The 288,358-nt window shown below is 34.0% G+C and overlaps 1 protein-coding gene across 1 annotated transcript; it reads left to right on the top strand.

Moving 5' to 3' along the window:
• The first annotated feature begins 205,512 nt into the window (after positions 1–205,512).
• LOC131759242 (rRNA N6-adenosine-methyltransferase ZCCHC4-like) lies at positions 205,513–207,400 on the top strand. The gene is given in 2 exon segments (XM_059068059.2): positions 205,513–206,184; positions 206,186–207,400. Coding segments are annotated over 2 exon segments (1,530 nt in total). The 3' UTR covers positions 207,044–207,400.
• The last annotated feature ends 80,958 nt before the right edge of the window (positions 207,401–288,358 follow it).

The raw sequence follows: 288,358 nt of genomic DNA on the forward strand, positions 1-288,358 counted from the left end.
TGAACAGATAATGGAATAATCTCCCAGAGTCCCACAACTGATCTCAGTTCCAGCCAGTTCGTCTAATGTAGTTGCCGGCAGTGGTGAAGGATGCAAGCCAGAGGCCTGAAAGAAGAGTTGTGGGTAGGAAAATACTGGGTATAGGTCTCCAGGGAACACCATTGGAGCCATCTCAGGTTAGCACTGACACACACGCAGCAGCCCTTTCTCAGGCATATTAGGCAAGGAGCAGAGACATGTAAGACAAAGGAGATAAAGCCAGGTGGGGCAATTGTCATGCAATGGTGGAAAGCCAGAGGAAGTTGCAAGGCAGGTGGCTCAGACATAACTTTAGAGATCAGAGTCACCACACCAAAGATATTACTGGGTTGCTGTGTGTTGTGTCAAGTGGCTTCAACGGAAGGCCCAGACCAGCAATCCTGGTCCTTGTGATAGCAAGAAAAGAAATACAGACTACCACTTCAGGCTTAAGAGCAAAGCAAAGTTTATTAAAGCATAGCTACACTCTTGAAGGGACAGCGGGCTGTTTCTGCAAAGTAATACCAGTGCTTCTGTACAGGCTTAAGGGTGTTTATAAGGAGCTTTCTGTGAGGAGTCAGGGCACAATTGTGGGTGAGTGACAAGGGAATCATTATTTGATTGACAGTCCCAAACTATTTAACAAGTTCATTATGGCACATGCCCTTACCCTTGATTCACTAAGAACAGCCCACCTTGCCGGAGCAGGGAGGGGGAGAAACTGCATGCAGATTTTTTTATAATGATGGTATAATGAGTTTGGGTTTACTATAGGTTATAAACCTGTCTGGTTTGGGTATGCACAGTCTGGGGAAGTTCCCTCCTGACACTGTGCTCCCTCTTTATCAGGAAAAATTACCCACCACCTGACCATAGTTTCGCCCACTCTGGGTGGGGTCAGGGGAGGCTCCCCAGATGGTTGGGGTGTAACCTGTCTACACTCCACTTGTCTTTTCACAACTGTCACCTCCTTGCTGCTAAGATCTGACTAGCTAACTAACATTTCCACCAATTATATCCACTTTAAGGGGTTTAAATGTGGAATTACGATAGGAGTGAGATGTTTCTTTTTGGATACCATTTATAGGTAAATTTTAATTTTTTCTTTAGTGTCATATATGTACATCTTAAAGAGTGAAAAATAATTATTTGTAATTTTGTTGATAAAGATAACTAAATGCTGACTTTGCTAGTTAAACTTAAACTAATAATAATGATAATAAGTATTCATTGAACACTTAATACATGGTAAGCAAGTTAAAAACATCATCTTTTTTAAAATTCATGGCAATTCTACAAGTTAAGCAATTATGAAAGGAAATATACATGTATAGATCCTTAGACTGCCTATTAAATTTAATTTACTTTTCTTAACACTTTTATTGGAGTATAATTGCTTTACATTGATCTGTTAGTTTCTGCTGTATAAGAAAGTGAATCAGCTATACATATACTTATATCCACATATCCTCTCCCTCTTGCGTCTCCCTCCCACCCTCCCTAACCCACACCTCTAGGTGGTCACAAAGCACTGAACTGATCTCCCTGTGCTATGTGGCTGCTCCCATTAGCTATCTATTTTACATTTGATAGTGTATATATGTCCATGCCAATCTCTCACTTCGTCCCAGCTTACCCTTCCCCCTCCTTGTGTCCTCAAGTCCATTCTCTACGTCTGCGTCCTGTCCCTCGGTTCTTCAGAACCATTTTTTTTCAATTCCATAAACGTGTGTTAGCACACAGTATTTATTTTTCTCTTTCTGACTTAACTCACTCGTATGACAGACTCTAGGTTCATCCACCTCACTACAATTAACTCAATTTCGTTTCTTTTTATGGCTGAGTAATACTCCATTGTATTTATGTGCTACATCTTCTTTATCCATTCATCTGTAGATGGACACTGAGGTTGCTTCCATGTCCTGGCTATTGTATATAGTGCTGCAGTGAACATTGTGATATATGACTCCTTTTGAGTTATGGTTTTCTCAGTATATATGCTCAGTAGTGGGATTGCTGGGTCATATGGTAGTTCTATTTTTAGTTTATTAAGGAACCTCCATACTGTTCTCCATAGTGGCTGTATCAATTTACATTCCAACCAAGAGTGCAAGAGGGTTCCCTTTCCTCCACACCCTCTCCAGTATTTATTGTTTGTATATTTGATGATGGCCATTCTAACTGGTATGATGTGATACCTCATTGTAGTTTTGATTTGCATTTCTCTAATGATTAGTTATTTGAGCAGCCTTTCATATGTTTGTTGGCAATCTGTATATCTTCTTTGGAGAAATGTCTATTTAGGTCTTCTGCCTGTTTTTGGATTGGGTTGAATGTTTTTTTGATATTGAGCTGCCTGAGCTGTTTGTATATTTTGGAGATGAATCCCTTGTCAGTTGCTTAATTTGCAAATATTTTCCCCCATTCTGAGGGTTGTCTTTTGTTCTGGTTTATGGTATCCTTTGCTGTACAAAAGCTTTTAAGTTTCATTAGGTCCCATTTGTTTATTTTTGTTTTTATTTCCATTTCTCTAGGATGTGGTTGGAAGAGGATCTTGTTGTGATTTATGACATAGAGTGCTCTGCATATGTTTTCCTATAAGAATTTTTAAATGTCTGACTTACATTTAGGTCTTTAATCTATTTTGAGTTCATTTTTGTGTATAGTATTAGGGAGTTTTGTAATTTCATTCTTTTACAAGTAGCTGTCCAGTTTTCCCAGCACCACCTGTTGAAGAAGCTGTCTTTTCTCCACTGTATATTCTTGCCTCCTTTATCAAATATAAGGTGACCATATGTGTGTGGGTTTATCGCTGGGCTTTCTATCCTGTTCCATTGATCTATATTTCTGTTTTTGTGCCAGTACCATACTGTCTTGATTACTGTAGCTTGTAGTATAGTCTAAAGTCAGGGAGGCTGATTATTCCAGCTCCGTGTTTCTTTCTCAAGATTGTTTTAGCTATTCAGGGTCCTTTGTGTTTCCATACATATTGGGAAATTTTTTGTTCTAGTTCTGTGAAACATGCCAGCGATAGTTTGATAGGGATTGCATTGAATCAGCAGATTGCTTTGGGTAGTACAGTCATTTTCAGAATGTTGATTCTTCCAATCCAAGAACATGTTATAGCTCTCCATCTGTTTGTATCATCTTTAATTTCTTTCATCAGCATCTTATAGTTTTCTGTATACAGGTCTTTTGTCTCTGTAGGTAGGTTCATTCCTAGGTATTTTATTCTTTGTGTTACAATAGTAAATGTGATTTAATTTCTCTTTCAGATTTTTCATCATTAGTGTATAGGAATGCAAGAGATTTCTGTGCATTAATTTTGTATCCTGCTACTTTAACAAATTCATGATTAGCCCTAGTAGTTTTCTCGTAGCATCTTTGGGATTCTGTGTGTATTGTATCATGTCATCTGCAAACAATGATAGTTTTTCTTCTTCTTTTCTGATTTGGATTCTTTTTATTTCTTTTTCTTCTCTGAATTTTGTGGCAAAACCTTCCAAAACAATGTTGAATAATTGTGGTGAGAGTGGGCATCCTTGTCTTGTTCCTGATCTTAGAGAAAATGGTTTCAGTTTTTCACCATTGAGAATGATGCTGGTTGTGGGTTTGTCATATACGGCCTTTATGATGTTGAGGTAAGTTCCCTCTATGCCTATTTTCTGGATGGTTTTTATAATAAATGGGTGTTGAATTTTGTCGAAAGCTTTTTCTGCATCTATTGAGATGATCGTATGTTTTTTCTCCTTCAGGTTGTTAATATGGTGTATCACATTGATTGATTTGTGTATATTGAAGAATCCTTGCATTCCTGGGACAAACCCCACTTGATCATGGTGTATGATACTTTTAATGTGCTTTTGGATTCTGTTTGCTAGTGTTTTGTTGAGGATATGTGAATCTATGTTCATCAGAGATATTGGCCTATAGTTTTCTTTTTTGTGACATTTTTGGTTTTGGTATCAGGGTGATGGTGGTCTTGTAGAATGAAATTGGGAGTGTTCCTCCCTCTGCTATATTGTGGAAGAGTTTTAGAAGAATAGATGTTACCTCTTCTCTATGTGTTTGATATAATTCACCTGTGAGGCCTGCTGGTCCTGAGCTTTTGTTTCTTTGAATATTTTTAATCACAGTTTCAATTTCAGTGCTTGTGGTTGGTCTGTTTATATATATTTCTTCTTCCTGGTTCAGTCTCAGAAGGTTGTGCTTTTCTAAGAACTTGTCCATTTCTTCCTGGTTGTCCATTATATTGGCATATAGTTGCTTGTAGTAATCTCTCATGATCCTTTGTATTTCTGCAATGTCAGTCGTTAGTTCTCCTTTTTCATTTCTAATTATGTTGATTTAAGTCTTCTCCATTTTTTTCTTGATGAATCTGGCTAATGGTTTATCAATATTTTTATCTTCTCAAAGAACCAGCTTTTAGTTTTATTGATTTGTGCTATCATTTCCTTATTTATTTTTCATTTATTTCTGATCTGATCTTTATGATTTCTTTCCTTCTGTTAACTTTAGGGATTTTTTGTTCTTCTTTCTCTAATTACTTTAGGTGTAAGGTTAAGTTGTTTATTGAGATGTTTCTTGCATTTTTTCTTGAGGTAGAATTGTATTGTTATAAATCCCATAGCTTTTGGGTCATCATGTTTACATTGTCATTTGTTTCTAGGTATTTTTTGATTTCTTCTTTAAGTTCTTCAGTGATCTCTTAATTATTTAGTAGTTTAATGTTTAGCCTCCACGTCTTTGTATTTTTTACAGTTTTTTTCTTCTAACTGATCTAGTCTCATAGCATTGTGGTCGGAAAGGATACTTGATATGATTTCAATTTTCTTACATTGACCAAAGCTTGATTTGTGACCCAACATATGATCTATCCTGGAGAATATTCCATGAGTGCTTGAGAAGAAAGTGTATTCTTTTTTTTTTTTTTTTTTTTTATGGAATGTCCTATAAATATCAATTAAGTCCATCTTGGTTCACGTGTCATTTAAAGCTTGTGTTTCCTTATTTATTTTCATTTTGGTTGATCTGTTCATTGGTAAGAGTTGGATGTTAAAGTCACCTACTACTATTGTGTTACTGTCGATTTTGCCTTTTAAGGCTGTTACTATTTGCCTTATGTATTAAGGTGTTCTTATGTTGGGTGCATTAATATTTACAATTGTTATATCTTCTTGGGTTGATTCCTTGATCATTATATAGTGTTCTTTGTCTCTTGTAATAATCTTTATTTTAAATCTATTTTATCTGATATGAGAATTGCTACTCTAGCCTTCTTTTGATTTCTATTTGCATGGCATATGTTTTTCCATCCCCTCACTCTCAGTCTATATGTGTCCCTATGTCTGAAGTGCGTCACTTGTAGATAGCGTATATACAGGTCTTGTCATTGTATTCATTTAGCCAGTCTATGTCTTTTGGTTGGGGGATTTAATCCTTTTATATTTAAGGTAATTATCAATATGTATGTTCCTATCACCATTTACTTCATTTTTGGGGGTTTGTTCTTGTAGGTCTTTTCCTTCTCTTGTGTTTCCTGCCTAGAGAAGTTCCTTTAGCATTTGTTGTAGAACTGGTTTGGTGGTGCTGAATTCTCTTAGCTTTTGCTTTTCTGTGAAGGTTTTAATTTCTCAGTCAAATCTGAATGGGATAGAGTAATCCTGGTTGTAAGATTTTCCCTTTCATTACTTTAAATATGTCCTGCCACTCCCTTCTGGCTTGCAGAGTGTCTGCTGAAAGCTCAGCTGTTAACATTGTGAGGATTCCCTTGTATGCTATTTGTGGCTTTTCCCTTGTTGCTTTTAATATTTTTTCTTGGTATTTAATTTTTGATAGTTTGCTTAATATGTGTCTTGGCATGTTTCTCATTTGATTTCTCCTTTATGGGACTCTGTGGTTCCTCGACTTGATTAACTATTTCTTTTCCCGTATTAGGGAAGTTTTCAGCTATAATCTCCTCAAATATTTTCTCAGTCCCTTTCTGTTTCTCTTCTTCTTCTGGGACCCCTGTAATTCTGATGTTGGTGCATTTAATGTTGTCCCAGAGGTCTCCAAGACTGTCCTCTATTATTTTCATTCTTTTTTCATTATTCTGCTCTGGGGTAGTTATGTCCACTATTTTATCTTCTAGATTACTTATCCATTCTTCTGCCTCAGTTATTCTACCATTGATTTCTTCTAAAAATTTTAAATTTCATTTATTGTGTTGTTCATTATTGTTTGTTTGCTCTTTATTTCTTCTAGGTCTTTATTAAATGTTTCTTGTATTTTCTCCATTCTATTTCCAAGATTATGGATCAACTTTACTTTCTTACTCTGAATTCCTTTTCAGGTAGATTGCCTATTCCCTCTTCATTTGTTTGGTCTGTTTGGTTTTTACTTTGCTGCTTCATCTGCTGTGTATTTCTCTGTTTTCTCATTTTGCTTAACTTACTGTTTTGGGGATCTCCTTTTCTCAGGCTGCATGTTTGTAGTTCCTGTTGTGTTTGGTGTCTGCCCTCAGTGTTTAAGGTTAGTTCAGTGGATTGTGTAGGCTTCCAGGTGGAAGGGACTTGTGCAGAAAGTCTTTTATTGATCAATTGATCTTTCTTCTCTGGAACTTTAAGGACTAAGTGTTCCCTGGAATTTACAAGGTCTTCTCTCTTCTTAGTCAAACATCCTTATATACATTAGTGTGAATCAGCAGGAGGACAATGAAGGATGCATTCATCAGGAAGCTATCTATCATGACAGCCATCTGGGATTTTTAAGTTCTGCCTTCCACCTGGTAATTCAGAAAGTCAGCTTCTTTCTCTCTTGTTATTTTGCAATCTCCTGGAACATAGGAGTCCTTTGCTCTCAACTTCATTGTGAATCTGGAACACCAGCTCTTCTTCATTCTTAAGCAGGCTGAGTTCCCAAGGTTGCCCTTTTTAAAAAAGTTGCAGGGTGTTTTTCTAGGTTCAGACCAATAATGATTTGCTAATTTAAAGGAAAAGAAAAAAAAAAGTCCACCAGGAAATTAAAACACATACACTTTACACTAATTGAGGTTATGAAGTGTTTTGTTTCAACATAGAAATAAATTTCTTCCTTCTCCCCCACTGTTCTCTCTCTTGTGTCTTTATGTCTATCTGTCTATATGTTTATCCATCTACCTGCCTATCTGCCTATCTATCTCCACTAGAAAGTGTATTTATATAAACACAATCTCCTCAGAATGTAGAGACCGTCATTTTAATTCCATCACAAATGTTCTAGTTAGTAAATGACAGGGTTGGACTTCTATCCATGTTTTCTGATGCTAAGCAAAGTCTGCGAAGTTATATAACATGTTTACAATGCACAGCCATTTGACTGGTCAAACAACTTAGGGTAAAGAGGCTTTTTTCCTACTTTTATGGTTTCTACAGATTATCTGTTCAGATTAAGCCTGGTAAAATAAAACTAGCTCTGGCCTTGAAGATAGGAAAACAAAACATAAAAAAGAAGACTGCAGTAAGCTGAGTAGAGAAAACAGCAGTGCAAAGGCCCTGGAGAAGGAACATGCTGTGGTCTTGGAAACATTATCAAGGAAGGAAAGAGGTAGGACATGAGGCTTAGAGGTAGCTGGAGCCTGCTGAATTAAAGTCTTGAATACAATGAGTATTTTAGAGTTCCTCTGATTGTGACCCGAAGCCAATGGAAGGTTCTCTGCAGGGTGGGAGTGATGGGTCTTAATTTAAATTTTAAAAGATCAACAACTGTGTTAACTGCTGCTGATTACTTCAGTAACATGTTTAGAGAGAATGCCATTTAGCAAAAGAGGTTACTACTGACCTAGATAAGAAATAAATATGTAGCTGGAGGGCAGTGTGGAAATTGAGAGAGGGCTTTGGTTTTGTTTGTTTTAAGATAAAAATTTTATAGTTGCTTATGCAGCTAAAGATGAGAGGCAAACATGCTTTCTAATAAAGCAAATTAATTTTTATTTAACAATCTGTAAGAGACAATTTCCATGGATTTTTCCCCTATTTGTACATTTTTTGAGCAGAAACACTGACTGCCCTTTGTTTCAGACAATTTTTTCAAGAATGTTTATATAGCAGTTTTGGAAGATAGAGGTAATGCCCACCTTTAGAGGATAGGGACGCTTTGTTTACAGCTTTGGAAGTTAGAGATATGTCTATCTCTAGAGCAAAGGAAGGGCTTAATTACTGTCCAGGATAATGAAGGTAACATCTCCATCAGAGCACAGACCAGACATATTTACAGACCACTAAAAAATAAGTAGACTCCCTAAATTTTTTTCCTCTCAAATAACACAACTCTCGATATATGCATATATCCATAAGGGCCCAATAACTTCACATCCATGGGACTTGTATGCATGGGAAAATGACAAGAATATGTTAATGATTACGATGCTTGCTGTTCTGTGAGTAATAAAGTTGTCTTGTGTCTTTTTCCAGCATTCATGAAACTGTGGCAATCTAACTTGTTAGCTTGCAAGTTGGCTAAAATCTCAGGCTCTTTGTAGTTCTTGACAAAACCTTCCCATGAATAAAACTCCAGTCCCAGATAGCTTTACCTGTGAATTCTAGCAAACATGCATGAAAGAAATTACACCAATTATTCCAGAAATTTGAAAAGGAGAAAATATTCCCCCATTCATTGTAAAGCCAGTATTACCTTGATATAAAAATCATAAAAAGGTATTACAAGAAAAACTCCCATAGATCAATATCTCTAATGCATATAGATAATATTCTAAACAAAATTTTAGCAGTTTTAATTCAACTGTATATCCAACATATCATATCTAAGGGTATTTTGTATCAGGAAAGGAAGGTCTAACTTTTGAAGGTCATTCAATGAAATTTATCAGATTGAAGAACTAAAAAGAGAAAACACATGATTATCTCTGTAAACACAGAAAAAATATTTTTAAAATCCAATATTTCTTCGTGATAAAAATGCTCAGCACACTAAGAACACAAGGGGCTTCCTCAATATTACAAAGAGCATCTTTGAAAAACCTATAGTTAATATCATATTAATGGATAAAGTCTCAAAGTTAAGATTTATAAAATATGACACCAAAAACATGTTCCATAAAAGACCAACCAAATTTGTAAAGTTAAAAAGTTCTACTCTCTGAAAGTTATATTAAGATAATAAAAAGATGAGGCAAAGACAGGAAGAAAATATTTGCAATTCTCATATCTAAAAAAATTACGTCTATCCAGAATATATAAAGCACTGTCAAAAATCAAAAATAAGAAAAAAATATGAAGAAAAATTTCAGAAGTCATTACACCAAATTAGAAGTGTAGATGACAAATAAGCAAGCACAAGAAATAGGAACTCAGCATGATTAGATATTAGGGAAAGACAAATTAAAACCACAGTGGGATACTACTGCACCAATTAGAATAGCTAAAACTAAAAAGAATGACTATATGAAATGTTCACAAAGATCTATCACATTACTGGTAGGGGTGTAAAATAGTATAACTGTTTTGGAAAGCAGCATGACAATATTATGGACTTATGAACAAAATGAAAGTTTTATACAAAGTGAAGTTAGTTCAACAATACTAGGTTTTAAAATATCTAAACTTAATCTCTTTATCTCTATAGTGTTTGTGTGTAGGATGGTGGCTAATAACATTTATCATTGAAAAATATCAGAATCAAGTGAGAAATTTTACATGACTGTAATTTTAAAATAACCTAAAGATGGAGTGTTATTATACTTATTATTACTTTATCTTGTTGAAAACTACAATATCCTTTCAATAATGTGGTTATTATTCAATAACATTTCAATTATACAGTTGTATTTCTTTCTACTTTCTCCAGCATTTTTACTCCTAATAGTAGGTGTAGAGCCTAAAATTAGCCAAATTCTACTACTGATACTATCCCTAAACCAAAAGATTAAATCAGTCCATTAATTCCACTGCAGAAAAAAAAAATTTCAATGCAAAATGTTAGTCATTATGAAGCATGGAATTGGGAAATTTAGATATAATATATAAGATGTACAGAAGGCCAGGATGACTGTAGAGAAGGAAAAAAGGCACAGATCTCTGAGGATACTTTTATCTCTTATGTTGATGGGTCATTGGTTAATAAAGCAGCTTCTCTTTTTCTAAAGTGACACGAGAGGGTGAGAAATCTGTTGTTATCTTTCCTGAGTGAGAGAATGAATGAAGAAGTTAGGTAGGATGTAGATGGGCCCCTGGGCTGACCAGATGAAATTTGTCAAGCAGATAAATTGGAGCCTTGTTTTCCCTAGATATTCCAAGGACAAAGTTAGTGGCAGGAGCTGAGTCTACTGGAGTAAAGAGATAAGATGACCACATCTATTACTCCTGAGGTCAGGGAAACCTCTCCCACTGCACATGCACAGGAAGGCTCCTTGGGGGTCAAAAAGGGAGGAGGCACCACCCCATAATAAGTGTTGTCAAACCTCCCATTAGCCTCTGCTCTGGAACCCATCTTGGCGAAAAATGTACATGCATATTGGGTAGGGTCCTAGTGCAGGTCAAATGTGGGAAAAGAAGTGAGGTAATTGGCCAGAGGAGAACAAAGACCCAGAAGAACTGTCCCTATATAAATGATTTAACTGCCTCTTTACTGCGCTCCTCCTCATTAGGGAGGATGCCCACACCCTTTCTCTCAGGATGTGTATTTCTGCCTTGCTTCAGTCTTAAATAAATAAACTACTTCTCTGTGTGCTCTCCCACATGTTGTCTTGTGCTAATAAATAAATTTTGTTACTGTTTTTACAGTTTTTGCCTCATTGAAACTTTCTTGCTTTCAAATGGGGCAAGAGCCAGGGCAACTTTGCTTCTAGCCTCCAGCCCCTGGTGGACTAACAACTAGGATTACTGGTTTTCATCCAGGCCACTCACGTTCAATTCCTGGACAGGGAACTAAGATCCTGCTTCAGGACCACTAACTGCTGTCTCTCCGAGAACAGACGCAAGAACTCAAGTCACTAGAGCTAGATATTGTGTGGTTAAAGCAGAACGGCCCATTTTTAGTAATCACTTCACTGAACATTTACTTAGCACTACTTTATGCCAAGGACAGTGCTAGGTGTTCAAAGATTATTTGTTGCAACTCTATGTGACTGGATTTTGTGAATCCAAAATGACTGTCTTGTATTTCATGTATGTATTTGTATGTATTCTTATAGCCCTGATAATTTGTGGCAGATTTTATTTCTTAAAGAATTGTAATGTAGCACGGCTATACTTCCCCATGGAGCACGTAGTTAGAGACACTGAATGCATATGTACCACATGGAATTTAGGAGTCTTGAAGTGGAAAGTTACAGATTTTGCAAGGCCTCAAATTAGTGCAAAATTCAACACATTGAGGTGAGACCTGCATGTAAGCACAGAGCTGCAGGGTACTTTAGAGGTGTTCACTGGAGAAAAACCTCACAGTGAAGAAAAGTAATATTGGCCAAATGCCTGCTGTTTTATACTGAAATTTTAAGCAAAAGTTCTGTGACAACCTCTTTTTTTTATCACTGCTATCTTTTGAAATTAAAAAGAAAATAATTAACTATCCTAGCTTCAGAAAAAGGTGATAAAAGGGTCAAAGGATGAAAAGCCGGGATAAGAGCATTTTTCTTTAAAGAGGTCTCAGTCTTTTACATAGAAGATCTAATGAATCCCTGCAATGGTTATATGAAGTAGATATGGGATACATATTGTTATTCTTTTATTGCTTTGCAGGGGAAATATAGAAATCATCAAATAGAATTTTCAAGCCCTTCACTCAAAGAGCTCAGTGTTGTATTTTTCTTCTTAGCTTTGGATTGCTCCCCCAGATGTCAGAAAAGATAAACCATAATCTCACATGGGTATGTTTGATGTGATTCACATAGGGCAAAACAGATGGCAGAAATGTATAACCTCTTTGGAGGAGAAAATATAAGCTATATTCAACAAGAGATGGAGGGAAGTGAATGCTATTGAGCCATAATCACTAGCAAGCTGAGAGAACTGCAAAGCTTTGCTTCAAATTTCTGAACAGAATAATTTTTGATCACAGACAAGGCAAAAATAATTCTTAAGAGCTGTAGAGAGACTTGAGAGAAACATATAAGATCCTGAAATTTAGAATATATAGAAAGTACCCCCCCAGCAAATTGTGTGTTTAAACTATATTAGTGTAGCAGATGTTTTCTGGATATTTGAATTCTAACATAAAAGTATCTATCCCATATGAAGAAAAAGATATCATTTTTCATATTAAGATAAGACAGAAAGAGAAATAAAAGGAGTATAATGATGACCATTTCTAATGGAATATTACAATGTCTTCCGCTCAATATTTACCTATATGTCTTAAACACACACATACACAGATACACACACACACACACAGACACAAATTCATTTTGTACAAAAATTTATTCAATGTTTTCAGCAAATTCTATGTGCTAGTAATTGTGTTTGGCATTATTATGCATATGTCCATATTCTATGCCCATATTAACACAGAAACTCATTTTTTAAACCATTTTGAAATTTCATTAAATCATTTAACTAGGCTGAATTAACTGTAGTTTGACTGGAGATTACTGATGTAAGCAATAAATAATGACTATTTGAGTACTGTATATTTAGGTAACTTACATTTCTAAAGCTCCCTGCGTGGTTTTCACACTTTTAATCAATTTTTTTTTTTTTTTGGCTTATTGAATTTTTCCTTTCCTCTTATTTTCCATAGTCATTTCTCCTCTTTCCTTAAATACATTTTGTAGAATCCATGCTATTGCTATTCTGGTTATTATTTATATCTGAATTGGTGTCATTTTTTTCCATCTACCAGTACTAGAACTAACTGTAGGGGAACAGAGAAAAGTAGTAGTAACTACTGTTTACTGCTCAGCAAGGGATTCATACTTTTCTCTTTCTTAGGAAGCATTACTAAAGGAGAAAGATTCACTTCAGGGCCAATGGGAAATTTTGCTGCTCATGGTGGAGGTGTTTAGACCCAAATTTAGGCCAAGTATATTTGTATTTCAATTATTTGTTCTTTCTACTGATCAACAACAGCTGCTGGAGAATTCATTATCAATTAATTCTCTCCTCCAACTATGGATCACTTGGCTTCAAAGAGTTTAGCATACACATTCACTCACAGGTATATATGTATTTATCTTTGTATTCTCAATAACTTACATGTTCCCTAACCCATAAGAAGTCTTACATTAGTTTTTTTTAATTTGCATTTTATTTATTTTTTTATACAGCAGGTTCTTATAGTTATCCTTTTAATATATATTAGTGTATATATGTTAATCCCAATTTCCCAATACTTCATTCAACTACCCGCCCCCCCAGCACTTTCCCCCCTTGGTGTCCATACGTTTTTTCTCTACATCTGTGTCTCTATTTCTGCCCTGCAAACCAGTATCTCTACCATTTTTCTAGGTTGCACATATGTGTGTTAATATATGATATTTGGTTTTATCTTTCCGACTTACTTCACTCTGTATGACAGTCTCTAGATATATCCACATCTCTACAAAGGACACAATTTCGTTCCTTTCAATGTCAGAGTAATACTCCACTGGTTATATGTACAACATCTCCTTTATCCATTTGTCTGTCGATGGTCATTCAGGTTGCTTCCACGACTTGGCTATTGTAAATTGTGCTGCAATGAGCATTGGGGTGCATATGCCTTTTTGAATTATGGTTTTCTCTGGGTATATGCCCAGTAGCAGGATTGCTGGGTCATATGGCAATTCTAATTTTAGTTTTTTAAGGAACCTCCATACTGTTCTCCATAGTGGCTGTATCAATTTAGTTCCCACCAACAGTGTAAGAGCGTTCCCTTTTCTGCTCACCCTCTCCAGCATTTGTTGTTTGTAGATTTGTTGATGATGTTCATTCTAACTGGTGTGAGGTGATACCTCATTGTATTTTGATTTACATTTCTCTAATAATTAATGATGTTCAGCAGTTTTTCAGGTGCTTCTTGGCCATCTGTATGTCTTCTTTGGAGAAATGTCTATTTAGGTCTTTTGCCCATTTTCTGATTGCATTGTTTGCTTTTTTAATATTGAGCTGCATGAGGTGTTATTGTCTTGATTACTGTAGATTTGTAGAATAGTCTGAAGTCAGGGAGCATGATTCCTTCAGCTACGTTTTTTTCCCTCAGGACTGCTTTGGCTCTTTGGGGACTTTTGTGTCTCCATACACATTTTAAGATATTTTGTTCTAGTTCTGTAAAAAACGCCTTTGGTAACTTGATAGGGATTGCATTGAATCTGTAGGTTGCTTTGGGTAGTATAGTCATTTTCACAATATTAATTCTTCCAATCCAAGAACATGCTATATCTCTCCATCTGTTTGTATAATCTTTAATTTGTTTCACCAGTGTCATATAGTTTTCTGCATACAGGTCTTTTGTCTTCCTATGTAAGTTATTCCTAAGTATTTTATTATTTTTGTTTCAATGGTAAACGGGAGTGTTTCCTTAATTTCTCTCTCAGATTTTTCATCATTAGTGTATAGGAATGCAAGAGATTTCTGTGCATTAATTTTGTATCCTCCAACTTTAGCAAATTCATTAATTAGCTCTAGTAGTTTTCTGGTGGCATCTTTAGGATTCTCTATGTATAGTATCATGTCATCTGCAAACAGTGACAGTTTTTCTTCTTCTTTTCCAAGTTGTATTCCTTTTGCTTCTTTTTCTTCTCTGATTGTTTGGCTAGGACTTCCAAAACTATGTTGAATAATAGTGGTGACAATGGACATCCTTGTTTTGTTCCTGATCTTAGATGAAATGCTTTCAGTTTTTCACCAATGAGAATGATGTTTTCTGTGAGTTTGTTATATATAGCCTTTGTTATGTTGAGGTAGGTTCCCTCTGTGCCCACTTTCTGGAGAGTTTTTATCATAAAGCAGTGCTGAATTTTGTCAAAAGCTTTTTCTGCATGTATTGGGATGATCATATGGTTTTAATCCTTCAATTTGTTAATATGGTGTATCACATTGATTGATTTGCATATATTGAAGAATCCTTGCATCTCTGGGATAAATCCCACTTGATCATGGTGTATGATCCTTTTAATGTGTTGTTGGATTCTGTTTGTTAGTATTTCGTTGAGGATTTCTGCATCTATATTCATCAGTGATATTGGTCTGTAATTTTCTTTTTTTGTAGTATCTTTGTCTGGTTTTGGCATCATGGTGATGGTGGCCTCATAGAATGGGTTTGGGAGTGTTTCTTCCTCTGCAATTTTTTGGACGAGTGTGAGACGAATGGGTATTAGCGGTTCTCTAAATGTTTGATAGAATTCACTTGTGAAGCCATTTGGTCCTGGACTTTTGTTTGTTGGAAGTTTTTAAATCACAGTTTCAATTTCATTACTTGTGATTGGTTTGTTCATATTTTCTATTTCTTCCAGGTTAAGTCTTGGAAAGTTATATCTTTCTAAGAATTTGTCCATTTCTTCTAGGTTGTCCATTTTATTGACATAGAGTTGCTTGTAGTAGTCTCTTAGGATGCTTTATATTTCTTCAGTGTCTGTTGTAACTTCTCCTTTTTCATTTCTAATTTTATTGATTTGAATCCTCTCCCTCTTTTTGTTGATGAGTCTGGATAATGGTTTATCAATTTTGTTTATCTTCTTAAAGAACCAGCCTTTAATTTTATTGATCTTTGCTATTGTTTTCTTTGTTTATATTTTATTTCTGCTCTGATCTTTATGATTTCTTTCTTTCTGCTAACTTTGGGTTTTGTATGTTCTTCTTTTTCCTGTTCCTTTATATGTAAGGTAAATTGTTTATTTGAGATTTTTCTTATTTCTTGAGTTATGCTTGTATTGCTATAAACTTCATTCTTAAAGCTGCTTTTGCTGCATCCCATAGATTTTGGATCATCGTGTTTTCATTGCCATTTGTCTCTAGGTATTTTTTGATTTCCTCTTTGATTTCTTCAGTGATTTGTTTGTTATTTAGTAATGTATTCTTTAGCCTCCATGTGTCTGTGTTTTTTACGATTTTTCCCTGTAATCGATTTCTAATCTCAGAGCATTGTGGTCAGAAAAGATGCTTGATACAATTTCAATTTTCTTAAATTTACTGAGGCTTAACTTTTTACCAAAGATGTGATCTATCCTTGAGAATGTTCCATGTGCACTTGAGAAGAAATTGTAATCTGCTGTTTTTGGATGGAATGTCCTATAAATATCATTTAAATATATCTGGTCTATTGTGTCATGTAAAGCTTGTCTTTCCTTATTAATTTAATGTTTGCATTATCTGTCCATTGGTGTAAGTGAGGAGCTAAAGTCCCCCACTATTATTGTGTTATTGTTGATTTCCTCTTTTATAGCTGTTAGCAGTTGCCTTATGTATTGTGGTGCTACTATGTTGGATGCATATATATTTTTAATTGTTATATATTCTTCTTGGATTGATCCCTTGATCATTATGTAGGGTCCTTCCTTGTCTCTTGTAACATTCTTTGTTTTAATGTCTGATATGAGTATTGCTACTCCAGCTTTCTTTAGATTTCCATTTGCATAGAATATCTTTTTCCATTCCCTCACTTTCAGTCTGTATGTGTCCCTAGGTCTGAAGTGGGTCTCTTGTAGACAACATATATATGGGTCTTGTTTTTCTATCCATTCAACGAGACTGTCTTTTGGTTGGAGCATTTAATCCATTCACTTAAGGTAATTATTGATATGTATGCTCCTGTTACCATTTTCTTAATTGTTATGTGTTTGTTTTTGTAGGTCCTTTTCTTCTCTTATGTTTTCCTCTTAGAGAAGTTCCTTTAACATTTGTTATAGAGCTGGTTTGGTGGTGCTGAATTCACTTAGCTTTTGCTTTTCTGTAAAGGTTTTGATTCCTCCATCAAATCTGAATGAGATCCTTGCTGGGTAGAGTAATGTTGGTTGTAGCTTCCTCCCCTTCATCACTTTAAATATATCATGCCACTACCTTCTGGCTTGTAGAGTTTCTGCTGAGAAATCAGCCATTAACCTTATGGGAGTTCCCTTGTATGTTATTTGTTGTTTTTTGCTTGTTCCTTTCAATAATTTTTCTTTGTCTTTAATTTTTGTCAATTTGATTAGTATGTGTCTCGGCACGTTTCTCTTTGAGTTTATCCTGCCTGGGACTCTCTGTGTTTCCAGGACTTGGGTGGCTATTTCCTTTCCCATCTTAGGGAAGTTTTCAACTATGATCTGTTCAAATATTTCCTCGGGTCCTTTCTCTCTCACTTCTCCTTCTGGGACCCCTTTAATGCTAATGTTGTTGCACTTAATGTAGTCCCAGAGGTCTCTTAGGCTGTCTTCATTTCTTTTCTTTTTTTTTTTCTTCATTCTGTTCCATGGTAGTGAATTCCACCATTCTGTATTCCAGGTCATTTACCTGTTCTTCTGCCTCCATTATTCTGCTATTGATTCCTTTAGTGTATTTTTCATTTTTAGTTATTGTATTGTTCATCTCTGTTTGTTTGTTCTTAATTCTTCTGCATCTTTGTTAAACATTTCTTGCATCTTCTCGATCTTGCCTCCATTCTTTTCTGATGTCCTGGATCATCTTCACTCTCATTATTCTGAATTCTTTTTCTGGAAGGTTGCCTATCTCCACTTCATTTAGTTGTTTTTCTGGGATTTTATCTTGTTCCTTCATCTGGTACATAGTCCTCTTCCTTTTCTGTCTTTCTGTGAATGTGGTTGCTGTTCCACAGGCTGCAGGATTGTAGCTCTTCTTGCTTCTGCTCAAGTCTTACATGACTTCTTATGAAGTATTTGTTTAAAAATGAACATTGAACAATTATTGTGAACTTACAATAATGAAAATATCAATCTTGCTTGTTATGTAAATTCAACTCCTTATTTTTATACATTTATGTCAACATAAATTATATCAATATGTATTTTAGTTTGAATCATATAATCTTCAGATAATTTCAATTAAATATTTCAAAGATTCCATTTTTAGTGGTTAGTAAACAAGTTAAATATATTTTAAGTAGGAATAATTCATATCCTGATGCCCATGAAAGCCAAGTGTTAGATTTTAAACTAACCTGTAATTAAAACGCCTGTGTTCAAATGGGAAAAAAAAAAAAAAAAAGGAATCTTAATACATGGAAAATCAAGTAGAGGAAAGAAGAAAGGAAGGAAAGAATGAAATGAAAGAGAAGAGAGAAAAAAAGTGAGAAAGGAAGGAAGGAAGAAAGTAATAGAAATACTCCCCTAAATACTTTATACATACTATTTTCCTCTATCTCAAACTCCCACAAAGTAAACACTATTGTTACCACCATTTAAAAGATGAGAAAACAAATGCAGAGTGAGTTCATGTAATGTCCCCAGAGCATATAGTCCAAGAATCATAGAACAATAATTTGAATCCAGGCAACCTCATGCCAGAATTAACACTCTTAACCACTCTATACTACTGTCTTTATCACAGATGAGAAAATATAAGATGCAGTAGTATTATCAGTGCCCTTCAATTAGCAAGCATATTTTAAGTAATGTTTCATCAACCTCCTCCTTAATAAAGTGATCTCAATGGAAAATACTTGGCTTTTGAATCAGGTAAGCCTGATTTCTCTTCTCAAGTTGGCACACCAAAACTCTTAAAACTCATTTTACTTATTTAAACTTATTTAATCTGTGATTCTTAATTAAGTACTAAGATAAGATGTTTCAGCAAATAGTTTGACAAGGTAAATATATTTAGTCAAATAGAATTAGTTTGAATATTGGCTTTGCCACTCTCACTTTGGATAAATTGTTAGTCACTCACTCTGAGTATATAATATGAGAATAGTCTTAATTATTTATTAAATTATTATCAGTATTAAATAAGATAAAATAGTAAATGTAATATAACAATGTGTGCAAAGTTCAAAACAGTGTACCTAAATCAGAGATAGCATTTGATAAATTACAAAATGTACAGTTACTGATTAAAATTTCCTTGCGGTTCTTCATTCTTTTAAAATATGAGAATAATTCTATATATCTCACAGCTGAATTGTGGTAAGAATTAAAAGTGGAGTGCACTTAGGTATCTAGAGATAGAACAGTGCCTGCCACGTGTTTGGTACTCAGAATACATAATTGTCTTCCTTCATGTATCTCTTATTTATACTTTAATTAACTTTGATTTCCAACTGGTAGGTAACATTCCCATATTACTCAACATGTCAATTTGCTGCCTATCTTTCTAGGAATCTCCCCAACCAAGCTCTGTTACGTGATTTATTATAAAAAGAATCCATATGTTGTCTCAGTAGCATCCACTTGGAATAGTAAGTTGACAGCAAACTGAACATGCTGTTTCTCTTACATAAAAACATTATCTTAGATTGCAAAGTCATAATATAGCAATTTCCTAAAATAAACATAAAACTGAAACTGTCATCAAAACCAGGGGTCAGAAAACATTTTCTCTAAATAGGTAAATAGTAAATATATTAAGTCATATGGTCGCTATTACAAATAATATACTTAGCCATTGCAGCAGGTATGCCTCTATAAGGAATATATTTTTTTATAATGGTGGAACTTTCCTCCAATTATATTTTATTTACAGAATTAGAATGTGGGCTCTATTAGGCACACAGATCACAGTTTCTCATCCTTGACCAATATCAGTGGTTTAATTGAATTGTGGAATAAGAACTTGTCAATTTATTCAAAAACAACTTATTTAAGACAAAAAAAAAAATAACAGAAGTTACCATCATCAATATCATTGATTACAAACTCTTCATGGACAGGGAAGTGGGTTTTGTGGTATTTTATGTTTTTGTAGAGTAGATGTTCAATAATTATATGTTAATTCATGTAGTCATTTACTGAGTGCTTAAGGTATGAATAAATGAACTAGTACTTTGATTCCATCTCAAATAATTTTGGCATAGCATTAAAAAGGCAGTAATTTTTCTAGCTTTTCTGTAGACATTGAAGAGAGGATATAGTTCCTACAAATAATTCTGATCTTCCTAAATAGGCACTGAATATGGGGTATAGAAACATATCAAAAGGGACAAATAATAAATGTTTACCTGGTTAATAAGGATCAGAACTGGGTGTATAACATTAAATAATTTTTGAGAAAGGAAAGTAGTAACAGTTCTAGAGGTTTGTTATGATAGCTAGGAAAGGGTTTGAGAAAAATTGTCATGTGAAACAGAGAGAAAAATCACAAATATATGTGGAAGTTAAAGTTGCATGACTAGAAATTAAGCGCAATTTGAATAAATATTAATAATCATAGGCTTACAGGAAAAAAAAGGTTGAATAATAGAAAAGAAAACATTTAAACTGAGTGTCTACAATGTATTAAGACATTTGAGTAATGGAAAACTTCACCTTTTTGCTTGGTTCTTTGGCTTATTTTTAATCAGAAAATGAAATATTATCCCACTACTATAAAAAATACTTTAAAATTCAGATATGGTTTTATCATACATTTTATCCAACCAATCAAAATACTTTGAATATCATAGAGAAAGAGGACTTTGACCAGAAGTTTGGATAATATAATGAAGTCAAGGTTAGAATGGAAGCAGACCTTAATTTAAATTATAACAAAGGAATAAAAGAAGATACAAAGACAAAAGTAGGCTGAATGATCAATGGATCCCTGACTTAATTTGCTGTGGCTATATATAGTGACTCTGTTTCTGGTAGAAAAGTCAATTTTAGTAGAAAAAATGACTAGCTTTTAATGAACAAATTTCCCTGATTGAATTATGAATGCTTAAATTTATTCCTAGGTATTTATGAACCCAGAAAAGAAAAAAAAAGTAGAAATGATTTCAGAACACAACTGGATATAAAATACAATTTGTAAATGTTATTAAAAGATACCATTTTAACAACTCTGGGGTATAAAAGTCTGAAATAGAAGAAATTCATTTGGACAGAACTAGAGCTAATAATAAAATGAACTACAGAAGGAGCTTTTGAAGGATTCATACAAGAAGGTAGAAGAGTTGAATTATGAACTGAAGATATTTGTTATACAGAAAGATGTCACTGGATCTAGATTGAGCAAATGTTGATGAGTTGATTTAGAAAATACTCTATCTAGAAATATGTAGGTGGATTTTATTTCAGACCCTAAATAATTTAGGTCAATTTCCCACAAGATATACTGACCAAAATTGAGCAAGACTAGATTGTTTCTCTAGGAAAAAGTATGAACTTTATCATACAACTCAATAACAACAATGACAGCAACAACAAAAACCAATTGAAAAATGGGCAGAGGACCTAAATAGACATTTCCCAAAGCATATATACAGATTGCCAATAGACACATGAAAATATGCTCCACATCACTATTGATACTAGAGAAATGCAAATCAAAACAACAATGAGATACCACCTCACACCAGTCAGAATGGCCACCATTAAAAAGTCCACACATAGGGCAGGAGGGCAACGCAAGAGGGAGGGGATATGGGATATATGTATACACATAGCTGATTCACTTTGTGATACAGCAGGAACTCACACAACATTGTAAAGCAATTGTACTCCAATAAAGATGTTAAAAAAAAATCCACAAATAACAGATGTTGGAGAGGGTATGGAGAAACCGGAACCCTCTTATGCTGTTTGGAGGAATGTATCAATAAATTGGTGCAATCACTATGGAGAACAGTATGGAGGTTCCTCAAAAAACTAAAAATAGAATTGCCATATGATTCTGCAATCTCAGTCCTGGGCATATATGTGGAGAAGACTATAATTTGAAAAGATACATGTACTCCAATGTTCACTGCAGCAATATTCAGTATAGCCAAGACAGGGAAACAACCTAATGTCCATCAAGAGATGAATGGATAAAGAAGATGTGGTACATATATACAATGGAATACTATTATGCCATAAAAAAATCGAATAATGCCATTTGCAGCAACATGGATGGACCTAGAGATTATCATACTAAGTGAAATAAGTCAGAATGAGATAAACAAATACCATATGATATCACTTATATGTGGAATCAAAAATATGACACAAATGAACTTATCTATGAAACAGAAACAGACTTACAGACATAGAGAACAGATGTGTGGTTACCAAGTGGCAGAGTGGGTGAGGGAGGAATGGAATGGGAATTTGGGATTAGTAGATGAAAACTATTATATATAGAATGGATAAACAACAAGGTCCTACTGTATAGCACAGGGAACTATATTCAATATACTGGGATAAACCATAATGGAAAAGAATATAAAAAAGAATATATACATATATGTATAACTGAATCACTTTGCTGTACAGTAGAAATTAACATAGCCTTGTAAATTAACTATAATTCAATAAAATAAATTTTAAAGAATAAAAGAAGTATGAGCTTTAAACTCCACAGTATTATGAAAGAGTAAAGTGTCCCCATAAAAATAGGAGCAAAAAGAATAATTAATATACCTAATTCAATCATATTCAAATTTCTGGTCAATGTCATAAAACATGAGAAAATAATAAAACAGAAATATTTGATAAGAGATGTAAAAATCATTTCTATTTGAGAATAATGTGATTCAGTAACAAGAAAACAAAACAGTTGATTAAAGATAATAGAAGTTTATGAAAAATCTAAACAAATGATCAAATGATCAAATAATGATCAAAATAATCAGTAGGGAAATACAAACTGTTAAAAATGTGGGAAAAGAAAAATTGCACAAATTGAGAAATCTAATTTATGAAAGGAAGAATCTAAACGTAGTACAAATGTTTTTTCTTCTTAAATCAATATATGGTTTCAGCTTAACTCTAGTTAGTAGTAATTGGACAATAGGGGGGGAATATTTTTAATTCTATAGAATAATTTGTCCTCTATAAGAACATAAAATTTATCTGGAAGACATGGTTGGCCCTTTATATCTACAGTTCCCCATTCTTGGATTCTAGTAATGTTACATATTTACTGAAAAATAGCCATGTATACCAATACCCATATTGGTCAAGGGTCAACTTGTATTCTTTAATTTCTTTCCATAACACTTCGTAGTTTTCAGTGTAAAATTATTTCATATACTTTGTCAGATTTATCCTTAAATATTTCATATTTGTAGATACTATTGTAACTTAGCATTTTTATTTTTTCTTTCCAGCTGTTGGAATCATTGTTAGGATACACAAACACAATTGCTTCTCATAGGTTGATCTTGTGGCCTGCAGTCCTGATAAGGTCACTTAGTAAGTGTAGTAGCTAATTTATAGATTTCATAACATTTCCTATGTAGATGATTGTGTCATATTTGAATAAAGACATTTTTATTCTTTCTTTTCTAGTTTTTTTTTTTTTAATTTATTTTTTTTTCTTATTGCACTGGCTAGAGCATCCTGTACTATGTTGAGTAGAAGTGTTGTGAACAGTCATCCTTGCCTTGTTTCTGATCTTGGGAGAACAACATTCAGACTTTCATTCTGAATTCCTGAAATAAGCCCAAATTTATCATGATTGATGAACATTTTCATATATTGTGGCTTTAATTTGCTAAAAATTTGCAAGATTTTTTTTCTTCTATGTTATGAAGGATATTGTACTGTAGTGTTATTTTCTTGTACAGTCTTTGTCTGGTGTTAGTATCAGTATTTCTGGGCACATAAAATTAGTTGTATATTCTCTCATCCTCAATGTTTTGGAGGAGATTTTGTAAAATTAGCATTTTTTTCTTAAACATTTGGCACAATTCACCAGTAAAGCCACTGAGCATGAGAGTTTTTTTTTGTGAAAATGTTTTAATTAAAAATTCAATTTATTTACTAGAGATAGAGCTATTGTTTGTTAAGTGCATTTGTTGCTTTCTTCCTTACTAAGAGACCCCTGATTTTGATTGTGTATAAAAACATACCCAGTTAAACATATTTGCCTTCCCAGACTCTTTTTCAGATAGGAGTGATCCATGTGACATTTTTCTGGCCAATGAGATATAGGTAGAAGTCTGATAGGCATTTTAGAAGAAGGTTTTTCTTTCAAAACACAAATCCTACTTCTCCACCACTTCCTTTTACATATACCCAAGACAAAAGCTAAATTGTATGCATGATGGAAAAAAAAGAAGGAATAAGAATCTTTGATTATATACTTGATTAGCTGTAATATCTTTAGCTACTCCTGAAAACCCAAAACTTTTAAACAATCTGGATTTTTACATAATGATAAGTTAATTACATATGAATAATTACTCATATCAAGTACTTAGATTAAATATGTAAGCTATTATTCTTTTTTTTTTTTTTTTTTTTTTTTTTCGGTATGTGGGCCTCTCACTGTTGTGGAGCACAGGCTCCGGACGTGCAGGCTCAGTGGCCATGGCTCATGACCCCAGATGCTCCATGGCATGTGGGATTCTCCCAGACCGGGGCACAAACCTGTGTCCCCTGAATTGGCAGGCGGACTCTCAACCACTGTGCCACCAGGGAAGCCCCCTATTATTCTTTATTTTAAGTGTTATTCTATTTTTGTTTTCATTTCCAGTTGCATATTTAGTAGAGTTTCATATCAATTTACTATTTTGATATTTTCTAAAATATCACATTATAAGTTCAATACTTTGTAAATCTTTTTGCCTGTGGCCTGGTCATTTTATCTTTCTATTCTCAAAATTTTAAAACATATAATTAAATAAGTATTCAAAATACATACCATTCTCTGAGATAGTAAACAAATGTTCAGGTTCACATAGAAATCTCAGAATCACAATATGCTGGTTTTGACTATCATCACTTATAAAATAAAATTATTGAGTTTTTGGACTTTAGTATTTCCTGGTTACATTCATTGCAGAAAATCATAAGCATCTGAATTTGAGGAAACTTCCATCTGTTAGATAGATAGATACATATAGATAGTTGTGAACTTTCAAAGATGTGAATGTGCGTTTGCATGTCTAATCCATAAGTTAGTTCACCTGTCTGGCGTACATTGTCATAACGTCCATCCTCTACAAGTGGTTGTGTTTTGTATACTTTACTGTATACTATTTTATATAGTACAGTAGTATGGTATCTTTATTTCAAGACCAGGATGTCCAGAAACAAGCATAAGAGATTCATGAAATGGCAAGGGGATTTCCTTTATTTGAGAAGGCACTGTTAGTTTTTGAGGCACAGAACCCGAATGTAGAATAGTACATGAAGGTTGCAGCAGGCTTTCAGAAGGCAACCCAGTGCTACCATGTCATCTATGATGAGAAGAAAAAAAGAGCTACTACCCAGACATCACTGGATCATTTTTTCAAGAGGGTAGATAGAATTGAATCCAGCAAGGAACCAGAACCTGTGCTATCAACGTCAGGCATGAGTGAAATTGCAGCTTGCCCTTAGTCTCCTATTCCTTCAGCTCTACCTTCTCCCACCTCCTCTCCCTCCTCCAGCCAGTAACTCTTCTTGCCTGTTCACTCGATGCCAGCCCCTGTATGTCAGCTGTTGTACTATACTACTGTACTTTCCAAGGTACTGTAATGTAAGATTAAAAATATTTTCTTTATTTTTTGTTTTTTATGTATTATTTGTGCAAATGTATTATAAACCTATTACAGTACTGTACAATATAGCTGATTGTGTTAGTTGGGTACCAAGGTTAAATTTGTTGGACTTACGAACAAATTGGACTTATGAACATGCTCTCGGAATGGAATTCATTTGTATATATGGGATTTAAGGTACAAAAAGTCATTAAATGAAGAATCAGATCACAACTAGTATGTGTCATATAAATCAATTCTTATTAAAGGTATGATATAAACCATGTGAAAATTAGAGTTACACAAATAAAATTATGTTTTATGTGATATCATGTATTTTGTTATGTTATTTACATTAGGCTATATTACAAGAGAATACCAGAAATATCTGGACGGAATTTTACCAAAACATTAAGTGATATACTTCCAGGTGATTTTTCAATTTATTTAGATTTTCAGTACTATCTGTATATATTTTTAAAATATATTACTAATTAATCAATCATAACAATGTAATTAAAACCTTCAATTACAGTTTAAGTTTTTTTTTTTTGCCAGGAAGATCAAGCCTAGGATGTTCCCATGCACTTTGTTGCTGATTTAAAATGAAATTAAAAAGTACTAGAGTTGAACGTATAAGTATTTAATAGGTATGGGTTTTAGAGGACTCAATGACTATTTGGAGATATAAGGCAATTTGTTTAGGCATACTTGGCCTCCAGAATGCATGGAGGAAAGTTGGCATAGAAGAAAGTAAAGGCAGGATGAGGTTGGAGAGGAAATAAGACCAAGCTTGGCTAATACAAGAACACTGGGGATAACTGATAGCCAGAGAGTGTTCATTTCCCAACCATGGAAATGGATGAAAGACATGGCTATTGATCAAACTCAAAATTCTTACTAGAGTTTTTTGTTTTGTTTTGTTTTGTTTTTGTGATACGCAGGCCTCTCACCATTGTGGCCTCTCCTGTTGTGTAGCAGAGGCTCCGGACGCGCAGGCTCAGAGGCTATGGCTCATGGGCCCAGCCACTCCACAGCATGCGGGATCCTCCTGGACCGGGACATGAACCCATGTCCCCTGCATCGGCAGGCGGACTCTCAACCACTGCACCACCAGGGAAGCCCTAGAGTTTTATTACAAAGATATTTTCATCCTGATTCACTCAGAGACTCTCTAAGAAGTTGTCATTGTTGGCAGTCTAGTCAGCGATTTAGCTTTTTCTGTCTTGTGTTTTATTACCTGCTCAACAAATCCTACCACACTGACTCCCCATAATTTTATTGACTTCCTACCTTGTTGCTTTCAATCATACTGTCTTTCTGAAATGGCTTTATGTCCTTTATCAACTTCTAAAGTTTTACTTCCAATGCAATGACTTCCCTCATTACCTTGAGGGTAAATTACTTGCTTCCTTCTCTGTGATCCAGCAGAATTATTTTAGAGACCAGTGTGATAGAAATTGCACATTACATCACATTGTAGTTTAGAGAAAACATGGAAATTGAGAGCTTACAATTGTGTCTGGCAGGTACTAGCCATTTTAAATAAATAATTTCATTTAAATGTGTGATAATTCTGCATATATGGACTAATGTATTATGTTAATTTTGTAGATGATAAAATTTAAGCTGTAGAGTAAAATAAACTCACTCAGAGCCACAGAGCTGATATATGGTAAAACAAGCACTTAATGTCATGTGCATATGCTTCCAAAGCCTAAGGTTTTTTATACTTGACTATCCTTAGTTACACATCTACCTCTGATTGTAGGTCTTTCCAGGGTAGAGATTTTGTCTGATTCATTTAATATCCTAAGCACTTGACCTAGGACTTTGAACATTGCAGTTGATGTATACGTATTTTTTAAAATAAGTGAGTGATTTAATTCCTGCAATAAAACTGTACAGTTTTTGTTTTGCTTCTCTAGATATGTTAAGACCAGATGATAAATCATTTAGTTCTATACTTAAACATGAGTAATGAATAAATATATGTTGCTACAGTTAAATTTTGAAACAAAAAAGCAGTTTTATTGACACAGTGTTGATGAATGTAGGTCAATATGGAGCAGGAAAAAACTCTGTCAATAGAGAAATAAATCAAGTTTTGGAATAAAGATATACTATTATATTTGGAAATTAGACATATTTTAAATAGTGAAGTTTATTAAGACTAAAATAGCTTATCATCTGTTATGTTACACTATATTTACTAAGAAATAACTAGTAAGCTAAAATTTATTTTTAAACAGGTCCCAAGGAAATAGATCCCATATAAGTTCACACTGCAATATCAATTTGCTCTAGGACATGCTTTGAAGACTGTTAGGATTTTGTTCTTTCTTTTTTTCTTTCTTAACTGCTTTATTCTTTATGTTGCCTTAAACAAGTAATATATAAGTTCTTACCTAGAAGATAGCTTCAGAATCATAATGATGTGCTTTCAGTAGATTGAAACATCTTGAGTTTACAACAAAATCATCTTAAAATAAAGTCAAAATTGGTATAAAATTGATAGATACAATATTTGAAGTTTTTAACCATGAATAGTCATCTGATGGAAAGCAGGATGCAGTATTCTTCTTTTGATTAATTTGATTATCCAAATGATACAATAGTCATATACACAGAAATATAATGCTAAATCCAGAATTATTATGAGACTGTTAAACTTCATTTTTATTCTCTGTCTCCCCAATTGACATATATTGTGAATAGGCAGGGTACAGAAAAGAAGTGAAGAGCAATGCTACAGTATTCGAAAATGACTTATCTTCATTGTTTTTCCAGTCTCTATTGAAAGATCTAAGGACTCAGGTTTATATGAAGATAGAAGGAGAGGAAAGAAAAAAAGACATATAAAAATGTTGCATATATGGCACAGTGATCTCAGTCTAGAACCCAAAAATACTGTGAGGGAGATTTATTACCTGAATTTTATAGTTGAGTAAACTGAAACATTGAAAATTACATGAAATTTAAAATTTTTGACTAAGAGATAGTAAAGATTTTAAAACTATTACTGAATAATTCTAATCTCCATTAAATTATAGTATATCTTTGAAATTAAAAATTCATAAATTTATATGTTGGTAGAACTACATGGAAAGTGACCTCTCCCCCCAGAATGGTGACAGCAAAGCGAAATACATATTTAAGTTCACTTTATAAATTAAAAAAATAAATTTTCCAATTTTTTCCTAACACTAAGTTATTGTATCAAAAACGTTTTCTGGTTGAAAAACACAGATGATTTATATTAATTTATGTCAATCAATTACCAGAAAACATAATTATCTCGAGGTTATATTGTTTGGTCTTATTTTCTAAAACCTCAAGCTGTTATTATATATTGAACAAAATGGTAAATTAATTCTAAGGAAAATAAAAACAAGCAACAGTTGTAATTTTTGTCAGGCTGACAGCATATAATTAGTTAAAAGCAGCCATAGATTAAATAAATACTGGATTTTGAACAGAAGTGTCAAGCCAGGCTTACATTATGAGATCTTTTTTTCATTTGTTTTGGTAATTTATTCATATGAATATTACAGTTATGCATTTTGTTAAACTTCTGAGGTTTCTCCACTTCCCAGTCATATGAACGTTGACAGTTTACTTAAAGCAAACAGAAATGTATTGCCCAGATCTTTCTTCAAGAAGGGCCTTTTTGAACAACTTTGGAGGAATTTGGCTAGTTGACAGCCTCTCTTACCTCCTTTTGATTTACCTTTGCTTTTGCGTTTAGATTATAATCTTCTAGGGATGGCCCTAGCCAATGACCAAACGAGGCTGAGGTACATGCACCTGGCATTAAACCTAATGTGATGTGCATTTTACAGGTAATCTTTGCTGGAAAGGTCTCCTTTGACCTAGCAGAGACTTTGCCACATTTACTTCATTATCCAACAACTCCTCTTGCCCAAATTTGCTTTCTTTATTTTCTTTTTCAGGTATAATCTACCCCCCTCAATTTTTTTGTACTTTTAACTCTATGTCAGCCTCTCCTCTCCAGAGGAGAAAACTGACACAGACGTTCCAGGAGTCATTTGAGAAAGCAGAGAGAGAGATAAAATTGGGGAACTTGATGACTCATCCGATGGCAAAAAGGACACTATGCTAGGGGTTTTGTGGGTTAGGATAGTCCTGGGAACAAATTGACAGCTCAATTGCTAAAACTTTCACAGATGGTGACTGGAGAGAATGTTCAATAAAAATAAATACTCTGGTCTGTGCAGTGATATAGGAATTTTAAAAATATGAGGATGCAGGAGTGAGAGGAGGAGGAGATAGAAAATTTCCATACAGGGAAAATAGAATAGACTGGTTGTTATTAAGTTATACTGATACTCAACAGAAGGGAAATGGGAAGCTTAACAAATATCTAAAAACTAAATGTGAAGGCCAAAGACTTTCTTTGATATTTTACAAGGAGAAAAGAAGGTGAACACCAAACATAGGATGGAGTAATCAGAGTAGCTAAATTTCAAAAATGATGTAATGATCAGCTAAAGCAGGTCTATAATGACAGGGTCTGAGCCTGGGAAATGGTGAAATGCCTGGCTGTCAGGTCAGGGATCTGGAAAGGAAAGGGTTATAAGATTAGAGACAAGGAGACAAGTGTAGAGTCATGTGGATGAACCTATGGGAGTGGGTACAACGTGTAAATATTATAGTATTACTCAAAGTTTATGTAGTGTTATCATTCAGGTCACAATGTATTTATGAAACCAGGTTCTCATATGGTGCTTTATCCTCAGGAGGAAGGATATATGGCCCTAGGAACCAATGAGTGGAAGTATGCTTTGCCATCATTTTCAGTGCCTCATTGGTGGATTTTGTTTTCTATCACAAAATCTGGACTCTGTAGGGATGGAGGTTCTAAACCTAAAAAGGGGCATATAATTGCCAGGCAACACAGAAAAGTTCTCACTGAAACTACATTTTACCTGTTATAGTTGATGCCAGTTCAGCAACATAAAACCTTATATGGTTCAAATTTTTAAGTGTGCTTAAATTAGTATTGGGTAGTAAGTGGATTCCTGGCACCAAATCCAGCATACAGTGGGTTCACTGAGCTTTTGGATCTACCCAGTGATCATTTCTTCAGTCCCTGAATTCATAATTGAGATTGATATATTTGGCAGCTGGAGCAACCCCCATATCCAATTAAGAGTTATCTCAATGGGAAAAAGCTATCTTAGAAAGCTGAGAGGAAATGTCTGAAACTGTCTTCCTCTGGCCAACATAATAAATTAAACATAATACTGCATTGGAGTGGAGACAGTGTAGACTACTGCTACACTTAAAGTTCTAAAGGATACAGGGGTGGTAGAGGCTATCATAGCAGAAATAGGCCATCCACCCTGACAAGGCAATGCAAGTAGAATGAAAGCACTCATGCTTGTTAAAGAGAACTGAGAAGTTCTGCCCACAATGAAGTCTAGTCTATGGGGTAAGGAAGTTATACACACACACACACACACACACACACAAATATTTTCTCCATGAGGTGGAATGAAAGAGTTGGTTTAACTGAGAGTCACATCTTCCATTTTCATTCATTCTATCATTCATATCAGTAGCTGGATTGCAAAAATTTCTTTGATGAGGAGGTGGTGAAAATTATGAATTTGCTCTTGTTACATTATAGCACAACCTGTGTATGACTTTAAATGTAGATAATAATCCAAGTGTCCTCCAAGACACTTGTTTTTTTGGGGGGGGAGTGGTGAGGAGAAAGAGAACATAGAATTTAGCTAAATCTATTTATCAGTTGGATCTTTTATTAAAATATTAGGAATATAATAAAACAGCTATTCCTATTTTTTTAAAAAATTGATCTGTATCTCATTTCTCTTTTACACTCATTGTACTCTTTCACATATAAACAAAACTAAAATCTTTCCATGCTACTAATAATTACATTTATAAAAATTTTACTGTGCAAAATTTTTTATCCACATTAATCTAGCTCAGTTTTTAACCATGTGAAACTATACATTCTTTACTCCTTGGAATCTCTGTGAGTTAACTTGATGTTGTTGCATGTCCTAAGTTTGTGCTAAAAGCTATGTCAATTAATTTTTCGAGAAATAAATATAGCATTCCTGAATTGATCAGTTAAATTCATAAATATATTTTGTCATGTGCTAAAATAATGATTGACAATATTGATTCTGGATGTTTTCTATTTTTATTTTGGAATTATACATGAGACAATTGTGTGATCACTTCTTTTTGGCTGAATATTTTGGCCAATTTTTATCTGTATTTGCCTTTGCTTTCCATATTTCCTTTTGTCTTAGAAAAGCTAATAATTCTAGACATCTCTAGCAGTTCTTTCTTAACCTTGTTTTTACAGTCTAAAGCAATTATTGACATACTGCTTCTTAGACTGTGGATATGCTAAAAGTACAAAATATGACTAAAATTCACAGTCCTAATGTTTGAATGTTAATATTATCAGCACTCTCAGATTACATATAAAATGTTAGTGCCTTTTTATTATATGGTTATAAATATTCATAAGGAATAGTTCAAAGTATCATTCTTACCTCAGAAGATTTGCTATTTGGTTTCAAATAAAAAGCAGTATGAGTGTATAAATACTTAAAAATAAAGAAATATTTTGATGGGAAAACACCTACTCTGAAAATAATGAGAAAATGAAAAGATGTCTGCTTATTATTTTAGATTATATATTTTTTTCAGATTTGAAGAGTAAGAATAATAGTTCATGTTTTCTATTCAGATCTATTGAGCCAAGTTTATTGTTTAACCAGGTACAAAAGAAATAAAACACAATATATTCATGAGGGAAAATCATGATAGATTCTCTCATGATTTAAACATCTTATTTTGGACTTGTATTAAATATGAATATGTCAACAAAGTTCAATGGATTAGAGTCATATCACAAAGTGAAGGAATGAAAATCTGCTGGTAATATAAATCTGATTAGATCTGGTGAGCAGGAAGTAGCTACTACTGTAGACAAAATAATAAAGCATATGTGAGACAAGAGGTGGGGAATAAATCCCACACACACAAAAAAAACCCCAAGTGCCTACTACCTTGCTGGTATGGAGCACATTTAGGAATCTTTGGAAGATAAAAGATAAGTTGCTGCATATTGTCCCTCCTTTCACTAAGAAATAATCAAAATGTCTATTGGACCTCTTTGGACTTTGGAGAAAATGTCTGTCGCATTTGGGCATACTGCTCTGATCCATTCACTGAATGACACAGAGCTGGAGAGTCGATGCAGCCTGGAATTAGGACTTGGAAGGTTAATCCCTAGCCAAGCATGCAAGTAGGACATTGAAGGTTAATCTTGGCCCTGCCAGTTAAAAGCAAACTTCTGATGATCTTCACTAAGTTTTTTTTTTTTTTTAATTAATTAATTTATTTATGACTGTGTTGGGTCTTCGTTGCTGCGCAGGGGCTTTCTCTAGTTGCAACAAGCGGGGGCTACTCTTCCTTGACATGCGCGGGCTTCTCATTGTGGTGGCTTCTCTTGTTGGGAGCACAGGCTCTCGGCATGTGGGCTTCAGTAGCTGCAGCACACGGGCTCGGTAGTTGTGGCTCACGGGCTTAGCTGCTCTGCAGCATGTCAGATCTTCCCAGACTAGGACTCGAACCCATGTCCCCTGTATTGGCAGGCAGATTTTCAAAAACTGCACCACCAGGGAAGCCCTTCACTAACTATATATAGAGAAAAAAGTGATTTGCTACATCAACAGTTGACACAAGTTGCCAGAGGTACCATAGGATGTGTTTATTTGCTCTAGCAATAAAATTACAAATGGAAGAGCAGCTGCCATTGAAGTCACCACCTGAAAATTTACGATAGTCCACTATCATTCTGAACTGGTCAAATATGAAACTTGAATGAAGATTTTTCTTTATATACAAATATAGAGTTTACTGAAAGCTATTTCTATACCTACAACAAGTTAAATACATCTGTTCATAAACATATATACATAATTGCTCTGCCTGTAGTCTTAAATCAGAACCGAGTGAAACAGTAAATAAAAATTAATATTCTTCATCTTTTTACTATACATTGACCTGTTTAAAAAATAAAAAGTATTTCTCTATTTTTATTAAACTTTAAATAAAATATAACATATATACAGAAATGTACATAAATAATAAAAGTACAGTTTGATAAACTGTTGACACACCATTGTAACTGTCTTTCAGATTATGAAATAGAAAATAATTGACATTCTTTAATTTACCTTATCACTTTATAGTCACAGCCCCAACTAAGTGTAACCATTAGCCTTATCCAATGTCATAAATCAATTTTCTTGTTTTTAAACTTGGATTGAAAGAACTCATGCAGCAGATAATCTTTGATTCCTGGATTCTCCTCTTATTGTTTGGGTGAGTCTTCCATGCTGCTCTATATAGTTATGTAGTTTGTTATAGTTTGCTTATTTCCATTTATTCCACTGTGTGAATAGGTCATAATTTATTTATTTAATCTATTGTTAATGTTTTAACTATTGTAAATTGTTTTTCCATGATAGTTTTTCATGTCTTTTGATCGACATATGTATGCATTTCAGTCCCATATATGCCAGGAGTAAAGTTGATGAGTTATAGATTATTTGTATTTTCAGCTTTAGTAAATACTAGAAAACATTTTCCAAAGTGATTGTTCTAAATTATACTACTACAAGCAGGATACGAGAATTCTATTTATTTACTCATCAGCATTTGGTATTGTCTGTCTTTCTCATTTTAGCCATTCTGGTGGCTGTGTAAGATAACTCTTTGTTGTTGTAATTTACCTTTATCTGAGAACTAATAGTGTTAATAAAGTTAGTAAAGTTAAGGGTCCCTTCATATGATTATTTCCTACTTAGATAGTCCCTTTTATGAAATGTTTAAGGTTTGTTTGCCTTTTTAAAATTGGATTATTTGCTGTTTAGGAGTTATTTGTATATTCTGGATATAGATCCTTTGATAGTATCAGAGATTATCAGTCTAGGTTCTACCAGAGAAACAGAAAAACAAACAAATAAATTACATATATATATATATATACACACACACATATACACAGATTTCTCTTATGATTAGTGCATTTTGTGTAATCTTTTTTTTTTTTTTTTTTTTTTTGTGGTACGCGGGCCTCTCACTGTCGTGGCCTCTCCCGTTGCAGAGCACAGGCTCCGGACGCGCAGGCTCTGCGGCCATGGCTCACAGGCCCAGCCGCTCCACGGCATGTGGGATCTTCCCAGACCGGGGCACGAACCCGTGACCCCTGCATCAGCAGGCGGATTCTCAACCACTGCGCCACCAGGGAAGCCCATTTTGTGTAATCTTAAAGAAATATTTGCCTATGCTAAATTCATAAAGCTATTTTTATATTTTGTATTTTTTTTTCTGATTCAGTCTTGGGAGATTATACATCTATTTTAAAAATTATATTTGATTATTTTCATAAAAGTCATAATTAAATATTCCTATAATTAAATATTCCTATATTCAGCCTTCTTTTATTTCCCTAACATTTATATATTCAATCCTTTATTCCACCAATACTTATTGGCCATCTATAATTTATAAGTATTGTGCTGGAAATGGGATAGAATGATTTAAAATAAAAATAAATTTCCTTTTACTTTATTTTTTTTCTGTTTTTTTACCTTTCATTTTTGATAACAAATAAATGGATTTTTGTTCTTAAAAAAAGGAAAAGTGTCAGTCAATTAATATCTATACTAAGGTTATAGCAGAATATACAAGAAACCAGTGAGGTAGATAATGATTTATGTAAAAATAATGATGGTTAACTTGTCATTTAAAAATTGGGACCCTGCTCCCACCATCCATAATCATCATGCTATGCACTTGCCAAAGAAAACTAATCCACAGGTCTCAATGTTTAGGTCATTTAGTCAGGGACACCTTCTCAAATCCATATTATAAGTTTCCATAGCACCTAAAATTCTATATAGTGTTTATAAGTAATTATGAACAGTTATTTTGTGTAATTATTAATTTAGAGTCTATTTTCATTCTACTAAACGATATGTTTCATGAAAACAGAAGAAATGTAGGCTATCAATTAATTAAAAATGGAAGAGCAGAAGAAAAAAATAGAGAAAAGAAGAAAGTGAGAGATAGAGAAAGAGGATGAGAGGAAGAAAGGAATTTATGAGGGTCTTGTGCTCATAATCCTTTATAATAAGTTTTCAAAAAAGTTTATATAATTTTCAATGTTTTGAAAACATTTCCAAGCAGCTATTAAACTTCGTGGAGGAATTTTATGTCCCTTTTAACAAAAGGTCTGACCCTATTTTTTTTTTTTTTTTTTTATGTTTAACAGATGACAGATTTTAAACCTCATTTCTCTCTCTTCCCCTTGTATCTTGCATCTCTTCCCCTTGTATCTTGCATCTGGGAAAGCTGGTAAGAAATTCTGGGTGTTTCCTCCTTTGGCACTAGAGGGAAATTCAACCCACGTAACCTCCTGCCTGTGCCGCCTTATTTCCAACCCCATCCACTATGAAAATCACAAACCCGTCTCCTTTCTCAAGCCTTTTTAGACCTGTTTTCAGGGACTGCCTGGCTCTCTCCAGGAAATCCTCAATTACGCAAGCAGTAAATCTTTTCATTTTCTCTTGGTGTGACATCATCAATTTTGACATCTGAACCAAATTTTGGATGGGATTTTCTCCTATTTATGTAGAGTACAAAATATACAGTCTCCCTGTATAGTCTATGTATATTTAGATATAAAGTTGTTAATTTATACATCAAAACATGTAACAGAAATGATGCAAGTTAGATAACTTGAGGTATTTTGTAGTGAAGTAAAGTTAAATCCAAAGCCATTTCAATTTATGTCTCAAAGCCTAGCTTTTTGCACATTTTATGAATGATATTTTTTCTCATCAAAAGTTTACTTTTTCTTATTTGTAAGCAAATTTACATCAAAAGTCTTACAGGGGTATAAAATTTAATTCAAATTTGATTATACATATAATGTATAACTTTAATCTTAAAAGTATATAATTATATGAAGAGAAATTTAAAAATTCAGCCAAGACATATATCAGTTAATACCATATTTACATTGTCATTTTCATCATCTGCGATTGAAATGATGGCACATTTTTCCCCACATATTAGTTTAAAGAAGTTGGCTTATTTAATAATCATTTATTCTTTCCATTTTTTTTCCAGCATTTCTTAGCAAGTCTCTGAGCATTTCATGTGGATTATCAGGAAAGATTTTACAATAACCAATGGCTGGCAACAGTTATTCCAATTTCCAAAAGTTGTTAACACAAAACAACAAAGAGTAAGCAAGTAAATAATAAAAACTCTTCCCCATCCAGAGTTTGGACAGAGACTGAGTTTATACATTTTCTTTCTGTTTGGAAGAATGTTTCCTTGTTGAAAACCTTTAAACGCATTCAACCATCTTTGATCTATAGATAGTTCTTTTGTTGTATTTCACTAGCAAGTTCTCATTAAGATGTGACTTAAGGACACAGTGTTCATTAAAAAGATAATATGGGGCTTCCCTGGTGGCGCAGTGATTGAGAATCCACCTGCCGATGCAGGGGATACGGGTTCGTGCCCTGGTCCGGGAAGATCCCACATGCCGCTGAGCGGCTGGGCCCTTGAGCCATGGCCACTGAGCCTGTGCGTCTGGAGCCTGTGCTCCGCAACGGGAGAGGCCACAACAGTGAGAGGCCCGCATACCACAAAAAAAAATTTACCATTAAGTTAAAGATTTACCATTCTGGGCCTCCCCAACTGAACCTAGCAAACTTAGTTTCTATGAAGATTTCCTTTCTAAAGGACTAGTTAATTATTAATCCACAAATATGCAGCTGCCTACTTCCCAAGGTCCAAATAACAACGAACATCATTTTAGTAGTTTTCATGTTAAGCTATTTTACTTTAGCAGTAAAATTAATTTTTTTTCTTACAATTCTTTTATGACCACCAATATTTATATGAGATTTATGGTGCTGAAAAAAATAATAGCTAACATATATAGAGGTTTCCTCTGTGCCAGTTGGTGTGTTGAGTGCAAGCATGAATTCTCTCACTTAATCTTTACAACCATCCTGAGTCTGCTACTTATTCAGCATGTGACTTTGGACATGTTATTTAACTTTTCTGTGTTTATATTTTCTTATCCATAAAAGGAAGATAAAATTATCAACTTCATGGGATGGTTGAACCATTTTTTTTCATATATATCCTGGCCAAAAAAAACCCTCTGATTTTGTTACTAATGAAATGATTACACTAGCTCTTGATTACCATAAACCTCATCCAGTTATTCAATATCTTTCACCAAAGGTAAAATGTAAATCATGTTTTTATCAACGTAAAAATAATAGAATCTACTACAGTTTGGTTCTATAATGGAATAAACTTCAACCACATATAAAATTATGCATTTTTTATACAAATGGTTTTAATCTCAAATCTTCTGAACTCATTATAGAAATCTATATAGAACTACTCCACCATGATTATTAAATGTTTAATTTCATTTTGTGATTAAGAAGAATTCATTTTCTTTGTCATCAATTGAATCGATAATATAATGATATCATAAATGGTGTTGAATTGTCAAAAGCTTTCTCTGCATCTGTTGAGATGATCATATGGTTTTTATTCTTTGATTTGTTAATATGGTGTATCACATTGATTGATTTGCATATGTCTAAGAATCCTTGCATCCCTGGGATAAGTCCCACTTGATCATGAAGTATGATCCTTTTAATGTGTTGTTGGATTCGGTTTTGAATCTATGTTTATCCGTGATATTGGTCTGTAATTTTCTTTTTTGTGATATCTTTGTCTGATTTTGGTATCAGGTTGTTGGGGGTCTCCTAGAATGATCTTGGGAGTATTCCTCACTCTGCAATTTTTTGGAAGAGTTTCAGAAGGATATATTTCTTCCTAGTTCAGTCTTGATTGTACCTTTATAAGAATTTGTCAGTTTCTTCCAGGTTGTTCATTTTATTGGCAGATATTTGCTTGTAGTTGTCTCTTATGATCCTTTGTATTTCTGTGGTTTCCTTTGTAACGACTTTTTCATTTCTAATTTTATTGATTTGAGTTCTCTCCTTTTTTTCTTGATGAGTCTGGCTAAAGTTTTATCAATTTTGTTTATCTTCTCAAAGAACCAGCTTTTAGTTTCATTAATCTTTCCTGCTGTTTTTTTCATCTTTATTTCATTTATTTCTGCTGTGATCCTTATGATTTCTTTCCTTCTACTGATTGTGAGCTTTGTTTGTTCTTCTTTCTCTAGTTGCTTTAGGTGTAAGGTTAGGTTATTTATTTGAGATTTTTCTTGTTTCTTGCAGTAACCTTGTATTGCTATAAAATTCCCTCTTAGAACTGCTTTTGCTTCATCACATAGGTTTTGGGTCATCATGTTTTCGTTGTCATTTGTTTCTAGGAATTTTTTGATTTCCTCTTTGATTTCTTCAGTGATCCATTGGTTATTTAGTAACATATTGTTTAACCTCCATGTGTTTGTTCTTTTACAGTTTTTTTTCCCTGTAATTGTTTTCTAATCTCATAGCATTGTGGTTGGAAATAATGCTTGATATGATTTCAATTTTCTTAAATTTACTGAGGCTTGATTTGTGACTTAAGATGTGATCTATCTTGGAGAATGTTTCATGTGCATTTGAGAAAAAAGTGTATTCTGATGCTTTTGGATGGAATGTCCTATAAATATCAATTAAGTCCATCTGGACTAATGTGTTATTTAAGGTTTGTGTTTCCTTATTAATTTTCTGTCTAGATGATCTGTCCATTGGTGTAAGTGGGGTGTTAAAGTTCCCCACTATTATTGGGTTACTGTTGATTTCCCCTTTTATGGCTGTTAACATTTGTCTTTTGTACTGAGGTGCTCCTATGTTGGGTGGATAAATATTTACAACTGTTATATCTTCTTCTTGGATTGATCCCTTGATCAGTATGTATTGTCCTTCCTTGTCTCTTGTAACATCTTTATTTTAAAGTCTATTTTGTCTGATATGAGTATTGCTACTCCAGCTTTCTTTTATTTCCATTTACATGTATATATTTTTCTGTCCTTTCACTTTCAGTCTGTATGTGTCCCTGGATCTGAAGTGGGTCTCTTGTAGATAGCATATATATGGGTCTTGTTTTTGTATCCATTCAGCCAGTCTATGTCTTTTGGTTGGAGCGTTTAATCTACTTACATTTAAGGTAATTATCAATATGTATGTTCCTATTGCCATTTTCTTAATTGTTTTGGGTTTGTTTTTGTAGGTCTTTTTTCTCCCCTTCCTTTTTTGTTCTTTTCTCTTGTGTTTCTTGCCTCGAGAAGTTCCTTTAGCATTTGTTGCAAACCTACTGTGTTGGTGCTGAACTCTCTTAGCTTTTGCTTGTCTGTAAAGCTGTTGATTTTTCCTTTGAATCTGAAAGAGAGTCTTGCTAGGTAGAGTGTTCTTGTTTGTAGGTTTTTCCCTTTCATAATTTTATATATATCCTGCCACTCCCTTCTGGCCTGATGAAAAATTTTTCTGCTGAAAAATCAGCTGATAAACTTATGGTGATTCCCTTGTATGTTATTAGCTGCTTTCCCCTTCTTGACATAAAAAAGTAAGAAGATAGGGCTTCCCTGGTGGCGCAGTGGTTGAGAATCCGCTTGCCAATTCAGGGGACACGGGTTCGTGCCCCGGTCCAGGAAGATCCTACATGCCGCAGAGCGGCTGGGCCCGTGAGCCATGGCCGCTGAGCCGGTGCGTCCAGAGCCTGTGCTCCGCAATGGGAGAGGCCACAACAGTGAGAGGCCCGCATACCACAAAAAAAAAAAAAAAAAAAAAAAAAAAAAAAAAGTAAGAAGATAGCCTGTATTCCCTGAGTCTGTATTTTGAAAAGTATTTTACATTTTCTTCAGTCTATTTTTAAGAGTTTATTGTATCTACATAAGAGAGAACCATTATGTCTGCTCACTAAAGGAATATGTTTTTATTAATCTTTTAAAGGCAAGCTAAATACCACAGATACATTTCTCCTCACCTATGTTATTTACTCCTCTAGTTTGTAGCTTTAGCTTTTCTTTCCCATTCTGCTTTTGAGAAAATCATTCTAAAAAAAAAAGCATTAGCTATTTTTATCATTTTTTTGTTTTACCCATGATTTTTGTATCATTTTATAGTACACATTTTTCCAGAACCAGAATATTGCCTTTGTTTTATAGAAGAAAATTCCCTTTAAACATGAATTTGTTTGAACTTACTAATTTGGCTTCATTTTTCAATGTAAATACTTACAAAGTATTTATTTTTAATTTTTTACTCCTAGATCCCCAAACTGGTAATTTTGAGGTTTTACTACATATTTGGACCCATAATACTTTTTATCCTGAAGTAACCTTATCAATGCCTTGTTAATTTTTTTAAATTAAAAGTTATTTCATCTTGAAGTGTGGCTTGGGAATCACCCATGTACAATATATGCTGATAAATAATACCAAAAAGAGAATTATCATTCAAAATCCAAGTTGAGCATTTTTATTACATAATAGAAAAAAATTTTGGCAATAAAAGTAAATTTATTTATAAAGAACCAATTACAGTATCTGCTTTCTATCTTTAGGAAACCAAAACATCCCACACACAATACACAATGAGTTCTTCCTCCTCTATACCTCCAGGCTCCTCCCTCTGGAGATCCCTTGGTTAGAACTCACTGAATAGCTGATCTGTGAGAGAACCATCATCTCCTGTTACACTTAACATTAGCAAATCTTTTAGGTGTAAGCAACAATGTTCCTGGAAAAAGTAACTTAAAGAATCATTCTTTAAATCATGCAAATTTTTGTTAGCTCATTCTCTTTTTTTTTTTTTTTTTTTTAACAGATACTCATTAAGTATCTAAGATGTATCTGGAATTTTGTAAGTGCCTGTTAGACCACAGAATAAGGACCATCAAAGTCTTCCTGGGAAAAGGTAAGCAAGGAAAAAGGGGCCTGATGTGATTTAAAACATAAAGATCATCAGGAGTTTTCCTCCCTAGACCAATATTACACGTCTATCACTGGAGGAGTTGATTTCTGCATAGAGAAGTACTCCAGACACAACATAGATCAAGTAGTTTATAGTATTAAATGTTGTAGAGACATGAAGTGGAAGAAACACTAATGCAACCTAGGGTTTCATTAGCATGGCTTAGGAAATTTCAGAAGGGTTTGTTTAGTCAAGATATAAAGATATTCAAAACAAACAAGAACAGCTTATATTAAAGCATATGCTATGTTTCATAGATACTTTTTGCAAATGCATTTCAGAAAAGGGTGATATAAACATGCAAAGCAGTGAGAAGAGAACATTCAAAGAAAGACATCTGACATAAGACTTGCTTGCATCTTTTCTTTCTTACTCCCTCTCATTTTCATTTGCTAGCTGTTGAGTGCTAGGAATGGAAACTCAAACAACAGTGAAAGAATGTTTATAAGAAACTCATTTCAGTTATTGGAAATATATGTATAATGCTACAGAAATATAATAATCATTCTAGCTAACACATAAATTATTTATTATGTGACAGACCCTATTCTAATTGATTTTGTATAAGTATTAGTTTAATTGTTATTAAATATTATAAGGTATGGGGTATTGGTAAGAACTAGTGTTATCTCCATATTAGAAATGATAAAAATAAGGCAAAGGAAAGTTAAGTAAATTGCCAAATTTATACAGACTGTGTTCTGTAGGGACAGGATTTGGAACTCATCTAACTTATCTACAGAATCAAAACTCTTGATGACTAAACTTTACTTTCTTGGCATATAAAAAGCTATGGTAACATGAAGAAGGAAATCAGTTTTGATGATACACCTAGAATATTGTTTCACAGAAGTGGTGGCATTCAAAATCAAGCACAGAATATTTAAACTTTGTAAATTTATTTTTTCATTCAGATGTTTACTTATCATGTTGTCTCATTTGCATGTCACACACTGTGTAAGCAAGATATTAGTGAGTTGGATTGCCACCTTATGCTTACATTAAAGTAAGAGAAAGTGTTAACATTAACAAATACATAAAATAAAATATTTACCTAAGTGTTTTTCTGACATAAAGAGAGTAGGTGTTAACCACTTATCCTTGCCATAGCTACTATTCTTAATCTTTAAGACAAGTTTGCCCAAATGGCTTTTCAGGGAAGTAACTACTATAAAGAGTAAATAATTATTAAGTTTCTAGTCCTAAACTCTTATGTAATCTTTCTTATTAGTCCACTGGGCTGGTCAGACCCTTAAACACAAGATTAATCTAGTTGAATGCAAAAATCATAGTGAGCTTAAGCAGCCTGTTATGTGCCTCTTTTCTCCTAGATCTTTACCCATATTCTTTCCCTTAATCCAAGTGAAACAAAAGTGATTTTTCCTAATTTGGTTCCAGCGTTCAGTATTAGGGTACTGACTTGTCCACACGTGCATAGCACATATTTCAACATTAATATTCTTGCTTCAACCTGCTAGATATACCTGCCTATCTTTCAATTCATTTTCAGTTCAAGCAAGAAAAATGGGTGCAGGTTTTTTAGCCCCTCAAATCCCAATAAATCACATGAGAGATGAAATAAATTATAAAAATGCATGTTGCTGAGTCTATACCTATACTTATGTTTTTATATACATATACAAAGAGAGAGATAAATAGACACATTTTATGCGTACTATAAAGCAGGTGGATGCATGGAGATAAGATGACCTTTATCTTAATAAATACAGTGTTCACCAAGGTGAATTTCTGTCAAGATGCTCACAGAATTTAACAAAAGTCCTCGTTTTAGAGCTGAAACAAAATTGCTTGTTCCCATTAAGAAAGACCTTTATGGCCTTTCTACATTTCCTTCCACAAAACTAAAAGCAGACTAAGCATGGGTGACAGCACTTGGTAAAAGTGATTGTAGTGACATTTTAGATCTGTCAAGTCTTTCTGTAACTACTGCACTGTAGGTAGCCTAATGAGACACAGTGCATAGTAACACAGTGTGAAAAACCCTTTAGAACTCTTGTTACGGTCATTTGAAGGGGGTTACAACTCTGAAGGCCATCATTTCCTGCCGAGAAATGGAATCTTTTGGTAGCTGCTGAATTGCCGCAAAATGTCTTGAAAGCAATTCCCTTTCACTCATAACAACGCAAAGATTTAGATATACTGGGCTTCTGTTGATGATGGACATAAGCTTGGCCTCCTTATAAATGGAACTCACATACAGGGTAGTGCTTTCTGAAAATTTAAAGATCTACTTAAATAACTCCTCACTCCTCGGCATATAAAGTGTAAATTTGTGATGAATAAACTTGGATGATTTATTCAATTATTTAACATTTTAATACTATATAGAGCTTGTATTTTTCTGTCACAATAAAATTACAACTGTTGATAATGCTGCTGATGTTCGGACAATTCCTCTGAAAGATAATCACAAAAAGATTTCTCTCCAGAATAACTGAATATAAAAGGTTTCAGATTTTGAGACATTCTAGGTAAATAAAAGTTATGTATGTCCCTTCAATAAATATTTATTGAGAATCAACTTTATATAATGCAGTCACCATGGTAAGAACAATGATTAAGGCATGATAGCTGTGCCAAAATAGCTCAAACTATAGCGAAGAAGTAAGGCATAATATTTTTATAAAATAATGCAGAATAAAATAAGTGTGAAAATTTACATTGCATATTTGTATGTTCATGCATTATTTGTTATTCGGTCTTCCATCTATTTATAACCCCTTACTTTTCAAAAACTATTTGAGGAAACTTACTATATATGAGTGTGTATTATGTGTGTGATTGAATGTTAAAATTTGTTTGTAGGAGTCCTATAAGGCTAAAATAAATAGGAAATGTGAAGATATAATTAATTCATTTTATCTTATAGAAATACAGTTTCTTGCTATCTATATCTAAAAGAAAATATCCATGGAATCATGTAAGAAGCTATAACAGATATTGGTTATTGGGGTGAACAATATCTTTGAAGTTAAGCTAGAAGAAATTTTATTATGGTTTTTTGTTTATTGTCTTCAGAGGAATCAATTCATGTCATTAAACTGTAACAAGTCTGTATGAACTAATTTCATGTAGACTATAAATGTATTTTTCTAATGAAATTTGTACATGCTGAGAAATTGGAGTGGTGGTAAAAGAATGCTGTATACACATCTTCCATAGCAGGAAGTAAATAGATCATGTCTGCAACTGAAAAATTAAGACACTGTAGTAGATTTGATTTCAATATTAGGAAATATTTTAAAACAGGATAAATTTTTCCTCCCTGGGAATGGTAATTAGTAAAAAGTAGTTATAAAATGGACTGCATTTTTTATTATCAGCTTTATGCTACTACAGGGGTCCCCAACCCTTTGGCCGCAGACCAGTACTTGTTTGCAGACCGGTAATGGTCCACAGCCTGTTAGGAACCAGGCCACACAGCAAGAGGTGAGTGGTGGGTGAGTGAGCAAAGCTTCATCTGCCGCTCACCATAGCTTGCATTACCACCTGAATCATTGCTCCCATTACCGCCTGAACCACTCTCTTCCCTCTCCCACCCCACCCCTACTGTCCATGGAAAAATTGTCTTCCATGAAACTGGTCCCTGGTTCCAAAAAGGTTGGGGACCACTGTGCTATTATTTAGCTTTTTAAAACCTGGTACATCTATCCAATATATTTATTTATAATTGCTCCAGATATCTGATTCTTCAAATCAAATCCTATCTGGATTTCTTTTAATTCTGAGATTGTGTTTTCCATAAACTCCCTTTTTATTTAAGAACAAACTTATCAGAGATAGGGAAGAAGAGTGTTCCTTTTATTTCCAACATACAAAACACAAAATTTGTTGTATTGGGTTTTTTTAGAATTTCAAAAGTCTGACTAATCCTAATTTCCTTTCAAGTAGATTCACTTAAACAGAAATATTGCCCTTATACTATTCCAGGCATTAAGTACTATACAAACATTGATTAATTTAATGAGTACAAGCTTACAATGAATGCACTAAATATAAGGAAACTGAGGCACAGAGATGTTAAGAAATTTGCTCAACATTACACAGATAGTAAAAAAAGCTGACTCAAACCTAGGATGTGTACCTCCAGCAGCCTTGCTGTACACTGTGCTTCCTGTCCATTGATAATTTATTTCTGTTGCTGACTACAGTCATTAGTTATGGTCAAATTTCTTAAAAGGATGATGACTGTCTATATAGAATTAACCTGGATATGCATTCTCTTCAATGTAAAATTTATACTAAACTTTATGGTACAATTCCAATTGGATTTATTAAGACTAGAACTAAAGCAATATTCCATTTCAAAGTAGAAAGTGAAAACATAGAGAATAGCACCCACTTTCTCCTTAAGTTTATTACAACTGTTATTATCCTATATTATAATTGATACCTACCCTTGAGAATAGAGATCTTGCCTCTAAGCCTGGTTAATGCCAAAATACAATGGATGCTCAAATAAAGAAGGAATTGAATGAACTATATATAGCCTCATAATAAAACTTGCCTAATCACGCTTTTGCCATTTATTAACTGCATACAATTTATCTATTATTGTGCTAAGTAGATTATATACATTATCTACCTCCCTCTCAACAACAATGCAAATCATACATCATTACTAACATGTTGCACAGAAAAAAAACAAAAACTCTGAGATGTTATTTAACTTGGCCACAATCACACAGTGATTAAGTGACCGAGATGTCATCCAAATCTAGCTTCATCCATCACTGCACTTTACAGTTGCTTTGCAGGGGATACTTTTCTCTGAGTGCCCTTTACAAAGAAACCCATGGGTTGAATGTGAACTTCATCTGGGTTATCTCAGGACAATTTTAATTTCATTATTATTTCAATTTCAATTCAGTTGATAGAGGAGCAATTAACATTCCATATTAACTCTTTTTGTATATTAATTATCAACCAACAGAACAGACACTGGTTCAAAGTGAAAATACTACATCTTCTTCTTCAGTTAAGCATAATCATAATGATGGTTTCATTTCAGAATAAGTTAAGATAAGCAAAGCCTTCATGCACAGTGAGCTTCCCAAAGTAACCTCTCCAATTTGGTTATATCATAACTGAATCCTAGTATTTCCATATGCATGATATGAACAGTTGAGAGATACAACCCTGGAATATATAACCACTCTGAAAACCTGGATATTTTATTCAGATTTTCTTTTAGATCATCTAGAGATAACCTACTAGTCATGTTTGAGATATAAGCTTTATTCTACTCCCATCAGGATAGATGGCTTCATCCACTAAATTGTGAAAGGGATTAAGAGATGCCCTTTGTTGTTCCTTTTGACATGTTTCAGTAAGTAGATGGAAAGCAACTTGTAAGAGAAAACTCTCACCCACTGTGACATATTAAGGAGCCAGACACTGCTTAAATTTTATCTATTTTGCTTTAACCAACACTGTTTCCTAAGAATTGTTTTTCTTTACTCTTTCCTTGTGAAGGAAACCACTGTGCTGAGTTGAATCTTCATTTGAGGACTTTCAGAGCTAGTTTATTTCTATTGTTCAGTAAAATGTTGTGGGAAGAATGAAAACTCCATATTTGAAATATAAAATGAGCTAGAAGCTGGTGTTCTTCTACTTGAACATTCCCTAATCTCACTGTATTTGCAGCCATTCTTATCTGGAATGGATTGCTTTTGTTTTGGGAATTTAAAACTTTCAAAGTTTCCTTTAATTCTACATGTTGAATTGCAAATGCATTTTTCTTTGAGAATAGAAAGATGTTTACCCAAAGAATTTAGATTCAATTGTGCCATCATATTCCATCCATTTTCTGTTTGAGTTCATTAAATTTCCATATTTTACAAGAATAATCAGAATATCCTACTCTGCTATATTGATATTTAATTTAATTGTCTTCCAGTAATGATCATTGTAGTATTTAAATTTTTTTTCACTTTCTAAAGATGTTTTCTTGGCATTTGCTAAGATATGCTTCAGTAATTTCAAAGTTTTTCAATATGATAATCTTTATGGTTTTATCTGCTTTAGAAATGAATGTTTTTTGAAATTCCTTCATGAGACACACTCTTTTATATATTGTTTTATAATAAAATTTCAGAAATATTTTTACCCTTTAATCTCTGCATTTATGATAAGGCAGTACCATCTTTATTATTTGTTTAATTTATTTCACCTCTGGGACAAATGTGTTCTTTTGCATTTTGACATACTTTAACTGAACAAATGTTCGTTTAAGTCATATTCACATTTAATACTCCAAAGTGATTCAGAGTTAAACATGCCTTAGTATTAATTATCATGAAAGTTGTAATAAAAGTAGCAATGAATTTGGAGTCAGAATCCTTGTATTCAGGTATGGGCAAAGCCAAGATTGCCGGTATCTGGTGGAGAATCCCAAAGCTAGGCAGACTTAGATTCAAATCCCAAACCCATAACTTACTCACAGTATAAGCTTGGATGAAAATGTAATTGTAGTTCCTTTATCTGTTAATGGAGATGATAGTACATAATATTCAGGGTAAAAGTTAAAATGATAATTTAAGTTTTTTGTTTTATCTACAGTTCTTCCCTCCACCCTCCCTCCCTCCCATCCTTCCTTCCTTCCTTCTGAGGCAGGAGATAGATGGGCCCCAGGCTGAACAGCTGGAGTTGTCCCCTTGTGGCCAGATATTCCAAAATAGCAAGAGTGAGAAAGAGCTGAGACATGCCCAGTTAAAAGATAGAGACCACATATTTCTCATTCCCAAGGTCAAGGGGACCTTCCTGACTATCCATTAACCGAAAGGCTCCTTGGAAGTCAAAGTGTGGGGAGGCATCACCTCCTAGTAGATGATGTGAACCTACCCATAGCCTCTTTACTAGAATCCATCTTGATTAAGAGGACGCTGAGATATACCAAATAGGAAGTCAGAGCCAGGCAAAGCAAGATGATTGGCTGAAGAAAACCCAGAAGAAATGCCCCATAAAAGTTATTCAAACTACCATGGGGATGCACCTCCCTCTCTGAGCCCACCCATGTGTCTATACATATGTACTATTTTTCCTGCTAATAAACATTTTACTTGTTTCACTACTTTCCATCTCTGTGGGAATTCATTTCTGCAAACCTGACGGGCCAGGGTCTTGCTGTGAGAGCGCTGAATCCTAGTGACTAGGATTCAGCGCTCTCACAGCCATGGTCTGACTTCAGTCTCTGGCTGGGAACCAAAATCCTACTTCAAGCCACTGCAGGCTGAAGCCACCCGAGATCACTTACTTCTCTTCTTTCACCTATTGATTTATTACTTTTTTCCTTCAACCCAATAGCATTTTACACCCACTGTAAGCCAGTCATTTTGCTCATTCTGGGAGCACAAAGACCAGTAGGACAGAGACTCTGGACTCAAAATGATCAATCTAGTAATACATGACCTGAGCAGGAGTGCTGGGGTGAGGTTAGGGGTTAGTGGAGAGAAAGAAAGCTCACCCTTATAAAAGACTTTCAGGAAGCCGGGATTTTTATATATGTTTTCAGATTTAACACATCCAAGAACTATTTCATGTTTCATATATTAGGAAATAGGACTTAAAATTGGTAGTTTGTTGTGATATCTTAGTAGGTGACAAAGCTTTTGTATAAAAACAAGTTTAGCCTGTTCCAAAACATATCATTTTATTGCAAGGCAATATTAAATCCTAAAATGTCAATCATCAGTACTTATCTCTGTATTTACGTAAAGTTGCACATTAAAATCAGAAGCCACAGAAAGTGCTTTTCTGGATATTGTAATATTATTCTTAAAGGACTATAGCTACATATTATATATATTTATATTAATTATAATATATCTGATTTATGTTATATACATTTAGATACTCTCTACATGTATAATATTTCATTTCACCAAATACATGAACAACTACACTTCATCTTTCTTCTTCTAAGTTATCAAACATCTGTATTTAGCCCTCATAGTAAGCCTTGTTGTCACTGATATTTTTTACCTTTTGATATAGTACTTTAAACCTCTTTGAAACTTTTAACAGCTGACTTCAACTGTTCAGGAAAAAAAAAAAAATGTTCAAAGGCAAGTTGATTTTATTCAGTTTTGTTACATAACTGTTAACTCTAAAACTTAGGTAAATGTCTGAAACCTAATCTGAATATTTTAAATGTTTGAGTTAGCCAATGTGCTACTTATTCAAAGAAGCAGGTTGGTATTGTGCCGTGGTGCTAATGGCTAGAAGTAATAACTTTTGTAGAAATTAATAATAAATTAACTTGAATGAAAAACATCATATTGCTCAAGCTAGCCCTAAAAACAAATCCCCTATATAGTGTTAATATGTACGAAGAATTATTTCAGATCTATTTAGAATCTAAGCATTAAACATAAGATAAGATGGGGAAATTAATAAAAAAATAAAAGGAAATTAAAGATGCTAAAACTCCTGAAATGTATTCCCTACATTTTCTGAACTTGATCAATTGTATTGAGAAATATATGTATATATAAAACAATCTTGAAAGATAAATATTAGTAATAAGAATAGAAGAAATATTATGAAAATGCATTGAAGAAAGTAGAACTTTAATTGCTCTGCAGGACAGGTTTGGTGAAAGAATTATTCCAGATTTTTTAAGATAATGTTTTAAACTAGTTACTGGACTGATATTTATGCAAGAAGATAACTTGGGTCTTCACTATAATTGCTATAAACTTTTTTTTCAATGTCTTTATTGAAGTATAATTGCTTTATAGTGTTGTGTTAGTTTCTGCTGTACAACAAAATGAATCAGCTATATCCATACATATATCCCCATATCCCCTCCCTCTTGCATCTCCCTCCCACCCTCCTTATCCCACCCCTTTAGGTGGTCTCAAAGCACTGAGCTGATCTCCCTGTGCTATACAGCTGCTTCCCACTGGCTATCTACTTTATATTTGGTAATTTATATATGTCAATGTTACTCTCTCGCTTCGGCCCAGTTTACCCTGCCCCCTCCTTGTGTCCTCAAGTCCATTCTCTACTTCTGTGTCTTTATTCCTGTCCTTTCCCTAGGATCATCAGAACCATTTTTTTTTTAGATTCCATTTATATGTGCTAACATATGATATTTGTTTTTCTCTTTATGATTTACTTAACTCTCTATGACAGACTCTAGGTCCATCCACCTCACTACAAATAACTCAGTTTCCTTTCTTTTTATGGCAGAGTAATATTCTATTGTATATATGTGCCACATCTTCTTTATCTATTCATCTATCAATGGACACTTAGGTTGCTTCCATGTCCTGGCTATTGTAAATAGTGCTGCAATGAATATTGTGGTACCTGGCTCTTTTGGATTATGGTTTTTCTCAGGGTACATGCCCAGTAGTGGGATTGCTGGGTCTTATGGCAGTTCTATTTGAAGTTTTATAAGGAACCTCCATACTGTTCTCCATAGTGGCTGTATCAATTTTCATTCCCACCAAGAGTGCAAGAGGGTTCCCTTTTCTCCACACTCTCTCCAGCATATGAGAAAATATTTGCAAATGAAGCAACTGACAAAGGATTAATCTCCTAAATATACAAGCGGCTCATGAAGCTCAATATCAAAAAAAGAAAAGAAAACAAAACAACCCAATCCAAAAATGGGCAGAAGATCTTGCCAATAAACACATGAAAAGATGCTCAACATCACTAAGCATTAGAGAAATGCACATCAAAACTACAATGAGGTATTATGTTGCACCGGTCAGAATGACCATCATTTAAAAATCTACAAGTAATTGCTATAAACTTTTAAAAGAAGGGATTAATATAAACCTGAATATAAAACTGGCTTTACAATGTTAAACAAGCAGATAAGTCTGAGCTTAGACTAAATGAGCACATCAAAATAAGAAAAATATTGAGAGATAACTGATTCCAAAACAAGCAGATTAACGGATGAGAGGCCAATTCAAATCTGACATCAATATTCAAGAGGGAACCAAATCTAAGCAAGCAGGATAGTAGTGAAACTTCTGAAATGCTGTGTAAAAATTATAAAAGATCAGATGTGGAACCACATTATATTACACAGCAAATATAAAAGATGTCCCAGTTATAGTAAATGGTACTAGAATAAGTTATTTTGAAAATACAGGAACTTGACAAGCTACCTACGATATCAGATAGACTTCTATAGATATCAATGATCAATAACAAAAGGAACCATGCAAGTATTGAAAAACTGGGTAAGAGAGAGCTATTGAAAATTTTAGGACACCTCTAGTACAAGTAGCTTGGGAAGTTGATATTCTCATGTTACATGATACACTATTATTTTGTAATATTCTAGCCTTCAGGACAAAATTAGAATGTTATTTGCCATAGTTACCACTTTCACTTCCATCTCCTACACCCCCAATGCCTCTCTCCCACCAGTTATTAAAGAGAAATATTTCTAATGTTCAGCTAGGCTGAGATCGAATTAATTCTGTGACACATCAAGGTTATTACATGTAACTAGTATGGTGCCAAGACTACCAATATCATGGTCATCAAAGTCTTTGCACTGACACACAGGAAGAAGAGAAGCTCTTGAAGGATACCATGACTACTCCTGGCCTCCTCCTCCTGTGAATAGTACACATTCAGCTGTCTGAAGATTTATTATTTTTGTTATTTACAGGATAACAAAGTAATAGAGGTTTTGTTTGTTAACACCTGTTCCTTTTGGGAGCTATATAACTCATCTATTGGAAGTTAATCCATGTATTTTGACCTCTTCTTGGTTATTGAAATTTCTCTTATCTATCATGAACCAACTGAACCACACTTACCCACATACTATTTTCCTGCCTATGGACTCTGCACAACTGGGAGGGTGATATTTACAGAGAATAAATACTATGATTTAAGGTTTTATGTCATATAGATAAAAGACAAACAAAGGAATATGAAAAAGTACTTTGTTATAGCTTGCAAATCTCTATACAATCCTCCTTGGATTGTAAGCTTCTCACTTCTTGATTTGAACATTATGTCCAGGCATCAAGTCTTAGTTCTTCGTGTTCTTCATTTCTGCTTACAAAATCAACTTATCTCTATGTTCTCTCCCCATCTATGTCCTACTCATAAGGGACAGCACAGGATCATGATCACCGTCTCAATGAAATCTTCCTGAAAACACACACCCACACATTTTTGCAAATATAGATATTTGTTGAAAGAGTGACTCTTTTCTTGCTATATTTGAAAGTTCACTGTCAGCTTTTAGAACAAGAGGATCAGGAATTTTTATTACCCAAATCTTCACATATTACTTAGTCTGTAATGAACTTTGACTAATATTTGCTGATTTAGAAAAAAACAAAAACTCATTTTTAGAGTTATGAAAATGTTTATCTCTAGCAAAAGAACTTAAAACTTCTTTAGATTGGAGGCAATCTTTTTATCCACTTTTATAACTTTAACATCTATAATAGCTTAGGCTCTCAGTGAAAGTTGATTTGATTAAATGGAATTTTCTGCCAGTCCTTCCTTTAAATATCATTTACAGTACACCCACAGGATATTTAGCCTTTCATTAGAAGCTTATCTTATTTAAATACTTTTCACCATATAAACAAATTTTGTAGAAAGTGCTGACTATGTGACCTCTTTTGAGAAAAATAAATGCTGCATAGTAGAGTCTTCATTGGGTGCATGATTTTAAAAAGACATCTGGAAAACTTACTAAATTAAAAAAATAGTTTTTAAAAATTTCTCAGCACAAGGAAAAAGATAAATAGATGATAAAAATTTATTAACACTGAGAGTTTTTTGAACATTCACATATAAAATGAAACTATTTAGTGCTTAACAAAATAAATTGTTTGCCATGACAGAGTTTTAACAAAACAAACAAACAACAAAATACCTAGTTGATTCCGAGTGTTTAAAAACATGATTCATGAGAAAACATAGGTCAGTAAAATATTACACAACTTCTCTGCAACTGATGTTCTATTGCATTTCTTCCTGTTTCTGTGTTTGCTATCATGTATAAGTAGAGTTAAATGTCAATAACAATATAAATAATTCAAGTGGCATTTTTCAAGTCCTATCATGTCTTCAAATATCTGATATCCTAAGTCAATTTTCTTGGATATAAAACAATTTATCAACTTTCTATTCATTATTTTTTAAGGAACAATATCTTAGAAAAAATATGGACTGGAATTTTTACTTGAATCTGTATTTATTTATTAATTTTTATTTTATTTTATAATGGAATATAGTTGATTTACAATGTTGTGTTTGTTTCAGGTGTAGAGCAAAGTGACTTAATTATACATATACATATATCTATTCTTTCTCAGATTATTTTCCATATATGTTATTACAGAGTATTGAGTAGAATTCCCTGTGCTATAAAGGAGGTCCTTCTTGATTACTGAATTTGTATTTAATCAAAGTCATAATCAACATAAATATTTTGTTGATAGGCAACATTTATTTCATTGACAAATTAAATTCACACTGATGAAATAAAATTTGAATTTTAAGGCATTTAAAATTCACATGGAAAAGTTCATGCTTTTTGTTCAAATCCTGGATTTAAGTTTCCTCACTATGAATACAGTCATAATGTCCATCATTAAAAATCTACAAACAGTGCTTCCCTGGTGGTGCAGTGGTTGAGAGTCCACCTGCCAATGCAGGGGACATGGGTTCATGCCCTGGTCTGGGAAGATCCCACATGGCATGGAGTGGCTGGGCCCGTGAACCATGTTTGCTGAGCCTGCTCATCCAGAGCCTATGCTCCACTACGGGAGAGACCACAACAATGAAAGGCCGTGTACCACAAAAAAAAAAAAAAAAAAAAAAAAAAAAAAAAAATCTGCAAACAATAAATGCTAGAGAGAGTGTGGAGAAAAGGGAATCCTCTTGCACTTTTGGAGGGAATGTAAATGTATACAGCCACTATGGAGAATGGTATGGAGTTTCCTTAAAAAACTAAAAATAGAACTACCATACAACCCAGCAATCCCACTACCAGGCATATATCCTGAGTAAACCATAATTCAAAAACAGTCATGTACCACAATGTTTATTGCAGCTCTACTTACAATAGCTAGGACATGGAAGCAACCTAAGTGTCCCTCGACAGATGAATGGATAAAGAAGATGTAGCACATATATATATACAATGGAATATTACTTAGCCATGTAAAGAAATGAAATTGAGTTATTTGTAGTGAGGTGGCTGGACCTAGAGTCTGTCATACAGAGTGAAGTAAGTCAGAAAGAGAAAAAAAAATACCATATGCTAACACATATATATGGAATCTTAAAAAAAAAAAAAAAAGATTCTGAAGAACCTGTATTCCTAGGACAAGAATAAAGATGCAGAGATAGAGAATGTACTTGAGGACACGGGGAAGGGGAAGGGTAAGCTGGGGAGAAGTGAGAGAAGGGCATGGACATATATAGGCTACCAAATGTAAAATAGATAGCTAGTGGGAAACAACCACATAGCACCGGGAGATCAGCTCAGTGCTTTGTGACCACCTAGAGGGGTGGAAAGGGAGCATGGGATGGAGACGCAAAGGGGGTAGATATGGGTATATATGTATATGTATAGCTGGTTCACTTTGTTATAAAGCAGAAACTAACACACCATTGTAAAGCAATTATACTCCAATAAAGATGTTTTAAAAATACATCATAATTATATATTTTCAGTTCTAATACATTGTGATAAATAATTTTAGAGCAGTCTGTTAACAATATCCCAAATCTAAAAGAGAGAGGACTAAATAACATTATATTGAATCACGATTCAAACAGAAGCAGAATTATAATTACAACAGATCTGTTATATAAGATACATTAAATGTGGTTTATACTTTATATACATATTATACATTGTAGACAGAGAGCTTATCCAAGTCAAATGACAGAAAAAAAAAAAAAAAGGAATGAAGAAAAATGAACAAATCCTCAGACACCAGTGGGACACCATCAAGCATACATATAGCAGAGAGGCTTAAAGGGAGAAGGAAGAGGAAAAGGGAAGAAAGAATACTTGAAAAATATTTGAAAAAGCAATATCCAAAAGAAATAATGTCAAAAATGTTCCCAAATTTGATTAAAAAATGATCATTTCATTCAAGAGATTCAATAAACTCCACGTACAATAAGCCTCATTTTACAACTTGACACATAATAATCCACCTGTTCTAAGCTAAAGAGAAGATTTTGAAATATAAAATACAGTACCAATGTATTTTTGTTTGTAAATTTTTTCTATGTGATTTAAAAGACAACTGTATAAAATGAGCATAAATATATGTTAATGGGCATACAGTGTATATAGAAGGAATTTAACAATAGCAGCACAAAGGCTGGAGTTAAACATTTATAGGAGCAAAGTTTTTGTATACTATTGAAATTGTCAGTATTAATTAAATATAAATATATTAAATTCTCCAATCAAAAAGCAGGCAGTGTTAGAAAAGATAAAAATATAATGATTCAACTATGTCTTCAAAAGACTCATTTTAACAAGTTAAAAATAAAATCATTGAAAAATGCATTAGATGCAAACACTACTTAAACAAGAGCTGGAATGGCTATATTGATTTTAGACAAAATATACTTTAAGACACAAATTATTACTACAGACAAAGACAGAAATTATAAGTTATAAAATTATAAATGTTCTATCTGTCAAGAAAATACAAGTTCTATCCATTAAGGAGATATAACAATTGAAAGCATGTATGCAACAAAAAGCAGACTCCCAAAATACATACAGCAAAAGCTAACAGAAGTGAAGTGAGAACTAGACAATTAGATTATAATAGTTGATGACTTCAATATCCCGCTTTCAATTATAAAGCAGAAAAACAGCAAGAATATAGAATATTTGAACAACACTATGTAACAACTAGACATAGCATACAACCAAAAACAGAAGAATGCATATTCTTCTCAAGTGCACTCAGAATATTCTTAAGACTAGATAATAGGCCATAAAACAAGTCTCAATAAATTTTACATGTTAAGGAACTAGAAAAAAAAAAAAACTAAAACCAAAACTAGAAGGAAAGAGATAATAATGATTAGAGACAAAATAAATTAAATAGAGAATTTAAAAAATAATAGAATGAGTAAAACCAAAATTTGGTTCTTTGATATATCAACAAATCTGGCAATGTTTTACCATGACTAACCATGAAAAAAGAGAGAAGACTCAAAACAAATCCTGGGAATGAAAGACAGGACATTACTACCAGCTTACAGAGATAAAATGATTTTTTTTAAGTGTAAGGGAATATTATGAAAAATTAGATAACCTAAATGGCATTGAAAAATGACTAAAAGCACACAAGCTCCAAAATTTACTCAACAACAAAATAAAATCTAAACAGTCCTATAACAAGTAAAGGCATGGAGCTCATAATTTTCACAAGTCACTGAATAAGAAAACTTTAAAAACAAAATAACTTTCATCAATAAAAGATAAGGACTGCTTTATTTCACTGGTCTACAAATTATTCAAAGAAAATTTAACACAAATTTTTTTCTCAAAATATTTCAAAAACAGAAGAGGAAGGATCCTTTCATTATGTCACTCAGCATAACTCATTGTTTGAAGCCAGTATTACCTTGATACCAGAGCCAGAAAAAGACATAACAAACAACAAAAACAAACAAACAGAAAACTACAGACTAATATCCTTTGTGAATATAGATGCAAAACATCCTCAAATACTGGCAAAACAATTCAGCAACTTACGAAAAGGATTATACACCATGGCCAAATGGAATTTATCCCAGGAGTATAAGGTGGCTCATCTTGCAACACCCAAACAGTGTATTTACCATGTTAATAGAATTGAAGTATTCATATGGTGAGATACATATGGGGAGGACATGGCCTTCTAGGTACAGAAGAAAACGTTTGGGAAAATCCAACACATTGTAAGATTTTAAGAATACTCAACAAAATAGGAGTAAAGGGAAACATTCTCACTGTGATAAAGAACATCTATGAAAAAACCGACTAAGCGAAGCTTATATTTTATTATGAAAGTCTGAAATCTTTCCAAGATTGGGGGAAAAAACAAAAAACCAAAACGGAATTTCCTTTCACCACTGTTATTTTATCCTGTACTGAAGGTTCTAGATAGAGCAGTTAAGTAAAAGAGATAAAGAGCATGAAATTTAGATTAGAAGAAGTAAAACTATCTCTATTTGGAGATGATATAATTTTATATATTAAAAAATAAGAACTACAAAACATATTAGAGTGAGACAAAATTAATATATAAAAATTCATTGCATTTTCATACACAATCAATGAAAAATCTAAAAAAGAAATCATTTCTATATACAATAACATCAAAAATAACAAAATACCTAGAAATAGATTTTAAAGAAGAATTGCAAGACTTGTACTCTGAAACTACAAACAGATTGAAAATTATAAAAATAAATGCAATCAACAGTATGATATTGGCATAAAAGTGGACACATAGATCAATGGAACAAAATAGAGAGCCCAGACACAATCCCACACATATACAGTCAACTAATTTTTCATAAGGGCACCAAGAACACACAATGGGGAAAAGATAGTCTTTTCAAAAGATGGGGTAGAGAAAACTAGATATTCATAAACAAAGAATAAATCTGGACCCTTATACCTTCACAAAACGTAACTCAAAATAGATCAAAGGCTTAAATGTAAGACCTGAAATCTTAAAATTCATAGAAGTAAACAGAGGCAGTAAGCTTCTTGACATTGGTCTTAGAAATGATATTTTTGGATTTGACACCTAAAGCAAAGGCAACAAAAGCAAAAATAAACAAGTGGGACTACATCAAACTAAAAAGTTTCTGTTCAGCAAAGGAAACCATCAACAGAATGAAAAGACAGCATATAGAATGAGAGAAAATATTTGCAAATCATATATCTGATAAGGAGTTAATATCCAAAATAGGTTAAAAAACTCATAAACTCAATAGCAATAATAATAATAACAATCCAATTAGAAAATGGACAAAAGACCTGAATAGATATTTTTCAAAAGGGAGATATACAAATGGCCAATATGTACATTAAAAAGTGTTCAATGTCACTAATCATGATGGAAATTCAAATAAAAAACAAATAAGATATCATATCATACCTGTTAGGATGATATTATCAAAAAGATAAAATCTAACAAGTGTTTGTGACGATGTGGAGTTAAAAGGAAACTTTGGCAGCATTGTTAGTAATATAAATGGGCACTGCCACCATGGAAAACAGTATGAAGCTTTGCCAAGAAATTAAAAATAGAGCTACCATATGATCCAGCAATTCTACTTCTGGGAATATATCTGAAGGTAATGAATTACTCTTTTGAATAGGTATCTACACATCCTTATTCATAGCAGCATTACTTACAAGAGCCAAGATTTGGAAATAATCTAAATGTCCTATGGAAGAATGGCTAAAGGAAATGTTGTATGTATATACAATGGGCTATTATTGACAAAAAAGAAAAAAAGAAAAAAAGAAAAGAAAAGGAAAAGAAAACCCTGCCATTTAAGATACCATGGGTGAATCTGGAGAGTATTACTCTATTCAAAACAAGTCAAACAGAGAAAGACAAATACAGTACTGTAACATTTATATGTGGAATCTGATTTTTTTTTTTTATAAAGAGCCAATTTAATAGAAACAGAGAAAAGAATCTTGGTTGCCAGAGCCTGAGGGAAAAAGGAAATAAAGAGATGTAGGTCAAAAGGTACAGACTTTCAGCTATAAGAAAAATAAATTCTGAAGATCTAATGTACAGCATGGTAATTATATTTAATAATACAGTATTATATAGTTGAAAATTGCTGAGAGTTAATCTTACATCTTATTAACACACACACACACACACACAGAGTTAGCTATGTGAGGTGAAGGATATGTTAATCATCTTGATCTTGGTAATCATTCCACAATGTATATGTATATTAAATCATGTTGTACCTTTTAAATATATATAATTATACTGGTCAATTATTCCTCAATAAAGTTGGAAAGAAAAAAAGGAAAAACATCCTGTAGTCATGGATTGGAAGATTAATTATTGTTAAATGATGTCTCCCCTAATTTATCTAAGATTCATTCAAGCTCTATCAAAATTCCTATAGCTTTTCTTTTTAAAGAAATTAAAAAGCTTATCTTAAAATTGATATGGAATTGAGGATACAAAGCATAGTCAAAAAAATCCTGAAAAAGAACATAGTTGGAGCACTCTCATTTCCTGACTTGAAAATATACTGTAAAAGTACAGTAATCAAAACACTATTGCTGACATAAGGATCAACTTGTATTCCAAAGGAATATAATTGAGATCCCAGAAATAAACTCATATATTTATGATCATTTGATTTTTGACAAGGATGTCAAAACTATCCAACATGAAAAGAGTAGTATTTTCAACAAATGGTGCTGAGGCAACTGTATATTAATATGCAAAAGAGTGAATTAGGATACCTACCTCACACAGCATACAAAAATGAACTGAAAATAGAATTTAAAAATTCCTATGTAAGAGCTATCAATATCGAACTTTTAGCTGAAAACAAAGAGGGATCTACAAGACTTTAACTAGGCTACTAATATTTGACACCAAAAGTACAAGAAGCAATCAAAAAGTAGATAAATTTGACTTAAGGTTAAACAATTTTGTACATCAAATAATATTATCAGTAAAGTGAAAAGAAAACCCACATAATGAGTGAAAATAATTGCAAATGATATATCTGATAAAAGTCTAGAATTCATAATTTATAACTCTTGCCAATCAGCAATAAGACAAATAATACAATGCTAAAATGGGAAAATGATTTGAGCAGACATTTCTCCACAGAAGATATACTAACAACCAGTAAGCACATGAAAAGATGTCAATATCACTAGTCATTAGGTGAATGCAAATCAAAACCAAAATGAGAATACCACTTTGCAACTTCTTAGATGGCTATAATCAAAAAAATTGAAAGTAACAAGTGCTGCCAAGGGTGTGGAAAAATTGGAATCCTCACACATTGGTAATGATAATGTAAGGAGAATCTGGCAGTTCCTCACAAAGTTAGATGCAGAATTGTCATATGACCCAACAATCCCAATCCTAGATATAGACCCCAAATTGAAAACATATGTTCACACAAAAACTTGTACACAAATGTTCATAGCAGCATTATTTATAATAAACCCAAAGTAAAAACATTAGCTGATGAATAAATAAAGGAACATGGTAAATCCACATAATGGAATATTATTCATGCACAAAAAGGAATATAGCATTGTTAGATGTTATAACATTAATGAACATTGAAAAAATTAGTTAGCTGAAATAAATCAGTCACAAAAGGCTATATATTGTGTGATTTTATTATATGAATATTCAGAATAGGAAAGTTAATGAAGAAACAAAGTTGATTAATGGTTTTCAGGGAATAAGGAAAAGGAGTATTGAAACTAACTGCTAATAGGTACAATTTTTTTTTTTTTTTTTTGGTGGGGTAAGGATTTGTTATAGAGATATCCTGAAATTAGGTAGATATGATAGTGGCAAAGTATAGTACAAATGTTAAAAAACACTGAAGTGTGCAATTTAAAATGGTTTATAAAAGGTCTAAGTAAAGCAGATGTGTATAGTTTTACATTCATTCAAGGAATAATTAGTTCTAGATATATAAAAATTTGCTAGTATAAATTGTTAAACAGAGTTGTGCTCTCCACTAATTTTATAAGACTAGTACGGCTTTGAAATTTGACACAGAGAAGTACTGCACAAACTAATCTTTATAGGTCAATATTATTTATGAAAATAGACAAAATAATATTAAGAATTATTGCAAATGTAATCCAAATACCCTCTTCTCTCTTTTCCATGCATTTAATTATGTAGATACATTTTTGTAAAATACTAGGATTGAGTTGGATTCACCCCAGTAATGCAAGAGTTGTTTAAGAAAACCCATAAATGTAATACAATGAATATATTAAGATTAAAAATGTCTAAAGAAATATATAAAATATCACATGAGTTTTATAAAATAAAAACTTTGAAAGCATAACTACATATTGTTAAATAAAAATATACATACATTATATAGTCTTAAAAATTATGTATAAATCAATCCCATTCTCTATCTTTCTATTTACCTATCTATCTAGAGAGAATGGTGATTTCCTTTAGGGAGATGTCAGATTTTTCATGCAACCTGGAAGGTATGTTGGTGTGGGAGGCTCGTGTACTTTATTCTTTATATCTTTTGCATATTTTAAGTATTTCATAATAATTTTAAATAACCAAATGCACAAATCTGACTTTTTTATGAGCTCTGTTGTCCTAATTTTCCAAACTAATACCCTTATATGTGAATATAAGATTCCAATCATAATACATTAATTTTCCAAGCTACCTAACATTTTTACATACACAAAGAATATTCAAATCATATAATTTACTCCAAAATTATTGTGATTAAAAAGCATAAATATAAGGAACAGTTTCATATTCGTGAAAAGGAGACTTACCCACATGCCACTATAAATTTTCTTGTTGTACATGAAATGACTTCTTGTGTATTGTATTGAAGGAAGTATTATTTTAGTAGCTAGAACCAGAGTTTCTCTTAAGAAGCATTTGCATTTAATTAAGAAGAATTACCTTCATATGCTCCTTGAGGAAGACAAAGAGTCCAAAAAGTATGATGATGTGAATGGAAATAAAAGAGTGACAAAACTGGAGCACAAGAGAAAGTAAGTTGACCAAGGTGGTAAGGGAGAGACAGAGAGAGAGAGAGAGAGAGAGAGAGAGAGAAAGAGAGAGAGAGAATAGTCTAGAAAAAAACTCTGGGTAAGACATTAAGAGGCAGTGTGGAAAGTTAGAAAAGAGGATAGGTAAGGGAAGACAAAGAGATAAATAAGAAGGGAGGTGGGGAGAGGGAAAGCAGCCCCACAACATGGCAGGAAGGCAACTACCACAGGGGATGATGGCCAGCGAGATCTTTGAAGTGTTAGATGAGCAGGGACTTCTAAATTAGAGGAATTTAACATTCACTTGCAAGTTATTTGCATCACTTTGAAGTTCCTCTGACAGTAATGTTTGATAATCTTGGGAAGTCTTGTGTGGAGAAGGTGAAAATTAATTAAAATATACAATACAGAGGAGTGTAGTCTGTCTGATATTTACTCCTTTGCTGATAGCTGTGCAGAGAGCTCAGCATCCTATTTAGGACACACTTGTCCAGGAGTTCTAAAGAATGACTTGCACGTTATGAGAAAGTACAGTTGACAGGTGGATTCCTCAGTCATGGGCACACACACACACACACACACACACACACACACACACATACCCCTTTTCTAAACATATGAATAAAAGTTGATTCAAGTAAGTTAGATAAATTAGGTTGTCCTTGTATATGAAAACTGAAACAGAATGGTTTTAATTTCATTCTTATGTACTGTCTTTTTCTGTAAAAATTTTACTAATTTAAAACTTAACATATATTTTGGTACTCACCTCCATTTTGTGCGTTCTCTCAGAGTCTGCAAAATTGAATGAAGACATAGACGTTTTTATACCAGTTTTTTAACCACCTTCATCTATTGCATGTATCTAGATTATGTAGAAATGTAGAAATTAAGTATTCTAAGTTTGGAAGTTTCTGCGGAGTGGAGGTTTCTTTGATATTATTTTTAATTTGCAGTTTCTCCATTTGCAAAGTGAAATTTTAACATAGCATTAGTGAGCTCTGTTTGCAGGTGCTCCAAGGGGTCCAAAGTCAAACCATACATTTTTAAAAGTAAACACTAAATTTCTCATTTCTGGAGATGAAGCTGCTTTGTGATATTTAGGCATTATTAGCAATTTATTTAGTTTCTAATTCTTTATAGAAGCAAGAATATTACATATCACTATTCATATTCAAAAAGGAAGATTTCCCCAGAAATCCATTGCAATGCTTCCATATTTATGATCAGTCTAGTACAATGATATTTACAGTTCATTTGATTCTTTCTATTACTCTACTTTGTCATATGTATACTTCATAGAAATGTTACATGTATGAAGGAAAGGAAACATTTAACATAATATATTCATCTTCCAGAATAAGAATGTTACCAAGGAGTAAGAAAAAAGAATAAAAATAAATGATTGGGTGGTGGTAATGTGGGTGATTTTAACAAAACTTTCCACTGACTAATATTCTTGTTTAGCTACCAAGTGATGCTTATTATCATTTTCCTATATTTTGAAAAGTTGTACCTTACTCTAGAGAAAAGCAGATAACTGTTCCTAATGAAATACAATTACAAGAGATATAAGCACTTTAGTATGAGTTAAGAATCACCTTTCCTTTAGAAAATGATCAAAATTAACCTTGTGTTTGAATGAAACTTCATGAATGGACACTTGGAAACATTGCATGCCAATCATATCTCAATAAAAAGAAGGGTAATTTTGCCAAACAAAATGAAACATATACAGTTAGAGCGGAATAGTTTCCCTGTAAATATAATGTATACTACACAAGATTATCCAGAATAATGGACACCCCAAACTATACAGGTAGCCATATTTAACGTGTATTATTTTAAAGCTGAGATTATCATTATTGAGATACAGTGACTGTGGTAAATTGTTTACAATGGATAAAAACAAGTAAGGAAGGGAAGTATGTGGAGGAACTGTTGTTGCTGAACAGCACACAGGTCCTAATAGTGGAAGAAGGCAGTGCAATCAGGTGAAACCTAATTGTAATCAAGAATGATAGTAAACAACAAAGAAAGATGTTCAAGGTGATGTGTAGGAGTGACCTATAAGTAGCTGGAATACAAGTACCAGTATCAGGCAGAAGAGTTGTGTAGCAGAGGCTAATGTACTGTCATGGAAATTACAACTGACAGTCTTTAGACATTTTGAAGAGAAGGATCCTGGTACTAGAATTATATGGGGTATTAAATTAGTTATCAAAGGAAATAGTTAAGGATGACAGTCTTTAATTTAGTCAGTCTAGGGCACCTCAAGAGTCTAGAGCTTGGAAATGTTGAAGTAGTGCAACTAACTTTTAATCATAGCATAGAGTCATGACCAGGAAAGTAGCAAGAGCAGAAGAAAGTATATATGGTTTAATAATCTCTTATCAAGATAGCTTATATTTTGAATACCATGCTCCATTTAATTCTCAAAGAAAACCTATAGTTGAGTGGATGTCTCAAATTTAACTGACTGGAAAATCATCTATAGCTGTACCTAAGCCATAAACTCTGAGAGAATATTATATCTTTTACTCTTTCTTATTTCTTCTGTGATATATACATAGCACTTGAATTTTAGTGGGCACTCAAGCAATATTTGTAGACGAAATTGTTTATGAAATAACAAAACTGAGATTAAATTCTGAACTGAAGAATATTGAATAGGATTTTTCTTTACTCAGGATTTTTTTTCCTGTGGGAAATGGCTTAGAGTTTGGAAAGAATAAGGTGATAGAGGGTGGGAATAAGCTTGGCATCATAGTCTACATATTCTATTTTTATCTACTTGGTCATGCTGACTGGATGAGAGCAATTAGTTTTTTTTGGTTGCACCATGCAGCTTGAGAGAACTTAGCTCCCCTCCCAGGGACTGAACTTGGGCCCTCAAGCAGTGAAAGCACAGACTCCTAACCACTGGACTGCCATGAAATTCCCCGGATGGGAGCAATTACTGGTTAGTAATGTTTTTTACAAAACCAGAACTGTCTATGGCTGCATTTTGGGGGGAGATGGAGTGAGGGAGGCACAAAAATAACCCATTCTTTCATTAAACATAACACAGACACACACACACAAATACACTAGAATATTGATGAAGAGATACAGCTATTAAAGGTTTTCTACTCACCACCTGGAGTGGATGAGAGAGAACTGAGATACAGAGAAGAAAATTGGTCTTCATAATAAAATGAACATAATTTTTTCTTCTACTCAAAAAGCCTTACTCTATGAAGCACAAATTAAATTAGCAAAGTATAGCATTGTGTGAAAATAAAGTAATTAGAAATTCATCTTAAGATGTGAACATGCCCTAAGGTTTAAATTCTCCATTTGAACCCTGACTGTATAAATGTGAATTTGAATTATGTTTAGAATTTAACAAACAAGGTAAGATTAGCAGGAGTTCAAGAAATGTTGAAGATTCTGACTTTAAGAATATAATGCACCACAGGAGGCTATGCTTGCCAGTTAGAACACAGCACTGTAGTACAATCTGGGGATATTTATTATGACAGTCTGAAAAGTTTCTTCTGAAAAGTTTCTAAGGTATAGCAAGTGTTTTACATTTTTAACTATAGATAGACCAGTTGATATTTTTCTACAAAATGCTTGTACCAGACCAATACCATAGCAGAAATTTTTCTAGGTGAGAGAGGATATTAGGACAGGATTCTCTATATGAGTGGATCATGCACACTTACAAATGTAATGTGATATATTCTCTGAAAAGAGTGAGAAATAAGTGTATATCATATTTTAGTTTGTATAGATAAAGTTAACTCTAATCAAGAATCACTATGGAATTTGTCAATTATACTTTTTAAAAATGAATCAAAATGAGAAGGTATGGATTCCAAACTTTTTTTAAAAAAATTTTTATTGGAGTATCGTTGATTTACAATGCTCAAATCTTTTGCAACAGTGTGGTGTGTTCTATGAGCAAATAATATAGGTCTGAGATCAAGGGATGATTTTCAGGGAAATGCAGTTTAGGAGACATTTCTCTCCACCACTGGTATATTTAGTAAAACATTATATTGCACTAGCCTTTGTTATTTTTAGATTTAAAGCTCCTTTTCAATGTATTTTTATTTCAAGAGAAAGAAAGGGTGGGCAAATGGAAGAGGCTGTTGTGATCCTTAGACATCTTGACAGTAAAAAGGATCATAGCTAGCAGCCATAGTCATAGTAACAGCCACAGCAACAGTGGAAGGAATGGGACTGATCTTTTAATCTGTTTTTTTGCTTTTTGATATTTTAATAGATGGTAGGCTAACAGCACAAGATGCCTTTCTCTACAGGTGAATGCCTTTACTTCATTTCATTAGAAGTTGCCAGGGAGGCGGAATAATGGAGTGTCTCTGGAATCTGACTGATAGAATTTCAAAATCCCACCTCTATCATCTATTTTTTTTTTTTTAAGTTTGGTCCCTTTCAATCACATTTTCTAATTTTTCCCAGCCATATAATGAAGAGATAAATAATACATTCTGATTTATAGGATTGCCATGAGGACTAAATTTTAAAGTACGTTTAAAGTACTTACATCATGCCTGACACCTATTAAGTACAGAGAGCTAACTTTTAATACTCTCATTTCTTGTTGAGGAAAGGAAAACTTTAAAAGTTTAACTAATATTTTATATCATAAGACAAACAACTTTCAAAGCAAGACAGACCCCAAGTTCTCTATGATTCTAGAATGTAAGTTGTTGCTTATTTAATCTTCTATTTGTAGGCATCAGAATTATACATTATTTTAAAACCAACGACTTCAGTTATTATTTTTATAATCTGGTTTATGTAAATTTGCTTAATCTTCCTAAAGGAAATAAAGCAATAAAAAAAATACTGAACTCAGTATGGAATGAGAACAATGTATTATATATTGAACAGTTAGAGCATGCCCAAGTGCACATACACACACACAGTAAATTACAAGAATTATATAGTATGATTCTGGTGTGAGCTTAAATAATGTGGGGCTAGGACAATAACTGATTTCAAATCAATCAAAATAGACTACTTTGGCTATCTGGATCTGAGGTTAAATTTCTATCATATCATTTATACTTTCTCCATGTAGACTACTATTTTTCTTTTAATTAAGTGCCTTAAAGTCTTTTGAGTCTATGAAAATGAATAATATGCTTGAGGTCAGAGAGTGAGAAATTGAAAAATACTGTACTTGAACCTGGCACTTTTTTTGACGCGCAGGCGCAGCGGCCATGGCTCACGGGCCCAGCCGCTCTGCGGCATGTGGGATCTTCCCGGACCGGGGCATGAACCCGTGACCCCTGCATCGGCAGGCGGATTCTCAACCACTGCGCCACCAGGGAAGCCCAAACCTGGCACTTTTAATACATAGCCCAGTACTTTTTAACTAAACTATCTTCCTCAGAAGCCAAATTACTGACTTTGGGAAATCAGGAATGTAACGAAATTGATATTGCATACAATGCAGTATTTTGGCACATTTAAAGTCCTCAATAAATATGTAAGTAGCTCTCTTTCAATTAGGAAACTTTGAAAATGATTCCCAGATAACGTCCCAGTTGTTGCTTTACCATATCTTCTTTCTTATGCACCCCAAGTCTACTTGTACATTTGAGAATTAGCTACAATCGCTATGTGCTCGGACAAGGATGTGAGTGCTTGTGTGTTTGTATACTGACAGGTATATAAGAGTAATCATTTGAATAAACTTAGAATTGTTCTCAATTCAAAAATATTAAATTAACTTCTTGGTCCAATCTAAAATGTTAGAAGACATACAAATTTGCCAATATCTATTATTGTCTCCTCTAAGAGGCATTTATAGGCCAACGCTATTAAAGCTTAGATTCTTTTTGCTTTTCCACTTCATTATTCTTTTTTTTAAAAATCTTTATTGGAGTATAATTGCCTTACAATGTGGTGTTAGTTTCTGCTGTATAACAAAGTGAATCAGCTATACGTATACTTATATTCTTTATAATATCATTGATTGCCCTTGTAAAACAAACATCCTCTACACAGATGCTTCAAGAGACAAACATTTGTGGGAGATTTTGAACTCAGTAGTGAAGAGGTAGAGAGATGCCAAGAGAAAAAATGGTTTATACATTACCTCATAATAATTACCACTTTTTTCATTTTTTTCTTAAAATATTAACTCCTATCAGCATTTCTATTATTTTTCTCAAAATTACTATTTTAAAAATAACTTATTTCACAGAAATTAACTATTAGAAACAAAGAAGAGGAGGAAGGTACAGGATTGCAAAAATTACTATGGATAACTTTACCAGTAGGAAGATCATTGACAATCTTTTATTTTAAATTAATTAATTAATTTATTTATTTATTTTTGCATTACGTGGGCCTCTCACTGTTGTGGTCTCTCCCGTTGTGGGGCACAGGCTCCAGAAACACAGGCTCAGCAGCCATGACTCACGGGCCCAGCCGCTCCGTGGCATGTGGGATCTTCCCAGACCAGGGCACGAACCCGTGTCCCCTGTATCGGTAGGCCGACTCTCAACCACTGTGCCTCCAGGGAAGCCCCTAAGGTAATTATTTATATGAGTGTTCTTATTGTCATTTTTCAAATTATTTTGGATTTGTTTTTGAACACCTTTATTTTTCCTTCCTCTTTTGTTCTATTCTATTGTGATTTGGTGTCTATCTAGGATATACCATGTTTTCAGATTGGAAGAATCTATATTGTCAAAATGAATATACTACCCAAGGCAATCTACAGATTCAATGTAATCCCTATCAAATTACCAATGGCATTTTTCACAGAAATAAACCAAAAAATTGTAAAATTTATATGGAAACACAAAAGACCACAAATAGCCACAGCAATAGAAGAAAAAAAAAACAAAGCTGAAGGAATCAAACTCCAATGACTTCAGACTATACTAGAAAGCTACAGTCAAGAAAACAATATGCTACTGGCAGAAAACAAAATATAGATCAATGAAACACAATAGAAAGCCCATAAATCAGCCCACACACCTATGGTCAACTAATCAATGAAAAGGAGACAAGAATATACAATGTAGAAAAGGCAGTCTCTTTAATAACTGGCACTGGGAAAATTGGACAGCTACATGTAAAAAAAAAAATGCAACTAGAACACTCTGTAACATCACACAGAAAAATAAACTCAAAATGTATCATAGACCTAAATGTAAGACCGTATACTATAAAACTCTTCGAGGAAAACAAAGGCAGAACACTCTGACATGAATTGCAGCATATCACTTTTTGCCCACCTCCTAGAGTAATAAAAATAAAAATGAAAATAAATGGGACGTAATTAAACTTTAAAGCTTCTGCACAGCAAAGCAAACCATAAACAAAATGAAAAGGCAGCCCCTAGAATGGGAGAAAATATTTGCAAATAAAGCAACTGACAAGGGATTAATCTCCAAAATATACAAACAGCTCATGCAGCTCTATGTCAAAAAAACAAACAACCCAGTACAAAAATGGGCAGAAGATCTAAATAAACGTTTCTCTGAAGAAGACATACAGATGGCCAAAAAGCACATGAAAAGATGTTCAACATCATTAATTATCACTGAAATGCAAATCAAAACTACAGGAAAGTATCACTTCACACCAGTCAGAATGGCCATCATCAAAAAGTCTACAAATAATAAATGCTGGAGATGGTGTGGAGAAAAGGGAACTCTCCTCACTGTTGGTGGAAATGTAAATTGATACAACCATTATGGAGAACAGTATGGAGGTTTCTTAAAAAACAAAAAATAGAAATACCGTATGATCCAGCAACTCCACTCTGCAACATATATCCAGAGAAAGTTCTTATTCAAATAGATACATGCACCCCAATGTTCATAGCAGCATTATTTACAATAGCCAGGACATGGAAGCTACCTAAATGACCATCAACAGGTGAATGGATAAAGAAGATGTGGTACTTATATACAATGGAATATTACTAAGCCACAAAAATGAATGAAGTAATGCCATTTGAAGAAACATTCATGGACCTAGAGATTATCATACTAAGTGAAGTATGTCAGACAGAGAAAGACAAATATCATATGATATTGCTTATATGTGGAATCTAAAAAAATATACAAATGAACTTATTTACAAAACAGAAATAGAGCCACAGATTTAGTAAACAAATTTATGGTTACTGGGGTGAAAGGAGGGAGAGAGATAAATTGCGAGGATGGAATTGACATATGCACACTACTATATGTAAAATAGATAACTAATAAGGATCTACTGCATAGCACAGCGAACGCTACTAAATACTCTGTAATGACCTATATGGGAAAAGAATCTAAAACAGAGTAGATATATGTATATGTATAACTGATTCACTTTGTCGTACAGCAGAAACAAACACATCATTGTAAATCAACTATACTCCAATAAAAATTTAAAAATAAAATAAAATTGAGAGGAGTTAGGAAAGCTTACAGAGATGTAAGAAAAAAATAGAGAAATTAACAGAAGAGAAGGATTAAAAAAGAGAGAATGGGTTCACATGTTAACTACTATAAGAGATCAAATGCGATGAGGACACAAACTTTTTTGATGTAGAGATATGGAAATTATTGGTCACCATAGCAAGGGTCATTTAAATATAGTGACATCACACCTAGAGTGGATTAATAAGTTTGGGTGTTGATGCAATCAAATGAAAGATTTTCAAACTTTTTTAAAATTTTTATTTATTTATTTATTTATTGTGGTACGCGGACCTCTCACTGCTGTGACCTCTCCCATTGTGGAGCACAGGCTCCGGACGCACAGGCTCAGCAGCCATGGCTCACGGGCCCAGACGCTCCGCGGCACGCTGGATCTTCGCGGACCAAGGCACGAACCTGCATCCCCTGCATCGTCAGGCGGATTCTCAACCACTGCGCCACCAGGGAAGCCCAAACTTTTTAATTTTAAATTTGGCTGTTAAGGTGAATGAGAATTTAGAAAGAACTCTTTATTAATTTATTAAATGTAAATAGGTGAAGTAAAAACAGAAAAGTTGAGACAAAGAAGTTTCCTTAAACTAGCAGGGAAAACAGACACAAGCAGGGATGGCAAGGCTTCAAAAGAGAAGAAAATGTTCACAGTACAGGATAAAAATGGGATAAAGGAAAATTGCCAAGAATATAAAAAATTAAATACAATTTTAACAATTGTTCATAGATTAACAAGTTGATTTATTAATAACATCCTCATTTTAACTATTACTTTCTTTGGAAAAAATACTAAAATAGTTACTATAATATAAATACTAAAATAAAATAGTTAGTAAAATAGTTATTATATTTTAGGTTTTGACTGCTAATTAGTGAAGGTGAGAAACATTTGCAATCACTCAGATCACACTTTGTAAGATGTCTTCCATTCCAGAACCATAGATGGAGTTTTTCACCCTCTCATGGTTTGTGTTGCATTTTCTCCCTAATACCTCTAGCTTACATTTTGCATAGTTGATTGTCATTGTCATCATAAGACTGAACTTGTTACATTATAAAGTTCTCATGTGAAGTAGACTGACTTCAGATGTATTCATATTTTAAATTATCTTAGAAAGAAAAGATGGAACTGAAAGCAGTAACTCAAGCCATTGTATTCTTTCTATTTTAGTTATATTCACAGAGTAAAAAATATCTTTAAATACGCTAACATAGTAAATATTGGTAACACTTAATAATCGTTATTAATTTTGTGGCAGTTGTCAAAATGTCTCTAAATTTTGTTAAAGTGACAGAAAATGTAATTAATTTAGTTTCTTTACTCATCTATTCATGCTAAATGTTTAGCATAATTTCTGAATGTACTCATTTTCAGAATAGATCATTTGAAAGGACAAAATTAAAAGGATAATATTTAATTTGTTTTATGACCACACTTACATTTTAAGTAGGTCATTTATATAGAGCCTTGTGCTATAGAAAGCAGTTTCAAAAACGAAGCCATTAATCTCAGTATCATTGTACAATGGTTGGATATTTTTACTTTTTTTGAAAAGATGAGCACAATACCCAGTAAATTTAAGGAACTTGCAAACCCTTCTTGTTAATGAATGGTGAAGCCAATACTGAGAATCTAGTCTGTGGTTCCACAAAGTAGATATATGGTTAACTAAAAGTAAAGTGTCTACCTTATTTCTTTAAAATTTAAAATTATTATTGCTATTAGATCTTGTAGTCATGCTGAGTTTTAAAAATTATGACCAGAAAACAATAATGATATAATTTAGGGGAAGATGTAAGTTTAGACATTCTCCATTTTAGTAAGTATTCACACTTTCACTCAGGACACTGGACTTTCAAACATGTACAAGATGTTAAAGATGAACAACTCAAACACTCACATTAAAATCCTTCAGTAACATTCCATTTTACTTAGAATAAACTATAAACTTCTTAAAATGATGTATACAACTCTTTATTTCAGACCTCTGTCTACCTGTGTTAATTAGGATTTGTTTTGGCACTTAAAATATAAAATCCTAAAGTAACTATGACTTTAATAAACAAGAAGGTATTTATTTCTCACTTAAAAACCCCAAGGTAGGAAGCACAGGGTTGACACAAGAGATGTATGAATTTATTAACAGTTCATGGTTCTTCCAACTCACCTTTCTGCCATCTCTTTTATGTGGCTCTCAGCCTAATGGCCCAAGATGGCTGTTAGAGCATCTTTTTTTAAGACAGAGTTAAGAGTAGAATAATGTGTCAAGGAAAATCTTGGAATTCTGTCACTAGAAGGGAATGAGAATGTTTGAGGTCAACTAGCAGTCTATGTTCCACAATTTCTACTAACCACCTGTTTATTCTACTTCTTAATTACTGTTTTCCACCCATTTTGCCCCTCTGTCAGTTCCTTCAACACATCCAAACATTTTCTGCCCTGTCTTTTCCAGCACCGCTTAAAAACACATTCCACAGTTATACACATGACTTGCTTTTGTTCATCTTTTGAATAACAGTGAAAGTATCATTTTCAATGTTTTTGATATCATTTTTGATATATTTTAAATTATTTTTTATATTTAATCACTTAATGGAACATTTTACCTCATTCATTTTTTTAACATCTTTATTGGTGTTTAATTGCTTTACATTGTTGTGTTAGTTGGTGCTGTATAACAAAGTGAATCAACTATATGTATACATATATCCTCATATCCCCTTCCTCTTGTGTCTCGCTCCCACCCTCCCTAACCCACCCCTTTAGGTAGTCAAAAAGCACCAAACTGATCTCCCTGTGCTATGCAGCTGCTTCCCACTATCTATCTATTTTACATGTGGTAATGTATATATGTCAATGCCACTCTCTCACTTCGTCTCAGCTTCCCCCTTTCCGTGTCCTCAAGTCCATTCTCTACATCTGCGTCTTTATTCCTGTCTTACCCCTAGGTTCTTTGGAACCATTTTTCTTTTTTTAGATTTCATATATATGTGTTAGCATATAGTATTTGTTTTTCTCTATCTCGCAATTCAAAAGCACAGTGAGGTATGACCTCACACCGGTCAGAATGGCCATCATCAAAAAATCTACAAACAATAAATGCTGGAGAGGTTGTGGAGAAAATAAAACCCTCTTGCACTGTTGCTGGGAATGTAAACTGATACAGCCACTATGGAAAACACTATGGAGGTTCCTTAAAAAACTAAAACTAGAACTACCATATGACCCAGCAATCCCACTCCTGGACATATACCCTGAGAAAACCATAATTCAAAACTTGTCATGTACCACAATGTTCATTGCAACACTATTTACAATAGCCAAGACCTCATTCACTTTTTTGGGCACCCTATTCATATTTTTTAAAGTACTTATCAAGTTTTAATTTTAGTCTCAATAAAGAGATAAATATAGATATATTTCTATATAGCTGTGCACAGAAATAGTTCTAGATATATGTATAGGTGTGATCATATAAACATAGACTATTAAAGGTGAAGTTAGTTCTGAAGATGAACTAACCTATTATTCTATCTCTAATCTGTTCTTCTTCTTCTTCTTTCTTTTTTTTTTCCTAAAGGAGTTTGTGTAAAGAGAGATAACATCTAACTGTGGTCATAAACACACACGAATACACACACACACACACACACACACACACACACACACACACACACAGACTATTTTAGCTATAGAGAGAATCATCTTTTGCTATCAGTTCGCCAGATCCCAATTCCCTCAGGACAAGGTGATTCTTATGCATCCAGTGAACTGTATAACAAAAAAGAAACTTGAGATTAGTGAAGCTATATATTTTATAATAGACAGTAAGCATGCCAAACCTTTACTCTGAAGGGAGACATTTCCTTATTATACCTTGCAGTTGTTTTAAAAAAAAATTTATTGGAGTACAGTTAGTTGATTTACATTGTGTTCTAATTTCTGCTGTACAGCAAAGTGAATCATTTATATATTTATCCATTATTTTTTAGATTCTTTTTCCATATAGGTCCATTAAGTTATAATGCCTTCACTTTTTCTTCCCAGGCAGTTTGTTATATCAATATCCTTGAAAAAATCATTTGCATCAAAGGACTGTTAATGCATCTTTCGCAAGATGGCAGAAACCTACAGATAATTATCTCACATCAATATGCAAAGATGCTCAGGAGTTTATATGTTCTATTGTCCCACTGGAAAATCACAAGTTCAAAGGTAAAATTATTAAGAATTTCAAGAGAGTGAAAGCACATCATTAAACCAAGGAAGTAGTCCTGATCAAGGGAACCTGAGGGAATGTGTAAGTGGCACATTCATGAAATTAGCACTGGTAGTCTCTTTGGGCTTTCTTTCCATCCATTAAGTAATTCCCCTTATACTATATTGCTGGCCCCTCAAAACTGATATTGCCACCTCCTACCATGGATGCCTATTACTCTTTCCTCTATGAATCCCCTTTTCACCATCAATAACACGGTGAAAACTGATATTGCCACCTCCTACCATGGATGCCTATTACTCTTTCCTCTATGAATCCCCTTTTCACTGTCAATAAGACTCCAAACTGCAGAATCATCTTCTATTTATTCCTTTATTGTTCTGCCCTTTCAGGTCTAATGAATCAAGAACTCTATTTGTTGGTGTACCTTTATTTCTAATATTAGGAAATTACCTAAGAGTGGCTTAAGGAAAATGGGATTATTGGCTCACATAGCTGAGAAGAATTTTGAGGAACTCATGGAATCAAAAGAAAGAGCTGCGGGAAACAGGACCATATAAACTAAAATTGTGGTATTAAGACCAGCAGGCATCTGCTTCTCCAAATGTGTCTCATTTCTTTTCATTTCTATTAACAGCTTACTCCCAAATGAGTTCATGTTTATAAATCACATCTAGTGTCTCATACATGGTATGTATTCAATTAAAAATATTATCATCATTTATTGATTTTATTTGTATCATTATTATTACATCCATACAAGAATAAGGGGAGGCTTCCCCCATCAACACCAGTTTGGACTTTTTGGAGGAAAAGATTATCACTGAGGTAAGATCAAGTTTGAACACCAACAGGAAAGGGGCAGTGTTGGTATAAAGGAAGAATTTGGATTGTTTGCTTCCCAGAATCACATGGATCGAGATGGGAACTCACCTCAAAGGAAATAAGTCGCTCTTTACTTAAAATGGGCAAATCAAAAAAAATGGCTGTGTCAGTTTATTATATCCCCACTGTATCTTGCCACAAATACTTTTGTTTTTCCATTTTCTCTGCAACTTCCCTAGTTTAGGAATTTAATCCTTGTATAAATAATGTTCTGCAATTATATTTCAATTTGTTATCCTACCTTCATTGTATACCAGTTACAATCTACAGAATAGAAGTTACTGTATGAATATTCTTGTATGCACAACTCTGATTCATCACTATGATACTTAAGCAAGACTAATAACTCTTACTAATTTATTTAGTAAATTCAGACTAATTTACATATTATAGTAAATTTACAAATTATAGTAAATTTAGACTAATTTACATATTAGTCTAAATCCTAATATGTAAACTCTGTACATTTCTTAGCTCTGACTCTATTCTTTTTTATTTCAGCCAAAATATTTAGCCCTGTAGTTACACCGAGTCAGGGAATTCACTTAGGCCCAAACATGCCATGTAAATTCTTGATCTCTTCCTTTTATTCAGACTGATCTATTGACTTCAAATACACTGCTCGCCAATATCTCTCTAAATCCAAATTAGATAATTTGTGTAAAGGTAATTTTTAATTCTAAAATGCAATATAATTATTACCATTATTATCATCCACTCTTTAAGGTTTAGGTTACATGTTAAAGTTTCCTGATAAAGCCTTCACCAATTTATCAACTCAAAAATAATCTCTTAAATTTCTGTTTTCACAGTGATATTTAGTTTTCTATATATTGCTTTTTAGTTATATTTTTGGATTAATATAATTTTTGTACATAGTAGCACCTAAGAGAATCTTCCCTTTCACATAATCTTCAAAAACAAAAATTGAATTGATTCTGTCTAAAAGTAAAACACATAGTAAAAAAATCACATGACTTCCACTCTAATAATTTTAATTTATTTTTCCTATCTTTTTTTACCTGTGTAAAAAAACACTTATTTGAAATTTATAATTCTTTTTTTCTTTTCCTTTTTAAATTCAAGAAAAAAAAGTTACACTACTAATTTAAAAATAGTATGCATATCTTATCCCTATAATTTTTTTCTGAATATGTGTATCTGTCAGTCCATTTATCCAAATCAACATAAAAGTAGAGATATATCTCAATTCATATTCAGCAAATATCATGAATTTATCCCTGGGTCTTGGGATTTTAGGTAATTTGTAGCTGTTTCTCTTTATATGTCATGTACATGAATCTATTTTGGAAAAAATTATTATTATTTTAAAATGGCAAATCAAATATATGAAAATAAATATAATGAGATTAAATTTTACATAATTTTTTTGAGGAAAGTCACCTTCTCTAGTTCATTTCTGTATCTCATAGAGCAGACCTTGTGGGTCGAATTCAATTAGCTACCTGTTAGTATTATTAGAAAACCATTTGTTTATATATTTTTGCTTCACTGTATAGCAGCACTACAATGGTAGAGGTGAATAGTTGAGATATAGGCTTTGTTGGAAAGCTCAGAAGAAAGGGATTTTTAAATAGTCAATAAATGTTTGTATGCAGCTGACTATGATACATGAAAGAGGAAGAAACAAATGATTAGGACAGAACAGAAATAAAAATCTTGCCAAATTAAACTGGACTGTTTAAGCTTCTATACATTATATCTTGGACAACAGAGATGGGTGTGGGATGCTAGGGCTGCTGCTGCCACCAACAAGAGGCCTGTGTGCGAGCACAGGTCACTCTCCACACCTCCCCACATGGGAGCCTGTGCAGCCCGCCACTGCCGGGTTTCTGAGATCCAGGGACAGCTTCCCCGGGAGAACACATGGCACGCCTCCGGCTGGTGCAACATCACTCCGGCCTCTGCCTCCGCGGGCTCACGCTACATCTGTGGCTCTCCCTCCCCACGGCCTGAGCCAGAGCCCCTGAATCAGCTGCTCCTTTAACCCCATTCTGTCTGAGCGAAGAGCAGATGCCCTCGGACAACCTACACGCAGAGGTGGGGCCAAGTCCAAAGCTGAATCCCAGGACCTCTGCGAACAAAGAGGAGAAGGGGAGGTCTCTCCCAGCAGCCTCAGAAGCAGCAGATTAAATCTCCACAATCAATTTGAAGTGCCCTGCATCTGTGGAATACATGAATAGACAGCAAATCATCCCAAGTTGAGGAGGTGGACTTTGGGAGCAAGATATATTATTATTTCCCCCTTTTTCTCTTTCTGTAAGTGTGTATGTGTGTGCTGCTATGTGAGATTTTGTCTGTATAGCTTTGCTTTCACCATTTGTCCTAGGGTTCTGACTGAACTGTGTTTTCTTTTTTTTTCTTTTTAAAATTTTCCTTAATAATTATTTTTTATTTTAATAATTTTATTTTATCCTACTTTATTTTATCTTCTTTCTTCCTTCCTTTCTGCCTCCCTTTCTTCCTTCCTTGCTCCCTTCCTTCTTCCCTTTCTTCCTATCTTCCTTCCTCCCTTCCTTCCTCCATTCCTTCCTTCCTTCCTTTCTTTCCTTCCTTTCTATTTTTTTCTCCCTTTTATTCTGAGCCGTGTGGGTTAAAGGCTCTAAGTCCACCAGCCAGGCATCAAGGCTGTGTCTCTGAGGTGGAAGAACCAACTTCAGGACACTGATCCACAAGAGATCTCCCAGCTCGATGTAATATTAAATGGCAAAAATCTCCCAGAGATCTCCATCTCAACACCAAGACCCAGCTTCACTCAACGACCAGCAAGCTACAATGCTGGACACCCTATGCCCAACAACATACAAGACAGGACTACAGCCCCATCCAGTAACAAAGAGGCTGCCTAAAATCATAATAAGGCTACCAACACACCAAAACACACCACCAGACGAGGACCTGCCAACCAGAAAGACAAGATCCAGCCTCATCCACCAGAAAACAGGCACTAGTCCCCCCAACCAGGAAACCTACTCACCCACTGCACCAATCTTAGCCACTGGGGACAGTCACCAAAAACAACGGGAACTACGAACCTGCAGCCTGCAAAAAGGAGACCCCAAACACAGTAAGATAAGCAAAATGAGAAGAAAGAAAAACACACAGCAGATGAAGGAGCAAGTTAAAAACCCACCAGACATAACAAATGAAGACGAAATAGGCAGTCTACCTGAAAAATAATTCAGAATTTGATAGTAAAGATGATCCAAAATCTTGGAAATAGAATAGACAAAATGCTAGAAATATTTAACAAGGATCTAGAAGAAATAAAGAGGAAGAAAGAAATGATGAGCAACACAATAAATGAAATTAAAAAATTCTAGATGGGATCAATAGCAGAATAACTGAGGCAGAAGAGCAGATAAGTGACCAGGAAGATAAAATAGTGGAAATAACTACTGCAGAGCAGAATAAAGAGAAAAGAATGAAAAGAACTGAGGACAGTCTCAGGGACTTCTGAGACAACATTAAATGCACCAACATTCGAATTATAGGGGTCCCAGAAGAAGAAGAGAAAAAGAAAGGGACTGAGAAAATATTTGAAGAGATTATAGTTGAAAACTTCCCTAATATGGGAAAGGAAATAGTCAATCAAGTCCAGGAAGCAAAGAGAGTCCCATGTAGGATAAATCCAAGGAGAAACACGCCAAGACACATATTAATCAAACTATCAAATATTAAATACAAAGAAAACATATTAAAAGCAGCAAGTGAAAAACAATAAATAAGACATAAGGGAATCCCCATAAGGTTAATAGCTGACCTTGCAGCAGAAACTCTGCAAGCCAGAAGGGAGTGGAAGGACATATTTAAAGTGATGAAGGAGAAAAATCTACAACAAAGATTACTCTATCCAGCAAAAATCTCATTCAGATTTGATGGAGAAATTAAAATCTTTACAAACAAGCAAAAGCTGAGAGGGTTCAGCACCACCAAACCAGCTTTGCAACAAATGCTAAAAGAACTTCTCTAAGCAAGAAACACAAGAGAAGGAAAAGACCTACAAGAACAACCTGAAACAATTAAGTAAATGGTAATAGGAACATACCTATCGATAATTACCTTAAATGTAAATGGATTAAATGCTGCCACCAAAAGACATAGACTGGCTGAATGGATACAAAAACAAGACCCGTATATATGCTGTCTACAAGAAACCCACTTCAGACCTAAGGACACAAACAGACTGAAAGTTAGGGGATGGAAAAAGATATCCCATGCAAATGCAAATCAGAAGAAAGCTGGAGTAACAATTCTCATATCAAACAAAATAGACTTTAAAATAAAGACTATTACAAGAGACAAAGAAGGACACTACATAATGATCAAGGGAACGATCCATGAAGAAGATATAACAATTGTAAATATTTATGCACACAACATAGGAGCACCTCAATACATAAGGGAAGTACTAATAGCCATAAAAGGGGAAATTGACAGTAACACAATCATAGTAGGGGACTTTAACACCCCACTGTCACCAATGGACAGATCATCCAAAATGAAAATAAATAAGGAAACACAAGTTTTAAATGATACATTAAACAAGATGGACTTAATTGATAGTCATAGGACATTCCATCCAGAAACAACAGAATACACAATTTTCTCCAATGCTCATGGAACATTCTCCACGATAGATCATATCTTGGGTCACAAATATAGCCTTGGTAAATTTAAGAAAATTGAGATAATATCAAGTATCTTTTCTGACCACAACACTTTGAGACTAGATATCAATCACAGGACAAGATCTGTAAAAAATAGAAACACATGGAGGCTAAAATATACACTACTTAATAACGATGTGATCACTGATGAAATCAAAGAGGAAATCAAAAAATACTTAGAAATGAATGACAATGGAGACACGATGACCCAAAACCTATGGGATGCAGCAAAAGCAGTTCTAAGAGGGAAGTTTATAGCAATGCAAACCTACCTTAAGAAACAGGAAACATCTTGAATAAAAAACCTAACTTTGCACCTAAAGCAATTAGAGAAAGAAAACAAAAAACAAACAAACCCAAATTTAGGAGAAGGAAAGAAATCATAAAGATCAGATCAGAAATAAATGAAAAAGAAATGAAGGAAATGATAGCAAAGATAAATAAAACTAAAAGCTGATTCTTTCAGGAGATAAACAAAATTGATAAACCATTAGCCAGACTCACCAAGAAAAAAAGGGAGAAGACTCAAATCAATAGAAGTAGAAATGAAAAAGGAGATGTAACAATGGACACTGCAGAAATACAAAAGATTATTAGAGATTACTACAAGCAACTGTATGCCAATAAAACGTACAACCTGGAAGAAATGGACAAATTCTTAGAAATGCACAACTGCCAAGACTGAATCAGGAAGAAATAGAAAAGATGAACAGACCAATCACAAGCACTGAAATTGAAACTGTGATTAAAAATCTTCCAACAAACAAAATCCCAGGACCAGATGGCTTCACAGGTGAATTCTATCAAACAGTTAGAGAAGAAATAACACCTATCCTTCTCAAACTCTTCCAAAAGATAGCAGAGGAAGAAACACTCCCAAACCCATTCTATGAGGCCACCATCACCCTGATAACAAAAGCAGACAAAGATGTCACAAAGAAAGAAAACTACAGGCCAATATCACTGATGAACATAGATGCAAAAATCCTCAACAAAATACTAGCAAACAGAATCCAACAACACATTAAAAGGATCATACACTATGATCAAGTGGGGTTTATTCCAGGAATGCAAGGATTCTTCAATATATGCAAATCAATCAACGTGATACACCATATCAACAAACTGAAGGAGAAAAAACCATATGATCATCTCAATAGATGCAGAACAAGCTTTTGACAAAATTCACCACTGATTTATGATAAAAACCCTCCAGAAAGTAGGCATAGAGGGAACTTTCCTAAACATAATAAATTCCATATATGAAAAAACCCACAGCCAGCATCATTCTCAATGGTGAAAACCTGAAACCATTTCCACTAGGATCATGAACAAGACAAGGTTACCCGCTCTCATCACTGTTATTCAACATAGTTCTGGAAGTTTTAGCCACAGCAATCAGAGAAGAAAAAGAAATAAAAGGAATACAAACTGGAAAAGAGGAAGTAAAGCTGTCACTGTTTGCAGATGACTTGCTACTATACATAGAGAATCCTAAGGATGCTACCAGAAAACTACTTGAGCTAATCAATGAATTTAATAAAGTAGCAGTATACAAAATTAATGCACAGAAATCACTGGCATTCTTATACACTAATGATGAAAAATTTGAGAGTGAAATTAAGAAAAGACTCCCATTTACCATTGCAACAAAAAGAATAAAATACCTAGGAATAAACCTACCTGAGGAGACAAAAGACCTGTATGCAGAAAATTATAAGACACTGATGAAAGAAATTAAAAATGATTCAAATAGATGGAGAGATATACCATGTTCATGGACTGGAAAAATCAACACTGTGAAAATGACTCTATTACCCAAAGCAATCTACAGGTTCAATGCAATCCCTATCAAACTACCACAGGCATTTTTTATAGAACTAGAACAAAAAATTTCACAATTTGTATGGAAACACAAAAGACCCTGAACAGCCAAAGCAATCTTGAGAATGAAAAATGGAGCTGGAGGACTCAGGCTCTCTGACTTCCGACTATACTACAAAGCTACAGTAATCAAGACAGTATGGTATTGGCACAAAAACAAAAATAAAGATCAATGGAACAGGACAGAAAGCCAGGAGATAAACCCACACGCATATGGTCACCTTATCTTTGATAAAGGAGGGAAGAATATACAGTGGAGAAAAGACAGCCTCTTCAACAAGTGGTGCTGGGAAAACTGGGCAAGTGCATTTAAAGTATGAAATTAGAACACTCCTTAACACCATACACAAAAATAAACTCAAAATGGGTTAAAGGCCTACATTTAAGGACAGACACTATCAAACTCTTAGAGGAAAACATAGGCAGAACACTCTATGACATAAATCACAGCAAGATCTTTTTTGACCCACCTCCTAGAAAAATGGAAATAAAAACAAAAATAAACAAATGGGACATAATGAAGCTTAAAAGCTTTTACATAGAAAAGGATACCATAAACAAGACCAAAAGACAACCATTAGAATGGGAGAAAATAGTTGCAAATGAAGCAAGTGACAAAGGATTAATCTCCAAAATTTATAAGCAACTCATGCACCTCAATAAAAAAAAAGAAACAACCCAATCCAAAAATGGGCAGAAGACCTACATAGACATTTCTCCAAAGAAGATATACAGATTGTCAACAAACACATGAAATAATGCTCAACATCATTAATCATTAGAGAAACGCAAATCAAAACTACAATGAGATATCATCCTACACCAGTCAGAATGGCCATCATCAAAAAAATCTAGAAACAATAAATGCTGGAGGGGGTGTGGAGAAAAGGGAACATTCTTGCACTGCTGGTGGGAATATAAATTGATACAGCCACTATGTAGAACAGTATGGAGGTTCCTTTAAAACTACAAATAGAACTACCAAACGACCCAGCATTCCCACTACTGGGCATTTACCCTGAGAAAACCATAATTCAAAAAGAGTCATGTACCAAAATGTTCATTGCAGCTCTATTTACAATAGCCAGGACTTGGAAGGAACCTAAGTGACCATCAACAGATAAATGGATAAAGAATATGTGGCACATATGTACAATGGAATATTACTCAGCCATAAAAATAAATGAAACTGAGTTATGTGTAGTGAGGTGGATAGACCTGGAATCTGTCATACAGAGTGAAGTAAGTCAGAAGGAGAAAAACAAATACCGTATGTTAACACATATATATGGAATCTAAGGAAAAAAAAATGTCATGAAGAGAGTAGGGGTAGGATGGGAATAAAACACAGACCTACTAGAGCATGGACTTGAGGATATGGGGAGGGGAAAGGGTAAGCTGTGACAAAGTGAGAGAGTGACATAGACGTGTATACACTACCAAACGTAGGGTGGATAGCTAGTGGGAAGCAGCCGCATGGCACAGGGAGATCAGCTGGGTAGTTTGTGACCACCTAGAGTGGTGGAAAGGGGGGGGGGGGTGGGATGGAGGGAGATGCAAGAGGGAAGAGATATGGGAACATATGTATATGTATAACTGATTCACTTTGTTGTAAAGCAGAAAATAACACCCCATTGTAAAGCAATTATACTCCAATAAAGATGTTAAAAAAAAGACAACCCTCAGAATGGGAGAAAATATTTGCAAACGAAGCAACTAACAGAAAATTAATCTCCAAAATATAAAAGCAGCTCATGCAGCTCAATATCAAAAAAACAAACAACCCAATCCAAAAATGGGCAGAAGACCTAAATAGACATTTCTCCAAAGAAGATATACAGATTGCCAAGAAATACATGAAAGGCTGCTCAACATCACTAATCATTAGAGAAATGCAAATCAAGATTACAATGAGGTATCACCTCACACCAGTCAGAATGGCCATCATCAAAAAATATACAAACAATAAATGCTGGAGAGGATGTGGAGAAAAGGGGTTGCTCTTGCACTATTGGTGGGAATGTAAATGGATACAGCCACTATAAAGAACAGTATGGAGGTTCCGTAAAAGACTAAAAATATAACTACCATGTGACCCAGCAATCCCACTTCTGGGCATATACCCTAAGAAAACATAATTCAAAAATAGTCATATACCACAATATTCATTGCAACACTGTGTACAATAGCCAGGACATGGAAGCAACCTGAGTGTCCATCGACAGATGAATGGATAAAGAATATGTGGCACATATATACAATGGAATATTTCTCAGCCATATAAATAAATGAAATTGAGTTATTTGTAGTGAGGTGGATGGACCTGGACCCTGTGATAAAGAGTGAAGTAAGTGAGAAAGAAAAAAAACTAATACCATATGCTAACACATATATATGTAATTAAAAAAAAAAAAAAAGGTTCTGAAGAACGTAGGGGCAGAACGAGAATAAAGACACAGATGCAGCGAATGGCCTTGAGGACACGGGTAGGGGGAAGGATAAGCTGGGACAAAGTGAACGAGTGGCATGGACATATATACACTACCAAATGTAAAATAGATAGCTTGCGGAAAGCAGCTGCCATAGCATAGGGAGATCAACTTGGTGCTTTGTGTCCAGCTAGAGGGGTGGGATAGGGAAGGTGGAAGGGAGATACAAGAGGGAGGAGCTGTGAGGATATATGTATGTGTATAGGTGATTCCCTTGGTTATACAAAAACTATACAGACACTAACACACAATTGTAAAGCAATTATATGCCAATAAAAGGGTTAAAAATAAATTAAATAAGTAAATAATAAAACAAAGTGAAACATTTAATTAAATTCCATTAATCCATACTTGCACTCTGAGGTGATTTTATTACAATTTGAAAATTTTTCTAAATACAAAATTAGTAAATATATAAGTAATATAAATAAAAGTGATTTATCCCCCTTGTAAACTGTGCTGAGTATTTGGCTACAATCTATGCCAGTGTTTAGCTAGATCTTCCTCTTTAAAAATAAACTAAAATTCTGGTAGTTCAATTTTGCCTACACAGTTTAAGTTTTCAGTAGTACAGAGCAAAGTGGAGTGTAACATAAGAACAGTGGTAAACCCTCAGTCACTGGTCAACTTTTCTTCCTTTTTTATATCATGTTGGAATTTGTCCTTAGGTTTCCTCTTCAGTGATCTTTATGAAAAAGGACATATTGTATTTTTTACACATTCACGTTTTTGCAGTAAAGCACCTAGAACAAAAGAACAAAGCATCTTTTATAAATATTGCTAAAAATTTCTGGTTTCTTACTCTGAATGCAACTCTATGAGAGAAAATTTACACACACACACACACACACACACACACACACACACACACACACAGAAACAGGTATACACATTAGATTGGGGATTTTTTTTCACCAGAAGAAAAATGATTAAAGAAATAAAAAAATATTTTTATGAAGGTATTTTCATAATACTTTTGTTTTAATCATGAAAATAATTTTGACTAGCAAATAGTCCAGTTAGAAGGGTCAATGGCCACTTGTCCCACCAAATTGCATTTTACATACAGAATATGTTGCAAAAACATATCTAAGCAAAAACAGCAGTAGCTGCACTGTTTTATAATTGTCATTAAGGACAAAACTTTGAATATATTCTGTCACATAAATACCATACTCCTCATAAATGATTTAACTATCTGGAATCAAAGCAAAGAGGTCCAATGTCAGTGCTTGAGCAACTGCATTTCCAATGACAGCCTTTCACTTTTTTACAGTAAGTTATAAATGTACCTGTACAATGTATCTCACAGTGTCCTTGTGCTTACTGACCAAAGCCCCGCCTCCCCCCCACCCCTGGCCCCAGACACTGCACAAAGCATTTTCTGGTATGCAACACATTTCATAATAACATTTTAAAGGAAAGAGGTGAAAGCAAGGATATTTTGAACAGCAAATTTTCTTAACATCAGAAACATAATATTTGGATTTTCTTAATTCAGACATAGTTGTCATAATTGAATCTCCTATGCATCATCTTGATATCTTAATTCTAATCAGAAATACAGGAGAATGTGAGCTTCACAAAAAAAACAGACATAACTTTCTAATTACAATGGAGCTTTAACTGGATTATCAGTTCCTCACGATCTCAGAAATTGGCTTAATTATGTTAGGAACTGAGAAGGAACTAAAGATTTAAGAAATGCTGGATCAAATTTTAAAAATTAAGCTAATTCCATTCAATTTCAAGAAGGCAGAGTTAGAAAAGGTAGAAAAAAAAGTGATGAAGGAAATTTAACTGATTGATAACCTTCCAAATTATAAATATACATTATATCTCTTAGTTAAAAAACTACCCTATAAACTAATGTTTTGCATATGAAATTTTAACACAAATTGTAGCAGACACTATTGTTGTCCTAACCCATATCCCCTAGTCTTTACCACTTCAGTGCAACTTAACTTTGAACTTCTAGCTCTAGCATTTCTTTGTCTGAAGACTTTTTCATTTTATTTTTTTAATTGAAGTATAGTTCATTTACAATACTGTGTTAGTTTCAAGTGTATAGCAAAGTGATTCAGTTACACAAACACACATACACATATATATATTATTTTTCAGATTCTTTTCCAATATAAGTTATTACAAGATATTGAATATAGTTCCATGTGCTATACAGTAGATCCTTGTTGATTATCTATTTTATATATAGTAGTGTGTATCTGTTAATCCCAACCTCCTAACTTATCCCTCCCCTCCTTTACCCTTTGGTAACCATAAGTTGGTTTTCTGTCTATGAGTCTGTTTCTGTTTTGTAAATGAGTTCATTTGTATTATTTTTCAGATTCAACATGTATGTGATATCGTACAATATTTGTCTTTCTCAGTCTGGCTAACTTTACTCAGTATGATAATCTCTAGGTTCATCCATGTTGCTGCAAATCATAATATTTCATTCCTTTTTATGGCTGAGTGGCTGAGTAATATTCTATTTTATATATATATATATATATATATATATATATATATATATATAAAATCCATTATCTGTTGATGGACATTTAGTTTGCTTCCATGTCTTGGCTATTGTAAATAGTGCTGTTATGAATATTGGGGGTTGCTTGTATCTTTTTGAATTAGATATTTCATCTCTTCCAGATATATGGCCAGGAGTGGGATTGCTGGAACATATGGTAATTCTATTTTTAGTTTTTCTAAGGAATTTCTATACTGTTCTCCATAGTGGCTACATCAATTTACATTCCTACCAACAGTGTAGGTGGGTTCCCTTTTCTCCACACCCTTTCCAACATTTATTATTTGTAGACTTTTTCATGATGGCCATTCTGACTGGTGCGAAGTAATACCTCACTGTGGTTTTGATTTGCTTTTCTCTAGTAATTAGCAATGTTGAGCATATTTTCATGTGCCTAGTGGCCATCTGTATGCTGAAGACTTTCTCTTGATGCTGAACTCTTCTTTGCCACATGCTCAGGATACCAATCATAATCTTTCCAATGGTTTTAAGCTTTGGCAAGCAAAATTCATATAGTGAATTGTCTGCAAGAACCTCTACCTTCTGTAGAATAAATCATCTCTATGGAAAGGAAGCAGACAATCTCCAGCCAATGATGGATGGAATTTTGTTTATAAACTTCTCAGTTCTCTCATGCTTCAGGTGTGATAAATCTCATCCAAGTTCCATGCCTTGCTCTTGGAGGTTTCCATGCAGGATTAAGCTCCTGGTGCCCACAGTGGTAGGTGACTTTGTAACACACCTTTTTATTGGCTGCCTTTCCTTGTCTCATTTTCTACTCCCTTATCAGAGTTTTCCTTCATCTCCTAAATAAAACCCTTCCTTTGAATTTTTACTTCTGAAGATACACAAACAAAAACACTGTTTTTTCATCTAATAACTTATTTTCTTACAGTTTTTTTTTCTTTTTTTTTTTTGTGGTATGCAGACCTCTCACTGTTGTGGCCTCTCCCGTTGTGGAGCACAGGCTCTGGATGCGCAGGCTCAGTGGCCATGGCTCACGGGCCTAGCCACTCTGTGGCATGTTGGATCTTCCCGAACTGAGGAACGAACCCATGTCCCTTACATCGGCAGGCAGACTCTCAACAACTGTGCCACCAGGGAAGCCCTCTTATAGTTTTGCACCAACACTAAATAAGGGCACATTTAAGGATAATTACTCTATCCCCTTCCCCAAAAACAAGAAGACAGAGAGAAGATAGGTGAAAACTAAAAGCAATGTTTTCTTTCTTAGCCCAAAGAAATAACCACAGCTGTCAAATACAGGCAAGTTATGAGTCAGAAAAAAATATTCTACTAAGGTGCTTTACTTTGTATGACTTGGAGTATTTTAATTCCTTACTGAGTAGTTGCTGTTGTTGTTGTTTGTTTTAATGACTTATGGACTGATAGCTAAGAAGCTAGACTTTCAGTCCAAGATGTCTATGAATTTACCTAGGAGCCTGATCGTTCTTTCATCTCACTATGAAATCTCTATATCTACTAGTTTTTGTGTTCTAGGTTCCAAATCTTAAGATAGAGCCTTAGTGTTAAATGTAATTTTATTTTTTATTTTTATTTTTTTAACATCTTTATTGGGGTATAATTGCTTTACAGTGGTGTGTTAGTTTCTGCTTTATAACAAAGTGAATCAGTTATACATATACATTTGTTCCCATATCTCTTCCCTCTTGTGTCTCCCTCCCTCCCACATTCCCTATCCCACCCCACTACATGGTCACAAAACACTGAGCTGATCTCCCTGTGCTATGCAGCTGCTTCACACTAGCTATCTATTTTATGTTTGGTAGTGCATATATGTCCATGCCACTGTCTCATTTTGTCACAGCTTACCCTTCCCCCTCCCCATATACTCAAGTCCATTCTCTAGTAGGTTTGTGTCTTTATTCCTGTCTTGCCTCTATGTTCTTTATGACCATTTCTTTTTTTTTTCCCCTTAGGTTCCATATATATGTGTTAGCATAAGGTATTTGTTTTTCTCTTTCTGACTTACTTCACTCTGTATGACAAACACTAGGTCCATCCACCTCACTACAAATAAATCAATTTCGTTTCTTTTTATGGCTGAGTAATATTCCATTGTATATATGTGCCACATCTTTATCCATTCATCTGTTGATGGACACTTAGGTTGCTTCCATGTCCTGGCTATTGTAAATAGAGCTGCAGTGAACATTTTGGTACATGACTCTTTTTGAATTATGGTTTTCTCAGGGTATATGTCCATTAGTGGGATTGCTGTGTCATATGGTAGTTTTATTTTTAGTTTTTAAAGGAACCTCCATACTGTTCCCCATAGTGGCTATATCAATTAACATTCCCACCAACAGTGCAAGAGGGTTCCCTTTTCACACCCTCTCCAGCATTTATTGTTTCTAGATTTTTTGATGATGGCCATTCTGACCAGTGTGAGAGGATATCTCATTGTAGTTTTGATTTGCATTTCTCTAATGATTAATGATGTTGAGCATTCTTTCATGTGTTTTTTGGCAATCTGTATATCTTCTTTGGAGAAATGTCTATTTAGGTCTTCTGCCCATTTTTGGATAGGGTTGTTTGTTTTTTTGATATTGAGCTGCAAGTGTTGCTTGTATGTTTTGGAGATTAATCCTTTCTCAATTGCTTCATTTGCAAATATTTTCTCCCATTTTGATGGTTGTCTTTTGGTCCTGTTTATGGTTTCCTTTGCTGTGCAAAAGCTTTTAAGTTTCATTAGGTCCCATTTGTTTATTTTTGTTTTTATTTCCATTTCTCTAGGAGGTGGGTCAAAACGGATTTTGCTGTGATTTATATCATAGAGGGTTCTGCCTATGTTTTCCTCTAAGAGTTTGATAGTGTCTGGCCTTACATTTAGGTCTTTAATCCATTTTGAGTTTATTTTGTGTATGGTGTTAGGGAGTGTTCTAATTTCATACTTTTAAATGTACTTGCCCAGTTTTCCCAGCACCACTTGTTGAAGAGGCTGTCTTTTCTCTGTATATTCTTGCCTACTTTATCAAAGATAAGGTAACAATATGTGCGTGTGTTTATCTCTGGGCTTTCTATCCTGTTCCATTCATCTATATTTCTGTTTTTGTGTCAGAACCATACTGTCTTGATTACTGTAACTTTGTAGTGTAGTCTGGAGTCAGGGAGCCTGAGTTCTCCAGCTCCGTTTTTCTTTCTCAAGATTGCTTTGGGCATTCGGGGTATTTTGCATTTCCATATAAATTGTGAAATTTTTTGTTCTAGTTCTGTGAAAAATGCCAGTTGTAGTTTGATAGGGATTGCACTGAATCTGTAGATGCTTTGGGTAGTAGAGTCATTTTCACAATGTTGATTCTTCCAATCCAAGAACATGGTATTTTCCTCCACCTATTTGTATCATCTTTAATTTCTTTCATCAGTGTCTTATAGTTTTCTGCATACAAGTGTTTTGTCTCCTTAGGTAGGTTTATTCCTAGATATTTTATTCTTTTTGTTGCAATGGTAAATGGGAGTCTTTTCTTAATTTCACTCTCAGATTTTTCATCATTAGTGTATAAGAATGCTAAAGATTTCTGTCCCTTAATTTTGTATCCTGCTACTTTACCAAATTCATTGATTAGCTCTAGTAGTTTTCTGGTAGCATCTTTAGGATTCTCTATGTACAGTATCATGTCATCTGCAAACAGTGACAGCTTTACTTCTTCTTTTCCTATTTGGATTCCTTTTATTTCTTTTTTTTCTCTGATTGCTGTGGCTAGAACTTCCAAAACTAGGTTGAACAAGAGTGGTGAGAGTGGGCAACCTTGTCTTCTTCCTGATCTTAGTGGAAATGGTTTCAATTTTTTACCATTGAGGATGATGTTGCGTGTGGGTTTGTCATATATGGCCTTTATTATGTTGAGGAAAGTTCCCTCTATGGCTTTCTGGAGGTTGTTTATCATAAATTGGTGTTGAATTTTGTCGAAAGTTTTCTCTGCATTGAGATTGTCATATGGTTTTTCTCCTTCAATTTGTTAATATGGTGTATCAAATTGATTGATTTGCATATGTTGAAGAATCCTTGCATTCCTGGGATAAGCCCCACTTGATCATGGTGTATGATCCTTTTAATGTGCTGTTGGATTCTGTTTGTTCGTATTTTGTTGAGGAGTTTAGCATCTATGTTCATCAGTGATATTGGCCTGTGTTTTTCTTTCTTTGTGACATCTTTGTCTGGTTTTGGTATGAGGGCGATGGTGGCTTCGTAGAATGAATTGGGGAGTGTTCTTCCCTCTGATGTATTTTGGAAAAGTTTGAAAAGGATAGGTGTTAGCTCTTCTCTAAACGTTTGATAGAATTCGCCTGTGAAGCCATCTGGTCCTGGGCTTGTTTGTTGGAAGATTTTTAATCACAGTTTCAATTTCAGTGCTTGTGATTGTTCTGTTCATATTTTCTATTTTTTCCTGGTTCAGTCTTGGCAGGTTGTACATTTCTAAGAATTTGTCCATTTCTCCCAGTTTGTCCATTTTATTGGCATAGAGTTGCTTGTAGTAATCTCTAATTATCCCTTGTATTTCTACAGTGTCAGTTGTTACTACTCCTTTTTCATTTCTAATTCTATTGATTTGAGTCTTCTCCCTTTTTTCTTGATGAGTCTGGCTAATGGCTTATCAATTTCATTTATCTTCTCAAAGAACCAGCATTTAGTTTTATTTATCTTTGCTATCATTTCCTTCATTTCTTTTTCATTTATTTCTGATCTGATCTTTATGATTTTATTCTTTCTGCTAACTTTTGGGTTGTTTGGTTCTTTTTTCTCTAATTGCTGTAAGTGTAAGGTTAGGTTGTTTATTTGAGATGTTTCTTCTTTCTTGAGGTAGCATTTTATTGCTATAAACTTCTCCCTTAGAACTGCTTTTGCTGTATCCCATAGGTTATGGGTCATCATGTTTTCATTGTCATTTGCTTCTAGGTATGTTTTGACTCCCTGTTTGATTTCTTCAGTGATCTTTGGTTATTAAGTTGTATATTGTTTAGCCTCCATATGTTTGTATTTTTTACAGATTTTTTCCTGTGATTGATATCTAGTCTCATAGCATTGTAGTCAGAAAAGATACTTGATACAATTTCAATTTTCTTAAATTTACCAAGACTTGATTTGCGACATAAGATATGATCTATCCTGGAGAATGTTCCATGAGCACTTGGGAAGAATGTGTAGTCTGTTGTTTTTGGATGGAATGTCCTATAAATATCAATGAAGTCCATCTTGTTTAATGTATCATTTAAAGCTTGTCTTTCATTATTTATTTTCATTTTGGATGATCGGTCCATTGGTGAAAGTGGGGTGTTAAAGTATCCTACCATGATTGTGTTACTGTTGATTTCCCCTTTTATGGCTGTTAGTATTTGCCTTATGTATTGAGGTGCTCCTATGTTTGGGTGCATAAATATTGACAATGGTTACATCTTCTTCTTGGACCAATCCCTTGAACATTATGTAGTGTCCTTCTTTGTCTCTTGTAATAGTCTTTATTTTAAAGTCTATCTTGTCTGATATGAGAATTGTTACTCCAGCTTTCTTATGATTTCCATTTGCATGGAATCTCTTTTACCATCCCCTCACTTTCAGTCTGTATGTCTCCCTAGTTCTGAAGTGGGTCTCTTGTAGACAGCATATATAGGGTCTTGTTTTTGTATCCATTCCCCCTACCTATGTGTTTTGGTTGGAGCATTTAATTAATTTACATTTAAGGTAATTATCGATGTGTATGTTCCTGTTACTATTTTCTTAATTGTTTTGGGTTTGTTATTGTAGGTCTTTTCCTTCTCTTGTGTTTCCTGCCTAGAGAAGTTCCTTTAGCATTTGTAAAGCTGGTTTGGTGGTGCTGAATTCTCTTAGCTTGTGCTTGCCTGTAAAGGTTTTAATATCTACTTCAAATCTGAATGAGATCCTTGTCAGGTAGAATAATCTTGGTTGTAGTTTTTTCTCCTTCATCACTTTAAATATGTCCTGCCACTCCCTTCTGGGTTGTAGAGTTTCTGCTGAAAGTTCAGCTGTTAACCTTATGGGGATTCCCTTGGGTGTTATTTGTTGCTTTTCCCTTGCTGCTTTTAATATTTTTCCTTTGTATTTCATTTTTGATTGTTTGATTAATATGTGTATTGGTGTGTTTCTCTTTGGATTTATCCTCTGTGGGACTCTCTGCACTTCCTGGACTTGATTGATTATATCCTTTCCCGTATTAGGGAAGTATTCAACTATAATCTCTTCAAATATTTTCTCAGTCCCTTTCTTTTTCTCTTCTTCTTCTGTGACCCCTCTAATTCGAATGTTGGTGCATTTAATGTAGTCCCAGATGTCTCTGAGACTGTCCTCAGTTCTATTCATTCTTTTTTCTTTATTCTGGTCTGCAGTGGTTATTTCCAGTGTTTTTTCTTCCGGGTCATTTATCCATTCTTCTGCCTCAGTTATTCTGCTATTGATACCTTCTAGAGAATTTTAAATTTCATTTTCTGTGTTGTTCATCATTGTTTGCTTTTTAGTTCTTCTAGGTCCTTGTTAAAAGTTTCTTGTATTTTCTCTATTCTATTTCCAAGATTTGGAATCACCTTTACTATCATTATTCTGAATTCGTTTTCAGGTAGACTGCCTATTTCTTCTTCATTTGTTAGGTCTGGTGGGTTTTTACCTTGCTCCCTCATCTGCTGTGTGTTTATCTGTCTTCTCATTTTGCTTAACTTATTGTGTTTGGGGTCTCCTTTTCACAGGCTGCAGGTTCATAGTTTCTGTTGATTTTGGTGGCTGTCCCCAGTGGCTAAGGTTGGTTCAGTGGGTTGTGTAGGCTTCCTAATGCAGGGGACTAGTTCCTGTTTTCTGGTGGATGAGGTAGGATCTTGACTTTCTGGTGGGCAGGTCCACATCTGGAGGTGTGTTTTGGGGTGTCTTTGGCCTTATTATGATTTTAAGCAGCCTCTGTGCTAATGGATGGGTTTGTGTTCCTGTCTTGCCAGTTGTTTGTCATAGGGTGTCCAGCACTGTAGCTTGGTGGTCGTTGAGTGAAGCTGGTGCTTGCCATTCAGATGGAGATCTCTGAGAGATTTTCACTGTTTGATGTTATGTGGAACTGGGAGGTCTCTTGTGGACCAGTGTCCTGAAGTTGGCTCTCCCACCTCAGAGGCACAGCCATAATGCCTGGCTGGAGCACCAAGAGCCTTTCAACCACACGGCTCAGAATAAAAGGGAGAAAAAATAGAAACAAAGAAAGAAAGAACATAAAATAAAATAAAGTTATTAAAATAAAAAATAATTATTAAGAAAAACATTTTGAAAAATAAAAAAAAAAACAAAAATCAAAAACAAAATGCACAGACAGAACCCTAGGACAAATGGTAAAAACAAAGCTATACAGGAAAAATCACACACAGAAGCATACACATACACATTCACAAAAAGTGAAAAAGGCAAAGAAAAATATATCTTTTCTCCTAAAGTCCACTTCCTCAATTTGGGATGAATCCTTGTCTATTCAGGTATTCGAAAGATGCAGCGTACTTCAAGTTGATTGCGGAGATTTAATCTGCTGCTCCTGAAGCTGCTGGGAGAAAGTTCCCTTTCTCTTCTTTGTTCGCACAACTCCTGGGGTTCAGCTTTGGATTTGGACCCACCTCTGCTTGTAGGTCGCCTGAGGGCGTCTGTTCTTTGCTGAGACAGGACAGGGTTAAAGGAGCATCTGATTTGGGGGCTCTGGCTCACTCAGACTGGGACGAGGGAGGGGTATGGATGTGGGGCAAGCCTGCGACAGCAGAGGCCAGAATGATGTTGCAACAGTCTGAGGTGTGCCGTGTGTTCTCCCAGGGAAGTTGTCCCTAGATCACGGGACCCTGGCAGTGTCGGGCTGCACAGGCTCCTGGGAGGGGAGGTGTGGAGAGTAACCCATGCTTGCACACAGGCTTCTTGGTGGTGGCAGCAGCAGCCTTAGTGTCCCATGCCCTTCTCTGTGGTCTGCCCTGATAGCTGTGGCTCGCGCCAGTTTCTGGAACTCCTTTAAGTGGTACTCTTAATCCTCTCTCCTCGCACACCAGGAATCAAAGAGGGAAGAAAATGTCTCTTGCCTCTGGCAGGTCCAGACATTTTCCTGGACTCCCTCCTGGCTGGCCATGGTGCACTAGTCCCCTTCATGCTGTGTTCATGCAGCCAACCCCAGTCCTCTCCCTGGAATCTGACTTAAGCCCGACCTCAGCTCCCAGCCCCTGCCCATCCTGGCTGGTGAGCAGACAAGCCTCTTGGGCTGGTGAGTGCTGGTCCGCACCGATGCTCTTTGCGGGAATCTCTCTGCTTTGTCCTCTGCACCCTGTTGCTGTGCTCTCCTCCGTGGCTCCGAAGATCCCCGCCTCTGCAGTCTCTGCCCGCGAAGGGGTTTCCTAGTGTGTAGAAACGTTTCCTCCTTCACAGCTCCCTCCCAATGGTGCATGTCCCATCCCTATTGTTTTGTCTGTGTTTTTTCTTTTTTCTTTTGCCCTACCCAGGTACGTGGGGACTTTCTTGCCTTTTGGGAGGTCTGAGATCTTCTGCCAGCATTCAGTAGGTTTTCTTTCAGAGCTGTTCCACATGTAGATGTATTTCTGATGTATTTGTGGAGAGGAAGGTGATCTCTGCATCTTGATCTTCCACCATCTTGAAGCTCCTCCCCATATGTAACTTTCTTAAGGGAACTGGAGCCATATATGATCATTAATTTTTTTAAATCAAAAATCCTTTTTTTTGGTCATCGGACTTAGCTATTTAACCCAGGCTATGGGCTAGCCTATATATGTTAATTATGGCTTTAAAATTACTAAAATTCTCCTGCTTTGTATGTATGCACACACATATTTTACACAAATCTACACAAAAATATTTTAGTTGTTATAAACAGACGAATCTATTGGTAATCCTTGTTGTGTGCAAAAGAACATGGTATTGCATTTCTACCTGTGAAGACATCTTACAAGGTCATGCTGGACTGGGATTTAATCCACATTCAATCAGAAACAGTAAGCAGCAAGGGGTAAAAGCTCAAGTTCAATCTTGTGACAAATTTAGTCCTAATATTTTTTCTGCCCGGTATTAGTTGTATATCTTGGGCAAGCTATTTAACATATTTTTTCTTCAATTCCTTCATCAGTAAAACAAAGGTATTAAATTTTGCACAACAAGAGTTAAATTAAATATTACAGTAAAATACTTAGGTCAGTGGCCAGGATTATCATTGTTTAATAAGGGTGAGTTATCAGCACCACTACTAAAACTAATAATAATAAAATGACAATTATAAGCATTTTCTTTTTAACAACTAAAGCATATGTGATGACCAAATGTACATGCTTTGCTACTGGAATCCCACATGGCTAGCACATACTTTTCCAAAATATTCATTGAGTGTTGAGATACACAATGAACTGCAGGGGGAAAAAAATCTCATGTTTAAGCAGTTTAGTTTCCCTGGCCTCATCTATATGAAATGTTGTATGGTAATTAATCCAGCCAAGCTTTAAATTAACTTCTATTAAGATCTCAGATAAAGCATTTATTCTCAAGTTTGAATGGCATTGCATATGTCTGGTAATTTAAGTATGGGTGTCAAATGTTCAAAACAATGGAGTCTTTGTCATTATTTTGATAACATATACAAAGAGACTTCCTACGAAAACCTCCCTCCCCTCCTTCTTCAGCAAGCATAAACTCAGGAAGACATTTTTTTAAACATTAATTTGATGGTTTCTAAACACAGTGAGGATACAAAATGAAAATCCTTTTAATTATTTCTACCCTCAATGCCCAAACACAATAAAAATGTAGTGGCAGGGGGAATCAAACACCAGAAAAAATGATTACTTGAAAACAACATTGATTTTTATTTGCTTATTCCCAAATTGTCTGTGTTGAGCAAAAAACTCAATAGCATAAAGCATTCAGTGGAATCTTTCATAAAAGACTCACATGTATAGGGGATTGTTGGCCTCATTAATAAGTGACAACCAGACATACTTTTATGTTGTAGCTACCTTTCTGAGACTTCTCTTGCTCTCAGGATTTGTGTGTTGAATTACTTATAAGGATTTAATCACATATCAAGGAATGCAACATGGGGTCTACTAGATTTGTAGTAAACCGCTGACATTGATTGCTTAAACTTTTGTCAGCATTTTAAACAATTGAACCCTTTCTAATATTTTGTTTTTCAATAATATATGAATTATAGCGTATCTTACTTCCTCCACCCCTGTAATGAGAGGAAATTAAAGGTTCATTTGGGTATACTGTTATGAAACAGGAGCCACCGTGTGGAATTATGAGTTATATAAGTGATGAATTGGTTAAAGGATTGTTTGTTTGATGTCACATTGACTAGAAAAACTGTAGATTTTTTAGTTTATTTGAATAAGCTTCTTCACCCTTTAAAAATGAAATAAAAAGCTATCACTTTACTTTGCTTCCTGCTCTGTATATTATGTTATTAAAATTTTTCCTTCATGATAAAATTTGTGGAAAAAGGATCCAGATTTGTTGTTTCAAATTCTCCATGAACTCGCTCCTCAGTCTTCAGTGTTCAGCTTTCTATTTTTTCCTTACTATTTTGCTGATACTGTTTTTGTTAAGATTACCAACTACTGCTGGATTGTAAATCTAGTAGAAACATTTCAGATCTTGTGTTATTTGACCTCTGTGCACCATTAAGCCTACTAACCATTTTCTCCTTGATCACCTTCCCTACTCTTTGTGACCTTATTTTCTTGGCATTTTTTGTTTGTTTTACCTTTAGATCATACCTGCTTATTTGTTATTTTCTTCTATTGCCCAATTAAATCGATGGATCTCAAGTTTTTTTGTTTTTGTTTTTGTTTTTTTTGTGTGGTACGCGGGCCTCTCACTGTTGTGGCCTCTCCCGTTGCGGGGCACAGGCTCCGGACGCGCAGGCCCAGTGGCCATGGCTCACGGGCCCAGCCGCTCCACGGCATGTGGGATCTTCCTGGACCGGGGCACGAACCCGTATCCCCTGCATCGGCAGGCAGATTCTCAACCACTGCGCCACCAGGGAAGCCCGGATCTCAACTTTTATTATCCATTATATCACTTGTAATGCTTATTTTTAAAAAGCTTTTTAAGTAGATTCTTGAGCCTCATCATCAAAGTAGATCTGAGGAATATTTCAGGAGCCTGAATCTTCAAAAAAATAGAGCAGATGATTCTGATGTATTGCGTTCATTGTTAGGGTGACCTAACATTCCACTGGTATTCTTATTTCCCTTAATTGTATTGACTCAGTTTATTTACTCTCAGTCACCATGTTTTCTATTGTATCTAAAATTTCAGACTGAGATTTCCAAAGGTTAGCAGACACCTTTACATGACTATTCCATAGGAACCTCAACCAAATATGTTCAAAGTATGTATATCTTTTATTACTCCTAAAATCTATGTATCTTTTTACTGGATTTATTTTGGTTGACTCATCATTAATCATTTGAGCAAAATGTCTTAAGTATAATCCTAGTTTCTTTATTCTTTTCCTAATCCCCAAACTTCATACAATATCACTCCCTCCACCAATTACTTAGTTATTTATAAATCTTTACTCAGAGAAAGTGGGGAAATTAAAATAAAATTAAAAAGTAACACATATTTTCTCAATTTGGGGTAAAAATTCTGAAATTCTTCTTACTGAAAGACCCAGTCTTTGGGAATTTTTGTCCCATTCATTCAACCATCAGAGTATTGTATTTTCTATCCTTAAGCCAAGTCAATATTTTCTTTATTAAGATAATTTTTAAACACTTAAATGAGACATTTCTCAATAGTCTTCATTTACATGAAATAAGGTCTATAGAAGGCTTAACTGTTTCTCTCTCTCTTGGGGTGGAATAGAAATTATCTTAGGTATCATGTTATTTTCTTAGAGATAAAATATTTTAAGTAATTGATTTTTATCCATGAAAATAATTATTTTCAAAGAAACTGATGTTTCCTATATATTCAACTGACCACTATCTTTCATAATTTGCACAAATATAATTTTTCTGAGTTAACATGTTGATTTTGATAATGAAATTTATTATAAATGAAATAACATGTATTTTTTATGTCTATACACTTGAATTGCAATGGAGTAGAAAAGTTCAGTATAGAAATAACCACACATATCATATTTAATTTTATGATAAATTTTAATTTAATTTAATAATTTTTCCTCATTGATACCATAAAATTGCCTTCTATTCCTTTAAATGTTAATCATTTCCTGATGTTGAGTTCAACAATGGTTTGCAGTGAAAATTATTTATTCAAAAGTAGATTTCTTTTTTAAAATTTTCTTTACAGAGAACATATTTTTCTTCATTTGAAAAATGTAGAAACATTGTCAAGAGCAATAGGTGTTTCCTTTAGCCAACAGTATCTTTTATACCATAATTAAGTGTGTAATTTATGAAAATATTTTCCAGTGTTTATCAAAAATTACCTTATATATTTTCCTAGTGCCAGAAACAAATAAAATGATAATGGGATCATTTTAATGTAACTGGAGTAGCCACCATGCCATATGCTGCCTATGTCTGAAATGAATATAATACTGGTGCTACCCTCTTGAGTCCGAACATTATGTCCATTCTCCTGTCAGAAAAAAAATAATTAATTCATTTATAGCTTTTTTTTGACAAGTTCAGTCAATTTTATTTACCTTTACTATTTAATTTTCCCAAATATTTATCTTTGTTTGATTTTGGGGAGGAAATGAACATAAATATTTATGTGTCTTCTGTCAATGTCACCTTAAGATACTAAAGAGTTAGACGTGCATTTTGCTTTCATTAAAAGATACTTAAAGCCAAGCTCTTATATCTACAAGTATTAAGTTTGGTGCTTTCAACCAGTATATTTTTCTATGTTCTCTTTTCTGTTATGACATCTGCTTTTTTATTATAAATGTGCCCCTCAGTTTTGACACTGATGCTTATGACCTAATATTAGCCTAAACCAGTATTTTTGTCTAGTGGATTGAGTCTTCAGTTTATGCCATGATTATTTGGTTGTACAACATCAGTTTCTGATATTCTTTGTTCTTTATATCTCAGAGAGAGAGATCCATAGATAAATTCTTCAGGACTAATGAATTGTTAGTGTGAATATGTGTATGTGTGTGTGTGTGTGTATAATTTTGTATCTTTTCATGAAAATTAAAAAAAATAATGAGTGTATTCTCTCTTCATGACCAGTGGTATTAAGAAGTATAGATATCAGATTTTAGTGCCAACATTTGCCTTTGTGTTTATAATTGTAATGTCACCAGATAAAACAAAATGCTGTCTAGCACAATATTTCAGTAGATGATTCACAGTAATTTGAATATAGGAAAAAAGTGGTAGAATTGAACCATAACATGGTACATTGTAATATATTTAAATTGAATTCAAAAGATTGTGCAAGGTGGCAAGGTCCAAATATGATCCATCATGTCATGATAAAAATAACCACACAAAAATAAGAAACTATAAAAACATACAAATTGTTATTTCTAATACATCTGATATTCATCATATATTTTCAGTAAAACAGCATTGTTTGTCAAAACATTAATTTTGTTAACTTCAATTTTATTTTTTTTACCTTTAGATGCATTATTCATTGATTAAAAGAGTATATATTTAACATAAATCATGTAACTTCAGTCAAGTCAAACATTCTGCTAGTTTGCTTAGTTTCTCTCAGGGTTATTTTATCTGATCACATTTATAAGGTAAAACCTCACCAAGTCTGGCATTTACACACACTACCAGTGGATTAATATAACTGATATACATATAAAATCTATGTGACATGCTGACCACAGCAAAAGAATGCACACATTTCAAAGGTCTTTTTAAATATAGGCTAGTAAAACCATTTGTAAAACACATTTAATCTTTTTCTATAAGTAAAATCATATCTAGAAATCTGTTGCATAAATTGTATTTCCAAAGCTCACAATAGACTAGCCAGGTCTCAGCTTTCCTGGGCAACAACACTGCCTATTTACTTTATTATTGCAGACTGTCCTTTCACATTAAATGCACAACACTACCAATTAAAACTGGGATCAGATAGAAGTCACATAAAGTACATCTACACCATGATTGTCCTGAAACATTAAACCAACTTTTAAATCCTTTCAAATAATAACTAGGTTTTAAAACATACTTCATGGAATGTTCTTCATGTATCATAGCAGCTCATACCTATGATAGAACAAGCTGTCAGTTTTTCCTTTCTTTCTTTTACATTTCAGTATTCACAGAGAAACAGGTACATTTTGTTTGTTTGTTTGTTTTGGTTTTTTTCTTTCTCTTTTTTCCTTCTTCAGAGTTCTCAAATTGCTGACTGAATCACAGCATAGTTGAGTACCACAGGTCAACATGTACCTTAAACATTGAGATCTAGCAATATCTGGCTGATCAGATTGAAATATCCCCTGCCAGCCTGTGAGCACTTCTTCCTTTCAGTCTATTTTTGGCAGCTGAGAAGTGCACTGACAGAAAAATTCAGTGTCTTGTTACTAGAGATTTCGATGTATTCTTGTTTGCAAGCATATGTGTTCACAGTCTGTATTTTGATTTTCTTTTAAGAGGTTTTACCCTAGAATACAAATTCTTTCTTCCTACACTATTTCAACTCTAAAAACTAACTTGAATGTATAATGTAATTAATTAATAGACTTATATGACATCATTTTTAATTTGTCTTCTTCCAGTTTTATTGATATAAAATTGACATACAACACTGTGTAAGATTAAAGTGTAAAGCATAATTATTTGACTTAAGACATCATGAAATGATTATCACAGTAAATTTACTGAACATTTATCATCTCCTTTAGATAAAATACACAGATATAAAATTAAAGAGAGAAAAAATATTTCCTTGTGATGAGAACTCTTAGGATTTACTCTCTTAACAACTTTCATATATAACATACAACAGCGTTAATTATATTTATCATGTTGTAAATTATATGCCTCATACTCATTTATCTTATAACTGGAAGTATATACCATTTTCCAAAAGATCACATGAATATTTTGGACAAATAAATGATAAATTCCCACTGCAGTAAGTAATGACATATTTTCTTAACACAAATCACTAAAGGGACAAGTAGAGGATGGGAAATTGGTTACCTTCAAAGTGCCTAAAATCTGGTTGACCTCCAAAGAAAAAAAGGTCATATTAAATTGGTTGTTTGCTATTTCAGATGAACAATGTTAATATTGGAAAATGAGAGAAGCTGAATAGAGTAGCAAAAGCTCCTTATGTCTGACTTTCCATAAAAAGAAGTAACTATGTCTTGAGGTGAGAGTCCATCCAAACTTAGTAAATGGATTTTCTTATTTTAGTATACTTCCTATATATATTATTCTCATGTACATATTCAGAAACAAGTTATACTACAATATATGTCCAGAAAAGAACTTATACAGACATCAGAGTCCATCCACTATTCTTGAGCCAAACTCAAAACTCAAGACCACATCTTCATTTAGAGGGAGGATGCAGAGTTAATGTCCAGCAATCTCCAAGCCTTACTGTCCACAGATATCCAACTTAAGGTCCTTATCCCACAATTAATCCCTGAACTGACTTAACTCATTTATCAGAATGGTCTGTGGATTGCAATAAAAATCTGTTTCCCCATAATAACAAAATCAGAACAAATGCAAAAATTATTATCATCAGGAAGAGAAATTTAGTTAATATATGAAAAAGGTAAAAGAAAGTTTAGTGGATTAGGGACTGATATCCATTATTTTGCTGTTAACCAGAAACATTCCTAAAGGAGATTAAAATAAATCATTTAATAAAAGATTAGATATGACAAATATAAATGATAATGACAACAAGAAAGGATGATCATTAATTTAAAAAAAAAAAAAACGCTCCTACCTACAAATGGCCTGTGGGACAACATTATCAGCTCTAACCTACATGTAATTGAAGTCTGAGAAGGAGAGGTGAGAGAAAGTGGCAGATAGACTATTACAATAGAAAAATATAGCTTTTTTTCTGTCTAGCATATAAGGAGCTTAGAAGTCACTGATCCATCCTTAAAAGTAAAAAGTTAAATCAACTGAAAATCAGCAACACTTCTTAGATCTGGCAAAAACATGAGTTTCCAGGGAAGACTACTGTTCCCCAAATTGGCAGAGAAATACAGGAGGATACAGACAATCATAATTTATGATAGTTGAGGATCAAGGAGCAGAGGAAACGTCTATGGGAACTAGTGCCAGAGTAGGGAAACCTAAACTGTAACTAACAAATGATGAATGAAAAAAGACACAAATTACTAATACTAGAAATGAAAAAAGGGCACATCACTACAGATCCTACATACTTAAAAGGATAATAAAGAAATAATATGAACAACTTCATTCCTATAAATTTAATAAACTAGATAAAGTGGACCAATTCCCTGAAAGATACAATCTGCTAAAGCTCACTCAAGAAGAAAGAGACATGGGCCTATATCTCAAAAAATTGAATAAATAATTAATAATCTTCCCAAACAGAAAGTGTCAGGCCTAGATGGGTTCATTGGTGAATTCAACCAAGCATTTAAGGAAGTAATTATACAAATTCTCTACAAAATCTTTCAGAAAATAAAATCAGAGAGAATACTTCCTGACCCATTCTATGAGGCCAACATTACCCTGATACAAATACCAGATGAAAACATTACAAGAAAGGAAAACTACAGACCAATAGCAAATGAACACAGATGCAAAAATGAACACAGATGCAAAAATCCTCAACAAAATGTTAGCAAATCAAATCCAAAGGTGATAAAAATCATATATCACAACCAACTGGAATTTATCCCAGATATGCAAGGTTCATTCAACATTCAAAAATTAATTAATGTAATCCTTCACCTTGACACACTAAAGAAAAAAAGCATGTGATTATATCAACAGATGAAGAAAAAGCATTTAACAAAATTCAACATCTATTTATGATAAAAACTAAGCAAACTAGGAATAGAGGAGACCATTCACACCTGATAAAGGACATCTACATAAAACCTACAGCAAACATTCTTAATGGTTAGACATTCAAAGTTGTCCTTCTAAGATCAGGAACACAGGAAAAAATTTCCCTCTCACTACTGTTTTGTAACATTGCACTCATCTCCTAGCTAATGCAGTAAGAAAAGAAAAGGAAGTAAAAAACTGTACAGGTTGAAAATAAAGAAGAAGGTTACAGGGGGGTGGGGAGAAGGGATAAATTGGGAGATTGGGATTGACATAAACACACAACTATAAATAAAATAGATTACTATTAAGGACCTACTGTAGAGCACAGGGAACTCTTCTCAATACTCTGTAATGACCCATATGGGGAAAGAATCTAAAAAAAAGTGGCTATACCTGTATGTATAACTGATTCACTTTGCTGTGCAGCAGAAACTAATACAACATTGTAAATCAACTATACTCCAATAAATTTTTTTAAAAGAAAGAGGAAACAATACAGAAAACAGGAAGAAAAAAAAAGAAAGAAAACTGTTTTTGTTTGCAGATGCCATGATTGTCTATGTAGAAAATTTAAAAAAATTGACAAAAAAACCTCCTGGAACTAATAGGTGATTATACCAAGTTTGTAGTATACAAGGTTAATATACAAAAGTCAATCCTTTCCTATATATCAACAATGAACAAGAGGAACTTGAAATTTAAAACATATTCCCATTTGCTTTAGAACCCCCAGAAATGAGATATTAGGTATAATCTAACAAAACATGTAAGATCTATGTGAAGAAAAATATAAAACTTGATGAAGGATATCAAAGAAGAACCAAATAAATGGAGAGATACTCCATGCTCTAGATAGGAAGAACTAACATTACTAAGGTGTCAGTTTCTTTTATATGGTAGATTTTTGTTAAACTTCTGAATAAACTGTCAGCCAGTTTTCTGAAGTGATTGTCTTATTTTACAAGTGTGAACACTCATTCGCACAATCACTGAATAAGTGTTCCAGTTATTCCACGTCATCATCAACACCTGGTGTAGTCAGGTTTTTCTCTTTTCTTTTTGCATTTTTCTCTCTTTTTCTTTTCCTTGTTTCTTTTCCTTTTTTCCTTTTCTTTTTTCTTGTTATTTTAATGCATGTGAAATTGTATCTCATCATTATTTTATTGTTTTAATTCCTATTTATCTAATGATGAAAGATGCTCATTTTTTTCATATGTTACTAGCCATTTCTATACCTATTGCGATGAAGTATTTATTCAAATCCTGTGCCTATTCTGGTATCAGGATATTTTTTGTTTTTATTATGAACTTGTTAGTATTCTTTATGTATTCAAGATACTAGTTCTCTGTCACATATTATATTGTGAATTTTTTTTTTACTTTCTGTGGCTTCCATGTTTCCTTAATGGTGTCTTTTGAACAACAAAGGTTTTTAACTTTTTGAAGTCTAATTTTATCAAATTTTTCAATGCTTAATGCCTATTTCAAGACTGCTGAAATTTTTTTGTTTTCTTTTAGATGTTTAATAGTTTTACCTTTTATCTTTAGATCTCTTATCCATTTTGAATTATATTTTGTTTGTGGTGTGAGGTATAGTTGGATCTTCATGTTTATTCAATATGCTTTCTAGTTTATCTAGCAAATTTATAGAAAAAAATTTGAAATCTTTGTTAAAATCTAATATGTGAGAACCTACTTCTGAGTTCTCTATTGTGTTTCAGTTATGTATATTTTTGGCATTACCACACTCTTTTGATTGTTCTAATTTAAAAATATTTAATCAAATCAGGTAGGTTAAGTCCTCCAACTATGGTCTTCTCTTAAAGGTCACTTTGGATATTCTTGATCATTTACATTTCAATATAAATTTTAGAACCAATATGTCAGATAATATTTAAGAAAAAAAAATGAAATTTTGGCTGAGATTGCATTGAATCTCCATATAAATTTGAAAATAAGTGACATTTTATATAATATTGAGTCCTTCAATTCCATAAACAAAGTGTATATGTCTATTTATTTATGTATTTTTAAGTTTCTCTCAGCAATATCCTGCAGTTTTTAGTGACAAGATTTGGCATGTGCTTTGTTAAATTTATTTATAAATATTTTATGGAATTTAAAATTTTATTTTGTTTCACACTGTTATTTTTTAAAAATTCTGTCTTCTATTGCTTACTGCTACTCTGCAAAATGCAATTAATATTTTTATATTAATATGTATCCTGTGACCTCGCTATATTCACATATTAATTGTAGAAATAGCTTTGTGTATTCCTGAAGATTTTCTTCTGAAATGATCATGCTTTCTGAAATAGAAATAATTACTTTATTCTCTGCATTCTGCATACCCTTTATTTGCATCTTGCCCCATGGAAATGCCAAAGACTACCCGAACAATGTAGAATACATGTGGTAAAACCAATATGGGATAAATGTGGGAGAAGCAGGCATCCTCTTACTGTTATTTTTACTGGTTTGTTTTTTGGATATTAAATGTGAATCAAATAAAATACATGAATTTGAAGTATCCAAATCAGTAGATTGTATGAGGTATCATTAGTTGAACCTTGGTACCATCTCAGAACTTCTAAGCTTTTCTCCATACCTCAGATAAAAGGATTTTCCAGACTTCCCCATCAGCAGGTAATCTGGTTAGATTTCACTAGTGATGGACATTATACAAAATTGGAAAGACAGTGTTATGGACTGTACATTTGTATCCTCTGAAGCTTCATATAATTAGGTCCTTACACCAAATGTGGAGATGGGGACCCTGGGAGTTAATTAGAGTTAATAAAGTCATGAGGGTGTGGCCCTCATTATGGGATTGGTAGATATATTAGAAGATGAAGAGAGATTGATTTCTTTCTCTCTTTCTCTGGATGTGAGGACACAAAGAGAAGGCAAGCCAGAAGAGGGATCTCAGGAGGAACTGAAATGACTAGCACCTTGATCTTGAACTTCTCAGCCCCAAGAACTATGAGAAATAAATGTCTGTTGTTTAAGGTGACCAATCTATAGCATTTTCTTATAACAGCCCAAACTGACTAAGACAGACAGCAACTAGAGAACTGGAGAAAACAATATTTGCTGGAAGCTACTCAAAGCAGGTAGCTGAAATCATTGTTTACTTTCAGCAGCTCCAAAACAATGAAAATCAGCTCCTTTGAACTTCAGGCAGGTGGAATCCTTGCCTGAAGGATCCTGCTGGCATCCTTGACTCTCTGCATTATCAAGCTTCCTGAAAACTGCTTTGTCCTCCTTTGTTCTCTCAGCCTTCCCATTGGTTAAATTTCTTTTTACCCATATTAAATCTCTTCTTGCTCAAAATATCTATGGGATTTAAACTTTCCTTACTCACTGATACACTTCCACACATAAAAGGTATCTGGGAAATTCATTCTCTTGCATCAAGCAAACAACTTCCTAAATAATGGACATGGTGCAATGATAAGGAGACATGAGTCACTTCAACAGACTCATACTTGGATATAATGGAATGACACATCATCATCCCTTGTTGAATAGGATTTCTCTTTTCACTTTTAGGGGTGGACATGAGAAGGAAAAGGCATTTCTAGTCTTCTATCATTCATTAATACAATGTTTACATGTAAGAAAAGCTAATTTACAAATTATTTTACAAATAGCTATCTTATGAATTACTTTTTAGAACATGTTCTTTTGGTAATATTGAAATAGTCTTTTTAATTACTAAATAACCCTTTGTAATAGAATATATTATAGACAGTTGAGTGAGCATTAATACAAGCCAGTCTTTCAGGCACTCTTAATTCTACATTTGTTGTCAGATTACTCTCCTTAAATTAGTTCTAATTATGGTATTGCTCAACCTCTCAAACCTTAGTTGGATTCCATTCTATACACACACACACACACACACACACACACAAACACATACCCCTTACACACAAAACGTCCAACTACTTACCCTGATTATTAAGGGTGCTCTGTAATGATGATTGATCTAACAGGTTTCCATTTTGCATCCCTATTCATGTACTCCCAGTTGAAAGAATGACTAGCAATTCTCCTAATACTCTTTACTCTTCTCTAACTTTGGGCTCCATCATGCTGTTCTTCATCATGAAATAATTATGTTTCAATTCTATGTGTGAAAATTTCACTTGTTATTTTTATTCTAGCTTAAAAGCCTTCACATTTCCCCTATTTTCTCTAAGATGAGTTATATTTCTTTCCTCTGAATTCTCACAGCCATTTATCTCTGCCTCAGAGAGCAATTCCTGGTTTGTATCTTTAACTTTATTTCTCTCTATAGGTAAGGGGATGTTAAATTTGAAGGCTTCCTGTTATCCAAGCTCAGCTAAGACTCTATAGTTGAAATCAAATAGAGATACTACATCATCTATGCATAATTTTCTATGAGGTGAGACCCCAAAATTTGTCTATCTCCTTTTTGCCCATTACTAATCTTAAGGAGACTGATCAGAGAACTTGGGAGTGGTAAATTTTCTCAAGAGTTATTAAGGATTTATTCATAATCTCTCTTCTACCCATAGTGGTGAGAAACATAAAGTACAGGGATATCCTTGCCAGGTCTCACTCCTGGTTTTACATTTGAAGAATTTTGCTAGTTCCGGTGCTGACAAGTGACTAGAATTATGCACAGAGAAGGAACTATTGAAAGAACCTGACATATACACTCTGTATTTTTTGGATCCTGAACTCTTGATACTAACTCCAGACTAAATAAATCTGAGGGAGAGTGGCTGGCTGGATCCACCCTGATGGGAGGGTGGATAGAGAGTACTACAACAAAAAGAAGTTGTATTTTCCACTGTTGACAGGTGAAGATGAATGCTTTCTCCTGAATCAAGTGGGATTTCAGAAGATAGTCAGGTTTGAGTGAGCTTCAAAAGACCTCACTCAAGAGGTCTTCCTTCAGGAAGAGAGGCATCCTCAGTGTATCCCAGAGGGACATAAACAATTGGATATACATATATCTATATATAGAGAGATAGACATAGATATAGATACAGATATAGAGATAGATAGATGGATAGATAGATAGATAGATAGATAAATAAATAAATAGTGTGATTTGTTATAAGACATTGGCTCATATGATTATGGAGGCTGGGCATTTCCAGCATTTGCTGGGTGAGGTGCATCAATAATCCAGAGACCCAGGAGAGCCAGTGGTGCAATTCCAGTCTGAGAGTCTGAGTCCAAAAGCCTGTGATGCAGAAGAGTTGATGATGTAGGTCCAGTCTAAAAGCTGACAGGTTCAAGATCAGGAAGAGTCAATGATTCAGTTCCAGTCTGAAGGTGGGACAAAGTCAAAGTTCTAGTTCAAAAACCATTATTCAGGAATAATTATCTCTTACTTGGGAAAAGTCAGCCTTTTTTTATATTGAAGCCTTCAACTGATTGGATGAGACCCACCCACATCAGGGAGGGTAATCTGCTTTACTCAGTTTACTGATTCAAAAGTTAATCTCAATCAAAACCACCCTCACAGAAACATCCAGAATAATGTTTCACCAAATAGCTAGTCACCCCACCATCTAGTCAAGCTGACACATAAAATTAACAAGCATACTCAGTAAGCAGAGATAAAGGTTTACTCCTGGATGCTGATATTGACTGGTCAAAGGGTCGGACATGGAGCATCCTCACATTCTTCAGGTCAGAGAGATCTCTCAGGAAACCCTAAAGCATGCAATATGTAAAAAGGCAAGCATTTGAACATCTAATACATTCAGAGGGCACCAGAACTAAATCATAAGTTTAGAGTCAAGAATTGCTTTCCTTAATTCCTAAATGCCTGCTCCTGCAATTGTGCAAGAACCAGGGACAGCATAGTTCTGGTGCTTTTCAATGACTGAGACCCTAGTTGGAAAAAAGTAGGCTTTGAATCAGAGAAGAAAAGGAAATATTACTAACAGTTTGGGTTTGTCATTTTAGTCACTGAATAATCAGACAGTTGAATTACAAAATGAATCTCAGGGCTATGAAAAGTCCATTATTTCCTGCTTTTTATCCAATTTAATTCAATTTACTGAATAATCATGGTATATATTAGTATTTTCTTCTACTATATGCTTCTTAGTGATGATATTCATTACACCTCCATGTTCATCTTGTAATAGGTAAATTATCCTATATATTAGAAATACAGAAGCCTAAGTATAAGAAGAGACTTATGGAAGACAAAAAAGAATAACAGTTCCAAACTTTTACTGTTGCAAGATTCTCTTATCATCTTTAAGATACATCCACCTTAGAAGATGAATTTTATAGCTTGCTCTTATTTACCTTTGTTACTAAGACCACATAATGATAACTGAGGCAAAACCACCTCATATTGACTCTCTCTCCATAAGGATGCTCTTAAATGAGGTCTGTGATTATCTTTACTGAATACTAGGCATTTATCAGGACATTGGTGATAAAAAATTAACTCCTGATTTCAAGGATGATGTATGGGAGTTGGCTATGTAAAGAAATAATTATAGTAAAGACTGATCTTAGTAATCAAATAGCACAATATCATATGAGTTCTATTACAGTTATTCAAGCTGCATAACAAACCACTCCAAAAGTTAGTGGCTAAAATATTTATTTTGCTGATGAATGTACAATCTGAGCAGGGTTTGTTAGTGACGGCTCTCTGGCTCCACTCAGCATTATATAGTGGCTGGATTCATCTGAATGTGTCTGGTCCCGGAACACTCAAGCAGCTGGGGACTGGAACAATGGGGGCATCTCAGTCATCTTTCTTTATCTCTGTGTGTTCTCTGTATATAATCTCTCACTTAAGCAATGGCAAACTTCTTCTGTATAGACTCAGGGCTCCTAAGATACATGTCACCAGTGAAAGCCAGGTAAAATCTGGTCACCCTTTATGACCCTGCCTCAGAAGTCATGCAATGTCACTTCACTATAATCAGCTTCCTGGGTATGTAAGATTACAGACCTCATCTCACAATGGATGAATGTCAATGTTATATTGTATAATATCATTTACATGTGGAATCTAGAAAAATGGTACAGATAAACTTATTTGCAAAGCAGAAATAGAGTCACAGATGCAGAAAACAGACTTATGGTTACCAACGGGGGCAGGGAGGGTGGGATGAACTGGGAGATTGGGATTGGCATATATACACTACTATATATAAAATGAATAACTAATGAGAACCTACTTATAGCACAGGGAACTCTAGTCAAAGCTCTGTGGTGACCTAAATGGGAAGGAAATCTAAAAAAGAGTAGATAGATGTATATGTATAACTGATTCACTTTGTGTACAGCAGAAAATAACACAACATTGTAAAGCAAATATATTCCAATAAAAATTAATAAAATGAAAATAACTAACCAAGAGCAGAATATTTGGAATTATAAAAATTTTAAAGATGCTTTCCAAAATGAACCATACATTTATAACTTTAAAAAGAAAATAAAAGAACACATCAACTGGGGAATTTCATTTGGAAAATTCAGTCAGCCATAGTTGCACAGAAAAGGAGGACCTATTTCAGAGTGGAGAAGTCAAGGAAGCCTTCCAGCAGGGGGAGTCAGAAATCCAGTACAAGAACCACCTGACTCTCCCTGCCTCTACAGTCTGTCCACCAATCAATCCATTCTTCACATTACATTCCAAACAAATAATCTAAAATGCAAATTGGATGTCATCCCCATGTCTAACACCAAGCTTTATTTCCAAATTTAAAGAACCTATACCAGCACTGTCATAAAGAACTTACTGTGATAACAGAAATATTCTCTGTGCTGTACATTACAGTAGCCACTAGCCTAATTCTGCCTATTGAAAATTTAAAATGTGACTATTGCAACTGAAGAACTGAATATTTAATTTTATTTAAGTTAATTTTAATTAAATTTAAACACTACATGTAGCCAGTCGTTAACATTTTGAATAGCACAGGCATTCTGTGATAAACTCCAAAGTCCTTAAATTTATATTTTAAAATCCTTGTAACATCATGATGCTCTTATTATTATTCTCTTTTAGGGGCAAGAAAAGAGGTTAAAGAGAAATATTTTCTACTTAAGATGGTAGAGCATGCCTTGTAATCTGCAGATGTTATTTTTACCTAGGTCAATGCAAGTAGTGAGAAATTCTATGTGCAAAATTCAGTGTTAACTCGAGGAAAAACTTTTACTGGGATCTGCTTTACTGGCATTCTTTTCTGTAATGTGACATTTTACAACCTCACATACTCTAAGAGGTTGACCAACCATGGGGAAAAAAATCCAAGGTTGTGCTCTAATTCTCTTTGAACTATTGATGATATCTAAAAGTGTCACCCCTACAAAATTTTCTAAGTGATCATATTGTTCATAATCCAGAGATTTTGCATAACTTGTTATACTTGTGTACTTGGTCTTAGGGGCAATGCAATTTTAAGCATTGTTAGTTCTCTTTAGATTATCTCCCCTAAACAAGGTAGTGAAACAGTCCCTTTAACAGACCTTTAACAATATGGTGATTTATAGATCCATTGTATTGCACAAACTTAGAATTTTTTTTAAAAATGAAAATATTTAGCCAAATATTTTTGACAGAATGCTAAAATTTCATATATATTGCATGAATTGTGATAGATGTGTAAGAAAGACAATAACATTTATCACACGACCTTAAATTAACAAAGCTGAAGATACCAAATTGGTTAAAAGGTCATATGTTAAGAATGGACCTGGAAGAGATCTGAGTGATCTCTTTTACATACTTATATAGTCTATTTTGGGTCCATGTGATCTGATCCATACATTAGTCATCTTATTTTCAACTCAAGATTTCCTTTTACATTTTCTAGAAGAAAAACGAAACTTGGCAGGGAAGATGAAAAGGTACAATTAAATTCTGTTTATTCTGTGAGTGGTAATTCACAGTTCTTGCTGATTAGCAAAGAGCATTATTTGAAAGGCTGACTGTTTTGATATTTGTTTGCTACACTTAGGATAATAATTTTCCCACACATGTGGCTAACCAGTTAATGCAAAGCACCAATTTTTATAGGAGAGAGATATCCCAGCAAGGGCCATACATCTAAATATTCTAACCTAAATTTCCCTGCCATTTTTTTTTTTTTTCATTGAGAATTTCTTGTAGGATGGAAAGTGATCCTACTGTGAGGTCAAGGCCAGTGCTTCAGCAGACTGGGTCCTTCAGGTGCTGTGTTAGCTGGAGCACACAGTTGAGAGGCAGAGAATAAAGGGAGAATGTCCTGGTCGGTGATGGTGTTGGTGCATGGGACTGGATATTTGGCTCTCCCTGCTGCATCCAGACTGAAATGAAAGGAAATAGAAAAATGAAGTTGGGAGACTACATACTATTTAGTTCTGTATTCTTCTCACCTTTTTTTTTTTTTCAGTTCACAAAACTGAATAAATATTGTATTGAATGACTCAAATAAATATTTGGTTCAACTCTGTCCTCAAGTCAGTGAATTATCTCACACAAGTCATTTCACCTGGAGCCTCTATTCTGGATTTGTAATTAATGTCTAAATTATTGGCTTGTCTCAAGAAATAAATGGGTAATGCAAGTGAAATCACTGTTACTCCAACATAGTGCTCCTCAAATTTAGTGAGCACCAGGATCACCTGGAGATCTTGTGAAAGCAGTGTTTTCAAGCTTTGTACCAACATAAAGACAGCCAACAACTTCAACTGGTATCCTTCTATCTAACAGGAAACGTAACCCTTACAAATTTGGATTCAGTAAACAATTTTCATTAATAATGAAACAAAAATAGATTAAGTTTTTCTAAGTTGGGTCACATCAAACATTACTTTATAGTATTAGTGCAGGTAGTTATATAACCATTCTTATATCACTTGATAAAAATGATTTGAGTTTATGTTATATAACTCTCTATAATTAAATATCCAAAGATTTTTTTCTTTAAGAAATTTAAGGAAATAACTAAATGATCTGTTTCTAGACTTTGAAAAAAATCAGGGTAGTAAGTTGAATAGTGTTTCCCAAAAATTCATGCCTACCCTAAATCTGAGAATATAACCATGTTTACATAGGATCTTTGCAGATGTAACTAAGAATTGAAATGAAGTCATACTAGATTAGGGAGGGCCCTGAATCCAATGAAAATGCCCTTATAAGAGACAGAAAAGGACACATGGAGAGAGGAGGCAATGAATGCAAAGATTAGAGTGTCTACAGGCCAAGAGATGCTAAAGATTGACAACAATCATCAAAATCCAGGAGAAAGGCAAGAGGCAGTTTCTCTCTCAGAAAGAATCATCCCTGTCAGCACCTTGATTTTGGATTTCTGGTCTACTGAACTGTGAGAGAATGAATTTCTGTTGTGTTAAGCCACAAAGTTTTTGGTAATTAGTTATGGCAGCCCTAGAAAATTAATACCTAATAGTAGGTATAAAAATACACATATGAGTAGCTTAAAATGTTTAACCTCTATTTTATTTTATTAAGTAGTTTGTTACATGTAGAAATTCTCAACAGTGTTTTTGAATCCCATTGAAAATAGGTAATGCTTTCACTGGTCATTATCTCGTCCCTAAAAGGCCTCCTAGTTCTCTGCATTCAGTTTCCATTGTCACTTCTGTCTTCTTGTAACTTTTCGGTTGACTTTCGTTTTCCAATTTGACTTTCCGGTCCTCCTTACAGTATTTGCCCTATCACTACTCTTCCAACAACAAGGTTATGCAGGAACTTTCTTTTTTTCCTCTTCCATGGTAAGCACAGATAGAGCTTTCAATCTCAAATAGCTGGCAGTAGTGCTGAATAACTCTTGGGGTTTCTGTCTCTGCCGAAGCATGAAAATAAGTCTGCATGAAGAATTTAGTAGGCTGAGTAGTTTGTTAAAAAAGAGCCAACCAATAAAACTATACATACATATACATATACATGAGTGCATCTCCTACATTCAGAAAAACAATTTTCACAGTATGCCTGCTTTAACTTTATTGTTATGATATTTTGCTTTTCAAAGGTCCAATCAGTTCCTCAGCACAGCTGCTCCCAGGAAGAGAAAAAAAAAAAGAGGTTTTAATATATGCTAATTGTCATGGTGCTGGTTTAGTCTGAGCTACAAAATAGGCAATATTACAATTCTCAACTGCTCTACTAAATAGCAATTAATGAACACTTTAATTTCATATCAAAACTGTCCTTCCTGGTGGACTGTCAATACAGAGTCCCATCTGTATCCATCAGAAATGTGTGATTTATGCTACTTTAATTAGTTTATAAATAATTCATAAAAGAATATGCTTGCTTACCAAGACCTGAAAACTGAATTCCTATAGCTTTAGATTTACCATTTGCCTTTTCCCTCATAATTTTTTCATCCCTTTAAGGAATGAATGACTATTTAAAGAGCTTACTGTATTTTCAATTTAATTTCCATTTAACTTTTGTGATTATGAGTCAGAGCAATTAATGTACTGATATTTTTCTGAATTGGTTATAACAATAAATGAACTTTATCAGAGAATCATCAATATAGCAGAAGCTGCATTATGTTATTTGGGCATATTTAGGCCATTGTTCCAATGTTTAAAACACCTTAAAGATCCCAATTTATTCATTAAGTAGTACATCCATTTTTTTCTCTTTAAATATATATGTGTGTGTATATATATATATATATATATACATATATATATATTCATCTATATATGTATATATATACGTATATATATTAGGAGCTTCAGACATATTTCACATATGGCACTCAAGTTGCCTAGTGCAGAAATTCTAAAAGGTCATTTGTGAGTTAAATACTACACACAAACCTGTCTGTTTTACCTGCATAGTATTTTCCTTTGTTCCTTTGTTTTTTAAGCTTGTGTTACGTTTTTTTCATAATTTAACAATTAACAGTTTTCACATAATAATTTAGAATTCTGACTTCTCTTGATAAATCAAAATATCCTAGGCACTGAAACTTGCTCTAAGTTACTGTTGATTTATCAAATGTGCACTGATATTTTGTTCACACTATTATCTGTGAGCATAATTACTATTACCTACAAGAATAGTTGGAAAGCAATTACATTTGTGATGAATTTTTAATGTTTCAACTTGTCTAGGTTTAACTTTGCTTCCTGGAATTCTCTTCCCTATATTTTCCAGTTAGGGTAGACTACAAGAGAGAGTTCTCTGTAGGAGATTTGGAGAGCAGAGTGAAGCAGCAGCCATTCTGTAGCTCACCTGTTGACTCATTGGTGTGAATCAGCAGCTGAGGGCAATTGTTTGACCTTCGTCTGGATCCTTTTTAGCTTCTCCGTATCCTGGATCAAGTTTGTGTTTAGCTTTGTGACAGAGTCCCAGCTTCTTAAGAATACCTGTTTCACCAAGGTCAGAGGCAGCAATACCTTATAAAAGTTTCAGTCCATCTTTGTGAGCTCCAGCTTATACTTATGGGTTCCTGCTTGCTCCCCACTTTATGTTAGTTTTACCTTCCTTATTTCTTGCCCTGTGGACTTCAAGCTCCAGAATCAGGTCTGAAGACAGCAGCCTTGCAAAGACTAGTTAATAAGCTCTCACAATTAAGTTCAAATCTATAGATAGATAGATACTTAAAAGATATCTTATATAAGATACTAAGATAAAATACTTATAAGATATTTGTGAGATACTAATATACTTCAGTAATCTACACAAATTGCTACTCAAATTTGTTCTGAAAAAACTGGCAATAGTCCATGAACTGTTACTGGTCTATGTTGAAATTGAATGATGCATATTTATTCTATAATAATAATACTTTGAAAATTTGAAAGCTTGTACTTTATCTTTTGTATTTTGTTTTTCTAGAGGCAATATTTTTGTACAAAATTCAAAATACTTGTGTTCTGCAAATGTATCAGGCTACAATGGATTGAGAAACAAACAAACTAATTACAGATAGCCTGGTTTTCATCACAGATAACCTGGCAAGCACTGACCTAAATGACCTTTACTTGTCCTTGTAGGCATATGAGGTTGTTAACTCTGCTCTATTAGTAAAGATACAATGTATAACAAATCATGATAATAGAATGCAGTATGTTAAGAAGTGACATCTGAGTCATAGCAGTCCTTCTGACTTGACTAATAATATAATCCTTCATGGAAGGGTCATGATTTGAGTTTGATAGTATTTAAAAAGGTAGCTTTGACAACCAGACAGCTTCTCAACATTTAAATATATAAATATAAATATTATATATATATATTTATATATATATATATTTTTTTCTCCAGTTAGTGTGGTCATTTTTTTCATTATGGTTTCTTCTTCCTTTTCATCTTGAGTACATGCATTCTTTTGATAAATGATGGAGTATAGTTCAGCTTTATTCTGGAGCACACTCAGCATAAGTCTATGAAACTATGCTAATACGGTCATTTTATTGCAATCAGCTAAATTCACTCCAATCTATAAACAGACAGGTAATGAGAATTTAACTCTATTGCCAGTTTTATTTCTTCAATAATGAACTTAGAAATAGTAACAATTATGTCTAGAGTCAAGAATATATCTGCCATAGATATGGAAGAAAGGAATGGTAGTACATGTGCTTAGTGTTTGCTTTCTCTGATATCCATGATACCTGTATTGTAAAAAAATCTATAACAACTTTTTTGACTGTCTAACCCCTAACAACCTTCTGAAGTTTTCTAAACAGTAGTTTGTCATGTTTTCTCTAAATCATCTGTTTTCAGTATCCATATTCAGAAAAAGCTGACTGGTCAAAAATATAGGTAATGATCTATGGTTACTTTATCATTTGAAAAGTAAAGGATTCATCTAGATTATCTCTTGAATTACTTTGCATCTGTAAGATCGGTGATTGATTGTTTTAATCATTCATTTTTCTAAAGCATTTATAGTCAGTCTAAAAACAGCTAGAAAAGTAGAGATTTCTATTCATGATATAGACAAGTAAGACAAGAATGAGACCCTACAATATATTTGAATACAATTAAAGCTGATTAGATTCTGCTAAGCCAAGTAATTGTTTAAATTTAGAGAAGCTAAGATCATATTAAGAATTTTAATGGAATGTACCACTTGGTGAAATATAGTGGTCATAAGTTAGTTTGTTCATTTCAACATTTTTTTCTCTTTCCTTTAGATCTCCCTCTTCCACTTATAGAACTGTCATTCATTTAGACTTGACTCCAACTTCCACAGGAGTGAACATAGAACAAAAGCTGGGCTAACCAACACCCTCCAGGGAAAATTTTCTTGAGTGATTAGAAAAAGGTAAAAAAAAAATTAAAAAAAAAATTTCCTTTTCTATATGATTGATGGCTTTGAGGATAATACATCCTTGCATTCACAGAGAGATAATATACTTAAGAATAAAGCCAAGAGATAAGATATCAGAGCCAGCCAGAAAAGGGGAAAGACTATTTTCATTGACCTTTTGGATTTACCCATACTTGAGGCCTTGGACTTTTTAATTAGGATGCAAGGCAATAAATTTCCTATTTAACTCAAGCTAAGTTTTGTATTCCTCTTGCTTGCAACCAAGGTATCTTAACATAGTAGATAGCCCAGAATATCACTTTATATTCTTAAGAGTTGGAACAATGGTGTATATCTTTTAATATATAATAGGCTGTAAATGCAAAACTAATAAAAGATTAGGAATCTTTAAAATTGTGTACATGCATCCATGTGCTTGTGTTTTCTTTTAATATAGTTTATTTCTTTTCTCTTATTGTTGTGATAAGAAAAGATGCTTGAAATGATTTGTTTTCTTAAATTTATTAAGACTTGTTTTGTGACCTAGCATATGATCTATCCTGGAGAATGTTCAATGTGAACTTGAAAAGAATATGTATTCTGCTGTTTTGGATGGAATGTTTTATATATATATATATATATATATATATATATATATATATATATATATATATATATATATATATACATTAATATTAACATATTGATATTAATTAATATAATACTATATATATCATATACATTATATATGTATGCAATATGCTATTAAATAACCAATGGATCACTGAAAAAAAAATCAAAGAAGAAATTTTAAAAACCTGGAAACAAATGAGAATGAAAATGCAAATACAAAATCTAAGGGACACAGAAAAGCAATTCTAAGAGAGAAATGTATAGCAATACAAGCTTACCACAGGGAATAAGAAAAATCTCAAATAAATAAACTAAACACCTAAAGGACTAGAAAAATAAGAACAAACAAAACCCAAATTTACTATAAAGAAGGAATGCATAAAAATCAGAGCAGACATAAATGAAAGAGAGACTTAAAAAAATAGAAAAGATCAGTGAAACTAAGAGTTGGTTCTCTGAAAAGATAAACAAAAGTAATAAACCTTTTGACAGAACCATCAAGAAAAAAAGAGAGAGGGCCTAGAACAGTAAAATCAGAAAAGGAAAAGTTACAACCAACACCACAGAATTGCAAAAGATCATAAAAGATTGCTATGAACATTATATGCATGTAAAATGGACAACTCAGAAGAAATGGACAACTTCCTAGAAATGTACAATCTTCTGACTTAACCATGAAGAAATAGAAAATATGAACAGAACAATTACCAGTAATGAAATTGAATCAATGGTAAGATAACTCCCCCAAAACAAAAGTCTGGAGCAAGATGGCCTCAAGATGAATTCTCCCAAACATTTAAAGAAGAGTTAACACCTATTCTTCTCAAACTATTCCCAAAAATTGCAGAGAAAAAATAATTCTAATCTCATTCTATGAGTCCAGCATCACCCTGCTACTAAATTCAGATAAAAATATCAAATTAAAAAAAAAAATTACAGGCCAATATCACTGATGAACATGGATGCAAAAATCCCCACCAAAATATTAGCAAAACAAATTCAACAATACAAAGTGTCATACACCATGATCAAGTGGGATTTATCCCAAGGGTGCAAAGATGGTTCAGTATCTACATATCAAACAATGTGATAGACCACATTAACAAACTGAGGAATAAAAACCATATTATCATGTCAGTTGTTGCAGAGAAAAAGCTTTTAACAAAATTTGACATCCATTTGTGATAAAATCTCCAGAAAGTGGGAGTAGAAAGGATATACCTCAACATAATAAAGACCATATGTGATAAGTCCACAGCTAATATCATACTAAACAGTGAAAATCTGAAAGTATTTCCTGTGAGGTCAGGAACAAGACAAGGATGCCCACTGTCACCACTTTTATTCAATGTAGTAATGCAAATCCTAGCTTCAGCAATCAGACAAAAATAAAATATAATATATCCAAATTGGAAAACAAGTATAAATTTTACTTTTTGCAGATGGCATGATACTATACATAGAAAATCCTCAAGATGCTACAAAGAAACTACTAGAAATTATCAAAAAATTCAATAAAGATACAGGATACAAAATTAATATACAGAAATCTGTTGCATTTTTATAGTTACAACAAACTATCAGAAATAGAGTTTAAGAAAATAATCACAATGTCTCACAGTATCAAAATCATCATACTAGAGAAACAGAAAATCCTTAATAGCAGAGCAAACATGAAGAGATTCAAAAGCACAGGTACACACTCTCCCATTATTTCACAAAAAAAGGAGTCTGAACCTGATATTGCTGGGCCAGCAATGTGGGTCTGCATTCCAATGGAGGAAGTTTGTCCCTTGTTTTTCTTTCTTATTATAGATCCAACATGACAGTGCAGATTTGTCTGTAGTGTAATACAGTGTTTGGTATCAGCTGGAATTTATAGGCCAGGTGCCCATAGAAGTTATCTAGAAATTTCAGTTAGCAGGCATCTAGAGACTTGAGGGCCCTTGGGGTTTTGCAGTGCCTTCTGATGAGGTAGGTTTGTGCTTGGCAATGGGGACCCCCAAGTATCAGGGAAACTGAGCTTGGATATAGTATTTCCTGCTGCTAAGAAGAAAAGATTTCTTTTCCTCTTCAGCTGTGTTTGGGCAACTCAGAAGAGCCCCAAGAATCATTCTCAGACACTTCTGCTTGTTTTTCCACAACTTCCTGAGCAAAGCATATCATTATTTAATTATTGTGATGATAATGATTAAAGCCCACACTGAAGCCTCGCTGCACCATTATGAACTTTTTTTTTCCTTTTTCTGTAGTAATAGATATAGGTTAGAATCATGGCATAACAAGGATGCCTTTGATTCTACTGGTAACTACCTTGGATACATTCATGATTAACTAACATTAAATATGCTGTTCCTTTTGAATTTTCATTATGTAAAGAGGATCCAAGTATACTAATTTTAACACATCTGTGCTTATATCCAAGTTGACAATAGTTTTTCACACTGAATTTTCTAGGCAGAATTGAAGTCTCAGGCTAACCTTCTTTTTATATACATGGATGTCTGGTATTAATTCCTTCCCTCTGTACTTACCAGATGCTCCAGATATGTGCCTGACAATGTGAGTAGGAATGGGAAAACAAAGAATACATATGCCCTGTGTTACATATTATTAGAATTCTAAGCAGCCTGTATTTTGGAACACCCAAATATATGTTCTAGTTTCAGCATTTTGAAGATTATTCACATTTTGAAGGAGATCAATTACAAAATTGCACTTAATTTTTGTTTTTATTAACATGACTGTACTTTAACAGAAAGTTGATTTTAGAGCTGAATGTAAGCAAAGTAATGTTACTGACCAGTATTTTTATGATTCTGGATTTTACCCAAAGCAGGCATATTTCAGTATAATACAATGTTTGAAAAATTATATTAAGGTTTCGTTTAAAAAGGCTTTCATGGATTTTTATTGTAATACCTGTGACTATGAAAATATAAAACACTGACAATATTTAAATGTTCAACTAGGGGATTAATATATATATAATAATAAATTCTGAACAAAAATATGTCATGTAAGAAAAACCAGACACATCAGAAGCTATGAATAAAACATGAAATAATAATATACAACAATTCATTGACAGTAATGGAAATTTTTATATGTCTACTGTGAATGAAACTTTTATGATGATATCAGAATATCTTTTCACGTTTCATCTGTAAACACGCTATGAAATTAAAGTTCTATCTGAAAGTTATGCATAACTACTTAGTTTTTCAGCAGTGGAATGACATTATTGCATTGGTATTAGAATAGTCAGTCTACACTCAGAGAAATGATTTATGGAGGGGAGGAGCAGAAAGGACTGTACTGGTCCAAAAACTCTCTTTTCTCCCACTCAACAGCTAATTTGCTGAAATGTATATTTTGTCATTATTCTACGAACATAAGACAATGTGTTGGGGTTACTCCTAACACTGGTATGGAAGTTTTGCCCAGAGAGTATGTAGTTTAGGCTTTGTAGGCCATGGTGTTTCTCTCCCAAATATTCAACTGTCATTATAGTGCAAAAATGGCTGTGGACAATTTTGTAAATGAATGGGCATGCTGTATTCCAATAAAATTATTAACTCAGACAGACATCTTTCCTAAGGACCATAGTTTGTCAACCCTTGGTGTAGAAATCCCTTTTAGTCAAAAGCCACTTGGTAACTACCATGATATACACGTCCTTTTTTCCTGATATACACAATGTGCTTAGAGAAGATATGTGATATTCATCATGAGTTATCAACTATTTCAATTCTATAATGCTAGCAATATGCACAGTTCTCAAGTTATCAATTTGTTCTATTTTAGCACTTAAATTTTAAGTTGGTTATTTCTAAATGGAGAAATTAAAATCGTTAAAAACATTATGATACATCAAATAGATGAAATATTATTGAGCTAATAAACATAGTAACAAAGAAATAGGTCATGGGGCTTCCCTGGTGGCGCAGTCGTTGGGAATCTGCCTGCCAATGCAGAGGACACGGGTTCGAGCCCTGGTCTGGGAAGATCCCACATGCCGCGGAGCAACTAAGTCCGTGAGCCACAACTACTGAGCCTGCGCGTCTGGAGCCTGTGCTCTGCAACGGGAGAGGCCGGGGCAGTGAGAGGCCCGCGCACTGCGATGAAGAGTGGACCCTGCTCACCGCAACTGGTGAAAGCCCTTGCACAGAAATGAAGACCCAACACAGCCATAAATAAATAAATAAATTTAAAAAAAAAAAAAGAAAAGAAATAGGTCACTTTTTAAAAATATTTGAAATTTAAAATCAATTACAAAAATCAAAATGCAAATCTATAGTAGCACAAGGATTGCATCTGTGCAAAAAAAGTCATCAAGGCAAGTAGATAAAAACTGTATAGTAGTAATAAAATTAATCAGAGATTATTACTTTTTCTTAGGAATCTTCTCCAATATTATTGTTATATTACTTATTAAATAAAATATTCTAAAATTAAAAATAAATTGCTTGAAACCCAAGGAAACTTTTGATAGAAATGCAAAATAAAACTTGGCAAATAGAACATTTTTATTTTGGACAGAGATAGAAATGACAAAAGAAGACTTCTCAGTATCATGAAACAGGATTACAAATGACTTATTGATACTGAGATTTGGTATAGATTAGAAACAAATACAGCTATTTTCTACTTATAAGAGTTGAAAATAATTTGACCAGCTCTCTGTCCTGTTTATCTATCTTCACTTATGGAAGGAACATAAGAGAATTATCTCTGCTCTGTGTTGGGTCTTACACTAATTCTATTTGCTGATAACAGTTTGTTGCATCAATAGTTGTTATAATAAATAAATAATGGTCATCAGTATTTAGATAGCATATGATGTGTTGTGCTTCCTCAGGCAGTAAAAATACACTGGCAAGGAGATACATCTACTATGTAATCTCTGCTTCCTTTCATACCACTTCCTCTACAAGGCTTTCAAACAGTCCCTAGTAAGTGTTTTTCAGTGTGAGTGGTTGAAATTTTAAGGAAATGAACCTGGAGGCTATGGGACAGTGGATGAGTATAGGGAATACCTAGGGATAAGGAAATTCTGATTCTCTTTTAATAGTGAAGACATGCAACAATGAAGATATGGCTGAGCATCCAATCAATAGGAAAGAAAAGGGAGGAATGTGTGTGTAGGCGCTAGATAATAACATGAGGTGGAGAGAAGCAATGAATTAGAAAATTTACATTTGTTCCCTTGACAAGTTTAAAATTTTTAAATAAAATTTCATACAAGTTTAAGAAAAAGGAAAATCACTGTAAAATATCAGAAATAAGTTAAAATGTTACATTTTTCAATAGTTGAAACATGGATGTTTTTCTTCTTTTCTCTCCTTTTAATACTGAGCATATGTTTTTGCAAGGGGAAAATACACTTTAAAAAAATTTCACTGTGCCTCCTCATCTTTTTTGTTTGTCTTCTGAAATCAGTACATCTATCTATTTTTTCTACATAAACTGTTTAAATAATTTTTTAAAACCTAAAGATATTTTATGTGGAGTAAAAATACCTTGGCATTTATTTAAACATCGTTGTTGTAGCCTTAAAAATTCTTCCCAGCTTTGATATTACACTTGTAATTTTGGTAAGGGAATACAAAATATAAGAATATTTAGGTTTATTCCTAGTTCTTCAAAGCTTGCCTCATATACCTACTTTTCTACTCTGTCTTCTAATACTCTTTCCTTGACAGATTTAATTTGTTTTTTTTTTGTTTTTTTATGTTTTTTTTTTTTTGTGCCCACTCAACTGAAACAACGACACCATTTACCCTTTTTTTTTTTTTTTGGCCACAATCCCAAGGCTAAATCTCTTCTCTCCTTTCATTTTTGGCCTCACTGTTTTCCTCAGTATGTTACATGATCCTCTCCTTTAAACTAAAAACAAGTTGTGTAAAGAAAATGATACTATGAATTAACTGAAAAGTTACGTTTTTCTAAACCACTGCACAGGTCAATTAAATGGACACTATAGAAGCATTTGGAGAAGATGGAAGAGAAAACAGATGTTTGAAAAAAGAATTGTAAATGTAACATTATTTAGACAACAAACAATATTTATTTGAAAATTGATCAATCTGTCTATATATCTGTCTAATCTTTGTTGTGTTAAACAATCACTACCTGTGATATAATAAAAAAATCTTGATTTTCATCTCACATCATTCCTTAAAAATATATTCATTTACTATATAGGCTGACTTTTTACTCTGTGGGTATGAAAGACCCTTAAAACTGGACATTTTATCTTCTGGGTATGTCCACATTTCCATAGTGGAGTACCTTTTACTTGAGTTCCGTTGACACAGGCAAACGAATGTCTTATCTGCGTAGTCAATGCAGCTCTTTCCTTAATTCCTTGAAATTCACTATTCAACACCAGTTTCTGCTGCTTGGTCCTCTACCCCTCTAACGAGGCTTATTGTGAGGACAAAAGTTACCTTACTCTGGCTCTCTTCTTCTTTTATGTTCACAGAATATACTCATGAGTCCTGTAACTTGACAACCTTTGGGAGAGCAAACTTATTCTATCAAAAACTGAAGCAAAATAAAACAAACGTGTTTCATGGCTCAGCCTGAAAAGCAATTAGTAAGCCTATTGGTCTCTCTGTAGATTTTCAGATGAGAGTGTCATCTTTATCATTTTCTTTACACAAATTTTTAGTTTGTTAAAAAAAAAAAAAAAGAGTATTCCCTATCTACAGGGATACACATGTCAATGTGTGATGATGCTTACTACTGATGTTCACTTTCTCCAGAATTAAGGTGAAGGAGGTATTTTATTTTACACATAGTAGCTTATACCACTAATCCCCTACCCCTATCTTGTCCCTCCCCATTTTTCTCTCCCCATTGGTAACCTCTAGCTTGTCCATTATAGCTGTGAGTCTGTTTCTTTTCTCTTATGTTCACTAGTTTGTTTTATTTTTTAGATTCCAAGTATAAGTAATAATATACAATATTTGTCTTTCTCTGTCTGACTTATTTCACTAAGCATAATATCCTTCAGATCTATCCATGTTGTTGCAAATGGCAAAATTTTATTATTTTTTAGGACTGAGTAGTATTCCATTGTTGTGTGTGTGTGTGTGTGTGTGTGTGTGTGTGTGTGTGTGTGTGTGTATGTATATATATACTATATATGTTTATATATCACATCTTCTTTATCCATTCACCTGTTGATGGACACAGGTTGATTCCATATCTTAGCAATTGTAAATAATGTTGTTATGAATATTGAGGTGCATGTAAATTTTCAAATTAGCATTTTCATTTTCTTTGGGTATACACTGAGGATTGGAATTGCTGGATCATACAGTAGTTCTATTTTTAGTTTTCTGAAAACCTTCATACTGTTTTCCACAGTGGCTACACAAATTTACATTCCCACTAACAGCATACAAAGGTTCCCTTTTCTCCACATCCCCACCAGTATTTATTATTTGTGGTCTTTTTGATGGTAGCCATTCTGACAGTTGTAAGGTGATACTTCATTGTGATTTTGATTTCTCTTGATGATTAGCAATGTTGAGCAACTTTACATGAACCTCTTGGCCATCTGTATGTCTTCTTTGGAAAAAATGTCTATTCAGGTCTTCTGTCCAGTTTTTAATCAGGTTATTGTTTTCTGATATTGAGCTGTATGAGCTGTTTAGATATGTTTGGATATTAACCCCTTGTCAGTCATTCAATTTGCAAATATTTTCTCCCATTCAGTAGGTTGTCTTTCCATTTTGTTTCTAGTTTCCTTCACTGTTCAAAAGGTTTTAAGTCTAATTAGGTCCCATTTGTTTATTTTTGCTTTTTTTTTCCCATGCCTGAGGAGACAAATACAAAAAAAAATATTGCTAAGATTTATGTCAAAGAGTGTACTGCTTATGTTTTCTTATAGAAGTTTTATGGTTTCCCATCTAACATTTAGGTCTTTCTCACTGCTTTAGTTTCTAAATCAATGAGGATAATCTCTCAGGATAACTTTTAGGATTAAATGAGAACAACAGTGGCCAAACTGTAGTACATGCTGTTATTTTGTTGTTATTATATTTTTATATTCTTATAACATACTGTTATAAAAATGTGTATTGTGCTACTTTTTGATGGAATATTTTATATATTTATTAAGTTCATTTGGTCGAATGTGTCATGTAAGGCCTGTGTTTCCTTGTTGAATTTCTGTCTGGATGATTAGTCCATCGATGTAAGTGAGGTGTTAAAGTCTCTTTCTATTATTGTGTTACTCTTAGTTTCTATCTTTGTCTGTCAATATTTGCTTTATATATTAGGATGTCCTATGTTGAGTGTGTGTATATATATATATATATATATATATATATATATATATATATATATATATATACCATTGTTATATCTTCTTCTTGGATTGATCCTTTGATCATTATGTAATGTTCTTCTTTGCCTCTTGTAACTGTCTGTTTTAAAGTTTTTGTTTTCTGATAAAAGTATTTCTACCCCAGCTTTCTTTTGATTTCCATTTGTATTGAACAACTTTCTCCATCCCTTCACTTTCAGTTCATGTGTGTCTTTAGATATGAAGTGAGTCTCTTGGAAGCAGCATATATATATGCTGGGTCATATATATATGATCCATATATATGGGTCTTGTTTTTGTATCCATTCAGCCACTCTATGTATTTTGATTTGAGCAGTCTATTTACATATAATTATTGATATATACATAATTGTTGCCACTTTATTAACTGTGGTTGTTTTGTAGTTCTCTTTTGTTCCTTTCTTCTTTTTTTGTTTTATTCTTTACAATTTGATGACAATCTTTAGTTATATGTTTGGGTTCCTTTCTCTGTTTTTGTATATATCTATTATAGACTTTTAGTTTTGTTTAGCATGAGTTTTATGTATAGCATTCTCTATATATACTTTATTATTTTAAGTTATCTCTTAATTTCAAATGCATTTCAACAACCTCCAATTTTTACTCTCCTCCCCTCATGATTACTATTTTTGTCACCATATTTTACAGCCATTTTGCATATTCCTTAATTTTTATTGCAGATATAGATTGTTTTATTCTTTTTGCTTTTTAAACTTCTTACTTTGTACATGGTTGATTTACTATCTTTTCTGTATATTTGTTTTTGCCAAAGCTCTTTTCTTTCATAATTTTCTTATTTCTGGTTGTGGTATTTTCTTTTTCACTTAGAAAAGCCCCTTTAACATTTCTTGTAAAGCTGGTTTGGTGGTGCTAAACTCTTAACTTTTGCTTTTTTGTAAAACTTTTGATCTATCAAATCTGAATGAGAGCCTTGCCAGGTAGAGATTCTTGGTTGTAGGTTTTTTCCTTTCATCATTTAAAATAAATATATCTTGCCACTGATTTCTGGCCCACAGTGCTTCTGCTGAAAAGTCAGCTGATAACCTTATGGTAGTTCCCTTGTAGGTAACTTGTTGCTTTCCCTTTGCTGCTTTTAATATTCTCTTTATCTTTAATTTTTTCCATTTTAATTACATTGTTTCTTGGTATGGTCCTCTTTGAGGTAATCCTGTTTAGAAATCTCTGTGCTTCCTGAACTTCGATGTCTGTTTCCTTTCCCTGGTTAAGAAAGTTTTCAGCTATTACATCTTCAAGTAAAATCTCTGCCACTTTGTCTTTCTCTTCTCCTTCTGGGTCCCCTATAATGTAAATGTTATTTCACTTGATGTTGCCCCAGAAATCTCTGGGACTTTACAAATTGCTTTTTAAATTTTTAAAAAAATTTTTGTTCTGTTCAGCTTCAGTTATTTCCACTTCACTGTCTTCCATCTCACTGATTGTTCTTTCATATCATTTAGTATACTGTTGTTTCCTTGTAGTATATTTTTCATTTCAGTTATTAAATTCTTCATCTCTGTTTGCTTGTTCCTTATATTTTCTATCTCTTTGTTAAAAACTTCTAACTGCTTGCTCTATTTATCCATTCATCTCCCAAGTTTTTTGATCATGTTTATGATTATTACCTTGAACTCTTTCTCAGGTAGAAAGGTATCTCCACTTCACTTAGTTTTTCTTCTGGAGTTTTATCTTGTTCCTTCATTGGGAACATGTTCCTTTGTTGCCTAATTTTGCCTTTTTTGCTTTTTTTATTTCTATGTATCTAGTAGGTTGGCTATGTTTCCCAATCATGAATAAGTGACCTTTTATAGGAGATCCTATGTGTTTCAGAAGCACACTTCCCTCTGCTCATGAGAGCCATATGCTTTAGAGGTGCCCTCTCTATGGGCTGTGTGGATTCTTCTATTGTAGTGGGCTGACAACTGTGGGCAGGCTGGTGGGTGTGACTGGGTCTCAGTTTGGTTGGTTGCCAGGCCCTGCCTTATGTGGAGGCTGTCAGCTGCTGGTTGGCAGGGCCAGGTCATGAAGAGTCTGGCTGTGGAAACCCAGTGGTCCTGGTGCTTTAGCTGGCTTACTGGTAGACAAGGTCAGGTCCAGGAGCTCCTAGAGTCAGTGCCCATTCACCAGATCCTGGTGTTTGTGCCAGCCCCCTGGAAGGCAGAGCCAGGTCATGGGGTCTGGCTGCAGTGCCCAGGGGTCCCAGAGCTGATGTCTGACTGTTGCTGTGTGGACATGGTTCCTGACATGGCTGGCTGAGGGACCCGTGCTGTGCTGAAGCTTGTGTTGGCCTGCTGGTGGATGGGGCTGGGCCTCAGCTGGTCCCAGGGTTGATGCTGGCCTGCTGGTGTGTGAGCTGGGTCCTATCATGTCAGACTGCAGGACAGTGGTTATCCTGAGGCTGGTTTTCACCCACTGGTGGGTGAGACTGGTCCCAAGGGTAGAGGGCTTTCTGGCAGGCAGGGCCAGGGCCCAGAATACTGGGGCTGGTGCCTGCCCACTGGTGGGTGTAGTTAGATCCCAGTATCACTGGTTGCAAGGGCCCTGGGGATCCTGGATCTATTGCCTGAACACTGTTGTGTGGAGCCTAGTTCTGGACCCTCTGGTGGGCAGGCTGTATCCCGTGGTGCCTGTGGGCTCAGAGGGTCTGAAGGCAGCCAGTCTGCTTGTTGGTGATGCTGTGTCCCTGACCAGTTAGATGTTTGGTATCCCAATATTGGTCCCTACAGGCCTGTGGGTGAGGGCAAGTCTGGGTCCTGAGGTTAATCTAGAGGAAGTATTCCAAAATGGTGCTTACCAGCACCAGTATACATGAGATAGTATGAGCTCCCAAAAATGTCTGTTGGCAGTGTCTACATCACAGAGTGAGCTCCAGTTGCCTCCTGCCTCTCCAGGAAATTCTCCAAGATCAGCAGGTAGGTGTGAAACAGGGTCCTTTCAAATTATTGCTTCTGCAAAGTATCTTAAAGCTGTGAGATTGTGTGTGCTCCCTTTAAGAGTGGAGTCTCTATTCCTACAGCTTTCTGGCTATCCGGAAAGTAAGCTCTGCTGATCTTCAAAGCCAAGTGTTCTAGGAACCTGTGTTCCTGTCACAGGATCTCCTAGATTAGAAGTCTGATGTGAGGCTCAGACCCCTCGCTCCTTGAGGAGAAGCTCTGTAATAATCATTATTCTCATGTTTGTGGGTCACGCACCTGTGGGTATGGCGTTTGAATATAACATAACTCAGTCCCTCCTACCCATCTCATTGTGATTCCTTCTTTATGTCTTTAGTTGTAGAAGTTCTTTTCTGGTTTTTTAGTTGTTTTGTAAATAGTTGTAATTTTGGTGTGCCCATGAGAGGAGGTGAGCTCAAGGTCTTTCTACTTTGCCATCTTGCTGTTTTTTTCATTCAATATTATGGCCTGCTTATAGTTACATCACACTTTTATATATATATTTTATCCATATCTGTCTTTTTATTGGTATACTTTATTTACATTTGATGTAATCACTGTTTTCTTAAGGCTTAAGTCTGGCATTTTATTTCTTTCATTTTCTGTTTGTTCCTTATTTTTTATTACTTTATTTCCTTTCCTGCTATATGTTACTAGAACATTTTTTAGAATACTATTTTAATTTATCCATACTATTTTAGGTATATCTCTTGTATAGTATTTTATTGGTTTCTCTAGTTATTGCATTACACAAAGATAATTTATCAGAGTCTACTGGGTTAAACATTTTAACAGTTTGAGTTTAGTGTAGAAATATTTCATTGTTTTAACTCAAGAATCCTCTATAGTTTATAACATAACTGTCTTAAATATCTCCTCTACATATATTGAGAATCACATCAGAAACTATATTTCTTTTTACAACACTTAAACATATATTAGAAAACTCAAAAGGAGAAAGAAAACCTTTTGCTCTTTTTATTGTTCTTTCTTCTTTTCTGACGTTCTAAGATTTATTTTACCATTCCTTTTTATTTAAGTAATTTCCTTTGGACATTCTTTCAGAGTAGGTTTACTCATGATCTGATAATGTTTTTATTTCCTTTTCATTTTATGTCATGGCTACTGTGAATAGTGCTGTAAATAACATGAAGTTGCAGATTCTCTTCAAAATACTGATTTAATTTCCTTTAGACATATACCCAGAAGTGAGATTACTGGATCACATGATAGTTGTTTTTAACAAGTTTTGAGGAACCTCCATACTGTTTTCCAGAGTAGCTGCAACAATTTTCGTTCCAGCCAACAGTGCACAAAGTTCTCTTTTCTCCAAATCTTTGCAAACATTTGTTGTCTTTTGTCCTTTTGAAAATAGTCATTCTAAGAGGTGTGAGGTGGTATCTCATTATGATTTTGATTTACATTTTCCCTGATGATTAGGGATATTGAACATTTTTTCATATACATGTGTGTCTCCTTGGGAAAAAATATTTATTCAAGTTCTTTTCCATTTTTAAATAGGCTTTTTGCTATTGAATTATATGAGTACCTTTTATATTTTGGTTTTAAACATATATTTTTAAATATCAGATAGGTGAATATTCTCCCATTCTATAAGTAGGCTTTCCATTTTGCTGATTGTTTATATTGTTGTGCAGAAGCTTTTAAGTTTGATATTGTCCCATTTGTTTATTTATGATTTTATTGTTTTCACTTTTGGTGTCATATCCTAAAACTCATTGACAAACCCAATGTCAAGGAGGATTTCCCTATGTTTTTTCCTAACATTTGTACAATCCTTGGTCTTAAATTTAATTTGTTAATCCATTTCAAGTTAATTTTTGTAAGTAGTGTAAAATAGGGGTCAAATTTCATTTTTTGGCATGTGAATATCCAGTTTTCACAATACCCATTTATTGAAGAGCCTATAATTTTCCTACTTAGTATTTTTGATTTCTTTGTCAATTGTTAGTTGACTGAATATGCATGGGTATATTTCTGGGCTCTCGATTGTGTTCCATTTTTCTATGCATCTTTTTTTTTATGACAATAACGTACAGTTTTGTTCACTAGAGCTTTGTAATAAAGTTTATAATTAGTAATTGTGATGCTTCCAGTTTTGTTTTTTCTTTGTGAAGATTGCATTGGCTGTTCTGGGTCTTTTGTATTTCCATACAAATTTTAGGATTTTTTTCCCATTGCTGTGAAAAAAGCCATTGGAATTTTGATAAGGATTGCATTGAATCTATAGATTGGTTTGGTGTGTTGTATGGACATTTTCACACTACTAATACTCCTGATCTATGAACATGTGATATATTTCTGTTTATTTGTGTCTTCTACAATTTTTTAATAAACTTTTTGTTGTTTTCATCATACAGCTCTTTTACCTCCTTGATTAAATTTATTTCTAATGATTTTATTTTTGATGCTATCGTAAATGGAATTGTTTTCTTTATTTCTTTTTCAGATAGTTTGTTGTTAGTGTATAGAAATGAAACTGATCTCTATATGATAATTTTGTATCCTGCAAGATTAATGAATTTGTTGATTAGTTCTCACAGATTTTTGGTGGGGTCTTTAGGATTATCTGTGTAAGAGAATAACATCCGCAGGGAAAATTTTACATCTTCCTTTGTTATTTGGATACTTTTTATTTTTCTTGCCTGATTGCTCTAAGACTTCCAATACTGTGCTGAATAAGACTGGTGAGAGTGTGTATCCTTGTCTTGTTCTAATCTTAGTGGGAGAGTTTTCACTCTTTTACCATTGAGTATTATTTCAGATGGGTGTTTGTCATATATAGACTATACTATTTGGGGATACATTTCTTCTATACCAATTTGTTGAGAGTTTTATCATTATACAATGCTGAATATTTTTAAATGCTTTTCTTCATCCATTGAAGTCACCCTATGATTTGAACTTTTTATTTTATTGATGTGATATATAATATTTATTGATTTATTTATGTGGAACCATCCTTGCATTGTAGAGATAAATCCCACTTGATTATGGTATATGATCATCTTAATGTGCTGTTTTATTTGGTTTGCTAGTATTTTTTTAAAGAACTTGTGCATCTGTACTCATCAGGGATATTGGACAGTAGTTTACTTGTATTGTCCATATTTGGCTTTGGCATCAGAGTAATGCTGCCCTCATAATATGAGCTTGGAAGTGTTTCTGCTTCATCAATTTTTTGGAAGAGTTTGAGACGATTGGTGTAAATTTTCTTTAAATATTTGGTAGAATTAACCAGTGGAAACACCTAGCCCTGGGAGTTTCTTTGTTGTGAGATTTTGATTACTATTTCATTCTCTGTATTCATTATTGGTCTGTTCAGATTTTCTGTTTCTTCATGATTCAGTCTTGGTAGATTATATGTTTCCTGAAATTATTCATTTCTAGTAGATTATGCAATTTGTTGACATCAGATTGTTCATAGTATGCTCTTATGTTCCTTTCTATTTCTGTGGTATCAAACATAATGTATCATCATTTATTCCTCATTTGGTCTTCTCTCCTTTTTTATTAGTTAATATAGTTAAAGATTTGCCAATTTTGTTTATCTTTTTAAAAAAATACCTCTTAGTTTCATTTATCTTTTCTATTGTTTTTCTGATCTCTATTTCATTTGTTTCTGCTCTGCTCTTTGTTATTTCTTTCCTTCTCCTAACTTCAGGGTAGTTTGTTCCTTTTTTCTATTTCCTTTAGGTATAAAGTTTAGTTGCTTACATATGCTTATATGTCTTTTTTGTTCTTAAAAACAAGCTATTTTTTGCTATAAATTCCCTCTTAGAAATGCTTTTGTTGCATCCAATAAGTTTTGATATATTAAGTTTCCATTTTTCTTTCTTTCAAGACATTTGATTTCCCCTTTGATTTCTTCTTTGAGCCATTTATTGTTCAGGGGTTTATTGCTTAATTTCCATACAGTGTGATTTTTTTTCATTTTTCTTTCTGCTATTATTTTCTACTTCCTTGTTGAAAAGTACTATGTATGATTTCAGCCTTTGCTGAGACTTGTTTTGTGACATATCATCTATTCTGGAGAATGCTCTGTATGATCCTGGGAAGAATGTGTATTTTGCTACTATTTGGTGGGATGTTCTGTATATATTTGTTAGGTCCATTTTATTGAAGGTATAGTTCAAATCCAATGTTCTCTTATTGATTTTCTATGTGGATGATCTATCTATTTTTAAAAGTGATGCATTGAAGCCCCTCCTAGTCATGTAGTGTTGTCTATTTCTCCTTTCAGATTTGTTAGTATTTGCTTAATATTGGGTTGGCCGAAAAGTTCGTTTGGGTTTTTCCATAAGATATTAAGGAAAAACCCAAACAAACTTTTTGGCCAACTCAATATTTTTAAGTGGTCCAATGTGGAGTGCATGTATTTAGAAATTTTAAATATTTCTGATGAACTGACCTCTTTATAAGTATATAATGACCTTCTTTGTTTATTACTATGTTGCTTGACATAGCATAGTTACTCTTGAACTCTTTTGGTTTCCAATTGCATGGGATATATTTTTCATCCCTTCACTTTGATTCTGTGGATGTCTTTAAAGCTGAAGTAAATCTCCTACATGCAGCATATAGATTGGTCTTGTTTCAAAATTCATTCAGCAACTCCTTTGCTTTTTGAATGGAGAATTCAATTCAATTCTCTTTATTTGTTAAACCTTTCATTTTGTTCGTGTATTCTTTTCCTAACTTTATTTAGTAATTTGTCTGGGTTTACTTGTGGTTTACTGAAGTTCTTTAAGAGAGTTATTCTGAATTCTGTGTTGGGGAGTTCATAGAATATCCATTTTTTATGGTCAGTCATTGGAGTTTTCTCTGTGGTATCATGTTTTCTTGATTAGTCATGATCCTTGTGGTTCTGCTTTGGTGTCTGCACATTTAAGGAAGTAAGAACCTCTTCTACTCTTTACAGACTGGGTTCAGCTGCAAAGACCTTTTCATGTCAGCCCAGCCTGAGGTTCTAGGTGAACCATATCATGGTTCTAGATACCATATCATGGTATTTGCAGGCAGGCTTGCTCCTGGCAGACAGGTCTGGTTCCTGGGCCCTAGGTGGGCAGGCTTGGTGCTTATGTTCACAGGGATGGATCTTGAGCCTAGGTTCACTGGGGTGGTTCCAGTTGCTTGAGTTTGATGTGATAGGCCTACAACCTGATTCTGTGTGGGCACACCTGGATGCTGGATCCACAAGGGCCAACCAGACACTAAGTTCCACTGGTGTGGCCTGACATCTGGGTCCATAGGGGTCTGTCTAATACTAGTATATTCTGGGTTGCTGGTTTCACAGTAGTTCACTTAAGCCTGAGGCTGGGGAGTTGGTCTGACACCAATGTGAACATGGAGCCTGGGGCTACATTTTTTGGCCTAAATATCGAACCTTGGGAGCCAGTCTGGCACTGAAGCCGACCCAGAACCTGGGTGCATGGTAGCCAGCCTTGAGGCTGGGCAGCTGCTAGAGTATTTTCACAGTCTGGGTCTATAGTAGTTGGGCTGGCTCTGTGCTCATACTGGACCCTGGATTCACATATGTCCACCTGGACCCTGGGTTCTAGGGGCTGATTGGGAGCCTGGAGACACAGGAGTCATGGGACCTGGCCAGTACTAGATTATGCCTAAAGCCTGGATTTGAGGGAGTCCACTGATGGCTCTGTGCCCAGACTGTGCCAGAGTGGGCTGGAAGCCTGGGTTTTCAAGAGACTGCCTGGAGCATGGGGTCATAGGAGCTGCTTAGGGCCATAGAAACTGGTTAGTGTTGGGGTAGGCTCAGAGCTTGGATTTGCAGGAGCCTTCAGGGAGCCACCTAAGAATGTGGGAGTTGGTCTAGTGCAGGAGCAGCCCAGCTCTTGGATCCACAGTGAAGTTGGATTCTTAGTTCCCTCTCCTTGTCTAGTGGGGAAGGTGTCTCACTCCAAACTGGGTTGCTTGGTCTTGGGAGTGGATGATGGAAGTAGAATGAATCTATTTTTCCTACTGTCCTGAATGTTTCTTTTTTCATTTGTGTGCTTTACCCAAGTGCTGTAGTAATCTGTCACCTAGAATCCTTGGTTCTTGTGAAGGTATTTTTGTGCACAGATGTTTTTCAAACTGATTTTTCTTGCTGAGGAGATGAACACTAGAAATTCCTTTGCTGTCATTTTGCTTAATTCACTGAGTTTTTTAATCTTTCCTTTCCATTTGGTGATTGAGCCCATCCAGTATATTTTGGTTTTTTTTAAATTTTTCAGTTTTATAATTTTCATTTATTTCTTCATATCTTCTGTTTCTTTGATGAGAATTTCTATTTTCCCCCATTTGTGTCAATCATGTTTATAATTTTCATGGAATCTTTATGATAGCTGCTTTAAAATCCTGTCACAATTCAACATCTGTGTCATCTCAGTGTTGGTATCTGTTGATTATTTTTCACATTCAACTTGAGATTTTCCCTTTCGGTGGGACAAATGAGTTTTCATTGTTTCCTAGATATGGTGGGTATAATATTAAAAGACACTGGATCTTATTAAATCTTCTGTTTTAGTAGACTTTCTCTGACACTGTACCAGTGGAAAAAGGGTAGTATTGCCTTGTTACTTCTAGAAAGGGGTAAAAGTTCAGGTTTCCCACTAGGCCTCCTTTGATGCCTTTGGTAGGGAAAGTTTACTTCATTGGTTGGATGGAACATATATTTCAGATTCTCCACTAGGCTTTCACTGACATTACTCTGGCTGTGAGGGAGAGGAGTTTCTTGTTACTGGTTTCTAGGTGGCCTCCACTAACATAATGGGAGGAGAGAGGAATCATTACCATGATGTGACAGTGAAAGTTGCATTCCCACTCTGCATCCTCTTACACAGGCCTTGGGGATATATGGTGCCTTATGGTGGTTGGAGTCAGCATCACCACTTGTTCTCCACTGACACTATGGAGGGGGTTCTTGTCACCATTGGACTAGGATGAAACCCCCAGCTCCTCACTCTGTCTGCTCTGAAACCAGCCTGGGGAACAGGCTGCAAGGGTGACTCATTACAGCCTAGAAAGAACAGAAGTCTAGGGTATTCATTTGGTCTTTGCTGATGGGTGTGAAGATGGTACCATGTGTTCCTTCACCATGTTTGTTGAGATAGGACAGTTATTGACTAAAATTTCTGCCTTGCTGGGTTGCCTTTTTCCTGGTCTTAGGAAGAACAAGTTTTCTTGTTGCTTTTTTGTTGTTCTCATTGGCTTTTGAAATTTGCCACCTTCTTTAGCACCAAGTCTGGGATATGTGAGGCAAAAAGAAAATCTGGGTATAATGGTCAGTTTCATGTGTCAATGAGGCTATGCTGTAATACCCAGTTAGTTATTCAACTGAACATTAACCTAGGTGTCACTATGAAGGGATTTTGTACATGTGATTAAAGTCTGTCATCAGATTACTTAAAGTGAGGAAAGTGATTGTACATAATCTTTGTGAGTTTGATTTAATCAACTAAAAGACCTTAAGAGCAAAATTGAAGCTTCCTTGAAGAAAACAAATTTTGCTGGTGGGTGCAGCTTCAACCTGTGCCTGAAAGTACTAATCTGCCTTTCCCAGTGGACTGCATGACAGCTTTTGAACTTGTCTTGCCAACTTCCTCAATCATATAAGCCATTTCCCTGCAATAAATATTTTCATACCAGGAAGTGATGTTCTGCTGTAATGAATACCTAAAATATGGAAATAGCTTATAATTGGATAATAGGTAGAGGCTGGAAACATTTTAGGAAGCATGATAGAAAAAGCCTAAATTCCCTTGAACAGACTGTTGGAAGAAATATGAATATTAAATACTGCCAGTGAGGACTCAGGAGGAAATAAGGAGCATGGTAGAGAAAGCCTATATTGTCTTAGAGAATACATGCATCATCATAAGCAAAATGTTGGTAGAAATATTAATGTTGAAGGTTCTTCCAGTGAAAACTCCAAAGGAAATGAGGAACATGTTATCGAAAATAGAGGAAAGGAATTTATTTCTGTATAATGGAGAAAACTTAGCTGAACTGAGTAGTATGTTTATGTGGAAGCAGATTTTGTAAGTAATGAACTTGGATATTTAGCTGAAGAAATTTCCGAGAAAGTTGTTCAACGTTGAAGTTCTAATATCCAGTACCGTATTTGAAGACAAGGTCTTTACAGAGTTAATCAAATTAACATGAGGTCATTAGGATGGCCCCTGTTCTAATATAACTGGTGCCCTTATAAGAGAGGGAAACTTGGATCCAAGCACACACACAAAGAGAAGGCCATGTGAACATGGTAAATCGTTATCTACATGCCAATGAGAAGCCTGGAATAGATCTTTCCCTCCTTAGGAGTATCCAGCCCTTTTAACACCTTGACTTTGAACTTTTATCCTCTAGTATTGTGAGACAGCAAATTGTTGTTTAAGCCATATGGTGTGTGGTACTTTGTTATGGCAGTCCTAGAAAACTAATATATATACTGAACCAATTTTCAAAGTGAGTGGATGGAGAAAGGAATATGGTAATTTGATTACTTCTCTCAGAAAATCTGATCCTCCCAATCAGTGTGTCTGAGATCTCTTAATCTTCCAACCCTGTTACCTTTCCTTCAGACTAGCATTTTGCTGGGGTTGATAATCTTACTATTTAAATTTTGTTGCACCTGGGAGATAGTATAGATCCAAGCAGACCTTAGAGTCATATTGCCTTGGCTTGCATCCTGACTCTCCCACCTATTATTTGCGGGTGTCCTTTGACAAGTTATTTACTGCTTTGTGCATCAGTTTCCACATCTTTTAAATGTGTATAGTAATGATCTCACTTCTAATACTATAGTGAGAATGACATGATGTAAGCTCAATTAAATAAATGCTAAGCATAGTTTTCTTTTTTTTTTCCCCCTCATATTTTTTATCTTTATTCTACTCTTCTGGAAAAGATTCAAATCCACTTCTGTAGCTCTTTCACTTGGTGAGCAATAGAGTATAGTGATGAAGAGCATGGACCTTGGAGATGAGCCAGGGCTTAAATGCAGGCTTTGCTCCTCACTTGGTTTGTGATCAAGGGTAAATTACTGAAAGTGAGAGTTGCTGTGGAAATTAGATAAAAACAATGATTTTAAACTACTCACCCTGGTGCTTGGTACATAGAACGTATTCGATATTAGTAACTATTATGTGCACCTCCCAAGCTTGCTCCACAGTCAGCTATTTCTTATGATTCATCATATTATCATATACAGAGCTATGGTCAGCTCTTTACACTAACTTTATTTTTTACATTCTCCTTTCCATTCTGGCTCATTTAATTCAGGTTTTTCAAAATTTCACGATGAGCAATCATTTCTCTTCCTTTTTGTCTGCGCCAGTTTTTCACTGTATCACAAGTTAACCACAAGTTCTTAACTTTCAGCCACCTATCTCTGTTCGTATATGGTTCTCTGTCTCCAGAATCCCATAAGTTCCTGACATGATATCATGTCACAAGTATGCATGGTTTTTTATAGATTTGTTTTCTCTTGATTTACTTCTCCCATTTTTTTCCTTCATTAATTTTCATGCTGTTGAATTTTTGAATAGCTTCCTATTTATCAATCATTTGACGACTTTCCTATTCCAAGAACAATTTGAATAGATTTCTCTCAGAAGTACTTTTTAGGAACATTACATGGATGGATTTAGAAACTTTTGTTTCCTCAATCATGCTTTATGTCACCCTTCTTAATATTTAGCATTTCATAGTTTAAATTCAATTTTAAAATATATTTCATAGTTAGATGTTTTTATGGGCTGAGTTGTGTTTCCCCTCCAAATTCACATATTGAAATCCTAATCGCCAGTACCTCAGAATATGATTGCATTTGGAGATAGGACCTTTAAGGAGGGAATTATTATAAAATGAATCATATGGATGGGCCTTACTCTAATATGGCTGGTGTCCTTAAAAGAAGAGGAGATTATAACCCAGACATGAATATAGGAAGGACCATATGAAGACAGAGAGAAGGCCATCTACAAGCCAAGAAAAGTGGTCTCAGAAGAAACCACTCTGATGATTACTTGATCTTGAACTTCAACCCTCTGGAATTGTGAGAAAATAAATTTCTATTGTTTAAGTCATTCAATCTCTGGCATATGTTATGGAAGCCCTAGCAAACCTATACATTTACACAAAATAAATCATTCTTTTTTGTAGAGAAAATCTTACCTTTGTAGAATGATGGTAATTATTATATGCCCCCATTCAGTAAGCAATACAGTTGGTTCCATGAAAAAGCAAATTTATAAAGCACAGAATAATAGCAATTGTTGCTATTCCCAATTCCATTAGCATTTGTGTTAGATGAAAGCTTCTGGATTCAAGATTCCTCTCCTTAAACTATGGAGCTCTTTTGACTGTTAATTGAAGACCAGGACGCAAATGACAAAATTTGAATTAATGAGTACAGTTAATGTTGAAGTAAATAAAATGAAACAGTTTAATAGGATCTTTTGGAAACATTTTCAAAAATGTAAACAATATTGTATAAGCAGTTCTGAATTACCCAATAATTAGATAAAACCCATCAAAGATGAAACACAAATAAAAAATTGGAATTGATAAAATATATAGAAATATGCAACCATAAAATTTAGAAAGTATTTTAGAAAAGTGGACAATGATGGTTCTTCAGTGCTTAGCTTTTGTTGAAAATCCTGGTCTAGTCCTGGGTGCAAATTATCTGTTAGAGTATATGAAAAACAAATGTTTTTCAGGTTTTGTTTTTGGTTTTTGTTTGTTCGTTGCAAAACCTGGGATCATGTTCCAAGAAAAGTAACCACCTTATCAGTAGGCTTTCCTTCTAGCTCTGTTCTTATTTCTGTCTTATAACTTCAAGAAGTCTTTCCTTTTTCAAAACTATTCTTTTGTAATTATCATAATTGTAAAAATTAATTTAGTTACACTACAAATCTAGCATGTGATCATGAAATGTTCACTATGTAAGCCTCTTTCATAGTTCTCACTGCTCATAAACTTCCTCCTAACTCTGCTGGGCTTCACTTGAAGCAAGCCCAACACCAAGGTTTTCTTCTCCTCTGAGTCATTCTAAAGCAAGTAATCTGTAGACCCACCAAGAAAAAAACAATAAAATCTTAGTCTTCTTGCTCTGTTTCTTCCTTATACATTTTTGTTTCTAATCTCTGTTTCACTTTACTTATTCTCAGAACAAAACCATTGATAATGATTGCATTTCCCCTTCCAAGTGAAGCATATTTGACTTTGTTGATATTATTTCCTCTGTGTTCAACTTCTGTACTCCCTTCCTGTGTTTAATTTCTATTTACCTTATTTTTATAAGTAAACAAAAATACCAAACATATGACCATTTTGCATGACCTCTCTTCCACAAACACCCACTGTGAGGTTAGGGAACTGTCTTCTTCATTTTCTTTATTTACAACTTTTGTAACTTTTATCATTTGATCCTGCAAATACCTGTCTACTTAACTGTCTCATTTACCAGACCTTTAGCTTCTTGAAGATAGTGACCATAGTTGTTTGTTTGTTTTTTACTGGAGAGTATAACACATTTACATAGTGGGCACTTAATATATATTCAATGAAATAAACTAGAACATCATGAACAGACATTCTACCATATTTCTAAACTATATTTTATTATATATATAATATAGTATTACACTATAATAACAAAAATCTCTTAATTTACTACAGAATATCAATGATCTTATAAGACAAGATTTCATATTTTCAAATATACATTCAGTTTACTCAAATGTAGGTATTTATAGAGTGAAAGTTGGCAGAAGTTTAATAGAAAATAGCCAAAACTTGGCAGTTTGTGGCACAGAGCTTAAGAAGAAACTGTTTCTTGTTTGTACAAATATAGAGAATTTAGGTCACTAGACTATCCTTAAATATGTTGAAACTGGTCCAGGTTATAGGCTAACCATCCTGCTCTCTAGCAAAATGTGCCCTGGGATGCTTAATGACCACAGATGATCAGGACTTCAGCTTTATGTCTCATCCAATAAGATCTGTTATCTCTCAAGACACTACAATGAAGAATGAGTCATAAGGAAATCAATAGTTTTGTATTCAAACAAGGCTATTTAGACCAAAACACATTCCATTTTCTCAGTCATGGAGCCAAAGAGGAAAGGGAGGAGGATCTGCATTCATTTGAAATTGCACACAGATAGACCCCTTGGTTCCCACTGCCTAGTGAAGGCTCCAAAGTGCACACAATTAAATGTATTTTATTAAAACTAACTTTAAAAATGCATGTTGTTTCCTCTCATTTATCCAATAATTGATTAATTACAGCCTGCTTTATTTCTCTCAGTGTCATTTTCTAGTTTCATTTGTCCTTTACATTTTTGAAGTTTGGTTGGCTTTGGGAATTGTGTTTTAACTGAATTTTTAAAAGATTTGAAGATATTTGATTTCCTTTAAAAGAACATAATGTATCAATTTTCTAAAGTCATTCGTTGGTATATATGGATTTATTACTTCCCATTTTTTATGCTTTCCAATACAAAGCAGAGGTCATATAACTGGAAAGGCAAGATGGTTGTTTCTAACACCTTAGAAATTTGTTCATATTCTACTTCAATGTTATGAAATAGAAATATAAAGTGAGTCACATATATAATTTTAAATTTTCTAGTAGCCATATTAAAGAGAATAAAAGAAACAATGAAATTAATTTTAGTGCTATATTTCATTAATGAAATTAATTTTAGTGCTGTATCTTATTTAACCTAGTATAAAATAAAATTCATATTTTATGGCAAGACAAGAAACATTTAAACATAAAAAAAATTTTTCTCTGCCCTTTGGCTTCCTCTCCCCTCCACTACTGTGCATTGTGTATCTGCATTATACATCTACCAAACCTCCCTCATTGGAAGAAATATCTGCTCAACCATACAGAACAACATGCTCCTAACATCAACAAGACAACCCCTTAGTAGATAACATTCCATCTTGATCTTGTAAGGGACCACAGTGACCCTTAGATCTGGATTGTGAATAATATGTCATTTAATGTAAAGCCAGCCCTGTGTCTCAAAAAACTTATATAACTGTGCCTTGACTTCTTACTGGTGGAACAGTTCTCAGAGCTTTCAGTGATATTCTTCACAGGTTATAATCCTCAAACTTGGCACAAATAAAAATTTCCATTTCTTTCTTCAATCGACTGTTTACTTTTTTATCACCTGGTGACATTAGTATTGTACATCCAGAATGTTAGCATTTCAACATGCAATCAATATAAATATTATCAATGAGTTATTTTACTTTTTTTCTTAGAAATAAGTGTTTGAAATCTGGTGTGTATTTTACCCTTAGAGCACATTTAAATTTACACTAGACACACTTAAAGTGTTTAGGCTACCATAGTGAACATCATGGCTCTACTTGATCTAACTATAGCACCACAATAATAATAAATCCCTTTGGAAGTTGCATCATTGCATTTCACCATGTCCAAATATTAAAATCTCTTGAATATTACTCTCTCCCTCCATCACTAACACCACCAAAACAAATACAAAAAAAAAAGTGTGATTTATTTTACTTCAAAATGTCTGCAGATTATACTGGATGTGGTAGGCTTATGATTAGTGCTTAGAGAGCAATTAACATTTGAATTAAGCCACATGAAGATAAAAACAGGCGATTACCCATTTTAACAGCTGCTAAGTGGTGTTAATTGCTGGCTATAGACCACAAGCTGAGCAATTTTCTGTGTATTATACAAACAGAACAAAATAAAATAGAAGTTTAAAAAAAGTATTATCCCCATTATAATTAGGTACAGTATCTGGGAATATAATGTATCCTTATAACCTCTGCCATTTATGAAATTGACCATGAACAGATAATATTTATGAGAGAAATTATATATATATATATGATTGCTCATTTTTATTTTCAAGTAATAAATACTCAAAACATTCATATATACAGTTAGAAGTGTTCTAAACATTTAATAATTTATAAAACTGTCAGTGGATAAAGTTCTTGTTATTTAAATTAATTAAGAAGAGATGTGGTTAAATGTTAGTTGCAGGAAGGTGGGAAATATAAAGCATAGTTAAATTAATTCTGTTAAGAACTGTTTAAAGAAGTGGAATTTATTAGATCATTAGACTGTACTGACTGAGCTAAGTTCTGTCAATATTTATTGACATTTCAGCTTCTGGTTTTAGTTCCTGAAATGATGACTAAAAAAATATTATTGGTTTCCATTTCCAGTCAGTGGGATTGAGAAACAATAAACTGATCACATGGAGAAATTAAAAGTGTTTGGTTATATAAAATGGTAAACATGATCATTATAGTTTATTCTTATTAATGCATATTGTTAAAACGAATATATTGAATTGATATAGAATATTTCATGGTCTAGTTTAGGATATAAAATGATACTATTATTTTGGCAAAAGCTACTCACATACAGAGTATGTGATTGATTGATTTCTTATTCTGTACAACCATCTGTTGATCAGTTTGGCTTTAGGGCATGAGTTTCATAGTCCTATAATGTTATATGTATATTTTCAGTGGAGGTTATTGTGTTGCTACTTTTGCCACCTGATGCATGTTGTAATTTTATCTTTTACTACTAGATCATTTCCCAACTCTAGCCAGGCTTTAACTATTATCAATTGGCTTCAATATTCCCCTCAACTTGATGAAATTTTAGACATGCTTGCTTCTTCCCTACTATTGGCCCCTGACCACACCCCCTTTTCATAGAGCATTTCCTTTAGAGCAATTATAAATTCTTTCTCTGTCCCTTTGAGATGTAAATCTCCCAAACTCTTCCAGGGTTATAACCCAGACATGTCTTTCTGAAGGATTAGGGGCCATTTTATTGAAACATAACATCAACAAAGACAGGATTTCTATATACCAGTCTTTATGAGATGACTGATGGCTGATTTTATAAGCACCAATTAGCAAACACAGGTGGATTAATTATATTGAGCAACCTCTCCCCTAATCCCCTCCAGTACTTTTCCACTAACTTATCCCAGTGTTTCAAAACTAATCTGCCTTTTGTTTCAATGGACTTGGAGTTGAGTTCAATCTCTCTCCCCTACCTACCACAATAGTCTTAATTCTTAGTGTAATAGTCTTGAATAAAATTTTCCTTCCTCTTTAATTTCATCGTGTTTGACTCTGGTACAACTTTTCTTTGACTCTTTCAAAAGCCCCATATCTGGGCATAGAGAAAGAGGGCCTTGCAAATTTACTTTATATAATTAAGTCTTCCACTTATGGCATTCTAAAATCATCTGCACTTAATCTAGCATTGATCTCCGGTGGCCTCGGCCTGCAGCAGCTTCAAGCAGGGTTTCAGTTCCCAGTCAGTGACTGAGGTCAGGTCCTGGCGGTGAGAGCACCGAATCCTAGCCACTAGACCTGTGGTCAGTGACAAGCCCCTGACCCTATGGCTTTGCAGAAAAAGAATTCCCACAAAGACAGAAAGTAGTGAAAGAAGTACAGTATTTATTAAGGGAAAGAAAGAGTACAGTACGTGTGGATAGACACACGGGTGGGCTCAGAGACAGAGTCACGCCCTCATGGCAGTTTGAATCACTTTTATGGGGCATTTCTTCCATGTTTCCTTTTACCAATTATTTTGATTTGCCTGGTTCAGAGTCCATATTTGGTGTATCTCAGGATTTTCCCACGTGTGCATACATCTCTTAGCCAAGATGGATTCTACCAAAGAGGCCTATGGGTAAGTGAGCATCAGTAGGCATCACTCCCCATTTTACCTCCAAGGAGCCTTTCTGCGTATGTGTAGTTGGGGAGGTCTCCTGACTTCAAGAATGAGGAATATGTGGTCTCTTATCTTCTATCTGGGCAGGGCCCAGCCTCCTCTCTCAATTGTCCTGTTAGTCCTGTCTCAAAGTATAGGTGCACAAGGAACGAACTCAAACCATTTGCCCTGGTGACCCATCTGTCTCCTGCCTCAGTACTACACAGCTCACAAAGATGTTTTATATGGAATTATTGGAGCTTGGAGAAAGGTATGGAAAGAAATATCATCTGGTTGCCTTGGTTACATCAGAGAAGTAGAGATGCTGAATGTGAGAGGAGAGAGGTAGAGCTTAACTCCTTTTATGCCTTCCTTTGTATTCTTTTGTATCTTAAATTTTTGTTAATCTTGTAATTAAAACATATATACTAGGGTAAAAAAAATCCAAAACAAGAAGAAAAAAGCAAGTTTGCAAACAAATATCACTGTGGCTGATGATTTCTTAAGGGGAATAATCTTTATTTATAAATGATAGATTTTAAAATGTATTTAGAAAGGAATTTTGAAGGTATGTATTTTGGGGAAATATAATTAAAAATAAAATATCCTACAAACCCAGACATTTGTACAAAGGTAGAGGAGAAAGAAAACAATTTTATTATTGAATACATTAAGCTAGGATGTAATATGCATCAATTGCAGCCTACTAAATGATGGCAAAGACAGAAAGGAATCTCAAGTGTATACATAGCCAACAGATGCAGCCATTAGGTATATGTTCTCATTATAAAGAATAACTAGTTCTCAGGTAAGAGGACTTGACACTACTGTTTGTCAAAGATAACTTACCCTCCACTAACTTGATAATTGAGTTGACCATCTGTCCAAGTCAATTGGTTTTATACAAAGGAAAAATAAACTTCTGATATCTTTATGAAAGGAGGTAGTTTTACAAACTAGAGTCTAAAGTCTGCTGAAGATAGACTTTTAGTCTTCAACAGAAACTGGGAAATAGGAGCACTATCTTCCCTGCGTGTTTATATTCCAAATAGATAGTTTTCAGGTCCTTGAGAAAGACATTCTTATATCAGAAAGCTGGCAAAAGGATTTAGCTCTTAGAAAAATGTACATATATTTCAAAGAGACAGAGAAAGAACTTACAAGTTTTCAAAAGTAAATATTCTTATAAAAGGGAGAACAGTAAAATTCCTTTCCTTGATTTTCACCAAGGAAATTGTCTCTTGTTTTTAATTTGTATTTACCCTGGCAGTACCACTATTTTTCTTGAATGAAACAAACAAAAGAAAAATACTTTAAGAAAGCTTGAGAGTCATCTATTTACTAATTGAAGGAATAGTCAACAAAATGATCATTACCTGCTTGGCTCTTAAGTATATATACAGAAGATCAGTGTTATGGAATGAATGGTTTTGTCCCTGCCAAAATTCATGTAGTGAAGCCCTAACCCTCAATGTGATGGCAGTAGGAGCTGGGACCTTTGGGAAGTACTTAGGATGGAGCCCTCATGAACTGTATTTGTACCCTTATGAGAACAGACCTGAGAGAGCTTATTTACTGTCTTCTTATCTTCCACATGAGGATGAAAGGAAAAGGTAACCATATGCAAACCAGGAAAAGGAAGGACCATCACCAGACACTGAATAAGCTGGCACCCTGATCTCAGACTTCCCAGACCCCAAAACAGTGAGAAATAAATTTCTGTTGTTTAATCTACCCAATATATGGTATCTTTTATAACAGTCCAAACTGAAGAATACAAGCAAGTCATTTAGGCAGTGCTCTGCTAATCTACGTATTTTCAGTTTAAGTAATATAATTTTTTATTTCCCTACTTATTCTATAGTATTAGTTAAGAGATTTTCTAGAAAATAAAACATATATCTATAAGGAAGAAAATAAAAATAATTTTGATCAAACATTGTTAACATTTTTGGTAAATTTTCCAGTAGTATTTTGTACTTATACATTTAAATATAACTGAAATCATAGTGTATGTATGTAGTTAAACTTTTGAATTTAGTGTTATATGTGTTTTGATTGTGCAATTAACTTTAAAATTCATCAGTATAGATAATGTATTATATTTTCCAAGCTATGCTCTAGGGGCTGTTATTTTCTTAGTTAGTAATTCACACTCCAGGAGGAGTCAACTAACATTTATCAGAGATACCACACTACAGAGGCTGCTTCAGTGAGTAGTCTAGCTATCTCTATGCCCCATCTGTACCAGCTGCTTTATACAAGATATGTTAGAACTAGGTTTTTATTGGTGAAATTAGCTAATTGCCAAAATGAATGTTAGGAATGGTTTTGTAGATGAATGGATTATCTAGAATATTGTAGAGATCCTTCTCCAACTTTGCATTAGCATGGTATAAAAATATAGGGAACACCTTAAAATGTAATGCTGGGAAGGCTCCTTAGGCTTGATCCCTAAATGGTCAATATTCTCATCCTGTTTCTGAGAATTCCTGATTACATGGCCCTGATAGAGGGTGTGATAAATGCTGTAACTGGAATATGGTCCCATTTGCCTCAGGTGAACCTTTAATAGATGCTGTTTTGAGAATTCTGAAAAAGGTAGAGAGATTATAGAACATTTAGTGTCACTGTATTTTATTAAATGCTTACTTAAAATAAGTCAGCATGTATGGTAGGAATTGCTGTCATTGTAACATTTTTGTGGGATAATTCTGAAGGAGCAGCTAACCCTCACCCAGGGCTACTAGTGACTATTAACAATGCCCAAATAACTTACAGTTGTCTAAGATAAATTGATGTATGCCAGTTTCAAATGTAAATATCTCTCTTATTGCATTTCTTCATAAATGCTATTTTATTAAATGAATCTTAAAGATATAATACAGTTTATCTAATCAGGATCAATTGATAGGCAAGTGCATGAGAAACAATGTAGCAAAAATCATCTTTGTTTTTGAGTCTTTGAATTTCTAATAATTTTATTGTGATATAATGCCAAAAGTAATATTACTTCTTCAAAACATATGATTGTAACTCTTTATCTACTGTCAAGTTGTTTTCCAGAAAATAAATGCTAGTTTATAATTCCTCTATTTCTCTGAAATTTAGAAAGTTACCTCCATTTTCTCTAAATCATCTTTTATTTTGAATGTAATCAGAAAGAAAAGAAGTTATGCTTTCTGACATTTCAAGACAAGCTCTCTTTACTAACCATCTTTTTCTTCTATTTCCACTCTCAGTGCATATTGCACACCTATGGATAAGCAGTAATGTATGTGGAAAGAGGGGATTAGGGGCATCTTTTTAATCACTGGTGTGATGATCAGTGAATAAATTCTTATTCTTTCACTCAAGAAAACTCAAACACCTAGACTATTTTAGCTATGTGGAAAGGGCAATAGCTAAAGGAAAATATCAGGGTATTAAATTCACAGAAGCCAAGTTATCAATCATATCCAAAGGAAGTGATGAACAGAACACACTAAAGGGGAAGAGACTACACCAAAGACTTACTTAACCCAAGTTGGAAGACATGGAAGAGATATCCCTGCATGTTTTGTAAATGATATTGTAGTTTACACTCTTTAGGAAAATTTAAGATATTATAGCCAATGAAATATTAAGAAGATTTATTTGTGATCATGGCTAGTGAGAATTAGAGGCAAAAAAATGAGAGGTCTGTCCAGATAAGAGGTTTGTTCCCTTGTGTGTGTGTGTGTGTGTGTTTCTCTCTGTGTGTGTGTTTGTGTGTGTGTGTGTGTGTGTGTATATGTGTGTTGGTATTTGTGTTTATTTGGGGTGTCCCCTCTGTGAGTTATAACAGTATTTGATCATACTTTCTCTGGCATGAATAATAAATTCATGAATATATCCCTAAATGGTTAATAGATAACTGGGGGTGGGAGCTGAGTATGAAGAATAGAGTTTAACTCCTTTTATGTCATTTGTACCTTTTTACATCTTACAATTTGTATTTGTTAATCTCGTAATTAAAAATATATATAAACCAGAAAATATTAAGCTGGTAACTACATAGTAACTAAAATAATTACATAAATACATAAAAAGAAATTAAAAAGTAAAATATTGAATAAATGGAACTTTCTAATAATATTTTTTTAAACTGAGTTTATTTATTTTGTGATGAATATCAAGTGTGGGATATTTAGAATCTCTTTGGTGATCAGAGTAAAATCATACCATAAATATCCTACAACAGAACTGGTGACTTCTGGTGAGTTATAGTTGTTGGATTTTGTTTGTTTGTTCATTTGTTTTACAAAAGAATAACTATTAAGACTAAGAAAGATAAAGTCTGAACCAGTTAAGAAAGGTAAAGGGCTGAACTATTACCAATTACTTTGATTTAAAAAGTGGATGATCAAACTGAATCAAACTAAATTTTTCAAACTCCCAGCACATGAGTTGATAATCAATACCTAGAAAATTTATCTGTGTGATATAAGTTCTTCACGGCCTTCTTATTCTTATATGTTAAATCAATTTTTTAAAAAATTTCATTTTATACCTAGGATATGTAGTTTATGATTCTGAAGAAATTCATGGAAACTGAGTAAATAAGTAATAACATTGCATCACCATTTCCCAAAATGTAATACTGACAATTCTTTTTATTTTTGAACTTAATGTGTAGTCTGAAAGACTTGTTCAAATATGCAAACGTTTGCAGAATGAAAACAATAAACAAGAATAAGAGGAGATCATTTGTATGTAAATGACTTTGTAAAGAAGTAATAGAGAATGTATTTCTCCATGTTATAAAAAATTTCAATACCCTGAAAAATAGTCTTGTTACAAAAAATTAAGTTAAGGAAAGGAAAACACAATATCTTAATGAGTGAAGCAACTGTCTGGCTATCTGATATGCATGAAAATTTTTTCTGAGAACCAAATGCAACCACTCAGACTAACAAGAAGGAATCTGATCAAAGCCTTATTATATGCAGAATATTCTGAGCTATCATTTTCCCTTCAAGCAACTAACAAAGTAATGTTAAATGAGCATATTTTAAAAGCCAGACTTATAAACCATGGCCTATATTATCATTATTTATTAATAAAATGTCTCCAAAATGGTATAACTCTTTTGCACTGAAACAGAGTGAATATGCTTAAAGAAATTTTTAAAAGACATTTTTATATAAATAAATAAGTTCTTTAGCTAGAAGATGACTAGTTATAGAACTCTGAAACTTAAGTTTTAAACCTAATGTTAGGATGAATGTCATATCATATATCTATATAACTAGAGAAAACATTTTAACATTTTGAAATTCAACCTAATGCAATCACAAAGAAAACCCTGAGATACATTTGGAGTCATTGTACTGAAGAAACAAAGTCATAGAAATGTAAAGCAATTAGGTTAATTATATCTTAAGAGAAAGAATCATAAATCATTTTTTGAGAACCCTAATAAATATTGCTAAATGATGAAAGTTTCAAATGTCAAGTGATAAAAGCTAACTATGAAACATATGGCATTATTATTCATTTTCAAAAAAATAGTTAATTTTGCATTCATATGCATCTCACACACAGACCTCAATATCTTGCATGCCTTTGATATACCTGGAAATCAGTGATATCTGTAGGAAATTATTCCACTACAAGAGCACATCCCATTCCTTGCAAAGCCTTATTACCTAGAAAAATTCCACAACTTCAAGCATAAATACCTTAATAAGGAAAAAACAAACCTACAGCATCAGGATACCAAAAAAGGAATAACCATTCTAACAAGAATCTAATGTCTGATTAGAATCACGGATACAGAACAAAATGAATTAGTGTCTTTACAATTCTGATAGGAAAAAAAATTTGAACCTTTAATCTGATGCTCAAGTTATTGGTGAAGTGTAAGAGTAAAAAGGATACTCTCAAGTTTAAGACTTATGAGCCTATTAAATTACTCAAGAATGTACACCAACCATAAAAGTACTCTTAGAAAGAGAACAAATCTCGGGTAGCTGAGTAAGATCAAAAATTGAAGGAAGCCAGAATGAAATTAAAAGAGGATGCATTAAATTTTGATAAAGCTAAATTATTTTTTGAGATACTGATTCTAATAGCATAGTATGGTATCTTTTTCTATTGGTGCTACAGTAAGAACATTTTTAGTGCATGTTTAACATATATTTATTTTATTTTATATATTTATAGCTTTAGACTAAAATCCCCAAGTGTTTCCATATATTTAGTATTCACAAGAACTATTTGAGGATATAGTTACAAATGCAGATCCCTATTCCTCATTTCAGAGCTGCTTAATTAGTTCCCTGCAGGTAGACATAGGAATCTGCATTTCAATGAGCAGACAGGGGGTTCTGATGCATGTGGCCCATGTACATTAGTTTAGAAATTCTGCTAACATAACAAAGAGGAGACTTAATTAGCCTTACTGAATAAAATGCATATAGTGTGAATTTTGATTATATGAAATATTGAAATAACTAACAAAACCTGGGAGACTAAAAAGCCAGTGCATGTGAAAGGAAGGATAAATAAAGTCCTCATTTTCATAGCAAAGAGTGATCAGGTTCACTGTTAGAAGGAGAAGAGTTAAAATAGGCAGAAGCATATTATTTAAAGTTGTATTCTTTAGTTATATTTGGTGATTACCAAAGGAAATGACATCTGTATTTACTTCTGGAGGAGAGAGAAAGGGGTTGGTGATAAAGTAATAAAAGATTTATTTTCATTTTATACTTTTCATAATTTTTTAACATCTTTATTGGAATATTATTGCTTTACAAAGTTGTGTAGGTTTCTGCTGTATAAAAAAGTGAAACAGGGGTTTCCCTGGTGGCGCAGTGGTTGGGGATCCGCCTGCCGATGCGGGGGACGCGGGTTCATGCCCCGGTCCGGGGGGATCCCACGTGCCGCGGAGCGGCTGGGCCGGTGGGCCATGGCCGCTGGGCCTGCGCGTCCGGAGCCTGTGCTCCGCAATGGGAGAGGCCCGCGTGCTGCAAAAAAAAAAAAAAAAAAAAAAAAAAGTGGAACAGCTATACGTATATATATATTGCCATATCTCCTCCCTCTTGTGTCTCCTTCCCACCTACCCCCATCCCATACCTTTAGGTGGACACAAAGCACTGAACTGATCTCCCTGTGCTATGTGGCTGCTTCCCACTAGCTAACAATTTTACATTTGGTAGTGTATGTATGTCCACGCCACTCTCTCGCTTCATCCCAGCTTACCATTCCCCTTCCCTGTGTCCTCAAGTCCATTCTTTATGTCTGCACCTTTATTCCTACCCTGACCCTAGGTTCTTCAAAAACTTTTTTTTTCTTTAGATTCCATATATATGTGTTAGCATATGGTATTTTTTTTTCTCTTTCTGACTTGCTTCATTCTATATGACAGAATCTAGGTCCATCCACCTCAGTACAAATAACTCAATTTAATTTCATTTTATGGCTGAGTAATATTCCATTGTGTATATGTGCCACATCTTCTTTATCTATTCATCTGTTGATGGACACTTAGGTAGCTTCCATGTCCTGGTTATTGTAAATAGTGCTGCAATGAACATTGTGGTACCTGACTCTTTTTGAATTTTGGTTTTCTCTGGGAATATGCCCAGCAGTGGGATTTCTGGGTCATATGGTAGTTCTATTTTTAGTTTTTTAAGGAACCTCCATACTGTTCTCCATAGTGGCTGTATCAATTTACATTCCACCAACAGTGCAAGAGGCTTCCCTTTTCTCCACACCCTCTCCAGCATTTATTGTTTATAGATTTTTTGATGATGGCCATTCTTACTGGTATGCGGTGATACCTCACTGCAGTTTTGATTTGCACTTCTCTAATGATTAGTGATGTTGAGCATCCTTTCCCATGTGTTTGCTGTCAATCTGTATATTTCTTTGGAGAAATGTCTATTTAGGTCTTCCACCCATTTTTGGATTGGGTTGTTTGTTTTTTTGATATTGAGCTGCATGTGCTACTTGTATATTTTGGAAATTAATCCTTTGTCAGTTGCTTCTTTTGCAAATATTTTCTCCCATTCTGAGAGTTGTCTTTTGCCTTGTTTATGGTTTCCTTTGCTGTGCAAAAGCTTTTAAGTTTCATTAGGTCTCACTTGTTTATTTTTGGTTTTATTTCCATTTCTTTAGGAGGTGGGTCAAAAAGGATCTTGCTGTGATTAAAGTCATAGAGTGTTCTGCCTATGTTTTCCTCCAAGAGCTTTATAGTGTCTGAATTTACATTTAGGCCTTTAATCCATTTTGAGTTTATTTTTCTGTATGCTGTTAGGCAGTGTTCTAATTTCATTCTTACATGTACTGTCCACTTTTCCCAGCACCACTTATTGAAGAGGCTGTCTTTTCTCTATTGTATATTCTTGCTTCCTGTATCAAAGGTAAAGTCACAATATGTGTGTGGGTTTACCTCTGGGCTTTCTATCCTGTTCCATAGATCTGTGTTTACGTTTTTGTGCCAGTACCATACTGTCTTGATTACTGTAGCTTTGTAATATAGTCTGAAGTCAAGGAGCCTGATTCATCCAGCTCCATTTTTCTTTCTCAAGATTACTTTGGCTATTTGGCGTCTTTTGTGTTTCCATACAAATTCTGAAAATTTTTGTTCTAGTTCTGTGAAAAATGACATTGGTAGTTTGATAGGGATTGCATTGAATCTGTAGATTGCTTTGGGTAGTATAGTCATTTTCACAATGTTGATTATTTCAATCCAAGAACACGGTATATCTCTCTATCTATTTGTATCATCTTTAATTTCTTTTATCAGTGTCTTATAGTTGTCTGCATACAGCAGAAAACTATACAGGTCTTCTGTCTCCTTAGGTAAGTTTATTGCTAGATACTTTATTCTTTTTGTTGCAGTGGTAAAAGGGAGTGTTTTCTTTCATTTCTGTTTCAGATTTTTCATCATTAGTTTATAGGAATGCAAGAGATTTCTGTGCATTAATTTTATATCCTGCTACTTTACCAAATTCATTGATTAGCCCTAGTTTTCTGTTAGCATCTTTAGGATTCTCTATGTATAGTATCATGCCATCAGCAAACACTGACAGCTTTACTTCTTTTGTTCTGATTTGGATTCTGTTTATTTCTTTCTCTCCTCTGATTGCTGTGGCTAAAACTTCTAAAACTATGTTGAATAACAGCGGTGAGAGTTGGCCACCTTGTCTTGTTCTTGATTTTAGTGGAAATGGTTTCAATTTTTCACCATTGAGAATTATGTTGGCTGTGGGTTTGTCATATATGGCCTTTATTATGTTGAGGAAGTTCCCTCTATGCCTACTTTCTGGAGGTTTTTTATCATAAATGGGTGTTGAATTTTGTTGAAAGTTAGCAGAAGGAAAGAAATCATAAAGATCAGATCAGAAATAGATGGAAAAAATGAAATAAATGATAGCAAAGATCAGTAAAACTAAAAGCTGGTTTTTTGAGAAGTTAAACAAAATTGATAAACTATTAGCCACACTCATCAAGGAAAAAAAGGGAGAAGACTCAAATCAGTAGAATTAGAAATGAACATGGTAAAGTAACAACTGACACTACAAAAATACAAAGGATCATGAGAGATTACAACAAGCAACTATATGCCAATAGAATGGACAAGCTGGAAGAATTCAACAAATTCTTAGAAAATCACAACTTTCCATGACTGAACCAGGAAGAAATAGAAAATCTAAACAGACCAGTTATAAGCACTGAAATTGAAACTGTGATTTAAAATCTTCCAACAAACAAAAGCCCAGGATGAGATGGCTTCACAGGCAAATTCTATCAAATATTTAGAGAAGAGCTAACACCTATCCTCCTCAAACTCTTCCAAAATATATAAGAGGGAGGGACACTCCCAAACTCATTCTACAAGGCCACCCTGATACCAATACCAGACAAAGATGTCACCAAAAAAGAAAACTACAGGTCAATATCACTGATGAACATAGATGCAAAAATCCTCAAAAAAATACTAGCAAACAGAATCCAGCAGCACATTAAAAGGATCATACACCACGATCAAGTGGGGTTTATCTCAGGAATGCAAGGATTCTTCAATATACACAAATCAACCAATGTGATACCCCATATTAACAAATTGAAGGAGAAAAACCATATGATCCTCTCAATAGATACAGAAAACCTTTCATATTGTTTTTTTAAATGGATATGCACTTTGTTTTAAAGTTTAAAAAAATTTAATATATTGTGCATTTCCTGCTTCCTTGAATTTTTACAAATATTAGCACATCCTTATTTAATTATTGTATTTTGCTATAACAGTTCTGTCTTTCCTCTAGATTTTTGCTGGGGGTTATCACTTATGCTATTACTGTCAGTTCTTTTGGTCTCTTTGTAATATGTTGCTTAGACTGCTTTATTCTGGAGAAATTAGACAAATCAAGTGTTTGAGAAGGACTTTTGTACATCAATAGTTAACCATTCTAAAGAAGATATTAGAACACTTTTCAATAATAAAGTACAAAAAGTTTTGTACATAAGCTTTGTGAAAAATGTGCCATAAGCCTTCTTGTTGTGTTTTTGTTTGTTTCCTCCCTAACTACCTATCATAAAAGTCATTTGATTCATCTCTGGAAGATTTAGCACATCCTTCTCTAGTGATAGGAATCCACTGCAGGTCCCTTAGGTTTCATTAAAGAATACTAACCCAACCTTTTCTTTTTTTCAAATGAAGACATTTCTATTGTATATACTGATAAATAATTACCTCTGTAGGAAATACTTAGCAATGAATTGCCATGTCCACTCTTTGACACTCATAGAACATTGTGTATTACCTGACATAGCATCCCTTTAAAGCACATGTCCAAGTGAAATTTATAATTGTCTTGTTTCTAAGAATAACTTTAATTCTTATATTTAAAAAAATATCACGGCATCTGTAAAATACATAACTGACTAGAGTTTGTAGGTAGGGGTTTCGAAAGCCTTGTATATTTTGGCCACTTGTTTAAAATAATATATTGCATGGTATACAATTTAGGTTAACTTATGTTTTCATTTTAGATCTATCCCTTATTTTTCTACCTTAACTTTCCCCTATTCTTCATTTGTTTGTTGCTGGTGAAGGGAAAAATAGGACTTACTTTGGCATTGGATCTTTTTAGAGCAAATATTGCCTCTGCCCCTTCCAAACTGTAGGATTGTGGAAAAAAATATATGACTTATGCAAACATTGATCTCTTCATCTTTACAAAAGAGTTATTAGCAATATCTAGTTGATAAGGTTTCTGAGAGTACTAAATGAAACAGTGTGAGTATAGCAAATAGCATATGGTCTGGCATGTAGCAATTATTAACCATCATTGCTGTAGTAACCTTCCCTAAACTTTTTCTAGATAAAAAATCAGTCTGCCTATTTATGTATATGTGTACATATATTTTATATACATAATATTTATATATATGCATATATATAATCATATATACATATACTATTTGAACCACAGACATTTTGACCATAGCATATAGTCTCTTTACATTTTTATTTTCTATTTTATACTGTTAAATCCAACATAGCCAGTTTTAAGAGAGAACCCAATAGCTTGGCATTCAGCAGGGAACATACACTCAGGATAATTCTCACAGTTTGCTATAAATGCCTGTCTATGAACACAACCTGATGCAACCATTAAAAGTGTTTTGCAGAGAAATATAGGAAATAGGACAAATAATGGAAAATTTAAGTATATTCTAATCAGTTTCTAAGAAAAAGGAAATGTGTGCATGAAATAATATTAAACTTAAGGCTGACACATGATATGTCAAAATGTATTCCATGTTCTCATCTGAGGTTCAAATTGCATTCTATTCTTAGAAATTCCTTTTATTTAAAGTGTCTCCTTTTCCCATGCAGTTCAGTGAAATCACTTTTCTTTTGTGGAAATAAAATACACTGTCTTGGAAAGCACATTCATACTATCATTTATTTTAACTAGTTGATACTATTCAAATGAAGATGAAAGTCTGCACAAAGCAAACTCCCCTTTCTGTCTTATCACTTTCCTATACATTTCTTTTCTTCCTCACTGCTTTATTTTCCTTCCCCTCTTCTCAGCTTCATGCATTTTCTAAATCTTGCTAGAGGAATTATTGTGTGCACAGCTGTGTCTTTTAAACTACTCTAATTTTTGTTTTTTCTTCATAATTGCTCTTTTAGTCTTTGGAGAAGAAGGTAAATAGGCAAAATGAAGAGAAGGGAAGTTTATTTCCACTGTTAATTCCAATCCTGAAACATTTCCTATTTATCAATTACAGACTTTTGACTAAAATCTATACTGTCTTTATTAGAAAGAGAAAGGAAATAAGCATATTCCTTCATCTGCAAATATACATTCAACAATCAGGGTCTCAAATAAACAGGTTGTTTTGGATTTCATACTTATCCATCTACCACATACCTCATAGAAGTCATTGCACTCTGTGTGATTGGGAGAGAAAATCCATTAGCCAGCAAAGATACAGGGTAATTAAAAACCATCAATTCGATTGTATCCATGATGTATCTCTAATTTCACAGTCTACTTCCTCATGCCATCGCGTCAATGGCAAAATTCCTAGATGCTAATTTATATTGTCTAGCCTTGAAATTTTTTGAGATAAATCTGGGATCAAAGTACTGCTTGTAGACAAATAGCCAAGAGATCAAATGTGTTAGATTTTTTAAAAATGCTGTTTATTTGCAAATATGGTTTAAAACTGTAAGCAAATGGCAAAAGTCACCATACTAAAAATTGCTCTTAAAGGAATTTTCCTCCTGAGAACAGATGAGAATGACTTCTGTTAAAATTAAGAAAGAGGCGGGCTTCCCTGGTGGTGCAGTTGTTGACAGTCCGCCTGCCAAGGCGGAGACATGGGTTCCTGACCCGGTCTGGGAAAATCTCACATGCCGCGGAGCAGCTGGACCCATGAGTCATGGCCGCTGAGCCTGTGTGTCCGGAACCTGTGCTCCACAACGGGAGAGGCCACAACACTGAGAGGTCCACGTACCACAAAAAAAATAATAATAGTAATAAATAAATAAATAAATAAATAAACATTAAGCTCTCTAGAGTACAGATGAACACATTTCTCCAAAGGCAAACACTTAGGGTTTCCTGTGTATTCTCTAAAATATATTTCCACAAGATTACTAAATTGTTTGCTTTTGTTTTTTAAAAATATTATGAATAAAAACAAGAGAAACTGAGTTCCAAGAGGAGAAGGAAGCATCACTATTTCCCACTTGCTTATTATTTTTCAGCTTCTTCCTGATAATTGAATATCTGAATTCATTAGGGATTTAAATCTGTTTATTATTTCTGTGGACTCTCATTTATAATGAATGGTTTCTTTGTGTGTTGGGAAATTTTTATTATAAGCATCTCATTACTTGAACATAATCTGCAGTATAATAAGACCTATACTGAGGAAGCTTTCCTCCTTAGTAACAGAATTGCCTTGTTTTCCCCAGGGAGCAGGGAGCGATGTTAATCTAGGGTTATGCTCCCCTCCAAAAAAATTAAAAAATAGTGGGTCCTTGACTGAATGTGAGAATTTCAGGTTCAAGTCCTCTAATTTATTTGTGCCTCAAGGCTTAGTATCAAGATCACATGCTCACATTTGTAGCCAAGATAACACAGAGTTCTGAGTTTTCTTACCACTTACATCCAGCTAATCTGTTTTCAATTTCTCATTCTTTTAAAAAAAATTCTTTGTAAGTCCAGAAATGTATTAAAATTACATTTGTTGACTGGAGCCAGAAACTTTAGAAGCACTTGGGATCTTCTAGACTATGTTTAAGCATCTCCCACTGTGAAATAGTCCCAGAAATGAGAAATCCAGTTAATGGATTGTTTTATTTAAATGAAAGTGGCAAGGTTTAGTTAGAACTAGAGGAGTTAACTACAATCTCTCAAGGGGATTGGGTTTCACCACCTTATTATCCTACATAACTTTACATCAGAAACTTCATTGATTTATAGCTAAGTATTTCCTTGAAAACATTTCCTTGTTTTCAAATGAAGGGAAACACCCTTACTTATGTTTTGTTCACCGGGATAAGATTTTTCTCTCTTTAAATTTTGTAAAGCATTTTATCTGAGGCACACTTGGGTTATTTAGTGTAATTTGTTAGTTAGGCATTGTCCTATAACCTCCATAAATTGCAAGCTATATGAAAGCAAGCAGAGCCTCACTCAATTTTTTAATCTCCTGATCAAATATGTAAGACACTGATTCAGGCTTCTGGAGAAAAAAATGTGACAAAAAAACCCATAACATAAAGTTTACCACAGTAATTATTTTTATGTATACAGTTCATTTATGCTAAGTATAGTCACATTGTTGTGAAACAGATCTCCAGAATTTTTTTTCTTATTTTGCAAATCTGAAACTTTATACAAATTAAACAACTCTTTCCCTGAAAGATTCAAATTTGTAAGTCGACACTATGTTTAGAAGCTATTGACTCAAAGCTTAAACAAAGGACTCCCATAGGTATCATTTTTGTCAAGTTTTGTAGGAGCTGTCTTTTGACTTCTTTTTTTATAAGATCTTAGGAGATTCTAATGCTTATGCCAATTTACTGACAAAGGATCAGATGGTATATATTAATTTTTGCTTTTTTAATATAGTAGTGCTAATCTTCTTTTTTCCTTTAGGTTAATTATTAGATGACTCTTAGTCAAGACAAAAAGTTGAAATATTCGCCTTGGGGAGATAAAGGTATAAAACACTCAGATTAAGGCATCTCTCCTATCCATTTTGTCTATTAATTAACAATTTCTAGAGAAAATTTTGTGATTACCCTCTTGATACTGTAAGAAAAAACTCACGTTTTTATGAAAATACGAATAAGTTCATTCTCCTAAAAAGTATCCAAAGCCTTGATATGTCATGACTTTATATAAATTAGAGATGTTGTTGAGTCCTCCAGACGTCAGTAATTCTAAGTTATCATTTTAAACTGTTTGGAGGATTGCAATCATGAAAACAATTAGTTTAGCAAGGTTGAATGTCTGAAGGGCCATAAACTCTTCTAGTACTAATTCATTTACAACAGAGGAATTGTTTTTTCTTTCTTTCTTCCTTTCCTTTTCTATTTTCCATCTTATTTTTCTTCCTATCTTCTCTTCATTCCACCATTCTTTCCCTTACCTTCTATCCTCTGTTTTTCAGAATTGTATAAGGGAAAAAAAACAACTAAAATTTTATGGCAAAACCAATCCCTTGAAAATTGAAGAAAATTTACTACCTGAAAAGCAATATTTTCAATTAAATTTGATATTTAAATGTTCATTTATTGCTTTCAAAATTCTCCTGGGGATTTAGAGAGGAAGAATCATGTGAGAGGCAGGGCCATATTATGGGCTCAACTGTAACAGTTCCGACTCCTCACTAAGTCCCCATGAGACATTAGGAAATGCTCAATTGTAAGAGAAACTCCAAGTCTTACTGGACACTTTCTGTGCCAAAATCAGTAAAGATGGAGACATGAAGATCACTGAGGACCGCTGTGCTTTCAATTAGCTTAAAGTTACATTGGAAGATACAGGAAAACATAGAAACCAGTGAAAGTATATGCTAGATACAGAACAAATATACACTATGCTATAGTTCAAAAAAATGTGAAATGTAATGTGAGTTGGAGATAGAAGATAAGAGGGAAATATATTTAAGATGAGCTTTGAAGAACAGATACAGTATTTATAGGTGAATACTTAGGTATAGAAATTTCTAGGTGGAATAGTATGAGAAAACAAAGTTTTAAAGAAAGTTCCATGACAAGTGACAGTAGAATTATTTAAACAATATAGTAGGTATTTGGTTGAATATTTAACTTTCCTTCACTCTTTTTGTGTGTAGACTAAATTTTATTAGCATCTACCTCACAGGATTTTATGATAATTAAATGAGGTAATAAATGGAAGGCACTTGGTAAAATATATGGAACATAGTGATTGATAAAAAAAATTAGTAAACTTATTAAGAAACAATGAGAAACTGTGTAAATGTGCGGACTACTTTATAGTTAATTTTGGTTGGACCCTAATGACCAGATGAAACAATTATAAGAGAAAGTACTCAACAGATTGAGCTAAGAATCTAATTTGAACACTTCTGAGAAAAGGAAATTAAGTTTTTGTGTTTATTTGTTAGGATTTCTGCTTCTACTTCATTTTCAGTTATATGGTTTCTTAATGTAGTATTTTATTTTAAAAATTCTACTTATTATAGTAATCCTTTAAAAATTAAAAAATAAAACTAGTCTCTTACTACAGTGAATATGAATATGTACATCCTTTGCATTGTAAAATCATAGCATTATTATTAAATGTCAAAAGTGGCAATAAAAACAGAACTAATTGTGTGTCATCAGACAAAATACTGGTTGTTATTAAGTGTATATACAAGCTTTAACATTTATAAGAATAAGGCTAAATACCTCATTCAAAACTTAATTTGTAGAATATTGTAGGAATACTATTTATAGCTTATTTTGGTCTCCAGAGACCTTTTAAAATATATGCTTGCTCAAAAGCAAATGCTCTTTAAAAGTTGTATTTAATTTATATTATGGTCATTTCTTTTATACTTTACATTAGAACTTATAATATTATTTTTCCTCCTGACATCATACGTTAACTGTTGCCTACTTGTTGATACATAACCCACGTATGCAGGCTAAACAATTCCCAGCATGCTTTTGGAAACCCTATCCACTTCTCTTTTTCTCTTACTCAATAAAATATATGAAATTGCAAGTAACGATATGGGATTATTCTAGGGAAAACTTTGAATCTTATACAAATTTTTAAAATTTCTGACTGAGATTGTATTTTAAATAACATAAAAATAATTTACCTGTTACACGTCAGAAAATTGGTCACTAGTCACACATTGCTGTGATACTGTGGTATATAATGCTTTATCTGAGAAATTTGGTTCAGCTGAGTCCTGTTGAGGCATTTTGAGAAAATTCATATCTTCCTTAGTTTTTCTTTTGAATGAAGATATTCCCTTGATCAGTAAGTGAATGTGTTTCTTATTCCAATTCCTCTGAGGAAGTGAATAATTTGGTGGGAAGTCAGCCAGTAGTGTTCAGAGAGGTGGCAATTTATAATTTGTGAGTTAAATAGGATGCTCAAAATATTGGTCTCAAAAGCAATCGGAGGAAATGGAAGGTATAAGAAATCACCTTAGCAGGCTTTATCATGTACACCGCAGAAAGGAGGAAGGGTTGGAGAATACAAGCTTGAAAAGATGATGAGTCTAGCTAAATTAACAATATGTAATATAAAATCTCTATCACAATCTGTCTATCAGGAACCCCAGGGTATATATCCTTGTATCTTTTCCTGTACACTGTGTCAATAAACATGTATTATCCCAACCCATCACCCCACCTTAACTAACCAACAAACATACCTAAGGTTGACTTACTTAGGCCCAGAACAACTGTTTTCCTTTCAAGCCTGAACCATTTTGTAAGTAGAGAAAGGGCACCTTGTCCTAACGTCTTGGTATTGTGGTCTTGGCGCTCAGTGCTCATAACATAGGAGAGTTCCTTTGCTTAAGGAATTTGAATTTGGCTCCAAAAACTTCTCCTTCATGATCTACATAGAATTATACACTTTGATATGTAAGAATCGAATTCTCCACTCTCCTACTTCATTCTTCCGGGACTTCTACTTTACCATTCAGTGTTTAAGCATAGCCATAAGTGTGACATCATGGTATATTATGCCCCAATACCATGCTATTTGTTCCTCTTACTTGAAACTCCACTCTCATGTGCTACACTGTTACTCATTCTTCAAGATCCAACTTAAGTATCTCCTGTACTGTGAAATCTTTCCTCAGCTTACCAGATGAAGTTAGGAAGTTAGTTATTCCTTCCTTTGTGACAACCTTGAATCCTATATTTTTTCTATTTAAGGACAGATCACACTCAATTGAAATTATTTGATTACTTGCTTGTTTGCCTTCCTAAACTATGATTTTCCCTGCACTATTAGAAAGTATATGATTAATAATCTAAAGTTCAATAAAATATGATGAATAAGTGAAGATAAAATGGAGACAAAGTTAATGGAAACAGAAATTTATAGCAGAAGAAAAACAGTATTTATTCAACTAAACACTTAGAAAGGATAGTCATATATTTGACTATAACAGCAATTGTCTAGATTTGCTGCAAAATAAAATGTAATTCAGTTTAAAGAGAAGTCTAAGATGTGAAAGAAGTAGATTCAAAGAAAAACACAAAATTTCATCAATAGCAGTTGTGATCGTTGTAAGGATCAGCTCATAATCCAGCCCATGTGTATTGAACTGTACTCTGAATCCTGGGGATAGAGAAGAAACCATGAACTCTGATTATTTTTTTAAAGTAACACTCATTTTAGAGACCTTATGGTATGAGAACATAATTTTTATTTTGGTTCCCTCTCTGTGTCAGGCAAAACAATCTGTTTGTGTGTTTATTTATTAGTTTACTTTTTTTACCTGTTTAGTCACAAAACACAGAAAGGGGGCTTACTTGTTTTCTTTCCAGGCTTCCTCTGTCTTCTATGGAGGCTTGCTTTTCAGAAATACTGTGGTTACTTTCTAAGGTTCCTGTTTGAAAGATACAACTGACACATACCGAGAACACACAGAATGTCTCCTGGCAAGTGGAAGGGTTTCTAAGTCAAAAACATAATATAGACAGATTGCTAGGATCCTTTTACATGGATTGCTAGGATCCCTGATTGGTACATAAGAAGGTCTTTATGTTGAAGATTCTATGTGTTTATACTCATTTTCGTATAACAATCAGGAAGAAGTAAGCAACATTGAAATTTATTACACATACACTGACATAGTAGTGTTTGTGTAACTTATAAATTAATGTGTGTGTATGTGTGTGTGTGTGTGTGTGTGTATGTGTATTTGGGGGCATGTCAATAAAAAATTTTAGATTTTTTTTAATGAATGGGGGCATGTCAATAAAAACTTTTAGATAGTGATAATATGCAATGTTGTAGTCACTGATATATACAAAATAGAGAGTTACTAGGAATGTGGTAATCAAGTCCAGAAATATGATCAATTTCCTGATCTAGTTATATTCAAAATATACAGGAATATAAATATTATATAAAATTGCATTTGTTTTCTTGCCTGAGTATTACATTATTGCTGCTGTTTCTGTTGTTATTTAATTATGATGACAATTATGATGATGGTGAAAATGATGACAATGATGATGGGGGTTTGGGGAGTACTTTTTCCTCAACTTTGATGTGTCTACTTCACAAAAAGCAAAATTGTTATGCTTCTGGACCTTTATTTTGTCCTTTCCATTATTGATACATAATGAAGGATGAGTGCATGGTTGGCTCCCTCTACTCATTTTTTTTTTTTTATTGGGGGGAGAGAATGCATCTGCTCAGCAAGATCACAAGATATAACGCAAACACCTAATTGCCTAATTCTGGGATTTAGTTAGAAAGCCCATGGGCCAATAGAATTAAAATCTTATTTTCCAATCTGGACTCATTTAGTTAAAAAAAAAAAAAAACAGTTGTTTTGCTTCATCTTTACCCCTTAAATGGTCCAATGCTTTATATTGGATGCTCTCTTTGAGACTTCAACAGTAATTATGATGTTGATCTAAACTGAATAAAATCTCAGATAAGAAGATGAGCACAAAATTTTACCTACATCCTCTTCAGCAGGAATCTGACTAAATTAGGCACACAAAAACAGTGGGAACAGAAATTATTTGACATGGATTCTAAGAAAAGTAGTTAAAAGTGGTGTGAAGGGCTTTAGCACTATTGAGTATATTGCTATCTGTATTAGATTTCTATTGTTGTTGTAATAAATCACCACAAAATTAGTGGCTTAAAACAACACACATTTATTATCTTATAGGCCTGGAGGTAGGAAGTTCTAAAATCAAAGTGTTAGCAAAGGCTGAGTTCCTTCGGAATTATCTGGGGAAGAATGCATTTTCTTGCCTTTTCCATCTTCTAGAGGCCACCCATGTTCCTTGGTTCATGAACTCTTCCTCTAACTTCAAATCTGGCAGTGTAGAGTGTTCAATTTTTTTTCTCTCTCTCCCTGACCTCTTTTCCCAAGTCACATATTTTTTTTAAGATTCTGATTTCCTGCTTCCCTCCTTTAAGAGTTCTTATAATTATGTTGGATTCACCCAGATAATTCAGGACAATATCCCTATTTTATGATCTTAATCTGACCTGCAAAGTATCTTTTGCCATGTAAGGTAACATATTCATATGTTTCAGGGATTAAGAAGTAGCGATCTTTGAGGACTATCATTCTGTTTATCACACAATCTTTTTAATAAGATGGCAAATCCTTTAAGAATCACTTCTTGCAAATATATTTAATGGAAAATTAGAATATATGAAAGAAGAAAACCATAACTAAATGTTTATTCAAGTTTAGATTTTATTTTTTAACTTTTGACTTGAAATAATTTCACATTTATATAAATGTTGCAAATATAAATAAAATATTTATTTCCAATATACCCTTCACTTGGCTTCCCTAAGTGATTATATTTTGCATAAACACATAAAATTATCAAAATTAGAAATTTATCATTGGTACAATGTATTAACTAATATATTGGATTTGCTCAGAATATATTTGTCCCACCAATATCCATTTTCTGGGCCTGGACCATATCAAATATCTTATATTAAAATTAGCAGTCTTATTAATCTATTTTAAGATCCTTAGCTTTTCTTTGCTGTTCATAGCCTTGACATTTTGAAGAGTACTGGTCAATTCATTTATAGACTGTCCCTCAATTTGAATTCTCTGACGTTCCTTCATGATTAAGTTCAGAAGTGATGTTGTGCCCTTCTCAGCACATCATTTCAGAGAGTATATGATATATTGACCAGCAATATAGAATTTAAAGAGTCTTTCATTCAGTAAAAAAAAAAAAAAAAAAAAAAAGTAAAAACTTACTACAAATATACAGTAATCAAGTCAGTGTTGTACTGGAAAAACAAAAGATGTGTAGGTCAATGGAATAAAGCTGAGAGTCCAGAAACAAATATCCACATTAACAGTGATTTGATTTTTTTAAGAGATTGTATCAAGGAAATTTAATGGGGAAAAATAATGGTCTTTCAACAAATGGTTCTAGGAAAACTGGATATCTACATGCAAAAGAATGACGTTGGACAATTACATCATACAGAAAAACTAACTCAAAATAGGTCTAAATGTGAGAGCAAAAACTATAAAACCTATAAAAAGTGTTCAACATCATCACCCATAAGAGAAATGCAGATCAAAACCACAATGTGATATCACTCACACCCACTAGGTTGACTATAAACGACAAGTCAGATAATCTCAAGTCTTGCCAAAGATGTGGAGAAAATAGAACGCTTATACAATGCTAGTAGAAATATAAAATTATGTACCCACTTTGGAAAACAGTCCAGCAGCTTCTCAGAATGTTGCACATGGTGTTATCACCATATGATCCAGTAATTGCACTTCTAGGTAAGTACCAAGATAAATAAAAACATATGTTTACACAAAAATGTGTAAATGGATATTCATTACAGCATTGTTTATAATAGCCAAAAGTGAAATGTCCATCAACTGGACATATTGCAACCGAATGACCATGCAATATGGTATATCCATACAATGAAATATGATTTGTCAATTAAAAAATGAAGCATTCTTATATGTTGTAACATAGACAAGTTTTGGAAATATTACGCTAAGTGAAAGAAATGAGTCACAAAAGACCATGTATTGAATGATTTCACTTATATCAAATGCCCAGATTAAGCATATTTACAGAGAGAGAAGGTAGATTAGTGATTTCCTACAGCCGAAGTTGGGGATGGGGTGGGACAGTGATTAAGGAGAAGTGGGAAGTGCTGCTAATAGGTACACATTTTCTTTTCGGGGTGATGAAAAGCTTCTAAAATTGATTATGGTGATGTCTGCACAAGCCTGTGAATATACTAAATCTACTGAATGTTACAACTTTAGGTGAATTGTACAGTAAATGAATTATATCTCAATGATGTTGTTATACTAAAAGACAAAAATTACTTGTATCTTTCTCAACATACTTTGCCCTATTACCTTTAACATTTTTTATTCCTCAAACGTATTCATTATTTAATTCAATAAATCTTTATTGAATGTATACTGTGTGTTAGGAATTGATACAGCCATTTGGACTACAGGAATGAAAATTGAGGCCAAAATTACTGCCTTAAGATTACATTTTAGTGAGACAGATAGAACATGATCAAGATTAGAAGTATAAATATCATGATAGATAGAGATATTACCTAAGAAGAAAAATAAATAAATTAAGGAAAGGAGAATTGTTCAGGCACAAAACTTTAAACAGCATAGCCAGGGATAGTCTCATTGAGAACATGGTCTCTGAAGACTGGAAGGAAATGAGGCAGTGAGTCCTGGATTTATCAGGGGAAAGAGAAAAATAGAGGAGACAATAAGTGTAAAGTCTGTGAAGTCTTCTCAGGACTATTAAGAGAACATTGTAGCTGAAGAATAGCAAGTGAGGAAAAAGAAATAGTAAATGAATTTAGGAAGAAAGTGTTGACAAAATGACATAGAGTTTTGTTGATTATGATAAAGATTTAGACCTTTTTTTCGATTGAAACAAGAAAACATTGGTAGATATTTGTTATAAAAGTGATGTCATGTATATGATATTTTTAAAGAATCAATCTTATTTTGGTTTCAAGGATAGTCTGTAGCAGGGTAAAGGATAAATCCAGAGACCAGTTATGAGGTATTTGCAGTAATAGTGGCAAAATATATCAGCTTATATCGAGGTTATAGTTCTGAACCCAACACACAGAATATAGTGTGAATGGTGCTCCTTGGAATTTTGCCACATGAAGACTTTAGTTAATGCAGTCGGTGTAAAGGGGTCAAATTCAAAAATATTTTGAAGATAGAACCAACAAAATTTATTTACAGATTATCTGTGGAGGAATTTGTGAGTAAAAGAGAATCACAAAATATGATCTTAGGTCTTCAGCCTGAGCTCCCCTAAGAAAGGAGTTGTCATTTCTGAAACTGGGAAGATTGTAGGAGAATCATGTGGGCACAATATCATGAGATCAGTTTTGTGTAAGCTAAGTTTAAGACATCTATTAGATATCCAGATGAAGCTGTCTTTGTAATTAATAGATGAAGTTGAGGGAAGAAGTCTGGTCTGGAGACATAAATTTTGGAAATATCAAATTAATGCTATTTAAAGCCAACAGCCAAAATAAGAACATATTGACCTTTATAAAATTCTCACCAAATTCATCATCTCTTCTATTAGACTTTCTCTATGCCTCCAAACTGTGTTAGATGCTCCTCCCATGCACATTTTTAGTGATCAGTACCGCATACTGCAATGCCATAACATTATATGCTCAATGTTGTGTGTGGTAGGAATATGCATCACCTTATTATACTTCGGTTTAAACTTTATTTCTGTATAGCTTTTCACAGAATAAGGTATTTTTAAATATGTATTAAATGGATGAATGAAGGAATTTTGAAGCAATCTACAAGGTCGGAGATAAAAGGGTGACTCTAAGAAATGAGTTTGTAATTAGTGTAATGAATTCCCTTATGAGATTATGAGAATCTCATCACTGAAAGTATCCAAGTAAAACATAAAATATTTAATTTCTGTCAAGATTCTTGTAAAGGGCAGTCTTGTGCATGATGGACAGTAGCTCTGAGAAATCTAGCAACTCTAAAATTTTAATGTCTATCAATCAAATGAATTTATTAGTAGGGCAATGAAATGAGTGAATAATACAAATGTAGGAAGATCCACTAAAATAAAAGGTAGTGATGTTAAGTTATCATCTGCATTTCCATCTGTCTTTCTAAGAAAAGGCATCAATAAAATGTTATTACCTTGGCAGTTTCATCAAATTCCATGTTGCATCTCTCAGCCAGATTCTCAAGGATTTAAAGATGCTTATTTATGCACAGAGAATTCACAAAAGACTTGATATTGTATTAATTTATTATACAATGAAAAATTGAACTGTCAAGGGTATAAGATAGTCAAATAAGTTTGAACAGTTTTCTCTGTAGGAAAGCCATGAGAATGAATTTAGCAAAATAACATCTTGTTTAGCAGGAACAAGAAGTCATCACAAGAGGAAATATAGGCTTATCATTTGAATGTTTAATGTTTGTTCAGGCTTGGATGTTCTAAGGCCAATCTTCTCAATAGGATGAACTTCCTCTCAGTACTCTCTCCTATAGAGGTGTTAAGAACTTTGTCTCTGGCTGTTGCTTTTCTATGTTCCATTTCTTCCTAACACTACTCTGATTAACTTGTTTCTTTAGATATATAATGACTTCAGTTTAATCTTGCTCTTCTTATGAAATATTCCCTTTTGTTAAACCATTTGTTATAGTTAATGTACAACATTGTATTAGTGTCAGGTGTATATCAAAATAGTTCAGATAAACATATATATGTGTGTGTGTATATATATGTATGTATATATATATATATATATATATATATATATACACATATATATATGCAGTGTCTTTACCCACCTCTTCTTGATAAATGATGAGTGGAGTTTACAGTCTTATTTTCAGGGAGAATGAGTTAAAGCAGCTGGCCTGCTGTCCATTCAGTTTATTTAAAAAGAAGACATTCCTAGAAACAAGAAAACAAGACAGGGAACCATGTTCAGTCTCCTTTTCTACTGGACCTCTGCATAAAGAGGAGGGAGAAACTTCACCTCTGAAATGATCTCAGGATCTGTTCTGGCTAAGGGTATTCTATAACTAATAGAGCCTAGGATCTTTGAAGCATGACTGGAGAATGTCACCAAAGCACACAACTCCATGGATTTAAAAATAGAGATGTTTTAGGACTTCCCTGGTGGTCCAGTGGTTTAGACTCCAAGCTTCTACTACAGGGAGAATGGGTTCAGTCCCTGGTCAGGGTGCTAAGATCCCACATGCCACATGGTGTGGCCAAAAAATAAATAAATAAAAGAAACCCTTCTCTAGAGCGAGCACTCACCCATCCCACTGATTTATCACTTTTAAAAAATGGAGATGTTTTATAAATTAAGTGCTCCTTATTGATAAGAAAATCTGCTGACTTAACTCAGACTCCTCATCTATCTCGGCCAGAGGTGCATGCCATACATAGTAATAAGAAGCTGGGGAGCCACCCTCAATGTCATAGATGTATTTCTGTTTCTTCTGAGCTTCTAATTTATGGTATCCTTGAAATTACTTAGTAAATCTTGTTACTGGGTAAGGTCTTTGATTTGTGTGTGGCCAATTTGACAATCAAAACTTATGAGTTAGATCAAATGATAGAAGTGATATCTTATTCCTTCATCTCTAATATGTAGAAGAGTGAAAAGGGAGATCACTTCATTATTACCACTATGTAATACCTCCAAGAATTATATCTGTACTGTTTTAAAATATACATATATGTATATATACACATATATATGTATGTATGTAATTCAAATAATGGAATGGGACCATTAATTCTATGACTAATACAAAGAAGTTCAAATAAATTTGAATGGTTTTACTAAGTAATGTGATGTAGAAAGGTGATATAGAAATTATTTGATGTTTATAGAACTAACCACACTGTTCTAGCAATATTCATTCTTTGAAATCCTGTATGCTTTGAGTGCCAGCTCAATAATATTTGTAAGAATATGATCTTATTTACCTATAATGAGATACATTACAAAACTATATAGCATTTTAACTTCTTTATGTACTACAAAGCTCATCGTTCCTCCTTAATTTACAGCTCAGAAATCAAGACCCTTACAATTTATGAACATTGTTCAATATCACACAATTATTAGCACAAGGGACAGAGCTATATTCCAGATTTCTGACTTTTCTTTTACTGTTACCTCCACTATAGCAAAGTATAACGCACGAAATTCATGTTTGAAAATCTCATACTTAAGAAGGGTGGGTCTATAAGGAAAAATGTAAAATATGTAAAAGATTTTTCTGATGTGTTGTTTTCTTTTTTTTTTTCTTTTTTTCTCTTTGAGAAATAGTGTTTTGTTGACTCTCTCACCCTTCTAGATATGTTACTGTGTGATCTGTATCTAGAAACCATAATAAAATTTGTCAGTTTTCTAGGTCTAAACAATTTTCTTAAATAGTATAATTTATTTGTAAGAACACATCAGCCAACTGTAAAGTTTGAAGTTTCAAATTGCAAGTCAGAAACTTATTAAAATACAAGATTTGCCATAAAAGTAAAAATGATAACAATAGCAACCAAAGCAATTGAAATGTAACATGTAAATAAATTACAGCTATGTTATTAGGAAAATTATAATTAATGATGTGTCAAGAACTCTCAATAGGAGATCCATTTTTCAGGGTGTTTATAAGTTGAACAAAATTATTAATTCTGACAAGTATAGTTGTTTACAATAAGAAAACACAGACATTTTCTATGGATGTACAAAATAGAAATTATCTCCAAAAGATAGTTTATTTTTTCACTAGCAATAAGGTGGTTTCTTGAATATGTATAATAAGCTATTATATAGTTAGTAGGTCTAGATATTTTAGTGAATTAAATTTTAACCTAATTTTATAGTTATTCCCTCAATTAGCTGTTCATTTCTATGTTTAATTTAAAACATAAGATCATATAAAGTTATATTTGAACCAAACCATATAGTGTAAATTTAGTGTGGCTGCAACAAGCCTATCTCATTAAAAAAATTTCAGGGCTTCCCTGGTGGCGCAGTGGTTGAGAGTCCGCCTGCCGATGCAGGGGACGCGGGTTCGTGCCTTGGTCTGGGAGGATCCCACGTGCCGCAGAGCGGCTGGGCCCGTGGGCCATGGCTGCTGAGCCTGTGCGTCCGGAGCCTGTGCTCCGCAATGGGAGAGGCCACAACGGTGAGAGGCCCGTGTAACGCAAAAAAAAAAAAAAAAAAAAAAAAAATTTCAGTAACAATATATATACATAACTTTGAGGTAACAAATATCCCCCCAAAATCTAACATTTGGCAAATAATTTAGATTTAGAAAACAAGTCCTAACATCCCAAAATGAAAACACAAACAATCCCCTAAAAATGTGCAAAAGGCTCAAGAAATCATCTCACAAAGGAAGATATAGGAATGGCCAACACATTAAAAAAGTGATGAGTGTCACTGGTATCAGGAAAATAAACACTGAAACTACATTTTGTTACCATTTGAAACCAACTGAAATGAATTAAATAGAAAGACTGACAACACCAAATATCAGTGAGGATGTAGAACATATGTTACTGGTGGGAATGTAAGTGGCTTACCTATATTGTAGAACTCCTTTTACAGATTTTAATAATTTTAGAGATATTTAGCCAAGATAAATGAATATAAATATTTTCAGAGAAATACTGTAGTCTTATTAATTAAAAAAATCCAAATTATCCATCAAAAGGAAACAAATTCTCATTATGTCATATATATTATGCAATTCAACAACAAAAATAATTTGATATGCACAAAAACATGAGTGAATCCCACAGTCATTAAACAAAGAAAAACTGACATAAAAGTATTTATACTGCAACATTACATTTATATAAAGTTTAAGAACAGGAAACATTAACCTTTGTGCTACAAATTAGAAGAGTGGCAGTCTCTTCAGAAAGTGAGGATGACAATTTGACCAGGAAGGATACAGGGGCTTTCCTGGATAAGAAAATATCATAACAATTGTGATCCAAGTGTGGTTTACATAAATGTATACCTTTGGCAAGACTTACTGAATTTTATGCTTAAGATCTATTCACTTAACATAGATTATACTTCATGCTTAAGAATACTTGTTCAGGGCTTCCCTGGTGACGCAGTGGTTGAGGGTCTGCCTGCCGATGCAGGGGACACAGGTTCGTGCCCCGGTCCGGGAAGATCCCACATGCCGCAGAGCAGCTAAGCCCAGAGCCTGCGCTCACAACGGGAGAGGCCACAACAGTGAGAGGCCCGCATATCGCAAAAAAAACAAAACAAAAAAAAGAATACTTGTTCATCTTTTGTTTTCCAAACTAAATTGTATTTTCATGAAGGCCAGACTTATACTGCATTGCCTAATATAACAACTTATGTATAGTGGGCAAGTGTTTATTGAATCAATGGATGAGTTTGATGGACTGATCTTGATGAACAAAGAAGATAAGTTAATTATGACATGTGTTTTTGGTCTGACAAAAAGTGGATGGATATCAGAATTAGTCAAATGCATTTGATTTGAGAAATACTGGAGGAAAATCTAGTTATTTTGAAGAGATAAGTTGAGCTTTGAATATGTTGACTTTAACATAAATGTATGGCAACCATAAGATATTACACAAAATATGTATCTTAATTTCTATTATTTGTTCCATAATAATCCAGAGAGCAAGCAGATATTCAATCCAGCTCAGTCATTCAGAGTTGCATCTTTTTAGCAAAGGTATTTGTTGAGACTAAACATAGGAAGTATCTGCCTACATTGGGCATAAGTGTAACATCACTTTCCTTACCCCAATGCAATTTTGACAGAGAATTACTAAAAATATAGACAAATGAGCCTAGAACATGATCAAGTTGAAAATTAGTTACTGATTAAAAGACTTAAAAGAGCTCTCTTTTAAAATTAAAAAAAAAAGAATGTACAAAATTCACAATAAGTAAAATAATTCCTCTAGTTAAGTTCATTAAAATTAACTAACACTACTGAACATTCACTAACCTTTTAATAAAGATTACTTATTGCCTAATAATTTACAGAAATGGCACTATGTGCTGAATAATATGTAATCCATGCTTCTAGTGATTGTTGGGATGAACTCCATTATTCATTCCACCCAAATGATGACAGATATAAAAAATGAGAAAGTCTCATTCAAGACTTTTGGCAAATAGAAACAAAGAAAAGCTATTCTCTTTCTGGATAAGAAGAAAGGAACACATTTCCCAAATTGCTACTGGCAGCCAACTTGTGACTCTAAAAGGAATTAATATTCTTACAAAGTTAACCCACAAAAAATCTTAAAATTGTGTGAAATGAAATATGGCTTTCTGATGTTTCTGCTAACCCACAGAATCAACCAACCTTTGAGTGTATCTTACCTGTGGAATTATACTTGGAGGTAGCCATTCTCTTATTGGCTAAAAAGCATGTCAGAGTTTCTGCTACGTACAGCCAGAAATATCCTTACTGATCCAGTTAACATGATGCTCATATTACTAAAAAGAAAATGTGTACTCACTCTTTAATTACAATGACATAATGCTACTGTGGGAAAGACCAAGTACCCCTAAAGTGTTTGTTATCTACTTGTAATCTTGTTGAGATAACCCCTCCCGAGTTTTCAAGACTCAGCTGCCTTAAAGACCTGTCCCTCAAAAAGACCATTGCCTAAACATTGAGCAAACACACAGTCACAAATGAAAGACTGAATGTATGCCCATGACTCCTTTCCTTCCAGCTAATTTTCTAAGTTTCTGAAGTTTGACTTTGACTGATTGCTCACATCCTTCCCTAGAAGGTAAAATCCAAGTTTGATTTAATACCCTAGTTAAACTCAGTCACACCAGAAATCTAAGCCTCCCTGACCATTCACTTTTCACACAAATCCTTATCCTCATAATACTCTGTACATCTCCCAAATATGACCACATCAACTCCATTCTTGCCCATACCAAACATTTCCTCTGTCATTAGTCAACAATATTTCTCATCAGAAAACCCTATATCTATACACATTTTTATAAAGTTCCCTTCACATTCTTGCTTTAATTGAAACATGTTTGCCCTCTTAAAATACTATTTTCCCTATACTCCTCACTGTTATAGGCTATTTACATCATTACCTCTTCATATTCCCTTGTACTTTGAGGCCTAGAATTGAAGATATTATTCGTTTGCAATTTATTGCTTTTTTCCAAACTACTTTTCTTCTTCACTCCTTCAAATCCCTAAGACATTTCAAACATGTATTGTCAGATTCAATACATTTTATTTTCTAGGAGTCATCTTTTCTGCAAACAAGTAAAGATCAGAAAAAGACAAAATATTATAGTTTCAAAATTCAGATCCCTACACACACACACACACACACACACACACACACACACACACACACACACACCCAGGAGTAGGATAGGGGGTCTTTTGTCAAGAGACAAAATAATCAACAGAATCAAATTCAGAGATGACCAAGCAGTTGGAACTACCAGAGAAAGAGAGAGACTTTAAAATAAATATAATTAACAGGACAGAAGATATAGTGAAAAAGATGGGTACCATATAAGAACAAATTCAAGATATTTATTTAAAACTAAAGTAGCACATAAAGTATCTCCACATGAATCAAAGCCAATGAATTTTGACATACTCGTGACTATTCATAAGAATGTGAAATTTCAGAAAACTGGAACCAAAGAAAATCTTGGAAGGTTCTTATAAGTCTAAAGAACAAAAAAAATCGAAGATGTTTGTGAATGTGTGTGTGTTTGTAATTTTATTGGATATCCTGTGTAGACTAAGAGAGACTGAGGTAAATATTATTTATGTCTGAGAATAAAAACACATCTCTTAAGGCATTTAGAGTGGGATCAAATCAATCTAATCAGGAGTTCAGATGGATTTGAGCTTTGTTGCTTGTCTGGGTATCTTCAGTGTACCAGAGGATTCAGATTTCTCTAATGATTCCATGTAATTATAGTATGCTGAAGGGTTTTTCTTGATATAAAAGTTCGTTCCACTCTCAGATTTGAGCCATTCTTATATGTTTGCCTCACAGAGGGTTCTCTCTCCATGGTCTTTCCTCTCCTTCAGATTTACACAATTGTTGCTCATTATTAGGTACTTGCTAGGTTTGAAGTAAAAAGGCAGAAGAGATTCCTCTTATTTCTAAGTTATTTTTCTTAACTTTAGTTTTGGGTAGTCCATGAATGCCTGGCTGCAGATTTAGGATTTTCTTGCATTTCAGCTGCTCCTCATCACAGTTAGCCAAATTATTTCTTGTAACTCTGCCCAGGAGGAGCAGGCATTTGTGTCTTTCTCCACACTACCACACTATTTTCTCTTCCATATCTGCACTGTGAATGTAGGCTCTCTCCAGTTTTTTCCCTGTCCCACTCGTTCTTGTGAGTAGCTAGTGAAACTGTCAAAAACATCTTTGATTAGATTTAAACTCCTTCTGTGTGTTTCTCAGAATTTCTATAATAATATGCTAGCCCATATTAATAAATGTTATATTGTTTCTTGAGTACTAAATAATTTATTGAGTACTATATATGTTTAAAATTCTATCAGAAACTAAAGAGTAATAACTGAAAAAGAATCATAGATATTTCAAATACTAGTTCTAAAAATGAACTTAAAGATCATTTATTTTAAGATCTACTGAATTATTGTCCATAGATATTAACACATTTTAGGCCAAAATATTTGCATATTTTAAAACATATATAAATGTACATTTAAAAAAAAACTGTCAATTTAAACAAAGTTAAATATTTTTCTTTATCTCATGATTTTAACATTTAATGTCTCCTGAGAAATACCACAATATAGATACTTTAAGCAGTGTTTGTCAAAATCATTTGACTAGAGAATTATTAACTTTCAGAGAAAATTTCTACTGAACAATTGGACATTTATTGGCAGATACTGATCTAGTCTAACCCCTTCATATAAAAATTTACATGGTAAAGCTCAGAAGGTTCTGAGGTTCTTTGAGGAACTAAGTTGCAATATATAAAATGCTTAAGTAAATATTAGATCTGATATATCTTTGAATGTCTGTAGCATTTTATAATACCCAAAATAAGGTCCCTTAGTTTACCACTAGGTCTACAGAAAAGTCATAAAATATATTATTATTCATTCCATTACAAATATTACTATTAATTCCAAACTAGTTTCAAAGAAGTCAAATGACTTATCCAAAGTACTAGTTCTAAACAAATAGCAAAATTTCCAGGAATTGAAATTATCCTTTCTTATTCATCCTATTACAATGAATGGATGTTTCTGAGAGAGAGAGAGAGAGAAAGAGAGAGATTTCTCTTCTATGAGGAAAAAAAAATTCTGCAAACTAAAATGATTTAAGAAGGCTTCATTGCAAATTGGCAACACTTACTGGATGAGTTGCATTTGGACAGGTAGAGAAGAACATGCTTTATGCAAAGAGCATAGTATAAAGAAAGGCATAAAAATAAGAATAGAATGGCAAAAGTGGAGGAAAGTGAGGCAGAAAACCTAGCTAGAGTGCAGTGTGCATAGGCTCTATGGGAGATAAGTTTGGGTAGACCAGGAGGAGCTCTGCTAAAAGATACCTAAAATAGTGCTAAAACATTGTTTTTAAAATTTGCACAGGAGGGATAGGGAAGAAGGCATCCTCTTTTAAAACATTGATGTTGAATGCAAGATTAAAAATAACGCAATTAAAATCACGAATGCAGTAGTTAGACTAAGGATTACATTGCACATTTAATTCCTTCACAGTACTTTATAAATTTTATCCTCATTATTCCTTGTGGGTAGAATTTGGTCTGTGCTCAAAGCCCCTTATTTCTTAAAAAATATACTTGTGGTATTTTTAAATCCATTCATATGGTTTTGAGTAATAAGTAATAAGAAACTTTTGTCCATTTAGAAGAAAAACACTTCAACTCTTTTTTTTCCTTTGGTATAATTAAAAAACAAAAACAAACAAACAAAAACAAAAGCTGAAGCTGAAGCTATAGAGCTCCAAAATTGGCAAGAGTGCAGTTTTTACTAAGGTAGGATAAATTATACCATATTTGAAGAAAATTGGTTAAGTATTTTTGGAATTTTGAGGATTTAAGATATGCATTAGAATATGTATAAGGAAAATGTTCCTATTTCTATTCAATGGCTACCTCAACTATAGCCATTTAAGAAAGCATCAGCTCAAAATTCTTCAGTAAAGATAGTTTTTCTGGAGTAGGCCCAAATTATGGTTACTAAAGCAAAAATGAATTTTCTATGTGTAAATGTGCATCATCAAAGGGAGAAAATATCAACTGAATTAACTAAAGATTCTTCCTTTTTTTCTTTATAAATTGCCAGTGAAATATAATACATTTATGTAGAATATTTCCACTCTAAAACTTTCAGTGTGCTTCAACTTCACTGAAGTAATATTTATATGATGCTGTTGTTTGAAGAAGGAACTTGAGGATGTATAAAACAAATTTGGCTGTAGTTTTCATATGGGACCAGAATTTTCCTTACCAATTCTTTCAGGTGTTTTTGTATGATTTACTCTACAGAAAAGAGATATCAAAAGTCTCTTACTCATTCATGCCATTCTGAGTTTCACAATGCTTATTTTTATTCAGCACCATTAGAGCCAGTCACTTTGTAGTTGAAGAATACAAGCTTTATTAAGCATAAATAACTTGGTCAAGGTAATGAAAGTAAAAATCAATAAGATCAAGATTCAAGTCCTCCTCTATTTGATCATAAAGTCCAAGCTCTTCTCATGACCAGAGACTCACTGCATAAAAAGGAAGTGTAATGTGCCTTTGTCTTTTTTGAACATTATAATTTATTTCAGTGTGAAAAAGATGTGTAAAAATAAACACTACAAGTTAGAATATATTTAAATACTAAATTGGGTGATACAAACATTAAATGCCATTAACATTTTAATGGTGGACATAGTGAGGGCTGGTATACTCTAACAAGTCTAACGAAGTGGGTGAGACTTCCTCTGCTGTACAAAACTTGAGAAACATTTAGAAGCGTAGAGAAAACATAATTGTTAATATTTATGTTTTTCCAAGAACATCCTCTGATAGGTAATTGCCATCTTCCTTCCTTCCAAGATCATTGCATAATCTTATCAGGTGACCCAGATTACCCTTTTAATCTATTCCCCTAAGTGTGGCAAAAGAGATCCCGTGATAGTGATGTCCACACCCTTGTTATGGCACTATTGGTTCCTAAGGTGGCTTCACCACAGAAATTGTATGTTTATGTGTATGTGAGTATGATACCTCCAAAGGATGAAATCTTTTTGAGGACAAGGTCTATACCTTCTTCAGAAAAACTCTGTATACTCAAGGACTAGTATAATTTGTGATATTTAGTCAGTAGGAGCCCTTATAAAGGTATCTAATGGATTGAACATAAATCACTGGACTTCTGACTCCTGTTCTAAGTTGCAGAGACCAGGAAATAGGGTTGCTACTTAAGCAAAACATAACAAGACTAACATCAACTTTATGATTTATTGAGTATATCAAAGAATTGAGGGCTTCCCTGGTGGCGCAGTGACTGAGAATCCGCCTGCCGATGCAGGGGACACAGGTTCGTGCCCCGGTGCGGGAAGATCCCACATGCCGTGGAGCAGCTGGGCCCGTGAGCCATGGCCGCTGAGCCTGTGCGTCCGGAGCCCGTGCTCCACAACGGGAGAGGCCACAACAGTGAGAGGCCCGCATACCACAAAAAAAAAAAAAAAAAAAAAAAAAAAAAAAAAGAATTGAGGTCACATAGCCTTAATTTGGCCCAAATTCTAAGGGAAGAGAGGTGAGTGGAGGTGGGAGGGAGGATGTTGCTTAGGAGCCATGAGCATGAACTGACTTACAGGATACAACTAGATATAAAAGAGTTCATCTACAATAGTTCACTAGTTGGTGAGTTGGTGAAGGCCATGTACAGGATGGCAGGGCTGTGTGAAACAAGATAATCACAAGCATTTGAAGACTTTAAAGCATTGAGTGTTATCTGAGCCAAAAAAAAAGAGTCAGTCTTAGCTCAAATCGTAACTAGAATATTTCATAACTCTTCACTTAAGGCTTAGCAAAAGGAAAGATTTACCTGTTTCCAGACATTTAAAATTATCTACCTCCATTTCTGCTGACTTACATGAGTTGTCCATCTTTCAATAAAATATTCAAAATATATGGAAAGACAAGAAACAACACACTTTCAAGAGACAAGGCAATAATCAGAATGAAAATAAGAGATGACACAAATGTTGGAATTATATGATAAGGAATTTTAAATAACCATGATTAGTATGTGAAAGTTTTAATGGAAAAGTGGGAGCATATAAGATAGGATGGGTAATCTCAGCAAATATATGGACTCAATGTAAGAATCAATTAGGAATGTTAATGTTAATTGAATGTTAGGGAAAAAAAAACTTAGTAAAAATGGTTTTCAATGCTTCCATCAACACACTTGGCATAAATGATAAAATAACTAGGGAACACAATAATAGGTAAACATAAAATAGCCAAAATGAAATAAAAAGAGAATAAATAGTGAAGTAAAAAATACAGAACATCTAAGAGCAGTGGCACAATATTAAATGTTGTAAAACATGTATAATTAGACTCTCAGAAGGACAAGAAATAGAGAAAAGAAGTAGAGATTGAAGAAAAAGTATTTGAGACTTTCAAAAATTAATGACTGACACCAAACCACAAGCCCCAAAATCTCTGAGAGCATTAAGAAGGATAAATAGCAAAAGCAAAATGAAAGTCAAACTGCTGGAAAAAAATCAATATTCTGTAATAACCTACATGGGAAAAGAATCTGAAAAGAATGAATATACGTATATGTATAACTGAATCACTTTGCTGTATACCTGAAACTAACACAACATTGTAAATCAACTATACTCCAATAATTTTTTTAAAAAAACACAGATAAGCAAATATTTTGAAGGCAGCTAGAAGAAAAAAAAAGAAAGAAAGAAACATTATGTTCACAGGATAAAAGATAAGATTATAAACATCTCATAGTAAACCATGCAGGCTAAAGACAATAGTGACATCTTTAAAGTGCTGAGAAAAACAGAAACAATTTTCTACACTCAGCAAAAATATCTTTCATAAATGAGGAGAGAAACCAAAATTTCTTATACAAATAAAAACTGAGAGAATTCATTACTAGCAGACCTAATCTACAAGATTAGGAATTTAATTCAACTAACTGGTTACTCAGATAACAAAACTACTGATAAGTCAATTAGTGATGTAATCTAGGGTTTAGCAATAAAGTTGCTATCATTTCAAGGCTTAAGAGACAGCAGGATCAGATCGTGGCTCTGAATAAAGAAGCTCTGCTGTCCAGCAGGAGCTAGAACTCTGATACCAGAAGCATCTGGAATCTCAGAGAAGTCACAACCACACATAGAGATGCTTCCTGAAATAGCAACTCCCTCTGGGAATTCAATTGGCTAAATAAAGCTGGAAAAGAGTCAACTCCCTTTGGGAATTCAACTGGCAAGCTCGGGTAAATTAGCCGAGGAAATACAGACTGCAGCATTCAGTCTCTCAAAGATATAAAATAAAGAAAGAATAAGAATTGCATCTGAGAGAAAAGAGACAAATGACCTATCCCATTCACATTTAAAATATTTTTCTGTATCCATTTCACCACTGTACTCTAACTCCTAAACAAAACGTCATGTCTCTACCTAATATTATGCAACTATATTTCATAAAACACAACTACTCTTCCTCTCTCTCCAAAGTCTCATGAGTTATCACATTCATTTCAATAGTTTGGGATCTCCAGGTAATATGAAGGCTTCCCCATCAATTCCATATATAGCTTCTTGTGGTCTTGTGACACATGGACTAAATTGAAAATTTAAACATCATTCATACTCTTCATAGAAATAACAGGACAGAGGGAGGGAGATAATAGAATTAGTTAATATATACAGGTTAATGTAGTAGTGTACAGGTATATATAATCTCTTTCTCTGTCTCTGTGACTCTCTCTGTCTCTCTCTCTCACACACATGCACAAACCTGCTAAATTCCTCATTGCCTCATTTCTATTATTTTCTAGAGTACTGTAGTTATTTATTGCTTTCTTTTTCTACAACCTATACCTCCTTTGTCCTAAGACAGCACCTCAGCTGAGCACTTTTTTCTTTAAGACTCTTGTTGAGTTAAATTCATTCCAGAAAGGTCAACATATTTAGTTGTCCAGATTTTATTGAGTTGATGTACTTTTTACTTAATGTTTGATATTGGACATGACAGTAATCAGGAGAATTCCAGTGAATCCTCTGGTTTCCACAAATAGACCCACAATTGCATTATGGAAACAAAAAACCCACTTATCCCTGACAATCAAAATTAATCATCCCAGCCAGTACAGACCTTGTTTTTGGCTTACTGGGCACCAGTGATATAGCATAGGCATCTAAGAAATCTATGCTTCCAGTAAGAATTAATGGAATCATTCAAACAGCAGTAAATGTTTCTAGCTATGTGTGGGAGACTTTTGTTAAAAATATTGTTAACTTAATGTTGATTTTTAGAATATTAATTTTGATATGTTCTCACTATGAATTCCCTATTGTTAAACCTTTAGTGTTGGTCTAGCACAACCTTCACTGTGAAGTCAGTTAAAACAGACAAAAGTTGTGTAAACTACTAAATATATTTCTTTCAAAAAAAAAAGATGACAATCTACATAGATTTAGGAGAACCCTGTTAGCTGTGAGAAGCTTGGCTTATGGAAATTAACTGGTTTATCTTAATGACAGCTATCCTGATTAGGTTAGCTTTAACTGCTGGCATTAACTGCAGCTCTTTTAATTATGTCTGTTTAAAAGTCACAGGGAGGACTGAATATACTGAATTCTGTCCAAAACAAGACAAATAATGGCTAAACAAATGTCATGATTAAACACATGGAAACCAACCAAACTGTTGAAGTATGATGATTTTTCGTTCCTCAAATTCAGTGTTAGTTTACAAAGAATAAAATTCAATATGATTGCATTTACTGACATTTTAAAATGGCCACATTTTTAGTTAAAACAAAAAAAAGCAGAATTAGAGAAAACAAGTTTATGGAGATTGATATGCTTCCTATAATTGCTGAGGAAATCAAATTTTCCATTAGATGAATTAAATTTTAAATGCCTTAGTGTGAGAGAATTATAGTTTGTAAATATAAAATTAATGAAAATATCTGTGATATAAATAATTTCCTAATTTTTTGTTAACATTTTTTTATATGAGGTTTTCTTGAACAGGTATATACTATAATCTATATAGATTTTATATATATCAATTATCCTAATTGATATATGATTTAGTTACTACAAATCAACCTTAAAGTTGCTTTACTATCCCACTTGAATGTTCCTGCATGTCTAGGGAACTCAAATGAGAATGAAAGAGTGACCTTTAATTAAGAGATAAAAGGGCACATTTCTTAAAACAAAAGATTTGTGGCAGGATTATTGACTCCACTTTGCCACCAGCTCAGCACATTGGCTGATGATATTGACTGCTGAAATGCTAACAAATAATGGGACCATAAAAGACTACAATTGTGTATTGCTATCATACCAGTATCAAGAGGTACTAAAAGCAGACTAGTTGCCTTCGGTCGTTTGAAAATTACAACAATCAAATATATTCCATCAGTGATTTACAATATAGCTGGGTTTTGTTTCAGGAGCTTTTCTTACTTTGTTCTTAAATTCAAAAACATATTTCAAATTAGAATGGTTGCAATTTGTGTGAAATATATAGGCTTCAAATACCAACTACTTAGAATTTTGCTGCTACCAGAAAGAATGAAAATATTAATTCAAAATATCACTGCTTGATTTCTTAATGATCTGTTGTTCTCTGCTGCTAATTATATATTCCAGTAGGGGAGACAGCTATAAAATGCAAACTTTTCCCCACTGCTCTCAGATATTCATGAATTTCAGTTTATATCATAAATTCTATAAAGTAGAAGAGAATGGTGCTATAAAGACAGATCTTGCAAAACCAACTTTATACTGAAATGCAAAAACAAAAAGAATTTCAGACTAATTATACAGAACCTAGACTTATTCCTATACCTATACATGTCTTATGTGAAGCCTTATTCACATGCCTCAACTTTCTCATTGTAAAAGAAGTGTCTTTAAAAGACTTCTGGGATATTGCATGTTCAAGTCATTAGTAAAAAGAAGATGCCCTTTGTATTTAAATACATTTAATTGTGATTCCTTGTGTGTCACTCACCAGCTTTTATTTATTTCTGTTTAACCTTGAGAAAGTTACATTTTCTAAACCTCAATTTACTATAGCTGTAATAAGGAGAGTTAATTATTTATGTATTATATTAATAAGAAATAAAAGTACTTTGCATCTTTTAGGCATTTAATGAATACGTTTTCCTTGTATGCTTCATCTTCCCCTTTAGAGTTCCTTCTAGCTCATCCTATGGTACCATCCTATAATTCTAATAAATACAAAGAATATTAAATAAAGCTAGTGTTACTATGATAATCTACTTCAACAATATTTGCATGGGTATAATCATCTTATTTGCTTATTTGAGGTATTCCAGACAAATAGATTGCAAATTATGCCATAAGAGTAAACCTCACATTAAAAAAATTGTGGTTGAGTGTTTCTAAAATTAGCTATTTGAAAAAAAACTGTATATCACAAGCAGTATAATCTTCTCTAACAAAAAGATTTCTTCATTAAATAAATATTTATTGTACTTCCTTAGAGAGTTATAAAATATTATTTTTTATTCTAACAACTTTTAAATTTACCAATTACAGGGCTGCATGTTACTTACTAAAAATGTTTTCTTGTTCGGTGAAAACTTTATGTCTACTCCCAAGCATGGTTAAAAAAAAAAAAAAAAATCAACCTTAGAACGTATTTCATTTGACCTTTCTGATATAGTAAAAAACACAGTTCCAACCGTATATACCTCCATGTTCTGTGGCCAATAGGCCTATGGCTTGAAGGTTTAGGTATAGAGGACTCTTACTTGGGAGATAAGGAAACACTGACCTTTGTTCAAGGGGTAGAGTTAGAAAGACAGGAAAAATGGAGACCAAGAGGCAAGATTAATCTCAGTCTAACTTCTTTCAGTATATCAGTTATTTTTTTAATAAACATTTAAAGACTTAATCTGAAATGCCCTTAACAATGTATCATTGGTTATAAAATATTTTTACTCTGTCAAGTGAATGAGTATTTATTCACTGCCTAAAGCTAATCACCACTTCACACCCTATGGGTCTGATAACAAATTATTTAAACTACTACCATTATTTTCATTTTTCCAATAATATAGGAATCTTATGCAATCTGTATGGGCATAAGTAGGCTTCTAATGAAGTACTGTAAGATATTAAGACAAGCTCATGTGTTTATTTGGAGGGAAATGAACAAATAATGATATCTCAAGTAAACATAAAAAAGAAAAACAGAGAGAGAAATGGTTTCACAGAATTATAGAGTGAGTAGCTAGTGTTTCTGTTAGAATCTAGAATTTGTTCCTGTACTGAATAATTGTTACTTAAATTTTCCCAATAATGGCAAAATTATGCCTATTTTAAGACTTAGACTTTGGTCAAGAACAAAAAAAAAAAAGAGTTTTTCAGATTCCCTGCAATTCTTGAAGAACTGCAAGGTTTGCGCCAAAAACAAATGGAGAGACTATATATTGAAGAAAGTTCTAAGTTCAGAGAGTTCTAAGTTCAGAGAATTCTAATTTCAAAATCCAGCTCTTCCTCATTTTAGTTGTCTTGGGCAATTATTTTTGCAATTCTAATTTCAAGTGTCCTTATTACTGAAATTGGATAATAATAACAGTATATTCCTTGTAGACTTACTTTAAAAATGAAATGAGTTGATATGTGTAAAATGGCTATTACCAAGTCTGATACAAATGTTTATTAACTGGAATAAAATAACACGAACAAAAAATGTGGAATAGGTGAGAGAAACCCATTTTGCTGTGGTGTGGCTAGACCCAGCCAGATTGTCACATGGTCACTAAAGTACTCATCTCAGTCTCTCCCCCTCCTTCTCTTCCTGCCTTTCTTCTTTCCCCTGCTTCCCCCATGCCCTACCTCATTTACAGACACACCTATATTTTAAAGTATAATACTAAGAGCTTATCATTGTTATTTAAAGATAAAAATATGGGAGTTATAATTCATCTTAGTAAGATTTTTAGTGTCAATATTTTCCAACTCCTGTAGATATATCTATATAAACATACAGATGTGTTAGCACTTTCTGCTGGTCTGAAGTTCTCATAGGCTAGTGTTTCTATTTCCATTTGTCCTGAGGCCTCTCCTTATAGAGTTCCTAGTGATTAGGTACCTAGTTGGGCACCAGATGTAGTATGTGGCCAATCAGTTTAAAAATACACAGGTGTAAGCAAAAGGTTCATGTGCAGAACATGTTAGGGTTTTGAAACATTTTAAAGCTATACAAAGCATTTGAAACAACTATCCTCATCTTTTATGTAGATAAAAAGGTGAAGTGTCCAAAGGCAGAATTTGATCTAAATCTGTAACAAAGGAGTAAAAATACACTTGGAAAACATAAGAGGTTATTTCAATCTATTCATGAGTTAAACTCACTTATAAGCAGAAAACATTGTTTAAATTGCAAATGTCCAAAATTAGTTAGAAAACATTTAGAAATAACCACATTTTTTCCCCAGCACATCCAAGCTAATATTTATTGTTAATAAAGACTTTAGTCAGAACTTTCCATCTTATGAATAAATGACTAGATGAAATTATTCTGATCCAAGGAGGTCTATCATACCCAGGCAGGATCAATAAAAAAGTATATAGAAATATCAAGGGAACTTTATCAGGTGTTGACTCAGAGCAAAGCTGAGTCCTCATTACCTTACTAGTACAAAACGTTCAGGTACCTCTTATTTGTGTAGTTATGTTCCAAGAACACTGTGATTTTATACTCAAAGATACTAGTGATAAAGGTACTTTTGAAAGAAATGAAACAATAATATTGCTCATATGCTAATTTGTCTTTTAGCTTTAAAAATTTGGTGTATCTCAGGGTTGGTGTTTAGTCCAGGATTACTTCATTAATTTTATTGAATAAAAATCAAACATTTTGTAAACTATATCTTCACTATAATACTGCTTGGGGGCTCTATCCTGTTAAGGCCTTAAATGATATTACAGTATGAATATGAACATTATGTATAAGTATAAATATATTAACATTATGTTTAAAACTAAACAATATTGAATATTGGACTAGATTGAAATGTGTTAAATTCTAGGGCTAGGCTCTAGCCTATACCTACTTATTGTTGTAAGTTCCTTCACTTTTCTGTGTCATCTCTGTTTGTAAACTCTCCAGGCAGTTGATTCTCTCCTCTCTGAATGAAAGGTATTGCCTTGCTTGGTTGCTGTTTAGAGATTTATTGAGCAAATATTTTTTGCTTTCTGCCACGTTGCTTCTAAAACTGAATCTTTGCCATTTTCTCACTTTAGGGGAAACACGATATTCTATGGTGTACATTTTAAATGCTAAGGAAGCAATAAGCAAAGCTCCCTTATTTTTAACTTTTTGTTGGGTTTTTTTTTCCCCTTCCTTATGCAGTACTTTAATGAAAAACTCAGTTTCATTCCCATGTCCTCTGTGATAATATTCATTGCAAACATCATTACGGATGTGAGGTCTCTCCCTTAATTAAGAACTAAAAGGCTTCATTTCCTAAAAGGAAAGCATGTGGCAGGTTTTATTGATCTGGTTTGTGTTGCCAGCTGAACACATTAGCAGAGATTATTGATTACTCTAGTGGTAATGAGCTTGGGTTCCTTGTCAGGTGAAGTCCACATTTCTTGGGAGCATTTTCTTGAAACGGGCTAATGTGCAAGTATATGTTCACTGTGATACATGATTCAGTAGACTTTTTAAGCTTTATGGCCAATGAATCATTCTTTAAAAATATAACAGCAGTCATTAAAAAGGTTATTTTCCAGTCATTATTTTTTGATAATTTCTTCTGTATGCTAACGATGCACTTATGAATAGATGCTAAACCAAAACAAGTGAAACATTAAACAGATGTGATCACATATGGCTCATACCGTTTTTAATAAGTTTTCAAGTAACCATCTTCATTATCGTCTTATAATCAAGCTGGGTAACTTAACTAGTTCAGCTTCATCATGATAAATAATCATGATCTCCACCCAGTGTTTGAATAAGAATTGATGAAAACAACTTCAAGGATTGATGAATAATAAGAAATGGTAATCTAGGTAGTAAATATGTGTGACATTTCTTAAGAAAAATGGTGTCACTTCTTCATTATGGGAAATGCTTTAGATAAATATTGCTAAAATATATCTCACCCCAAGATTTCTATTCAGGTAAAAGACTTACTTATTAATTAATTAGGGTGGAACATTGCCAAATAGGATGAATGAAAGCAATGAGGGGCTTATTATCCTTTTGACAGGATAACATCATGGTGATAGTTACACTTCTTGGATTATTATAGATATATTTGTGTTCAGCCAAAAGAAACTGGGTGACCTTAAAAAACATTCAGAAATGTCTCTGGGAAATCATTAGAATATTTGAGTTTTGAATATGCTAGCTTCATTACAGATAAATTCAAAACAACCTGAGGGATAAAATTCTATCCTGCTAAATGGAAGGAAGAGACATTCATGAAAATACTGTGCAATGGTTTAATAAGAAGTACAGCCAATGAAAATTCTAAGAGATGTTATTCGGAGCCCAGAATTTTCATGTTGATTTTGGAGTCATGAAAAATTATTTCATTTCAAACCTTCAATCTTTTTATTGTCTACTGAGAAGTTTTTGCTCAGTCACTGAATGTGTTACAAGGCCCTCTGGGGCCCACTTCCAGACAAAGAAAACATCTACCTTTTCTCTCTGACCATTTCTGCAATACCTGATTGAAGGAACAAAATTGTTTCTGACCTTTGAATCAACCCATTTCCCAATTCTCATCAGTCTGTGAAAAAGGTATCCACAATACTTTGATAGTTTATATTGCTTCCATCTCTGGTAGATCGTACAGTATGTGAGCCCTAATGAAGTGATATATAAAGTTAATGGAGATGCAAACACAATGGACAAAATAATATGTTATTTGTAATTTAGAATCAAGTTCACCTTTGAAAATGGAAAAAAAATGATATTTGGCAATGTGGAATCAGCAGCAGGTTTCCAAAACCAGTTTTATCAATATAGCTACAGAATTTTGCTATCAAATTCTTATCCAGTTAATACATAGTTCTTTGGAAAATTTGCTTACCTGTTTCATTTACATGGCATTTTATATTGATTAGATTATCATGTTAAATGACAAACTTTCATGCAGAATATTTTTTTCTGAATGATTTAGTATTTGTTAGGTAGTATCAGTAAAACCATCTTGCATGGTATCACAAATGGGTCCACCTCATACCAAAAGTTCTATACTCTTCACCTTTGGTAAGTGTGACAGGCTATACATTACATACATTTTTATTTTCTAAGAGCATGATTTTTAGTGAGATGGCCCAATTCTTGAAAATAAAAATTGAAAACTTTAATTCAATGAACATCTACAGAGTGAAGTATAAATCCTCATCACAAAATCTCAGTGCTTCCAAGATCTTGCCCTACTATCCTTCCCAGGTTAGCTCATTTGCACACACACACAAACACACAAATACACACACACACACCCCCAACAATAGCAGGGAAATAACTTTATTTTTCTTCCCTAGACATTTTCTTTTCTCCAATTCTGTCTGTCCTGTTTGCTCTCTTAGAATGTCCTCTATTCTATCTCTACTTGGCAAAGTTGCTCCTGTGGCCAAGTGGCCTACATCTAAGAAGACTTCTCTGACTTATGGAATAATAATAATAAAACTCTCAGTGCTCTGTTATGCTTACAAGTGTTTTTGTACCTTAACACACTATATCTCACAGTTTAATTTACATAGAGTATCTGTTGCCCTCCTTGGCCTGAATATTCTGCCAATATAAGTTTTGAAACATGCACCTCTGTTTCTCTCTAAATATCTGGTACAATTTCTTGCATGCAGAAAATATTTATTTGAATACAATTGAAATGATACTTTAGAATGCTCTGTCTAAATGTGCTGTCACTTAAATGTTATAAAATGATTTCACTTTCTAAATACAAAAAGGGTTTGTTGTTAGGTGTTCTCTTTATCTATTGATAAAATAGCTGATAAAGTATGCAGTATACTTTCTAACATATGGAAATTGATAGTTGCTGCAATATACCACCCTCCCCCCTTTTCTCCTTATTCAGGCTCTGGATTTTATTTTTCTTTGTTATCAAAGAAAACAAAGTATATTTGTCCTATACTGTTTCTTCCTAATATCACCATCTTATTCCATCTGTGGTGTGGCTTTTCAGTAAAGACTAAGGGGGACCTGGGTTCAAATCTTGCATTATAATACTTAAATGTTCTGCATTACTTTGTATGCTATTTATCAAGTTTCAGTCTCCTGATCTGCTTCACAGGTTTTTCATGAAAATTAAGTTAGTTATGCAAGGAAATATTGAGAATGGTATGGGCTTTGAAATATGATTAACCTGAATTTACCTCTTTGTTCTACTATCTACTAATCTACAGACAGGTACCTCTCTAAAGCCACAGTTTCCTTATTTTTACATGAACATAATAGCACCCATTTAATAGAAATTCTGGGAAAAATATTAAAATAGACTATTTCTGTACATGAATTATACCAATTAATCTACAAATGTTGATATATTCTCTTTCTATCAAATACATAAAAAACATACACACTGATAAGTTGTTGATACTGATGATTTTTTTGATATCCACATCAGAACAGATGCTTGTTTTTTGTTTTCTACAAATACTCCATTTAATAGTACATAAATGATGTATTAAATAGGGTCTAATGCACATGTGGATTTTTAATTTTTTTCATTTTTCTGAAGTTATATAATGGTTTTTTGGGGGTAGTCTCTACCTATTTAGTACTCTGGAGAAAACAATTATGGCAAAGTATCATAAAAGCATCTTTTTTCATCACTTTAAAAAAGGAAATAGGATATATTATCCAATGACATACTTTCAAGTTACTGTATTCTGTTTATCCATGTTATACTTTCTCTTCTTATCAACCATTCATACCTCCCTCCATATCTTTCCCTATCCATTTGATTCTATTCAAATTTGTCATATCAATCCACATTTTACATCATAATGTAGCGGATCTTAAACTGCTCAAAATTCTTATGGAAGTCAATAGTTATATGATGAAGTTTATCTTAAATTAATTCATATAGTCTCAGGACTTCCCTGAAGGTCCAGTGGTTAAGACTCTGCACTTCCACTGCAGGGGGTGTGGGTTTGATCCCTGGTCAGGGAACTAAGATTCCACGTGCTGGGCAGCATGGCCAAAAAAAAAAAAAAATTAATTCATATAGTCTCATAATATCAAGAGTACTGATTAGACAATATGTAAGTCTCTTTATACTGCAGCAGATAACAAAGCTCTAGCCATGTCTAAGAGGGTGATGCAGTCTTCTATCCATCCTTATGGAACTTGTCCACTCAGGTCACACAGAAGCAATGGTTTTGCACCACACTATATGAACAATCTTGAACAGGCCCTTTGTATGAAGATAAGAAAGTGAGAAGTGTGTGTGCTGCCTAGGCAGCCACAGGGAAAGAGAAGAAAGTAATCTCTACATCTGTAACTAAGACTCTTCATTCTTTCCTGTACATAATATATTTTAAGGTAAATAATTTAAATTCTTTCACTGACATACTTTAGTCATGGCATTCTTTATTCTTTTTGCAGACAACTATTATACTCTGATTTGAAAAAATAAATATTAATACAGATTTTCTTTTAAAAAACACGGTATAGAGGGGAAGTTTAGACTATTCACTTCTACTGACAGAGAAATAGGATAATACAGATTACCCACACAAATGCTTATTTTGAATTTTAAGATCTAGGGATAACTGAAAGAATTTTTAAAATCTCATTTTTTTCTGATATCATTTTAGAAGGAATAATATGGTAACAGCACAGATGATGTTTTTGTTTAAAAATCTGCTTTGATTTATCTCATATAAGCTTTAGTTATAATTTCCCTTGGGTGTTTTCTGATGGATATCCTTATATATTGAAGAAATTCTCATTTGATTCAAATGATTCAGCAAAATGTGATTTGATTCTCAATATATGTCATGTCTTAACTCAGTCTTTGTTTTAGTCACATAAAAGAATATTAGTTAATAATTAAAATTCATAAATGACAATAACATGCAAACATGTGAATTAATCCAGCAATATGATAAGGGGAAAATACTACCAAATGTTTATACATATTGCTATATCTTTCAAGTAAACAAAAAGTCATTTAAAGAAGACATATAGATCTTTTAAAAGATATATAAAAGAGAGAGAAAGAGAATGATGAAAGCAGGATTTGAGATAGTAGTTACATTAGTGAAAGGCAGGAAAATGGATTGGTGGGAGGCACTATGTGATTGATAAGCTATTAGGGGCTGTTAATGCCAAAAACTCAGCCTCTGTGCAATGGCACTGAATTGAATCTCAGAGGCAGAATTTTGTGTGAGGTAGACAAGAATAACTTTATTGCTTTGCCAGGCAAAGGGGGGCACAGTGGACTCTTGCCCTTGAAAACTGTGTGTCCCAACCTGGGAGTATTTGGTAAGGAGTTTTACAGCAATGGTTCAAGGGCAGAGTTGCTGATAAGATTAGGGTGTGCACAGGGTCTGCACTCCTTTAATCTTGGCTCAAGTTATCTCTTGATGAGCTTCTCTGGTTCCTTTAATCTGACCTCAGGTGGTCTTCTCTGGAATGAAGAATGCTAACTGCATTTGTTGAGTGTTTTGTTATGTAAAGAGCTCAAAGATAATGTTATGTGTATTCCTTGAGGTGGAACCAGGGCCCTGCCCCAAGGCTGCACTATTGTTTCTTGGCTGCTCCTCCCTTGTCTCTACATTCCTTCCCTTCCCTGATTAGCAACTGTTTGAACCTACCCTTTTGAGACTCAGGGAAGGTCATGGAGGCTGGAGTCTGTTTCCAGCAAACAGGGAATGGGGGGGTACAGAAAGCCTTCCATACCCAGGAGCCCCATAGGTTCCTGCTTGGTTTCACTATTGATCCTAAGTTTTAAGATAAGTGCTGGCCAAAGATATGGCCAAAGATAAATAATCTGAGTGTCAAAATATATAATGTAGATATGGATTATAATCCAAAGTAGAAAATAATTCCATTCAGATCTAGATAAACAGTTGATTAGTTAAATAAATTGGAAGGAATAACTGTATCTCCTGTATAGAAGATTCCAAATAATTTATGTAGCTACTCCTCCCTCCAGGAGGGGAGCTAACTTCTCCCAACAACTTGAATGTGGGATGTACTTAGTGAACTTGCTGCCAAAAAGTAGTGTAGAAGAGGGAGGAGGGGAAAAAGTAAATTTACAATAAAGAAACCTGGCAAATACTAACTCTGCCAGGTGATCAAGGTTAACATAATCAATTACATCATGTTGATAGTATGTACCTTTGATATGATGTAAGGAAAAGACACTTCACCTCTGTGCTTTTCCTCTTAAAACCCAGTGAGCTCAATCTAAACATGAGAAAAACAGCAGACAAACCTAAATTGAGTGTATTAGTCCACTCAGGATACCAATACAAAATACCACAGGCTCCATGACTTAAATAATAGACCTTTATTTTCTGACAGCTCTAGAGGCTGGAAGTCCAAGATCTACATGCTCACAGGGTAGTTTCTGGTGAGATTTCTCTTCCTGGCTTGCAGATGGCCACTGTGTCCTCACATAGTCTTTCCTCTGTGGGAGAACACAGAAAGAGAGAGCAAGCTCTGGTGTCTGATCCTCTACTTAAAAGGACACCAGGGCTTCCCTGGTGGCGCAGTGGTTGAGAATCCGCCTGCCAATGCAGGAGACACGGGTTCGTGCCCTGGTCTGGGAAGATCCCACATGCCGCGGAGCAACTAAGCCCGTGAGCCATGGCCGCTAGGCCTGCGCGTCCGGAGCCTGTGCTCTGCAACGGGAGAGGCCACAACAGTGAGAGGCCCGCATACGGCAAAAAAAAAAAAAAAAAAAAAAAAAAAGGACACCAGTCCCATCAAAATAGGGCCCCATCCTTATGACCTCATTTAATCTTAATTACCCAACTCAAAGCCCTATTACCACATAAAGTTGCATAGGAGGTTAAAGCTTCAACATGAGATTTTGAAGGGCACAATTTAGTTCACAATATTGAGGAACATTATTGAAATCTAAAACTGTATTCCACAAAACAATCAAGGTCATTAAGGATAAGGGAAATCTGAGAAATTGAATAGAGGAGATGCAGTTAGGAAAATATAATAGCCAAATGTAATGTGGTACCTGGATGAAATTCTAGAACAGAAAAGGAACACTGGGGGAAAACTTGTGAATTCCGAATAAAGTGTTCAATTTAATTAATAATAATGCATCAATGTGTGTTTCATTTTGTTACAAACATAAAAATGTGATGGAGGGTATTAACATTAAGAAAAAGTGAGTGAGGGGTATACAGGAATTATGTGTACTATGTTCACAACATTTCTGTAAATCTAAAATTATTGTAAATTTAAAAATGTATTTAAAAAATAAAATTAAAAATTACTAGTGGAGGACCAAAATAAAAGAGAAACAAAGAAACAAAATTAGTCCATGGGTGAGCTAATTAATGTGTAAGCTTTACTAAAAAAGGCTTATAATTGTGTTGGGGCTCCCAAGGACAACTCTCAAGCTCAACGACTTGCTAGAAGGATTGACAGAGCTTAGATATTCATTACATTCATGCTTATGATTTATTACAGAGAAAGGATGTAGTAAAAATTAGCAAAGGGAAAACATACATGGACAAAGTCCAGAAGAAATCAGGCACAAGCTTCCAGGTGTTCCCTTCAAGTAGTGTGGTGTGGAGATGCACTCAGTTCTCCCAACAGCAATGTGTAACAACTCATGTGAAGTATTATTGCCAGCCAGGGAAGCTCACCTAGTCCTTGATGTCCAAGAATTTTATTGGGGATCAGTCACATAGGCATGGAGCACCCACAACTCAGTCTCTAACACCACAGAGATCAAACAGAATTAGCATGGCCCAGGGCCTCAGGCATCCCAAAACACTCTTATCAGGCAGGACATTCCCCAGGCTTGGAGGTTATCTCCTAGGAGCTGGTTAAGGCCCATCCCTCCTGAAGGCAAGCCTGTCTTTGGAATGTGGAGGACTTGGGAAACCCAAGCCTGATGAGTTAACTCTTTTTTTACACAGTAATGAATCTGATTTTGTATACTTTAAGTGCTCAGTAATATAGTATAATGAATAAAAATTATATCATGCTTATATACTTGAAATTAAGGAGTATAAAACTACAGTCAATATAATCATATACAGGATAAACTTACAAAGCAATATAATTAGTGATTTAATAAAGAAAATGAAATTTCAACATGAACCCATAGGAAAGAAATTATTGTATTTGAGAAGTGAGGTTGACATAGTTACTTTAAAAACATATATATATATATATCTGCCCAGTACAACACCATCTCCTTTTCTGAAAAGCCCTTTTCTTTGTCGTTTGAATGGGAGTTTCCATGCAGAGCCCAACCAGCTGAACACAGCTGTTCATAAGTAGACACTTGATTGATGTAAGTTAATTAACATGCTTCTTTAGGATGTTTTTTTTAACTTGGAACTACTGAGAGTGAACTTGAATCCCTTGCTAATATGAAGTTGGGACTTACAAGTTTTGGTTGTTGTGAAACTCCATGTTATCAATCTGTATAGAGGAAGTCATGCAAAAGACTGAAGACAGGAAGAAAGAAGAGTTGTGAGGTGCAGAGAATCGTAAGTACATTCAAACCCCTGATTCACCCCTGAAGTTCATATGCCCTCCTGTGCAAGTTGGTGTTTTGTTTCTGTTTTGCTCTGTGTTATATCAAGTTATCCCTTGATTGTTACCAAACAAATCCTTTCTGAAACAACCAGTTAAGGCTTTCATAGAGGAAACGGCATTTGACTAAATTTTTAAAGACTACTCATCACCAGTATTTGTTAAAGATGTTCTATGTTTCAGATACATGCTAAATGTTGGAGCCCTTAGACCAATAAAATATGAATGCTGTTCTCAAATAGTTGACAGTAGAATGCAGATGAACATGTAAACAGTTGAGAGCAATTTAGTATGCTTAACGCATTAAAGAATTGTAGTAAAAATGTTGAGGCATGAGTCTGATTTTGCTGGTAGAAAAGAGAAGAAAATACATTCTAGGAACAAAGAATTCAAAGTGATTTAGACTAGTTGAAATATTGGAAGTAGCTGAGACCACTCAGAAGGAGTAAGATATTAATATAAATATTACAGCACCTAGGGAAACACTACTATTACAGAATGAGTTCTAGAAAAGTAAAAGAAAAAAGCAAATAAATATCATGAAAGAAAAAAAAGGTAAGCCTAATATTTTCCAAACAGATTTCTTTGTTAGAATGAATTAATGCTTTAAAAAATGATTTATTTTGAATCATCCCTGGACATTTAAACTAAATCTGATTCCTTAAAACTAGTTCTAATTCTCATGTCTCTATTACTAAAAAATTATTTAAGAGATCCTGAAAAACTTAGTCCCCCAAACTGCTCCTCCCCATCCACACTGATAAACCCAAGCTTCTCAACTGGGCGGCTACAAATCTCAAGAACAGTTTCTTCATTTTCAGAATACATTTTTTAGCCTTCTATTTCTGAAGCAAACTGAATTTTCAACTCACTCTTCTAGATAAAGCCTCTCCCCCAACAAAAACCAAAACATTCTTTCAGAACATTCTCATGCCTGGGATTTTAAATAAAGATTTATGCTTAATGATACTCTAGTTGATTTCCTTCAGTTTCATGTGTTGTGCCTTGAATCAGGACTGGATCCTTTCTGCTCAGCCCAGGACACTCAAAGAGGACAGATCCTGTCAAGTAGTCCTTGATGGCACCCTTCCTCAGAGTCCCATTGACTACACACCTGAGTAAATTCTGTTCCTAACAAACTAGTGCCCCTCTCTTTTTACACTGATGCACCACATAAGCCTTTGTTGTTCTGTCTTAAGTGTGTTTGGGACAATCTTTGCTTCATTTTGTTTCATTGCTCAGGAGTCTCATAGATGATGCAGGAACACAGTGACATGACTCTCTGTATATGACTGTTTCTTGTTCATTCTTGTCATTTGAGTATGAGTGATCATCTGTCATTCAGTGTGTCTCCAGTTTGCTGCTTACCTTCTTACATGTGCAAACATTACTTTACAAATCACACTGTGATACTAAATTTGGTACATAAATAAGCACTCTGTGTGATATCTTAGAATAAAAAGATTCAAAGATTCTAAGTATTCAATGGTCAGCATTTTTTGATCCGTATGAAGAAACTGCAAAAAAACATGAAAACCCTAAAATTACTTCCATTAAGAATTTATTTAGAAAAGGCTAATAAAAATGTAGAATTTGTTTCCTCTCCCTCTTCCATCCCAACTGCAAATTGATATCCCTACTGTACTCTTTTACATGGACTTCTTCTTCTCTCTTATGCTGCTCTCCCTCCTCCTGTACATTTTCCAAACTTTTATGCCCCTTCCATGACCACCTCTTTCTAAACACTCCCCTGTCACTGGTCAGTATTTCTCCTAATGTTTATCCTGGGTGGTGAAAATGCCCAGCTCCATTAGTTCTCTAGTTTAGAAATTTGGTGAAGGTCAGATTTGCAAAATCTAGCTAAGGACTTATCCATCCCTCATTACAAAAGACAAGGTTTCACTAAAGAACTTAGAATTGCTCTAAGAAATTACAATTCAAAATTATTTTATCTATATGAATTAGTTATATCCTCAAGAGATGTAAAATTGTCAAAACTTGGTTAGAAAAATCAGAATGAATGGATTACTAAGAAAACTTTAAACATATGTATGGACAGTTGAACTTGGATGGATATGAAAATAGTATAAAATAGATCAAGACCTTTTAGCAACTATCCTTTTGTATTTTCTATTAAAATTGCCTGTTTAAAATACAGATGTGTAAACAGAGAAATGATAAATTCTTCTTTGATTTCAGAGTTCACTTAACCTTCGTCTTCTGGGAATACTTTGGTTTGAATAAGGGTGAATATATCATAACTACCTAATCTACCTCTGTTATTGTTATTGTTGCTGTTGAGTGGCCCTCCCAGGGTAGTGTATTCAAGGCAGTAGTCCTTATCCTTATGATCTAAAATCATGTCAATCCACAAACTCAGGTGGATGGATCAGAATTAAATTTGAATGCCTAATTCCCCTTTAGTCTGGTTACCACTCAGACTGAATATCAACCCAGCCTCTCTGGATGTCCACTAGAGAAAGGAAACATGCTTGAAGACCAGGAATATTTAAGGTAGAATCTTGAATATTCAAAAAACATCGGGCTTTCCTGGTGGCGCAGTGGTTGAGAGTCCTCCTGCCGATGCAGGGGACACAGGTTCGTGCCCCGGTCTGGGAAGATCCCACATGCCGCGGAGCGGCTGGGCCTGTGAGCCGTGGCCACTGAGCCAGCGCGTCCGGAGCCTGTGCTCCACAATGGGAGAGGCCACAACAGTGAGAGGCCCGCGTACAGCAGAAAAAACAAAAAAACATCTATATAGCATCCCCTGCGACCTCCACTTTGTCCATCTCAGTATTTAAGTAGACAAGAGAAAGTCATCCATTCCTGGGAATAGTTGCATTTAATGACCAAACTGCCTTATTAAGATGTGTGTACCAGTAGGAAATGAGAGAAGTAGAGATAGACTATCAGCTTTTTGAGTAGTTTCTGCCATAAAAGTCACAGATTGAAAAACTGCCATCAGTCTGGAATGCTGAACACATGACCCATATTAATTGCAATGGCCCTATCAGTATGGCAGGAAGAGAAACAGAAACTGGGTAAAAATAAATACTGGAAATGCCACAGATGGCACCAATGCTTGCCAATAGCCAGGTATAGTCAATCTGTCAGAATTAACAGGAGACCATGATCCATAGGATGTTCCCTTTCCCATCTTGCAGCTTTTGGTGGGAATTACAAATTTGGCATGCAATTATAGCCTCTGCATCAGAAACAGAGTCTGTTTTGTTTTGGTTTGCTTTGGCTAGCTTTGGGTATTTTATAGTGCCTAGTCCACGATGTGAGCATGTTGCCATGACTAGGGTGGTGGATTTATGCAACAATCTGGTAATCCAAGCAATACAGACACTGTTAAGAGCCTGATGCCAGTTTATCTCATCAGTGTGGAGGTCCTTTCTGTGGGCATCTATGAGTCACCCAGACAGTTCAATCAGCAACCATAATTTGATTCCGTGGTTCATGTCCCTGAAGAGACATTGTCTCTCTCTAATCTGCAACAATCCCAGAGTTTGAGTTTCATCCACTGAATGGAGTGACCATGCCCACTTTCAGTTCATGAATTTAATCAACTCACATTTCTTCTCAAATTATGTGTATGGATTGTTCCTAGGTAGGAAACAGTAAATACTGAATAGTATATTTGCCTGTAGATACTTACAAATTCATAGTACTTTCTGGGGAGACCATAGTTGATATGTCAGTTACACAAATTTTTCCACAAATATCCAAATTCAAATGTTTGTCAAAATATTCATATTTTTTTAAAAAAACTTTTTTCAGTGTGACAGATTGATAGGTGCCAGTTAGCTATCTGTTATGGTAGGAACTCTGAGTTTACATATTAGGCATAAGCAGCTTAGCTACTATTGAATTTGTAATTCTATGTCCCTGAAAGTCATGCCTGGACTCTTCATTTCACAAGTGCCTAAACCAGTAATTAGGAATGAAAAAAAAAAAAAAAAAAAGAAAAATACACTTTATGGGGTTGAAAGTCTAAATGACTTCTGCATGCTAAGTTAATTATGTAAATGGCCACTTCAACAAAAACAATGTAGCTTCAAAAAGAAAAACTAATATATTGCTTTACGGAATGATCTGTCTAGATGAAATGGTAGACAATTTCTTTATAAAAAATAAAGATATGTATTTTCTTTCACTGACAGCTTTCTTAGAATTCTAGAAGAACAAAGTAAGATAATAGAATGGGGCTGATTTTATGAAATTAAAGTAAGATTATGTTGATTAGACAACTGAATAAAAATCCAGTACAGGTCAGATATGTAAATTAGTAGTTTTAAAAAAATTTACTCAGAGATATCTGTATTTGAAGTTCTAGTGAATAGAATCCAAAGCTGGGAGAAAAAGGCCCAGGGCATTTTCTCTAACTATGCTACTACTTCTTATATATTTATGTTGTATACTTGAAATATGAAATTTTTATACATATAATTTGTTACAATACAACAGGACTATTCAAGCATATCATACACAGAAAATTATATAATTTACATAATCACATGTAATTTCATCAATTTTAAGCTATGATCAGTATTATGTATTAGTTACTAACATGTTTAAATTTTATTTGTTAATTTCATAGAGCTTATATTTATAGAGGAGAAAAATAATATTTTTATATATTTGCAATCTTAAAAGCATATAGCTTCTCAAAAGCATTCCCACCAAGACATTTATTCACTATATTTTTTATTGTTTGTGTAAAATTGTTCTCTCATTCTTCAAGCAAGGGCCACTAGAAATTGCATATATGATTTTGAGGGAAAAAAAGCAAAATCGACTTGGAGTGTATAAGGTTGTTTTTATTCACAATATGCTATTTTACAGTCTCCAGCTCTACTTATCAGATCCAAGTCAGATAGACAAAAAGGGAGCAATCATCCATAGAGACATTTTGAATCTTTTCATGGGATCACCTTTTGAATAAAACCTATTAATATTCTGTGAAGATACAGAGGACTGTACATTCAAAATAGAGGACATGCAAAAGAAACTAAATTCTCAGAGAAGAGTTACCTGCTCACATATTCATCATCAAAATAGCCAGCAGAAAATAGGGCTGCAGACATTACATGTAACCCTGGACAGCTGTAGCTCTGAGAGGGTCCAAGAGGAATGGGATCCACACAGCCATCTGTTCTTAGGTATTACTGACATTCTAGAATTAATTTGCTACTAGCACAAGTCAATTAAGTACATTTGTTTTTAACAGGACATACAAAAAGTAGGAGACAAGATAACATTGTACTGCCAACATTTTGCTCTGATAGCTCATCCTGGGAATAGGAATGAATTAAAAAAAAGTGAATTGTGAATATGCCCTTTTTTTGGTAAAGTTATGTGAGCAACCCTAATATCTCACAAATTATTCCTTTCTCAAAGAAAGATGTAGACATAGATGGTTGAGAAACCAGAGGACCTCTGCTCCATTTCCACAACTGATTGAACATTAGGAATATTTGTATATACCAAATTTGTATTAACACTGACCATTAAGGAAGTTATTTTCTTAGGTTCTATAAAGCTGTGTTTATAATGAAAATACATTTGGAGCACAGATGTATGGTTTGCTACTTTCACCTGGGGATCTCAAAATGCTTGCAACACTTTAACATTTTTAAAGGTTGGCTATATCCGAATTCACATAAAAAAGACATTTGTGCTGGAAAGAGCGATTACAAAAATTAGACATCTTCATCAGTGTGTTAATTATGGCAGTATATGTGAAGTGATGAAATTGAAACAATCCTTACTACTGAACAATCCAGATTTCATAACTCACACTTGAGCCCTCCTTTCATGGAACCTGTGGGTTCTTGCCTTAAGAGAAAGGCTTCAGAATATGAAAATGCAAATAATCACTTCTCTTTTTAAACTAGGTAGCATCATAGTTCATTGATTATTGAAATGACATTAGTAATGGCAGCAGTGTGCTATAGATGAGCAGCAAATGCTTTTAAGAGTGATCTGCCCATGGCATTTCCACATTTACCACATTTCTCTAGCATTTTATCTGTACCACCTAAGAACATGTGGATAGCAATTTTAAATAATTTGCAGGTGGAAGAATATTCCTCACATATATAGTCATGTTTAGTCTTCACAGTGATTTTGTAAGATAAGTTTGGGGCAAAGTGTGAGGCAATCAGGGAGGTATGAAATAGAGAGAGTAGTTACTGTCATGAGATAATAAAGGCTGCTATTGACTACATTTTTAAAGTGATGTGACTAGTATATACTTTTAGTTTAATTCATTTTTGGTAAAAATTGAAATTATAAGATTTTAGATATACATTTAAGAGCCATGATGTTAAGAGAGTGAGACTGCCAACCCTCAGCAGGTGATGTCTCTGAATTTCACACAAGTTCTTTTCACCTTAGAAAATGTGAATAGAGTGAAGCTTGGCAGAAACAAGATAACTCACTAGAAGAAACAGTGGAGTAATTTTCTGCCAAAGAAAGTCCAGCTGTGAGAAATGCAACAGAGTTCTGTTTTATAAGTAATGTAATATTGTACAGAGTTAGTGCAGAAGAATGAATAACATGTGTACACTTTGTGCAAGATTTGGTGTAGGTAGAGAGAGAAATACAGAAAATAAAATGTAAAAGAACACAAAAGTCAATGTATAGCCATAAAAGTGCATTACAAAGTCCAACCCTTCTAATATATATATATATATATATATATTTATTTTACTTTAGTTTTTCTATTTTAAATACAAATTGAGGGCTTCCCTGGTGGTGCAGTGGTTAAGAATCCTCCTGCCAATGCAGGGGACACAGGTTCGAGCCCTGATCCAGGAATATCCCACATGCCATGGAGCAACTAAGCCCGTGCACCACAACTACTGAGCCTGCACTCTAGAACCTGCAAGCCACAACTACTGAACCTGCGTGCCACAACTACTGAAGCCCGTGCACCACAGCTACTGAAGTCTATGCACCTAGAGCCCGTGCTCTGCAACAAGAGAAGCCACCATGATGAGAAGCCTGTGCACCACAACGAAGAGTAGCACCTGCTTGCTGCAACTACAGAAAGCCTGTGCACAGCAACAAAGACCCAACACAGCCAAAATTAAATAAATAAAATAAATATATCTTTTTAAAATTTTGATAAAAACAGAAATGGACACAAAGTTGTCACAAATTTTTGGCTCTCTAATGTAAAAGATTGATACAATTAACATTGAATACAATGTTTATGAAGATTCAAGCAATAAAGTGATACATAAGTACTTCTAGAATAACTCATAATTTTTGCATATCATCAGGCCAAGTATTCAATTCTTGAAATACAGAAATGCTTCTACATTTCTAAGTGGCACCTGAAAATGCAGAGGGACAGTGTTCCTGTATTGCCCTCGGGAGATAGTGGAAGGTAGGGAGCCCTCAGAGTCTGAGAAGGTATGACAACTCCGCTTGTGCAGCCTTTCTTACTTTCTGTCTATAATTTCCTTTGGAACTTGGCAAGAAGGATTCTCCCCAGAGGGAAATGCATTGACCTTAACAGACAAGGGGGGCAAGCAACTTGGGTTTATTATTAGATGTGCTTTTCAGAAGTGAAGTTTTTAAAAATGTTTCAGAAAGTGGTGTTTAAATTGCTATAGCTGCTGGCACCTGCAGTTTATGTGCTAACCATGTATGTATGTTTTATGAAGCTTTTTAACCTGTAATTCACTTTTTTAAAAAATGCAATCACCATAGCAACTATCAGAAAGTTTTGTGCTGGTTTTGACACACAGAGTACCCAAGCAGATAATGCCATATATATCCTATGAAGCCTGCTTAAGCTAGGAATGCCTGGTTTCAGGAAAGTGAGAGTTAACCCATTATTTTGATTATTTTTTTTTCTCATCACTCTAGGCAAATGATGAGGGTGCTGAAGTAAAAAAGAAGTAAAAAAGTATTGAATGTGAAGTATACCACCGCTACTGGCTGAGAGGTCCCTTCCTTAAAGTGACCTTAGCAATTTTAAAAGAAAGCCTAATATAAGAGATTAGAATTTTCCTTTCAATCATAAGGTTTTCTCTGTAAAGAAAATAATTATTTCCTTTCATGACCACATAAATCTGATTTTCACATTAAAAATTCACAGGAACTATGGAGACTAATTACTTTTTATCCCAGTAGCATGGTAAGGCTATGTCCATAAGAAACCATTTTCATCTCAGATCAGCACAAGATAGTGAAAATTTTTTAAAAATACTTAATGCAATTTTACCAACAATAAAAAATCTGAGGAGGCTTTCGGGACGGTGGCGGGAAGATGGCGGCCCCCAGGGCGCAGGTCGGAACCGTAGAGGCAGAGGGGAGCTCGGGTCGCCAGGGGAACTCGGGAGTCCAGGTGGTGGTTTCCTCCAATCCCGCCCCACTGTGCCCTCACGGACCCACTCTTCTGTTTGTAAAGGCGAACCAAGGGAAAGAAGAAACACGGAGGTTTTATGCCTGCTCAACTTGTAGAGATAGAAAAGATTGTAATTTTTTTCAATGGGAAGATGAAAAGTTGTCAGGAGCCAGACTTGCTGCCCGAGAAGCTCATAACCGAAGATGTCAGCCTCCTTTATTCCGTTCGCAGTGTGTGGAAAGGTACTTGAAGTTTATTGAGTTGCCCTTGTCTCAGAGAAAGTTTTGTCAAAGATGTCAGCAGTTGCTGTTGCCAGATGATGAGGAAAAGCATCACAAGCATCAGATAGTGGGTGATATTTCTATCACCCAGTTAAAAAGGCCCAGTCAACTCCTTTATCCATTGGAAAACAAGAAGACAAATGCCCAGTATTTGTTCGCTGATAGGAGCTGTCTGTTCTTGGTAGACCTACTTTCTACCCTTGGGTTCAGAAGAGTACTGTGTGTTGGGACACCAAGGTTGCATGAGATGATCAAGTTGAAAGCATCAGGTGACAAGAAGTCTAACATTAAAAGCCTTTTATTGGATATTGATTTTTCGGTATTCACAGTTTTATATGGAAGATAGTTTTTGCCATTATAACATGTTTAACCATCACTTCTTTGATGGAAAGGCTGCCCTTGAAGTATGCAGAACATTTTTACAGAAAGATAAAAGTGAAGGAATCATTATGGCGACAGATCCTCCTTTTGGTGGCTTGGTTGAACCTCTGGCTGTTACATTCAAGTTAATTGCTATGTGGAAAGAAGGTCAAAGCCAAGATAACAGTCACAAAGAACTACCCATATTCTGGATTTTTCCCTATTTTTTTGAATCCTGAATTTGTCAGTTTTTCCCAAGCTTCTGCATGCTGGCTTACCAGGTAGATTATGATAATCATGCACTTTATAAACATGGAAAGACAGGACGGAAACAGTCTTCGGTGTGTATTTTCACCAATATCCCACCCAACAAAATAATTCTTCCTATTGAAGAAGGGTACAGATTTTGCCCTCTGTGTCAACGATATGTTTCTCTAGAGAATCAGTACTGTGAACACTGTAATTCTTGCACATCCAAGGATGGCAGGAAATGGAATCATTGCTTTCTTTGCAAAAAGTGTGTAAAGCCTTCCTGGATCCACTGTAACATTTGCAATCACTGTGCTCTTCCAGATCATTCTTGCAACAGCCCTAAACATGGCTGCTTTATTTGTGGTGAATTAGATCATAAACGGAGTACTTGTCCTAACATCTTTACATCTAAGAAAGTTAACAAAGCTGTCAGAAAGCAGAAGCAAAGAAAGAGCAATAAGATGAAAATGGAGACCACTAAAGGACAGTCCATGAATCATACATCTGTTACAAGGAAGAAGAAAAGAAGAGAAAGAGCTCATCAATATCTTTGCTCTTAAATGTCCAGTGGCTTGCGAATAAGAAAGATTTATAGTTCAACCTTTGATGCCATTTTCTGAAAGTGCCTCACTGGACTTAAATTCTGTCGCTTTCAAAGGTATGCACCTCTCTAAGCTTGAAAGTAGGCAGGTGGTATTTCCTGGTTTATAGACCTCCTCACCCCCAGCAGCCCCTCTGGAGACCTTGGGAGTTGTTCCATCCTTAGCTGGTTTGCTAGCTCTCAGTGCCTTTTTTCTCTCTTTAAATCTCTTCCAGTCGTATTATTTTAGCCTCTTTTATCTGAAAAATGGGCATAAAGCATCCTTTTGCAGGAAGAAAGAAGAAAATGAGAATGAAAACCTGAGGTTTTGTTTACATTGAACATAAGTGTATGTTAAGCTCTATATTTTAAATATTAAAGTATTGTACAATGGCTTAAACCCCACTTGTAAAGAGAAATACAATGTATAATTTTTTTTAGACAGAATCTGAAGATGATGGAAAGAATTTTGACAAAGGCAGTCTAAAGATATAAAGATTATGATTATGTTACATTATTATTATTAAATATTTATTTTTCAAAAAAAAATCTGAGAATTGTTATATTTCGATGATATCGAAGTACATGACATTGTTTTCTTCTGCTTAAAATAAAATTAATAGACGTCTTTTATAAATAGAATATTAAACATGTTTGGCTATAAAATTTGATTAAAACAAATATAATTCCACAAATGTATGCTCAATTTTAAAGCTTTACAAAATGATTTTTTAATTTTTATTTTGGAACTATGTTTTAATGTTGGATTTTCCTTCTTAAATCTCAGTTATTTCAATGTATTTTTGAAAATATTTCAAGCAAATCATCAATTAGTAAAATAATGACAATCTGGATCATAGTTAATAAATAATAATTAACTTATCATTCAATTATGTTAATCATTTCACATTTATGGAACATACTTTATTATATGCGCATGACTTCTAGGTACTATAGGGATAATTTTTCAAACTATTTATATGATGCCTGACTCTAATAAATGTGTACTATAAAATGAGATGATAAATAAAAGACAGCTTAAGAGCTAGATTATGTGCTCCATGCAATAAGCAATCATCTGATCATCTGATCATCTACTCCATGCAATCCCCAAGGAAGGCTGCTACAATCTTTTGTTCTTATCTTTATGAAAGGAGATAATCATATTTGTATTATTTCCCCAAGGCCAACATATATCCATGGAAAATTACATTTTATGTTCACATATCTGCTGGGACTTTGAAGAGTAAAATTTAATCTTGGCTTAATTTCCTCTATGGTGGAGCACCACTTTTCTTTTTGCTTTGGAAGTCAGCATGTGGATTCTACTGCCATAAAAGACTTCATGACCCCAACAAACTCCATCTCAGATGCACATCAGGCATGTGACACATGCTTTTACTTTTCTGGTTGCACACTTGATTCTGAGATATTCACAGCCTCACCTAAAGCTGAAGGTCAGGTTTCTCTTAGACTTTTGAATCTTTGCCTGATATCAAGGAACTGCCTTACCTGATTCCCGACTAACTTCATTTTCTTCCTCAGAATATGAACGTTGGGATATTTTACACGTTTATTTGTTTATTTATTTGTATGTCTGACATTCCATTTATTTCTTTTGGTCTTAATTTGTAGCCTCAAGTCCATATCCTGCTTCTAACCCATTTCTCAAAGGGGTGGTATTTTTTCCAATTGTTACTCTTAGCCCCATTCACTTCTGTTCTCTTGAAGGATCTTCCTCTACATTTTTACTCAGCTCTTTCTAGAGTAGGGAATGACCCTTCATTTGTGAAAAGAATTATAGATGTCAGTAAACACATAAAATGCATGTACAAGATTTTCATGTGTAAACATTTACACATTTCTTTCCTGGGGAGAGTTTTATAGCTTTTATTGGTTTTCTTAATGGGTCACTGACACTCTAAAAGTTTGACTATTATTGCTTATATTTCCAGTGTACACACCCATTTACTTCTAGACACTCATCTTCTACTGGCTTCCTTTCCTTCCTTCTCCATTGCTGGGTACTGCATTGAACTCGGTTTTTAACCCTGCATTACATTGTCTGCATTAGAGGAGATACCTAATTTCACTACTTTGGCTGCATGTGAAAAAAGAAGACCTCAACATTTCTGGTCCAGACACCAAATATTACTAAATTCAAATTAACCAAAATTGGACTGATTATCTTTCCTCCAAAATTAGATATCTCACATCTATAGGTGGCACTATAATTCTTTTGATCCACTAAGTGCAAAGCTTTGGAAATATCTCTTTCTTGTTCTCTTTCTCAATCCCTTGGTGGAATTGACTTCCAACACTATTGCATCATACAGTATAAACTTCCTGCTATCGCCCTCCATTTATCTCAGGCTAAAATGATTGAAGTAGCTTGTTTTATCTTTTCCTATTCTACAATTCATCTCTAAACATTACTATCAGAAGAAAGTTTCTTAATGTTGTATCATTTGCTTTCAATTTACAGAAAATTTCTGGTAGACGCTAATTGTCCCAATGCCAAATCTCACACTTCTACACCTATCATTAAGAGACCTAACAACTTGGTTCTTATTACTGTCCCCAGACTTACATCTCCAGTGTTATACAACCTAAACCTCTTTCCTAAAGAAACTGTTGTACAAATATACCATGTGCAATATTCCTGTATTAATGTTGTGCCTAAAACTGCCACTTTTATCTTTGTCAAATTATGTTCATTATTTTAAAAAATCATTTAAAGTTATGTGTTATCCAAGAAGGCTTTCCTAATTTTTCTACACGTTCATGGTGTTCACTCCTGAAAATCACATTAAAAATACAACCACTTTTTATTTTCTTTGCCAAGTACTTAGCACATTTAGAAGGCATGAAATATTTGAGTCACCTTGCCATTTTGTGAACATTCCTGACTAGCATGTGAGGTCCTTAATGGCAAAGATTGTGCTTTTACCATATGTTTTCTAATCCAGAGATTTCTTAGTTATGCAGGCTACATACTCAGACATTTTTGTGTAAAGAATGAATTCCATAGAAGCATATCAGTTTTAAAAGTGTGTTTATAATAGGGTTGAAGATAAAATAGTGAATATCCAGTTAAACTGGAATTTCATAAACATAAAATAATTTATGAAATAATTATTTATGATAATTAATGAACAATTTTGGTACACATGCACCATGCAATGTTTGGGTATACTTATACTAAAAAACATCTGTTGTTTATCTGAATTCAAATTTTACTTGGTGTCTGTATTCATATTCATTGAATCTGTCAACTTTAGTTTTCTTTATAGGGATAAGCAATTATATGGAATTTAAAACTAGACAATAATGATGTGAAAGTTGAAAATGGATTCAGTGTTTTCTTCCCTTCCCATTTAGAATGTAATAGAATATATTGTGAAAAACTATCTAGAAATAGATATTTTGAATTTTGTGGCCTGAGGTTCAAAACCAACTGTCTATCTCATTGCAAGTTACCATAGTCTCCCAAGTAAGTTGATGGCTTACTTGTCTCTTTTCTTAATCAGTGTTTATTTAGTTTTTCAATCTTTAACGTACTATAAAAGCTTGATATTTGCCAGGTACTTTTTTACCTTTAGATGTTGGTGTTATAGCAACAAATAAGACCAACAGAATACCTACTTTAAAGTGACAAATGTAAAAAGAAAAAAAATTAAAATTTCAGACAGCAATAAATGCTATGAGGAAAACAAATCAGGTAGAGTGATGAGTTGGATGGTCAGTGAGCACCTGTGGAGGAGGTCACAGTTGAGATGAGTAGAGGTTTGAATGATAGGAAACAGCCATCCATGAGAAAGGGTGAAGCAGGAGCATTCCAGGCAAAGGGAACAGCTGAAGGAAAACTCAAATGCAAGAACAAGCTTGACATACCTGACAAACCAAGGAATTGTATTGTTACTAGACCATATAGGGCTAGGGAAAGGTGAGTAGTTACTGATGAGGAGGGAGAGGTGGATAGAGGATAGATCATGCAGAGTCCCATCGCTCTTGTTAAAGGTATTTGATTCAATATTAAATATCTTAAAGATCTACCAAAAAAGGATTGTTTTAAATGACATGTGGAACATTAATTGTTGAGGGTGGGAGACAAGAGCAATAAAAGAGCATCCAGTGTGGTTGCTCTTCTGGTAGCCCAGAGAATACACACTGGTGCTGTCTACTAAGGTATGAGAACTGGAGGTAGTGACTCACAGATGAAATCAGGATTCATTTTGAGGTTAGAGCTAACAAATTGTGTTAATAGAATACTCAAGGCAAGAGAGGAATCCAGGGTAAATTTTGAGTTTTGATTTGAGTATCTGGATGAATGGGAAGTTAGAGGAAGAAGCATGATTAACAGTAGTGAAAAGATTCACAAATTCAGGCTTGGGGTGGAATACCCATTCCCTTGGCTAGAGTTCTGGATAAAATTGCATTTTATTAGGACAAGAGAAAAAGTCCTTGCTAGGGATTATGAACCCTTTCTGATCAGTTTTAGAGGGTAAATAATGGTTGACAACTCCTACCCAGGTACAATAGCATGTGTATTATCGGGGAGGAAATGTTTTAGGAACATTCACTTCAATTTAATGTACATGCCAATATTTAAATTTCTCAAAGCCAGAGGTCAGTCTTATTATTAATCTTTAGTATATATGTCTTATACACTTTATGCCAAGTGCCTATTAGATGTTAATTAATAACTTTCCATTCTTAATGGGCTCCTTTCTGTGTATACCTGTATCATATTAACTGAGTTCACATTATTTTCTCAGATAACCTTCTAATGTTTTTTAATCCACAGTATTCCCCTCTAAACTCTGGCTTTGAGCTCGGAAAACTAGTTAAAATATATTTTTTATATTAAAAGATTTTTTTCACCCCATTATTGAACAGATAAAACATACTCATAAGCACATGTTAAATGAAAGAGATTCATACCTTGGGGAAAGAAATTAAATTTGAAAATAATTCTAAAGCCACATTTTTTTTTTTTTTTTTTTTTTGGAATCAGGTTTATAATGGCTAAGGCCATAATAAAAAAAAGTCAGCTTCAGAGACTGTGTCTCATACTGATATCAGCATGTGAAACTCAGCAGGAACACTAAATTTTGAGCATTAACCAGGTTACTCCGCAGAGCAAACATCATAGCTCTCAAAATCTAAGGCAGCTTTTCGACCCTTTATGTCATCTCTCTCTATGAACCTTATAGTTCACATAAGGATTCTATTCTTTCTTATTAAGAGAGGAAGACAATTCTATCAGTTAAATCAATATCTTACTAGTGGAAAAACATAGAAAATTATAAATAACAGCAGCCACTTTCTATGATTGGTTAAATGTCATGGCAAAGCAAGCATGATTCTCTCCAGGGCTAGGAAATTCAAGTTTCATCTCATCTTCATCATTTCAAGGTTTAAATGAAAACAAAATATGTTTTTATAGCACTTTATGCAATTATATTTTAAGTTCCATGAGTAAAACTAACCACAACAATTACTAACATTTGACCTTTCTACCTATATTACCTATTTCATAGGATTTTATGAGCTAATATTTGTAAGTACTTAGAACATTGCATGACATGTATTAAGAATAATATCCAAGGTTTCAATATACAAAAGTAAATACCATTATATAATAAGTGCAGAGGCATAATTTCTTGGTTTTTTTAAACTTTAATTTTCATTTTCTTATTAATAGAAAAAATAATCATTTTTCAATGCCACAAAATAGTAAGACATAACTGTTTGGTGTCAGTTTAAGAGAGTTTTCTTTAGCTTTTTGTTTGTTTGTTTTCATATCTTTATTGGAGTATAATTGCTTTACAATGTTGTGTTAGTTTCTGCTGTACAGCAAACTGAGTCAGCTGTATGTATGCATATGTCCCCATATCTCCTCCCTCTTGAGCCTCCATCTCACCCTCCATTTCCCACCCCCTCTAGGTCATCACAAAGCATTGAGGTGATTTCCTTGTGCTACAGAGTGGCTTCCCACTAGCCATCCATTTTACATTATGTAGTGTATATATATTGATGCTACTCTCTCACTTTGTCCCAGCTTCCCCTTCCCACTCTGTGTCCTCAAATCTGTTCTCTATGCCTGTGTCTTTATTCTGCTCTGCCACTAGGTTCATCAGTACCTTTTGTTTTAGATTCCATATATTTACATTAGCATCTGGTATTTGTTTTTCTCTTTCTGACTTACTTCACTCTATATGACAGACACTAGGTCCATCCACTTCATTACAAATAACTTAATTTCATTTCTTTTTATGGCTGAGTAATATTGCATTGTATATATGTGCCACATATTCTTTATCTATTCATCTGTCAATGGACATTTAGGTTGCTTTCATGTCCAGGCTTTGTAAATAATGTGGCAATGGACATTGGGGTACATGTGTCTTTTTGAATTATGGTTTTCTCTGGGTATATGTCCAGTAGTGGGATCTCTGGGTCATAGGGTAGTTCTATTTTTAGTTTTTTAGGGAACCTCCATACTGTTCTCTACATTGGCTATACCAATTGATATTCCCACAAACAGGGCAGGAGGATCCCTTTTCTCCACACCCTCTCCAGCATTTATTTTTTCTAGATTCTTTGATGATGGCCATTCTGACTGGTGTGAGATGCTACCTCATTGTGATTTTGATTTGCATTTCTCTAATGATTAGTGATGTTGAGCATTCTTTCATGTGTTTGTTGGCAATCTGTATGTCTACTTTGGAGAAATGTCTATTTAGGTCTTCTGACCATTTTTGGATTAGGTTGTTTGTTTTTTTAATACTGAGCTGCATGAGCTGCTGGTAAATTTTGGATATTAATCCTTGGTCAGTTTCTTCATTTGCAAATATTTTCTCCCCTTCTGAGGGTTGTCTTTTTGTCTCATTTATGGTTTCCTTTGTTGTGTAAAAGTTTTTAAGTTTCATTATATTCCATTTGTTTATTTTTGATTTTATTTCCATTACTCTAGGAGGTGGGTAAGAAAGGATCTTGCTGTGATTTATATCATACAGAGTTCTGCATATGTTTTTCTCTAAGAGTTTCATAGTGCCTAGCCTTACCTCTAATTCTTTGATCCATTCTGAGTTTACTTTTGTGTATGGTGCTAGGAAGTGTTCTAATTTTATTCTTTTATATGTAGGTGTCCTGTTTGTCCAGCACCACTTATTGAAGAGGTTGTCTTTTCTCCATTGTATATTCTTGCCTCCTTTGTCAAAAATAAGGTAACCATATGTGCACAGGCTTATCTCTGGGCTTTCTATCCTGTTCCACTGATCTATATTTCTGTTTTTGTACCAGTACCATACTGTCTTGATTACTGGAGCTTTGTAGTACAGTCTGAAGTCAGGGAGCCTGATTCCTCCAGCTCTGTTTATCTTTCTCAAGATTGCTTTGGCTATTCATGGTCTTTTGTGTTTCCATACAGATTGTAAAATTTTTGTTCTACTTCTGTGAAAAATGCCATTGGTAATTTGATAGGGAATTCATTGAATCTGTAGCTTGCTTTGGCAAGTACAGTCATTTTCACAATGTTGATTCTTCCAATCCAAGAACATGGTATATCTCTCCATCTGTTTCTATTATCTTTGATTTCTTTCATCAATGTCATATTTTTCTGCATACAGTCTTTTGCCCCCTTAGGTAGGCTTATTCCTATGTATTTTATTCTTTTGTTTCAATGGTAAATGGGATTGTTTCCATAATTTCTCTTTCAGATTTTTCATCATTAATGTATAGGAATGTGAGAGATTTCTGTGCATTAATTTTGTGTCCTGCTACTTCAGCAAATTGATTGATTAGCTCTAGTTTTCTGTTAGCATATTTAGGATTCTTTATGTATAGTATCATGCCATCTGCAAACAGTGACAATTTTACTTCTTTTCTGATTTGGATTCCTTTTATGGCTTTCTCTTCTCTGATTGCTTTAGTTTTATTGATCTCTGCTATTGTTTCCTTAATTTCTTTTTTATTTATTTCTGGTATGATCTTTATGATTTCTTTCCTTCTGCTAACTTTGTGAGGTTATTTTGTTGTTCTTCTTCTTCTTTCTCTAACTCTTTAGGTGTAAGTTTAGGTTGTTTATTTGAGATTTTTCTTGTTTCTTGAGGTAGGATTGTATAAACTATAAGCTATAAACTTCCATTTTAGAAATGCTTTTTCTTCATACTTTGGTTTTGGGTTGTTGTGTTTTCACTGCCATTTTTTTCAAGATAATTTTTTAATTTTCTTTTTGATTTCTTCAGTGATCTCTTGGTTGTTTAGCAGCATATTGTTTAACCTCCATGTGTTTGTATTTCTTACAGTTTTTTTCCTCTAATTGATAATCTAGTCTCATAGCGTTGTGGTTGGAAAAGATGCTTGATATGATTTCAATTTTCTTAAATTTACCAAAGCTTGATTTGTGACCCAAGATATGATCTATTCTGGAGAATGTTCCATGAGCACTTGAGAAGAAAGTGTATTCTGTTGTTTTTGGATGGAATGTTTTATAAATATCAATTAAGTCCATCTGGTCTAATGTGTCATTTAAAGCTTCTGTTTCCTTATTTATTTTCTGTTTGGATGCTCTGTCCATGGGTGTAAGTGAGATGTTAAAGTCGCCTACTATTATTGTGTTACTGTTGATTTCCCCCTTTATGACTGTTAGCATTTGCCTTATGTGTTGAGGTGCTCTTATGTTGGGTGCATAGATATTTACAATTGTTATATCTTCTTCTTGGATTGATCCCTTGATCATTATATAGTGGCTTTCCTTGTCTCTTGTAATAGTCTTTATTTTAATGTCTAATTTGTCTGATATGAGTATTGCTACTCCAGCTTTCTTTTGATTGCAATTTGCATGGAATATCTTTTTCCAACCCCTCACATTCAGTCTGTATGTGTCCCTAGTTCTGAAGTGGGTCTCTTGTAACAAGACAACCTATATATGGGTCTTGTTTTTGTATCCATTCAACCAGTCTATGTCTTTTGGTTGGAGCATTTAATCCATTTACATTTATGGTAATTATCAATATGTATGTTCCTATTACCATTTTCTTAATTGTTTTGGGTTTCTTATTGTAAGTCTTTTCCTTCTCTTGTTTTTCCTGCCTAGAGAAGTTCCTTTAGCATTTGTTGTAAAGCTGGTTTGGTGGTGTTCAATTCTCTTAACTTTTGCTTGTCTGTAAACCATTTGATTTCTCCATTGAATCTGAATGAGATCCTTGCTGGACGGAGCAGTCTTGATTGTAGGTTTTTCCCTTTCATCACTTTAAACATATCCTGCCACACCCTCTGGCCTGTAGAGTTTCTGTTCAAAAATCAGCTGATAACCTTTTGGAGATTCCCTTGTATGCTTTTTGTTGCTTTTCCCTTGCTGCTTTTCATATTGTTTCTTTTAATTTAATTTTTGTTAGTGTGATTAACAGGTGTCTTAGTGTGTTTCTCCTATGGTTTATCCTGTATGACACTCTCTGCACTTCGGACTTCATTGTACTATTTGCTTTCCCATGTTGGGGAATTTTTTCAATTCTAATCTCTTCAAATATTTTCTCAGACCCTTTCTTTTTTTTTTTTTTTCTTCTTCTGGGATGCCTATAATTCGAACATTGGTGCACTTAATGTTGTCCCAGAGAGAGGTCTCTGAGGTTGTCCTCCATTGTTTTCATTCTTTTTTCTTTATTTAGCTCTGCAACAGTTATTTGCACCATTCTATCTTCCAGCTCACTTTTACGTTCTTCTGCCTCAGTTATTCTGCCTTTGATTCCTTCTAGAGTATTTTTAATTTCAGTTATTGTGTTGTTCATTACTGTTTGTTTGCTCTTTAGTTTTTCTAAGTCCTTGTTAAACATTTCTGGTATTTCCTCTATTCTATTTCTGAGATTTTGGATCATCTTTACTATCATTCCTCTGAATTTTTTTTCAGTCATTTTGCCTATTTCCTCTTCATTTATTTGGTCTTGTGGTTTTTGTTTGTTTGCTTGTTTTTTGGTTTTTTTTTTTTTTTTTGTGGTACACGGACCTCTCACCATTGCGGCCTCTCCCATTTCAGAGCACAGGCTCCAGACGTGCAGGCTCAGCGGCCATGGCTCACGGACCCAGCTTCTCTGTGGCATGTGGGATCCTCCTGGACTGGGGCACAAACCCGAGTCCCCTGCATCGGCAAGCAGACTCCCAACCACTGTGCCACCATGGAAGCCCTGGTTTTGTGGGGTTTTATCTTGCTCATTTGTCTGCAATATATTTTTCTGTCTTCTCATTTTGTCTAGTTTACAGTATTTGATGTCTCCTTTTTCCAGGCTGCAGGGTCATAGTTCCTGTTTCTTCTGTTCTCTAGCCCCAGTGTTGAGTTTTGTCCAGTGGCTTGTGTAGGGTTCCGAATGAGAGAGGAACTTTTGCCTGCATTCTGGTGGGTGGAGCTGAGTATTTTCCCTCTTATGAGCAGGGCCATGTCAGGTGGTGTATTTTGGGGTGTCTGTGAGCTTAGTATGCCTTTAGATAGCCTGTGGGCTGATGGGTGAGTTTGTTTTCCTGTTTTGTTTGTTGTTTAGTGTGAAGCATCCAGTGCTGGGAGCTGTTGGCAGTTAGGTGGAGCCGGCTCTTGGATTCATTTAGAGGCCTCCGTGAGAGGTCTTGGCGAATAATCTTTCCTGTGGATAGGAATTCTCTAGTGATCTACATTCCTGGACTTGGTGCTCCCACCCCAGAGCCTTAGGCCTGACCTCTGGTTAAGGGATCAAGACCCTGCAAGTCACTTGTCCCAGCAATAGGGAGATTAAAAAAAATAAATAAATAAAAGACTAACAAAACCCCCGACAAATGGTAAAAAGTAAAATCAAACAAACAGAAACAGAAACAAGGAAACACTCACACACACAAAAGAAACAAATATAGAAACAAATAAATCAAAAAGCAAGAGAACAACCAGAAAAACAAAAGAACCCAAGAAAAAGATCAAGCAATTAAAATGACATCTGACAAAAACATAAAACCAAAAACAAAACCAAAGCAGAATTCCAATTGAAGAATGAAGCAAAGACACAAAACGAACAAAAAAAAATTTTTTTTTGGAAGATGTTGGGGGGGTAGGAGTTATTAATTAATTTATTTATTTTTGCTGTGTTGGGTCTTCATTTCTGTGAGAGGGCTTTCTTTAATTGTGGCAAATGGGGGCCACTCTTCATTGCAGTGCACAGGCCTCTCACTATCGCAGCCTATCTTATTGCAGAGCACAGGCTCCAGATGCGCAGGCTCAGTAGTTGTGGCTCACGGGCCTAGTTGCTCCATGGCATGTGGAATCCTCCCAGATGAAGGCTCGAACCCGTGTCCCCTGCATTGGCAAGCAGATTCTCAACCACTTTGCCACCAGGGAAGCCCCACAATTATTTTTTTAATTAAAGTAAAAGACAAAGGGGAAAGAAGACAGAATAGAAAAGCAAAGAAGAAGTAGAAATATTTAAAAATGAAAATATACTAAAGAAAGAAAAAAAAAATAGACAAAGCCCCAGAGAACTGGTGAAAACAAAATCAAGCAAACCAAAAACAGAAACAGGGAAACACATACACATGTAAAAGAAACAAAAACAGAGCCAAATAAAACAAAAAGCAAGAGAACAGCCAGACAAATAGAACTCAAAACCAAAATCAAACAGTTAGGATTAAAACTTACTAAAACACATAACCTGAAAACAAAACCAAAGTACTGTGCCAACTCAACAATAAAGCAAGGAAACAGAACTAACTAAATCACTAAAAATGATTTAAAAAAATAAAATAAAATAAAAATGAAAAGACACTGGTCAACAGAAAAACAAAGTAGAAATGGAAATATAAGAAAAATATATTAAAGAAAAAGAAGAAAAAAGTGAGGGAAAAGAACACAGAACAACAGAAAAGCAGAGTAAAAATAGAATATATTAAAAAATAAAAATAAAAAATATCTTATAAAACATAAAGATCCCAAAAGACTAAAAAAAAAAAAAAAACTAAAACAACAAACAAAGGAAGAAAGTAAGAAAAAGAAACAAAAACAAAGAAGCCAGAACCAACAACAGAATGAATCAAAACATGATAAAATTCATAGTAATAATTATGTTTCCCTGGGGTCTACACTGTCAATGTCCTTGCACATGCTGTGAACCACAGCCCACCTCTGCCTCCACAAGATACTCTACTCTGCCTCTGGGCTGGTCTCCAGGCCTGTTGTGGACCCTGTGGGCACCACTCAGACTCTGATCTGGCCCAATTTCTGCATGTGCTTGCCCCTAAAGTCCACAGCTGCTAGAGCTAGACCGTTTTCATTTGTGGGAACTCTCATTGTCTACTCAAATATTCCATATACACAAGGTCTACCTAGCTGATTACAGGGATCTAATCTGCAGCTTGTATTGCTGATGGAAAGATTTTCAATCTTCTTCATTAGTCACCCCATCCCTGGGGTTCAGCTTTGGTTTTATCCCCACATCTGTGTGTGGTCCACCCACAGGAGTCTGTCCTGAGGCTGCCTTAGAGCTCTTGGTCCTGTGAGGACCAGGCATAGAGGTGGTAAGACTGCTTGGATCTCAGAAGCCCCAGCAGTGCCAAATGTTCAGGAAAGCTGGTGGCCATGGGCACAAGAGATATGACCCTAGTGAGGACCTTTTCTAGAATAAGGCACATGACGGCCAGCCCTGGCTGGGCTTTTTCTGGCACCTGGCAGCAGGCGTGGGAGAGCTGGCACTAAGAGGGTTTTTTTTTTAATTGCTCAGCATCCAGTGCACAAGAGCCAACCCTGAGCTGGCTTCTTTTATTGTCATTGGCAGGCGCTGGAGTGTGGGGAAAGAAAGGTTACAATAGTGGTTCTGTCCCCTGTGTGTGATTCAGCAGTAGTGACCTGCTTCCATGGCAGTCCAGTCTTCCTCCATAGGCATTCCCTGCTGCAGATTTCCTCCCTCCTGTCCCCTCAGTCAGTCTCTCCACAGCCAACAGCAGTTCTTACTCCAGGCCTGTTTTCCAAGCCCCATGCACCAGCTCCCAGCCCCCTTGAATACCTGTGAACACATGTCCCAGTCTGGGGCACGTAAGGCCATGGTACAGACCTTCTGTGTATTTCTCATTCTGTCTCACCTGCCACAGATAGGCTGTTTCACCCTTCTCCAACAGCCTCAAAAGCTTCCCTTCTGTCCCAGTAGATTTCCCTGTCTGATGGGGGGGTTTCTCTGTCAGAGAGTAGGTTTCTGCAAATTCGGGAATCTCTATTTTGCTTCAGTTCCCCTGCCCTGGGATGCAGGTCCCATCCTACTTCCTCTCCTCCTCCTTCTCCCTTTTTTTCTCCATCCTATCCAGTTATGCAGGAATCTTTATAGTCCTTTCTGGTGTCCAAGGTCTTCTGCTAGTTTTCAGCTGGTGTTTTGTGAGAATTGTTGCATCTCTGGATGTATTCCTGATGCATCCATTGAGAGAGATGAACTCTACATCCATCTACTTCTATGCCATCTTGAATCTCTTGAGAGTTTTCAATTTTGTGGGCTTTGGATTTCATCTCCTCACTGCTTCTGCAAGCCCACTGGCACCTACCACACTGAACATGTGGGCTTGATCATTTCACCTTCCCCAGCAGCTTTCTTGTCTGGACTGTTTCTTTGTGGTGAAATATAGGTGTCACTGTACCCCTTCACATCAGTGATTCATATGACCAGCCGTGTGCTGGCAAATTTTTAAAAAACTACTTTCCAAAGGAATGAAAACAAACAAACAAACAAGAAACAAAAAAACCCAAACAATCCTGATTTGTAATATTTGACAATATCTGATATATTCATAAATATACTGCTTAAAAGAGACTCACTAAAGATCTAAAGACACATACAGACTGAAAGTGAATCAATGGAAAAAGGTATTCCATGCAGATAGAAATGAAAAGAAAGGGATGTGATGTACACATGATTAATATAATAAACATTTCTGGTGTCATATAGGAAAGTTGATAAGTGAGTAAATATGGGAATTATCATCACAAAAAATATGCTTTTCGGGGCTTCCCTGGTGGCGCAGTGGTTGCCAGTCCGCCTGCCGATGCGGGGGACACGGGTTCGTGCCCCGGTCCAGGAAGATCCCACATGCCGCGGAGCGGCGGGGTCCGTGGGCCATGGCCGCTGGGCCTGCGCGTCTGGAGCCTGTGCTCCACAATGGGAGAGGCCACAGAAGGGAGAGGCCTGCGTACCGCAAAAAAAAAAAAAAAAAAAAAAATATGCTTTTCTTTTTTTAAAATTTTGTGTCTATATGAATTGGTTGTTCACTAAACTTGTATTAATCATATCATGATTTGTTAGTCAAATCATTGTGATGTACACCTTAAATTTATACAGTTCCATATGTCAATTGTATCTCACTAAATCTGGAAGAAAGAAAACAAGGACTAGGATAGAAAAGGTCCTCTACTTGTATTTTGTAATTGTGAAGACAAATGCCCTGAAGCTCAAGGGTGAGGATTTGAAAGAATGTTAATTTCAATAAGATATTAGCAACAATGAGAATGATGTTCAATTCCAGAAAGAAGCAAGGCAGTGTATTTAAGGGGAAATGGTTAGAAATTTATTGCCATATGTTTACTACCAAATGTGTGATCAATGTTCACTCTTGGTGGGATGTAAACTGAAAACAGTATGGCAATTCCTCAGAAAATTAAAAATAGAATTATATATAATCCAGCAGCTCCACTTCTGGGTACATTCAAAATAATAGAAAGTGGAGTCTGGATGACATATCTACATATGCATGTTTATTGCATCTTTATTTACAATAGCACAAAAGTGGAAAAAACCCACATATCTATCAACAGATAAATGAATACACAAAATATGGTCCATGCATACAGTGGCATATTATTCAGTCTTAAAAAGGAAATACTGTGACATGCTACAAAATAGATGAATCTTTAAGACCCTATGCTAAGTAAAATAAACCAGTCATAAAAAGACAAATACTATTTATTCCACTTATATGAGGTGGCTAGAATCATCAAATTCATAAAAACAGAAAGCAAAATGGTGGTTTTCAAGAGTTGGGTAGAGGGTAAAATAGGAAGTTATGTTTAATGGGTATAAAGTTTCAGTTTTACAATATGAAAAGGTCCCAGATATTGGCTGCACAACAATAAGAATATACTTAACATACTGAACTTTACAAGTAAAGAAAAATGCTGAACTGTATACTTAAGAAACTACATTTTATGTAATGTAAATTTTGAAACATTTAAAATATTTTTCTAAAATGCCAAATCAAAAAAATATGTTATCAGTCGGAAATATTGGAAAGAAAAAGGTAATAGGTGAGGACGGTGAGAAACAGACAGGATGGGTGAAAATATTGGCGTGAAATAGGAAATATATCAGTAAAAAAAATTCTTGAGTTTTGGGTAGTTCCTGTGAGGACCAGACAGAGAAAGCAATAATGGGTTATCACTTCAAAATTCTTGAGAGTACCTAGTAATAGTTTATTGTTTGGTCTTGGCACAGGTCTCTAAATAGCTTTTTTTTTTTTTTTTTTTTTTTTGTGGTACGTGGGCCTCTCACTGTTGTGGCCTCTCCTGTTGTGGAGCACAGTCTCCGGACACACAGGCTCAGTGGCCATGGCTCATGGGCCTAGCCTCTCCGCGACATGTGGGATTTTCCCGGACAGGGGCACGAACCCATGTACCCTGCATCGGCAGGTGGACTCTCAACCACTGTGCCGCCAGGGAAACCCCTAAATAGCTTTTTGATTCTGATGTACTTCAGCCCTTGTTATGTAAGACTGGAACTCAAGCTTGAGCTCAAAACATTTAGGTCATGATTTTTTAGTCAAGAGCAATAATTTCTGATTGGATTTCATGTGTTCAATTATGTATATTGGGGACCTGAACTGTTAGCAACATTAAGAACAAAAAGTAAATTTTGTGTGAAATAATCAAAATAATTTTATCATAATTTATATTTTTCTTTACCCTTTACTCTTATGAGTTTGCACACTCTAAACATGTATGTGTCTATTTTGAATACAGTGACAATTTTCACACTTTTTTTATACTACCATTATAACATTGTGTTACATGTTTTTTGACTTAATGACACTCATTCTGGTTTATTCTCTTATGGCAGGGTTCTATTTTTATATCTTATTTCCCAGAATTAAATGATTTAATTTTAAGTGTTTGAATTCCTTTCAGTGTTCAAATAGAACATAATGTATGAAGCATATGTCTAAGAAGAAGAAACAATAAGATAAATTATATAAATTTTAGAGAAAGAAATGCTATATTAGAGTCTCAGTTTCAATAAATGCTATATTAGAATCTTAGTCTCGGGTAAACTTGCTAATGAACACATACTACTATATTCAATCCTCTGGGCCTAAGTTCTTCATATAGGAATAGAAATAACAATATTTAACCATGAAGTTACTTTTAGTATGTAAGTAAGAAGATATATACAAAAATAGTAGATTTAGGGGAGGTTCCAAACAGTTTTTAGAATGATGAAAAAAAAGGCTTTGGACATGGTTTTCTGTTTGTTTTTTAGAGTTAAGAACACAGTCTACATTAAAATTTTAGAATATATGAAACTTACAGAGAACTGCATAAAATAAGGATAAACCTTCAGTTATTCTAAAGCAAATATTGATAGAACCCCAAAATTTCTCTGATTCTTCTTTCCAATTACAAATGCCTCCAACATTGCTTAATGGTAACAATTATCCTGGCTTTTACTTATAACTCCCATAGACTGAAAGAAAATATTGTAAAATACACATCTGATAAAGGACTATGATGTGGAATATGCATAGAACTCTTAAAACTCAACAAGAAAACAAACAATAGGATTAAAAAATTAGACCAAAGTCCTTAACAGACACTTCAGCAAAGAAGATATGCAGATGACAAATAAGCATATGAAAAGATGCTTCACATCATATGTCATCAGGGAAATGCAAATTAAACCAATGCTATACAGTACATACTGGAACTCTGATGACAACAATTGCTACTGAGAATGTGGAACAGCAGGAACTCTTATTCATTGCTAGTGAGAATCAAAAACGTTATAGCCACTTTGGGAGGCAGTTTGGTGGTTTCCTATAAAGCTAAACTAACACAACATTGTAAATCAACTATATTCCAACAAAAATTAGAAAACAAAACAAAACCATATCCTTATCCCAGACTTTCTTCCATATTCCAAATCTAAATCCTTTGAACATTTCAGCAATGATAAATACATTTTGATGCAAATGCGATGGTAAAAGCAAATGAAAAGAGGAGCAGTGAGACTAGGAGAATTCATTTCCAGCGCAACCTGAACGTGTGCCAAATTGATGTATACATGTCCAATCTCTCTCTCTCCCTCCTCCCCTCCCTTCTAGATCTCATCCCAGGGATTCATTAAGCAGCCTACTCTTTGATCTGAATTTCTTTCTTCCTTAGAGAATAGAGATTGTTTCCAGCACTTCCTACAACATCAAGGTGGAGTTCAGTTTTGTTGTTATTGATATAATTGCCTTTAGAGAGTTGGGGGTTATGAATTCAATTTTCCCAGCCCCTAACTTTCTTGGCATAGACTGGCACTGAAAACCAAAGTCTGAAGAGCAGAGAGACCAAATGTGTAGTTTAAGGATATGTTTTAACTTCATCACTCTTATACGGAGAACATGGGAAATTATCAAAGCCTCAAATGAAATTATCAAAGCCTCAATTGAAAGAATGACTGCTAAAATACCCACCAAAAAAATCCCAAAACAGTTAAGTTTATCATGAGAAAACACATCCCATAACTGTGTTGGTCATGGAGATAATCTATCTAGTGAAGAAAGGCAGTGGAACTTTCTTTTCAAGGATCTCTGTGCAAAAGTATAATTCGGTGGACAGAGCCTGATACCAGTCTTGGCTCTAAATGATACCAATTATATATAGAACATTCATAACTGACTGAATATTTTTGAAACTCAGTTCTCTCATAGTTGAAGGCAGGCATTTCCTGGTTAGAGTATTATAATGATAAGATTGTGTGCCTTTTTCCCCAGCAAATAGTAAGTGCTCAATAAATAAATCATATTGTCATTAAAAACATAAAATCACTGTCATACTGAAAATTCCTTGGACTTAAAAGAAATAAAAACATAGCAAATGTGAATTGGGCATGTAGACTTACAGAAAAGAATATGTTCTCCTGTATATTTTATTATAATATTTCATTTCATAGGCATTTTTACTGGTGGAACTGAATACATTGCCTGAGGGAAAAAGCAGTATCTAATCTATTTATATTCACAGAAAATTTTGCAAAAGCTAGAATCTTCAAGGAATGCAAAGCTATCATTAATTTAATTTCTACCTAATTCCAGATTAACAGGAAAAATCATTTTGTTTGAATGAACACTTGTCAAATTTTTCATAAAATATTTTAGCTAAATTTTCCATTGAAGTAAGAATAGAATGGACACAGAATACTTCTCTAATGACTGAGGGTGTTAAATACTCAAGATCACCATGGTAAAAATATAAATAACATAAATTTACAAAATCTGGAAACCTAGTCCTACAGATTCAGGAATTATAGACTGCAGAGAAAATAAATGTTTGGTTGAATGTGTACTGATCAGGGACCATGTCCCAGACCTGATTTATTTAGAAAAAAATCTTTCACGTGAGCTTGTGTTTCCTTTCCTCTCATGTTTTTGAATTATTTCAGACATAAGATGCTCATGTTCCCACCATCTTCACTAAAAATGTTAATATTTGCCAAAAAACCACCTAAACATACCCTGATGATAAGATCTGACAAGGATTCTCCTTGGTATTTACCCAAAAGAATTGAAAACTTATGTCCACACAAAATCTGTGTTCATAGCAATTTTATTTATGATTGCCAAAACCTGGGAGTAACCAAGATAGTCTTCATTAAGTGAATGGATATATAAACTGTGGTACATCCAGACAGCAGTAAAAGGAAAGGAACTATTATATAAAGCCATTGAAAAGGCAAGGAGGAACTTTAAATAAATATTACTATGTGAAAGATGCCAAACTGAAATAGATACTGTGTGACTCCAACTATAAGACATCCTAGAAAAGATAAAGCTATGGAGAAGGTAAAAATATCAGTGGTTGCTGGGGTGGCATGGGGGGATGAATAGGCAGAACACAGAGAATATTTAAGGGAATAAAAATATTGAGTATTTTACTATAATGATAGATACACATCATTTTAAATTTATTAAAACCCATAGAATGAATGACACCAAGATTGAAACCTAAGGTAAACTATGGAGTTTGGGTGATTAGATGTGTAAATATAGGTTCATGTTTTGTAACAAATGTACTACTCTTTTGGAGATTACTGATAATAAGGGAGGCTATGCATATGTGGATCAAGGGGTACATGGCAAAATCTTTACCTTCCTCTCAATTTTGCTGTGAAGCTAAAACTGCTTTACACAAAAATAAAACCTTAAATATTTAAAAAATTTAAAAGTGATTGAAACCATTTATGTTTTCAGAGCAATGTCTATAGTTTCCCATTTCTACACATAATAACCAAAATCTGGGTTTTATAACTGTTAAATTGAGATAATCAGGAACCGTTTTTCTGAGTTATGTAATTTTGGTTTTAGTTTGAATTTTCACTATTCTTATTGATTATGAACACCCTTTTAAATGTTTCTTGGTCTCTTAAATTTCCTTATTTTTGAAGCTTCTTTTCAATGCTTTTACAACATCTTTCTATTAACTTGTCTCTCATTACTTTGTAGAAAATCAATATATCTTCCGAATATATGTCTTTAGTTATATGTATGGGGAATATGTTCTCTTTATTTTTTTTTTATTTTTTAGTAGTACGCAGGCCTCTCACTGTTGTGGCCTCTCCCGTTGCGGAGCACAGGCTACGGACGCGCAGGCTCAGCGGCCATGGTTCACGGGCCCAGCCGCTCCGCGGCATGTGGGATCTTCCCGGACTGGGGCACGAACCCGTGTCCCCTGCATCGGCAGGCGGATTCTCAACCACTGCGCCACCAGGGAAGCGCTGTTCTCCTTTTTTGTTGTTGACATTCTCATTGTCTTAATGATGTTTTTGGATGAAGTGAAATTCTTAATTTGAATGTCATCCATTTTACTATTTTTTATTTATGGTTAATATTTTTTATGTTAATTAAGAAAACTCTTCTTATAACTAGGTAATGAATATATTCTTCATATATTTGTAAAATATTATTGTGTTCACTTCCCATTTGCCTCTAAACCCCAACTTAAAATGTTGAGTGTGTATAGTTTAAATTCATATTCTGTTGCATCCCCCCCTCATACAGACACAATTTTTCCATGATCTTTTGTCGAAGCACTTATCTTTCCCAGTTGCCTTGCCTAGTCACTGCTATAAACTAATTGTTTGTCCCCCCTGTCAACACCCTAAATTCATATGTTGAACCTAATCCTCAAAGTGCTCTTATAAAAGAGACTCCAGAGAGCTTCTTTGTCCCCTCCACCATGTGAAGACACACCATGGAACAGATGTCTGTGAACCAAGAAATGGGCTCTTACCAGACATACAATCTACTCTCACCTGATCTTGGACTTTTCCAGAACTGGCTAAAGATAGAAGGAGCTACATACTGTATATAAACACTGAACTCTAGTAGGTAAATTTTTTTCTCTTGGGGTACAGGTTTAAACTTCTGAATCTGCTTAACATGTTTACTGGGTTGAAAAAATAAATTGTAGTGATACTTAACTGTGATTTTAATTTACATTTTCTTAGTTACTAATAGTGTTGAGCAAAATTGTACGTGCTTATTCACCATGCATGTATTTCTTGAATAAACTGCCTACATCAAACTTTTTCCTTGACTGTTTGAATCATTACTATTGTGTTGTAAGTGTTTACATATTCCAGAGACAAGTTCTTCAACAGATAAATACTTTGCAAATATTGTCTCCCAGTCTGTCACTTGACTTTTTAAACACTCTTAATAGTGTATTTTGAATAACAAAAGTCTTAATGTTGATGAAGGACAATTATTCAAATTTTTGGTTCTCTTTCTGTTTATATTTAATAAATGGTGGATTAATCTAGAGTAACTAGGATTTCCTCAATTTTGAAAAAAAATTGTTTTATAGTGTCAAATTTCACATAGATATTTATGATAGATTTCAAATTAATTTTTATATGATGTAATTAAAGTATGAAATTATTTTTTGAACTTGAATACTTAATTGCTCTACTACCATTTTTCAAAGGATTATACTCTATCCATTGATTGCATTGGTTCATTTGTTAAAAATAAGTTGACTGAAAAAAAAATAAGTTGGCTGTATGTATTTTCTTTATATGTACTTTATATTTCTTTCCATAAATGTATATATATGCATTTATGACAATGACTAACTACACTGATTAATGTAGCTTCATAGCTAAATGTTATAAGTAGGTACCCTAAGCCCCAACTGTTTTTTTTTTCTTTTTCAAAATTATTTTGACTCTTCTAGATTCTTTGCACTTTCAGATAAATTTTAGAATCAACTGGACACTTTCCTCTTTCAAAATTGTTTGTTTTTTTTTTTTTTTTGCAGTAAACGGGCCTCTCACTGTGTGGCCTCTCCCGTTGCGGAACACAGGCTCCGGACCGCAGGCTCAGCGGCCATGGCTCACGGACCCAGCTGCTCCGCGGCACGTGGGATCTTCCCGGACCGGGGCACGAACCCGTGTCCCCTGCATCGGCAGGCGGATTCTCAACCACTGCACCACCAGGGAAGCCCTCAAAATTGTTTTGACTCTTCTAGATTTTTTGCACTTTCAGATAAACTTTAGAATCAACTGGACACTTTTTACCAAAACCTGTTGGGAATTTGATAGGAATTTTGTTGAACTGATAGACTCACTCAAGGACTATTAACATTTTAACAATAATAAGTCAATTCATGAGCAGAGTATATAATTCATTTAAATCTTTTCTTTTTTCTCATGTATGTTTTGTAGTTATTACTGTACAGGTTTTTCCTATATTATTAGACATGGATGCAAATATTTTATTTTTTTCTGTAATAGATGGTGCTACTTATTTAGTTTAAATTACAAATTACATTCTTTCTGGTACATAGAAATGTCACTCATTTTTGTATGTTGAACTACGATCCTGTCAACTTGCTAAACTTACCAGTTCCAGTGGCTTTTATTTATCACCTTGTCCAATTAATTATTCCAACATAGAAATATTCTACAAAACACATAAAATATGCTAATATAATGGTTTAAACAGCCACCACTGGCACCCTGATGTGTATTCATTACTCTTCAAACCATGGTGTGGATTGGACTGATCACTGTCCCAGTCCAATTCCAGCTTGGGATAAGTACTATAAGTGGAACTGAGAGTTGAGTTGGTATGTTAACAAGATTTATTTAAGAATGTAGATAGCCTATATCAACATGACATGATGTAGTTGTGTTTTCCAGCAAAATTTTGTATGAGAAAGATAAGACAATGAAAAACTTAACTACTTTTTAAGGAAATTCTCACACATAGACTTATCAGATATAGTGGTCTACTGACTTGGACAACTTGCCAACTACTTAACTACAGCTTGCTCATCAGGTTCACTTAAAGATGGTCTCTTTATTGTGTCCACCAATCTTAAACATTTTTTAAAATATATCACAAAATTTGTCCAATCCTAGTAAGTTCTCCACCTTGAAACTTTAACCCACATGGGCCCAGATTGAAAATTTCCCATTTCTTTCTTCCCCTTTTGAGACACTGTCAAAATGTCAAGAAAGTGTGCTCCCTTACTGAAGTAAGTTCTAATAAATTTTTCACTTTATTAACAGATCTTTCAATGATATTTTGGGTAAGTTCAACAGTTTTCAGCCATAAGAGACCCTTGGAGAAAACATGGAAAAGGAAATCATGAAACATAAACTCTACTACTAACTTTTGAGTTCATTAACATTCTGGACCTCAATTTACTCATTTCTAAAGTGAGAGTCAGTACAGACATACTTCAAGGAATTTATGACTAGGGACACGGAATTTTCATGATCAGACACATAATGAGGTATATATATATATATATATATATATATATGTATATATTCTCTAGATATCCTGTGTGCATTATAGATCCAGTACACATATTCTGATGGCTGATGCCTCACACTACATTTACATTTCATATTTAAATGGGTTTTATTTTTATGGCCCTCTGTTCAGTTCTTAACCATGACTTTACAGGATTTATGTACCACTTTCTACATTCTTAGTGTGAGTAAAACAGAAGGCTCATATTGTAAGCAAATATACACAAGTCATTTCCTTAATTGCTCTTTCCCTAAGCGAAAATCTTTTGCTTTAAAAATTTTTAAAACACTTTATAAAAAAATAACAAAATTTGACCTCACCCACAGACAACAATAATGGCTGCTGTAACTTGCATTGAATTTCCCCAAAATCAAATCTTGAAAAATACTCTAGGACTCCTGATCTTTTGTATATTAGGGACTTCTTAGGAGCACAGATAAAGTCTGTTTTGATAGAAGCATTCTGTGAAAATGCCTTTTAAGTGTTTTTCTCCTGTAGACTCAGACTTCATCATTCTTTTCTCCAGGCAATCGGAAATTTGAATATATACTTTTATCACATTGTGGTTGGGAATAATTTTCTTGAATATGTAAATATTGGCAAAAAATGGTAATTATTCTATCTAAATTATAATTACTTTGTCAATCAATCAACTAACTTATTGTTCATTATGCAGATACAGTTATTATGAGTGATTTTATTGGGAGACAAATAAATCAATTTTATTTATTTATTTATTTACTAACTTGGTAACCACCAAGTTAGGAAGAATAGGGATATAAATAAATTAATTACTATAGTTTTTAGAAAAATTATAATAATATAAATAGAACAGCAACAGAATATGACATTTCAAGAGATATAATAGTAAAATTAGAAAGTAGGCAGAGAAATTCCAGAATTGTGGATTAAACAAGTAAATGAGGTTTCATAAAAAAATGTGTGGTGAAAAAATTAGACAGAATTTGAATAGGCAAGGGAAAGTGCAAGCAGGGTATAACAGCATACACAGAACCACAGTTGTGGGCATGGTGAAGATAGCTTTGTAAGCAGTGGATGAGTTCAATTCACTATAACTGAAAATATGGGCAAAAGTAAGATATAAAAATAAACACAATTTTTTTTCATTAGTGTAACATAGTGACTTTGCTAAGTACTCAAACTGATATTGTTATATTGTTTATCATGGTTTTCTGTAGACCTATTTTAACATCAATGTTATTCTTATTACAAAAGTAATAAATATTTACTATGGAAAGATCAAATACTATAGACATATAAAATGGAAACTATCGCTTCCTGCATTTCATCAACCAAAGTTACTTACTATTTTTTTTTTTTTTTAAACCTACCTCATGGGTTTTATTTATTTATTTATTTTTTATCTTATTTTTTGTGTGTGGTATGCGGGCCTCTCACTGTTGTGGCCTTTCCCGTTGTGGAGCACAGGCTCCAGCCGCACAGGCTCAGCGGCCATGGCTCACGGGCCCAGCCGCTCCGCGGCATGTGGGATCTTCCCGGACCGGGGCACGAACCCGTGTCCCCTGCACCGGCAGGCGGATTCTCAACCACTGCGCCGCCAGGGAAGCCCAAAGTTACTTACTATTAATGCTTTGGCATATGGTATGTTAATATAATAGACATTTATCTATACAGACTACTTGATATATGTGAGTGGTTTTTTTTTTTTTTTTTTTTTTTTTTTTTTGCGGTATGCGGGCCTCTCACTGTTGTGGCCTCTCCCGTTGTGGAGCACAGGCTCCGGACGCGCAGGCCCAGCGGCCATGGCTCACGGGCTCAGTTGCTCCGCGGCATGTGGGATCTTCCTGGACCAGGGCACGAACCCGTGTCTCCTGCATCGGCAGGCGGACTCTCAACCACTGCGCCACCAGGGAAGCCCTATGTGAGTGGTTTTGTTATTGTTGTTCTTAACGTTAAATATATTCCGAAATTACCTTTTTTTCACCACATCTTCATATGAGTTGTTCCAGTTTTTGCCTTTAAACACACATGTATACCAAATAGGATAATATTGCTCTGTATTTTCCCTCATTCACAAAATACATATGTAAACTTTTCCTTTGTCTTCTTTACTCAGCTGGAAGAGTATTGCCAACATTTTAAAACAATTTTCTACTGTGAACTTATCTAATATTTCAATAATATCAGTAATGTAACTTCAGACATTTATTTTTGCATACTTGTGTGAATGTAGTAGAGATACGGTTCTAGAAGAATAGCCATTTAAAGGTTACATATATTTTGAATTCGATTGCTGTAAACAATGTATGAGAGGACCAGTTTCCAGGAATACTTTGTAGCATTAATTTCTTTAATACATGCTGGTTAATTAATTGCTACATTTTATTAGATGTTTATTATAAAAGAGGCCCTATTTTAAATGTTTAATAAGGATTAACCCATAATACTCATAAAAACTCTAAGGTAGGTCATCTTTCTTCAGATGAGGAAACTGAAGCACAAGGATAGTAAGAATTGTCAAAGTCACACAAGTGGTACGTGGCAGAACATGGATTCTAGCCCAGTCTGTTTCTACAACCTTCCTCTTTACTACAATTCCACTATGTTGCTGACATGCAACCTCAGTTTTAAGATAAATGAAACGTACATGACAAAATTAAATAATAAATCTAAATTCACTCCATAGATATAGAACCAGAAATCTGTCTCTCCAGTAAGAAGTGGGTTAGTTAAATTATAATTTATTACAAACGTTTTTTTTTAAATGACTGTATGGTATGAGTCAACACCATCTATCAAGACTATTAAAAAGAAAGCTAACCAAAAAGCCATCAGTGATGAACACACCTAGGAACAATCTTTAATGTTACAGTTATCTTATAAATCTAACATAAAAAGTTCCACAATGCTAGACATTTATAAGTGCAGGTATACTAATTATGAATACATTAAATTATATTTTTATGGTTTGGGCCATCTCCTTTACCTCAGTTATGCACAGATCTATTTCTGTGATCATGCTTTGAGAAGTGTGATACCAACATGTCACTACAGATTCATGCCACAGGAAAATATGCAAATGTGATCTTGAAAAATGCAAATGAGGCTCCATAATCCATGCCCATCCATAAGGGAAGCTTGATTGAGCCTCTTCTATGCAACAATTTTGCTTGTTTTTCCTGTAACATTAAACAATATTTAAGAAGCTGAGAATTGTTACTTAGGTTTCTGAGGAAGTGAACATGTTAAAGAGCAGAAGGTGAAATAAAAAAACAAGGCTGAGAAATTTGCCTGTCAAATAAGTATATGGCTGTCTTTACACAGGATTTTCTGGTGTTGTTTCAGGGAGCTCCCTTATATCCTTCACCCAGTTTCATTAATTGTGAACATTTGCTACATTTACTTTACACACACACACACACACACACACACACACACATATATAGATATGTATATATATGTATATATATAGAGAGAGAGCATTCATATATACATAATATACATATATATGTGAATATTTATTATGGGTTAGGAATAATTTGTTGCTTTGCTTCTGAATTTTGAAGGCATTGAAATGTTGAGTATGCATTTATGGATATTGTATTTTTATGATATATTCAATATATACTGATGTATGTGCCTATATATTTAAATATAAAAATATATGAATATAAAAAATATGTTGTGAAGTAGTCAGTATATTATAGATGCTTGAAAATGGAATATTGATCTTTCATTTCTTGAGATCACTGTGCTCTCAGTATGAAACTTACATATTTGTAGAAATATGGCAGGAAAATACCAAGAAAATTTAAAACTTAAAATGACAACTTTGATTTCCTTGAGTCTCACTATGCATTTTGATAACATTTAGCATTTTCATACAGTTAATCCATAAGTTTAAAAATATTGTGAAAAGTGGAAAATAAAAACACTACAATGTGAGGATTTATGGTTGCTAATATTCTTGGCAAGTTTCTCACAGCAGGGTGTTGTATGATAGTGAGTATAAACATTTGGGTCAAAAATTATAGCATAATTAGTAACAACCACTTGTTGGAAAGAAGGCTTTAATGAGCCTCCTACTTTGCTTGTTTATAATATATTTTTACATGGAATTACATGTATTTCTGCACCATATGTTTTTGTGAATTCAAACCTGATTTCTGACATCTGTATGAAAGCAAAGGAACTGTTCATTGTGTTAGAGAGATTATTGACTGTTTTGCACAATAGTCTAACTTAACAAACAAAGAAAAAGGTAGTTAAGACATTATTCTACTCTGATATTTTGTGGCTATGAAATTACGATGACTAAACTCATGGAGGTCTTTATTTTAATTATGTTTATGCATTTAGTTATTCAGTCTCCATTTTTAGACAGCCTGTCCAATTATCTAATATTTTACCCCAATGACTACATCAATAGATGATAATATTATGCAGTTTTTAGAAATTTTTATTCTGTTATAAATAAAATTTATTAAAAAGTTATAATAATTTGACTAAAGTCAAAATAATTTCCTGTCCCTATGTTAATTTGAGGATCAAGCAAAAATGTCTTAACTGCTTCTCCAGGAAATATCTACTCTAAGGAGATTAGACTGAACCACTTATCTAGACTAATAGCTTGCTCATCAAGAACTATATTAAGACTTTCTTTTTGCTATGTTCACCAAACCAAAGTTTTTTCATTATCAATTATTTCCAAGCCTAATCAGTTGCCCATCTCACACGACCTGTCATATTATTCACTTTATTCATCTATTTGAGACACTGCTGAGACTTGGTCCCCGTGGATTCTTCCTTACTGCAGGAGGTCTAGTAAATTTATCTATACCTTATCAATGGGCTTTTCTGGAAGCCTTTTGGGGAGCTTCTTATGCCTTTCACCCAGTTTCATTAACTGTGAACATTTGCTACATTAACTTTACAAATCTCTCTTTTGAAATTTTTTGTGTGAACCACTTGAGGTAAATTTCAGATATCATGCCCCTTCACTCCTTAATGATTTAGTGTATATTTTCAAAGAATCTTCACAGTCTCTTACATATGACAGAACATTTTTCAAAATCAGGAAATTTAGCATTATTAAATGCCATGCTTTAACGTAAACTCCATATTATAAATCTGCCTAAGGCACATTTAAACCTGCATCAATATGAACAGAGATCTAATTTAACAGAGATCTGTTAAATTAGAAGGGTCTGAGTTTTTAATCTTTCAACTGAAGAAACAAATACACAAAGTGAGAGTTGTGAATTAAGTTTTATTTGGGGCAAAATGAAGATTATAGCTTGATGGACAGTGTCACAGATAGCTCTGAAGAACTGCTCCTGAGAGGTAGGGGTAAGGTCAGTACTACACATGATTTTAGTGAAGGGGAGGCACGTGCAGTCAAGCACGCATTTTGGCAGAGGCTGGCTTCCAGTCGCAAGAAATGTGCTGCTAGTCATCAGGAATAGATGTCATTATTAATGAGTTTAGCGCTTTTCCAGATATGAAAATATGCAAGAATTTGGGCTCATAAAATCTTCTCCTAAAATTATCTATCTGCAGGCCTCTTCTGCCAGTTTTTCCCAGATCACAGAGTGACTCATTCCTGATCTCTACTCTGAACTCTTTTCAGGATGTGTTGAAGGTCAGTGATTGCAGTGGCTACTAACTTAATCCTTGCAGAGGTAAATGGCAAGTGCCAGTTTTTAGTTGGCATATCCTACTTATGAGCTAACAGGTTAGAGTGTGCATATATGTGTGTGTGTGTGTGTGTGTGTGTGTGTGTGTGTGTGTGTGTGTGTGTGTAGTGTGTGTGTGTGGGGGGGGTGTATTAAGAGTGTCTGCCTCTGACTCGGAGACTTACTCATTGCAAAATCAGCAGCTAAAGCAACAGTTTGCATCGGTTCCCCAAGTCTCAAACTCAGCAGCATGACATGGTGTGAGACAGGTTGTATCTACACAAGCAGTGAGATGCATTATAGGACAGTGAGCTTCAAACAAGAAAATCTTCTGGCTACATCCTCCACTGCAGAGAGAGAGAGTTTTATCATTATTCTGGAATCTATGTGGGGAAGGAGAGAACTATATCTTTACTTCCTAAGTTAGTGAAGGCCTAAATTAGTTGTTTGTGGAAAAAATTAGCTTTTTAAAGTAAATATTTCACACCTGTTTCTAGATATTTCCAAATGAATGCCTTACCTTTGAGAAAAAACTATGTATAACAGCAGTGAGGACTTCAGAGTTTCTATATCCATGGCATGTAAGAATGGTAATGTCTTTAGAAAAGAGAATAAGAGGCTTGTCTTGATAAGGAATTTTGGGGAACACCCTTGTTTTTACTAAGATTTTAAGTGAGACCTTGTAGTATGATAATATTTATAGAGGGGATTTCATCTCCCTTTCCTTGAACCAATCTTTCAAGCAAACTGAAGGCTTAGTTGAAATTTAAACAAAAGGAATTAAACTACCACAAAATGTATAGGCCTGGATGACAAATACAACAGCAAGTTATTTTAACTTTCTCTGTTCTCTAAATATTGCTATAAATCACCTAAAATTAATAATGTGGTAGTTTATTATTCAAATTCATCTTTAAACATCTCAGTTGAAAAAAATCAAAGGTTCCAATGGAAATAACAAGTTAATCCAAACTGTAGCTCACTGAATAAGCTCAGTACTGATTCCTAGTAGCTGTAAGATATTTTCCCTTACTAGTGGAAAAATGTCCTTTTCATAATAAACATACTATTGCCTCCCATATCACTTCTAACTTTATATAAATATTTTTCTTCTTTGTTAAAAGGGCTAAAAAAATAAAAATGTAAATGTTATTTTTTTTTAGAACATTGATTCAATAATTTTCTATATACAGTTAGAATACATGTTTGGGAAATGAGAAAAAATATCCAAAGGTGAGAGGGTAAATAAAGAGATCAGTAAAAGAAAGATATTGGAATTTTCTTTAGAAGATTAGAAAATATAAAGAGAGACTTGATGCCCTAGAACTAATTAAGGCAGGAAAAATCTGGAGGTTTTGAAGCAAGCTGCACTTCAGCTTGAGCAGTGTTTTGGTAGCCTGAGGCAGATCAGCTCAAAGATGGAAATAGGAGGAATTTATCTGGATTCATAATATAGACACAAAAGTTCCTGAAGAAGGAAAAGTGAATAGGACAGTACTAAGAGTAAATTAGGGGAAGGTTGGATAGAGATTGTGTGTATGTGTATAATTTGTATAGTGTATTTGCTACCATAACAAACTACTACAAAGTACATATGTCTTTTTGTTGTTGTTGTTGTACGCGGGCCTCTCACTGTTGTGGCCTCTCCCATTGCGGAGCGCAGGCTCCGGACGCACAGGCATAGCGGCCATGGCTCACGGGCCCAGCCGCTCTGCGGCATATGGGATCTTCCCGGACCGGGGCACGAACCCGTGTCCCCTGCATCGGCAGGCGGATTCTCAACCACTGCGCCACCAGGGAAGCCCCCATATGTCTTAAGAAAACAGATTTATCGTCTCACAATTTTAGAGGCTAGAAGTCCAAAATTAATATGTCAGCAAGGCCATGCTCTCTCTGAAATCTGTATGGAAGAATCCTTCCTTTCCTCTTTATAGTTTCTGATGTTTTGCCTGCAATCCTTTGAATTCCTTGGCTTGTAGTTGCAGAATTTCAATCTATGCCTCCACAATTACATGACATTCTCCCCTTATGTGTCTGTTTCTCTTCCACTCTGCTTCTAAGGACACTGGTCATATGGGGTTAAGGACCCAACCTACTCCAATAGGACTTCATCTTAACTATTTTTATTTCAACAATGCTATTTCTAAATAACATAACATTTGAGGTACTAGAGATTAGGGCGTTAACATATCTTTTTTGAGGACACAATTAAACCTATAATATATGGGAAAGTAGTATTCATTGATGACATGTCTCATGTTCTTCTAGTTACCACCATCAAAGCATGCTCATGGAACTGTCTTGATATTAGTAATTAGATATATGGATTGAGGAAGTATTTATCAATTATCATTTAAAAAATGAGCTAATTCCATTTGCGATAATTTTTTCTGTGAAGTATCCCAAAATACATTAATATACAAAGATATTCAATGCAGCATTGCATGAGGTATAAAAAAAATGTAGAACATTAAGTAAAATTGTTAAACACACAATATTATTACTGATATGAAAGATCATATAGTCATTAAAGTGAAACTTAAAAAATAGTTGTTATAATAAAGATCATTTCTAATGTTATAATGTTTAGTGGAAAAAAGATTAAACTTATGTGCACAATATAATTCTACAAAGTTTAGAAATGAATGAAAAAATATGCTAAAATATTAACAGTACATGTTTTGGGGGAATATAGAGTACTTGATACTTTTTTGTATTTTTCTCCATAGTAATTTTCAATGAAAAGTATAAGGTATTGGTAAGAGAGAAAAAATTTTTGATGGTTAAAATAAATTGTTTGTTTATTTTTGTTTTGGCAGTGAATCCATTGATCTTACCCACCTGCATTTGCAAAACTTTAGACTGAATCTATATGTTGCAGGTCATCTTTTCTTATACCTCTGATGAAGACTTGTTGCTTAGTTTAGAACAAAAAGTTGATCGTAGGCACTATGCTTGAACTGGGTGAAAGTTTATTTAATGATGGTGACCTGGAACATTTCAGAAAATTAGTGGCTTTTTAAGTGAAAAACTGTGAGGAATAATTATGACCAAGTATGTCTGAATGTGATTTTCACCCAAAGAATAAAGAAAATAAGGGGTTGTATTCCCCTTTACAAAATATATACTCCTTATGGTTCTATCATTCAAACCTACTAGACAGATACATTAAATTGGGGTTATATGTGGGTTATAATTGGGGTTTTAATACTGAGAACATATTTTTCTATAACTGAAATTAAACAACAAATCCAGTCTATATCATTCCACTCCATGTATATCTGTATATTTTATTGAATTAAAAAATTGTTAAAGATATTCATGAAAATAAAATAAATTAGTGCTAATAAGAAAAATAGGAGTCATTTGTCTCACTCTTACACAGTACGTAAATTTGTTCCCCAGGCACAACCCTTTTAATTCTCTGGATGTATCTTCAGGCACTTACTTCCATTTTTGTAAGTTACTTGTTTACATGCTTATTTCTTAATTTAGATTTTAGACATCAGTCATTGACTCCCTATTATGTGTGATAATTGAGGGTGTTGGCTCACTTTAATATACTCTCCACACACACACACACACACACACACAGTTTTACCTCCCCACAAAACATGAGTTATGCCATACTTTTAGTAAATTGATAATGAATATTTATATTATTATGACTATGCAAATAACATTCTCCTCTCAGTTGGAGTATATTATAATAATTTCTTTCTTGTACACTTTCCCCAAAATTAATAGCTCTAGCTTTTTTAAATTTTCCTAGTTTTCTTTGTACAATTTACCAATTTTTCCCAAATGCTCCAATGTCCATTAATATTTTTCAAAACATTTAGTATATCAGATAATATATAAGTCCATTATCTCATAATGGCCTTCCTACTTTAGCCACCCATCATCCCGCCTAAAATGGATGTGCTGTCTCTAGGTCTGGTACTGGCTGAATCCAGTAGCCTTCCTTCCCTGGAAGAATAATAACCTCTGATTGCTAGATCTCTAATCTTCCTCTTTGAAGATTTTTGTTTTCCTTTTTACTTTGAGAAAAATCTGAGAAATAGTGTATGCCAATTAATCTCTTTTCTTCTGAGACCAGTTCTTCTCTAAGAGAAGTGTTTATTCTTTCTAGAAATCATCATCATCATCATCATCATCATCATCCATCATCATTATCATACTTTGATGATTCCTACTCTATTTTTCTCTTCCCCCATCTGGGAAATCCCACTGGTCAGATTTTAGATCTTCTCTTTTGATTCTTTAATTCTGTTTTACTTTTGCTCATATTTTCCATCACTTTATCTTTTTGTTCTAATAGCTCAGAGCTTTAATGTACTTTATATTGAACTCTTTCTATAATAGCCAGGATGAATATTAGATGTGGAAACAAGCAATTCAAACTTCAGTAGTTTAACACAATAAAGATTTATTTTTTTATACAAGCCAGGATGTTCCTTGTTGAGTAGTTTCCTTGGGTGACTGTTATAAGCAGAGAACTAGGGAGACATTTCTTGTACTTTGCATCTCTGCTGACTTCTAGGCCCCCAAAAACCTAGACATGCCAAGAGGGTAATGGCATATAGTACATATTGTGGCCAGGTTTGACGTTTCCTGTATCATTTCTACCATTGTCCAGAACATAGCCACATGTTTCCAGCTTGAAGCAAGAGGATTTGTGTAATGTTGTTTAGTTGACTGCCTAAAAAGATAAGAGCTGAATGCTGATAATATAAACAATCTCTATATCAGAGTACTAATCGCTACCCATGTAGATACATGTTTCTTAGCCAAACTAATCTGGAAGTCAAACTACTTTCACCAATCCTGATGCACGTACAACAATACCACTTATGAAATACCATAAGACTTCCAGAATCCATTCAAACACACCTACAAATAAGTAATTGTTTTATGTATTCACAGGGGCTTTTTCAAATGTGCTCACAAGGAAGGTCCTCTCAGCTACCACATTGTATCTAATATATTATTCTGTTTCTATTCTTACTCCATTCACTGATGCCTATTTTATAAGGCATTATTAAGTTGCTTGTGTCAATATGTGGTTTGTTAGTTCTGTATAACTGCTAAAAGAATGATTATACCATTTCACAGGAATGGCAAAATGTCTAGGTACATGTAAATTTAAGTATCAACTACTAGTCAGACCCCATACTCACTATTTTCAGTTCTCATAGTAGCTCCCTGACTAGAGTGAGCAACTATTTAAAAAACAGACATCCTTTAGCATTTAAATATCTCTTCTTACCCTATTCCATCTGTTCATTTGCTTGCAGCAGAAACCAGCTCTATACAATTTGATGCTGATACTCTGGTCCCTGGAAATTGGTCCCCAAGTGATTGATCACTTGAATAAAAATGGGTCAACAATTGTCTATCAACTGGAAATTTGAAATTGAAGCATGAAAAGTTTAGCTTAGGTTCAGATATATTTTTGAATTGATAAATTCTAAAACTGACTTTTTTAAAGATATTTTCCTGCCCATGTGAACTTGTAAGTCAACAAGTTCTCTAGAGTTGAAGAAAAAGAAAGAGTGAACCACACACAATATAAAGTTTCAGTGACTTGCTGGCTTTTTCACAGGGCTTTAGGACTTGATTTCAGTCCCTTTGGAATTTCAGCCACATGCCCATTCGTATGATACATCTTCAAATGCTTCCTCCCACTAGCATGTCCCCTTTTTTTTTCCTTGCATGAGTTCTACCGGGTTCAAATATTCATGATCATAAGTATAACTCCCATTTTCAGAGATCTAAAACAAGGCAGAGGAAGATATGCTTCATTTTAAAAAATTACACAGCTTGTGAGATAACAGGCAATAAGAACAGCTTAGTCATTTTGAATGCAAAGTTCTTGTTCTTTCTATCAAATAATACTGCATTCAGAAATATTTGACTTTCACAAAATTCTTAGGACATGTGAGATGAAGAAGGTAAAGACAATATATTATAAGTTAACACTAGTATATGTATGAATATTTGGGCAACATTTGAATATCAGACAATTAATATATATTTATTTTGATTAAACCATAAAATAAGGAACAGTAATGCTGTAGGGAATATCTCCAACTGCATATTGAATTAGAAAATAACAAATTGTACTCCTGACAGTTGAGTATTTAAGGAGTTTGCCCAAGAAAACTTGTCATCTTTGTTAAACTTTGAAACTAGAGACAGCTGATTTTTAAAGAATTTAACACATTAACAATGGGATGTTATAACACATCTTTTTAAGACATGTCAGAGACAAGAATAATTATTTTTTCTTCCTGAGCTAATCCATCATAAAATGACTATTATTTTAAGAAAATATGTAGTGGAGAAACACAATAAAAATTAATTATGAGTATATAGAAAATGTTTTGTTCATGATACAGTAATAATTTCTTTAGAAGATATCTTCTGAAAGATAAGAAGTAATGAGGCTAATATAACATTGTCAAGTGTCACAGAGCATCTTTAGCTAAAGTCAAAATTTGGTACCCAAATTTCAGTGACATATATTCTTATGTTTGTTTTCCTAAGTTTATATGCAAGGGATTTTTTTTAATCTAAAAGGATGGCTAGATAAAACATAATTAAGTAAATGTAATGGCTTCTGTTCTTTTATCTGGACAAGGCAATACTCCATTATGAAGAGAGAAGAGGTAGAGATAAAAACAGAAAAAACTCCATTTAAGAGACTTTGGACACTGCCATCTGCTAAAGTGAAAAATTATGACATAGTTCTCATATAAAATAGCTTATTTACTGATATAAGTTAGTCATTCTCCCTTAGGGAACAACAGGCAAAAAGTACAGTTTTCTTTTTGAAGGCATCAGCACAACTGGTACTACTCTAGTCTAAGGGGTTTTTAGACTAGAGAACTGAACAAATGTGAGACACAATGAGGATTCTAATAATCTGAAAGAACTTTAAGAAACCACCTAATGCACTAGCTCCCTCAATTATGCCTAAAGAGATAACATGAATATTGATTTTGATTTAATATATCCTCAAGCTTTATACATCTGGAGGCATTTGGGAAATGAGATAAAATTGAAGCACAAGGCAACAAATTATTAGATTTAGTCACTTTTAAAATCCTCTCTTGGAGGTTTCCCTGGTGGCACAGTGGTTAAGAATCCACCTGCCAATGCAGGGGACATGGGCTCGAGCCCTGGTCCAGGAAGATCCCACAGGCCACGGAGCAACTAAGCCCGTGTGCCACTACTGAGCCTGCACTCTAAAGCCCACGAGCCACAACTACTGAGCATGTGTTCCACAACTACTGAAGCCCATGCACCTAGCGCCCGTGCTCCACAATAAGAGAAGCCACCGCAACGGGAAGCCTATGCACCGTAACAAAGAGTAGCCGATGCTCGCTGCAACTAGAGGAAGGCTGCCAGCAGCAATGAAGACCCAACACAGCCAAAATAAAAACAAAAAGAAAGAAATCCTATCTTGGAAATTTCATTTCCTCACAACACGTTGGACTGAATACTTGCAATGACATTTTCCCCTCCCTCAATCTCTCACTTAAAGCAATAAGATATGCTGAAAAATATTATTAATGTAACATCATCTTATTCATCTTCATCTTATTCATCTTCAACTTCTATTCGTGAGTTGGTACTAAAGTCAGTCATAGTCTGTAAAGCAGGTATTGAAGGCATTTGCTAAACCTCGTGGAGTTGAACATAAGAGTTTTGAGACGTGTGGTTTGGGAGAGAGAAAACAAAATCCACACAAGCTTATGCAAGGTTTAAGGTTTAAAAAACACCTCTTTATAAAACTAAATCCCAAATAGATTAGAAAAAAAAGTACCAACAATAAAATATCTCTCCACATGGAGCTTATATTCTAATGAGGGGGGTACAAGCAATAAATAAAATAATACACAGTTTTCTAATAGTAATAAATGCTATGGAGGAAATATAAAGCAGCAAGAGGGATAACAAGTATTGTTAAGTTGACATGTTAAATAATTTGGTCAGAAAGAGCTGGCATAAAACATGACACTTGAGAAAAGATCTGAAGTATATAAAGAAATGAGTCATGAGGTATCTTTGTGCTGTGTGTTTCAGGCAAAAAGAATAGCCAGTGCAAATGTGCAAGTGCCCCTTGCATTTTGGAGAAAAATCAAGGAAGCCAGTATGGCTGTAGATTGATTAAAAGGGTTAATACAAAGAGATTCAGTTGAAGGAGTAAAAGGGGAACAGATTGTATAAGACCTTTGATGTAGGGTAACCATATGTCCAGTTTTGTCCAAGACAATCTTAGTTCACACCTGTTGACTAATATAATTATATGACTTGGGTCCCCTTTTCATTTTCAAAAATATCCCTGTTTGGATAATAGATTATATGGTTACTTATTTGTAAGGAATTATAAATAATTTGGTTTCTCTTCTGGATCATATATAAAGGCATTGAAGGATTTGATCTGGTAAATTGATTTTACATATATTTTAATAGAGTCACACTCATTTATTTAGAGTGAAGCAGAGAAAAAATACACTTTGTTAAACCAGTGAAGACCATCGTGATTATCTGGGGTAACAACAATGGGGGCTCAGATCAGGTTGGTTTTGGCATGGATGAAAAAACTGGCTGGATTCCAGATAGCTTTTGAAGATAAAAACAATGGAATTTAGTAACATATTGCAAGTACAATTAGAAAGAAAGAATAAAATCAAGATTATGCTAATATTTTGCCAGGTGAAGAGAACAAGTGGTGTTGCATTGACTGAGAAGGGGGTCAGAAGTTCATCTCTGGACAAAATAAATTTGCAATGAGTACAAATAGACAGTTGGATAAATAAGCGCGGAGCTTGCAGAGAGGACTAGGCTAGAAACATAAATTGTAAGATATCATCCTCTGGTTAGTATTTGAGCCATGAGATTGGATGAGATCTTCAAACAAGTGAAAGCAGATGGAGAATATAAGTGAACCAAAGACTGAGATCTGGAGTAGGCCAAAATTCATCTCAAATATGAAGAAGACTCAGTAGAAAAGAAAGAGTTGATATTTCAAAAGAAAGTGAGGATAGGCATTGATGGAACTATATTCTTCAGTAGGCATGACTAGATGAGATTCGAATGAAGTCACCTAGCATTTCTTTATGCTAACAGGAGACAAGGCAGGGTAAAGTACATGATAGCAATGACATGGAAGTCCGAAAGTCTGTGCTTTGTATCAAAAATATAACAACTGCATTGGTTAGGGGATTATAAATAAATAAATAAATAGATAGATAAATATATATCATATTCTTTTCCTTCATTGCCTCATTCCCTCTCTTCACTCCTGCTGAATAAATATTTTCCTGAATTTTATGTTAATCTTTTATTTTTCTTACATTCTTTCATGGATTTCACCCTTTGTATATGTATCCTAATTAAAAATATTTAGTTTGGTGGGAGTAGGGCTTATCTTTAGCCTGATCATAATATAATCACCTTTACACAGTATCACACAAAACTGAGGTAATGTAGATTGTTGTAATGTAGATTTATGTAACTGTTACTCAATATCTGAGTCCCTCTGAGCCTGTTTTTTCATAATACCTATCTCAGAAGGTTGTTTTGAAAATTACACAAGTTAATGAACATAAAAAAGATTGCTAAGAAGTACAATATAAATTTTTATTTTTATATGTATTTATTTCATTACAAGTGATTAAGAAGAGAAAAACAATGAGTTGGTAAACTGTTTCATGGATGCTAAATAACTGTCCAAACTTTAACCCTGACTCCTTTGGCTGTATTTGCATTTAACTTTAAAATCTGCTGGCTACAGATCATGTAAGGTAATTTGCTTAAAAAAATATCAAAACACCCCTTTATTAAAAAAAATCTTGACATTGAAATACCTTTCCACTAATTTGTCAATCTTCTTCTTTCACTTTATTCTGAAAGGTGTTTTCCAAAGTCAGGCTTCCTAGTCTTTATGGCAGATTTCGCCCTATCAGTCATCTGCAGCTCTCCTCTTCAATTCAGTGTTCCTTTAATATAACTATTACCACCAAAGAGGCACAAGAATATATATATATATATATATATATATATATATATATATACACGTCTACATATATATAAATATATATATGTAGACGTGTATATATATATATATATATACACATATATCTATCACCTTTCAGTTACATTAATTTATTTAGTAATTAAATGATGGATAATTCCAGTTTTTGTTTGTTTGTTTGTTTCCAGACTATCAAACAGTGCAGGAAAGATATTGATGATCTGATACTCAAGACTGAGTAAAAATGGAGATTCAAGGATAAAAATATGAAATCAGGCATATATTACAGTGAGTAAAGAAGTAGTCAAGTGATTAATGAGGGATATATATGCACAAAGAAGTGATCTAATTTTTGGATGTTTGAATTACCTTGGTAGGCGAAGCTTTTTTTTTTCTATTTTAATTTTTATCTCATATTATACAAATAAATGTCATTGGACAAATGTATAAATAAACTTATCCTTACAGTGCTGAACTATATCTTTAATTGTAGTTTTCCATTGCAAAAATATAGTACCATAATTTTTATAGACAACCAGAATATGTTAATATTATTTTCCCCTGGGATTTTTCTTTCCTTCATGTCATTCAATATTTTTCTGAATTGTTTTCTTTTGATTTCTTCTTTTTGGTGAAGGGGGGAGAAAATATCAAACATCTCATTTATCAACTAAAACTTGACACATATCAATTTAAAAAGCATAGTATTTTTGATCTGAAAAAAAAAAGCAAAATAAAACTAGGTGGTCATGCGAATTACAAGCAAGACCCCAAGACACTTTAGCCCTGTCATCAAGACATGAAATGATAGCATTCACTAAAGTGCAGTATCTGATTAATTATGCTGAAGGCATCAGTTAAATTAGATCCAGTCAAATAAAGCCAGACATGGAGTCATCCAATTTAGCTATTAAAAGGTTGTTAAGTACATTTACTAATGTTATTTTGTTTGAGGAGCCAGTTCTCCATTTAGATATTTTAAAGTCTGAAATGTTTTCCTATTCATCCCTCAAAATGACAAAATGACCAATAAGAGTAAAAAAAATCCCAGAATCTTACAAAAGCAAAAACCATGTAAACAGAAGCAACTGCCTTTGAAAATAAGGAACAATCAAATGTGATTACAGGTTGCCTTCCTTCTCAGCATCCTGAGTGAGACAAGTTCTGTCACACAGGTTTATTGATATCAGTTTGCTGAGCATTTTAATATTTTATTCCATTTTAATGTTTATTTTATTATGTTTTAACTATAGTATATTTTTAATATGAGACTCAGAAGGGGTATTTTATAAATTAAATTATTAATTATAATAAAGTCATAAGGAAATAGCTGATAATGAAAGGATATATTAACAATTTATAATAGGAAAAATTTATAGTTGTCTATTGATCTTATAAAAGATAAAGCACATCATTTAGAAAGAAAAGGCAAAGTGGATAGGACAAAAGGCCAAGAAGATAACTTTTAAGAATTGAAGTATCAAAAAAAAAAAAAAAAAAAAAAAAAAAAAAGAATTGAAGTATCAAGGTTATCAAGAATAACTACTACAGGTAACATTTCTAAAACCAAACCTTCAGATATTAAGGTATCATTTTACAGAGCAAAACAAATGTCAAATTAAGCATCAATTGCTAGCATTGTTTATCACACATATCTTTGTTTTTATTCCAAATGTAACTTTAAAAATATATAAGTAGGCACTGTCTGTACTCCCATTTGGCCTAATCTCTACTTTAGTTTCATAAACATAATGTGTTAGTATAACTTAAGTGATCAAGAATGGCAACTGATTTAGCTAACCATTATCTCATCTAGAAGTGATGGGCTTTTTAAAAATATATATATTATTATTTAAGTTTCAAAATGATTGAAATATTTTGTGTCTAGATAGGGAGGCCTATGGAGGGTGTCTTGGGCTGTGAGTAGCAACAGCCAGATTAGGGATAGCTAAGTCAACATTAAGGATTGGCAATGTCAAAAGAAGCCCTGAGGAGCCAGAGTTTGGATACAGGTAAATAGTGAGGATCACAGCATGAAGTGTAATAGACATTAGGCAGAGTGATAATTACAGACTTAGACAAATTTGTGAGTGCAATACAAATAATATGTCCAAATGGGAAAAAAAAAAAGAGAAGGAACAGGATCCAGAAGAACAAAAGGTCAGTGCAAAGTAACAGGGCAGTAGTTAAAATGTACAAAGACTAAGACAGTATTTTACATTAAATGAACAATTTTTTTTAATCTTAGAATCACCTAGGGTGCTTTTGAGTCCTAATGTCAGAAAATCTCCATATTGAAATGATTTAAAAATAAGCCATGAAGCAGAGTTATTATGTGCCACTTCAAGAAAGCATCTAAACTCTGCCCTTTCTGATATATATGTTTATTATATTATACATATAATACACTGAATATGTAAATATATAATATATAGAAATGCTGGATATATACATATAATACACACACACACACACACACACACACACACACACACACATAACCTTTTGGTGACCAATGGTAAATGCCAGTGAATCAAGCATACTCAGGTTAAAGTAGAAATACGTGCTTAGTATCCTCACATGTTCTTGTGCTAAAGGCTCTGATAAAATGAAGCCCAGGGAAGTTTGAAATTTTCTTTGTTCAACAGTTTCCACAGGTGTCAGTTAGTTATCTTTTGATGGGAGCTGCCAAAAAACCTGTTAATTCGTTTTATCTATTTGAAATTTCATTTAAAATGTTATTGGAGCTATAGACTTATCTGAGACTAAAAGAGCTATTATGTGGTAATTTTAGGGCTATACTGAGAAAATGAGGTTATAAGTTAACTTATTTTTATCATTTTCCTGCCAACAACCCTACCTCCTTCAGCCTACAAAATAAGGTGCTTTTCCAAATACAAAATGTTATACTTTTATGAGAAATTTTGATCCACCACGTGGATTTATTCTAAAGATGCCATTTTTAATGCTCTCTCAGAATTTTGTTAAAAATAAAATATTTAGTAGAAATTGATGAAAAAATTGAATGGGAAGAAAAAAGGAGTAGAGTGGGCTCCATGCTTCTTACGATTTGCTGTTCAAGACTACCGTCAGCGTCTAGTTCTTTCTCTTTGTTCTGCAGTGGTCTGTGTTGGCTTCATCCCATTGCTGGTCCCAGTTGTAGTCAAAAATGGCTGCCTATGACAACTGGAGGGCATACTTTCATTTATCATGTTCTTCAGGAGAGAGAGAGAGAAAAAAAACAGCATTCTCTGAAATAAGCAACAAAACAAAACTATAGTAACAAAAATTCTTTCCTTCCACATGATTGGCACTACGTAGTTAAGAGGACTAAACCTAGACCAATAACTAGTCTCAAGGATATCATGCATTCATTGGCTTGGACTTATTAGAATCGCCCCTCTGAATATGGAGGTGAGGGTGACAATTGAAAAAAATTGAAGCTTTGGGAATATAGAGAAAGGGGGGAAATTGTTGTACGGTCTGTAAAATATGAAAAATTGACTTGTTTGGTTCAGAACAGGAGTAAATCCCTTCCTAGGACTTGAAGCAGAAAATGATACGAAAGGTAGGAGGCATTTTGGCTAACTGGTTAATAGCATTTTCTTTGGAAAATGATCAACTTGAGTACAAATGATGGCTCTGCTGTTTTTCATTTTTGAGACCTTGAGAAACCATTTAACCTTTCTATAACTTTTTTCCTTCATTTATAATAGTAATAATACCATTACCTACATCTTGGGGAATTGAACTATATAACGTACATAAAACACTGACATAAAACCATGCCTGGCCCATAGTAAATGAAAGGAACTATTTTTATTGTTGTTATTAATGTTGCTTTTATTATATTTTTATTATTCTATTTTTTGTTTGTTTTTTTTCCTTGCAAAAATGGAAATTCTTCTTATGTAGGGAAGAAGAGTTTCCAAAATATAGATGCAGAGACAAATAAGGGAAGTTTGAAGAACAAATCACAATTAAGAATAGCTCCTAAATATTTACCAGCAATAGTAGTATTTGAGGTGAACATGATGAAAAAAGGATTTCTTATGGGTGAGTATGGTTAAAGAGGTCAAAAACTGATCAGGATAAAGATGAGCTGTGAAAGATTATTAACACATATCTGCTTCTTGTTACTGGGCATATGTAAGATGCTCTTTCTATTGATAAAATGCCACATCAGGTTCACTACATATTTAATATCACATTTACTGTATAAAACTATTTATCAAAATTTAATTTAGTTTCCTAATACCTACAGATTAATTTTTTTATTTAGCTTTGTGATCGTTTTACTGGGAAAAAAAATTGACAAATAGAGACTTGAACATTAATAAAAAATTTTCCCTCAGGAAAATATTGTATTTGAAAATAGTAACAAGTATTCCTAATATCTAAGAAAACTAGTAATTATTTTGCAATCACTGATGATATCACAGAGCAGCATAAGCAGAATATGTGCTTAATTATGTGATGTAACTTTTTCTTGGCTCAGTGACTGGTCCTGAGGGGCAGGAAATCATGCCACAGTAAAGTAATCAAAGATGCTGCCTGGGCTTCCCTGGTGGCGCAGTGGTTGAGGGTCCGCCTGCCGTTGCGGGGGACGCGGGTTCGTACCCCGGTCCAGGAGGATCCTGCGTGCCGCGGAGCGGCTGGGCCCGTGAGCCATGGCCGCTGAGTCTGTGCGTCCAGAGCCTGTGCTCCGCAACGCGAGAGGCCACAACAGTGAGAGGCCCGTGTACTGAAAAAAAAAGAAAATAAAAAAGATGCTGCTTAGTTAAAGAGCTTAAATTGTATGGCTAACACTTCTCAGGACAAAGTTATCACAGCCCACTTGAAACAGCAAAACAAAAATAATAATACCATTATAGTGATAGTTCCTGTGGAAATTAATGATATATGCCTAGAGATGTGTCTGAATCCAATGACAAATTTACTTTGTAATCATTTTATGAGATGGAGAAAACCTGAAGTGAAAGAACATCAGTAATTACAAAGATAACTACAGATATCTACCTTTGTCACAATCCCTGTTTTTCATTGCTTCTAGCAATTACTAATTAGTAACACTCAACAAGTTATAAGAGTAGAAAAAAGTTTAATTAAACTATACAGGAAAGTTTATATTCATAAATAGTATATTTAGTTGTAGTCCTATGTTAAGAACTGTAGATAGCTTTACAGTTTATTTAATCAAAAAAGCTTCTAAATGATTCAAACATGAAAGCTATCATACAGATCTCAACCTCCTACTGCTTTCAGTTCGTCTATATTTTACTATGTTCCAGTTTCTAAGCCATTTCATATATAATGTCCATATGTCTACAGAATGTAGAGAGGATGCTTCTAAGAAAAGCCACAGTAGAGGAATCATTTCATTTCTCCCATTTTAATGGGCAGAAAGAAGATTCCAGTGCTGCAATAAACGTCAAAAGTTCTCCTACAAGCCAGGACCCAAAGAGTGTATCACAGCTTGTCAAGGCCTCTGAAGGCAGTTACTTGTTCCACTTTTCTATTATAATAGCAGCAAAGCCTCTGCAAGGTCTCATGATCAAAAACACTGATTTATTCTTGTCACAGGCCTTCAGTCTTCCTCTAGCTTTTAATTAATTTTAATTTTTTAAATTCAATCCCACTTACATTCTTCTTTTCCTTGTATGCCTTCTGTTACAGATAAGATAAATCCAGTGCTGAACCTCATCACTACATAGCTATGGCCATAGGAAACTTGGGTGGGGAGTACTCGGCCACTGTAGATTGACACCACAATTGATAGCTCAGTATGTAAATTAGAATTACTTAAAATGTGAATAGCTGCAACAAATCTTCGTTTATAATGTGATTTTAACTCTATTATATTTTAACTCTACATGGACTTCTTTAAACAGTTCTTCAAAGTAGAGTATACAAATGTGTGTTTACATGACCACATCCCCTTGAGCGAGAGAGGTGCTTAAAACCTTGAATTTTAATGAGACATACTTTTATTTAAATACAAAAAATACAATGAATAAATGACTGCATAGTATAAAAGTGTCATGGTTGAATGTGGAGTCAGGATTTTTATCCTGGTTTTGCCATTCACTATTATTGGAACCAAAAGCTATTTATGTAACCTATCTAAGCTTTTCTTATGTGTAAATTGAAAAAAAAAATAATACATATCTTGTAGTGTTGCTGTAAAGATAAGAAAATTCAGATGGTGTGCTTAGCATTCAGTAAATGATCAGTACAAATAATAATAATAATTATTATAATTATTAAACTTACAACCATAAGGTTTTCAATCTTGTGTATTTTTTTTCAGCAAATGTTTAGTTCAGACTTGCTTTCTTTTACTAACTTATTTAGAGTTCATTTCTCCCTGTCACAGTTTGACTATGAGCTAATTCTATTATCAACTTAATTGACAGCATTCTCACCCAAATATAATAAATAAAATATAGATGCAATATGAAATATTGCATGTAATCAATTTTAAATCAAAATATTATTTTGTTATATGCATCTCTATTATCATGGATACTTGGAGGTACCTATATATTTATCAATAAGGCAATATATTTTATGTCTCAAATATATTTGAATAAGCATGAATAACTTTTCATCATGAATGCTACACTAGACTTTTTATAACATTAGAATGATTAAATATATTTTCAATAAATCCAGAGCCCAAAGACACCATGTAAATTATAAAGACTGACTAGCATATCTAGGAGCCTAAAGGGTTGATTCTCAGAAAGACTCAACAAGTTTTTTTTTTCTGTTTGTGATGTGTCTATCTAGAGGCTTTAATAATTAAAAAGTAAATAACTCCATAAAAATTTTGAACATCATAGACAATTATATTTCCAAAGATAAAATTTATATATTTAAAGATGGAAATATTTCAATGTAAATATTTTAGTGAGAAGATCATAGGATATATGTATTTGCTAACATCTACCCTTAACCAAAACAGTCAGAAACTAGGAAAATCTTATTCACACATTCGGCATTATTCCTGATTTTGGTTTTATCATGAGTCCTTAACACATTATAAATCCTAAATGTAATCAGAATGCTGCCCCTAAATTTAATTCTAAATCTGTTTCCTAAATTACTCCTTTTCTAGATTACTACAGCATCTGTGAAGTGAAAAGTTACAGGAGACTAAAAGCAATTTTGAGGCTATACAGTCACAAATGCAAATCTGAACTCTCTTCTCAGCCCTATCAGTTCATCAGACTCTTTCATAGAAGAGTGGGGTCACAGATTCCCAACATGGCTAATTAGTATATCAGCTGTTGGCCATGATCCTTTCCAGTGATCATTCCAAAGATGACCTGATGAAATAAAATCTTATATAACACAATCATTTGCAAATGTCAGCATTGCCTCTCAAGTCAAAAGAGATGGATTCTTGTCCCAGACTCTCACTTAGTCTTTATTCACGCATTAGGTATTAGTGAATGTTGCATTTGAGTCACAAACCCATGACTTCTTACTCCAGGGACAAGACAGACGTGTTTAGGGTATTGTAGCTTACAAAGTACAGCACCTAATAATTATGTGGCTAAATATTCTAAGATTTCGTTTCCTCCATATAAATAAAGTTAATAACACTTTTTAAAGTTAATTTGATAATTTGCATAATATATGAAAGAATGGTCTTAAATACAAAGTTCTGTACACATGGAAAATGTCCTTTTCTTGGGCTATCATTTAGACAATGACATTTTATATTGACAAACATAAAATACACTGTGATATAAAAGCTCAGATACCAAGAGAGGAAATGCCAAAGAAACAGTTAGGAAGCAATTTGAAATAGAATTAATTTTATTCTTCTCAAGTTCTTAAAATGATATCCTCTGCTTTTTATATATCTGACATTCTGCTAGCCTTCTTAAATTCGTTCTACTAGGCAATTCCTTTGAAGTCAGATTATGTATTCCTTATTTGAAACCCTTATGCTTGTGTTAAGATGAAACATAGTTGCCTTTGAGAGTAAAAAAAAATTAGGTATATATGTATAATACATATGAAGGGAGCACAGCGCTAGATATTTTATTGTTGTTAAAGCTCTTTTCTCCTCACAGGAAAGTCCACTGTAACTGTCACACAAACTCACAATGTCCACTGTAAGTTTTGTGATAGACAGAGACAAAGACAGACATGTCAATCAGATGGTCAGTTTCAAATTTAGTGATTTTGTGTTATTTAAAGAGATAGCAGGAATTGTAACTTGAACACATGGCTCATTACACAGGAATTTCAGTCTAGCCTGTCCATGAACAGGTTAAAATATCTCTTTTGCTTTCATTTATTTTTATACCTTCCTTGTTAAAATAAAAAATGCAAAACAGCATTACAAAAGAAATGACAAAACAAAAGAAAGTCATTATAAATTGTGTACCAAAGGTATTCAATTAAGTGTACACACAAATTTTTCTAACAAGTAATGAAATTCTTAAAAACTTCTTGTGTTACTTAGAAACTATAACAGCTGCCATATAATAACCTCAAATCTAACAAATACTTAGCATTTTCCACATTACACTAGAAGTCAATATATTTTTTAAAAATAAGCTGAGTCATGAACACTAAGGGTGAAGTACAAAATTGTTTTTGTCACTCCAATCCGAGGTGTTTTATATATTAAATAAGCTGCAATAAAACATTCCTGTTATATTCATGACCCCACTTTTCTTTGGTTTTATTTAATGTCATAAAATTATGTTTGGCTTAAGGAAGTGTTCCTCTGTTACATGCACTATCCTGAAATCCAACCACAAAATACGATTTGAACTGTGACTCTCATGCTTGCTCTCTATTTTGAAGATAACATTTACATTAATAGTATATACATCATAAATACATATTGGAAAGAAGAATTATAAAGAATTATAACTACTCTCTGATTTGGAAAGGATTTTTTTTGCTCTATCTTTTTAGAATTAAACAATATAGTTTTGCCAGCTTTTGAAAATTTACACAAGTGAAATCATACCATACGTTCTCTTTTGTGGCTTCCTGAATAGTATTTGATTGTATTAATATATCACAATTTTTTTTTATCCCCTCCACTGCTTCCACTGGATGTTTGCGTTGTTTCCATTTTAAGGCTATTATAAATACTGCTTCAGGCCCATTATGTATGCTCATTGGAAAATGAGGTTTTATGGGATAAACCTTAAGAATGGAATAGTTGAGTCATAGGTTATACATTTCATCTTACTCAGATATGTCAAAAATGTGTGTATTTGTCTGTGTTTGTGCATTACAAAAGATATATGAATTCCATGAATTCCCATGTTTACTAGCTCAGAAAGTCTTGCTTTATCATTATGGTATGCTGAGTTGTATGACTTATGTACTCATATTACTTAAGTAATACCATTTTTAAATTTTTTATCAGTCTTTCCTCATTTGAATATTTCTTCTTGTCTTCTCCCCTTTTAATATTTTCTAGTCTCAGGAAAATAATGATACTACTGACCTTTTCAATATTTTCTTATTAATAATATCTTTCCTGGGCCTGTTAATTAAGCATGTATTGAATGGACAAAGTGTAAATAAGTAAATCTCCTTTTTCTAAAGAACTACAGAGGTTTACTCACAAGATATATTGGAATGGAGAGAATAAGAGAGTTTTTTGTTCTTTCATTTTGCTTGAAGGAAGTAACCTACCATCTATTAAAAGTACTACATTCTACATTTTTTAAAGTGCTTATACCATTTAATTAAGATTGTTTACAAATATGATAACAGAATGGCTACAAAGCGATTTTCTTACTTTAAAAGTTGTTGACACATTTGTAAATGAGAGAATTACAGTAGTTGTGAAACGGGCAGTACTCAGTGAACATCAGTTCCCCTGTCAGCCCTTCTTTATTCCCAGTGTTTAGACATGCATTATATTTTATAATCCATATGTATGTACTGTGACATGTTTTATTGTAAGAATTGAGAGGGGAAATCACCCCCTCAAAGTCCCAGTCCCCAAATCACAAATACATCTTTTGACTTTCTCATTCATTTAGATTTCTAAATTTAAAAGGATCCGAGAAACTGGTTTTTGAATGAGAACAACCATAATAGTATTTTTATTGATGGTTACAGTAGAATAGAGTCAAACTCACCTGAATCTACATTAAGACAAACATCTTAATTTTTGAAGGTCTTCTTAAGGAAATTTAACTATGGTGCCTCAGTCAAGGTCTGCTTCAGAAAAATGAAAATGATGACATGTATTTTAAAAAATAGAACTTATTATAAAAAATTTTCAAACATGTATTAGCTTCAAAAGTGGAGTAATGAAGTATCACAGAGATGATAATCATATGGGATAGTCACCATCCCTACAACTGTGGGAACAAAGAGAACAAAGGATTTTGAAGCTGAGGACCCACAGGTCTGAGACTGAGATCTCTAAAGAACAGGTCCTCACCGGCTGGACTAATATCTTTGAGATTGGAGGAAATACCAGTTGAAACAAGGGCATGAATTTCTAAGAAGAGGGCACTGCTTGGCGTAGATTAGTAATTTAAGGGGCACAATGTTGCTGATTCTGGTAGTCTGAAAAAAAAAAAAAATCCTGGAAATTGAAACCAATGGCTGTTATTGGAATGAACATCCACTGCCTTGGTGCATAGTTATTGCTTCTGTGAAGGTTTCAGGAACAGGAAACAAACAGAAAGGAACAGGTCTGTTTTTCCTCCTCAAGCCTACCAATCTCGTTTCCTAGCACCTCCCAAATGGCAGGGCATAACAGGGAACCAGCCCGCAAAGGTGAAGTGTGGTTTGCCAAGTCCTGCCCTAGCATCACAAAATGCCTAGAAGAGTGGGTTTGAAGCTAAAAGACAATAAGCTTAAAAACAGGCACACATGGAATTTTATAAAATCCCTCATCCCTTAACTAATAAAAAAAGTATAACAACCACCACTTGATGAATGAACTTCAATTTTCTGAAGGATAAAAAGATTATGTTTTCTTGTGTGTGTTTGCTATTGGCTTTGAGTATTGCTTCTCCTGAATGATTAAAGACACCCTTCCCCTAAAAAGAAGCAATGGATGAGATATGGAATTCAGTATATTTCATAGTGATCTAAAAGAAAATATATTTCTATTTTACACACATACATGTAGTCCCTGAAAGAAATCTATATATTTGCAGAACAAAGGAAACCAAAAACAATATGAAAAGACAACCTTCAGAACGGGAGAAAATATTTTCAAATGAAGCAACTGACAAAGGATTAATCTTGTATGTCAAAATATACAAACAGCTCATGCAGCTAGATATCAAAAATAAACAAACAACCCAATCAAAAAATGGGCAGAACACCTAAATAGACATTTCTCCAAAGAAAACATACAGATGGCAAAGAGACACATGAAAAGATGCTCAGCATCACTAATTATTAGAGAAATGCAAATCAAAACTACAATGAGGTATCACCTCACACTGGTCAGAATGGCCATCATCAAAATTCTGCAAATAATAAATGCTGGAGTGGGTGTGCAGAAAAAGGAGCACTTTTACTCTGTTGATGGGAATGTAAATTGATACAGCCACTACAGTATGGAGGTTCCTTCAAAAACTAAAAATAGAACTACCATATGATGCAGCAATCCCACTACTGGGCATATACCCAGAGAAACAAATAATTCAAAAAGATTCATGCACCCCCAAGTTTATTGACAACAGCCAGGACATGGAAGCAATCTAAATGTTCATTAACAGAAGAATGGATAGAGAAGATATGGTACATATATACAATTGAATATTACTCAACCATAAAAAGGAATGAAATTGTGCATTTGCAGAGATGTGGATGGACCTAGAATCTGTCATACAGAGTGAAGTAAGTCAGAAAGAGAAAAACAAATATCGTGTAATATTGCTTATATGTGGAATGTAGAAAAATGATACAGATGAACTTATTTGCAAAGCAGAAAGAGAAACACAGACGTAGAGAATGGACATAAAGATACTGGGGGTGGGGGGGAGGGGGTATGAATTGGGAGATTGGGATAGACTTATATACACTACTATGTATAAAATAGATAACTAATGAGAACCTCCTGTATAGCACAGGGAACTCTACTCAATGCTCTGTGGTGACCTAAATGAGAAGGAAATCCAAAAAAGAGGAGATATATTTATACATCTAGCTGATTCACTTTGCTGTACAGCAGAAACTAACAAAACATTGTAATGAACTACACTCCAATAAAAATTAAAGAAAGAAAGCTATATGTTTACTCATAAACATAGGTGGTTAAATATAGAGAATAAGAGTAAAATAGATAACACAGAAGTATTTAGTTTTGAAATTTAAAAAGTCTTCTTAAGTTTGTGATATAAAGGTTGCTTCTACATTCATGCTATCATGATTATATTGGTATTATTTTCTCACTAGAATGATTAAATATAATTCAAATAGTAAAAGAGCAATGACTCATGCTGTATTGTTTAATGCATCATCAAGGTGTCAGTTGTGTTTAAACTGATATTCTATCTTCCAGTTGTTTTATTGTGAAGTATAAAATCCCACAAATCAAAACTATTATTCTAATATGGAAAAATTATTTTTAAAGAGTATGTGGATAAAACAAAATTTAGTATAATTTTGTTTTAAGGAACGCATGCGATTGTTAATAGGAACATTGTGATGCTCATAGTTATTGATAAAGCTAGGTTATGGAGACATGGATTTTTATATTATTACTATTATTATCCACTACATTCATTTATTCATGTCTGATATATATGTATAATACAGGCATAATATGAATTTTTAATTATATTTGGATTTATTCGCATATTAAACGTGGGTCTTCAAGAAATGAAGATAGTCATGTACATCACTTGGAATAAAAGTATTAAAGCAGGGCTTCCCTGGTGGCACAGTGGTTGAGAGTCTACCTGCTGATGCAGGCGACAAGGGTTCGTGCCCGGGTCCGGGAAGATGCCACATGCCGCGGAGCAGCTGGACCCATGAGCCATGGCCGCTGAGCCTGCGCGTCTAGAGCCTGTGCTCAACAACGGGAGAGGCCACAACAGTGACAGGCCCGCGTACCGAAGTATTAAAGCAGTGGCATGATTTAGACAAGTTTAATACTAACAACTCTTAAATAAATAAAAGAATTTCTGATACAGAATTTAAATTTAGGATTAACTGCTTCGAATTAACTGTCTGTTTTAGGTACGCAGGATGGCGTGACCAATTTCAAGGAATAGGATAATTGCAGAAACCTTACAATATTGTGCTAGGATTATCCAAAAGTATGAGTGCTAGCCATGCTCCTGATGCAAAACTAAAGTAAGATACTTAGGCAACTGTTCTTGGTCAAATATTGCTAGATTTTTCCTTCCTCACCTTATGAAAAACACCTTAATTTCAAACATAAGACTTGAGTGCCATAAATCTTTGTTATTGTAAAGTAACCACTTTGTTAATTTGACTCAAGCCACATCTATGCTACTTGTTTCCCTGAGACTTTTCCTCCTCTCCTGGGTGACACAACTGATAATCAGCAGCTAGCTGAGCAGATGTTGTTCCCCAACCAGTACATGATTATTTTCTTCTGAGAGCAAATGTTCCCATGTGTGTACCCTCCATTTCTGATCAATTTCCCTGTTATATAAACAACAGATTGTGTTGTTGTTTCTTAGAATATAGACCTTTAAGAGATTTCCACACAAGCATGTATTTTCTAAAAATTGCTGGTAATTAAGACAAGCTCCTTCACTCTTTGCTAATGTTCTCATTCTACCTTTTAAATCTGGCTCTGAAAAATTATTTGGCCTTTTCGATGTTGTTTCAGAATGAATTTTGTTTAATTACATTATCCAATCTTTGTATATTTATTTTCATTTTAGTTGTTTTATCTTGGGTACAAATATATTACTTAACTTTTCTCAAAACTCAGATGTTAACATATTTTATCTTGATTTTTACTGGGAAAATAAAAAAAACACTAGACTAAGGATTAATATTAAGTTCAGTTCATATGATTTCCCATATGATATTGTTTTTTAAAAAAAATTTCCTTTAATTCTGAAGCTCTAAATTCTATATCCTAAGAAGACTAGAAATTGAAATGCAGGGATTTCATCTCTTGGTCTCCTAGTTCAGAAGCTTATTAGACACTCTTTCTGAATGCATAATTTTTTACTGCTTCTTACTAGACAAATAAAAGCAAGCTCCTACTCTCACGTTCTACCCCCCAAAATTAGAATAATAAATAATAAAACTTAAATTCCCCTTAAAACAAATGGAAGGAGAAAGTATTCTGTGTGTGCTGTATTTCATGGCATCTCATCAACCACATCACCACTCATCCAGAGACTGTGCAAAAATTACACATAAATTATGGAAGTATAGATTTAAAATGAATTTTCCTCCTTCTTACTTACTTTTCAAATGACAAGATCATATCCAGAGAGGAAATGATACTTTTGCATGATCACACACTAGTTACTAGCCCGACAAATTCAGTATAACATAAACTTTATTAAATCGATTATTTTAGTTTTGTGTTTACTGTTAACTCAATAAAAATTAACTTTAAAAAGTCTCTTGCGGGGCTTCCCTGGTGGCGCAGTGGTTAGGAGTCCGCCTGCCGATGCAGGGGACACGGTTTCATGCCCCGGTCTAAGAAGATCCCACATGCCACAAAGCGGCTAGGAGTGTCTAGGCCCGTGAGCCATGGCCGCTGAGCTTGCACGTTCGGACCCTGTGCTCCTCAGCAACGGGAGAGGCCACAACAGTGAGAGGCCCGCGTACCGCAAAAAAAAAAAAAAAATCTCTTGCGTTAAACCCTCTATAATGTGTGTGTTTTTTTTTAACATCTTTATTGGAGTATAATTGCTTTACAATGGTTTGTTAGTTTCTGCTTTATAACAAAGTGAATCAGTTATACATATAGATATGTTCCCATATCCCCTCCCTCTTGCGTCTCCCTCCCACCCTCCCTATCCCACCCCTCTAGGTGGTCACAAACCACCTAGCTGATCTCCCTGTGCTATGCGGCTACTTCCCTCTCGCTATCTGTTTTACGTTTGGTAGTGTATATATGTCCATGCCACTCTCACTTTGTCACAGCTTACCCTTCCCCTCCCCATATCCTCAAGTCCATGCTCTAGTAGGTCTGTGTCTTTATTCCCGTCTTACCCCTAGGTTCTTCATGACCTTTTTTTTTTGCCCCCTCTTAGACTCCATATATGTGTTAGCATACAGTATTTGTTTTTCTTTTTCTGACTTACTTCACTCTGTATGACAGACGCTAGGTCCAACCACCTCACTACAAATAACTCAATTTCATTTCTTTTTATGGTTGAGTAATATTGCATTGTATATATTTCTGGCAGTTTGCTCAGAGTGGTTTCAGAATATAACCTGTAATCAGTGCTAAGCTTGGGATAATACAACATAATCAAATGTATTATGTTTACATATGGGAATGTGTAGTTGCAGATGCAGACACCTGTCTATCAATTGTTAGGTGTTTCTGAGCCGCTTGAACAGGTGGAGATGCTGAGTAGTTTCCCCATGATGGGATTTTAAATGCCCTAGAAGAGAAACTGGCTCCCCTTTTCACAAGTAAGGCTTATTTAATTTTTGGTACTCTTTTGTCGATAGTTATCAGTTTTTTTAGTTCTAAGCTTTGACTCCTTGGAAAATTTAACTATCCTTTCAAAAGTTATGATGTTAAGAAAATAAGTATTGATAGCATCACATTTTAGTGGTATAAATACCTTACTTAGGAATGAGTTTTCGTAATTGGGGAATTGACTGACTTCAGTCTTTAAATAATTGTAACAAGAGAATAGAATTTGTACCCAGAGAGTGAAGTTTAATATTTGACACAAATAGATTTCTTCAGTTATTTGTTTTTGTTCGTGTATATGTGGTTTGTTTGTTTTACATTTTTGGCATAAAAACCAGAGGAATAAACTTGGTAGCCAACCAGCCAAGGGGGCTTGCCTTCTCTTTGTCAGACCCCAGGGCTGGGGCACGCTATATGTGGCTTGAACATCTCACTTCACAGGTAAGGTCACTGCCAATGTAATCTCACTTCTCCTGTGAGGCCCCTCCCAGGGGCACAGGTCCCGACTTGATCACTACTCTTCCCCTCGTACCTGATTCTGCGTGAATTTTTCTTACAGGCTTGGTTATACAGGAGTCTTTCTGCTTATGTACAGTTAGTTTTCAGTGAGAATTGTTCCATGTGTAGATGTATTTATTTTTGATGTGTTCATGACAGGAGATGAGTTCCACATCTTTCTACTCCACCATTTTGATTCGACCCCTGAAGCTTTATTTCTGTTATTTGTGTCTAATTCCATGTGTTTGTGGAGTGTTTTCTGCACAATGTCAATCTTTTTTAATGTTTTGAGGTATTTTATAATTCATGTGGTCTGTCTTGGTGAATATTAAATGTGCTCTTGGTAAGAATCTATATATTGCTGTTGTTGAGTAGAATGTTGTATAAGTGTCATTCAGGTCTAGTATATTCAGTGGTATTATAGTAGTATTTTCTATCCTCATTGATTTTCTATTTACTTGTTCTATCCATTTCTGGGAAAGGAGGGTTGAAAGTTGAGACTATAATTATAGACTTTTTATACTTCTCCCTTCAGTTCAGTCCTTTTTCTGCTTCATATATTTTGACACTCTGTTTTCTGATGCAGAAACATACATTTTTGTTATCTTGATGAATTGACAATTTTATTACCATAATATGTTATTCTTTATATCTGGTCATATTCCTTTTTCTGCAGTTTATTCCCTACTATATTAACATTAAAATAGTCATATAAGTTTCCTTTTGAGTAGCATTTGCACAATATATATTTTCCACCATTTTATTTTTATTTTGTACATCTGTAAATATAAAGTGTGATTCTTTTGGAGAGAGTAGAGATGTGCTTTTTAAAAATTAATATTTATTCTGGCAATCAGTACCTTTTAACTTTGATATTTAGTCTACTTAAAATCAATACAACATTGCAAAGCAACCATACTCCAATAAAAATTAATTTTAAAAATGCATTTTTTGTTAGGGAAAAACATCAATATAACTATCAGTATGGTTGAGTTGCATTCTATCATTTATTTGTCCCCATTCATTTTCCCTCACATCCTTCCTTCTTTGTGATGAATTGAGTAATATTGGCATTCCATTTGGTGTCCACTCTTGGTATTTTGACTATGCTTTTTTGTTTTATTTCTTTTTGGTGATTGTTCTAGGGCTTATAATATGCATCTTTGACTTACCACTTTCTATATTGATATATTACTTCACATGTAATTTAAGAATGTACAAGAATATGCTTCCATTTTTGTTCCTTCTTCTTTTAGATAACATGACTATGTACCTTCAGTATGTATTATAAAATCACAAATTTTCTTGTTAAGTTTTGTTTCACAGTCAATGATTGTTTTAAGTCATGAAAATGAACCAAAAAAACCCAAAAAACAAAACCTTGTGTTTATACTTATCTGAAGAGTTATTATTTCCTGGTTCTTTATTTCTTTTATAGCTCACTTTTCTGCCTAATATCATTTCCCTCCATATGACAGAGTTCCTTTTTATTTACTTGGGAACAGGTCAGCTGAGAATAAATTAATTTAGTTTAGTAGGTCAGAAATCAACCTGGTTTTGCCTTTATTTACGGAGAATATTTCAGTGGATAAAGAATTTTACGTTGATTTTTTTCCCTTACATTTCCAAAATGTTGTTCCATTGTCTTGAGTTTTACAGTTTCTGAAAAGTGTGACATTCCTATTATTTGTTCCTCTGTATGTATTCATCTATTTTTTTCCCACCTGCTTTAGGTTTTGTTTCACTAATTTCTGCAAATTGATTAAGCTATACTTCAGGGTACTTGTATTTATGACTATTCTTCTTGGATTTAATTTAGACTTTTGTATCTGTGGATTTGAAGTTCTCTCATCAAATTTGGGAAAAATTACCCATTATTTTATTAAATATCCCTCCTCTCTTTTGGGGGGCCAGTAATTACATGACTGTCAATCAACTTCATATTCGTAGCTCCCTGAAGCTCTTTAAAAAAATTTGGTTTTGTATTGTCCATTTTTTGCACTGTCCATTACTTTGGACAGGTGCCATTGTCTTCAAATGTTCGAGGTCATTGATCTTTTCTTCTTCAGTGTTTAAACACCTTTTGATGTATCCTTGTGAATCTAAGGATCTGTGAACACAAAGTGCTTCCACTTGAAGGAGATGGAGCTAGAGCTAGAGTTTGTCATTTTGTTTCCTAGGATGTTTCAGGTTGATTTCTGAGCTGCGTAAAGACAGTCTTTGCGATTACTGTTAGCATACCCGAATATTTTGTAAAGTATAATTTTAAAATTTTAAAGTCTTCCCTCTATAAATTGTTAGACATATACAGATTTTATCTTTCACTATGCATTTTAAAGTACTGTAACAAATTTCCACTGTATTTCCATAGGACAAAATGATTCTGCTTTTACTAGAAAAAAAAATTCCCATTACCTATCATGTACTAATCCAAAAGACTGAAATCATAATAAAATATATATAATTGTAACAAAGTAATTAACTTGTGTTTCACTTAGAAATCTGAGTGAGTGCTTGGAAAGTGACTGCCATACGGTCAGATTTAGCAGAAAGCAAAGCACATGAATACAAATAAATTCTATTCAATATAACTCACATCCCTTCTTGACCACCTAATATTGGCAAACATTATCATGTAAATTAACATATATGCCAAAAATATGGCATATAACTTTAAGAAGCAAAGGTACATAACATTAAAATTTTGCTTAATAGTCGATGTTTCAATATTCCATTTTGTTAGGAACTATTTATCTATATAATGATTATCCATTAATTAACCCAATATTATATTATTCCAAAGTTTTAGCTTTTAAGCTATTTAAGGCTCTTGGAAATGTTCAAATTTTTAAAATATGACAAATAATGCTGTAAAATTTTTGTCAAAAGTATGATTCAATATAGTTCATTAGAAATTTACCAGTTTCATATTCTAAAATGTTAAGGAAGTATAACATTAACTTATTTTATCAGTAAATGAATACAATATAAGATGTTTAAGAGGTTCAGCTTAATTGGGCCAATAGTATAGTTTGACTGGCTTTGTCAAGTTAGTCCATGTTGCCATCTTGGTTGAACTCTCAAAATTGCTAAGCTATAATTTTCAACTGGTAAAATCATGATTTTCCAAATATAAAATGCCATTTGTCAAATGTTTCTTTCAACACATTAATTAATAAGGAACAAAGGAAGATGTTAAGATTGATTCAAACAGCATTTGAAAGCTTAGATGTTTACAGAAAATTACAGTAAACAGATGTTACAGTTTACAGAAAAACAGGGCTCCTTGCCAGTTTTTAAAACTCACAGGTGTATCTATAATTCATTGAGATTAATTTTATAAAATATATTTTAAATCAATCTTACAGTATTTTAGATTAATTTAGGTTATATTTGATAATTCTACAATATTGTAGAAATTGAAACTCATATTCTTGTGCAATTTTACTATTTCCATTATATTTCCCAACTAAAAACTGAGCAGTAGAGTTCTAAATAAATATTAACAGTGGAATATATTTTCAGTTTGGGGGGTGGAATTAGGATGGCTAAGAACTGCAGTTATTTATCATAAAATAATACTGCAGGATACTGAAACTTTCAATATAAATTTTGTTGGACTATTTCACTATAGTTGAGGTTTCCACAAATCAGAGTTCCATGAAAAGGAGTCAATAAATTACAATCAAACAGCTAGTCTATGACTTATTAATTTGTAAATTATGTTTTGCTGAAACACAAACGTGTTCATCAGTTTATATATTGATTTTGTTACTTTCTCACTACAATGATGAAAAACCATGTGACTTGCAAAAGCAAACATATTTACTACCTGGCCATTTACTGAAATAACTTGTAGATAGCTTTTTTCAGGAGAAAACTTATTGTTGTTTTTATTTTATGTCTTTACTAATACATACATAATATGAAGCAGGAGGCAAAACTCCTTTGAATTAAAAAGGAAAGCAAATTGAAATACAATTTATGCTTGCTGTGAATCTTGTCTCACTATTAGCCCCAAACCTTTCAAGACATGCTTTCTCACTCCTCTACTCTGTCACTGGAGTATCTGATTATAAAATTATAAGTCTTAGAATATGTTGATATTTTTGCACAATATAGCTTGTGAATGCTTACTTAATGCTTAAGGAGGACGTTCTGGTTAACACAACTGCGTGTGAAATATATGACACTAATATACTCAGTCTGGGTCCCATAGCCAGGGTAAAGTTGGCATTTGCTTAATGTTATGGTAGGGAGCACAAATCAGATAAGTAATCCCATGTGATCCATAAGCAAGAAATAACAAAATGACCTCAATACTATTTTTATTTTCTCTACAACTTTGTCTTGATAATAGAAACTTTCTAGGCATACACAGATCAAACAAGAGCAATCTCTGCAGGACAAAATCAGAAGCACACGTTTCTTACATTTTACTCTTTAGGATTACTCCAGGATTTAGATTGTGCCTGTGATGGGAGAAACAGCTAATTTATACATACATCTGTTCTTTACAAGAAAAAGAAAATTTGGAAATAATATCAATATTGCCATCAAGGTGCAAGGACAAACCATGAAAGTTAAAATATAACTTTACCAGTTATAATGACAAAATCATGAAAGAAAACTTACAGAATGACTTTTAAAATAATCTAGAAACATTATTGAGAATAAGAATCTCTGGAACTTTACAATGCAACTTCAGGTAAGAGTTTATTTTTCACTTATCTTTTGCAAGGCATTCAAGGAAAAAAGTAATTAAAAATGATAAACTGACACAATTTCTTCCAAGTACATGTTTCTTTTCATTTAGTATGCTCTGGAAATGAATGATCTTGGTGTAAATAAACTATAATTATTTTTTCCTATCAGCTTCATCTTAATGTTTTTGTTTTCTCAATTACCGGTGATAGAATTTGCCCAAGTTGACCTGTAATTAGAGCCAATTATCATTGCCAGCTTATCATAGCATGCATAAAAACACACAGTATATTCTTCAATGAAAGCAAAAGAAAAGGCTGAGAAAATTTTATATTCTATACTGTAAGTCATAATGATATCCACTATTAAAATGATGCCAATAAATGCCATGGTATAGTATGGATGTAATTTGTCTTTAATAAGACAATGCAGATATTTTCTTTCTGTATCGTTGTCATGACTTATTCTTCGTGATTCCTTTCTGATATGTTGTGACCAAATCTAAATGATCAGTGAAGTGGAAATATAACCGCCAGTGGATGGTTGTATAATTATTATCTCTAGGTGATCATTTTAACGTTAACCTGAGATAACCGTGTAACCATAATTTGTAAATAAATGAAAGCAAGCAAACCCTCCCGAGGTTTCCTTAATTATTCTCTAATTATGACCTACTGAAAGTTAAATGAAAGAAAAAGAAGACATTATTATTACTATAACAATTATTCTATTAGTTATTTGTTTACTTTATCAATAATTTAAATCAAACTGCACAGATAAATTCTAGCTTCATTTATAGAGTTTATCAAATAAACCATAATTGTGATTGTATACAGTCAGTCTTCTACTGGTCACTGTTCTGGAATTTTGTAGAAAAAACATTCTAAAAATTTTTAATATTTATGAATTGTTTCAAGAAACAGGTTTTTCTGTCAAAATAGACATTTTAAATGAGCAAATATAAGAGCATTTGAAAAAAGGGATTTAACAGAAAGACAAACAGTAAGACACATATAAGGAAAGAAATACATTTGCATTAAGGATATATTCCCAAATAGTTATTTTTTTTAGCAATCAAATCATATTTTATAAAAGATAAATATATAGGGCTTCCCTGGTGGCGCAGTGGTTGAGAGTCCGCCTGCCGATGCAGGGGACACGGGTTCGTGCCCCGGTCTGGGAAGATCCCACATGCCGCGGAGCGGCTGGGCCCGTGAGCCATGGCCGCTGAGCCTGCGCGTCAGGAGCCTTTGCTCCGCAACGGGAGAGGCCACAACAGTGAGAGGCCCATGTACCACAAAAAAAAAAAAAAAAAAAAAGATAAATATATATTTAAAGAATGTGGGGAAAATGACTTGTGAAAGATCATTAGTATGGATAATATAATTATAATCCATAATTAATGTTTTTTATCATTCTGATATTTTAAACAAATGAGAATTTTACAGCAAAACTAATATATTCACAGGAAAAATATTAAATGTTTAACAAGGTTGTTCTGATATAAAACTTCAGGAGCAAAATCCTAAATTTATTGTGAAATTATTTGTACTATTCTAGTTATTATTTATATAGCACAACATGAATAATATTTTATAAAATAAACACAAAATTTTCATAAACATGCCAAATTCAAAATATATAACAATGCTAGCTCCTCAGATACCTCTCTCATAATGCTATCAATACTAACCCATCTTCCTAACTAACCTAATCTCTTAACTTGAAACACGATAGAATAATTTGGCTGTCTTTGAACTTTATACATAACAGTATAGAGGTGCTCTTTTGTGTGTGATATCTTTGTCTCAATATTTTTTTGTGAAATCCATCCATATTTTTGCGTTTGGTTGTAGCTGATTCATTTTTACTTCTGTATAGTATTTCATTTTATTAATATATCAAATGTATTTGTCTATATAGCAACTAATGGGGATCTGATTTTTAATAGTTTTGGGTTATTTTAAATAGTGCTGCCATGTATTTTCTTACTCATATATTTTGGTGAACATACGTAGTATGCTATGTAGACATGGGGTATGTATGTAGACATGGAATTAATTGGTCAAAGTTACACATTTGTTCAATTCCAGTAGAAAACTGTCTGGTAGTTTTCAAAAATGATTGAAAACAACTTATATATCATCTAGGAGTGTATACCTGTGGAACTGGTTTCACACGCCTGTAAAACTTGTTATATTCAGTTTTGGTTTTGTTTTTCCATTTAGCCATTATCCAGTGTATATAGTGGTATAAAATTATAGTTTTAATTTGAACTCTCTTGAAGACTGAGGAATATGAGGATCCAAACATATGTTTAGTGACAATTTAGATATCTCCTGTGAAATGCCTGTTGAAGTCATAGCCTTATTTTTCTATTGGGTTCTCTGCCTTCTGTATATTGATTTATATGACTTCAATTTGTATCAGCTATTTATATATTCTAAGCAAAATTCTTTGTCATACAAATAAGTGTATTTCAAACATTTTTCCTCATTCTGTGTCTTGACTTTCCTCTCTCTCAATGGTGTCTTTATCTAAATATAATTTAACTATTTCTTAAATATACATATATAATTAGGCTTAGTGCTTTTGTGGCCTATGTAAGAATTTATAACCTACTCCAAATCATGAAGATATTTATATTTCTTTTAAGAGGGTAATTGTCTTAATCCTCTTATCAATTATGTATTCCATTTAGAACTGGCATATAAAAATGAAGGAAAATGTACCCCATTAGTTACCTATGTGAATAGCTAATTAATTCAGCACCACTGTTTGCAACGATCATTCTTTTCCCTGCTGCACTGAGCTATTATATATGTCATGTATTGAATGATCATGTAGATTTGTTTGTTTCTGGACAAACTATTCTTTTCTGTTCCACTATTTGTCTATTCTTGCACCAAAAGGACACTCAAATTTGCTGCTCTAATAAAGCATATATTAGAGTGGGCAACAAAATATTAAAAATGGAATAATTTATTTTAAGAGAGTAGTAAGTGCTATGAAGAAAATAAACTAATGTGATAGAGAGTAGGAGGGATTGGGTGGCTAGGAAAGACTTTACTGGGGAGGCCACATGTGTAAGCCTGAATACAAGAAGGAGCAGTCCATGAGAAATGTGAGGTGGGAATATTCTAGACAGAGGAAATAGCTGAAGCAATAGCTCTGATTCAGGAATAAATTTGTTATGTTTGAAGATATGATGGAAGTTCATTGTAAATAGACTTTAAAGAGCCAAGGAATAAGTGCTTAAAGTTGATATGGGAGATATGTGAAGAGGGCAGACATATAGGACCTTATAGGTCATGTTAAAGATGTCCATTTTTGGTTTAAAGGCAAGATTTGGAAAAGATTTAAGCTAGGTGTATGCAAAATGGTCTAATTTTTTTAAAGCTTACTCTGTCATGTGAAAATTAATCATAGGTGGTCATGAGTAAAATTAGGGCAAACAATTTGGTGGCTATTCAGGTAGCCCAGATGAGAAACTCTGATGATGTGTATTTATGTATTGGTGCTGGAAATGTTGAGACATGGCTAAATTTTAAATACATTGGGAAATTAGAGCTAAGGAAATATTCTGATGGAGTAGTTGGAAAAAAGGAGGAATCAAGGAAGACATCTAGAAAATAACCTACAGAATTCAGAGAAATTATAGTTCCATTAACTAAAACTGGGAAGACAGTAAAAGTGATTTGGTTAGCAGGATTGGTATGGAATTTTGAGTTCAAGCTTCATGATTTATAATTATTTCTTTGTTGGATCATTTATATTTATTTGTTTTTCTTCCACACTACAGCTTTCCCACTAATGTCCTTTTTCTGTTCCAGCATCTAAGCTAGGATATCATGTTGCATTTAATCATCATATCTCCTTTAGTCTCCTCTAATCTGTGAAAGTTTCTAAGACTTTACTTCTTTTTCATGATCCTTACATATTTGCCCAGTACTGGTCAGGTATTTTGTAGAATGTCCAGAATGTAGATTTGTTTACGTTTTCTGAGGATTAGACTGGGGTTGTGGATTTTTGGAGGAATACTCCTGAATTCTAGTGCTCCTTATATCAAGAGGTACATTAAAGCAACATTATTTGTTGCTGGTGATTTTAATGCGGATCACTTGGGTAAGGTAGTGTCTACCAGATTTCTCCACTGTAAAATTACTATTATTTCCTTTCATATTGTGTTTTTAAAAGACAAGTCACTAAGTCCAGCTCCAGCTTATAGTCAATAAGAGGGAAATTAAATTCTACCTCCTGGAAGAAAGAATATAAAACTATTTATTGGCATATATTAAAACAACCACAGTAATTAACAAGTATTTGGGGAAAAATATTTAGAAGCTACAAAACCACCCTCTTCTTAAAGTCTAGTCCTCCAATTTTGCATTCATCAATGGATCTTGTCTGTGAATATCTAGTATATTAATAGTGATTTTGTATTTCCCTTTATATTTTTATATTTATCATTTGTAATCATTTTGCAAAGCAGATTTGTCCTTTTTGTCCTCTTTTTATTTAATATTTTATGTATAGCAGTATGCTGTTGTGGATATGTGTGTGTGTGTGTGTGCACATGTGTGTGTGTGTATACATACATATATGTATATATATATATATATATATATATATATATATATATATATATATATATATACACTTTGAGGGGGTTATAATCCAGTCTTGTTGTAACTTATTTCTGAAGACATTAGCAAAATACATTTAATATTCATCCATGTTGTTGCTTGAATCAAGAGCTCATTCATTTTTATTGCTGAATAGTATTTCATTGTATAGATGTGTTCCACATAGTTTATTCATTAATCTATTGAGGGCAATTATTGTACATATGATTAAGATGTACCTTAAATGAAGGCATTGAGTTCTTATGGTCAATATCTGGTTTTAACAAATACCACAAGGACAGCATATATTTCTTAAGACTAGTCAACTTTTTGTCTCCCCTTCCCTGCTCTGCCTTCCTAGATGCCTTATAAGAACATTCTTTAGTTGGTCCACATACAGATGACAAATGGATTAATTATGTTACCTACCAAAGCCATTTGATCTATGTCACTATATCCAAAATTGCAATCTTCCTGGAGACTATTTTTAGGTATCATAATACTTTTAAAATTCCCTTCATAATATTTATATACCAGAATCTCAAATTATTACATTCATGCCATGTTTATTTTCTGTTTCACATTACTGGGCATGTGTGCTCTTTAAGGGCAAGGGACAGAATGTGCTAACAGCTGGAAGCCATAATTTTTTGTTCTTTCATTTATTTTTCTTTTTTTGGTGGTGGAGTGAGTGGTGGTGGTGATGTATCAAATGGCAGAAACAAGCAGAATGTTTATAGCCTGATTGATATACTACTTTGCTTCAAGTGAGTTATTCCCTTTGGCATTAACTGACAATTGAAGAGATGTATAAGAAACAGTTTCTAAAGCTGAAGTTTTACTCCTATTCTGAAGTGTGATTTGTGGAAGTTCTTTTCAGTGGCCAATTTTCAGTAGAATTAGAAGAGTCCTGTGCTAATGTCCTTTAGAGTATAATGAAGGGATACCAAGGAATTTGGAATCATTTAAAATGACAAATTAATCATCAGTCTGCCACTCACACTGAAAACATTTGGTAACCTTACCCTTTTCTTTCAAATAAGTGAATCATAGATTATTTTTTTCATGAAAATATTTTTATTGTTTATAAAGTGGAGTAGAAAAATTTCATGTGATAATGTCTTTAAAATCAACTTTAGAAGTACTGATGCCACTTATCAATTATTTGGACTACTTAAGTCTCCTTAAAGTATAGAAAATGATTTTGTTGTTTTCACAAACTTACACTGGATTTGGGTTTCCTGGTGTAAGAGGCACTATTGCTCATGTGTAGGAAAATATTTTATTCTCACCATCATTATATGGAATAACTTGATTTCCTTCCTTTGGCAGTGATAGTTACGTGGGGCATTTTCCTACTTATTGGCTTGTGAAAAGAGAAGATGCTCTGTCCACATCGTAAATATTCACGTTTGCCAATTTTAGATGAAGAACACAGAGTTTTTGCATAGTTCTTTGTCATTTTGTTCAGAATTTTACCTTATGATTAGTTCTGCAATATTTCCCAAGAAAAGAATTAATTTATATAGGTGCATGTCCAAGGAGATTGCCAAGGATAGAATTGCCTTATATTACTGATATCATCATGTACATGAGAATCACTATTCATCAGATTTAAAGTGTCTGATTTAGTTGGGCTGCACATGTGTGTGATTTTTAGTCCAGTGTGCAACCATTAATCCCTTTTTTCCCGAATTATACACTAAACTGACACTAAATTGCATGACTTTGAAAAAAATTGTGAGTGCCACAATTATCACATGTATTATTTTCATCAGTATTTACCATGACTAAAATGATTGTATTGTCCCACAAGAGTTTATAATCTTGCTGAGGAGAGGAGAATGGAATGTGAAAGATAAATACTAGCAGGCAACATTATATGAAATATCTCAATAGTCTATTATTTACTCCAAGTAAATATTAATAAAAGTAATAAATATTCCATAAAGGTATTTAGAGATTTGTCTCCATAAGAGTATCTCAAAATATATTACAGCTGTGTTATGAAGAAAAGCTGTAATATTACTAGTGTAAAATATTTAATTAATACTCTTTAAATTCCAGTTATTTTATTTTAGATGAAAAAATTCTAGAAGAAGATCAACTTAATAAGCCCTAAATCAAACCAGAATCCAAGTTCTCTGGCTCTAGAATTTTCTGGGTTTTTACTCCTATTCACTTAAATAGTGTTTCAAATCCTAAACGCTTGTATTTATTTTGATTCTTCATTCTTCTTTAATGTTTATTTAAATATCAAGGACACATTTTTTTCTCCTTCTTTCTATTTCACTGCCAAATTTATACAATTTTTTTTTCTGATATGATTGTAGTAAGAATTCCCTAATTAGGTATCCCCTATAGTATCTCCTGTCTCCCATACATTCTAGTCTATATTCTATCATATATTAGTATTTCTAAATCATCACACTGTTTCCCTTATTCCTTTTTCTAAAGTCATAAAAAGTTCCTCAGAATTGTGTCATTTGTAGAGATGTGGATGGACCTAGAGACTGTCATACAGAGTGAAGTAAGTCAGAAAGAGAAAAACAAATATATATTAATGCATATATGTGCAATCTAGAAAAATAGTATAGATGATCCTATTTGCAAAGCAGAAATAGAGACACAGAGTTAGAAAACAAATGTATGGATACCAAGGGGAAAAGGGGGGTAGTAGTCAGAGGAATTGAGAGATTGGGATTGACATATATGCACTATTGATACTATGTATAAAATAGGTAACTAGTGAGAACATACTGTACAACACAGGGAACTCTACTTAATGCAGTGAGGTGACTTGAATGGGAAAGAAGCCCAAAAGGGAGGGAATATATGTATATGTATGGCTGGTTCATTTTGCTGTACAGTAGAAACTAACACAACATTTTAAAGCAACTATACTCTAATAAAAATTAATAAAAAAATAAAATCATAAATGGTTCCCTATTACCTAAAGAAAAAAACGAAAATAATTTATGCTAACTATACAATACTACCACAATCATATACCAAAGCATATTAAAACCTAAGACTATATCTACAAACCTTTTCTCCAGCTGCATTGCTAATCTGAGCTTTGTGCATTGGTGTCCAGAGTTTCCACTGGGATTTTATTACATAGGCATGGTTGATTAAATCATCATCCACCTGGCTCAAATTCCAGTCCTCCTATCCTCCCCAGAAGTCATGCTATTATCCTGTGGCTCAAAGTCCTAAAACTCTAACCACATTTTTGGTCTTTTTGGAATGGCCAACTCCTATTCTGGATAATTTTGTTAGCATAAACTTAGATATGGTCCTACGGAACCACTGTGAATAACAAAGACACTCCAATCATTTAGGAAATCAGTATTTAGAAGTTGCCTCCCAAGGGACCAGGGGCAAAAGTCAGTCAAATTCTTTATTATTCAAGACTAGCCAAAGTAAACAATTTTCTCAGTCTTCTCTCCCATTTTATCCCCAAAATCTACTTTCTTATGCCCACATGTGAAAATGCTACCATTCCTTCAAGCTCATCACAAACACTACTTCTTTAGGAGCAATTCCTTGATTAGTCCAACATCATGTATTTTTAACTCTAGTAGATCTCCTTTTATTAATTTATTATATTTGTTGCACACAAATATTAAATTATTTCCTGCACAAAATTATAGATGACCTTAGCTTGTAAGCTTTATGCCATTCATCTTTATCTTTCAATAATATTCTGCAAATAATTTTTCACATAATACCTGCTCAGTATTTAATAAAATTACTCATTTTGTTTTGATCATTACTTTGTGACAGGTCCTGAGATAAGAAAGAGAATACAACAAATAATCATAAATAACAATATTGATTTCTTACCCCCCAGATGCTTGCATGCCAGATGAAGAGGTGAATCTTGTTAGAAAAGGAAAGCAATTGGACCACAGCTCTAGAAAGAAATTTTAGATATGCAAGAAAAGAGCTTAAAAATTATTTCTTGGAAATATGATTTATATTCAAGTGTTTGTTGATCTTTCTCACTTGAAACTTAGTTTCCTAAATTAACCCACTTGGAGAACTGGCAACAAGGTGCAAGAAATCAAGGTGTCTACCTTTGATTAGCTATAGGTCTAAGCAGATTAAATCCTGGATATCCATATAGCCTAACAGTACCTGGAACTATATAGGATTTTAGGCCAAAAGTCTTAGCAAGTAATTGATTCCTTTTCCAACATATACCATAGTATCATTTTAGGTGACAGAAAATAAAATCTCTTTATTTACCTCTGAAGAACCTAGTAAAAGTGAAGTTAGATGGCAATTGATAGAGTTAAAATCTGGCATAGCCAGGAGGACCATGGGGAGTTCAAAAATGGCTGTTGTTTTGTAAGTATATGTTTATTCATTTTATTAGATTATGTGGGAAACATGACTAATGAAACCCTTTAGGTATGCTCTTGTGGTGAATTAAGACATATGTGAAATACACTTTACTTCAGTGAAAAATCTAAAATATTTTGCTTCTATATTCCCTGATTTTGTAATTTGTGATAACATAATAATTTCCAAATTAGTAGTACTTTTAAGAAAGTAAGCTTATGGTTTTCATGTTCTATGCAAAAATTCATATCTGTAGGATCATGAATACATTTCTTAAACTTTCTGAGCCAATTTCTTTTCTATAAGCATAACATGATAAATCCTTTTACAAAGCTTTGGTGTAATAATAAAATGTGTTTCTACACATAAAAGACACCTAGTGAGGTGTAAATATTTAGTATATAATCAAAATATCTTAGCTCCCCTCACCACAATATCTTGAACAAGTTAAATATTAAAATCTCTTTTCTAAAAATTTTCAAACTGATCATAATCATGTCAACACAGATTTTAAGAATTTATAAACTTGAATACACATAGGTAACCAATTTATCATCTTGTTATCTTTCCTTAGAAGAATATACTTTAATTATTCACAGGACTAAGTACCTTTCACACATAAAAAGGACCAAACTTGGATAAATCATTACCTTAAGGCTGAAAATAAAGTGTCTTTTTACAGAGGAAAATGTTTGCATTTGGGCAAGCTGTGCACAGAAGCTAATGGGAGTGGAATTCAGAGGGGAATATGTAAGTTTAAAAATATCTTTCTATAAAAAAAGAAGAATGGAGAGAATAGAAAAATTCCCTAGGGATGCAACATGCAATAAAATTTGAAACTGATAGTGAGAAAGGCTATGGAAATCAGTGAATAACAAAATGTCCCTGATTAATGGCGTGCATATTGTTTCTGTAGACCCATTTGACATTTTTCTCTGTGGAGCATCCAATTTGGAATGAGGTTGGAGCCATAATCTACACAGTTGTGTGGTTCTTTTACTTTCTATTTTTTAATCAATGGAATAGATGAATTTCAGAAAGCCTGTATGAAATAGAGAAAAAAGCACTAAGTAAAAACTGTAAGTCATTTTTGAGAGTAGTGTCAAAAATTCAGCTAAAGAAAAAAAAAAGAAATACACAGTTTGGATTCATTTTTTAAAACTGAATTTTTCTATGAATATTTACTTTGACATCATATATCTCAAGAATACATTTGGAGAAAATTAAGGGAACAGTATTATTTGTTCTTTCATTTCAATCACAGTAAAATTGTTCTCATAGTTGTAACTTTATCAAGAAAAATCCTTTACAAATGTTTGGAATACAAGGAGAAAAATTCCAGCTTTCAACTTTAATGTATAGAGAAAAACTGATACTTTGTATCTAGTCTCACTGGTGTTTATGATTTAAACCTTGACTAATATTCCACTTTAAAAGCTTTGAAATAAAAAATAACTTAGTAATTTTATGAAATAATGTCATATTGAGCCAATCCAAGACACTGCTCCTATTAGCATTTATTTATTAGGAACTTGAGGTCTCCATTCAGGTTTTAGTAGGCAGATGTTGTTACACTGCAGGAACATTCTGTCAATTAGTACTACTTTGGCTTTTCCAAGTATCTGCAGAGAATTAAAATTAGAAACAAGATAGAAACTGATATATATTCCCACAATGCACTGGTAACATTCATTTTTATTTATTGTGGAGAAGTTTTTCAAATATCATGCATTATTTTAGTGATTTATTTTTGATAAAAGTCTTAAGCAATAATCAATTTTAATATAATTATTTAAATCATGCATAAAGAAAATTCTAAATAATAGTGCACTGTAACACATATATTATATCCTTAAGATGTACTTGTTTTATGTGTTAAAACATTATAAAATTAGATGGAAATTTGATGATTTACATAAGAAAAGTTGGCAATTGAGAATATTCCTATACTTGTACTATTTGCAAAATTGTAATACATAGAAAAAAAAATGGTTAACTGTTTTAATTTGAATAATATATGTGAGTCTAAAAAAATTTGAGAATCTTCAACATATCTTTATTTCAGTCTGTCTACTGTTTTTAAATTTCTTTATAATCTGGCATTTAATTATATTTCTTGTATTTTCCACAAATGCCAATTTATTCAAGATCATTTGTAGAAAAAATATATTATTTATTTTGTGAGGCAGTTAAGATCTTGGCTATTTAAAAAAGTAATGAAGTATTCTTGGGTAGTTAAGTTTGCATATTCTTAACTTTAGCACAATGGAATTATAGACCCATCCCCAGCAGTAACAGTAAAATGATACAGCCATGATGTGGTCTATTATTATATTGGTAGTGTATATATGTGTAGTGGATGGGGCAGGGGAGAAAATGGAATGTGAGGGCTGAAAGCCTTAGGGACTTGTATGTAGTTTGAAAAAGTCTGTGAAGGGATTTTGATAATTCTATTGTTTTCTCTCTAAACAAGATTGAAAACTGCATACAATTAATTTTGCAACGCTTTATATTTTGAAGCTTATAATATCAATCTGCTTTGCTTTCTTTGTTATTTATTTATTTATTTATGCTTTTGGGAGATAACAGAACCAAAACAGCACATTGGTCATGCGTTCAGTCCTGGAAACACAGCATGTGTGTTTGGAATGCATAACATTGGAAACTTATTTTTCTGGTGAATTTATGCTTTGCCTGGTGTTAATACAATTGTGTCAGGGAGCTACATATCTTCCTCTTTCTTGCCCTTACTATGGCTCAGAGGTTCAAATACGGGTAGAGGTGATATTAGATAGAGCTCACAGTTTTGGGAGTTGACAATTCAGAAGCTGTACATAAATGCATTTTACTAGCAGAATTATAAAGCACATTGTATTCATAGCATTGCAACTTCTTTTATATTAATGTCAGCACAATGATTGGGTATGCATGAGACCCTGAAAATTGAGTTGGAAACACATGGACAGATTCATATAAAGTTGAAAATTTTACTTTAATTTTTTCCTGAGACCCTTTTGCCACTAGAAACAGAGTCCCTTTCCCTGCTTCAGTAGGTGGATTTCCATTTTCCCGAAGAAATTAAAGAACAGTTATTAGGTAGCTGCTTTATAGCAGATGTTAGTACTCATTAAAATCTACCCTCACCATCTCTCATTGCCTCTATACCTATAACCATTCTAAGAAGCCTCTCCACGCATCTCTCCAAGAGACACTCAGAACCAATTTTCAGTTGTGTTCTTTCCAAATCCATGACCTTAGGCACTGCTTTAAATTCTGTCTCCTGGGATGATTTCTCTTTGACTCTGTCTCTCATATAAACCCTAAACAAGGTTGTAATGCTACTCCTGTTCTCTTTTGGGTAATGCCAGCATATTATGCAGAACATTCTGTAAACAAGATCCAATTTTTATTTCATCATACAACTGTTCATAGTGAATACCTCAGGAGATCACAGATGTGTTCTGAGACAAAGACATCAATATTGCAGGAGAAGCAGCCATATGAATTGTAGTCACTTGCCCATGAAAATTATGTGTGCCTTCAGGAAGGCTCAAGTCAGATCTTTTACATATCACAGCCTCTCAGTGACAGAGTGATGTTTTGTATATCTAATTTTTTGCACGGGTGTACCAGGTTACACTGAATTCATGATGAATAGCTCAGTTTGTGTGAAAAATTGGTGCGCTACGGCCAAGCTATTTTTATGCTGACTAGGGTCCAACGGCAAATCAAAAGATATTTTCAGAAGTAGAATAGTTGTCTGCAAAGGGTGGAATCACTTTGCTCCAAAATTGCAAAGGTCTGCACCATTCTTCACTTACAGCAACCTTCCAGAAGTTCCATACAACATTGTTCTGTGTTATCCTAGACCTGCTGAGTTATGTGGCTGAGGTAAGCTGAGCCGTTTGCATGGCAACCATGTATTATAGCAGTCTTCTCTTCATTTCACGTGAAGAAGACAAACCAAAACAAAATATTCTTTTTTATGTCATTAAACTAGGATAAGAAGAAAGGGACTACTTTACTTCCTCAGGTGATTAATCTTGAAAATCAAGGGGGGAATGTGTTGTTACTGCATAATGGAGACAAAGTGTGTGTCCAGAACCCAAGAGATTCTTTGAAGATCTGTCTAATATTTTCATATCCTTTGTGAAAGCTAGATGGAGATGATTACCCAAACACAGGCAAAACTAAAAATGTCCCAGGACTTTCAGTAATTAAAGGTTTGTTTGTCTGGATTTTCCTGAGAAAGAGGACCAATAAAATATATGTACCCTATATATCCCATTATATATAAATTAATATAATTATAACATAATGTAATATAAATATATATTTATAGAAATATGATAATTATGTATATATAATGGGATTTACTATAAGTAATTGGCTCATGAATTATGAAGTTGAGAAGTCCCATGACCTGTCATCTGCAAGCAAGAGGCCCAGAAAAGCCATAATTTTGGATGTGGTAAATAAGTTTCTGGCCTTGATTATAGTGATGGTTTCATGGGTTTTTACTTATCTCCAAACACATCAAATTATATACATTAAATATGCATATCTATTTGTATGCCAATCCTACCTCAATAGAGTGGTTAAAAAATAAACTCCACTCCAAGTTCAAAGGCTTCAGAACCAGGGCACCAATGATGGTATAAATCCCAGTAACAGAGCAGGAAAAGGCTGATGTTTCAGCTTGAGGAATCAGGAAGAGAGTTAGTATTCAACATTCCTCCATCCTTTTGTTTTTTTCATATCAATGAGTCAAATGATGCCTATCACATTAGGGAGGACAACATCCTTTACTCTGCCAACTAATTTAAATGCTAACTCTTCCAGAAAGAACCTCACAGACACAACCAAAAATAATCTTTAACCAAATATTTGGGCATCCTTTGGTTCAGTCAAGTACACACATAAAATTAATGCTCAAAGAAAGTTTAAGTCATTCCAGCATCTAAGGGAACACAAAAACCGAGGTGCCTGTTGAAAGCCAAGGGGATATGGAGTAGGAAGTAGAAGATATGAGTAATAAATCAAAGCTATGGCCATATATGGTAGGCAGAATTCTAAGATAGCCCCTTGGTCTCACTGCCTGCTGCTCCCCTTTGAGTATGGGAGGGACTGTAAATATGGTTGATTTCAGTTGTACAGAGACCTAGCTGGTAAAATATGTTGGCAGCATCTAAGACCTGAGAGTGATCCCTTAGACAATAGCCAACAAGAAAGTGGAGACCTCAATCATACAATCACATGGAAATAAATACTTTCAACACCGAAATAAATTTGAAACAGGACCCAGAGCTACAGAAGGGGAGTGCAGCTTGGCTGGCATATTGATTTTAATCTTGTAAGATCCTGAGCAGAGAAACCAGTTATGCTATGGCCAAAATCTGGATGTCAAGACTGTGAGATAGTAAATGGGTATTGCTTTAAATCCCTAAATTTGTTGTAATTTGTTATGCAGCAATAGAAAATTAATACTCAATATGACCAGTTATGGAAGTGAAAGCAGTGACATTTGCTTGTCTTCACTCTGTTTATATGAATATATTCATATGTGTGTGTTGATTATTTTCTACCTCCTCACTCCTATTATGCAAAGAATGTTAATATTCTCTCTATTAAGTTGCCAGATATCAAAGACAGAGTGAATCAGTTTCAGGAGGAGTAAACGTTACACAATAGTGGTTAAAGTAATATGTGGGCCATACATGTATTTATTTAACATGTATTTACTTAACAAGGTATAGAGAAATCCTGTTAGGTGGAGACAAGTTTTTACATTCCTTCATGCGGGACTTAAATACGGCTACTAAATGAAATGTACATGAATGACAAATTGAAAAATGGTAGTCTGTAGTGGATGTTGCTAATCAACATAATTGGAGCTGGGAAACACATTTCTCAAAACCTTCCTCTCTTTAAGGCTTGGGGTTAGAGTTGGCCACAAGAGGAATGTGAGTAGTATATGGAAGGTAAAAGTGAGGAATACATACTAATATCAAAATGTAGTGATGATATGCAATGGACAGATGCAGATTCATCTAGCTAGTCCTAGTTTATCTTATCTTTTCTGCTCTTCATCTACCTTATCTTCTCAACCATGTCCCTGCTGATAAACAGCATCCCAAGAACCTAACCTGATGCTTGAGTGCAGATCAGACATTTTAACTTTATAGAGGTAACCATTCCCCATAGACATCACTTTGAGCTCCCACTTCAATCTCACTCAGGTGATCTGACATGTTTTGCTTGTCAAATTTCCTTGCAAGGCCTGAGTTGATTTCCTGTGAGCCAGTTATTCACCTTTTCCCTGACACTATAACATCCTTTCCATACTTTCACACCCCCAGCAACTTCCATATTTGTGTAAGATCTAATTGGTTGCAGGTTAGACATTTACAACTGGACTTCTGTTTACATTTCATTGGGGAGGAAAAAGTGTGCTTCAGGCTGGCCACTTACAACTAGCCTCCTGTTTGCCTTTCCTGAGACACGAGATAGGTGGGCTTCAGGTTAGACATTGAAAATCAGCCTCCTGTTTGCCCTCTGAAATGGAAGCAATGACAGAGACAGGGTAAATAGCCAAGCTTTGTCTCTTGTGGATGCTGTAAGATAACAGTCATGGTAAGAACAAAGAGGGGAAAAATCTTGTTTGAGTAAAGGATCAAGAGATCTCTGCTCCCCATCTCCTTGGGGCAAGGGAGGCACTACACATACACAGAAAGGCTCCTTGGGGGTCAACAGTCAGGGGACAACCCCAGGCCATAATGAGTTTTGCTTCCTCCAGACGCCTTAGCATCGAGATCCATCTTGGCTGAGAGGTGCGTGCACACCTAAGGGGAGGGTCCTGAGACAAATTAGCCAGGGGGGACCAATCAAGATGATCTGCCAGAAGGAAGAGAAAGACCCAGACAACCGCTCACTTATAAAGGACTTAAACTTTCCAAAGGCACAACTCTCTCTCTGAGTTCACCTGTGCGTCTTTCCACATGTTCTTTGCTTTTCCAATAAACTTTTTACTTTTTTCTTTACCTTCTGCCTCCTTGCCTGAATTCTCTCTTGACAAGGCAGGCAAGAACTGGGGGATTAGGCCCTAGCCACTGGCCTCTGTGGTCTGGCAGTTAGGACTCCTGGTCCGGGAACTAAACTCTTGCTTCCAGCTACTGCTTTCTAGGGATGGTTGCAAGCTGCCTCTTACTGCTTACTGCATCTGAAATCATAATTACTAGAAGAAATTTCTTATTCTTATAACAATTGTAGGAGCTCTGCTTCTCTGATTGAACCATGACTTACACCAAGTGTCATTAGAAGGGGTTTATTTAAATATTTTCACTATCTCATAATGGAAGAAACAATGGAATTTCAAATGAACAAGTAGCAGGAGTTAAGAAAGGATTTTAAAGAGATAACATTCCATTTTAAACAGTACAAAGTACTGCCCTGTACTATAAATACCCAAATTCATTGCTCGAATTCTTCAGTATACTGTTGTCTCTCTTGTGTTGTGGTCATTTAAGAAAATAAAAGAATTGCAGTGTTAGCTAGCAGTGAAATATACACAAAAGGAAAAAAAAATGTGAAAGAGAAGAAATAAACACAGAAAATGCTTCAGAAATATTAGTCTCAAGCCAACAGAAACTAGGAGAAACATTGAAGCCCCCCCCTCCACTTTTCAAAGGTCAGCCACAAACATTTCATGATAGCCTTACCATATTTTACTTTGCATTACAGTTATTTGTGAATATACCATATCTGTCTAAATAAATAGCCAGCTTTTATATGCCTCAAAAAAAGAAGTGCCATACATATTTTTCTATTGGCTAACTGTCCCTCCTACTCCTCTACGTCATACCCAGTATCTAAAGCAGTATCTTGTACACAGTAGCTCGAGTGAACATACATTGCCTTTGCTGGTAACATACTTCCATGGATACCTACTCCTCTCCTGTTCCACAGAGTCCTTCTGGGGCTATCAATAACTTGATTCTCTCTTTCTTGTTATGTGGCATGTGTGTGTGTGTGTGTGTGTGTGTGTGTGTGTGTGTGTGTGTGTGTGTTTGTGTTTGTGTGTGTGTGTGTGAGTGAGAGAGAGAGAGAGAGAGAGAGAGAGAGAGAAATCCAAGGAAATTTACTAATAGGAAGTTTTATTTTTGGCTTTAGGAATGATTTAAGAAAAGGCATATGACTCAAGCAAAGCTAATTAGACATTTTTCTATGGAAGTGGTATATGACCATTTAATAAAAAGTAGTATTCTTTTCCAATAGTGGATTTAGATATGGAGCAAATGAGTTATTATGAAAGACAGAGGCAGAGACAACAAAGCGATGCTATAACATAATTTGGAACACTTTGCCTTTCAGTATTCTACTCTCAATTTTCACATCTATGTGAGTTAGTAAATTGTCTTTTGTTTAAGTTAATTTATATTTTCTAACTTGCATCAAGTAACAGTGTTACTCAGAAATGGGAAGTTACAAGTGACGGATCTTAAAATACAGAATTGACCAAATGAATTTGGGTTGACAAGTTAGCAGTTTTTATTTGTGAAACATTGTATTAAAATTCACACTATACATTCATAAAATATAAAGACTTATGTGGCTTCTTGTAAAATTAGTCTTGAACTCTTGGCTATCTCTTTTCACATACAATTAAATGTTTAAAGAAGTTTCAAGCTTCTCTTAGACTAACCCACTCTAAAAAAGAGAAGGAAGAGATGTGATGCTGCTTTTGAAATATGGCACATGTTCTGCCTACAATCAAAGAACTAAAATTACCAAAACTTTTTTAAGATAATCATATCCTTACAGAACTGTGAGTATGTATTTTTGGAAAAATTCAGCATGAAGAAGGGAAGCAGAGGAATACAAGACTGGGACACAGGATGAAAAAAAGAAATGCTAAGTTTAATTCCCAAACTGGTTACATTATTGAAGTAGGGGAAATATTAGGTCTATCTTACTGCTTTAGCCTATGTTCAGATAAAATTTATTAGACTGTGGGCTTAGGACATGGACAGCACATAAAGACTTGTTTCTAAGGGACAGAAATATTATCGTTGGTGTCCAAATTCAAGATTGGTGGCTCCACCCAATTTGACTTTGGTTACAATTCCTGAAATAAGCAAAAACAAAGCTGGTCACAGTCTTTCTGTGGTTTTCTAGAGATATGTTACCAGAGGAAGGCTTGTACATGGGTGATATTAATGTCCAGTCTTTAAATCATCCAACCCTCCTTAATAGTACATTTAGGCAGTAGACAGCAAATTCTGCATACCTGGTTGAAGAGAAACTACCCCCCTTTGCTTATCCAGATTGGTTCATGGAACAGCATAGACAAGATTTCTCAATTAGCCATATTGAGAAATCTAATAGGAGGACTTTCAGTATGTAGAAAGGAAAGCCTTATTAAACCTAGCTCACAGACAATGGTGTATGCTAAAAAATATTCAATGCCTTATGTTATTCTTTTTTCTCCTTAATCTATTGTTTTTCCACCTTTGAATACTGAATGGAGATCATAGTTAAATTCTTCATTTAGTCAATAGATTGCAGAATACTGAAAAGGAATCACCACAGAATTAGATGTGTACCTTGGACTCACCTTGTTATCAAGTATTGTCACCCTGGAATGAGGTATTTGGGAATAATTTGGTTTGATTCTGTTGTGAAGACGACAAGCTCTGTTTCTGGTCCATGTTGGAATGTTATATTATGGTAAATTGAATGTGTTAGAATAAAGGTATAGTGAGTGAAGAATAACAAAAGGATATAATATTCTGCACATTCATCTCTGACTGTTAAAGCTGTCTTATATATCCTGACGAAAGATTATACATGAAGACTTGATTTAGGACAAACCATGCAGAATTGATATATGGTCAAATGTTCATAATTACAGTAGTCAATCTCCCAAATACAGCTTTATCTGAAGGCAGATCATTCTTGGAAAACTTTGAGATAAGCCAATAAATTTTGCTTGCTAAAAGTATTTTTCCCTCCTCATATTTAAATATATTGTTGTATGGACAAATTTCAAAATATTCTTAATAGATAGAACAGATGTGGATATGGCTATACATACTGACTCATAAATAAGGAATCCAGTGAGAGTACTTTATGTTGCAATAGCTTCTTTGACATTGGTTGGTCTACTTTTGTGAAAGGGTCGAGTGCACTTTCTGCTTACTGAATAACCAAAAGCAACTGCTGTAATCAGAAAAATGGATTACAGTATTTGGCCTGTCCTCAGGGACATGCTCATCCTGAAAATCTTGACTAATATAATATAAATATAAACAAAATTTAAGAATAATTTTCTTACTATGGAGCATACTAAATTCTACAAGAGCCCTTCATTGAAGCTATACTTTTCATAGATGAATAAATCCACTCAATTCTAAATAAAGAAGTAGCTGAAGAAAATATTTCTCATTTCCATAAGAAGCTTAAAAATGAGAACCACTCACTGTGAAATGACCTAAAACGTAAATGGAGAGCCTAAACATAGGATATCAGAGGCAAGCAGAAAAGTATACTGGCACCATTTAAGGGAGGAAGTTGGGAAACAAAGCCCAAGAGCGATGACATGTGAAGATTTTAGCTGAGGAGAACATGTATCTTTCCTCAGTGACATAAAAAATTGTGTACTTATACTCATTAATTAACAAGTGGAGCTTTATTTTTATAATGGGCAAATTTTTACCTGTAATCTTTGAAGAGGTATTACTTGTCTTCATATTTCTTACTTAATTATTTTCAGATGGAGATAGAAAACAATTTTGGAGATTTATTTTAATTTATAAGTTAAAGTAAGTTATTGAGTTTAGTTTACCAGTTAATTAGATTTTATCTTTTGTTTTATATATATATATATGTCATTATTTATATATATTGATATATTTTGTAGCTACTCAGCTACTCACACCCTACTACTATCATTACTTCATATTAGATGAGTTCTCACATTTATTTACTATAAAGATTATTATCTTAAAAATCCTGGGGATTAGGTATATTTACTATTCCTACCAGATACATAAAACTGAAGCCTAAGAGAGGGTAAACAATAATGGGAGAAAATTCTCCATTAGAGAATTGTATATCTTATGAGTAGAGGTACTAACATATTGTTTCCAACTATATTTGCCTTGAAAAACAGAGACTATTTCCCACTGGAGTAGAGGACAGTTGTCTTTGCTGTTCAGTACAATAAATATAATGTGTCTCTCTGGGGAAAGTTTGGGCAGGTCGATTGGAACTCAATATAAAAGGAGGATTCTTAAGGTTTGACTTTCTTTGGCTTAGATGCAAATCTACTAGGCGTGGTGATGCATGCATCTAAGCCCACTTTTGTCTCAACCATGGGGCTGGGAGACATGGAAAACTGGTGGAAGCATGCAAAAATGATGCAATCATGAGGCCCATTATGCTCTCTGTACCAGAAGGTGTAAAGTCCTTTGTCTCCAACCAAGAATCTTACATCTTCTGCTGGCAAGCTAACTTCATAGTTAGAAAGTAGGCAAGATCCCAGGTCATTCATAACTCTTGTCAAGCAAGCAAATATGCTTAAGAATACCCAGAGAGTCATCAAGAGAGTCAAGTTTTACAACCAGAAATAACTGTTTCTGGATATCATTTTTATTTAGCAACTGCATTGCATTGGCTCCTATTCCAGTCATGGAGCACTATTATAAAAATATATTAGTATTTATATTGAGGTTTAACTAGATTAGCAAATAATCATATTAGAACAATATTATTTTTAGTTCTACTTATAATTCTACCTCAGAATGAAAAGAGAAATATAAATTAAAATTTTCAGAAAAAACCTTTAATCACCTTGAAGAGGATAAGAAAGCCATAACTTTAAAAAAGGCAATCTATTTCTATGATAACATCTTGCGAATTCATCTCTTAATTTGGTGTTAAGCATAGTGAAGTTTAAAAAAGGGAGTGTCAAAAAGAGTTTTCAAAATGGAGGATAAGTTAGATGATTTAGTTAAATAATGAGTTCACTCAGAAAAGGAAACGGTATCCATTATAAGTGAGAAGTCATAAGTGGAATATTTTGGAAGATTTACCTGACTAGTACTGGCAGGGAGAGGATAAAATGTACACAATCAATATGTGCTTTATTTTGTTATTTTGACATTTGCATTTTTTTACTGCATTCTGAAAGCATCTGTTTACAATTAATAAACCATAAGTAAACAATTAGCCTAGAGTACCACCAAGCAAGTTCAGATCTAAATCTTTACAAAATTCTATTTTTAATTTTTTTTTTTTTTAAACTAGCATTCTCCACTCATCCTCTCTCCACTGCTACCCTTTGGGACAGACCATTGCCCAATACAGTTTCAGTGAATAATTTAGTAGTCAATAATAATATAATTTTATGTAAGTACCTTCATGTGAAGAACATTTTACATAATTTCTTCTAATAATAGCAATATATAAATTATTCTCTACACTTTACAGAGGAAAATTGAAGCCCTGAGACCTCACCTAAAGTTGCCAAGGGCAAACAGCTTATAAATAAGAGTCCACTTTGAACTTAAATCTTATTTCCCACAAATAATAGTAGATTTTTATTTCACTAAAAAGATTACCAGGAAGTGCATTGCATTCAACTCCCAAAGAATTATAATTCACCTGGGATAGATGTGAGTGACCACTCTGCATAGTGTCATATACAGAGGAATACTAGGAGTTAACATGGTTTCTATTC

The sequence above is a fragment of the Kogia breviceps genome, chromosome 7, assembly GCF_026419965.1.
Source record: "Kogia breviceps isolate mKogBre1 chromosome 7, mKogBre1 haplotype 1, whole genome shotgun sequence".
NCBI classification, from domain to species: Eukaryota; Metazoa; Chordata; class Mammalia; order Artiodactyla; family Physeteridae; genus Kogia; species Kogia breviceps.